Source organism: Diorhabda sublineata, chromosome 6, assembly GCF_026230105.1.
Source record: "Diorhabda sublineata isolate icDioSubl1.1 chromosome 6, icDioSubl1.1, whole genome shotgun sequence".
In the NCBI taxonomy this organism is placed as follows: Eukaryota; Metazoa; Arthropoda; class Insecta; order Coleoptera; family Chrysomelidae; genus Diorhabda; species Diorhabda sublineata.
Window position 1 is genome coordinate 6,532,385 of NC_079479.1, and position 288,358 is coordinate 6,820,742.

Here is a 288,358-nt window from a genome sequence, read left to right on the forward strand (position 1 = left end):
GACGGCTATATTATTAATGCTTTTTTCGTGATCAAACCGGGTGATCATATCACCATATCTTTGTCTTTCAATTCTTATGAAAAATTATTGAGAGATGGTGAACTTCGCTGTAGTGAACTGTATTCATATGGCAGATAAATACCTTGTCAGACTAAAAAATTAGTCATGGAGCGCGTGAAATTGCTCTGAACAATCTGACCGCTATTTAACATTACGCCAAATTTCGTTTTCAAGCTTTTTCAAAAGCCTAGATTGATGGAGAGAAGCGTGAAGAATAATATAAACGACTTATTACCCATATTGTTTTCTTTACATCCACACTACACGGATCATCAATCCATATTGCGGATGAAAACACACAGAATGACTAATTCGGTCACGGGTGACTGGTACTCATCTTTCTCCATATCTTCGTACCGCAGCTCAAAGCGGTCCCAACCACACTCCTAAACTTTTTTCTGATAGCCCCCACGGACATGATAAGTCAATTTCTCAGTATATCCCCCTCAAAAAAGCCATACTTCATCAAACAATAATCACTAGTAATGCTCCGGTAAGTCCTCTCTCTTAGAAACGTATCAACAATACGAACGACGTCTTGTTGTCATGACTGCTCAATAGAAGGTGCTCGCTGCCGTGGCTTCGAGCACCCCAAGAATTCTATCTGAAACTCAGCAGATCAATAAATTTACTTTTGTTGGACTTGGCCTCATTATTGGTTTCATATCTATTTTAGAAGGTTCGTTAGATAATAAATTTTAAATCTAAATTAATTCAACAAGGATAATTGCAAATTATTTTATTATTAAAAATATATTTAACATATCAAAATATTATTTCAATAAACTATGCAAGTGTAGTTGGTACTGTAGAATAAATAAACAGAATATTTATAACTTAAACAGGTATTACTTTATTCGCACATATTGAAGATCTGAAGTTCATTCTTGAACTGAAAAATAAAAATTATGTAAAGTATATTTTAAGCAAAAATGTCAAAACAATAATACATAAAATGTTTTTTTAGATAAAAAATTCTCACAAAGGATTTACAATTTTTTAAATTGTTTTGTTTGAATAACTTGATCCACCAATATTTTAAATTTTTTCAAAAATTGTGAATTCAATAGCTGAAATTATTTTTTTTTATAGCGAGTAAAAATATTTATGTGAAAACCTTTTATCTCATGACTATTAAGTAGATTTTTAACGTTTATAAACAAATATAGGTATATGGTACTGAAGAGGAACTATTTCATAAACCTTTTTCCAAAAATTCCACAATTCTTTATTTTCATATGTTACTTACATTGCGAGTTCCCCATAATCCTTTCTTCTCCAAATTATCTAAATTTGAGCATAAGTTTTGACATTTAAATATACTCTAAAACACAGGAAATCAATATAGATGAAAGTTTAAAAAAATGTAATTTATGACACAATTTTTAAAATTTATATATATATATATATATATATATATATATATATATATATATATATATATATATATACTTACATTTTGAAATAATTTTCGTTTCTCTTCAGGTATATACTGAAGTAAAAGAACAGCATATTCATTCTTTCCCAAATTAATACAATTCTGTATAATTTTTTCATAATTTAAGGAGAAGGAAACCGGGCATGACTGAAAAAGTATATGTTAGACTGCTGTGAAAGAAAATATACTAATAATTAGAAACTCCTTCACAAACTAAATAACCCTTCTAAAGAGGCGAATTCACCAAGATTATTCTTTCAAATATCTCTCAAATAAATTTTATTGTGGAGTTCATATTTTGAGAGTAATCATAAGACATTCGTATAATTAATTTCAAACCTACCCCAAACTACATAACGGATAGAGTAAGTACTTTTATTACATTATATTTTTTACCATTTAAAAAATTCCTTAGAACTTTCTACAGAAACAAATGTTCTTCTGACTTCTTTTTCTTCTAATAGAGATCTATATTATTTAATTTCAAATATTGAGTCTCTTTTTGCGCTTTTGAGACGTTGAGATGCATCTCTCACACCATGACTAGTCTTCAGACACGATCTCCCCAACCTCATTTACCTTCTATAATCTATTTCACCACATCTCAGTCGTCTTCATTATACTTCTTGTTGTTTCGACTTTCGTTTCCGTTGCAAATTCGAGAATAGGTCTCAAGTATGTTTAATAGATTGCTTTTAATTGTTTTTCCATAGTATCTTTCTTCAATATCTGCTGACCCTTGATATTTTTATCGCTTGAGTTCGTATTTCATTTTTCTCGACAGCTAGTTTATATTTAATCGGATCTTTGGCTATGACCATTAAATGAGCCTTCTTAATAAAAATGATCATATTATATTTATTCATCATCGCCTTCATTCTGTGAAGTAAGCCATCTTTATTCTCTGTCACAAGTACTATCACCTATAAAACACTTTTAACGATCGATCTCAGATTCTGTAACCTGCGATGACCTTATTGACGCTTTCTATGATTATGATAAAATTAAATAGTGTAGTCGTAAAGCTATATGCCTGTCTTATCATGGTCATACTGAATATACTGTTTACACCACCACCACAACAACACTAACAATTAAACTGTCTGGCGCGCGTTTCGATAACCAAGTTATCGTCTTCAGAGACTGAAGGTAAACACACAGACAGTGTAATTTTTAGTGTTGGTGTAAACAGTATATTCAATATGAATATCGCCAAAGGTTCCAGAAATTCCAACTTAGTTATCCTGGTCAGAATCTATAATTTTTTAAACATTCCCATTCTATATTTAATCCTTCTTACAGTTCCGTTGTTCAGCTCTTTGATAATATTTTTATGATAATGTTCTATATTGTTCTTCTCTACAATCTTTAATATGTCCCTCAATTGTACTTTATCTGAGACTTAGTGAGGTCAACAAAACATGTTAACATGGATGTGCTGAACACTTTAAAAAGTTATATTTCTAAAATTGTTGAAATCTCTTTTTGCTTCTATTTTATGTATAGGTATGGATATATTTAAGTTGGTACTGTAGACACCGGATATTATAACCTGAAAAAAGGTGACGAGGTCCTTCTTCAGTTCCTCTCCTCTATACTTGATTAACTCATTATTTATATTATCAGTACGAGTTGCTTCTCAATTTTTCAATTTTGTTATTATTGCTTCAACTTCTCTATATCTATTTTATTATGATTATCATTCACTGAGATCCCTATCCCTGTATTGTCATCACTTTCAAAGTACCTAATGTATTCTTCTACTGTAATGTCATTTACTTCTACGTCCTCAGTAACTTGTTTTGTTTCTTTTACATAGCATATATTACACCTTCTTCTGACCACCGTATAAGAACATCTTCAATTCTGATGAGAATGTTTCCCAGTGTTCCTTCTTTATGTAGTTGTTTGTTCGATTTTTGACAGTTTTGTACTTTTCATTCTCGTCCAGCGTTCTATTATAAATGTATTTTATGTGTGTTCCCTTCTTCTCTTTGCCAATTCATTAACTTTCTTGGTGAACTGCGGTATAGTGTTTCTCTTTTCGTTGGGTCTTGTCTCTATCGCTTCTGTTATATTTTGTCTGAGTGTTTACAAAGATATTTATACATCACCGCTCTCTACAATATGGTTTTGGGTTATCTTCCCATTGATTCTTCTTTGATATAGTCTATTTGTGATGTGTTGGCCTAAAAATTATGTGACGTGTGTACTGCTTTTTTTTTCGTGACATTTTTGTAGTTTGTTTGTTATCCGGTATTTATGGACGATATTATGGAAAATAACGAAATAAAAACAAGCAAAGCCAAAAGACTACCAGAAAAAAACAAACAGAAAGATAAATCACCCCAACATCACGCATTAACGTCATACGTCAAAGTCACGTGAAAAACGCAAACGGATGAGATTGGCTATTTTCTATTGCTATGAAAGTTGCTACGATCGGCCGACGGAAAAATATAAAATTCGTTTATGTGGAAAGTCTCCAACGGTAGACCGATCAACAAACGGCACTTATGAATAGTCTTATGTATTTCAATGTTTCCAATGTTGTGCTAGCAAACGACAACGGCAAACGGAAAGTCAAGTTTATGACTCAGCCTTTAATTAGTCTTCACACCCAAAATATTGATCTCATTTATTACTTAGATAAGATACAAAAAAATTTACTTAAAAAATTACAACGTGAATCGAGTCTCAATTTTCTTCTTTCCAAATAATTTAAATTTAGTTAAAAATCAAAAGAAATCAAGGAAAACTCTCTTGAACCAATCCTCTGCAATAACTTACCTGTATCATTAGAAAGTTATTAATCAAAGTTTGTTCTAATTGATCATCATTTGGAATTTGTTGGAAGGATTTATCCACCAAAGCCTGCCAAGCTCTGATGTAATAATATTTATCACATTTATCTTTAAGGAACTCAACATAGATTTTAAGTTCTTCAATCTAAAAATAAAAACACACGTTTTTAAATAATGATTTTAGATGCCGTCCAATTAGATCGTTTTCAATAATTTAGAGAAAAATACACAATAAAATGTTAATTTTTACTGAGTATAAAGAAATATCAATATTTATATAGTGTAAGTGTGGAAGATTTGTGATAGAAGAAAAAAATCTCTAGTATCCTCTCTATCCTATATCAGAAAATCGCCTCCCAGTTCTTATTAACTCCAATATGTGGCTTGAGAAGTTTAGATATTCGCTTCTACATTTCTAAAACAATTTTCAGTATGTTTGCAACAGGAACTAGGTGACCTGGAATTTCATTCTCCTCCCCACAGAATCTACAGTCTCAGTTCCTGATACACCCGATCTCATCCCGTGCTTTCTAAGGCAGTAAACAATGTAAAACATTCTAGACCTAGGAAAACTAGAGTTTCATCTCCTCCCCACAGAATCTGCTGTCTCAATTTCTGTTACAACTGATCTCATCCTGTGCTTTCTGAGGCAGTAAACAGTTAAACATTCTAGAGCAGGAGTTTCATTCTTCTACCTACAGAATGTAGTCCCAGTTTATAATACACCTATTCGCATCCTGTACATTCCGTGACAATAATGTCTTTTCTAGGTAGGTTCCATTTGGATCCAAATACTTTTTCTATCAAGTTAAAGTTAATACCTAGCTTAGAAGACACTCCCAGAGTGTTTTTCTTTTGGTTTCCTTCTTTTAATATTAATGTTGTGTCTATCAAAGGAAAGCTCCAGCTTAAGAGTCTAATTATTAAGAATGCTGGATAAGAAAGTTAAATGGATACCAAAAATAAATGGTATCAACTTACCATTTCTAATTTGATAGAACTATTGACAATATATTCCCAATATTTGTCTTCTTGTAGAAAATAAGTAATACAGATATCTCCCATGCATTTTATTGCGAGCGGTTTACCCATAACGGATAACTTTTTCAACAATTCTCTTTTGTTATATTGTTGCAAAGTTTCTATATTCAAGAAAATACTCAAAGTTTCCAATTCGCTCAACAATGTTAGTTTATCTATGTAGTTCCTGTAAATCAAAATTGAATAAACTACAAGTACAAAAAAATTCAAATACACTTATTAAAAAACACAAATACACCTTCAATAATCCCTATATTGTACTTTTCCATTGATCTTAAATTATTTTGGTACAAAATTTATAGCAAGACGGCACTATTTTAGGGAAGCTTTTATCACTTTCATCTTTTTCAAAATGTAAAATTATTCATCTGAAGGGACTATACGAAGAAAGGGGGAAGAAATAACACTTTAATGGCATTCTTTTTCCTAAACTCATCGATTCAATGCTGTAATATGACCAATCCTCTTTTTAGAGTGTTGCTCTTTTTAATCTTTTTTTAACTGTACTGATTTCTCGATGTAAAATTATACACACAACTTTCACCAATTGTTGCAAATCGATGCAAAAATTTGTGAAACCTTTTACCCTTGTTCATATGTTTAATTATTGTAAAATTCTATGCCCTATTCGTACCTACATTCAGCGATTATCTTTTTAAGGAGATTTTTCAGTGCTAGTCACTTAAATGAACAATATGATGTTTCGTCTGATACTTCATATTTTCAATTTTTTTTAATTCATTGTTTTGTATGTTCTTTTCTTTTCTTGATGTAAAATTATGGACCTAAGTGGTTCAAAAACGACACAAAAAAACGTGAAACATTCTGAACAGTTTCATATATTTGTTCAATATTCATTTTTAATAAACAGTGAGTGAGTGAGTACCAAATCGACGCCAAAACTTGTGAAACATCCTCCTGTGGTTCATGTATTTAGTCCATGTATACAGTTGTGCATAATTTTCAACAAACAGTCGGTGAATATCATTTTGTAGATATTTTATTTTCCTGATGATCGATCACTGCGACTTTTCTTCTGACAGCTCATATGGATGTGCTTAACCTAACAAATCCAATGGAAACACCATCCTCTCCATCTTTCGTGTAAATTTTCTTTTCATTTCAATGTTTTGACTGTTCTTTTATCTTCTCGATGTAAAATCATGGACGAAACTAGAAATGTTTCCAAATCGACTCTTTTGACTGTTCTTTTGTTCCTCGATATAAAATTATGGACCTAAATGGCATAAATGTTTCCAAATAGACACAAAACCTATTGTGTGGTTCATGTATTTGCTCAACGTAACTATAATGCCTCATTTATAACAAACAGTGACTATATATAATTTTGTGAATATTTTTTTTGTTTGACCACGTGATCGATCACAACGAAGTTTCTCGTGTTCATACCAAGCTAACAAATCCTGTAGGTTAAATTGAGAAACGGGGACATAAAAGTCGTGTTGAAATGAAATGGGATGTATAAAGATGGTGAATTGTTCCAGATAGTTAAAACGGGATATTTTCAAATCAGTAATTGTTAACATTATACCACTACTTACAAAAATTCATTATATGGCAATTTAGTTAATTCCGTTATAGTAATCTCGTCTGTAAGGGCGCAAAAACATTTCAAAGCTCTAGCTTTAAACGCGACGTTTTTATGTTCGTCTTCGACTTCATTTAATCCCACTCTTAAAAGATAAGTTCGCCAAGTTTGCTGATCTCCACTGGAACATAGATATACAGCTCTTTTCAAATTATCTTTCTCAATGTTATTGTTTGTATTATTTGACACAATAGGTGTAAAATATAAAGTGGTATCCATGTCGGATTCCATATAGGAACTACTCAACCAACGATTCAGTATATCCAAACGTATTTCTTCTATATCCAAATTAAATAGCTCTGCTAAAGCGTCAACTGCATTATTAATATCTGAAAAGTAAATTCACATTAATAAATGGTTACCTTGTCGATCGTCACAAATTATTAGGGAATATTGGATGATATAGAAATCTTAGGTTACCTGAATATGCCAAACAAAAAGTTCCTGCATATTTAGGAATGCTTTCATCCATGTAAAGGCTTTCAATAAGACACTGAGGTTGCGTAACTAGTTTGAGATATGTTTCCTTTGCCAAATTATATCTGTGCAAAATGCTACATACTGATAAACCATAAAATTTATTTTTAACTTTGAGATAAGCTCGCTCTACTTCGGGATCATTTAAATGGTTATTTCTATAGATAGAGGCGTATTTAAAACTCAATTTAGCAGCTAACACTTTATCGGCACCTGCAAAAAAGTTAACAATTATCTAAATTTACAGTTTACCAAAAATTACAAGAAATTATTATTTTAAGTACATCAGTAGCAAGCTCAGTTTAAAAAAAAATTCATTATTGTGGACATAAGATTTATGAAATTTTTGATATTTATACGTAACATTCTTTATAGGAAAACTGGTTTATATATTTGAGGCACCTGGAATCAAAAACCGCAAAGTCCAGATTTTTTCGTAATTGAATTTGATATTGTTTCTTATAGATTTTTCTATGCTGAATTCAGTACAACTGTTATTTTGTAGCAAATCCCGCCACATCCTAAAGTATTCTGAGGTCAGAGCTGAGGTTTAGTTGAAATATCTGTCAAGTCTAAAGGCAGTTAAGCCTTTTTCAGTTTCAAAATCCGCCAAATCCAAATCGGCCAATAGGAGAATATAGTTTCAGCACGTGACTAGCCATTATCCTCTGCGAGTTGTTTACCCTTTATGCTTTATTTTCCTTTTTGTCAGTAACCTGTCTTATGTGAGAACATGTAAAAATGGTTATCTTTACAGTTTTGTTCTTAGAATAAGCAGTTTATAGTTTATGATAATTAGTATACTTCTACCTAAGAAAAACTTCTATCGAAAAGCTGACCCGACTACACAGGAAGCTGGCTATCCGCATAGACAGTATCTACCGGACTGTATCTGCCGAAAGAGTAGGGGTAATCGCAGTGCTGGCTCCTATGAAGCAGTAAGTAAAAAAGAGAAAAGACAGGTATGACGGACAGGCTGACGCAAGAACAAATCTCTTCCAGAGATAGCAATAATGTAATGCGAGAGCGGATACTATTGCAAAGTGCGAGAGCACAAGGAGGTTTTAGTCGATGAGAGTTCGCCACTACGTGACAATACCGCCGGGTGTCCATGAGGATTTCCTCTCGTACAGAAAAAAAAACTATTTTAAATTAAATATAAGCACTCACCATCTGGTGTATAGTTCATTAAATGATAAGCAGCAGATGTGGCTCTTTCTAAATCTGATATGTGTTGGATGCATTTATCAACTTCATGAAATAAATCTTCAAATTTGGAATAAAGAGTCCAATTATTCGAGGGGTTGTTTCCAAGAATTCCACTGGAGACCTATAGAATAATGAAACTTCTAGAAATTATTATAATAAAACATTTATTTAAATTATAATTTATAATGATTTTAGGATAAGAGAAGATAAACCATGATTTTCAGTAGTTAGAAAAAGGAATTGGTGAGGAGAACAAAACAATCGTGGATAATTGATAAGTCAATATACTCAGGACAGGAACAACAATTATAATAGAAATCATATTGAACAATATTTATACAAGAGAAAGAATTTTGTTTTTGGGAAAAGCATATAGAGAAACCCTGCAAAAAACTTTATTATGATTTTTATTACTTAGAACAGATTATTTATTTGTAATTATGTTATGTAGAGTCTCCGTATACCTCCTAACCTGGTGATAGGCTATGGAAATCGAGTGTGTGTTCACAGGAAATTAAAAAAAATAAGCCATAGAGCAGAGTTACATAAATTCATACAATATTACAATTATCAACAACAATTACCAACGACATAGTTATCTATCAGAATAGTTCATTGCGACACCGCAATCCAGTAGAGGAAATTCAATATAGGCATGTCTCGATTAAGAAAAGTTAAGAAACAGAAAACCCAATAATTATATTTTTTAATTCATTATTTATCGACGTCGAGATCATAATGCAGAAACCATGTAAGCCTCTAAGCGAGACCTCATCTTATAGACCTATCAGCCTGTACAGTAAGCAAAAGCCTTGAGCGACTTTTGCTAAAAAGAATTTACATTCAACACGAATTCCTAAACAGACTGGACTGCCTAAACACCAATTCGAATTTCAATAACATCACTCCAAATCGCAACAAGTTCATGGGTTAAAAATGAAATAATTTTCTTTACTTTTTCACTTCTTAAACCCTTTAATAAAAATATTTTCATACAGTCCGAAATAAGTCGAAACGTCAATTTTTTACCTAATTCTTTATAAAGTGACCTAAATCAAAATAAATCATCACGAAAAAAAAAAATAAATGAAAGGACTCGAAGACAAAAAGTACTGACAGGCCTTATTGATATATTTCATTCCTTCGACAAGGTGTGGCATGTAAACTTAATATACAACTTAAAAAGCTGCCAATCAAATCTCCAAATCTTATTTACCAAATATACATTTCTCGATTAAATTCTCCGATCATGAACCTGACTTCTATATCATCAAAGCTAGTGTTCACTAGAAAAGTGTCTCGGAACCACTACTCCATCTCATATACTTATCGGTTGTACCAGTAACCGACAACACCAAAAAAATCTTAATTTTATGATGATGTAGCTATCCTAGCTTCAAGTGACGATCCTCTGAATACTTTCAAAATCAACTTGACTCACTCAACGAATGGTATACCAATTGGCAACATCAAATCATTTCGTCGCCAAAATGTTTGCTCCTCAATAACTATAAACAAAGCACAAATTCCAGTCGCAAAAAGAATATACCTCCATCTTGAGCAGAAGCTCACTTGGAAAAAACATGTAAAAAATAAAACAGCACAATTAGACTGCGAAACAGTATGTGAGTAAACAAAAATATTTATCTATGCTTTATAGATAATATTGATGAAAATATTCAGTTTTGTACTATGATACTTTGAGTTTTAAAACAATTAAAATAACTCACCACTTGTTTTACAGCATAAACACAAATATCATCATTTTTCAGATTCTTTCTCAGTATCGTTGTCGCTTGGAACCAAATTTCATAAGACTTCAAACTTATTTCTGGTCTCAATATACTCCAAATGTCCATTGTGAACAAAATGGTGGTAAATGGTAATCGAAATTCGGAGAGAGGATCTAAAATTTGGGTGTCAGGGAATGTGATGTACCATTCTTCCTTTTCTCTTTGACTGGGTGCTTCAAATCGAGTGTATTTTTTTAAAAACAAGAGCATTTCAATGAATTTATCATTCGAAACCTTCTGGTATTGTTCTATCATTTTATAAATAGTAAGAAAAACTTCATAATGGTAAAAATTTATCTGAAAATAAATAAGTATAAAATTTTTATAAATCAGCAAACTAAAATATTATAATCTCCCAATTTTAAGTCCACCTATACATAAAAGAAAGGTTCTGTGATTAAAGTTGTATCATACTTTTTCATTTATTTTAGGAAAAATAGTGTCTTACGCCGAGGAAAATACTATAGAAGAAGATAAAGTGGTAGTTGAAGGGGAGCCTGATATAGAAGAGGTTGGAGATATGAAGAATACTAGGAAGATCCTATAGAAGAAAATGAAGTTGAAAGGGAGTCTGATGTAGATAAGGATGATACTAAATCATCAGTACCATATGCTGATATTACATTGTTATTCGTTAAACCTGAACCAACTGGTGACTCTCAAATGGGTATGTAAAAATTTGTCTTAATAAATCATAAAATTTGGAATAATTGTTCTTAATGGTCCTGTTGATATTTTAGTGGAATTCCCTAATAAATGGGATCAAAATTCTATTGCTGATACTTTTGAGGCATCTTTTCAGCACTTGGGGGGTTCTCAGAGAAGATTATGGTATTTTCTACTTTGCTTTAGAATTTCTTTTTGAATACATGAATATTTCGGATTATTGTCTCCATACCACGATCATCAGTAATCATATGAAGTAATTTAGATTGACTTGTTTATATAATAGCTACATTTGATTTGTACATTTCATAGAAGCTTCGACTTCATATGTTTATGGTTGAAAAGTTAATTAGACACCTTGGTTTGAGCCCTTTAACATCACTAGGTTTGCCTAAGTATTTGAACTTATGACCTTGTTCAGTTAAAAGGACAGAGATCAGTAAGGTTCGCATCTATTTAATTTGAGCAGTTGATTGATAACAGAAGCAGAATACCCATGTATATCTGCATTCGCTTGTCTTTTGCTAGGTATTTTCATCCATCTTCGGAAATACTAAGAGATGTAATACCTTCACATTTGGCAACTCCAATGGACCTATTGTTGGTTTTACTGATTCCATCCTTATTGCTCTAATGACAGCGCACTCAAACTGTCTCTTTTGCACTCCAGTACAAGCCTAGAGCACACCGTTTCAGCTGTAATGGGTCTTATATCGACTCAGCTGTCTGAACATATTGATATTTGTGTGTTTCTATGGCGTCGATTAAGTATCGCATGTCTACAGTACCATACTCCATAAGTGAGAAAATTAACTCATTTTGGGGTGTCCTCTGCAGAAGCCTGCTCTTGTCAAACAATTCATCATGGAATCATCCATGTACTAGATCCAGCTTAAAGCTTCCCATTCACTCTTCTCTGTTAGACCTTATTATCAACGATCGAAAGTGTCATTTGGTCACTACCCATCAAAATGACGGGACATTCACTTGTACCCTGCGTCATGGTCATTTACTCCAGTCTGCAATTCGTTGAGGATATCCAGCCTATATGATATCCTCATGGCTTTGAGTTGTATAAGGTTCAAAAGTGGAGGGCGCGGCAGATATTTATGGATCATTCAAGGGCCCTTGTAGCATCGTGGACTTTGAAGCTAGATTTTTGTGAAGGCTTATTGATTATTGATATAATTCTTTGTTTGTAGATCTGGTGTGCAATATAAAGTCAAAGAATATTACTTTGAGGAAATTTACTTCAATTACATTCTTGTTGGAAATATCTTTATTCTAAGTGTGATTGGTACAATTTGGAGTTTAGTTTTTATCGCGAAGTTTGTGTCAAATCTTGATTGAGAAGGGCACAATGACAAAATCTTTTATGTTCGAAACTAGATTCATGTTCTTAACAAGTTGTTTGAATTTCAGAAGCCGAATGTATGGAAAAGTATCAATGCCCTCAGTAATCCTTTTAAACTACAAGTCTAATTTAAAGTTATTTTGTAAGGACGTTGTAGACCCTACAGGAAATAGGAACAATCGATATATTCGCCTATTTAAAAACAAAACAGTAGTGCCAAAAAAGTTATGAAGATAATCGCTTAGAGTTTTGGTACAGTTAAATTATTTCTTGCTGTACATGTTATGTTAAATATTCAATTATCCTCTTCCATCTAGATTTTTGGTGAATACATCTGTTATTTTTTGTCAGCTATGTTTCATTACGGATTGTGTCCTTATTTGTCTTGGGTAAGAAAGAATTGCAATATTTTATTGGTTTCCAAAGCAAACTGTTGCATTAATTCAAGTTGCAAAAAGTTGATTCTTTTAAGCGTTAGAGTCTGGTCAAATGTAAAAGATTCCAAGTTAATATATTCTCTTAATTGATTTCAGTGCTAACATTGGAATCTATTTGGTATAGAATCTATTAAAGAGAAATGTTAATGCTTTAAGATACTAAATATAGTTTGTTGAACAAACAACTGTCATAAAAAAAAACAAAATTACCTCTTTTATCATTTTTTCCATTGACACAAATATTCCAGATTTTTCTTTTTCTTCAATTTCTTTGATAATATCTTCACATGTCGAATGTAACAATTCAGGATCGTTTTTAATTATGAGTTGTCTCTTACCATTACTAATTTGTATTTCGTAATCGGGTTTCCAATTGATCAATGAACTAAATAAAAAAAGCAAAAATAAATTAGTATCACTTAATATGTTTTTTTATAATCTTTAAAGTCAAAGTACAACAGATCCAACCCCGAAGACAATTCTTTCAAATAAACATAATGTTTGATCCATATTAGCTCAAAAAAAGAAAAATGAAATTACTTAGCATAACATCTGAACCAAAATACAGAAACAAGCAGCTTCCGAGTATGATTATTTTTTTCTTTTAGTAACAACAAGAGGAATGTGTAATTGCCTATCCCCGTTTATGGATAAACTATTCCTGAGTCACTTTGAAAAGCAGATTAACGAAAAGCTTCAATATTTTCTCACGATATGGTACTAACATTTGGTCGATATTTTCGCTATATTTAATATGGAAAAAGCAAATGTTGATTTCATTTTAAAACTCTTATCTATAAAATTTATTTACAAAATGGAAAATAATGGACAGTTACAGTTTTAGATACGTTAGTAATTAAGAATAAGAATAGGTTAGAAGTTGATGCAGGATATTTAGATTGTCTCTTTCCATTGTATTCAACATAAGTCTCCATTATCTGGTACATTGTTTAATTAATTTTCCACTTAACATTGAAAAATACAATAAGGCAAATATTTCTATTGAGAATGTGGCTGTTATTAACAGCTATGATAAGAAAATTGTAGTTAAGTTGATTAACCGAAAAGGTTGGGGTAACCCCAAGGATAAAGTACTAAATAAATACCAAATAAAGTACTAGATCTGGAAAGGAATGTATTCACGAAAGTAGCTTCAATGATTGTAACAAGAAATCTGCTGGGCAAACTAAGAAGTTCGTTAATATTCGGTTTAAAGAGCACATAGCTCATTTAAAATATGGCCGGGGATAGCCGAGAACGCTGAGGGTCATAATCGTGGACTAAACATTAATAATGAAAAATTGTTAAAAAATTATCGAACAATAAATTGTTGAATGCATTGAAATTCTTAAATGCAAAAATCGTTTAAATGGGGACAAAGGGCCTTTTCCTTACAGTCCACTGCTCTACAGTTGATTAGTTATGGAAAAATTGTGAAATTTTCTACGCTGAACAGATTTTTCTCGCTGGTGCATGTTAGGGAAAATTTAGTATATGTGTTTAGGTAGGTCAAGTTAATAAATTATCAATTTACCTTCAGCCTCTGGAGATGGTAACCAGGTTATCGAAACACGTATAACGCATAAACAGTGGGTTCAGTATAAATATACCGAAGGTTCCAGAAATTTAAACAATTTTTGTAATAGCTAATGACGATTTAATGGACGTTAGGGTGAAAATTCAGTTAATTATATATATATATATATATATATATATATATATATATATATATATATATATATATATATATATATATATATAAATTGCTTTTAATAATAAATTGAAGAATTTTTGGGCTGTATGATATTGAAGCAGAAGATGAAGGAAGCAATGTCAAAATATTCGAAGAATTCACATAAAATACAGCCTCTCGACAAATTCTGTAATAATAATTACTGCAACAACGTTTTAAGGGTCTTCATTATTTTTTCATCATTTCACAGCATAATGGAAGAAAAATTATGAAATAAACAAGTAATTCCCAAAGTGGTTCGGGAACCCCCAGCTGTTCACGGGAGAAATTTCGATTTGATCTGATGAAATTCGAAAATAGGGCAGGTATATATGAACAAGGGATCTACTGAAACTAATAATATTTTGAAAGTGGTCTGCGAAGAAAAACATTTAGGATTTTCTGAAAGAAACTCTAGGACTAAGACAAATTAGTACATTTTATTATAATTCAATTAAGGACATAACGAGTTCTATTGGATCTTACCTTCTTAAAAACTCCTTAAAATATTGGTTAACATTCAATTTGAAGTCCTCACAATAATTTCTTATCTCTTTAGTACCAAGAAGTTCCAGATTTATCAGATATTTTAATCTAGCATCAGCATCTGATTTGAAAAATTCATCATATATCATTTTAGAATGATACGGCGTTAAAGCTCGCCACCATTTACATGTTTTAACGGAATTCACCATAACGTCCCTTCCTTTAGGATCCTTGTAAAAATTCGACAATCGTATACCTGTTGTACAGAATTAATACGTCCAATTGTTATCAGATAAATAGTCATCAAATCAATTTCTCATTTTTTTATGCTAATTTAAACATAAAATAACACATCACTCACTAAGTCGTGTGACTAAGAAAGTGACATTTTTAAGCCAAAAATCGATTTTATTCAATCTCATTCAAGAGCATTACAAACATTCCAACGCCTCTCTAACTTCTCGATGACGTGTTTGTATAGGGATTTGTTTTCTGCCTCAAAATAGGCTTCAGTTTCAGCAATTGCTTCTTCATTTGAGCTGGAATTTGTTGAGATCAGCGAATAGGTATTGGTCACTGATGGCCAAATATGTACTATACGGTAAATGAGGAAGCAATTCGAAGAGTAATTCGTTCAATTTAACCATCGTTGTCATCGACTTGTGAATCAGTGCATTGTCTTGGTGAAACAGAGGTTTTTTTCGAAATATTATTTATGCATTCAAAAGATCTAACAACTCTATGTATTATTCGCTATTGTTTGTCTCTACCTATTGGAAATAGTCGATGAACAAAATTCCATATGCATTGAAAAATACTGAATCCATAACCTTCCCAGCTGACTGTTGTGCTTTTGGACGCTTCGAATGTGGTGTCTGCAGAGCACTCAGATGATGAACGTATTATTACGGAGTGAAGTGATGGATCCATGTTTCATTCATTGTCACATATCGACGCAAAAATTTGATTTATTACATATAAACATGTCCAAAAACTGCCCTGAATCATCAACACGTTGTTGTTTTTGATCTACTGTACAAAAAGATTTCTCATGTTCAACTCGACCAGAACGTTCACCATCATCAGTGTCTGTACAACTACAAACGGTTATTTTCGATGGGGCAGAGTCTGATAACACTTTTGAAGCCATTGCTGAGCTCGTACAGTATTTTTTTTATTTGAAATTGGAATGTCATAAAATTTTACACATAATTTTGAAAGTTGATCATAAACTTCATATGGATTTGACAATGGCAGCGCCATCTGTGTGTCAGTCACACGACTTATTGAATGATGTAATACAATCTTAAGGCAAATTTTAATGATTAATATCGGTACTAATAACTTGGATAAATTAGTTTTGGGTTATTTGATATCTAAGTATACTTCAAAATAAAATCATTCAAATACTCACCAACTAGAGACAAATCGTGGAACTTTTTACAATTCCTTTTGTAGGTTTGGAGATAATGACAGAGGTACTTTGTTGCCTCTTTTCTTGCAGATAATAGTAAATTATATAAGAGATCCAAATCGATGTATTTGGCGGATACAACCGCATATATTATTTGTGCAGGAATTTTGGTAGACATTAAAGAATGTAATGGTTTCAGAATACTTTGATCTTTAATAGGATGTAGATATAAAGAATTTGATAAGGTCCTTAATAAAAAGAATGCTGTAAGATATTGTCCTTCTCTACAGAATATGTCCATTGTAGATGGAAGGCTGTTGATTTCTAGTACTAGTTGTGCCTAAAAAGTGGAAAGTTTCGATTAAAAATTACTCTAGTTTTGTATTACATGTAATAGAAATTGATACCGTACAACAGGCACAATAAAGGCACAATAATTATAATAAAAATTAATACAAATACCAAATGTATTCAAACAAAATATATTAATGTATATCTGTGTAACTAAGGCCCCCCAAGTTTGGGGTATTAGAATTAGTTTGAATACGACGAGGAACTATCTCTTAAAAGTACAAAGGCTGGTTTACTTATGCGCAACAGCTGCACTAGAAGTGATTCTAAATCTTCCATCTCTCCACATAGTACTGGAAAGCGTAGCAAAGAAAACATCACTTATGAATTTGCAGAGTCGGAATCACCGAAGAAAAACCGACAAAACCTGGGATATGCCTCAGGATATTGCATCGAAAAGTTTAGTTTTGCGAAAAAATTTACCTAAATATTAAATTGTAGTGGGATCATAACACCATACAAGAAATGAACAGAAATTCAATTAAATGGTATACGATCAACAGACAGAACTGGAATAGTAGTGTATGGGCTCAGAACCAAATACTCTGTAAGCTTGGGCAACACGCCAAGCATTTTTCAAGCAGAAATCTATGCAGCAATTGAAAAATGTGACCAATTCAATCTAGAGAGGAACTATGGCAAACAGGAGACCATTATCCTGTCCGATAGTCAAGCAGCCAGTAGAGCCCTAAGCTCCAATATCATAAAATCAAACTTGGTTGGAATTACCTGTCCAAAGAATGCCTGAAGACCGCATAAGCAAACAAATTTCAAATTGGGCACCACAAGGAAGAAGAAAGAGAAAAAGACCAAGATTAAGTTGGAGAGAAGGTATCGAGAAGGATATTCGAGAGAGAGGATTGGAAGAAGATCTTTGGGAAGATCGAGAAAGATGGAAACTGGGAATCGGAAGACGGCGAAGAACGTTTTAACCCTATTAATATATATTTGGAATTACCTAGAAAAATTAAACGATTTAGGCAAAAAAATAAAGTTACCCTACATGAGATACACCAGAGTGAAGGGCTCAGACAAACCCTTCATGGGACCTGTATCAACCTAAGTAAAAACAATCTACAAATACTAACAATAGTCCTATCAGGACACTGTCGCTTCAACAAACACCTGAAGACGCTAAACTTAGCAAATAATACGGCGTGCAGACTTTGTTGCAGAGAGGACGAAACCTCTTTCCACTTTCCACATACTCTCGAAGTGTGAAACACTACACCTACACCTAGGAGCGTATGAAATAGAATACGAAGATCTCTGACTATTACAGCCATCCCACATTCTAGACATTTTAAAAGGAGGGGGATTAATAGATCAGCTGTAAACACTGGTTTCCCCAGTATCGTAGCAAGAAAGGGTCGCAGTGTGTATGATACCCTATTATCACATACATAATAAAATTAATACAAATACCAAATGTATTCAAACAAAACATTTTGCAAATCAATAATATCGGCTGATCCTTAATTGTTGTCACAGTTATACACCAAAAATAGGTATTGTAGTCCCTTCGATTTGTGGTTCTAGAAAATTAAAAAATCATTCGATTTTAATGTTTTTCAATCTTCAAATATTTATGAAAAAAATTATGAGTATAAAAAATGCAAATGTATAATAGTTTCTGGGTTTTACAGTCTATTTTTATGTACAAGAGCATCTTTCGACGTCTGTGAAAGTTAAGGCAAAAAGAATATAATGGTACAGACACATTAAAAGACTAGAAAAATGGCAGGGTAGGCAAGGAAAATTACAGAATGGAGACCAAACAAGAAAAGATTGCCTGGTAGACCAAAAATTAGATGGGAAGATCAAATTGTACAAAATCTGGGAGTACGTGACTGGAGCAAACAGATTCAGGACAGAAATAAATGGAGAACAATAGTCCATGCTCAAAAATATGCGATAAGTTATAATTAGAGATAAAATGTGTGCTGAGCACCCACAAAAATACAAGTCAAAAGAGCTCAATTTGAGCGGCTATAATTCTCAATAGAATGGTAGATCGTGATATATATGTATAGTGATAATGTCAAAGAATAAGAATTTACATAAAAAGTGAAGGTACATCTTGGATTTTTTTAATTACAGATGTTTTATACCACATGTATTTGATTCGAATGAAATAAGCTTTAAGAAGGCATTTCGAAGTAAAACTCTAAATAATGAGATCTAAAAACTAACAAATGATTTCACAAAGCAAATACATCTGCCAGAGAAGTTTATGGAAAAAGCTCGTTTTGACAATTCGTTAGATTGATTCCCTAATTACTCTGATAGTAAGGAACACAATGTTATTATATGTTTTTGAAACCAAGGTTTACATCTAAATAATTTGAATAAATGAAAAAAAAAACATCCATAAAACTCACTTGTTCAAAATACTCTAATTTGGAAAAGCGATTAGATTTTTTATGCATTATAATAAGTATTACTAATCCATAGAAATAGATTAGTATATTTTGTTTACCAATTTTAAAAATAGTGGTTATTATTTATGAATAGTGGAAGGCTATAAAGATACTAGTAAGTAATAAGGTAGTTTACTTACCATTTGAGCTTCTGAGGGCTTTGAAAAATACGTCAAGTAATCAGATTCAGCAAACTTTCTTTTCTCTAAAATAAATAAAAAGCATTATATTTTCATCTACCGCCCCATGAAATATCAAATTTGTTATTGTTGTATATTCAAGCTTAAATTTCAGCAACAATATTGTATATGACTAATTAAAGGGAGCATAATTACATGATACTGTTAGTATTAATTAGTAAATATTTTATTTCAAATTTGGAACAATAAGAGAACATCAGAAACGGATCTGATAATTTTAAAATCACTGAAAGATCTACTTATGAAATATTTATGTTATCCTACATACATCATGCTATCAAAGACAACTTAATGAAGGAATCATTATTAATAGTGTAACACATCATGTTGTCATTGAAGTATTTTAAAAATAGAAACTTGAAATTTTGACGTTATCCTAAACTCCTGTCAACATCCTTCCCTCCTGTCGTGTATTGCGTTTATAGTTAAACGGATTAACTATATAACAATCTCGTACATTTTTCAAACACAATTCAGAATATTTGGTAACTACTTAATTATAAAGCTACAGAGGGAGGAACAACATCCTATCTAGCCTCGTCACAATACGAACTGTAAAATTTTAGATCATACAGGGTCAGCATCAGGTTGCGTGACATGAGCAGGTACTTCGTTTCAAGTCTTACAGTTTGCTTAATGACGTTAAAAAGTTATAGCCAAGGTGCTTGATTGGCTTTTCTAAAAACATCAGATAGTTTTAAGTGACCCACGACTGGTTTATATGTGCACTTTCCCAAATATAAACTAGAACTTTCAAATTAAATTAGGATCAATGTTCTCAAATTTTAATAAACAAGATATCATAAAAAAATGAAAAAACTATTATTTAAATAACTTCTAATATGTCAAAAATATTCTACTGTAATCATAAAATGAGGTGAATATACATTCATCAAGACATATGTTGCGTTCATTTTTCTTTAATTACCTTCTACTTACCGATATCACCAATAAATAAAGAAAGCAGTATCAAGCCCCCAAATAGTCACTATACCTTTTCATAATTTACTAACTTACCCAATGTGAGAACAAATGCCTCAAAACAGTTTCGCACAGTATCCAATACAGTATTACTTGGAATGTTTGCTTTTGGACAATATATATTTTTATACAATTCATCATGTAACGTACTGTCTTGTCTGGTAAGGTAGTAGCAACAGTTTATCCAGCGACTCAATTCGTCAACCATTAGTATATCCGAATAGGTAGCTGTCATACGAGCTTTGGTTAAAATTTTTTCGGCTACAAAATAATATATCACAATTAAAATATTTATGATATGAAAATAATTATGAAAATAAATGTATACTACAGGTATCACTTTATCCGAAAGTTGGAAGTGGGAAAGTTGGAAACTAGAAAAATATGAAAAATGTACTGACAAAATATTAAATATAATACGGTACTCATTTAAAAAACATATATTAAGGATAGTTACATAAAAATAGTCTTTCTGTACGCTACAATAAACTAAATTTTTTCCTAAATAACAGAAAATTCGGATCGGGAATATGTACGGATTAGTATGACGCAAATAAAATGTCATTACTAAATAAAACATAATTAAAACAATAAAACAGCAAGTTTTGCAAATAATTATAAATATGTAATGCTGAATCAATAGCATAGTCCGATATAAATACTAAATGTTTAATTATCGGTAGAAATACACTATCTTGACGAAAAGTAAAATGTGTGATTGTGATAAAGCAAAGATAGAAGATTTCTGGTCATTTCTTCCTCTCGGTTTAGATAAATTTTGATTACACTCACTAACCACTACAAATGAACGAGGAAAATTTGTGTTCCAATAGTCTACATTCCGAGATAAACTCGGGAAACTACTACTTTAACGAATGTCTCAAAACATAAATACTAAAAATAAATGGAACACAATCACAGAATATAATCTTCACGTTAAACAAGAAATAACTGAACCTGCAAATATACAGTTGCTATGTATAAGGTCAAAAATATTATCAAGTTATATCAAGATTATAATACAGAACCTAATACAAATAAAGCTCCTATTTTGATTCATGTCCTCAGTTGAAATTTCTTAAGCCATTGGTGAAATTCATACCAAATGTATTATTTACTACCACTACACCAAAATTGTCTGACACGTATTTCAATAGCTTTGGAATATATCAAAGTAACCTTCTATAAGTTATAAAAATGAGTGTGTTATTGTGAGTGTTGATGCAGTGGTGAAATGTTTATTTAAATATGTAGCTCTTTGTTCTCCAAACTTTAGCAGCCTAATAGTCAAACAGAAGAGCTGTGAAGACTACAAAAAACTGGAGAGATTCAATAACAAAGTGGTGCTCCCCATAAAAACCATGATTGGATAAAAACTGCACTAGAGCAGCAAACAACAAAAATGCTGCTTATCGCAAATGGCGCTCAAATCCTAGTACCGAAAATATCACCATCACTGCAAATTCGCTTGTTGTGTGTTGAGATTGAGAGCAATATGTCTTAGTATTGTCACGTGGTCGATTTAACCAAGGCAGCTTGGAGCCCTATATGAAGACCAAACAGCTATATACTCTGCGACAGCTTCTAATCTTCTAGGTCTATCCTTTGGAGTATTGCTCTCACATTTGTAGCATACTCTGAGGATGCTCGATTCAATACAATTCAATCCAGAGTTGACCAGAAATTTCACTTAGAACATAGAAACAAGGTCGCTGATCTGACTCTACTACCAAGTCAAATGCTTTTCGAGCTCTCTAACATAATCCCACCTAGATCTACTTGACAGACAGACGCTCATGCGTATCAATTTCGCCTGCTGATACCCAGAATGTCAATTTATAGGGACTCCTTCCTTTGGAGAAATGCAAGCCTGTGGAATCGGCTACCAAATCACGTCATTCTACTTCAACATACAGAAATTCAAGATCAATATCCACATGCATTTCTGTACGGCATGTACCACTCAAACTACTAAGGTGTAATATGTTTTATATTCTCGGGCTTGCTTTTTACATGAAAAAATACAAGAAACAAAGTAATCTTCTTCATAAAGATATTGATGGTTTATAGATCTAGAATAAAATAGGGGAGAAGTCTTATTATACCACAGTATGTCCCCAATCCAATGAGGATTCATAGGATATAAAGGTAGAAATCGTAGTTTTGGAAAATGTTCAAAAATATTTCATATTTACTTACCCAATATCAAGCCATTTATGAAAATATCATTTTTATAAGAATCATCTTCGTATTTTAAATTATCGAACGTTGCCAAAGTTTGATTACATGTGTTTTCTAATAAAGAAGGTTCGAATGCACTAATGCCATTATATCCTAAAAATCGAATAAACAATCCAGATATGAGGCACAGATTTTTACTATCAGCATTAGTATCATATAGATGTTCTCCTGCTTTCAAAAGGAATTCGAAATTTTTAATTTGTTCACAAAATTTAACCAAAACCTCGTCTTTATCCTTCGATAAATGATAAGCTACCTTATCGGAATATTTAAGAACATCCGAAAACTTGCAGGATTCTGAAAGGAATTACAAGTTGCATTCAATCAAGCTAAACACTATAAACAATATAAATTGTCAAAAATGGAATTAATTTTCCTCAATTGGAAAAAAATTATTGTTTAAGGGACGACATATTTTTTTACCGGAATTTATTTTTTCGGCGAACATTTTAATCAACTCCTCGTACTTCTCTTTCTTAGCAACAGACGACTTAAAAGAATGTGTAGTGAAGTGGCACTGCAGCTCATTTTTAAAATAATAAACTCCTCTTAATAAACGGTGATCTTCTTGAAACATTTGTTTTTCGTATTCCATTTTAGTAGACTCTATCAGTATATTGTACAGCTTTGGCAACATATTGTAATAATTTTCCTGTGTTTTTGAGTTGAAATCCTAGAAAACATATTAAAATTAGAGATTATGATAATTAGTGAGCAATCAGAGTGTGATTTCAAAAGTAACTTGAACTAGTATAGTATAATAGAATGAGTATTAAAATTACAATCCAAAAGGCAATCTCTCAAAAACTAACTAAAAATATATAATATAATATATTTTATTCTCTTTTTATCAGATTTTGTGAGCAAGCCATTGAAACAACTTTGCGAATAACTCCAAGGAGTAGTACTAATACCGTAGAAAGTGGGACAGAAAAATAGCTTCCTTTGGAAGGAGTCTACGTATTTTGGAAACAGAACAATAAGATGTGCAGTCTTGTACAAAATATCTTCTAGGTATAGGTGCAGAAGAACCAAAACGAATCCCCAAACATCAGTAGATATTCCAGTCAATTTTACATATTTCAATCTATACATCTTTGGTTTAAATTTTTTTCATATCTTTCTAAGCTTTTGGAAAAATTTGGAAAAAAATCTTTCAAATTATCTTTTAATCGTTTCTTTCTTTCTACAAAAAAAATGAAATTTAAAATGTTTTATACATAAATCTTTCAAATGTCCGCTAAAATTAACTTATATTTAAATATGTAGTTTTGGTAATTTAACTTCAATTTGGGATATTAATTTGAATCCCAACAGGATCATTTTTACTGGACACAAAGTTTGATATTAGGAATTGTATGTAATATAAAAGCACAAACACTAAATTGGGCAGAACACATCTTGAGAAGAAAACCCACAGAAATGGTGAGGAGGTTAACACAGTGGATACCTCTATGGCCAAGAGACAGACATAGAAATGCCTGGAAAAATAAAATTGAAAATAACAGAATCCTATAAATAGTAGACTGGAAAGTAAAATGCAGAAACTGAAAAGAATGAAGAAAGCTGACAAACGAAGCCAGGTTCAAAAAAAAACTATAACAAAAAGAGCAGGGGGAGTCACCCACCCCAATAAAGGGAATGTAGGCACACAAAGAACCATCCATGATCGAAAAGATTGAACGAAATAATGATGATAGTGATGTGATATAAGAATGGATGACAAAGACTATCAGAATTCTTATATAGAAATTTTTTAAGGGCCAACATTATACCTAATACTCAAAAGTGATTTTCGACCATATAGCATCTTATATATAGCCGCAAATTTTAATAGCACTAAAACTACCAACCATATTGAGGAATGGCTTAAAACATAAGAAATTATAATTGATTGTACAAAATCACATTGGGTTTGGGAGGCACCTCGAAGGAGTAGTACTAATACCGTGGAAAGTGGGACACAACAACCCCAGAAAAATAGCTTCCTATGCGAGGAGTCTACGTATTTTGGAAGCAGAACAATGAGATGTAGAGTCTTGTACAAAACATCTTCTAGGTATAGGTGCTGAAAAGCCAAAACGGCTCCCCACATCAGTATATATTCCAGTCAATTTTACATATTTCAATCTATACATTTTTGGTTAAATTTTTTTTTCATATCTTTTTAATCTTTTAAGAAAATTTGAAAAAAAACTTTCAAGTTATCTTTCAGTCGTTTCTTTCCAACTCCTACAAAAAAATTAAATTCAAAATTTTTTACTCATAAATCTTTCAAATATCCACTAACATTAACTTATATTTAAAAATGAAGTTTTGGTAATTTGGGATGGTAATTTGAATCTCCATTTTATTAGGCTATGAATAAATAAGATAGTGCTGAGAATACTCATAATGGTAAAATTATAAATGCCTTACCTTTTCATTAATGAAAGCCTCGGCGTAATAAGTCAATGTTTTAGCACATTCGTAAGCTTCTTTCTGTATGTATTTATGAAAAACAAGACCAGCTTCATCTAAATGACTTCAAATCAAATGAAAAAATAATTGAGCATATATTTTTCAATTGGATAAAATATCAAAATTATCTTATAAGTATATCTTCAATCACAATTCATATTGATAAAAATATGAAGTTTGAAACCAGGTTTAACAAAGGAGGTATAAATTATATTTGTGCATATGTAGGGATACACTGGAAGAAGTTAACTTGAAATACTTAAGAACAAAAATGGATTGCCAAGGAAATGAAGAAATAAAAATAAATACTAGAATACAAAGTGCAGTACTATATTTCCGAGTATAATTCTGATCGTCTTACAAACTTCTTCCAGATTCCATTATTTTTTCCATCTGCTTTCTCCTGGTATTGTTTCTTTATGTCTTTTCGTTTTAGCTTATTGATTCTTATAGTCTTGCATTCTATGTTATTTTCCTAAATTTTCTTATTTTTTTGTTTCTCCCTTACCATCACTGTCACTGTTACAAGAAAATGGTAACTTCCTATATTGTACCCTCTTATTACCCTTATATCTTTTATCTTATTTAGTGCGCTTCTTTCAACCAGGCAAAAGTCAATGGTAAATCTAGTTTTAGGCTGTTGTATATTTTTCCATAATTTACATAGATTATCCTTATTATTGCATGATTTTATAATTCCGTTAGTAATCCAGGATATCCTTGGTTTAATAACATCTTTTATCATTTTTGATTGCCATATTCATGCAAATTTGAATTTCACTACTCAATGCAATACATCTAGGTACTTTATAATTTTCTTTTGAGATCCGTAGTTACTATTAGAGGAAAATGATCCGAGAAATTTTGTTTTAATATACGAATATATGATTTGATTTTTTTGCCATCTGCTTTAATAAAAATATTGTCTATGCATGAACCTTCCGATTCATTCTCTAACCTTTTAGATATCCAAGTGATAAATAACTGATAAATCTGCATTTGAATGAATTAGATGAATTTCAACTACATTGAACGTTGTACATTTACAAAATGGTTAAATAAAACTTATCCTTGCAGAAGACCTTCATATATTATAGTAGAACATTAGATTATGGAATTGTATCTTTTGATTAGTAATAAACAAAATATAGAACCAGTTAAGTTGGAATTTCAGGAACCGTTGGTGATATTCATACTGAACACACTGTTTACACCACCACTACACCAACATTCACAATTACAATGTCTGGTAAACTGTTTACTTTCAGTTTACCTTCACCCTATCAAGACGATAACTTGGTTATTTTAACGGGCACCAGACAGTGTAATTGTGAGTGTTCGTGTAGTGGTAGTGTAAACAGTGTGTTCATTATAGAACCAGTATCAGATTTGCAATCATTAATGGCTTGGTTGTGACTGAATAAAAAATTAGTCGAGATAACTTACCCGTTTGATATCAAATGTTGTAACAAAATCACACTGGCTTGACATCGTTCCTTGTCGGATTGACATAATTGGTAGATATCTTCAATCATTTGTCGTTGTTGTTTGTTGACATAAATTATTCGATGAACAACATTTCCAAACTACAATCAATCCATTGATTAAAATTTGAAACCAATACGTAACCATATATAAATATACGACAAATGAACAAAAATTTTGTCAAACAAGATAACAAAATATTACACACTATCTAAAGTTATAATGCATGAATTATTAAGACTGTGTTAATGACTCACATTCAAAAGCTCTATTAATCAAAAAGGAGTATCGAGATAATGGTCATAATTTTCTTATATTGTGAGGAAATTGATATGCGATTAGAGTTCGTTCCAAGGGAAACAACTTTCGAATTTTAAAAGAGTATTACAGAGGAATTCATTAATAAGATGGATAGACTTTTAAAGATAAACTCTGAAGAAACAAACATGAACGTGAATTGGCAAAATATAATCGAAAAGTATTTTGGAGACAGGAAATACTAACACTACAAATAAAAAACAGCATGAAGACTGTGAAAAAGCTATACGTGTACAAAAATGGTAAGAGTAATATGGCTAGCGACAAAAAAATGGAAGATCATGAGAAATATAGAAAAATAGAAACCATACAAAAAAAATATGAATTGAATAAACATCAAAATTAAAAAAGCTACACTGAAGGCAGATATCAGGGCGATGGAACAACATTTTAAAATATATTCGGAGAAAATGATTTGAACACAATAGGGGGTTTTTATAGACGGAGTAGAGGAAAAAGACAAGCACTGCTCAATGAAGCAGAGGATACCATTAAAAAATTGAACGTCAATCAACGAGATGGTAAAATAAAACTACTGGATAGACTACACTAGTCAATAGAACTAGTCTGGAAAATCAAACAAATGCCAGGCGGATGGAATAGTGGAGCAATATGGCCAATACTTCAAAAAGGAATCCCAAAAAGTGCTCTAATTACAGACCCGTCACCCTACAAAATTTTTACTTCCATCGCATCGTTAACACAAGATATACAAAGAGTATACGGAAACTCATTTTGAGAATTTCAATGATTTAGTTCCTGGAGATCAACAATAGTTATTCATAATTTAAATCAAATTATAGAAAAATGTTATGATCAAAATATAAATATCCACATTCTATTTATACACTTCAAACAAGCTTTCGACAGTCTAAAAAGAGATTAAAAGAATTGTCAGTTTCCAAAACCATTAATAGAGGTCACCAGAATGATGATGACTGAGTGTAACGGACTATCAACAACTCTATTTAATATAACACTAGATGCCAATCCCATAATCCAAGACAAAAGATATACTGGCCAACAAAACTAAAATGAGGTGTTGGGAAGATCTTCTCACTGGAGAAGTCTCATCAAAATATAAGCGAGGTTTTTATTATCATTGTAGTCTCCAAGTCAACAAAGTAACCTATAGAATTGTTAATTCTGATTGTTTTTATTTTTTTTAACTTCATATATTACACAATCTGTCCTTGTGAAGGAAAATAAGTATTTGGTATGACTGTTTAAAGAAAAATGAAAGGGATTGTTCCAATGAAAATACCCATATAATCTTCTAATATCTGAACTATCTTTCATTAGCTGGTTGGAGAACACATTAGTATGCACTTTGACACTATATTTACACTATACTTCTAAATCTCCTTCTTTACTGGTGGAATATTTAGATCTTTGGAACAAACTACCTGGCGTTCACTATAATTCAAAGCACTTTACTTAGAAACCTTTCCAAAATGGGTGGATTTGGGTTGCTTGTCTTACCCCATAACTGGATACTCTATGTCCAGAGAGGAATAAGCATTACTTTGTATAATAACACTATTGGATTTAGATAATTAGGATCTTCTGCCAATCATCCAGTATAATTTATGTAACTGTAGACCAAATTATTTTTTCTTTACAAATATATGTTTTGGCCAATTTAATTTACGATCTAGATGTATACCAAGATGTATTTAATTGTTTATTGTTGAATTTCAGAGGAAGATAATTTTCTGCTTTATTTGTGAAGGTTATATGAACTGATTTACTCTCTTTTGTTTTCATTCATTACATTATTTTGTAAATTTTGCATAATGTTCAGTGCAGTCTGTAAGTTGTAAGATGCTCTCGTTGGATCTACGTGTGATAATATGGTGCTATCATCGGCATACGTTACTACGGTCGTTAAGGGTGTAGTAGTCATATCAGCTGTAAATAACAAATAGAGTGTAGGTCTGAACATACCTGTTTGGGGGACACCTGCTTGAATTGGTCGTATTCCCGTGTACGCATTTTTGTGTTAAATTAAAAAGTGTCTCTTTTTTAAGTAAGACTTTGGATTTCCAAATATGTCATAGGGTAGAATTTTTTTTTACTGCAGAGCAGTATCTTTCTCTCACGAGATCTTTGTGTATTCCATTTACTACTATGGCTACTTACAAAAAAGGTAAGAATCCAGTACTAATTTTTTTGTTTCCTCTCTAGCATGATCCTATTGCCGATAATTAGTAAATATGTTACTTCATATCTTCTCAGTTTGTTGGATATCCCTAATACCTAATTTCTAAAGAATTTTTATATGAACTTACCTCGTTTGCAAGCTGCGTCTTCCTTATCCCATATCGATTATTCCTCAAAACTATTAAACGAGATTCGTTATTAAATGTTTCTGCTATTTCAATAACCAACGGATGTTTCAATTGTAAAACGTTTTGTGTAATTCTTCTTGTAACATCGCACCTAATAAATTACAATCAACTTAATCAACAGCAAATTTTATTACATCAAGTACTCATATTTTGTATTACTAACCATGGAACTGGCGTTTTTTCCAGAATATTTTTCACAGTTAGAAGTCTCATTTCTATGCAACTCACATGTTTTAGGATAACTTCAATGGCTGTTATCCAACTCTCCCCAAATTCTATGAGGGTATTAATCTCTTTTACGAATACAGTGTCTGGATCTATATTATTTTGTAACATGAAAGTATACAAAAAGTTTTTCAAAAAATTCTCATATTGATCTGGAGGCATCGACAACTGTACTAGAGTACTTGTAAGAGCATTCGGACCCTGCAAGTATTAAAAATATAATGAATATATGGAAAGCTATAAACGAGATTTGAAATTAATATCCCATGGCAATAAAAGAGTTTCAAGTCATTCTATGAATCCAAATATTAATGAATCAAATTAAAATTACCTACCTCTAAATATTCGTTCAACTTGACACAGATTCCAAATTTGTTCTTTAATGTTCGTAGAATTTTCAAACCTTCAATAATACCAGAAAGATCTTCAAAGCCTCTATTGGCTATGCAGTGTCGTTGGAATGAAATACAATTCTTTTTTGGTACATTTATCATTTTCATTATATCTTCTACCATTACTATGCTGTTTTCGGGAAAATTGGCAGAATCTCGTTTTTCCATGTGGTATATTTTATCTAGCAGCCAATTGACAAAAAGAAACAGAGCAGACGGGAGGTATGTCATAGTAATGGGAATGAACGTTGGCAAAAACGGTTGTACTAAATCCCAAGGTAACTAAAATATTTAATAATTGCTGTTAAATATAATTGTCATATAATTATAAGGCACAACCATATTTAAACGAAAAAGTCAAGAGGGTGACAAAGAAAGAATATATAAGAACTGTAATAAATATCCATCTTACAAAATGATAAAATATTTATCATTAAATAGAGACTAGTGGAAACTTGTATCAAGGTGGTTTTTTTACATCCTTTGGTTCTAAATAGTTCGATTCTATTGATCAATTATAATTATATAAGAAGGGCTAGCCAAGTACATTTTATGATAAAGTAGTTGATTTCAAAAATGAGTTTCAATAATTGGTAGAATGTCTACTCTACTGTCTATCTTAGATCAACATTATGCAGATAGCATTGAACAGAAACCAGTGGCTACAACAACAAGGCTAAAACTTTAGAACATGATGGTGGTGAGTACGATACTAAAGACATTCGACATTGCAGAAACTTGAATCAAAATTGTGCTTTTTTTTCAAATTCTTTGGTTATAAATAGAGCCCATAATATAATTTTGTTAGATTAGCTGTTGCCATGTGAGCACAATTATTTGAATGGTAGTTGAATTATAGATTGTAATGATGTTTTATAACCAGCTAATCTGCATGTCCTAATCACCAACCTACAACTTAGACCGCATTTGAGGGTTGTAACCATCCAGGATTACAAAAGATAAATTCCAGTTCTTATCTGTAGCTTATACCACTCTGAGTTGTTTTCAATTTATAATTGCTTTATATTCCTTTCGCTCTCATGAAGACTTTAAATAAATATATTATTGCTGAAACTTTTTTTATTGTTTATAGCAATTTTTATGTATTTGGATTATCGTGATATTGAGGATAGTTTTATTTGTTTCTGTAAATTGAACCATTTTATTATATATTGTTTGAAGAGTCGTTTTGGCTTTTTAATCACTCTGCACCTATATCTAGAAGATATTTTGCACAATATCATCACGTGAAGTTCTTCAGACTTCTTAGTTGATATGGTGTTATTTTACAGGAGTTGACTGAGAGTTGCTCTTCGTCACACCAATTTTGAGTTGTATCTAGGGCCGTTTGCATCCTGGTAAAGTTTATGGCTTTATGCTTGACCCTTACTACCACTACCATATCATCGATGTAACCTGGAACAGTGAAATAGCGCTGCTAAGTACCTATAGTAAGAATTTTATCCACTAGCAGTAACCCCAGTATGGGTGTAGTAGTAGTTCATGTAGTAATAGTGGTGTTGTTTAAAAACAGAGATTTCCACTTCTCGTTCTTCTAACCCCTAACGGATTGATGTGAGATGTTATCAACAGCACCCTCTAGAATTATTGTTTTTTCACGTTTTTCGTATTTCCATTCTATGTCGTCTAATTTAATATGAATTGTTTAACCCATCTGAGTATCAGTTACATACATAGACGTTAACTTAGATGAATATCAGGTTACAGATTACATGATACTGATTTGTTTGGCACATGAGTCTCCTAATTAATTAATGATATTGACATATTTATTTTTATCAAATCTGGTGAATTTATATATTCTTTTAATGGATATGATGCTCAGCATGTTTAGTACCATACTGTGTTTAATTAGCTGAGATAATAATAATAAAATAAAAAAGATAAAAACTCATTGTACAACTACAATATTGGCGGTAAAAAGAAACATAATAGAGATAAGTTGCTGGGCAATATCATGCATGGAAGATATTATTGAGGATTATATTCCAAAGAGAGTGGAGACGAAAAGCAATCACAGGCAACTTCAGTTTTAGTCGAAGTATATTCATTCAAAGCAGTTTAAAAACTTACATTATTAAATATTTCTAAGATATCCCGTACGTGTTCTTCATTCAAAGAGGATTTAGCTTTGTCATCCAATCTACTGTACACTATGATGGCGTCTTGAATCCGGTACTAAAAATTATATATAAAAAAATATTTCTAAATGAACAAAAAAACTTTGATACATTTCTCAATTATTTTGGAAATTATACTTATGACGATTTTGGAAAACGTAATCAAAGAATTGCGCTCACTCGCCGACATACAATGAAATTGGTTAATAAATATCTCTCAGAGTAATAATATTCCAAAGTATTCAGCACTTTGTTCAACTCATTTGCTTCCAAAGAGCTCCCAGACGCATGACTCCACTTGGTACAGAACTATCACGTGCCTACCCACTTTGGGTAGGCACAGGTTGCAGAAGACATCACCAAGGATGCAAAGAACAACTTATCATGGACTCTGTGATAATTCGGCAACCACAGAGAGATCACCGCAATATACACACTGCTTTGGTGGATTATAAGAAAGCGTTTGATAGTGTACATCATTCCTGGCTTGTGGATCACTTGCAGATTTACAATGTCCACCTAACTATTGTAAGCTTCCTTTCAACAACGATAAAGGGATGGCGAACAAACTTACATCTTCAAATCGGTCCAAACTCGCTCAGTACTGACGAAATACCCATTCAGGGAATATACCAAGGCGACTCCCTGAGTCCGTTGCAATGAATCCCCTCTCTACCATGATACAACCACACTGTTTAGTGGTCAGAACATTTCCCAAACAGAGCATTGGAAGACAGACGAATGTTTGAATGTATTGATTAGAGGTTACAAGAAACAGTTGAATGTAACTTAGCATATCGTACAAAAATTAATTTGAAATTTTAATTTTTTGCCAAAAAGAAGTGGCAAAGGTCCAGCAAAAAGTGTACGTAGTGTGTAAGGATTACTAAATGCACTTGATAATGATCAACGAGTGTACGAAAACTATCAAAATCAATTGTTCGTCGCGTCCTAAAAGAGCAACGGTTGTATCCTTTTCATGTATAAAAACTACATAGTTCTTGAGTTCACGACTTGACTATAGTCAGTAAGTTGGAATTTTTGGAACCGTTGGTGATATTCATACTTAATGCACTGTTTACACCACCACTCACAATTACAATGTCTGACGCGCGTTTCGATAACCAATTTATAGTCTTCAGAGACTGAAGTTAAACTAAAATCCAATAGCTTGACTTACCCACCTCCTTGGTGGGAATCTTCACATTTATTCCTTGACTACTAAACTATAGAGACTGAAGGTAAACAATTTACCTTCAGTCTCTGAAGACGATAACCTGGTTATCGAAGCGTACGTCAGACAGTAATTGTGAGTGTTGATATAGTGGTGGTGTAAACAGTGTATTCAGTATAGTCAGTAGTTTCTGCAGCAGACCATACCTTTATTTCCAGCATTCTTTTTACGGATGGATCAGGTTTTGCCAGTGATGAAATCATCAATTCTCACAATATGCATTTATGGGATACTGAGAGTCCATATTATCCAAACAACGAATTAATGAAGTTTGGGAAGGAATAGTTGATAGGGTCATATTTTATTGAGGGTACTTTGGCTTCGCAGAAATATTTGTATTTTTTGCAAAATAAGTTTTTGAACCTGTTTGATGATGTGCCAATACAAACTCGAATGAATTTATGGTTCATACATAATGGGGCACCTCATTATTTCAGTTTAGATTGACGACAACTTCAATACAAGGTTTCCTGATGATGGATTGTTCGAAAATGTCCTTTTACTTTTTGTTTGTTAATAACCAACAACCTATAAATAATAATTGTGTCGTATTATCGCCGTGACCTTAGAGACTCTGGTTAGGAACAGATGCGTAGTTTTGCGAGCACTGTGCACAGTACAGTAGATCAGCTATTACTAGGAAGTCATAAAATAAAGGTGGTTTAGTGAGACATACTTTTAAAAATGGCTTCAAACTCGACAAAATACACTATTTGTATTATATTTGTGGGGATTAGGTTATGAAGAAACAATGAAGGAATATAACAAGATTTGTGAAAGATTTCAATTGTACTAGTACTGCGACCAAGGCTAGCAGGATGTCATTAAAAGTAGGTAAGCCGCATGCTCATTTAAATATACTAAAAAAACATGGGAGTGAAGTAAGAAGAGCAAAAAGAACGTTTTTATCAGGACATTATGAAGTTCGAACAAGGTTATCAAGGCCAATACACCGAAAACATGATGGTATTTGAGGTTTATTGAGAGAAATAACTTATGAACATAAAAAGAAAAGTAGAAGTACTATCAAATATTTTCCCATTTTTTTAATGCTAATAAAAATTATAAGTATATTTATTTTTGAATGATTTCATCAATTTAAACCACAGAATTTAAAAAATATCGTTTAATCGGTCTTCTAAATAAAAAAGCAAATTTTTTCACGCCGTCTAATTATCGAAATTTTATGCTAAATTCAAAGTCAAATTTGGTGCTGACCATTTTATATGCTTATTATACTTATTAGGAATAAAAACTTACGTTTTTTAGATATTCTTTAACTTCTAGGAGTAAGTTACATAATGAAAAATTCGTCCATGATTGTATATTGCTTTCGCCAGTTAAAGCCATGAAAGTATCAAATTTATACAAGAGATCCAATTTAGTTCCTTTCATTTCTAACAATTCTTCTTTGTTTTCGTCCTAAATGAAATAAAACATTAAAATGTATTAATCAATATATATATATATATATATATATATATATATATATATATATATATATATATATATATATATATATATATATATATATATATATATATATATCACTAACATCAAATGACTTCCTTGAGTTAAAGAGATTTTTCTTTACTTGAAAACTACCGTCATTATCACGGTCCCCTCGTTTTTTGAATCTAGAAAAGTGAAACTTTGTTTATTTGAATCTCTTTAAAATGAGCGGAATTAATGGATCAGCTGTAAACACAGGGTTCTCCAGTATCGCAGCACACAAACACAATAGATCCTGCGGTTCACAGTGTATATGATACCCCAAATCCATACATCCATATATTGAATAGATTCATTAATTTGTAATTTTCCAGATTACAAAGTAATCGTATTGTCAGATTACTGCGGCCCCACTGTAGATGTTATCATAGATACAGCGACATACAGACATGGTGAAAAATAAAACATGTGATTGTTATAATATATAACTTACATCGGATGTGGGCGTTATTTTAGACCCGTACGTTAAAATTTTTCTAACATCTTGGAAATTCGAACAATCAACATCTGTACAACACTGTAGATTAAACCATGAATCGTTTATATCATTCATCAGATTTATCAGATCATCTATATCTTCCGAGGTACATTTGGTTTTATCGACTATCAACTGTGCTTTAGCTTTAAGAATTATAGTTGGATTTACGTTGAATGTCTTAGCAAACAGTTCTGCTTCTTCGAACCTATAGAAATTAAAACATATGACATACTGTATCAAAACTGTTTTTGTTTTTTTATTAAAATGATAATTTATTATATATAGTCATAAAAAACTGGATCTTGAATTACTACCTTCTTCTTTTAATAAGCCTCATCAGTCTGGATTCCGGATCTGTTTCATATACTGTTTGAATACGCAGCTCAGTTATTTTGTTTTCAGTAGTAATTTTGGATATAAAGACAATATCATTTTTAGCGAAATCCATCTGGACAAATTCGACTGGGTAGTTTATTTTTAGAGAAAATATTTGTGTAAAATCTAAAGAAAGAACTATAATTAACAAAATGAAAATGAAAAAATTTTCTACAAGATCCTGGTGGCGGACTTCCGGTTAGTTTATCTCAAGTAAAGTCAATTTAAAGTATTTGAAATAAACTTACTTTTATAGTTGTTCAAATATTTTTTTATTTATTATTTATGACAAACGCTCAACTTGAAATTAGTACAATTGTATTACTATAATCTCCAAACGACGCTTAGATCCCTTCAAATCATGGAAAAACGACATTTTTTAGCCATGATCCAGAAAGGCTCCGAAATAATGAAGAAACATCTTTAAAAGCGTTTTGAAGCAAGTCTGACTCTAGGGCACACTCTACTAAACCTAGCGTCTTCAGGTTTTCATTAAAACGACAGTGCACCGACAGGACCCCTGTTTGTAGACTGTTCTTACCTACTATCACAAGTATTAATAGAAGTCCTGCTAAGAAAATCTAGAGCTCCTTTATATATGAATCTAAATTGAATACTGAATTCGAAATCAAAACGTTTCTGTAATTATGACTAAAACGCCAACTGAGAAGTGGAACAGAAAAGAACAAAACCATGATTTTTAAATATTCCAAAGGAAAGAAATAATGCCCTCATGATATCTTTCACTACTTTAATTCACCTCAAATAGGAGAAAATGAAAATTCAAATGAAGTACAGACAGTCAAACAAAAATAAATGAATGGAAGGAAAAAGAAATCAAGAAGATTAAGGTGCACGAAAATCATCAAGGAAAAAAGACTGCATGAGGAGCCATAGCTAGAAGCAGTAAGTTAAAGTTATTGAAGCTATTGTTGCCAAAAATGAAAGCTGGAAATTTGTGAACAACATTCAGCCGATGTTAAAGGAAACATAACAAGGGCGTTGATAGTAATAAGTACCAATAAGTACACAGTGTCAACCAGTACCTGACGCAGATGCTGCCTGGGCATGGGTGCTTCTAAGCATACTTGTACAAATACAAGAAGTTCCCAGATTCCCAGCTTGCAGAGGAGCATACAAGACACATTGCTTGTCTTTTTTGAATGCCCAAGATTTGACATGACATGAGTTGGAAGCCACGCGGATCAAGGCATCACAACTGAGACCTTGGTCGAGGCAATGCTTAGATCTGAAGACAAATGGAATTCAATGACATTTGTCACAAAAGCCCTCCAGGATCTTCAAAGAGCTTCAAAGGACGTGTCATAGCTGACATATAGTGTGAGGTGCCTGGCTCCCTACCCTCATGGAGAGAAACGAATTAGAAAAACAAGAAAAGCTCAACTTATCATTCTGAATTTTGAATTAACCAGCATCGATTGGAGGACGCAGGAAAAGTAATGAAAATGAGAGAGCAAATCAGTTAATGTTGAAGTAATGCTACAGTATATAAGACTGGAGTGGGTTTTAGAGCATGCAATCTGTATACTTCTGCCAGTACTGGCTGACAGTGTAAACTGGAAGAGCTTTACTTCCACTTCAGAAAAAAAAACATTACAGTGTGCATATTTATTTTTGTGTTTGTATATTGTTAACAATTAAGTTGTTGACTTGCATGCCACTAAGCGTAATTTCAATGACTTTTACAACTTTGTGTAATTTGGGATGACTCATTTTATCTATAATAATAATTTGATAAATAAACCAATATTTTAAAAATTTACCTGATTCTAATAATTGTAGAAAAAAATCACCAATTTCATTAGGTTTGGTCACAACTAGTATTTTTGGATTTTCATTTTTCATCACTAGCATATCTTCGATCAGAAAATCGTAATCGATAAAGAAAATAGTCAAAGTTAGTGGACATAATAGCATTGAATTTCCTTCAAAATCGAGACACAGCACCATTCTAAAAGAAAATAGTTATTACTGTACTTAAAAAAACAATATAACAAAACTTTTTGATTTTATTAACCTTTACTATACACAATAGTGTCTTTTAGTCAACAAGAGAACATCATGTACTACTACCATATTTTTATATGTAAGCTTACAAATTACAGCATTCAAGTGACAAAGTGAAGCTGGGGTTTTTCAGACCCCATTATTAGTTTTTTCATTTCTAGTTTCTCGAGATATTTGAGAAAGTTATTCTTATACCTTAATATAAGTAATAAAAGTACAAATTTCTTATAATGATATCAGACTACTAAAGAGCTCAGAGCAGAAATGAACTGTTTTAGATAAATAATAAGTAAGGGAATAGTTTTGATGAACTGAGCTCAAACGATAATGAACACTATATATAAGATCAAGACTATTCTGATATAGAGCAAATCAAAGATTCTGAGGCTGAAGAACAGCTAGTTATTAATATGTAATGAACTCAGAACAAACTATTGTGTGAATTGCTCTACTGAAATGACCAAAGGCCGATGTCATTTGAAACACTGATCAGGCGCTTTGACTTTAACCTTTGGATAATGAAGGATACAATTCCAAATAAGCGAATGAGGGAGACTGCAGTAGCTTGAATTCACTGCCAAATAAAGACTGCACCATGGCCCCAGTCACTGTGTCAATGAAGTTCAGCAGCTATTCTTCCATGAAACCATTATCAGATTGTCTATTTTGTGCTCACCGCATGCTTTGGGGTCAATTTTACAATTTTTGGAGCCAACTCGTTGTTCTATTGGCATATAACCAGGGGTCTTGGCCTTTTAATGGGCTTCATCTGGACCTCCGGGCTGGAAGCCTTGCAATGGAGGTGGGTTGGAGGTAGAAGCACCCTCAGAATCTTGGGCGATTAAGCCCTGTGTCTTCTCGGTAGCATTAACCTTCTTCCTTCTATTTTTTTTCCACATCATTGATGTAACGACGTTTGAGCCAGGCCTTGTCAAAAGCATCAGTTAGAGCTTGGATTGGGATTCGATATGTGTCCAATAAATATTATTTTAATAGTAATAGATATATCTGCTACAAAATCTTAACCCAAGAAACTATTTATTTTGTATGTATAATGAAGAAGTATGAACATAGATATACTCACTGTCCTAAGTAATACATTTTTTTAAAGTTGTAAGAATCCTGAGTTGCGACTTCCTTTGTCTCTAAATTGAAATTGGAAGTTAAGAATCCATCAGTTATTAGATGAGGATAAACAAGATCTGACAAACTTATTCTGCAATCTAATTTGCATAAACATTCTGATACCACATTGAATTTATTTTCACTGTTGTTTGAATGTACTGTGATCCTAAAGAAAAAAATTATTTAATAGTTAAATTCCAGTTGATAATCTCATAGAATATTTCCACCAACTATATAAAAACATTAAATGCTATCCCAGAGTAAAGCATACCTTGAAATATTACCATTATGATAAACTATTAAAAAAGCCGCAAGTTCATCATCTTTTGAACAAGCTACTACATGTGCATTTTGAGAATGTGAATTTTCACTGGCCGATCTAAAATTTTAAAATTTATTGATAAAGATGTACTATAAAACTTCAAAGCAAGATCATTATCTTTTTATGTGCAATAAAACATCATTACTTACTCTGAATGTATTGTTTCGATGCCCTCTTCACCAATTGTGAATAATTCAACATCTCCAGTTACAAAACAGATGAGAAAGAATTGTCCATTGGAAGATATTGTTATACTTCTTATTGAAAATTGAAGGGTTGCATTAAATATTAATTGCGACATTTCTACATCTTGAAATATTTTTAGAATATCATCTATTGCAAAAAATAAATAACCATTTTTTATAACAGCATTTATGTTTATATCTGTAACCCCCTAAAACGTAAGATAAGAAATATTTAAATTAATTACACACATTTTGAGGTTTCAATAATAATAAATTGTACAAACTTGAAGGAAAATAAATGGAGCAATAATTTATTTAAATATAAGCACTAATTTAGCACTTTCACTAACATAACTATAGTAAGGTGTAGTTTACCAGGAAGTGAGGGCTTTCAAAATTTAAAACACTCTACATGTCGATCGTGTGGTCTTGGCAAGTGCAATCAACTTCTACCATTCCTTCAACCAAACCACACTTTTTTTAATAATTAGTTTTCTACTCTAATGTCGCATATTATAATTATAACCACAATTGAGAAGAGAATTTGCGGATAAACTATATTATAATACATTTCATCAGAGCTAGTTTCGTTTTATAAATGTTCAAATTGCAAAAATGTTTTGTTTAGCATAATGAAAAGAAAGTGAAATTTCATAAAGAAAAAGAAAGGTAATAGAAAGAAGTATGTCCAGTAATGATATTCATAAATTGTTTGAAAATAATCATTTGAAAACAAAGTGCTGTCCGTAATTTGAATTATCTTTGTTTTTATGCTGTAAAATGAATTTAAAAAAAAGTAAATTTCAATGAAAACATAAACTGAAGGGAACAAAAAACAATTATAAAATAAAATCTGAACAAAAGGGGTTAATATATCTGGGAACTTAGTTATGTGAATAATCATTAATAAACAAAACATTTTACTGCTCTAAACGTCATTCAGCATGCTATGGCCACAAAGCACAAAGGAAATTTTTCTTCCATGCCGATCGGCGTGCTCTAGCAGTGAAAGTGTTGACAACTAAATATGACCAATACATTATTCAGATTATTAAAGAGTTCATTCTCGGGCTGAATTGCAGCACACAATCAATAAATCCAAAAATGTGTGTTATCTTTACATAAACAAAGTTAATAGTTTAAATAACTTAATCCATACAATACGGATGTACATATACTGAGCACACTGTTTACTATCAGTACAGAACACTCACAATTACACAATCAAACATGTAACGTCTAACTTACTGTAAAAGATTCATCTTCTGATTTAAACAAACCTAAAGTGCAAATTTCAAACAAACTTGCAGTTGCACATCCAATACTTCTTGTTCCAAAATTAATTGTTTCATCAGCGTTATTGAAACCCGCTTGGATTAAATCAAAATCACTCATCTTGCTATAATAAAACGTACAAATTAAAATTGAACCTATTGGTGAGAAATATTATAACTGTAGTTCAAAACTATATAAACGTCTACACTAAAATTCAACTAAATTTGATATTTCGAATGCTTGCTTTTCCATAGTACAATAAAAAATATTCAATTTATGATATATAAATATTTGAATTCTTCTCACACTTTACTACACCTTGAAAATATGGTATAATTAATTTTAACATTCTATATTAACTCCATAGATAAAAATCAAACCAAAATGTAGCGTTATTATAATCTCAGAAAAAATGTTTATTGTCAATTTTTTTACCTGTTTTCAAGTTTTTACTGTAAACAAACCAAGGAATCAAGTTTTAAAATTTAAAATAACGTTTTTAAATTGACAATTGACAAATCCATATTCTCGTAAACGTTAAATAGAATATACCCAATATAAAAAAAGTCTTTAATGTTCCCTATATTATTATATCAAATAACTGAAATATTCGATTTTAGATACATTTGCTAATTTTGGAACTTGATTGGAATACATAAAAATGTGGTTATCTGAGAATTAAAAAATAGAGGTGGAATTGGTTCAAAATCATTATTGTTTTGTAAACAAATAAGGATATTCAGAGCGGAAATCTGTTTATTATGAATTGATTTTTATGAAACGTACTTATTAGTTGCGAATTTCGTTATAAACATTTAGATTTTTTTATGTTGATGTACAAATTGATGTGAATTGTTTCATCTTCACCCTATAGAAAACTATATAGAAAAAATGATGCTATGATAAAAACTTCCTTATTCTATGTAAATTGAATACAACATAAAATCCTATTTTGAGAAATTTAAGCTGAAACATTGTAACATCGAAAAAAAAAACAGTAACAGCGTTCGATCACAGTGAGAACATTTTATTAATTAGAAGACACATTGTCGTAAATATCTAGCTGAATGGCGTATAATGCGAGACAAGTGATACAAAGAAATTCTATGGTTAACAAATAACGCGGTTAAGGTTATGTTATTTTTGAACTCTAATTGTGACCCGCAGACATTAGTTTAAACAGTATATTAAATGATTTTGAAGCTTCGCTTCGACCTTTGTTATTTTTTAAGTGTATAGTTGTAATCATATATAATGAACGCAGAATCTAGTGGCGCAAATGAAGAACGCGCTTATTTTTTATCAGTTCTTTCAACATTTAGAAGCTACAGGTAATTTGAATTAATAAATGTATTAAGTAAATGAGAAACTGCCGTCATGTGTTCTATATTGGAAATTATTTTATAGCATTAGTGCCAGAATCTTTAGTCTTTTTTGTAAGATTTAAATTTATAGGTGAATGTTTTAATATTCCTATAACTACCTACATAAATTTTTGTTTACAATTACACTTTGGTCATTATCCAATTTCCAGAGGGATAACAACACTGGGTAGTTTAAAGTTTTCAATTGCTCTAAACATTCCAAATAAATAATGTCAATTGTATATTAACGGGGATAATAATGGATTAGACAAAAATTTAGTAATAAGTTGCAATAGAGTTGGTCAGTAATGCTAATTAATGTCATGACTAAACTAGTATGTATATTTTTCTATTAAATAAACACACTATTCGTTTTTTGAAACTATGACTGTAATAATTTGGAACCATTGTTCATGTTATGAATAAAGAATTATTCTAATGTAATAAACTCTTTAAATAATGGAAGCTAAGGACAGGTCAGAGGGTATAGCCAACTCATTTTTTTGTAATTATTGTGCTATGTTTAAAATCTTATCTAATGAGTATAATATTTGCACTTAGATGATGGAAATTTAGGACCATAGGCATGTTTGCATACAATGGAAATGTATTTCTTTAATAGATAACCAGAATTGTTTATTATATATAGGATTTAAACATTAAATAAGTATAGTTCACTTATAATGTGTTTAGATAATTGTTAGTAAAAGCCTGACACATATACAATAATAAAGATAAAGAAATTATATACCAGACTGAATAAAAAAATCATCACTAAAGATAAAAATGACATAAACAGAAGGCAATAATTGTGTATGGTCCAAGTGGGGATAACAAAGAAGGAAAGCAATGTCAATGGAGAATCTTGTAATAATAGAAAACAATATACTTCACTGTTTCATGAACAAAACTGTTATAAACAACAAAGAAATATCCAGAAAAACAGAACTTGGTACTATATTTAAACAAATATTTAGATTCTTACTAACTTAAGGTTGAGTTAAAGTAAACCGCTCAAGAGTAAAATACATTTTTTATTTATTTTCAATATTTATAAAATCTTGGAGAGATTTTTTATGAAATTCTGAAATAACTAAAATTATTTGTGCACATGAGATGAGTGGAATAGAATAAAATCTACTTATGAAAGATAATGTTATAATAGATAAACTTCTTATTATGAGTCATTTGTATAAGATAAAATGTATGTATAACAATTTAAAGAACAGTCAATATGATAATAGAAGTATTGCTATTTTATAAATATTTGACCTCTGATAATAGTTCAATTCATTATTTATTATAGCCAATATTTATTAAATTGTTTGGGTTTTCCAATTTCCAGATTAGTTTTATTAATATCATGTATTTTTAGAAACTTCCGTATAAGGAATTCATTTTATATTGTTATTATAATTATATAAATATAACACTAATAATTGTTATTTTTCTAATAAAAATGAAATTCACAAGACATATACAGTAGGATAGGTAAAAAATATCAATTATTTTTATTAACAAGTAACAAAAAAATGGTTGCTAGACATCTTAAAAAAATTTTCACCAAATATGAGCTCTTAATTAGTTCTACAAAAAAGGCATCTTATATTTTTTCCGTAAACCTCACCATTTGAATGATATTGAAGATTTAAATTTGACTATTTTAAGACAAATTTTATATTTGGTATATATATTATACCTCTACAAAAAAATGGCTATTATAAAATGCGCAATACAAATTTTTTAGGAAATTGGATACTCTATAAAAATGCTTTTTTATGTGTTGGGGATTAAATTGAGCGCTCAAAAGATATTCATCTTTCCACTATCATGTGCACTGATTTTAAGAGTTTTTGATTGTATAATCGAAAAATTTCAATTCAATTTATAAGTTTTGAGAAAATTTACATGAAGTTTAGTTTTTACTGAGGAACTTCAAAGTTTTTTTATGTATAAGTATCTTTGTCTACATTTGGAAAAATAAATTGTACACTATTTATATCTTAGTTGATTGTTTATTAAGCAAGTTTTCATTATAAATATATTATGATATGTTACAGTGCTAGCGAAAAATAATGTTCAATTAGGTATAAAAAAGTTTTTGATTTCAATTCAACTTTTTGTTGCAAGTAGGGTATTTATTTCGATGTTCTTCTAATAACTTGCAATAAAAATTGAAATTGCTCTTCGTTTTTTGTTAAGAAATGTTTATATTCACTTACTAATGCACACACCTCGTTCTCAATTGTGCGAAAAATTCTTTATTTTCGCTATAACTGTTATCCATAAACCATAAATCAATATTTTTGTCAATAATTTCGTATGGCAGATCCGATCTGCTATATGATGAAAAAGTTTCAATTACTTCTTAGAATCAAAGTCACTTATGTTTTATTACAGAATTGAATCCAAATTTTTTTATCAATAAATCTTCTTACTTTAGAATCTATATCTTCGCGAGTCTTAACAGTTTTGACAATATTCTTCTTCATGTTTAATGGATTAGTATTGTCATTGATAAAATGGTAAGTTCATCACTTAAATACCATAAATGTAAAGTCATTTTTCGCATCTGAGAAAATCAAATTTGCTTATAATCAATTAAATTTTTCATGAACTCGTGATTAGCAGCAGAAGTTGATGAAAACCTAGCTTTTACATACACCTTAACTATGAAAATACCAAGTTGTCAAAGACCATTCCAAGGACAAATCCATCTCTAAAAATAAATATTTTTAGAATTATTGGAAATGAATTTTCAAAATTTTTAAAATAAAACTGAAATAATACTCATATTAATAACAAAAAATGAAATTTGTATGAAATTCATAAATTAGCTTGAAATTTTTCTATTATTTAATCAAAAACTCTTGAAATCAGATGATGAATATCTTTTGAACTCTTCATTTAATCGCCAAAACATAACATACCATTTTTAGAAAGCAGTTAATTTCCCACAAAAATTTGTATTGCGCATTTTATAATAGTCATGTATTGTCGAGTTATAAAATTCATAAACAAAAATGAAATTTGTCTTAATCAAATCAGACTTACATCTTCAATGGTGAGGTTTACGGAAAAAAGTATTTTTGTAGTACATTAACTTCCCTACAAATTCATAAAAAACATTTTTTTGCACAATCAATCAATGATGAAGTATGATTTTTTTTCTCTTGTACTGAGAAAAAAATAAAAACTGCGATGAGGAGGATTTTCCTATTAAAATTAAGAACTTAAATATTTGGTGAGAATTTTTTCAAGGTGTGTAACAATTTGGTACTCCATTTTAGGGGGTTAATTAGTGGTGAAATAAATTAAAATTTCACGAAGTTTTTTATATGTCAATAGGCTAATACAATTTTATTTTCATGCTATGGAAAATTTTATTCTACAATTTTTTTCACTCATGTAATTTTTGTTATGTGTTTTCATTTAATAAGTTACAAAACAAGTCAACAGTTGGCTATAAATTTAGACATCAAATTTAACAATTTCTAGTGATTAAAACGTTATAATTTCGTGGAAGAACATCAGAGAAGGTTTCCTAATCAACGCCTCCTCCCAAATAAACATTTCCTGATATTTAATTATAGGCTTAAGAAACAGAAAAGTGTTAAACATGGTGTTAATCGAGAACATACTATTCAAATGATTGTGTGAAATAAAAAGTTTATTTCGGATACCATTGACGTTCAACAGCATATTAGCACTAACATATCAACAAAAACTGTTAGAGTTGTTGCCTCGAGAGTTAGCCCTTCATGGGATTCGAACCCTTCTGTGGTATCAGCTACAGAACAATGGAAAAAGCACTGGAAAAGAAGATAGATAGGAGCAAAACCAATTATTGGGACAACCTATAGGAGCTGAGACAGGCAAAAACTCTTCTGGGAAACTACAACCAGAGTAGATCTGCTGAATGTATCAACATAAGTAAGAATAATCTATGAATACTAACAGGAGCTCTATCGGGGCATTGTCGCGTCAACAAACACCTGGAGTTGCTAGACCTAGCATATAATGCAGATTTTGTTGCACAGAGGACGAAACCTCTATCGACATTCTTTCGAAGTGTGAAACACTTAGGAATTTCAGAGCACTACATCTGGGAGCGCTTGAAATAGAAGATGAAGATCTCTGGCAATTAAAGTCTCCAGTATCACAGGCAGAAAGGGGGACACAATAGATCCTTTGGGTCGCAGTGTATATGAAACCCAAAATCTATATAATATATGTATATTATACATACATATACATACCTCGAGGCTTGGTTCAGAGAGTGATTTTCTGTTGATTTATTTTATATCAAAAATAGGAGAGGCAGAAAACTAGGCATAATTGAGGATGGAAATATATAATGAATATAATGAAAGTTAACAAAGCAATTAAATGTATAATGACTATTAGTGAAAACAAACCGAAGGGTATAGTGAAAATCATGAAATGTTAAGACCATACTGGTAATAGGAAAAATGGAGGGCGTTGCAAAAGAAATGTTAAAACCTATTTTTCGTATTATTTTTTTGAAAAAAAAAATTGATTTTTCTGATCCACCCTAATATATAGTTCAAGTAGTGTAGATATAATTTAATGTTCCAAAGTAATGACAAATACAATTTAAGAAATAGTAATTTACTTAATATTCTTTATACTTATTATTTACAATTAAAAACCGATCAAACTATAATTATCAGTGATTTGAAAGACAGTTAACTTATAACAGATTCTTATTGAAATAACATGGACCCAATTCGTTGATATATATTGGAGAAATCCAAAAAAATGTAAATCATGATGTTAACCAATAAATTTTGTTTTAGAGAGCAGTCTTTGTCAAGGATTAAGCGTAAAGAAACATGTCTGGACAATCTACCTTATCACCACAAACAGTGGTTGAAAAAATACAAAGAAGACTTGGAAGAAATAACTAAATGTATAGAAAAGAATTCGGAATTTATTCCCCTTGTTTTACGTCAAGCACACTGTATATTCGAAAATGCATACTCTACTGAAGTACCTTCTCATTCTGAACAAAATGTGGGAACCTTGTCAGAGGGTCTCGATAAAGTAAGACACTTATTTTATATAAATATATCCTAACACAATCTAATCTCTTTTGAGCTATGTAAATATTGACATATATATCATATATATGTGTATTAGATTTGTTTCTAGCTGCTTAAGAAAATATGAAATACATATATATCACTCCAATAACTCACATTTTGAGTAGAAAATTTTCGTTAAAGAAGAAAGTACTTTCGTCACTAAAACAAATTGTTCTTTACATTGTTTGGCTTTTGAGGAATTTTAGTGGAAATTGCAGCCTTTGGTCGGGGTCATCATCTAAAAATCAATGTGACGTTTTTAATTTTTATGATTGAAATTTGTTTTTAGTCAACACCTTTTGTACTATACTATGACTGACTCAACAGGTAGACTCTACTTGAGCTGTAGAAGGAAAAGGGTTTACTGCAATTATGCAACTTTATCAATTTATTTATAAGTACCGATCGTTTTGCATCACAAACCTGTTTGTTGGAACTTATGGAAAAGCTCCTTCAAATAAGTCCATCGCATAAAAATTATTTCCACATTCGCCAATAATTAAGATAGTTGTTACTTTGTCAGTTACAGCTCGCACGATTTTATCTTATGTAAAAACCTTAATTTAAAAAGCTTCAACTTTCTAGATAATTAGCCATAGGCGGACTATTGAATCTTTATTAATTTTAAGAGAAACCCAAATTTTAGTGTTTATTTTTGTTAAACATAAAAAACATAAGTAAGTCCAAAAAAAATTAGGATTGAATAGGTATTCTTAATATCTTTCAAACGAGGTGTCACTTGCCATTACCACAGATGCCTATTATATGTATATACAAGGCCATATATTCTATTGACATTTGTATCCGTACAAATTGAGCTCTTTTGACCCAATATTTTTGTGAATGGTCAGCCCACATTTTACCCTATTTAATTACAGCTTATCACATATTTTTGCAGCTTCGACTATTCTCCATTTTTTTCTGTCCTGCATCTGTTTCTTCCAGTAACTTACTCTCAGATTTTGTACAATTTGATCTTCCCATCTATTTATTGGTCAATTTATTGGTTTTATCGCAGTCTTATAGACTCTTAATTTAGTTGCTTGCATTCTAAATACCTTTCAAACGAGGTGTTTGTTTACTTACACCACTAATGGAAAAGTTCATTTTCACGCACCAAATATCATCAGTTCAAGTATCACCATTCAAAGAAAAAGAGGGGGTTAAAGGAATTTTAAGAAGCACTTTATATTGTCACTCTTATATGAGAAGCCTCACTTAATATGTTTTCAATTTATTTAAGGTTCAAAGTGTATTCAAACAGCTTATGCGTGACTGGAGTTCCTTAGGCGCCCTAGAGCGTAAACAGTGTTATCAACCTATCTTTGAAGAAATATTTGCTAATTACCCCGAAGACAAATTCGACAGGAGTAATATAAAAGTTCTGGTACCTGGCGCGGGTCTTGGAAGACTTGCTTTCGAAATAGCTTCGAGAGGTTTCTTCTGTCAAGGAAATGAATTCAATCTCTTCATGTTAATCGTATCGTTTTTTGTACTGAATCTTTGTAAAAAGGTCGACGAATATGAAATATATCCGTGGATTCATCAATATTGCAACAATCTCAAAGTGGAAGATCAAATGCTTTCAGTCAGGTAAGAATCACAAGGCAAATACTACATTTAAAAGGGATTCTTTTCATGTTTCTGTTAAATATCCAATAAATTCTTATATTTTTTATAGATTTCCTGATGTAATTCCTACGCCTACACCGGACAGTGGATTTTCAATGACGGCTGGAGACTTTTTAGAAGTTTATACTCATAGCGACGAGTGGCATTGTGTTGCTACTTGTTTTTTCATAGATTGCGCCCCTAATGTCGTTCAATTTATAGAAAAAATATATTTGATATTAAAACCAGGAGGTTTATGGGTAAATCTAGGACCTTTGCTTTACCACTATTCTGACATGAAAAACGAGAAAAGTGTTGAACCCAGCTTTCAAGTTGTCATGCAGGTATTTGTGCCAGTTTTTACCATAAATTATTTTCACTCTAAACCGCAGAACATATCCTAAGAAGAAATGCAAACTTAGTTGTTATTCAGTAGAAACAAAATGGCGGATTTTCGGCGCCAGTGCCCTCGATGGTTGGTGGTCGAACTAATCTATTTTCGCGGTTCATATACAACAAAGAATATCTACTGTATTCTATGTTATTCATTTCCATACATTTCCGATTTTGCAGTTTCCTGAACTAACGATAAAGAAACACGTTAGTACTGGGACACGTTTATTAAAAAATAAATAATATTTACATTCATTTTCAACTAAACCAAGGAAAATTAGTAAACATTATTACAATATCACTTTTAAAATGAAAACTAACAAAATACATATTTTTCTAACAAATAAATAGATACATCTTTTGGTCCTCCACTTTCATTAAATGATGCTTCCCTCGTTGGGGGTAAATTGCTTCTGGAGTGCACTTCACAGGTGAAGTGTTATTTTCATTTTCTTCTTGCATGAGTTCATTCAACGCGGCTCTGTTTGTAGATCCTTGATCACAATCTGTAGCAACAACTTTCAAATTTACATTTTGCAGCTCCTGGATCACATGAAGAATAATTTCAAGGCAGATGTTTGTATTGTATGTGATGTAAAATAATAAGCAATGACTTGGTTCCAACTCCTCCTTATTCCCTTAGCTAGAAAAACTAGTGCATGGTTAGCCGACTGTTTTTTCCTTCCAAGGTGTCCAAGATCTACATATCCTGAAACAAATATTTAATGCTTTTCATAATGAAGCCCTGTAGACAGATAAATTTAATCACATAATAATACACAGTAGCGATCAAGTTCATTCTTTTTATTTACTTGGAGCTTCAATTGTTCCATAATAGTACCATTAATACCAGTTTCAAAAGTATTATTGATAACATTCCTTTTAGTGTTAAAACTGAAGGCAACTGAAAATAATTTGATAAATACCTATACAACCTAGGACTTCTTTTGTACATCATTTTATTCAAAGGATTCTTTCGAGATTTTTGTATGTAGTCCTGTTTCCTTTCATCTATCAGCTCTCTGAAATAATCCTTTATAATAACCTTGTTTCCTTTTAAGTAGATTTAAATATTTCGTGTCGGCCTGGCTTGATTAAGCAAATATCCAACTCTGCACCTTTGCAAACTCAGTATTTTCACGTGAAACAATATTTTTAGTTACATGGTGTTCTACTAGTATAATAATTATTTCCTTTTTTGTTTGCAAGTCTGTCAATTCTACAACAACAGACAAAACAATAACCAGAAGCTTACACTGAGAGAAATACTAAGTTCCTCCAGTGGATCGACTATAGCTATACATTTTCTTAAAGATATTAATATCTTTTAAGTAATGGTCATAATCATCAAGGAACCCTAATTAAATAATTCTAATCTGTTTTTGTTTTTCAATAACTTGATTTTATTTTAACTCTTAAACAGTTTTTTATCATTCGGAAAATTATTTTTGTATTGTTTACAGGTCATCAAGAAGGTCGGATTTGAATTAGAGAAGTGTGAGACTGATCTGAAAACGAAATACTGTCAAAACCCGAAGTCGATGCTACAATATGAATATGACAGCGTATTTTTCGTTTGCAGGAAACCGATTTCGATAGATAACCACGAAACTGATCCAATTAACGGATATTGTGATATAGAAAGTAGCTTCAGTTCTTAAAAAAATGTATCTTATTGGTGTCACAACATGATTAGATTCTAGCACACTTCAAAATATCCAACGATTATTACTAGTGACTAGTCAAGTTGGTAAACGTAATGTGGCAATAATTATTTTATAAGTGTGTCACTAGATCGTTACCTTTTTATGTGCCTTGTTAATTTTATTTGCAGAATTGAAATCAGAGTTATCCTATAGTGGAATCAACATTAAGATAGTATGCAAGGTGACTAGAAACAAGAGATGATCTATTTCAATGTAATGTAATGCAGTTTGAAAATACATTGTTAACACGTTGAACCCTGGTGCAGTCCATAGGCGCCTAACTATACTTTCCCCACAGTCCAAAGCGGTATTTTGTTTGAAACCTCCTCCGAAGCCCAAGGGACCATATTTAAATATGCTATACAGTTTGTTTGTACCGTCCAGGATCCTTGAAACATTACCCCACACTTGGTCCATTTGATATTTTTTATAATCTTCAACTCCTTTGTATTCTATTTGATTAGAATTTAAAATTTTTGTTACCTATACCTGGTTAATTTTTTTAAGGGTATAAAAAAAATTAAATTATTGGATTATTCAATCAAGGGGTTTAAAGATGACATCTGTTGCGAGGATTATGGAAAATTTCGACATGTCATAAATTAAACTAGTCTTATTAACCTTTTAGAACGAGCTCAGGTATAATTGAGTCACTTAATATTTTTTTTACACATATTTCAAAATGATTCAGCAAAAAATAAACAGTAGATAAGTAAATATGAACTCAACCAAAAGCATTATTTTTAAACTCATAAATTATAAATTTCACTTTTTAAAAACTTTATTACCACAACAAAATACAAGCTTCAATTTTACTTAATGAACTCAATTAATTCAAACGATTATATTAACAAGATTCATTAAAATGATATTTACAAAACTTCTATTTATATTAGATTAATTGCTGAACAATTTTTAAGTAAAATGATCTTTTTAATTTTTAAAGTAGTTCGGTTTTTCTAGATGTAACTCATAACTCGTCTACTATATTTCAAAACATTTTTGTACACTTTACATAAAACCAAAAATCATTTTATAGGAAATATAATAATAAAAAGATTTATTTAGAATAATTAGTGCAAAAAATGGAAGTTTTTTGTGTGCGGTTCCTAGGAACACATTGGACACTGGGAAAAGTTAAGCCGTAAACTTTCCATTTTTAGGGGAAGGTTTATCAATTTTAATTGAGGCTCAATGTATTTTAAGAAGACTATTACCTTTCTAATTAAAATTTGGTTCATTGTATAAATAGTTTACTATAAACAATAATCAAAACGTGTCAAATTAAGGGCAGATAAGTGCAAAAATCAAAATTATTTTCAAAGATATTTAATCTTCTTCTTCTGCCTCTTTCAATAGAACCGGGTCATGTTCAATCCTGTACGTTTGACCCTCTTCCTGAAAAGCTGAACACCAGATCTCGTATCACCTCTTTGGTTGTCTGAGTGTCTTCGGTCTCTGAGTTTTAGTCCACTTTGCCCATCCGTATTCTGGCATTATTTCTACGTGATCCCTCCAGAATCCCTTTTCGTGCCCTGACGCATCTCACCACATCCTGTACCCCCAATTCTTCTCTTATGTCATCACTCCTTATTCGCTCCCTGAGGGTGACTCCCTTGATGGTTCGCTTGATGATGATGACATAAAATCATGTAACACTCGGTTAATTGTAAAATAAACAGAGCTCATTAACTTATTTTATGAAAATAGTGGAGTCATATGATTTTTGACTTTGGAAACCTCTTCTTGTCTTTTTATAAAGACATATAGTGCAACATCGTAAATCGGGAATCACTGTGAAAGAATTGGTCCCGGTTTATAGATTTTTCCGTATTTTAGATTATACGAATATTTGAATGCATTTATGGTGGCACCATCTATCGCGCTAACGAGAAATCATATCGCATTTCATATTAATGTAAACCGTGGTAGAGGTATGCATAAAATATAATAAAATCGCGATTAATACTGCACAAAAATACATTTATTGAATAATAATAAAAAGATTAAATACTTTATAAAAATATCCTTCATGCTATCATTATGTATGGTGTCGCTATCTAGAGTCAAATACAGAAGTTAAAAATGAGGGCTTAGTGGAATGCACGCTGGGTTTAGCCGCGAAAGCTTGAATCGTCTCACATTCATTACACATTTTTATAAACTGACAGTCTTTATTCGAAGTAACCGTTTTTCTCAGACGATAAAGCGTCGCTTTTCTTTTGAACGGCATTTGAGACCAAAAATGGATTTAATCTAAGATTTATATTTTATTAATGTAAAAAATGTGTTTAATATATTTAGGAGTTATTTATACACCACAGGAAATCCTTAATTTTACTTATTGACAAATATTCATGGTATCCCTTTCTTATGTTTTGATCTTAATTAGATATTGATTAAAAGTAGTGTAATACTCTCGTTCAAAGTGGTCAGGAAAGTTTCGATGAATATTTTAGTCATTTGGATACTATCTTTGTTGCGTACTGGTTTTTTGTGTGTGTATTCAAACAATACATTTAGTTTGTCCACATATACAGTTTTTCTATCTCATTATTAGAATACAATTCATTGGTCTAAAAATAGTTTTTGTTGTGACATTGATAACTATTACTCATACTACATAAATACTTTTAACGTAAATGAACAAATATTAAGTTTCAGTACTTTGATATGGATTGTTTTTAGTTTCCTGATATTATTTCTGAAAAATACTATTATGTTCCATATTTATTATTATACCATTCACTGTATTGAAAAGACTTATATATAATATTAAAGCTGTTCAAAAACCTTCTGCAGTGATTGTTTTCACTTTTTCTCTTTTGAAGGTTTTTCAATGGAAATAGGCGGAGAATTCGAGCTAAAAAATCAACAAGATCAAACTATTTAATAAATAAAACTTTCATAGAGTTCAGAGAAATAGATATTAAAACAAAGAAAAATACGAGGATGTATTGATATCTAGTTAGCCTAGACCAGTTCCAGGCATTAACAAAATATTGCGTTACCATAGCAACGTCAAAAAAGTAAACGCAATAAATTAAGAGATAAAAGATTTCCACCGAAATTGTGAGAATCGAAAAATTGGAGTATCGAGCCATCATCAAGTAGCTGTATTTAAAAGGGTTAAGAGGTAAGCAGATTTACGAAGATATGCTTAATCCCCTTGGTGATCAATGTCCTTCGTATGCTACCGTGAGAAATTGGACTGCAGGTTTCAAAAGAGGTAAATTTTCCATTGAAGATGATGACCGATCGGGAAGGCCCGTTTCTGTGTCAGCCACCGAAAATATCTTTGCAGTTCATGGCATGGACATAAGAAGATTAGCTACAAAATGGATCCCCAAATGTTTGAATGTTGACTAAAAGCGTGCAAGGGTAGAAGTATCGCGTTCGATCTGTGCTCGATTTGAAAACGATGTAGACTTCTTAAACCAAATTGTTACTATGGATGAGACTTGGGTACATTTCTACAATCCAGAAACAAAGCAACAATCGATGGAATGGCGTCACTCTAGTTCTCCAAGACCTAAGAAGTTTCGTGTCCAAAAATCTAGGAAAGTTCTTGCTTCAGTTTTTGGGGATTACCATGGAGTAATCATGATTGATTTTTTGGATAAGGGTAGAACAATAACTGGAGATTACTATTCGACATTACTGACAACTCCACGGGAAAAAAGTTAAAGAGAAAAGACCCAGAAAGCTATCCAAAGATATTTTGTTTTTGCAGGACAACGCCCCTGCACACAAATCTCATGTTGCCATGCAAACAATTCGAGATTTAGGATTTGAATTATTAGAACACAACTCTTATTCACCAGATTTGGGTCCGTCCGACAAACATCTTTTTCCTCAACTGAAAAAATGTTTGAAAGGTCCTTATTAAATTACTTAACGAATGGAAAAAAAGTTTGTGGAGAAAGACAACTTAACCTCCAACACGGTAAGTGTTTACAAGTTTATCCTATATTTTTTGGTGGTTGATTTAACATTGATGAAATATTTATTGTTTGAATAGCGGGAATATGCTCGAATCATTTTAAAAAAAGTTGCTACGTGCAAAAGCCCGATCACTTGATTGTTAATGGAGATACAAATATCTATGTGTTATCCAAAGATACAGTACCAACTGAGAATCTATCTACCAGTGAAAATTCAACGTGAGAGTAAAAAAATTAGCAGAAATGCTGTATCACTATAAAATATTTGTAAGTAACTCTCTAATACAAGTATGTGTAAAAACTGTTCATATCTTACAGTGTTTATAAATAAATTGTTAAAAAACACACGATGCATTTTATTTAATATCTAATTCTCCTTGTTAAACGGAAAAATTTATAATATACATTCTTTACATGACAAAAAGTTTTGCAATCTATTTAAAATTATTGAAATCACATTAATTTGAGAATTGTTTTTATTGAAATAATTTTCTACCAAGCCAAATTTACCATTGCTGAATTAATTTTTCTAGTTTTGTTTCACATTTGCTGCTCAACGTCTCATTCATAACAATCTTAGAACGAAAAGATTCAAATTCTCGCATTTAATTGATTGGCCAGAAGAACAATACAGCCAATAGTGGGAAAGGCCTCTCATTGGCTGCATTGTTTTTGTATATATAAAATAAATTGTCTTACTCGTAATGTATTAGAACTGACGGAGTATAAAGTTGGATTTATAAACTCTTACCACCATGGTGGCTGACTCTCTCGTTGGCGTTACGTTCAACTGCACATTGGTCAGGCGTTCGAACGCGAGCGCAGGGGTTTGTGGGTATAAAGTTGGATATTAACTTTTACGTCCGCGTCCACGCTTACACTTTCGTAGGACTCCAACGTGGGTGCGAGCGTAAAAGTTTATAAATTGACCTTAAAATTCACCACCTTTGTAGGTCACGAATTGGTAGCCAGCTTCAGTACGAATTGGTTCTCCATTGCTATATATACAGCAAATAAGCATATAAAAAATAAATTTGTGTACTTTACTTGTCTACTACCTTACTTAGGTTAAGTTTTTGTTTTCTGCTCACTCTGTGCCGCGAACAACATTACTGAACGCAACTAATATTAAGCAACTTCAAGTAGGTTACTAACATCTGTGAACTAACCTAAAAATGTAACTGTTTATCACCTACACCTACTTTTTAATAATATATTTCACTTACAATTTTTCAAAATGATGCAACAATATATGAAAGAATTAGAGCAAGTAAATACTTACTCCGAAAATAAAACTAAAAATAAACACTAATCTTTTCCGATTTTTAAGGAACCTTTCGATGCTGAAGAATTTGTAGAACGTCTAGCATGGAGAACTTTAGCAGAATCCAAAAATGGGGGAGATGAAAATGATATTAATCCTGCATTATTACAAGAGTCTTTTGTGCAAGCTATCAAGTAAATAAGAGCCTCACAGTTAACTATCAAATCATAATATCTTTTGCTCGATGTATGATGAATAACACAGGTTTTTAATATAGAAGTAATAAATACAATGGCATTTTTTATACAAACAATATATACATATATATTTTTTATTCTCATTGTAACTAATTTATAGAGATCTGAACTTGCTACACGAGCGACAGCAAAAGAAATGTGAAAAATTAGAAGTAGCAGTCAGAGAGGATGAAGCAACATTTTTTCAAGAGATATATAATTTATTGGAACAAAACAAGGTAAATTATTGTTAGTATTCATTTTGAGATTACAAAATTTGATTATTACCATAGAAGTAAGAAAGATAGGGAATATGTAAAGTGAATATGAATATGAAAAGTGAACTTTTAGGAGCTAGCAAAGAATTAAGAAAATACTGTATTACATAAAATCTTGTGAATATCGTACTATGTAAAATTGTAAATAGCATTTGAAAATAAGTTCTTCTTTTGTCCGAATTTCTTTTTTTAAATATATATTGTTCTGGATTTTTGTCAACAGAGTAGTCGGTAACCCTGGCCTGTTGTGTGGTACATGCCACCTTCCTATTGATGACAGATCTGTATTTGTAGGAATATAAAATCGTAACAATAGTAATATCATATAATGTAGAAAAAATATCAACACTTATTTCCTTATATATAGTAATAAAAAATACTAATAAATTTATTGTAATAGTAATAATAATATTGATGATTTTATCAAATCTATTTTTCTATATCAATTAAGGATATCGTTAAGTTGATTTATCACTCAGAAAGTGCTATTGAAATTTTAAAATTTTCTGAGGATATATTCAAATGCCAATTAAATTTGATAAACACCGAAGTAGGTCAAAATGTCAAATGTTTACCTCATTTTATATGAAAAAGACCCAAAATCAAGATAAATCATCATTAAAACATATAAAAAGGGGTCTAAGTAATAAAAAGTTGAAAAAAACTATGTAGAAATATATCCCGATACATAATCTTAGGTAAATTATGTAATGAACTAAATTCTCTCTGATATAGAATTTTTTGTTTATTTGAGGAGATCAAGAGATAATTTTCCTCCACATAAATTTAATTAATATTTTATTATTTTTTCACAAAATTTCAAAACTTTAATAAATCAAATAAACCTTATCTGTACCTACGATTTTCTGTCAAATCTGTTCAAAATATCTCCATTTTCTGTGAAATTTCTATTTTTCATTTCTTTTCTGAGGTATCAGATAATCTTGTCATGTCATCATCAGTCCTCTTTTTAAAATAGATATGAACACGATAGCACTAAGGGATCGATCCAGGAACTGATTACATTCTGTTTCTTCATCTAACTCTGCTTCTAAAATTGAAAATTTACACTTACCCTTTTTTGATCTCAGATGCTACAGCCATGGAACAAAGGTAAAGTTAACCTTACCTTTCCTGTTTTCACAATGATATGGAAGTATTAAAAAAACTGTACCCTTTAAAATGAATAGAGCAGATTACAGCACTTTTAAGTAGATCCCGACTAACTCTTCCTTTAGCATAAATCCAAATATCCTGAAAAATAATTGTTTTTGAGAACCTTGGAAACAAATATTAAAAATTAGGATACTTTTAAGACTGTATTTTATTATGTATTTTGGATTATTATGTTTTTTTTGTCGCTGCCGACCTATAACAGCTTAAATTTGAAGTAAATTGCATGAAATAATTAAAAATTGTATTACTTCATACTATTCAGTAACTTTTCCCAGGCTTCGAATCAAAATATTTGAATAATTGTGCAATTTCTCAATAACTTAACTACGTTACATTAATAGAAGCTTTATTTATTGTTGCAAATATTACTAAAACTGAACGATTTTCAAAACGAAAACTGAATGTTTAATATCTTTTTACAAGAGGTGACCTGTACGAACGCTTGATTAAGATTTATATACTGTTATATCTTACCATAATTAAACATACTTCAGGCTTCTCTCTATAGCTCAAGTGCTTGTTCCCTCTTTTCCTAAATTCATTGTTTTTACTGTATGTGCTGATATTTAAATTTAATTAACCATACAAATTTGTCTATGTAAGTAGACTATTTAATTCATTGATAGACACCAACCGAAATTATAATTTCTTCACTTGATTAATCTTTAGTAGGTGAAGAACAAGGTTTTTATTGGTCAAAGTGATCTCAAGTGCCCAAAAAAGAAAGTTTGAGAATGAAGATGATAATTTTAATAGGCTTCTACAATGTTTCACATTTTAAAAAATATATTAATTTTGTTTTAATAACAATACTTGTATTCAACATAAAAATATTTCAATTTGTAATTATCATATGAATGATAAGACTATTTATTAGAGTATTAAATCAAATAATTTATATATTTTAGCAAGCTATGGAGACGTTTCAAGAATTGGATGGTAAAATTAATCACGTAGCAACCAAAGTACTCCATTTAGGTGATCAATTAGATAGTGTTAATGGACCTAGATCTAGAGTTGTGGATGCTCTGAAATTAATGATTCATGTAACTGAATTTTTATCAGAAGATTCAGTTTTATCACCTATATTTACAAGACCTGAACTGGTAAGTCATCTAATATGTTAGATAAAGGATTAACTTCTTTTTATAAATTGCAAGCATATGAAAAAATATTGAACTATGTACAAAGTACAAAGCAAAATTTAATTCCAAATTTAGTCAATATATTTCATAACTCTATTGCTATTTTCAGATAGACGATGCAGCTGATATAATCCAGAAATTATATTTAATCTCTCAGGATTTACCACCTAAGTAAGTGAAGTAAAAAATTTTAATCAAAGCTAGAAAACATTTTAATTCCGATTCTATATCTACATATGGTATGGTAGCATTGAAAATACTATGTTCTATTTTCAAACAAACAAATTAATTTTATTTATACTTTCAAAATAAAATACTTTCGAAAATCAAATGTTCAAATATACATGGTAAACTGTGATGAGCTCAAACAATAATCCATTGGGATCTATTAGTCATATTTTCCTAGATATCATTTCATTTCAAATATTTAGGTTTTACCAGAGGATCTCAACTCTGTTTTTCAAATGAAACATCCTATGTTTCATAGAATTCGTAAAATCATCAAAATCAAATAAAAAAATTACATCAAATACAAAGATGGTGCTAACTTTTCAATGTTCAAGTAATTGTTGATACGTTGATACTCCATTTTGATGTTGTAGGTTGTATAACATGTTATCAAACTTTTAGGACTTAGGATCAATTGCTAAATAATATTTATAAAAATGTACAATTCAAAATATGGTTATTATATGGTCATATAAACAAGGTATAAATTTCAAAAATTCCTACACTTAATATCTTCCTTTCTTTAAACAAGTAAACACAGATCAATTTTTTACAAAGGGTCGCTATAGATTAATATTTATAGCCTTCGTGGTCTCAATTTTTTATACTAGATTCTTCGTTTTAGATTTGACATCGCCAAAAGAAAAATAGAAAGGAAATACTCTGATATTGAAAAAGCTTTGATAGAGGAATTTGTGATGGCTATGGATAACGAAAATCTAAACAGAATGAAAGAAATAGCAACAGTATTGTCACAATTCAAAGGGTATTCCCAATGTGTAGATGCTTACATAGATCACAGTCAAGTGGTATGAAATTTGTTTACTTAAACACATTATGCATTTGCTTAACAATAAACTTTTTCTGGTTTACTCAAGATACAATTTTTTAGGGATGTTTGTCTAGTAAAGACGTTTTTGTAAATTTTCTAACTCTTTGCAAATATAACAACGAAATAATACAGAAGGTATTTAGTAATCCAGAACAAGTGATGGCAAAATTTGTTTTGAATATATACCAACTAAAATTAGTTGAATACATTGAACAGAGGTTAAATTCTAAACTGGGCACATATAGTTATTTGCAGACTTTATATGAACTATATTCCAAGTAAGTATATAACAATCACATATTAAAAGTTTATTTTATTATGAATTTTAAACACACTTTTCTTCAAGCAATAGCTGTGGTACACAAACTGTTTGGTTGTCCTATTTAATCTCACATATAGGTATTTAATTTGACCCAGATCTGTAATAAATGATTTAGAATATTTGTATAAAATTACTAATAGTCCGGGCTACCAAAGTTATCACCTCTGATTTCCATCAACCTGCATCGATTTTAATGAAATTTTAACAGCATGTAGGGAATACCTCAAAAAGCAAAATCTACTCTACGCCGATTTCTGCTTTTGTGGGGTGGTAGAGGTGAGTTCCATCCCAACTAGAGAGTGAAAATTTTTGTTTAAACTAACCGCGGAAATGGGTAGAGGCCCAAATTTTAAGCAAAAAATTAAATTTTTCTTGAAAAAACCACTTTTTTAATCTATTTTTCATGAATAACTCAAATACTTTTGATTTTACCAGAGAAAGTGTGAGAAACAAAAATGAAGCTTATAAGAAAACAAAGACGTTGCTTTTCTTAAATTTGCTTTATATATAATAAAAACCAAGTTATGACTTATTGGAGGTTGACGAAAAAACCATCAACTTTTCAAGGTAAAGGTAAAGGAAAAGAACACCAAAAATATCTAATTTTCTTTTTATTATTTATGTACTTGCAGAACCATGTTCATGGGAGGCTCTCTGTATTTTTACTTCTTTGGCATGTTTACTAATCCGCTCCATTTCTGCCATCTATGACTATTTTTTTGCTGACGAGTATGTCAAATCATATTTTGATGAAAGACCTATGAAGGATAGAGGTAATGAGGAGAATCTCTTAGGGGAGAAACTTTGAAAAGGTGTCTGTAAACAGAAAATTATTGTTCGAAAACTCACCAATATAGCACTAGTGAAGCAAGTGGTAATGAATTTAGCAGTTACATATTTTATGTACAATTTTCGAATGAATTTGTATATGTTTGATTTCTTTAAAATACCTATGAATTTCAAATACAAATTCAATTTACTCTTCTACCATAATAATGGCTGGTGATCTTTTTAAAATCTTTCCGCTTGCTACTAAAGCGCCACTTTAATTTGCTCCTATTGATACATTTTGATACACTGAGATGGTTCTCCTCATCTCTATACTCCATAGATAGACCAAAATAGATCAAAAAGTCAGTTTTTATCTCTGTTTTAAAACTATTTTTCTATCAAAAGAGATCTAACATCAAGAAGATTTATGAAGAAAAACATAAGAACTAAAAATTTATAAATCAAGAATTGATGCGATAATTTTGTGTTTACAAAATAAACCATTAGTAATCCATATTTTGTGTTTTGTGTAGTATTACTCGAAGATCTGTTTCGCAGTTTTTTTATACTATTGTTGGCTGTTGAATGCAGAAGTTGGTATAAGTCAGGCAACAAATTTGCATAAAGAGAAAAAAATGCAGTCTCAAAATGAATTTATTAAAAAAAATTACAAAAGTGATTCGAAAAAAGGTTACTGTAAGTTTTCAAATTGATGCCCATCTTGATCAATGCATTTACGGCAACGTTTCTCAACGGAGTGGTAGGCCCGCCGAAACATGTCAGGCTGCAAATAGTTTCAAATTCTTCTTCAATTGTTCGGATATCGGGAATGATGCTTTGTCCTCTTGCAAACACGCTGTTAATGGAGAAAGTCCCACATGAAGGAATCACAGGGTGTCAGGTCACATGACCGTCACTCAACGAATGCCTATCCATTCTCCAAAATGAACATTTAGGTACTCCCGCACATATAACGCGGAGTGCGGCGAAGCTTCATTCTGCATGAAATGACGAATGTTGGCGAGTGTTGCATTACATCTTTCGAGCATTTCAAGATACCCTTAATGTGACCCTTAAAAAAGTACGGATTCGCTAGACCTGTGTGGATACCTGCCCACACACACACACACACCCCAGGCAAGTTTTATTCTTCTTCGATAAAGACGTTAGGATTCTGGTCGTTCCAGTACGGAATGCTGGAACTATGGATCATCCTGGGTGCTTCCGAGGTACCACTCGCAAAATTTGAATCTCGATAGTGCATGCGTTTCAGTATTCAACGTAAAGAACGATAGGATATTTGATATCCTCCTAATAGGTGTATTGCAGATTATTTCGGCCTCTCAACTAACGTCTGTCTTCATATTTTCGTTAGTTGTTATAGATACACTGTTGAACGATTTGATAGCGGAAATTGTTGTTGAAATACGGTAAACACCGGACTTATGCCGATTTTTCAAGAGCTTTGCCTGACCTCTGTATATAAATTATTTTTAGGACGAATCAGTTATCGAACGATCTAAGCGTTTTCAATATGGGAAATGACAAAAATTATTTGGCAAAATTAACAACAAACATTTTCAACAAATATATCAATGATTATATAACGTAAGTATATATTTTCAAATAATTCATACTTACATATTGTGGTGAGTATTGATTCAAAATGAGAAAAAAATCTGATAGATATTATTTTCTTGAAAAAAAAAATTAACATACTTTGTACAGTTTGACTTTCCTCAAAATCAACGAGAATGAAACTTGTGATATGTGAATGTTATTTGATTAGTTACCAAGTCACGTAGGAACGTCAACAAAGACTTGAACCATATGGTGCATATCATTGAAATACTATTACAGTACTAATTAACACAGAGGGAATGTTAACTTACACCACAGAACATACCATAAGAAGAAATGCAAGGTTAATTGTTATTCAGTGGAAACAACATGGCGCATTTTCGATGCCAGTGCCCTCGATGGTAGATCACCGAACTAATCTATTTTCGCGGTTCATTTAAATTTGATATTTTGTAAAACAAAAATAAATATTCTCACTTCCATTAAATGATGCTTCCCTCGTTTTACATCTATACTTTACTCTGTCATCTACCTTCAAGCCAATCATGAAATATTCAATGGAAAATTAAAGAAAAGAATACTTAGCTGTTAATTTTCCTCTTATTTTCAATAAGATCATTCGTCTTCTAGGGCTGTGCTCCCTACCTAGCTCTAAAACAAATCCTCATTAATATAAAATGACAATCTGACTGTATGCTGGGAAACATATTTTCTTCAATATTATTCAATATACTCTTAACAAATTTTCACAATTCATCATTAAAGTGACATTATCAGTTTTTTTTTAAATTTTAATTTTTCATTATCACTATTACCATTTTTGTGTTTATAATTATTACTAGTATTTCTTTCCAAAATATTATACCAACTAAAACTATTATTGTTACTCTAACTGTAACCAGTTCAATTATAATTTAACTTGGCCAAGACATGATCCCTATTCAAAGTTTTCACCTGCAAATCTTGATTAACCTAACCTACCTGTGTACTGAAATCTGCAGGAAATTCAGAATTTGATGACGAATGACATATTGTCATTGACAGAAATTTTGACACATTTTTTTCACGCTAGCGTCACGATTGGTAAGTGGCAGAATTAAATTTGTGTTGCCGAGATTTATATACAAGTTTACCTTCTTTTTGGTATGTTCTGTGACTTACACTATGTTACTTTTCACAATATTAATTATACATATTGTACTGTTTCTGTACATTCTGTATCTTAGTAAATAATTCTAGTACATTTTTTTCTAAATACATTCGTATTATTTTAAATATTACTTATAAAATTAATAATTTATGGTAACCTTCCTTAATCATGCACTCCGACAAGTTCATGGATTCGATATCCAGTGAAACTGCAAAACCACACAGTTTTAGTTCGGATTGCCTAAATATGTGCCAAATCAGCTTTGAATGTTTTCATAAGCACTGAATCTGACTATGGTAGATTACAGCGCCTTCACTTATTCCATGTAGTTTTAACTAAAAATTGATTGATAATACAATTAATTATTTAATTTATTTTAGAATGGAATTGAAATGCCTCAAAGACAAATGTTCTTCCAATTTACAAAAATATTATGAATCCAAAAATCATCAAAAGAAACAAATACAATCTGGAGGGTGAGTCAAATTTTATTTACATAATAAATAATGCAAATTAAAGAAATGATAGTTTGAATAAATATAAAGATTTCGTAATGATGGACTTTTCTTAATTTTGGAACTAAATATTGTTAGTGGTAAAATTTAGTATAAAACAGATATGTCAAGTCATTATATTTTAGTTAGCCTTCACTCTCTGAAGACGATAACTTGTTTATTGAAACGCGCGTCAGACAATGTAATTGGGAGTGTTGGTGTAAACAGTGTGTTCAGTTATTAAGAGTGGTTGGTTAGTCCCTTCTATTGCCCTGCAAGGGTCTTCTATATCCATCTCATTTCAGATCAACTGATCATCTTCGTTCTATTTTCTATTATTTCTTTCTTGTATTAGATGATTTATGAATTTTTTAAATATTTCTTAGTGTTCTTGGGCTATTTTGATTTAGAGTTGCAGATGTAAGGTTTAATTGTGCATTTGTTATCACTTTTTTTGAACTAAGTTCTGCCTTTTACAATAGTATTTTGTGTTTGTGCAGATGAACTTGATACATACATACTTTTAAATACTTAACACATGCAGTTATAAGATTTAAAAATAATATAGCAATTAATGGGACCAATTAATTCATTTACTTATTTATTTGCGTAATTGGAATAGAAATAGGAAGATCTCCAAGCAGTATTCCCATTATTTATTAAAAACCAAGTTATAAGAAATTTTATTAGTGAATCTATAAAAATTACTGTATTTACGTAATCCTTATATCTATCTACCCTTACGGATGTAAGACGTGGGGTTGAGTTTCTTTTTTCATGGAGTCGTTCTTCCAAAATTCCTTCCACTTCTTTCGGTTTTTTGTTTGTGGTAGTACCCCATGTAGTTCCATCCCTCTGTTCTCAATTGCTTTATTGATTTCGTCCATCCAAATATTCCTTTGTCTTCCCCTGTTTCTTGCTTTTATCGTTCTGCGGGGTGTCTAATGGTTCTTGAAAATCTTGAAATCCTGGAAGTGTCCTTGATTTTCAATCTTAGCATTGAAAATCTGGAAATGTCCTTGACTTTTTAGGAGCATCCTTGAAAAGGTCTACTTTTATGCTTTATATTGAATAATGAAAGAAAAATTCCAATGAACGCAGCACTTAGCAAAATGAGTGAGAGAGAGAGAGCGATATATTTACATTGATTAAAGATATGATGAGTCGAGTTGTTAAGGAAAAAATTTTGTCTACAGTGAAAAGCATGAGAGATTTACAAAAAATTGATTTGACTCTTCAATCAAATCTTTTGCCTGCCCAATTAGTTCATATAGGAATTGCAACTAACACATCCATTTCAGCATTGAAAAAAGACTGTCAAATCAAAGATGTAGAAATTCTGCAATTCAAAAATAAATGCAAGGAATTCCTTGTCACAATCTATCAAATGCTTTTGCAAAAAGCCCCGCTCTCATCAATACTATTACAGGGAGCTGCTTGTTTGTCACCTTATGTCATGTTGAAAGAAAGAACAGCAAAGAACCGTGTTCAAATTGCACTTACACACAAAAAAAATTGCATTAATGCAATCAATGCTGATAAAATACAAAAAGAATACTGTCAATTTATTTAAAAAAAGGCGGTTACAGAGAAATTGAAGTTGTTCGATGTTAGTAAAGAAAGAGTTGCGGGTGGCGTTAAAGAAATTCATATTACTAGCTATATGATTAAGGCTTTTTCAAAGGCTCCCGCACACCGAAAAAAAATATTAGAGGACAAGCAATCTGATATTGCAAAAGAAAAAGCGGTAAAATAGAGCAGCCGAACAATTTGCCGACATAGAGTTGAAAAAAAAGAGATTAAAAGAAGAACATCAACAAGAATTGAACTTATTAAACAAAGAAGCAGACAGATTTAAATAAATTGTCAAAATAATACAGACTTTACATATTCATTCAAAATTTAATGTAAACTAACATATTGTATTGATAATAATTATTCCATAATAAATTAACTTAAATTGTTTTTTTATGACTAAAATTTTTCCTTGAAAAATGATTTTTTTAGACCTCGAAATCCTTGAAATGTCCTTGAATTTTAGTTTCCAAATCCATTAGACACCCTGTTCTGGCTTCTAGTATCCTTCTTGAAATCTTTTTCTCACTCACAGGGCCTGATTTAGAATTTTTCATCTCCTGTTATCATTAAGCCGAGGCTTCTGAAATGTTCTATTTATCTATTTCTTATTTCAATGTCGTGTTTCCTTGTGCTTATGGATTCATCTATGTTTATGTTCATACCGTATTTTTTTATTATTTGGTTGTACAATTCGAGATTTTGGCTTAGTGTTTCTTCGTCCTATGTAAATATGATCATGTCATCAACGTAGTTTGTCATAATTTTTTATGTTTTCAGCTTTCAAGATCTTCGAAGAGATCTACAAGCGGTAATAGGAACTAGAGCAAATATCAACATCGCCCAAATAGAAAATTATGGCGGAGAAACTTTCCTTTCGGAAGAATTAGCGATTACTATCCTTCAAGATACCAAACATGCTTTCCAACGCTGTCAATTGGTAATTTACTGACTCTGAAATATCATAGAATACACAAAAATGTATCCCAATTTAACAATTCTTCTCTGTATATCAATTTACTACCTGTTGAAAAAATTATACCACATTTCCTTACACTTTCTTTATAATTAAATAAATATCTTTGGTTTAGTTCACATATAATCGTCACATCTAACTTTTTTCAGTTATCCAAGCCCACAGAAAGAGCAGGAAACGCTGCACAAATTTTGGACAGATTGATAAATAGTCTATTGGTAGAACATGTAGATTATGCTGTCGAAATAGGATTACAAGCTGTACCTGTAGTGGAGGGAGCCAAGAATCCCCCAATTTTGTATTTCTTCAGCGTTGTACATCATAGTAATAATATAATACATTTAGTTGAAAAACAATTCATGGATCTGGTAGTTCCTTTAGTCGAGTAAGTTATAATTTTTTTTCTAAAGAAAATCTTAATTAGTCCAGTCATTATAAGGGGTTGACATCGAAAAATCGACATACCCAGTATATTACTACGTAAAAACTTGTTTTTTGGCATCCGAAAACTAATCTCAAAATTCACTTATAATTGCATGGTCACAAGTTTTAAAGTCTGGGGTCAAAAGTCACAAAAATCGATTTCTTTTCACATTTTTTGCAAATATCTCATTTTCTTTGGGTTTTACGCTATTTTTATTTCTCATCAATATTGTAGAGAATTAAATTTTCTACAACTTTTGTATTCAACATTTTTTTATATCTTTAACTGTTTTCGAGATAAAGGGCGTATAGCGCGCGATCAGAGATCAACTGGTAGTCTCGATCAAAATTCCTAATATTAAGGTTATAATTTATTGCTAAATAAATAATAATCATTTTTTATAACTTTTAGATTAAAATAAATCTTTCTTCCTAATAAGCCTAGAATTTATCGTATCAATGACATTCATGATCATGAAAAGTTACTAAGGGATATACTTTAATTACATTATAATTATATTCTCATTTACACTAATAGCATTTAAAGTACAAAATAATTAAGTACATCTTATTTAAAATCCGTAAAATCTCAAATTCTTTCATAATTATAAAAATTATACCTGGGCTGTGACTCAAGATGTGGATAAAGGAAAGCAGGGTTACAGCTCTTTATCTTGCGGCCAGTGTAATGGGTAAGCTTCTCTCAATGCTGTACCATGTCAGACCTATGTTAACGATAATAGAACCTTTACCCAAAAATCAGCACTTACGAGACAAATGTCGTTGAAGATGGTAATGAAGAGGAACTTGAAATTCTATAGCAGAGGGACGATAACGACGATTATGAAGAAGAAGAAAAATAATTAGATGAAGAAGAAGATAATTGAAATTAGAATTGTTCTCTAAATTTTTCTTAATTTTGATAATAAAACTATAAAATGACACGTTTAATAAAAACATTAATTGAAAATTTGTTTCTCCTCTTCTTTATACTATATTAAATGTTTTAATTCATTGCATTTGCCTTTCACCTTGTCAGGTGTCTTTTATACCCATTTCTCCCATTGTATTTTGCGTCTTGCTCAATTCCTCTAAAGTATTTCCTCTCTTCTCTCTCCAGCTCCTTAATTTTGTCCATACATTTCTTTCTTGGTCTTTCCTTTTGTATTTTAATGATGTTTCCAGTTAATCTGCTTTCAATCATATGTCCATACCGATTCATTTTTTCCGTTCATTGATTCTTGTTTCTTTCCTAATCTTTTCGTTCTTTATCTTCTCTGTTATTTTTCTAATTTTTCTGAGATATATCATTTACATTCATTTTTATTTATTTTTTTTTCTTCTATTCGTCCAATTTTTTGATATGTAATTTATAGTTGGTTGTGTTATATATTTTTCTCATTTAAATATGATTATTTTATGATGGTATTTTGGTTATATTCATATAAAGATGTTTTAGGAATACGCCTAAACATAACGATTGCCTACAGAAAAAAAAATTTGTTATGGAAGATACTGAACGTAAAATCAATACAGGCTTAGATAGGTGAGTAGAATTTTCAAAATAACTAAAAATTCTATATTTTTGACGATTTTAGGTGTTTAAATGCGATTTCAACTTGGGTTAAACTCTATCTTCAAACAGAACAAAAAAAATCCGATTTTAAACCAGAATCAGATGATTTTGATACTGTAGCATCACCCGTAAGTTTTTAATATTAATAATAATAGTTTTATTAGAGATTTATTTTTGGAACAATATTTTTTATGAAAAAATTCAATACATCTCTAATCCACTGTTTAAAACAGTCACCAATCTGGAGAAATTAAATCAATTGACACAAACACCTATCTTCATATCATACATTTTAAGGTTATACAAGCAGTTTTTCGTGTTTTTTTGTTCTATTTCTGATGAAAAAATACAACTAATTAATATCATCGTAAAATTCAAAAACTTTATCGAAAACAAAGAAATGGACTAACATACAAATCAAGAAAACAACTCTACATAGGAGACTTTTTAATATCTACATACCATGGCAGAAGTGGCTCTCCCAACATAAAAGGCAGAACTAAAAACCTACATAATGTAGGTAGCAGCCAATTATTAGAATTGGATAAAGGGAAATTAGCTGATTAGAAAATGTAATGATTAGCTATTTGTTATTTTATTCTATTTTTTTACAGTATGAACTCAAATTAAGCCTCTCTAATACATAATTTTGACGATACATATATCCAATACCCACTTATAAGTCATTAGGAATCGCTTCAATCATACAGTCAAGTAACTGACATACCTACGATTTTTAAAAAGGCATTATTTTAGCCTCCTTCAAATGTACAAAACGAGATGTAAAGGAACAGAAAGAAAAAATTTTTTGGGAAAAAAAAAAGAAAGGAGTGAAAGCTCAGATAAGAGCAATGAAGATGTTCCTTGTATGGTGTCAGATTATTCCTATAGTAATGATAATGAGTATGATCTAGAAGTTAAAAGTGTGAACAAGGAAGATATAAAGCAGGGTGATTTTGTGTTGGTATCTTTTGTGGGTGGAAAAATAAACTCACAAGTTTGTATCGTTCAAGATAAAGTGAATGATGGGATTAATGTCATGGCACTTGACTGTATAGAAACAGCTTAAAAAACTTTGTTGCAAATGAACAAGATGTGTCATTTGTCAAACCAGATCAAATGTTGTTATTATTAGTTTAGCAGTATTAACAGACTGCCTGCTACTGGTACTCAGTGATGTCAGACTTTGATCATGCATGTCTAGTATAGGACAATTTGCACTTTTCAATAAAAAAATGTATATACAAAAAAGTAAAAATCTTGGCTACATCTAATTATATCAGTTTACTTACTACTAACCACCTAGTAGCTCTGCTTTTAATTTAGTAGATTTTTTTATTTCAAATTATATTTTTAAAGAAGTATACTTGCCCAATTGTAAATTTAACATATTCATAAATCAATACAACTTTGAAGATCCTTATTTTTCTTCATCTCTTTCACTCAAATACTTTTTCAGGTTTCTCCAATTTAATTTCCCAACTTTACTTTTTTCTTATTAATTTTTTTGAAACTTCTCTAATGATCCCAATAATTTTCTTCTGCTAATTTAGGAGCCATTCTGAGTTATTACTCTCTAAATTAATTTTACATATTTCACTAATATATTACACTTGTAGGCCTGCAAAAATGTAATAAACTATATAAACAGTATTATTAAAGAAATTAGAGCTAACTTGGATGGTAATAACGTCACTGCTATATTACAAGAACTTGGAATTAGGTTACACAGAGTGATATATGATCATATGTTGCAGTTTCAATACAACACTGCAGGTAAGATAATTTATATGTTGAGAGAATTCACCCATAAAAAATAGTGATATTGGATCACAATTTTTTTACTTTTAATTTACTTATATCAATATGTTTTCTAGAATAATCTCATTATTCTAAACTTGATTCAATTTTTGTAGAATTATCCTATTTTTAAACCTAAATTTGTTCATATAATTTTTTTTTGTTTACAGGAGCAATGGTGGCCATTTGTGATTTAAATGAATATAGACATTGTACGAAAGTTTTAGGTCCTTTGGTGACTGAATTATTTGAAACTTTACATGCTCTCTGTAACCTTCTTCTAGTGAAACCTGAAAATTTACAACAAGTTTGCTCAGAAGATTCATTGGTAAGTTAATTTTTAATGTTTTTAACAGATGTTTGATCGAATTCAAAGAACAATTTCAGGATGTTATTTTAACTTGTGATTTATTACTTCTAGGTTAAACTGGACAGAGCAATTCTTCATAATTTTGTACAACTTCGAAGCGATTTTAAGGTTCAAAAACAAACTATTTTAAAAGTGTAGGTGTAACGAAAATCTTGTATATTTTAATTAACAAATAAATTAGTTAAGTATATTTCTATCCCTATTCGATCCCTTTCAAAGACTCCTATTAAAAAACAAGTATAAGGTATTAAAAAACGATTTTTTTCTTACATTTTTATTTGTCTTTCAAGACCGCAAAAAAACAGAAACATTTTTTGAGAATCGACTTCAGAGCCAGCCACTAATTGACTTCTATCAACTAAAAACTACTATTCCAAATTAACAATTCCAGTTTTGAAAGACAAAAAAATACTATGACCAATGTTAGAAGAATATGGTGGTTATTAGATAAGTTTTGTTGAGTATTTAATAAGAAAACTAATTCGACATGTTGATTGAGATCCTTTCTTTGTTCTCAAACAGAATATACCATTCAATAGTATTCTTGCCTTGTCTAGAAATGGTACCTTGATCGCACTTTTTTTCTACATTGAATTTCCTCAAGAAACTATTTTTTCCTCATTCTATCCTGTGGCATGTTCCACCGTTCCTGTACTTAATTAGCGAGGGGAGAATTTTTTTGTCTCATTATTTTTGATACAATTTCCACCATTGGCATTAGATGAATTATAGCAATGATTTATTGCAAGCCTCTTGTAATACTTAGGCCGAATACACACGGACCAGCTCAAAAAAAACTCATTTCTGACGCAAATCACTAACCAGTTTGCAATGAGTAACAACCTTCCTATTTGAGTGGGGAACTACAGATGGGGCAACTGGTTGCCAACCAAGAAACTCGAACTGTTGATTCGCTGGCAACTTGATTCATCCGCCTCTCAAAGGTTTGAATGGACAAAGGTTATTTTGTTACAATTTGATCACAACACAAGTTTTTAACTTTAGTAATTCGTTCTAGTAAAATAAATAACTCCATATTGTTTTGTTTATTTTTGTTTGTTGGAACTATAATTGTAAACCCTTTTACACTCGAGTAATTCATATGGAGATGCATGTGGATAGTGATCTTGAACTTTTATAGGTTGTAGTGTTCGGGAAAGAAGTGTTTTGGTAGCTGATTCCTCAGGTTTGCACTTTTCCAAAGGAAAGAGTCCCGATAAATTGGGCGTCTGCAGGCCAACCCGGTATTCATGAGCCACGCCTGCCGGTCAAATAGGTCCTGCAAAAACTGCCCTTGGGGGAATTATGTTGAACAACTCGGATAAACATTTGCCGTTGTAATATTGGTGAAACAGAAGCAGGTCGGCGACCTTTCTTCTACGATCTAAACTGTCCAAGTTTCTGGTCCACTCTGGATTGCCTATAAGTCGAATTTCTCTCTTCTGTATGGAGTCGAGCATCCTTATGATATGCTTGGGGGCCGAGCTCCAAGTGTGCGAGCAATATTCCATAGATGGGTTAATAGGATAGTTTGTAGATTTTTAACAAAAGGATTTTTTGGTTCGACATGAGATTATTTTATAGTTAAACTAAGGAAATGTAGAATAGCTACGTCACTTATTTAAAAAAAAGTCTGGAAAGCTCAAAATTTCAATTACTTAAGTTGTTATACACCAAAATGAACAATTTACTTTTGAGCCAGTCAGGTTTCGGTCACAATTGAGTCTGCTGTGTGTGCAGAAACATATCACTAATCAGTTGGTGACTTCAGTTTCTTTTGGTTAGGTTTTTAACATAGCTGGAGCACACAAAACTTATTTTCAATACCAAATTAACAATTTCTTTTGAACGATTTATCGTAAAAACAGAGTTGAAACAAAACATTGAGTAACATTATATAAAAATGACGCGCAAATGTGATTAATGAACAGAATATAACAATTTTTTCTGTATAAAGGTGATTTAACGTTAAGGAGATGTATTCAAGAGTAAGATTCGAGGTGATGTATGAATTAAACACTTATGACACCTAAAATGACAATTTTATTGAATACTCGTGATTAAATATTTCTAAAATAAAGTAATAAAAAAGTTCACAGATCGTCAAATTTCAACTTATCAATCATTAAGTATCTATGTACTTGTTAATCTTAATTGTACCTGGCTTCTTAATTGTTTATTAAAAGTACCAATAATTATGCATCATTCCATTGTAGAGGAATGTCAGAATAAAAATAAGGAGATTATACTGCAAGTAGCTGAATTAATACAAACAACTAGCGTTTTAGCATAATAAGAAAGTAAATCACTCCATTGAATCACAAGTGTTTATCTGTTAACAATCATTTAAGACCAGTTATCTCATTTTTGAGAATTTTATAAGGACAAATGTTTTATTAGAGATTTCCTAAAAATGATGAATTGTTATTAAAACCAAGCATTTTATTTATTTTTTTTTTTTGAGTAAGCTACTACCTAATTTAACAATTTTCAAAATATTTTTTTACCAATTATTATACAATTTTCAAGTTAAAAATCTCTAATTTTATTCTCCAATAAAACATTTTCACATCAATCCACATATTATAAATTATTATCAAGACAATTAAGTTGTATATTTCAGTTGATCTATTTAGCGCATCCTATATCTGTTAACTTCATGTACTTCACCGAGTTCCCCCTTAAAATCTAATTCTATAACAAAATCTAGATCTCTGTTGTTGCGGGGATTTGGTTTCATTGTAAATACACCGTGTATTTCTTCGTTCTTCTTCACAGTCATGTAATCTTCAAAATAAAACACAGTCTGTTTCCAATGCGTATAAGGTGCATCAGGGGCAGTGGTAAATCCTATACGTTTATGACATTTGGTAAACTCAACAGTAAAATAGGTAACTAGAGCTTGGACATAATCATTTCTTCTTACAGTGAGCATAAAAGGTGAAGAGAATTCCAGATCTTCTTTTTTCACAGTATACAAATCAACTTCTTTAATTAGAGCAGGACCTGTAACTACTTGTTTGGGATCGACTACATCTACAAGAGGTTCACTAATAGCTACTTTACGTATAGAACTCATGTCAAAGCCATATACATCATCCCACCAATTAATCTTTTCATCTTTATATTGTCTGTCTTCAATAGCAGTAACAAACAATGAACATCTGTCAGGAAACAACAGTCCATCAGATTTTAGCCACTTGTCACGTGCAAAAAGAACTGTATCTAACATGCTTTCGTAAAATAAGCAATATCCCATCCACTCGGAAATAATAATATCTACTTTTTCAATACCGTCTGGTAAAGTTATTTCCTCCACTTTACCTTTAACAACTGTAATGATGTGATCCAATTTGTTTGTCTCAATGATTTGTTTTGCGTAATCTACTATATTGGAACATTCAACAGCAAGCACTTTTTTTGCTCCTGCTTTTGCTGCAAACATACTAAGAATACCTGTACCGCAACCAATGTCCATCACTACTTTTCCCGCGAATAAATGTTTATTATGATACATTGAATTTCTGTATGTGAGGGTTCTAACTTCATCCTTCAGCATTTCTTCGTGTATACCAAAATGTGCGTATGAATCGAAATAATAGTCTCTAGAGGTCATTTCGTCCACAGGTATATCTTCCATTTTTTCACCTTTACTGACGTGATTGTTAATTACCGGAGTTGATGCCACTTCCATAGTCTCCATTTGATTTGATTCGTTGTAGTTCTGGAACGGAAAAGGAGATTTTTCACCCGGCATTTTATACAACACGTGCAATAAAAAAACTGATTATAAAAAGGTTAATTTGGAAACTAATAGATGGTTTGGTACTTTAACGTTTCTTTAGTACTACTTAAAACAAAAAAATCAGCTTTACCTTTGGATTAGACGCGTATATATGTGTTTTAATGGAACTCTTCTTGGCGTCCAACTGTAAACGAATGTTTGGCTTTTAAGAAGAAGGGTGACATTTGATATATGAAATTTTTAGACCATTTTAAAATCAGTTCCACCAACATAACTTAGCTATTTTTAGTGAGCATTTTATAATTATTTAAAGTATGATATCATGACTATAATTTTTTTAAATTCGTTATTTTCATTTTATAATTGTAATCTGACAGATAAACACACTAAGATGTCATGAAAAAAGTTTCAAATGTTTTTAACTGTCAGATAGTACTTGAGTTGAATTTAAGTATCGGTCCTAAATGTATTATTAATTCGATAACGAAAAACATACTTAAAAAGTACGTTAATGCAAAATGTACGCGCTATCGTTAACTAAATCTTATATTCGATTAACGTCATTATGACAAACTACTATTAATATTAATCTAACCTTTAAGGTGATTGCTTGCAATACAAACCACAACAAGTCAAAATTGGTTTTTTATACATTCACTTTCTTTATGCGAGTGTGGAAGCAGTTGTTGCCGATGCAACTGAGATTATGATTATTATAATTACAAATCATAGGAAATTTCTTTAACTTCTTATTTCTTAGACCTTTTTATATGTTTTTTTTATAAACTACCTTGATTTTACTACACTAACGACTGAAAATTGGTTTTTAAAATAGTTAAAAACATTTTGATAAAGACCGAATATCAATATTTTTACCTATTTCAATATAGTTATTTATAATTTGAGTGATATAAGATTGAGAAATTTCACGACAAAATGAAATCAATTTTAACACAAATGTCATACATTTTTTTTATAATGAAATAGGCGTATTTGGAATGACATTAACCTTCAAAATGCATTTTAATAGTCAAACATATTATGCTGTGTTAAAAATATTTTAAAGACACTTTCATATAAACAATCACTTTTAACACTGTTGACTGACAATTTAAGTGTCACTTTTAATGGTAGTTGTACAAAGATTAATTTTTATTAAGAGACGATTTTTGAAAAAAATATTTATGTTTACACACACAAACTCGTTTGTGCACTAAAGACCAATATATTTAAATTTACATCGACCTTTTTCTTTCCCGTATTTCTTGTTACCTTTAATTTATATTTTGTTTTGAAAATTTCATTAAATTAGCTAAATGTTATAATCCCAATAAGCTTCATGTTTGGCTTTTCCAAGTCCATGCTGAAATGTCTGTAATCAATTTAAAGCTTGTTGTGGCTTTATATTTTATTCGGTGGCTGGGTACAACGCTTTTTATACGATAAAAAATAATCTATTTAAGTATAATTATAAGAACATAGATATTCATGTGATAATTTAAAGTTTTTTTCTATTATATTGTATTTTTTTGTATATTTTATTAATTTTTAAGTCCTGACCTGTACGCTTACCCCTCACCAATAAAGAGGGTTCGATTACAGCGCCCCTACTGGAAAACAATAAACACTGCAATGAATTGAAAATGGCGATTTTAGAAAGCTGGGTGCATTTCGTTTTCAGTCACTATTCAAGGTGTTTCAAAGTAACATATGATAGTGTACATTTTAAGTGAACGTGAAATAAAAGTTGTGTCAGTTATTTAAAAATTAGTGAATTAAAAGTAAATAAAATGGAAAAAGAGATTGATTTAAAAACGGGCGATAAAGTATTTCAAGATGACGTCGCTCAACAGAATGAACAGAGAACTGTGTACGCATGCGATATGACAATGAAAACAATCGAAGGGGAGCTTCCGCCAAAAAAACGGAAAACGCGACGCGGGAAATCCAAACGAAGACATCCTTATTTAAAAAATCAAAGAAAATCGAATAAATTAGTAAAACCAGAAGCCCCACATAACAGCAATCAATTTTTACTCGAAGATCATGCTTTAATGGAAGGATTGGATAAAAATTTGATGTCCCCAAATGCTTTAAGAACAAGAGATTCAAGTTTCAGTGTTGATTCAGAAGGAGAATTTTATTCTTCGCCAGATGATGGCCAACAGTTTTTAATCAAAGACTTTGATGACCAATATGAAAGTGTTCAAGCTGAAAGACTTCAGAGTATGTCAAAATCAGAATTAATAGAGGAATATCTGGCACTCGAAGATAAGCTTGAAAAAGTGAGTATTATATTGCCTATCCATAATAACATCAGAAATTTGTTTATTAAGTATAATAACCATTTTTTTCAGCTATAAACAATTTTTATATTTGATTTTATTTATTTCTTTCATATTAGATAAGATTATAATAGCCTAACTGAGTTGAAACATTTTGATACAAAGTAAGATTTATTGGTATTGCATTATTTAACTTACTTAAACATTCAATTAATTCAAAAAAGTTGACTAAATATTCTCTAGATATTGATTCAATCTTACTTTCAGTTTAGATAAAATGAATATTAATAAAAGTATATTAATCCTTGGTTACAACAAAGTTGATTAAATTTGCCACTAATTCTGTCTACTACTCAAAAGTGTTTGTCACATAAAAAAAGGATTTTATAAAAATTTTAAAAGTAAAAAAATATCAAGTCAACTTAAGAAATCATTTATAATTTAAAACAATAGTATTTTTTAATTCTAAATAGATTATTAGCAGCCAATATCATAATATTTTTTCTATATTTAAGGTATTTAATTAAATGAATCTTAATTTTACAAATTTTGTTTAAAAATGAAGAGAAAAAATAAACCTCAGAAGCTATGTAAAGTGTGCATAACTAAAGCAAAATGTTTTGTGGCGGATATTTCAAATTATTAATCTTATCATTTGTAAATTTATCTTCAAAGAATTGTTAGAAATAATAAGCATAAAAATGTTTTTAAAATATGTTAATTGAATTATGAAAAGGATAAATTTGGTCAAATACTTTTGAAGTATGGTATATATTACAATCTTTTCTTAAAGTTTTGGGATAACTAACAAATTTAATTTATAGTTAATAAAAGGTCAACAGAAGGAAGAAGATGATTCGGAGGATTCTCGATCTGATCTGAAGCAAGAAGTGGAACGTCTCACCTTGGAAAACGAGCGGTTGAGGCGGGAGAATGATATACTACGAAGTAAAGTAAATGATGCATCTGACTCCGAGGACTCTGAAACTGATTCTAGCGATTCTTGCAGTAGTTCATCAAGTTCAAGTAACAGTTCTCAAAATTCAAGCAGATCTAGAAGTCCCATCACCAATGGTGATTATAGCAAAACAAATGGATTCTCTAAGAAAGAGTCAGTTATGTAGATTTCATAGAACATTATCTTGCTCAGATAAAAAAACACCAAGCAGACAGGCTTTCTATATGTAATTCTATCAAGTACTTATACATAAAATAACTAGTTAACATATCTAAACACTTGAAAAAAAAACATGAACACTCTGTTAACTGGTTATTGTTTTGTAAAAGAAAATATGGTTATTTTGATATTTGAAAATGGATAACAGTTGAAAACCTGTAGATATTTAGTATATAAGGTGGTCACAAAGTGACTGTGATAAAAATTTGTTGAATATTATTGGTAAGAAAATGTTGGTGGAATTTTGGAAAAATTTATATCACTTTTTTTGCATAGAAACAATATATTATTTTTTTTATTCGATATTAATGGTCATATTAGGATTGGCGAAAAGATTTTCTATTTGTTAATCTTACTTGCAGAGTTCTTATATAATAATTACAGATATATAATAATGACTATATGTCCTACAACCTAGATAGATTGTATATAGAGGGGGATATGTTATGCTGTATCCTCCCCATCAAAGTTGCTCTGCTCACTGGATCATCTACAGGTCACCTTCTAGTTTAAATATTCTAATAAACTAAGATCATTTCAAGGAGGTTAGATCTTTGCTCCTATAAGTATTTCGTCATCAATAAATCTATGTATGCCACCCAGTTTTTTTGTTGCTTCAAATAGAGATCTTTTAATAAAGATGCTATGTAATTATTATGTTGTTTAGGGTTTAGGGAGGATTCAATTTTATTTATTACCTTTCTTTCAGTTTTCAAGCCATTCTCAATATAAAAGAAGTCTTAGGTTTACGGATGCTATAATGGGACCATTGATCGTATCTAAAATAATTGTATTGTATATGAGTGTACCTGTAATGGTGCTATTTGATTACAGAAAATTTACTGTTAATATTAGGTGTTTGAAAAATGGAGAACCCTAGAAGCCATATGTATTTCTGACATAAACAAAGCCTTAAAATTTGTACGCAAAAATAGCCCTATTTTAGAAATATTATTTAGCAGAAAATAAAATTTGGAATATAAATTAAAAATAAAACAACACTGTTATAAATTTATAGTTAATATAAACACAGTTATATATATATTATACAACGAAAAAACAATATGTATAAATTGGGACAAAAAAAATCAATAGAAACATAATATCATGCGTGTAATTGCATATGTAGTTGTATCTCAAAAAGGCCACTTTTTAGGAGACTCCTTTTGTTACTTTTTCATTATCTTTCCTAGTGAATGAGGCTGGAGGTTTGATTTGTCATGAAATATCATGTTACATAATATTAATAGCTTTAATTTAACAGATTTGTGTTTTTTTAAGCACATACAACTTTTTGTACCCCCGGGGGTCTGCGGACCACAGGTTGGGAAACACTGGATTAGATTATCGTTGTCTGAAAACCTTCTTTGTAATTCAGCAATTAGTGTGTCCAACATTTCAAAATACTCAGGACTTAAATGGCTCGTCGTTCTCTTCTATGTGCCACGCGACATGAATGTTATTGGGACCGCGTGCGAATAACGTGATGCCTCATATAAATGTTATTTAAATGGAATTAAAAAGAGTGCGGTCCAACGACTACATTGCTAGTTGCGGGTTGTATGTAGCTACCTTTTTAGGGAATTTATAGCCTTGTAAATTAGGGATAGTAAAAATATGACGAAATATGTGGAAAACGTTTATTATTACAGGTCGGAAGCTGATATAAACTTATTACTAAATAAATATTTTTGTTTTGTCAAAATGTTTGTAACCACACTGAAGCCTTTATCGACGAGGTAAGATACTGTGTTTTAATGTTGCGTTGTAACCAGAATTTCTGATAGCCTTGGTTGAACTTCTCCTTAAGCTCCTCGTCTGTGCTGATGGTAATCAACTCTTCTTCATTGGTTTCTTCCATGGCTGTGATATTGTATGGATTTATTATCAATTTAGGAATTTGTAAATTTGAGAGATCCTCAAACCTCTTAGTAAAATCCCTGTGCAATGTGTCTAAGTGAGTGACATATGATAAAAACATCTTGAAGCATTTCTGGTAATTTTGACAAATGTCAAAACTGTAAATATTCTTTTCTGCTTAAATTATTGATTTTGTTTTAATTAAGTTGAGATCGTCCCCTGCAGTTGCAAATTAACTTTGTTCAACATTTCAAAAATATCAGTCAAGTAATAAATATCTGTTTTACAATTGTTCAGATTTTTTTTCAAATTCAGATCTTTTTCTTGTAAAATCTTCAACACAGATTCAAAAATGGCTGAAAATTGGTTTTCTTAGACTCTAAGGGAACCAATTTTTTTTGTAACCCCGAGGCTTGACGTGTTAAATAATTTGAGTTTTATAGTTTTACAGGGCTTATAAATATCTGACTCCATCCTTTTGTGGTTGTTATTTTTCCAAACTTGATTTGGACACATTTTTTAGTGATATAGTTTTTCATCATTTCCACTTAATATGAAAATAAAATTATTAGAATTAATTACTTAATTGTAAAAGAAAATATGTTGAATATTTTCTCAAATATAACGAAAGACTGATTTAAATTAAAATTGTATATAAAGCGAGGTATTAGAATTACATGTAAAAGGCCTGGATAATATTTGTTAATTTTTCGAACCAAATGCTTTACAGTTAGTATATTGATTTCCACTTAGAGCAATTTGCTGCAAGATACGTTTTCAATGAAAGCTGGACCAAATACCAACCGAGTTTCTGAATAACAGATAAAAACCTATATTAAAAAAATTAACACATAGCCAGTTGTATATCAAGAGTTTAATCGCTTCTTTTTGACAAAAATAACTTATGGCAGCACTTGATTTCTTTTTTGGTACATATCAAAGTCACTTATATATCCGAATTGTTGACATCCTCCTTCACAAAAATATTGTGGTAATCATTTTTTACTTCACTTATTGTTATTGGTCAACCCTGTTGATTAATAACTACATATACCTCAAGATATATATGTATCATCTGGTTGTAAAAATGGTCATCTCCGTAACAGAAATTTTTTACAGGAGAGCTGATTTTTGGTCACACCTAGGAAAATTGAGGTGCATCCAAATATCTTCCCTTCCACCTGGCGTTTAGGCCCTGGCAACATCACCAGGCGCCAGCCCTATTCTGGACGGCAGAAATTTTTTTTTCTATTTTCCTTTTCAATTCACTCTTAATGATGTTTTGATTCGCTATTACTATAAGACTGTTCATTTATAGGTGGAACAAAGTCTTTGCTAGCTATATTATGACCGTTGTTAAAGTGTACTAACTCTAATATAGAAACAAATAAACGAACAAGAAAAGCGAGTGAAAGTCGCAATACATTCTGGCAAGTGAGTGGGAATCCAATGGAAGTTTATTATGATTTATCACTATATTTGATGGAAATTTACACTGGTAGTTTGGAAGTGAGTTTGTTAAAGATATGTTCATCAAAGCATTTTCCAAAAGTTTTTATTACAATCATTAATTATACCAAATAGGGGAGACTGGGTCTTTTTAATTTGTGTCCATTCATGTATCAAATTCGCAAATTAAATTTTTTAAAAAGTTGTGGATGTGTGTGGAGCACAGTTTAAGAAACGCTGGCTTATATTCAAAACAAATTCAAAACAAATAACAACAATGCGTAAATACTCACCAATAGCCGCAAGATGTAACTAAAAACATCACTTATCCACAATTATTTGCCGTTAGCAAAAAATCTCACAGAAATATTTACTTAAATGACTCGAAAACAATTTTTTCGTATTACAGCCACAAAGCACAGCCGATTTACTGCAGACTAGAATACAGCTATGAAGAGTAAATAGACTTGCCAATTAAGTTCATATGGATTGACAGATGGAGACACTGGTTTTAAATTTAAATCGTTTCAAGGTACAATATGACCAAGGTACAACAGTCTCCCCTATACATTGACGTGAATTAAATACATCTTATGTCACAAAAAACGGATGAATTACCTAAAATTCAAACCTAATTCAAGTATTTGTCCTGGTCCAGCCTTATTCAATTCATAGATTTCCAAATTTCATAACTAAAAATTTGATTTATACAGTTATGTAGCAATGGGTTAGAGAAAAAAACCGAATGTTATTAGTTGGTAGAAAGTTTCATTTTTCTTTCAGTTATTAAGAATTATAACTTTGGTTACACTGGTTTGTATCCATTTTGTATTTAGTTTAAACAACAAAATTATTATCTTTTTTGCATTTATATAATTTATAATTTTCTTAGAGACCTGAGCATCACATTGTCCTCGATTTTTTTTTATTCGTAAATTAAGTTATGAATGGACTCATTTTTTGTTATTGTACTTTCATCAACTTCTTTGTAGTTGTACATTTAAATATCCAGTTTGATGTTTCCCCCTTTTCTGAAAACAAATATGAATAAGATCAGATTTATCAATTGGAAAATTGAAAATACTTTTCTAATGTGCGTTTTCAGAAGTTGATGAAAATATATCTATCGAATCTTTTATATAAGTTCTAAAGATTATAGGCCTTTGCCAGATTTATTTATTTCCTTTGTGAATTAATTTAATTTTTTATAATAACGTTTTGTAGATATTTGAATAGAGTTATGTGAGTTGTTGATAAGTTCTAATAATAAAAATTGATAGTTTTAATTATTGTTTAGTACCTTTCGATGTTGACGAAGAAGAAGAGAAAGATTATATTTTACCTACGGTGCAAAAGTAAACATGAAACATTTGTTATTCTCTCTCTCTCTCTCTCTCTTATATTCTTAAAAAGTTATAAAATAAAAATCATAAATAGACGCTAACAACAACAAAATGCGAGGAGTGCCAGGAGGAGGAAAAGAAACAGAAAAAGAAAGAAAAACAAAAAATTAAAGAGGATTTGGACAAAGGGGGGTAATATAATGAATGATTAAAACTAGGAAAGAAAGAATAGGAAGAAGTATATAGCATAACAGAATGGGAGAGGGAGAGCGTGGAGGAGGTTGTCACAAAAAGAAGAAGCAACGTGATAATAGGGGGGATGACGAAGAAAATAATAAAAAGAGTAAAAGAAGAGATATGGACAGCCCTGAAGGAATGTCAGTAGAAAAGCCGAGACCTCTTGGAAAACATAATAAAAACAAAAAAAAAATGAGAAAACCTGGTACAACTTCGTAGCGAAGATGAGTGGGGGAGAAGAACAGGAAGAAAAAATGTATCATACCTGTCTAGGGTTGATATAACTAGTCAAAAAAAACGAATAAGGGGAGAACTAAGAATTATAATAGGGTAGGGATTAAACAACGTAAAAACTAGAAAAATGATAGAATTCATAGGGATGAGGGGGATATTAAGTGGAAATTAATAACGACGGGGAAGAAATAAGATAGTCAGAAGGTAGGACAGAGGGGGAATCATTATTTATCAGGACCGGCTCCTACTCTAAAGGTAGAGGCAGTACGGAAAACAAGCGGGGGGACCTCTTGGTAAAACTAAAGGGACAAGGTGCCGCCGAAAAACTCTAGGGGTAACAGAGAAAAGCTAGGGGAGGGCATGTCTATGACGGTGAGAAGGAAGGTGGCGGTCTTCTTCTGATAACAGCTATATGTGAGTGGACGGGTCTGAATGGGAGAGCTCTAGAAGTAAGAAGCCTCCGAGAGAGTAGAGGAGGAGGACAGACGGCCACCGTAGCCGTCAGAGAAAATAAAGCGGCCGTTATGAGGGCCGTCACAAAAATAAAGGTAGACTGGCAATTCTGTGTGGTCAAGGAGGCGTTCACCCCCTTGAGATGCTACAGGTGTCTGGAATTCGGTCGCAGCACGTACTCCTGCAAGGGAAAAGACGGGAGTACGTGCTATTTTAAATGCACGAAGGAGGGACATAGGGCACAGAACGGACACCATGAAGTGTCCGAAATACAGAGAGGCGGTCTTTGGTAAATCGTGAGGAGCTCGATGCGACTGATCTCATCACGTTCAAGTAAATATGTATGTGTAAGTATGTGATTGTCGGGGACATTAACGCGAAATCGTTTCAATGGGGGTCTCCAAAAACGACGAAAGGGGGAACTTTTGGGACGACTGGATGGTCCCACTTAATATTGTAGCATTAAATAATAAAAAACCAACATTTTTAAGAGGAAATAGCAAGAGTCGCATAGATGTGACTCTTTCTAGTGAGCGGTCATCCAAGAATATCGTAAATTGGGATTTCCTCGACGAGCAGATCTTCACCCATCATAGGTTCATCACTTAACAAATAAAAAGTAAAACAACTACCAAATATAACATTAAAAACAACATAGAAAACTAATAAACGAAATAAAACAAATACAAACAGAGAAGATACGAGGTCCTTCAGTCGTTTCAAATGAAAAAAAAAAAACAAAAAAGAAAGAAACCGGAGAGCTTATACAAGAATAGGGGGCAATGAAAAGTACCAACAAATATACAAACAAAATAAAAAGCCCTGGGCAAGTTGATTACAAACGAAAAAAGAGAAAATGGCAGGCCATATGCGAAGATCTGAAGAGAGATGTATGGGCGATGCTTATAAAATAACTAAGTGCTTTACACTTGTCCTGGAGTGTAAGAAAGTCTTACAAAAACAGGTAAGCGATGGCTGCTAGATTCAGTTCCACTGGATACCCGGTTACAAGGGCAGCGCTCGCCAGATTGGGACAGACCAAGAACCCTTTCTTGATGTGGCAGAAATGTAGCTATTACGTCTCTCCACGATTTGCTTGAAAGGATTAAGAGACCTGGCATGAGGTGAGCTAAGGCACACATTGACCTTCTAGTCTCTTACCAAACAACTGCTCCACTTAAATAGATACGGAATTGGACTGATGACTGGACTTGTAACTGGACACGGTCATCTAAGACACTATTTGTCGCATATTATTGCCATGGCGAGGCAGTATAGAATTATTCAAACTGGAGTTTCATACTCCTCGCCCCAGAAATTACACTCGTCAGTTTCTGTTAGACTTATTCTTAGGTATTTCTTGAGTTGACCAGAAATGAGGTGTAGCTTGGTTTAACACAAATACTTTATGTATCTTTTGAATAATCCAATCCGATAAGTGACCACCAATGTGCTTATGTTTAGTTCTTGATTTTATCGAGATTTATTATAAATATGGGAGCTCAGTCTTCCCATATACTGTACAGGTAGAAACAGTTTGTTAAAAAACTCATAATTTGTATGATATGCAAAATACAACCATTTAAGTGAAATTTGTAAAGGGATCTAATAAGAAATGAAATGACAATGATTAGATTTGTGAAGAATATAATTTTCAAATATATCTGTTTGAAAGTACATTCTTACTTAACAGAAAGCGAATTCTTTTTCTTTTTAACTTTATTAGGTGGTGCACTAGGATTAACCCCTTTATAAAATTCTTTCAACAAATCCATGGCTTCTTCTGCTCTATAACCTCCTTTGACTTTAGTAACAGTTTTCAACACAGTTGAAACATTAAATACGGTTTGTCCACCGAACCTGTCATTTTTACAACCATACACGATTGTGTTGATTTTCAAATCATATAAAGCAGCTGCACACATGATGCAAGGTTCTACCGTAACATAAACACATGTCTTTTCGAAAACATTATGATAATTTAGGTTATTAATTTTGGAATAATGTATTACAGTATCTATACAGTTGATTTCTGCATGTCTTGTAGCGTTTCCAGTTTCATTCACCGTGTTACGTCCCAATGCTACTATTTCATCGTTATAAACAAAAACGCAGCCAACTGGTACCTCTTGAACAGATAGAGCTTCTCTAGCGTAAAAAAATGCTTTATCCATATAAAAACGCTCAGTTTCTGATAATTCACTTTGTTCCATTTCATTATTTAATTCAAAAATAAATCAAATAAAACTTTTCTTATAAAATTAAAAAAATTGTAACAAACAAAATTATACTACTGTATTAAAAAAAAATAAAAATATTTTTGCTGCTTACACATCTATTTGGTAAAATATTGTATTAGTTGATTGTCTTCTAAAAACATTTGTGCTTTTTCATGCCAATTATTGTTATTTACAACTCTTGGACTAGGATGAGGCATGTACAGAACTTTGACATTATCAACTTTGTGTTTTTCCAAGAGGTCTTTGGTTTTCTTTTGTATATAAGTACCTATGGCAATGATGATTTTTGGTTGGAGTAGTCCAATAACTTTTATATACCAATCTTCACACACTGCTTCAAGACTCTTACGAACCTGTGGATAAAAACATTGTTTAAGAAAAGTTCATAAGGCGTATAAATTTTCAGAATAATTTTGATATGAATCGCTTCATAATTTAAACTTAGTTCTTTCAAGTAATTGACAGTGCTGCAGAAAAATTATTATAGATGAAAACCAACTAGATAAACAATCATTCTACAAATAAAATCTGTCTCTAAAAAATCCTACCTAGAGTTTGTGGTTAAGTTAATATATTTGCACAACATACATCACAATTGGACTGTAATTTTATCTGTTATGAAATATTTAGAATGGCTTTTTACAAAATTCCATCTTATAGATTTCTTCAGTAAATAGTTTCTATGTTGTTTGTTCTCTAAATCAACATAAACTCAGCAGGAAAAAACCCGGACACTTCATATTTTTCTTATTAAAAAGCTAATTTTCAGCAATGTGTTTGTTTTTGTGGATATTCTAGATATAACAGAGATTGTAGGGTTTAAGTCCATCGAACTAATCTCTTCGGGATTAGTAAACAATTAGATAAAACTCAGATTTGATTTATTTGTCTTGAAGTTGATTTACCTATTCTAAACTGTTCTAAAATAGTTTTTCGCACATTTAAACATCTTCAATTTATTAACCAAACCTTTTCTGTGATTAATAGACATGTTTTTTTTATTTTTGTCCGAAACGCTTGGAGTAGCGAAGTCTACCATTCACAATGCACTCCGGCATTTCCGGAAGATTGATATCTACGAAAGGAGGACTTGCAGTGGGCGACCAAGGGCAACAACGATCGATTTATTATGGTGATTGGACTCTGGAGCAAAGGGGAACTGTTTTATTCTTGGTTTGTCTCGATTTGGTCTATACCACTCAGACGATCGAGACAGAGTGTGGAGATGACCAGGGGAACGATTTGCTCAATGTACCATTCGTGAATCACGACCTTTTGAAATGAGATCAATTATGATTTGGGGTGGAATCCACGCCCAGACTGAACTGATGTTCATACATAAATGGGGCTCTGATTGCTCGAGGAAGTTCTCCTAGATCCCATTTGTTCCATTTATTGGTGAGTAATACATCTTAATGCAGGATAATGCTCGTCCACATACCTCCAGAATTGTTACAGAATACTTGGAGCAAGTGGGAATCACAGTTCTGAATTGGCCTGCACGATCTACCGATATGAATCATTTGGATAATTTAGGAAGGCGTGTTAGACGCCATCATCCACCTCCGACTGACTGAAATCAGCTCCAAATTGTTCTTCGAGAAAAAAGGGATGCTATGCCGGGGGAGGGCGTCCAGAATTTTATTTCTTCGGTGCCCGCTATTAGAATTACATAAATTGTTAGAAAACCTAATAAAAATGAAAAATAAGGTTTTTTAAAAATGTGTTAATTTATCATTTTTTCTTCATTTCGTATTTTTTTGTAAATAATTCATAAAAATTATTCACTTTTGGCAGATTTTGTTTAAATAACCTATAAATTAATCAATTCTTATCATAAAGACCAAATCTAAGTGTCCGATTTTTTTCTGTTGACTGTATTTTGTTTGCATTCTCAAAAATCACAATTGAACCTTGGAATCAATCAAACACGAACTAAAGATACATCTTCATTTTCACTAGTCTACTAGAATTTAGTTAATTAGTTAAATTTATTATAATTTATCACACTCTATTGAAACTTTACTCGGGTAGATTGTAATTGAGTTAGATTTTTTGAAAAATTTTTTAGGAATTCTGTAACTTAGATCATGAGAGTTTGCCATGCTTGAATAAGTAATTTTTTTTAATTGAAAATTTAATTGAAAATTTAATTGGAACATTGAAATATTATCTAATACTTCATCCAACAATAATAATAGAAGATCTTGTCTTTAACCAAGTAAAGTAAATCTGGTTTTCCCGTATAAAGTCGATATTAGATAATTACGATATACACTGCCGGCCAAAAGTTTAAGACCACGGTAAAATAACAATTATCTATCAATTTTAAAGAAACTCCATAAGATAAATGTACACCTGCATATTCTATTGTTAATATCTGAAGAAGACATTCTTTTATTTATTATTGGACAATAAACATGTATTGTTTTCAAACGCTGTGGTTGTGGTAGTCGTAACAATATTTTTATGAGGTGCTAATAACTAATTGCTTTGCTTTTATTTCCCATCGGTCAATAATAAGGATTATTTAGCTTCTAAAAGCATGTGCTTGCGACTTATTATTACCGAAGGAAAATATATTTCTTCAATTTATTATTTTTAAAAAACTTACATTGTTAACGTTTATAAACTTTTTATTTAACCCGCCAAACTATTTTATTCAAAAATGGGCAACACGACCTAAATAAGAATTACATGGGTTGGTTCACAATCTCAATTGACCTCAACTTGTGGTTTATGCAGTAAAGACCTCTTAAAATTAGAAAAGCACGAGAAATTAGCAGTGAAGTTATCGAGGACTTGTGTTCATGGCACAATAACTCTATACAGGGAGATAGGTAGTTTTCAAAATCGTCCAAGCTCCAACGTCAAGTTCAGATAATTTCATTGATGTTACCAATAAGCGAAATAGATGCTTAATATCACCAGAAATCCACGTTAAAATTAACAAAACTCTAGTGAATCCTTTATCATTGACTACAGTAAAACGGCGATTGAGAGATGCGAAGTTGTATGGTCGTGTCAACGTTCGAAATCCTTGGCTAACGCCACAAAACAAGAAAAAACGGATGCAGTGGGCCCTTGCCCATCTAGATTTGACTGTAGATCTTAAAAAAGTTCGCAGTGCCCAAGAAATACGATGCCACACTGTGTAGTTCCAACTATCAAACATGTTGGTGGTTCAATTATGGTCTGGGGTGCTTTTCTTGCCATGAAAACAGCGATGTAATTAAAAACAGAACAGAACGAAAAAATTTTAGAATAAAATACCATTCCTTCAGCGATTAATGACAATGATCCCAAGCATAGTTCTAAATTATACAGACAGTATTTGGAAGAGAAAGAGTACAAGAGTTGTTAATAAAGTTTGGCCTCCTCAGAGCCCGGATCTCAATCCCATTGAACTTTTGTGAGAAGGTTTTGATAGGAACGCCCATAATTGTGGTCCATCCTCGCGAGAAGAAATATGGAATGCTTTCTATGAAAGTTGGAGCAATATATTACAAGACACTATCAACAAATTGATTGCCTGTATTCCGAGTCTTGTAAAAAAAGTCATAGAATGTAATGGAGGATTTTTTCATGAAAAATCAGTTTAGCTAACTATAGCCATTTTTAGCATAGTTAAAGATTACTGAATGTCAAAAAGTGTTTTATTGGATGATTTAACAGTTTAATTAAACACTTGATATTAAGAAGATACTATATTAAGAATGGATTATATTAAATATATAAGAATACAACCAAGTTGTAATACAGCTACTAGACACAGCCTTTATATACACAAGAACCAAACTTTAGTTTATTAAAAAACTGTCTTAAAAAACATTAGACTATATGTAACTGAATTCTATTCTGAAACTGGAACTTACAAATCAATTTGAAAATAAGGTCAGAAAAATAATGAAGTTCTAAATTGTCATAACTGTGAGTATTTTTTTTCAATCAAAATAGTTCTGCACATTTCTTCAAAATTTCAAAGCACTAGCATTACATTTTAATTAAATATATAATTCTATTTCTTCGAAATACCTTTATATTTTTGATATCGGCAGGAGTTACATTACATCCATTCTGTTTCATTAATGCAATTGGACAAAAGTTCAGAATAAATGCATTTTTGAAAAATATATCCGGAGTACCACATAAATTTTTAAAAAAGCCCCAAAATCTTTCTCCACTCTGTTCTTTTCGAGGAGAATCAAAACCTAATATTTTTCTATTAGGACATTCTACTTCTGGTTTGGTAACAATTCCTTCAATTTGTAGAAACTCTCTAACACATTTTGGATCACCAAAAGGTACTCCTGTTTGGCACATTCCAAAAGGACCAGGATTCATCCCAACAAAAAGAATCATTTTATTTGAAGAGCAATATTTTCTTACATATTTTTCATAGGTATCAAAAGCATATACTAGTGGATTATAAATGTATTCAATTGGTACTGTTTTTAAGTCTAATGTTTTTAATGTTTCATTTAAATCTCGTTGCAATTGCAATATTTTATCACCAACTGTTTCCGTAGTTACAAGTGGACCAGTTTTGAAATATTTGGATGTTACAGCAGAATTATGTGTTTGTATAGATATATTTGAATTATTGTCAGAACATTTAATTTTATGATTATTATCATCATTTCCCATTAATTTGCGTTTTAACATCTTACACTTTATTATAATAAACCTCTCATAAATATTGTTTATTGGATGGAAACTAAAAAATAAAAGTAATTTTCTACTTACTAGTTTTTACGTTTAATTAAGATTTTAACTTACATTTTAAATGCGACTGTGAAATAAAAATGTTTATCCAGTACAATATGTTTATATCTCAAATTTAAACATTCATTTATAGGTTATTACTTTCTTAAAACGTTAACAGCGCAAGATCTAGGTGTAGTAGGTCTGATTACATTTTTCAAAAAAAGAAGCAATAGTTAACCTTACATTAATAGAGTCGTTCGGCGTGTATGTAAATAAATATTTTAAATATGCCGGAAATTAGAGTTACACCTCTCGGTGCAGGTCAAGATGTCGGAAGAAGTTGTCTCCTCTTATCAATGGGTGGTAAAAATATAATGTTAGATTGTGGAATGCATATGGGGTACAATGACGAGCGAAGATTTCCAGACTTCAGTTACGTTTGCGATGGTCCGATTTCTGCATTTATAGATTGTGTTATAATTTCTCATTTTCATTTAGATCATTGTGGAGCTTTACCTTACATGTCTGAAATGATAGGATATACAGGACCGATTTATATGACCCATCCAACGAAAGCAATAGCACCAATTCTATTAGAAGATATGAGGAAAGTATCCGTAGAGAAAAAAGGCGAACAAAATTTTTTCACGTCCCAAATGATTAAGGATTGCATGAAAAAAGTAATAGCAGTTACTTTACATCAATCTGTTATGGTAGATAGTGATATAGAAATCAAAGCATATTATGCTGGTCATGTCCTAGGAGCAGCTATGTTTTGGATTAAAGTAGGAAATCAATCTGTAGTATATACAGGAGATTATAATATGACCCCAGATAGACATTTAGGTGCTGCTTGGATAGATAAATGTAGACCTGATTTACTAATTTCTGAATCAACATATGCTACCACAATCAGAGACTCAAAACGTTGTCGTGAGAAAGACTTTTTAAAAAAAGTACATGAATGTGTAGATAGAGGAGGGAAAGTACTTATACCAGTATTTGCTCTCGGGAGGGCTCAAGAACTCTGTATACTACTGGAGACTTATTGGGAAAGAATGAATTTAAAAGCTCCTATTTATTTTGCTCTAGGTTTGACAGAAAAGGCTAATAATTATTATAAGATGTTCATTACCTGGACTAACCAAAAAATTAGAAAAACCTTTGTGCAAAGGAATATGTTTGATTTTAAACACATTAAAGCTTTTGATAAACAATTTATCGATAATCCTGGCCCTATGGTAGTGTTTGCTACCCCTGGAATGCTTCATGCTGGATTGAGTTTACAAATTTTCAAGAAATGGGCTCCAAATGAGAATAACATGATAATAATGCCAGGTATGCTGAAAAATATCCTAAATTGAGTAATACTAACTTTATTCTTTAGGTTTTTGTGTGCAAGGAACTGTTGGTCATAAGATTCTGAATGGTGCTAAAAAAGTCGAGTTTGAAAATAGATTAATTGTAGAAGTAAAAATGTCTGTGGAATATATGAGTTTTTCTGCTCATGCAGATGCCAAAGGTATAATGCAACTTATACAACATTGCGAACCAAAGAATGTTATGTTGGTACATGGAGAAGCTGCAAAAATCGAATTCCTTAAAGAAAAAATACAACAGGAATTTTGTATAAAGTGTTTTAATCCAGCAAATGGAGAAACCTCTGTGATATCAACTTCTGCTAAAATACCTATAGATGTGTCATTACCTTTACTAAAAGCTGAAGCAAAAAAGTGAGTATTTTATTGCAATTTCATTGAATTGAAATTTTTTGAAATTGTTACTGTTCTAAACTTAATAGACTGCTATTTTAATTGTTAAACTAATATATCTACTTAGAGAGCAGGCTTTAGGGAAAGGATAGAGCAGAAACACAGATTAGCTAAGTAACCTGTAAACTATTTTTTAACTTATTTATTGAAAATAATTATTAAAAATTAAAAATTAGAAATAAAAAACAAGATTAAAATAAATAATTGATTAAAAACACACATAAGAATATTAGTCTGTGGTTCCTGCCAATGCCAGTACCATAGTGAGGTGCAATCCTCTCTTTCCCTTCATTGGAGGGGCTTCATGGAGATTGGGGAAAACTGTTTGGCAGGGATGTGATATTTTATAACACTAGTTAAAATCTTACATTTACAGCTGGTGCAGAAATTCTTACTGAACTAAAATATGCATCCATTATTCATTCAGGGTTTCTCTCCTCGCATGTAGTGTATTCTTAGTATTTTTGAGTATATTGTTAAATACAACATGTTTTATTGACCTGTTAGCTTATAACTTGATATGTTCAATTTCTCTATTTGGATAAGCAATAGTTTCTTTTTGTCATTCTTTAATAATTAGTTATTAAATGTCGTTTAACCTTGCAGACTATTTTTACATATTATAATATGCATTGCAGACTATTGAAAAAATTCTGCTTCTGGAGGATACAAATTTCTAAATAGCCAATCACTACTGTGTTTTATGCTACTGGAGAATAGAAGTAATGTTCACATCTATAATATAGGCACCAATTCTTTTAATGTATATTGTATATTATATCATTGATAGTGTTTACATTCTGTGAATATACACGGTGTTCTTAGAACAACCGACAGAGAGCAATGGCGTATAGGTATAGTTAAATGGTTTCGAAGTTGGGCCAAAAATTTCTTTCTAACCCTTCAACATTAAAATACAAAAGTCGAATAACCAGAGATATACTTTCAACGATGTTAAAAAACAGTCAAGAGTTAGATATGAATTTATTCATTAAATTTGACTATTTACAGTTCAGTTCTAATAATTAAGTTGTTATAATTTTTTAAATAAGTGGAAAATTCTTATGGAGGCAACTTGGTATAGAGTTAAATTACTCCGAATTGTTATATTTGATCTCCCCTGTACGCCTATACTCTGTATTGGTTCTTATGTAAAACATAACATGTGAGATTTAAATTTTATTTTCCTATAGCGCGGAAAGTAACACCAATAGGGTTCTCTTATGGTCCATTTATTCTGAAAACTATCCTGTTCACATCCTTACAGTTGCACCAGTATTTAGTATTATTAGGATTTGTAGAAGGTATATACAATAGTTTTTTTTTCATTTTATTGTCGGTATTGGTTTTAATTTTTCAGGGATTTAACTATTATCGTTTATGAGTTTTTCTTCCGAACTTGCTGTTATATTTCTGTATGTTATATCAATCGATTTAGACATATTGTATGAAAAAAAACATTTGAAGTACTGTTATACACTAATATGACTATCTGAAAACAATTTGGCATAAATTGTACAGGAAGCAAACTGTATTTAAAAAAAATAAAATGCTACATATCATACAAGTTAACATATCTCTGAATTACTTCTTACAATGATGAAAAATTTCTAACTTCCCAAATTTCATTTTCAGAAATGCAGTAACACCTGTAAAATAAAATATACTCACCAATTTTTGAGGAATGTAATCATATTTGCAATACTCTTCATTAAGACAAATTTCAATAAAACTCAATTAAATGTGTAAATGTGTTTCTGTAGGTTTTTTTCACTCAAATCTAGACTATAGACAGTTCCCGACAAAGCATTACCCCTTACAATTGGGTCGGTGATTAAGTTTAATTATAATTGAAATTAACTTTAAAACACTAGTGATCCACCTATAGAGGATATTATGTTTAAATTTTGTTTGTCATATCCCAATCAATTTACACAAAACTTTCTCTAATAATACACCTAAACTTTTCCATTGAAAATCACTTTTATCTTTTAGATAAGTAACAACTACATAAAAGTTTATTTAGTAGTTTCCAAACATATTGTTGGCTATTTTTAACTGATCTCTCGAAATTTGTTAATTAATTTGTTTTAGGTTCAGCAGTATGGCTCCTGATCCAAAGAGAAAACGTACTTTGCATGGAGTCCTTGTAATGAAAGATAATGGGATGTGCCTGATGGATGTTGATGAAGCATGTAAAGAAGCCGGAATTAACAGACACGTTGTCAGATTTACATCAACTGTAAACATTATTGATTCAGGACCAGCGTTAGGAACTGCTCATAAATTATTGTTATTTATACAAGATAAATTGCCAATTTGTTCAATAGTGTTTTCAGAAGGGGAGATTTCCGTTGAATCGGTGTTAGTTAAAGTTGAAGGTGATGATGATGATGATCAAAAAAGTGTATATGTGTCATGGACTAATCAAGATGAAGAAATAGGCAGTCAGATATTGAATATTATAAATCATATAAAACAATTTTAGATAACGTTTTTTTTATTTATAGGAATCTTAATACATATTTTAATATATGTATGTTATTTTTTTTTAAATTGTAATTAATATTCCTGAATTGAAATTGACAATGACTATGACAATTTTAAGTATTATCAAAAATACACCTTATATCTGACTGCAGTCTAATGACACAAAGGCGCCATTTATATAGTGATAAGTCTTAACTCCTAAGGAGTCCATATATGGAACTCATTGGCTCTGTTTATTGGCTTTGGCTAAGTTTCTCAAAATCTTTTGTGGATAAAATAGTGAATTTTATACCATATATAATGTAAAGTGAACTTGACAAAAATGGAGTTTTGCTTCTTCCGCTGCAGCTTCTACCCAATGCCCTTTTACAGTCTCTACACTCACATATTATCTTCAGTCGGATATACTGTCTCCATGTACTACCATAGCTGGATAAATATTTCTCACGTCTCGTTGTCAGAGATACCCGCATATATGCATGGCCAAAACTTCCTGTTTTTAGTCATGAGAAAATGGAACTTTTGCTACTTCTACTGCAGCTACTGTTTGTAGCCTCTATTGATCAGTTCATGTTTTAAGCTGCCTTCAATGGCTTAGGTGATGTTTCTGGCTATATTTATTATCAAGGAGTATAAAAAAGTTTGTCCAATTAAGATAAAATGTTTTTACTTGTTGCTTTTTCCCTATTGACAGTTATAAGAATATTTCAAATCTCTGAGATTTTCAAAAGATAGTCAAAAAATAGATAGATAGACAGATAGATAGATAAAAAAGCGTAAATAACCTAAAATATGGAGGGTACATAGGAGTATCTTCATATATGTAATACTTCTATATGGACAGTTTCTATAAGTGGAAGCTGTTCCAACTAAGGAAGACAGAATGGCAACGATTTCTCTATCCTCCGATGTTCCAGCTTGGTTCTGCGCATTCTCAAGGATGTGAAGTATAGATGAAGTGTCTCTAACGAGAGAGAAAATGAATATTGTCGACACCGTAACGTAGGGACGTATTTTCCCATACCAACCATACCATAACAGTTCAAAAACTTTCCATTATAGCGATGATGGTATAAATGTAGCAATTGTAGATAAATTAAAGTATGCCGAGTAAAGAAATTTGCATAGACAAAGTAATACTACTTTGCGTTTTCAATAAAATTCCTGTTCCAATAAAAAGCGCTAAATAGAATGAACGTGAGGATGGCGAAATGTAGACGTTCATAAATGTCAAAGATAGTTCAACTTTTTTAGGAACTATAATAACGCACACAATGATCGCGCTCTTGACGTCGAAGTTAACCAACTTTCTACGCGCTGATCGTCGTTGAACGTCAAATCTTAACCTCACTTTTCTAGTGTAGTTTGTAGTTGTAGATACCCTGAAAAATGACTGGAGGGCTGATAAAATTTGTATGTGCTCATAAGTGTTCATATAACAATCGGTTGGATACAAGGAAATTAAAATTTGGCAGAATATTTAGGGAATCATTTTCCTATATATGTGTAATGCTCCTATATGGATAGTTGTTATGAGGAAAAACGTCCCTATGTTACGGTGCCAATAATATTCATTTTCCCTTACGTTCGAGACACTTTATACTGCGCATGCTTCATGTGCGAAAAAGATGCCCAGAACTCACTGAAGCGCCCGAGGGAGAGAGAGACCGATACACTATTTGTTTCACTTAGTCGGAACACCTTCAAATTATAGGACGTATCCATATAGAAGTATTACATATATGCTATTATACCATATAGGCAACAACTATTTTAACGCACATCGACATGATTTAAAATCTGTAAATTCGCATATTTTTTATTTAAATTTATAAAGCTAACAATATGGATTCTATTATCGCTTCCAATCCGAAGCCTTTATCGTATTCTTATGAATTCACTTTAAATTTAAATAATGTGTAAATAATATCCAAACTTTTATAAAATACTTTCTCATTCCGACCATAAACACTTGGAATTTTCTAATAATAATATTTTTGAAATATAATTAGTTCTGTTGTGACAGTAAGTTACAAATATGCTGCAAGCTTTTTTATCGAGGCCAAAATAACGAGTGAATAAGAAGTAAAAAATGACATTTGCAAAAAGCCGAAAAACAGCTTAAAAGTTTATTGTATTTTATCTATTAAATTATTTATTATTGCGTTAAAAGAAAAATGACTGCTTTTGAAGGTAAACAATATGAAACAATGTTCAAAATTTTTTCTTACAATTCTAAATTTCAGAATTTGGTGTACTTCCTGAAATAGCTAAAGCTTTAGAAGAATTGGATTGGATGTAAGTACAAGTAATTAAATTGTGATTTTATATTAACTAATCCCAACTATTAGCAAACCAATATGCATGTAACAGATGTCTTCCGAGTTGAAAATAATATAAAAAAATGAAATCAAACTAAAATGTTTTGTTTAAACGTAAAAGAAATTTTAGTATAATTTTTCATATGTTAAGGTTACCAACTGATATCCAAGCTGAAGGAATTCCTTTAGTACTTGGCGGAGGTGATGTGCTCATGGCAGCAGAAACTGGTAGTGGAAAAACAGCTGCATTTTGCCTTCCAGTTATTCAAATTGTATGGGAAACTATAAAAGATATTCAATCTGGTAAGACAGCCAAAGAAGCTAAAGCAAGCTTGTGTAAGTACCATTTTTAAGAATATTACAGAAATAGAAATGCACATTTTGATCTATTCCAATATTAATTTGATAGTAAAAAATATTGAAAACACTACAAAAAAAATTCTATTGTAGAAATTTTATTAAAATTCATATAATTCTTGAAGCTCAGCCATGGATAATGTCAACTTTGGACAGAGGAAATGCTATAGCGGTTTCTCCTGATGGTAAAAGAGTTCAGTCAAGAGAACAGAGAGATTGGAATGGTGTTCGTTGCACTAGAGGAGTCAAATCAGGAAAGTGGGGCTTTGAGGCTACTGTCACAGATGAAGGACTTTGCAGAGTGGGGTGGTCTACTCTACAGGCAAGTTTGGATCTAGGTACTGATAGGTACGTTCGTAAACTGAACCATAAATTATTCATAATATTTCCACACAAAAAATTACAATAAGTAGAGAGCCCTCCCTGGCAGACCCAGACCTCCGCAGTTATAGGAGCTATGTTATAGGTCAAGGTCATGTTCTTAGAATTAATTACTGCAGGTGTTTAATATACTGCCCTCCAAATTTAAAGTTTTAAAGTTCCAAAATGGCAGTTTAAAGAAAAACTTGATTTTTTTTGTATACTATGATGAAGAAATACATAAAATACTTGTTTTTATTTATTTAATTGCATTTTGGTTCTTATATAATTAATTATGGCTTTTACTGCATTGGGCTTAGCAACCTTTGATCAGCTGCTAAATCTTAAAATCGAAAAAAGTGTCTTTACTGCGTGTTTTTAAGAAAAATAAGAGACCAAATCTATGCTGTAATAAACGGGATAAAAATATATCCACCTTATATCCACTGGTGTATAATTATCAAGTCAATGAATTACTTTGTGTGAATATGCATACAAAATTAAGGAATCTTTATTGAAGGTTCTTTCATCTAATAAAAATATCACCGATTCTTATAAATTTGCTTTAATTTTAAATTTAAGAAAATTTAGTCGTTCTGATCAAGTCAATACACTGTAGTAAACGTGATACAAAATATGTCTTTTGATGAATTAAGAATTTTATCAATTTATATAATAAATTAAACGTGGTAAAAAATAAATATGTCAGTTCCCCAACATAAGTTGATAAACTTATGCTCTAAAAGTATCATTAGAACTTGCAAAGTCAAAATAAATTGCTAGCTCATAACAAAAGTTGATTATAAATATACTGTAATAAATGCTTACAAAACTAGCCTACATAAGGTTATATACCTTTTTAAATATACAGGGTGGTAATAAATTTATAGGATGCATCCTGTTATTGTCTCACTACAATCTATTTATTACGGTAAGTAAAAGATTTGTAACATTTTGATGAGTATAATAGATATTTTTAAATCATACGACATGCGATTGATATGATTGTATGCAGTTTGGTGTTATAATCATTTTGAAAAATATATTTTTTGTTTCTTATAAATTGATTTTACAATATTTGAATATAGATAAAAATAATTGTTTCAAGATCTCAGACGTTCAAATAGTTCATACACTTGTATTTAGATGATTATGAAGCCATAATTTAATGTTGGAGGAAATGTCTATATGAAGTATTCAGTGGAGTAAAAGAAAATTGTCTTTTAAATCTGAAATTTGTGTTACATCAATCAGTTTATATGATCATTAATTTATCACCTCATAATCATTGAAAACCGAAGCCGAATCCTGAAAGGAAACTGAAAAAAACATTGTATAAATTTATTATTTCGAAAAGAGGTTTACTCATCTTTGACATGGTAGTAAGAAGCATATTGTTCTTTTTTTAGAAACGGCTTTGGATTCGGAGGAACAGGCAAAAAATCTAATAATAAACAATTTGATAACTATGGGGAACCATTTGGTAAAAATGATGTTATCACCTGTCTTTTGGATGCAGATAACGGACAGATAAAGTTTTTTAAAAATGGTGTTGACTTGGGAGTTGCTTTTTGTGCTGATAAAAAAATTGTTAGTCAAGGTCTATTTCCGGCTGTTGTTTTAAAAGTAAGTCCAACGATACTAGTACCAGGTGATAATTTTCTTTAGTTCAAAACACTCATTATGGTGTAAAATAACAAATACTTCTATTCTAATATAACATTTTACTGGAATACCAGCTGGTATTGTGAGAAACAAATGGATGAAGTATGTAAAATATGTCGTTTTGATTGCCATAGGGAATTATTTGTATAGCAATTTAACGAATTTTGATCCTAAGCATTTGGTTTTTCATTATTAATAATCATAAAATTTTCAGAATGCAGAAATGGAATTCAATTTTGGAAATAAACAGTTTAAGCATAGCTTGCCCGATGGATATAAACCTATAATGTCAGCTACTGGAGATATTCTAGTGAAAAATACAAACGGTGAAAGTGGTGCTGGTCAAGTTACCAAACTTGTAAACAACGCACCCCAAGCCATCATTATTGAGGTAAGTATTCTAACTGATAATAATTATTAGTCAACAGCCCCTAATTCATTTTAGCCATCTAGAGAATTGGCTGAACAAACTAGTGAACAGATAAAAAAATTCAAAAAATATCTCAAAGATCCCGAAATCAGAGAAGTTCTTGTGATAGGAGGTGTACAGGTAAAATCCCAAATTTCACAACTTCAAAATGAAGGTGCTGATATTATAGTTGGAACGCCTGGTCGTTTAGAAGATCTAATTCAAGGAGGTATGTCTTAATGAATTTTTTAATTTTAATATTAATTCAAACTTACTCTTCAGGTTATTTGTCATTGGCAAACTGTAGATTTTTCATTCTGGACGAAGCAGATGGGTTGTTAAAACAAGGTTACACCAAATTTATTGAAACATTACATCAACAAATGCCCAAAGTTACGGCGGATGGAAAGAGGTTACAAATGATTGTTTGTAGTGCCACTTTGCATGATTTTGAAGTTAAAAAAATGGCTGTGAGTATATAATTTCATTTACAGTTACAAATATGAACAAATCATTATTGTATATTTGTACAGTTTATAATACATGAAGCCTCAATCAAATAATAGAATTCTGATAAGTTTACAATAGAAACATCATATCATCTCAGAAATTTTAATTAAAATTGACTAAGCTTTATAACAATTACGTTCTGTCCTGGTGGGGTCTCAATCCTCATACTCAAGAATGTAATGGAAACTTAATAAAAGACCTATCTAAATTGAAGAGTGGGGCCCATTAGATCGAAGAGTTACTCTTACTCTAAGTTGCTCAAGGTATAAAATCTTCTAACACTACAAAATAAATCAATAACATGGGAAGATGTTCCAGTAAATTACAATGTGCCATCATTTTTCAAAATAATACAATTTACTTATACTCCTAGAACCTGATTAGACGTAGAGAGAAACAGCAATAATCTTTTTTAGGGAAAATTAATGTACTTTCCTACTTGGGTCGATCTTAAAGGTGAAGATGCTGTGCCAGAAACTGTTCATCATGTGGTAGTAAAGGTAGATCCACAAAACGACAAATCCTGGCATAACTTAAGAAGGCACATCAATACAGATGGAGTTCATGCACGAGATAACGTTAGACCTGGAAATAATAGTCCAGAAACATTAAGCGAAGCTGTTAAATTGCTAAAAGGTAAGGTATTTATATGTTGAAGCAATAAAAAGAAGATCGTAGTGATAAAAAGTACCAGAATTTTTATACATGTTCTATAAATCAGGATTGAATAGGGTCAAGTGAAATAGAAATTTTTTTTATTTTACACAAACTTTGGCACAGTTCACTATTACCCAACCCCAGAGACTTCTAACCTTAGAGGTTTCGATTAGAAACTCTTCAGATGGGATGAACTACTGAAATTAAATGGAACACCATCAGAGTTTTAACAAAACCAAAAAAATAAAGATTAATGGTGGAAAATATGGAATCATCTTTTAATTTTATCTTCTGCAAAGTGTATTATTAAATTTGGTCATATTTCTAACAAAATGTGCCAATTCATTGTTGCTTGGTAATTTTCATTTAAAAAATTTTTTTCTAGGTGAATATTGTCTAAATGCGATTGACAAGCACAAGATGGATAGGGCCATAATATTCTGTCGTACAAAATTAGATTGTGACAATTTAGAAAGATATATGAAGCAGATCGATAGAAATAATTATTCATGCGTATGCTTACATGGTGATAGAAAACCACATGAACGTAAAGCTAATTTGGAAATGTTCAAGAAGAATCAAGTTAAATTTCTAATTTGTACTGACGTCGCCGCTAGAGGAATCGATATAAGTGGTTTACCTTTTAGTAAGTATTTTTTTTTAATAATAGATGAAAGATGAAATTTAGTGGAACTGAAAATAGGGGAGAATCAAAAAGGTTTTAGACAGACTCTAAAAAAACAAAATATCAGTCAAATTCTATTTCGATGGTCTGAAAAAGAGAACAATAAAGAGTACAGAAAAACTGAAAGTAATGATTGGTGGTGGTAATAAAACAAGAGCTCAAAAGGAGGTTTGTGAAATTTTTAATATTAAATACCTTGATCAACACGTTTCTCAGTCTACAATTGGCACAATTGAAAAAAAGTTTCTTGAAACTGGACATGTAAAAAATATTGAAAACCAGGTAGGACTTTTTCCCGATGTTAATCATCCAGATAGATCGATCTATTTACTACCAACCAGATGGAGATCAAATAAAAGATTTCAACGTTGCCATTTTAAAAAACTTGAACAGTTTTATTTTAAGTCCTTAACCTGCAACATCATTTGAAATTTATTTTTTCTTTTGATGTTTCATATTATTTGAATACTTTATTCAAGTTTTTAAGGATTTTTTATTGTAATTAATGATTTTGATTTTAGTAATTAATGTAACACTACCAGATGAAAAATCGAATTATGTGCATAGAATCGGTCGTGTAGGAAGAGCTGAAAGAATGGGTCTTGCAATAAGTTTAGTTAGCACTGTACCAGAAAAGGTATGTGTTTTTCACAAATTAACGAAAAGTTCAAGAGTGTTTATGGTTAATACTGTTGTAGGTGTGGTATCATGGTGAGTGGTGTCCCTCGAGAGGAAAAAATTGTTCTAATACAAATTTGGTTGAACAAAAAGGATGCTGTATATGGTATAATGAACCTCAGGTATGAGATCTCCATAAAATTCATTAGTCAATCACTTTGGCTACTTTACAAACTGTATATTTCAATACAACCTTTTTGTTAGTTGAGGTTGGTTGAAAAATCATTTTAAATGAAGGATTTTTGTTTTCGTCATACTCAGTCTTGAGTTGCCATCTGTTCTATCTGTAAATTCTTCTGTAGGTGTTTAAGCAATTTACTTTGTCAAATTATTTGAAAATGTGATTTCAACTCATATCTAGTATGTTATTTTGCCAACATACGATGCTTGTTCATAAAATGAGGTTCCCAACGAATGTTCACAATGAAAAAAATATTTATTAGCATACATATTTGGAAAATTTATACTTCCCTTTATTTTTTGAAATAGTCGTCATTTAGACCAATGCATTTTTCGATGCGTACCTTCTTTATGTCTGAATCGTAGAAGTCTGCCGCCGCGCCATGAAGATAGTTTAAAATCTCCCCTTTCAACTCCTTGGCGGTTGACGCACCACCAAGTGTTTCTTTTAATTCAAGGAAGAGATCGTAATTATTGGGGGCCAAGTCTGAGCCGTAAGTGCGGTATGAGACAGTATTCTATCCAAATCTGTACGTCCGTCTTTGAACTCTGCACCATTTGCTCATATATTGCACACTCATGCACTTTCTCCACCTCAGATCTTTGGGAACATCATTTTATAGACAACACTCAATATAGCCCAGAGTGATTTAAGAAGTTTAGCTCAGTTGAGTAGTGGAAATAAATGGAAATATGTTATATGATTCATCACTTAATGGAAGATATATATTTTTTAGTTTATAGCTGATATTGAAGAACACTTGAATGTGACAATTCAAGAAATTGGTCCGGATATGGAAGTACCGCAAGACGAATTTGAGGGGAAAGTAATATATGGAGAAAAAAGAAAAAATATGGGTTCTCTTTACCAAAATCACACTGCCCAAATGGCACCTATCGTTAAAGAGTTGTCTAAATTGGAAAGTTCCGCCCAGTTACTTTATGTCAAACGACACTTGTCTAAATTAGCCAGAACATGCTGAAAATTAAATCTAAGAAATATCTTAAATAGAATGATTTCATTAACAATTGTATTCACATTACCTAATGTAATTTAACTAAATGTATGGTTTACAATTTTAAGTAAAACGTTTCATCTTGAAAAAATAATTTTTTATCTCCACATTTCTCCATTTTATTACATAATATTTATTAGTAGCTAGAGGCCAATTGGTTGGTTCAAGAGCCGATGGACTTTCAACTGAGCTTTGGGGCAGAAACACTTTCAGAAGAATTAATTTTTGCTGCTCAAATGAGTTTACGGTCTTCGGGTTAAGTTGAAGCATCTAAAATTGTCAGGAAACAGACAACAAATTTATCCAAAAGAGCTGCCAAATACAGGCTGGCAAGAAATTTGAAGAAGCTGAAAAAAACAACTTTCTGGGAGAGAAGCTTTGTCGATGTTCATTGAAGCCAAACTTGCTAGATATCAATACAATATAAACTTGCCAAAAAAGAGTGGTACCCACCAAAGAACATATTACTGTTACAGATATTATTGCTGAGATTATATTGCAGGCTTTACTTAATCACTGAGTCAATCTATTAGACTATTAGATGTTCAGAAAGAAGTTTTGGAAGCCTAAAAAATGGATACTTTAAATAATTTGAAGCTAATATGTAAGTGGGTCTTGGCACAAATGTTCTTTTTCTGGCCCTATTGCTAAAGACTCTAGTATCTTCATTTTATACCTGGTACCCATATGATTTCTCTCAAATATTCCAGGAGAGCAGCAGCAATTAATTATTTGGCGAAATGAAACACCTTCATCAACGCGTTACTGCAGACCAAGTAAGTTTATTTTTCAACATCAACTATAGAATTCGCAGAAAACGAAGTTAAAAAAATGCGCCAACAAAATGAATAACTAAAGCAAGTGACATATCACATGAATAACATAGAAATACATGTTACACTTGTTATGCTTTTTACAATGGTTGTTTGAATACATTTGTATTCAAACAACAAATACAAATTGTAGTACAAAAGAACTACGGTTATATTTGTCAGAAGGAAATCAACTTCAAAATGCTTAAAAATTAATTTGCGGTACAAAAGAACTACTTTTATGTCTGAATGTTTAGATAAACAATATTCACTTAATCTTAATCCTTATCCCTCAATATATCCTGTCTTCTTCAAGATTATTCAACCTAAAGATATTTAAACAAATTGTAGCAATTTATTTAATAATCACGGTAGAAACTCATCTAGACTGTAAAGCTGCTACATTATTTAATATTTCTACAGGTATTTCGGTCTGTACATTCTTAATAATTGCATCGCCGCGCAGTTTCATTTGCAATTAACACAGCCTGTAGGTCACTCGATATTATCAGGAAATTGGTCTGTTTCTCAGTTGCGCTTTCAGAACTCTTTTAAAAATCTGAGCTGTTATCAAAACTTTATTTGTTCTGTGCGACTAATATTTGGTGTAGAGTCGAGAAATATAGTATAATATTTTACTTTTTTGACAATGACGTTTATTACGAATGTATTTCAAATATATAAAAAAATTTGCTGGATTGATAAAATTAGATGCGGTATGCGGCTATCCATTGTTTTGGTCGCCTACGCGCAGTGCACGCACACCTTCTAAGATCGGCACTTCTAAATATAATCGAGATATTCTTAATAATGACTATTATTAATACTTCATCTAAATTTAAACAACATTTAATTACATTCTCTAAATCATGTTATATAAAAAATTGAATAGATTGATAAAATATTTGGCTTACTTTCAAATAATTAAATACTAATTACATAAGAAAAAATTAACTTATATATCTGGGTAACTAAAAGCATTTGCTGTAATTCATATTAATTTTAATGCAATTTTATTATATATACTAAAAATCCGTTTTCAGTTAATTCTTTATACTTAATATTTTTCACAAACCCCTTCCGGTAAAACTTATTTTTACCAATTAAAACTAGAGTTAGCATCATTTTCTAAGTGAAGACTGTGAAGTAAAATTGAATAGTATGTATTATAATTGTGAATAAACTTACTCAATACAATGACATATTATCATTCATGTATAATTTCCTTACTGATAGAATTTTCAGGGTTACTACAAATGGTAAGCTCCCCTTTCCTCATCCACAAAATACTGGCTTCCCTCAAGGTTTAGTATTAAGCTCTACTTAATTTATCTTCACAATAAATGAGCTATGCGACAAATTCCCCTTTCCCGTAAAATATGTCCAATATGCTGATGACAACATCCTTTACTGCCATGGTAAATACCTCTCCTCTACATGCCAACTGCTCCAAAACGCAATAAATCTACTACAAGATGGATCCCCCTTACCTAGGAGTATGATTTTCCCGAAACAAATCCATGCTGATATAATTCTCTCGAAGAACATCTATTTGCTAACCTCAAATTTTCCTTGATAAGTTTCTATCTATTGTAAATCAGTGCCAAATCCTTGGTATGACTTTCGATTCTGGACACAACTGGAATCACCATATTCATGATGTAAAAGGCATTTGCCCGAAGAGGCTGAACATAATTAAAACCTTCAGCTACCTTCAATGGGGCTCCAACGAAACTATACTACTTAGAGTTTACAGAGCTCTCATAAACTCAAAGCTAGACTAAATATCTGCTTCCAAGTTTAAAACTAACTTATTGAACCCTGTACACAACACTGCTCTTCGCCTCTGCCTTGCTGCATTTCGCTCAAACCCCGCTGCTAGTGTCACTTTTGAAGCTAATGAACCACCACTATCCTTAAGACGACAATCTCTTCTCCTGTCATATGCTTCTGAAGTATCTTCAAATCCTTCTAATCTTGTTCAGTCGTCACTTATCACTACGTCCCTACCTACTAACTCACGAACAATTGTAAATTCTATCCCTCAATTGTTTCGCGCCTCTACTCAAAAATACCAACATTTCTTTGACCTGCCCACTTCCTTTACCATAGTGTCCTTGTAGAAAAAGTATTCCTAGAAATTCTACATAAACAATCCTTCGACCTAATTCATAAGTACTTTCCGGTTACCTTCTACTTATAGTGGTGAACTATATAATAACCATCAAGCTTTCAAATTTTTCTCTCCTCTCCATACAACATCGCCGATTCTCTTTTATCTATATATTAAAACCATATTCACCGACTATCCAATAGTCTAACCATTCACGACATTTATCAAACTCTCATTGCTCTTGATATAATAGTGTCTTTCATATTGCTTTCATCGCACACTGTAAACGAATCTGCAGCTCGTCATGCCAATGAAGCCGCAAAGAGTTATACTGAAATTCCACTTCAGCTTGCCAATGATCTGAAGACTAACTTCAAAAACCTCATTCAAGAATTTTGGAGCGATATATGGAGTAAGAGTACAACAACATTAAATAGGAGAGAAGATGTGATAATAGGAATCAACCATACAAAAGTTACTCACGGCTATTTAATGTCGTCAGAAAGTCGTCCTGTCTGCCAAAGTTGTCACGTTCCTGTGTCTGTTAAGCACATCCTCACTGAGTGCAGAGAATACTCTACCGCTTACCAGCAGTTAGATATGAAAACCAACCTCAAGGAGACACTTAACTGCCTGACAGAAATGAAAAAATCCCATACTTTCTTAAAGCCACCAAGTTTAATAGAACTCCAGCCTGTATCACTAGACTTTGTTCCTTCGACAAATTTTCTGTTTCCCAATTACCTTCGCATTTACACTGACGCTTCATAGTCCTCCAATAAACTCGAAGTAGTTGTAGTGACAACAACCTCGACTCTTTCTGTAATTCAGGTCTCTCCGATGATGAAGCAGTGTTAACAAAGTTTTCGGTAAAATCCTATACTAAAAATGCTGCTCGCAAATTATGCCGTATCTTTTCGGAAAAAAGGTTTCAAAACTACAAGCACAGTTGTCAAACAACTGACTGGAACATACTCTCTGGTTATGTGGACTCCAAATTTTCTAGATTCATAAAACACTAGTCTGGCATCCATTTTAATCCCTCAGACATATTAAAAATAAGCAAAATAAACTATGGTCCACTGGTTTACGTATATCTGCAAATAACATGCAATCTTTATCTTACCTAAGGAAATTCTCGGATAGTATCTTCTTCAAAAATTACGTGAAACTATACAGAAAAATTTAACATATGACAATGATATTTATTATAATAGGAGACTCGCTAATTCTCGTGACGTTTCTAAAGAAATTGTGAATGATCTAAGAAATAGGGCTTCTTCATCGAGCACAATCTCTACTTCACCTGATAACCTTGATAATTAATTTGTGAATGTAGCCAAAAATTTATCAAATTCTATAACTCCTCATTATCCACCTTCGTATCTTCCTGATGCTAATGCTAACTCACACAGTTTCTTCTAATGGACTTAGATCAAAAATGTTTTCGAGTCTGCCCAATTGCACTTTAATCAACGTTTCATTTTCCAATTGCCTTAAGACGGCTATGTTTATACTTCTGCATAAAAATCAAGCACCCAACTATCGCCCAATTGCAGTCCTTCTCACCTTATCTAAGATCATAGAAAAATTGGTCACAAAGGGGCTTTTATAATTTCTGTTTAAATATTTGCGTTTTTAAATAACAAATGCACAAATGATGCTATATTCACCTTCCTATATAATGTCTACTCTAGCCTTAACAGCAAATATTCCACTACAACAACTTTTTATGATTTTTCTATTCCTTTGGTTGAGTCAATCATAATATTTTAATTAACAAATTGCTAGGGTTGATACAACGATGTCTTTTTGCAAGCCAATAGAATGTGGAGTGCCCCAAGGCTCAGTACTAGGCCATATTATCTTTCTTCTGTTCTTAAACGACATCATTGGTAAAATATGTCTATTTGCAGACGATATTAGTTTTTATTGGAGCATCCCTGATCTCACGGAACTTCATAAGACCATATCTAGTGACCTAATCACCCTTAAATCATGGTGCGATTCTAATCTTTTCTGTCTCAATGTTTCTAAAACTGAAGTTTCATCATATGAAAATACATTGCTGCCTTTTTTTATTAAATAACACCACCATTGACGGCGTTGAATCTATAAAATTCTTAGCGCTTGTGGTGGACAATTCCTGGAAATGGGAGTTATATATTTCCGCCTTATCTAAAAAAATAAGTTCCTCAGTTTCCGAAGAACTGAACTTATCCACCTCCTTAACAGTTTATTATACCCTTATTGAGTCGCATCTCCGATATGCTTTCGATATGATTTCCTTCTGGGGTACGTGTGGTTCGACGCAATTTGAGCGAAACTTCAAAAGAGAGCTTTTAGATATTTACTCGAACTAAACACCAGGGCTCACTGCAGGGACTTCTTTAAAAGATTAAAAATTATTTATCTTTGAATCGGTTTGCCTAATTCGTAAGCACGCTTCTGCAATTTCAGAAAGATCGTTGCACGGCTATCCACTTAGAAACTCTGGTACGACCTGTACCTAACTATTACACGTTCAGAATTAGTTAAGGGCTCAATATTTTACAATGCAAAAAAATGCACAATCACTTGCCAACTGAAATCAAATCGATATCATCTTTTCTCGCATTTCGCAATAATTTGAGGGCATATTTAAACGAAGTAAAATAGTCAACAGATCCCTGGTCTATGTTAACTGAAAATCGACGAGACCAAGTACTGCTAACTCGACTACGCCTAGGCCACATCCGGCTAGCACATCAGCTCATTAGCAAGGATCCTAAGATACTAGCTCAGTGTCCGCAATTAACAACGAAACGACAACAAGCCAAACTTCCTTCATGTGATGTGAAGAATTTAACAGAGTATTTAAAATCAATCGATGCTCTGAGGCTTATATAGATTTGAAATAGTTTATACAACATTATTTATAAACCTTAGGGTCCTCGATTTTCTTGGGTCGAAAAAATTTTGGTTTTTATAAATCACATCTACAACACGTGTAGAAAATGTGTGCCAAAGGATTTTTAGATATACGAGGTGGTTCTCAATCTGCTTCCTGAAATTATTGTGAATTAGGCACAAGCAAAGGGGAACCGAGACCACTGACAGACGCTTTTAAACTTAAATGCGGTCCTGTTACATGTTCGGCTTTGGAGTTTCCAAATCTGATCACGTGCACTATGGGTGAATATATTTTGATTTACTATTTTTCTTCGATAAATAGAGTACAGACGTGAAGCGTTGGTTAGTTCAGTTTTGCTATGGCAGTTGCTATGATGAAAGTTTTAGTATAAATACGCAAACATGCACATTCGTTTTTTACGAAATGGTGACCACGATATTTCAGAAACCACTTGAACGATCTTGTTAAAATTTGTACAGCATCTTTAATATGTTATTGTAATAGGAGTATAATGATTTTCGATAGTTTTTTTTCTACGAGCGAAAAACTAATTTTTAAAAGTGTATAAAATTTTTGTAATTTATATTTCACTCTAGTTCAATAGTCATAAAAATGAAGAATAAAATGCCGTTTGGTTTTTTGATTTCGGATAAGGAAGAGACCCACAATTATGGTCACCGTCAAGCACCTCTTTTACTTGATATATTCCTGTCTGCTACTATAACTGTTATTCTATTATATATTTTGAGTTTAAAAAATTTGTAAAGCTAAAGCTAAATTATCGAAGAAGCCGTAAAAAAACAGTCGAGAAATTAGAGGATCTCCTTAATGACGATTGACCCAGACGGTTAATGCGTATTATCAAAAAAAAAAATAAATTGAATGTAAGCATTAGTTTTGTAAGAAATTTTCAATATATTCTGTGGAAAAGAATAATTTTTTCATGGCTAAATAAAAATGCATCGTATAACCGATCAAAGTTAAAACAACATAATTGTATATTTTTGCTAACTAAACACTAAGTTCAATGTCATGTAGAGTTTTTAAAAAAAACTCTGAAACTTATTTAAAAATAGCGCGCCAATAATTGTAATTAGTTCTCTCCTATCCCTGTAGAAAATCACGTTTAAATAAAAATTTACTGAAATAATGTAAGAAGTGAAAATACGTAAAAAATTTCCAGTGTATAAAAAAGGCAAATTAATTTTTTCGGAAGATACACGTAAATGTGAGTAACTATAGATTTGTTACTAGATATTTGATAAGATGTATTTATTGTTTCACAACTTAACACAATTTTATCTTCTTGGCGTGGGGTTGTTCGTTCGATCACTGGATAGAAGTTGAATCCGCTTTAAAATGTTCTAGTATTTTATTTGCGCAGATATTTACACACACTATTATTTACAACAATGTCTAAATTTCATACCAATGTTTAGTATAATATACTAGCCTCAACTGTTTTATTTATTATCGTTCGCTTCTTCTTCACTTAAATCAATGTCGAATCAAGACTGACTGACTCCGTGTCGTCACCACACAGCTTTATACAGAGTGTTTCCGGGACTTTAAGCAAAAAATTCGGGAATCAGTAGATAACTTGAAAATAATGCTAATAATGCTAACTTATCTCATACGACCCCTCGGTTCTGAGTTATAGGCCTCTAAATCAGAAGTTATATTTAAGTATATTCTTTAAATTATATATTTGAATGAAGATTATGAATTATTGATGGATGATTACGTCCATGTAGTGTGTCTGACGAAATAAATAATTCTACAACACTATCTGAAGGCTAGGGCGGCTCATGGTTAACAATCCGGGACAACCTGTACAATCTAATGATAGCAAAAATGAATTTTTGAAACGATTTTTTAACTAAAAGGTACAATTTGTTTAACTCGAGGAAATTGATGGTTTTGGAGATATGTAGATTTTTAGATCGTTGTACATACCAAGGAAACCGTTCGCTATAAAGTGACATTCTGAAAAAAATTATCATAAATTGTAATTATCTATTGGAAATACTTACAGGAGGTATTAACACGCAATCAAACATTTCTAATTGAACTGCACACTGTCGAACATCTTACTTAAATATGGTAACAATTAAAATGTAGAAAAATTTAGTTGGTTAGCCTATCACTTATACAATAAACACAAAAAATAACTATAATAACTATACATTTCCGGAGGATATTTCTTTCAACTGGAAAGAGCAATTCAAGATTCTGCCTTATAGCGTCTCAATGGAAATTTATTTTATCCATCATTTCGTTCCTAGTGTTGCATATGCAAGCAAGCTATTAAGATATTCCCAAAAAAAAATGAATCCATTGTATTTAATTCAGGGAAACGTGTAGGCCATTCTAATGAACCTCCCCAAACAATCCACCTATTAGGAAAAATGTTATTAAGATGATTTTTTACATCATTTAGGAAGAGGGAAGGGACTTGTTGTTTATCTAGAAACCAGCAAACGTAGGCCAGCCTTGCTACGTAATCCTCTATTTCCATGGCATGGATGTAAAAGGATTAAGAAGCTGCTTCTGAAGAATCCTATGAATAGTTGTCGTTTATACGTTAAATTGTACTGCATCTAATGCATTTTGCTCTAAAGCTGATGTTTGTATAGTTCATTGTTGACCTTCGCTACCTTCTTTTCTAAGACACTTCCTAAAACATCTATTTCCCGTAAACTCCTATCATCCCTAACAAAAGTTCTAAAGCCGGAAAAGTGTTTAGTATACAACATTCTGGCTTCTAACGAGTTGCCAGAAGCCAAACCATACATCCAATGCATGTCGGCATATTCATTAAAGGAAAATTCTATCATATCGACACTTTAAATAAGATATGATAAATATTGATGACAGGTTTTGAAAAGATTAACAGCAAACTGACATTAAAAAATTAAATCGATTGCAATTTTCCATTAAATATCACGTAGTAGCTTATTTGACATTAGTCTTCTAGATGAAAAATAATTATTAATCTCATTCAAGTGCTTCCTTATGTCAGTAATATGATCTTTGATAGAATGTAGCACAAATGTTTATTTATTTATTCATTAGTTCTCCAAGAAATGTTTGATTGTTTTACTACCTCCTGAAGTTGTTCCTGCAAAAATTGTTAACGAGCCGCCCCTGGCCTTCGGATAATAGTGTAGAATTATTTATTCCTACAGACACACTACAATGGACACACGTAATAATCCATTAATAATTTATAAGTTCTGATTTTGCAACTTTAAAGGACGGGTCTTATGAGAAAATTTTTTTAAGTCACAGCATTATTTCCAATTTTTATTTCTGTGATTTTCAAAAGTTGTTTCGTTTTTGGTCTTGTTTCTGATGTATAGGTCTTATTGTCGCTTTGTAAATTCGTGCTTTTGTTTGTTCTCTTAAGTGTTTGTTCCTCTGTACTATGCTCTGAAGACAGAGCCGGGATTTGCCAATAGGCCCGAACACATAAATTCCCATGGGCGCACGGCCGGTAGAAAACACAATATTTAGAAAAAATATTAAACTGAATATGCAATATTCAATACGTAAAAGTACTAAACGTGCCTCAAGACGGCATTTTGTAAGTCCAGAATCAAGTAAATTCCTCCAATAACTTGCAGTAATAAAATTGCATCGTGGAGTGAAGTAGTGTACCACTGTATGTACGAAGCGTTGGATTAAAAAATAGTGGGTTAACATCGATCTGGGGCCCTCCGAAGGAAATCAATATCAGCTCGAACCAAGAAATGTAATATATTAGTTTTAAATAAAAATAAATTCTAAGTCAAAATAAGTTTATATCTAATTTCATAAACTATATAAAGTTTCTATTTTGAAAACTTTTTCTCGATTTAGTTGTGGCAAAATTTTCAATTGTCTTATGAAAATTCATATTCTTTGATATCTCCTTTTCAATTCATAGTTTCGATAATAGATCCAATATTGGTATTAAAATAAATGGAGTTAGTTTTTTTCCGGAGCCCCTACTTGCACATAGACCCGTTTTAAATCCGATGCTGTATGTACGAGGGTATATAAAGAAAATGTTTAAATTCCCGAACTCAATAATTAAACCTATGCTCTATATTTTAGTGAAATGGAAGATTCTTTCGTAAACACACTCTTAACATTATATAAAGTGGAAAAATGGAAGGAAATATTGAAGCTAAATGAAAATTCTGATAACCTAAATGCTTTAAAGTTATTATGGGTATGGCCAGAAGAGAAAAATTTTAAATTTATCAAAAATTTAGTAAAAGATCTTGGATACAAAGGCATTTTATCTCTAGGATGCGGATGTGGCTTACTAGAATGGTTAATTAATCAGTCGACAGGTAATGAGAGAATCTAGTCAATCTAAAGTCTAGAAGACTAAGCATCGTAATTTCTATGATGTCTCACCTCAAATTAATGTAACTTTTAAAATTTGATTTGTTTACTGGCTTTTAATGATTGTTTTTTAACTAAGTAGGAAATTTTGGTGATATCCATACTGAACACACTGTTTACACTACCACTACACCAACACTCACAATTACGCTGTCTGACGCGGGTTTCGATAACTAAGTTATCGTCTTCAGATATTGAAGGTAACCCTTCAGTCTCTGAAGACGTGTGTTAGACAGTTCAATTGTGAGTGACATATTACGTGCTCTATTATATTAAGAAAGTGGGAAGATAACAAGTTACTTCCACCAAACGAGCTGAAACAGTTGGCTGCTGGTTTCAGCTTCATTGATAACGACGATGAAATCGATTTTAGTAACGAGAGTAGTGAAGATGAAGATAACCTAGATGAATTGTGTGGGAGCGACGACAGTGCAAAAAAGAAGTACTTTTTACCTACACTCCAAAAAGGGCAAAATTAAATTCTAAGCAAAATCTGATTACATCAACTTGTTATAGTGGAAACAATCAACATTCTGGCGATTTTAATTTCAGACGGTTAATAGGAAAATAAAGTGCTTGAAGGTGAAGCAGATACTGATTCAAACGTTGGATTCACGAGATCAGAAATTAGCCAAATGTGTTGTTGAACGTCTGTTTAACCCATTAGTGTATTTTTTGGCATATTGAAGGCTACATTTATGAATTCGTTAAGTATCTTTAACTTTCATAGAGTAAAACAAGTGAAAAAATTGTCGATATAAGAGAATATCTGCTCTCACTAGAAGAAACCCTCATAAAGTCATGGATGAACAAAAGAAATGGTATGCCAACTTTGTAATGTTAGATATGTGACTATTATGGAAATATTTGTTGAGAATCTGTACAAAATACTGCTCCAGTACTTGAGAAGTCGTCCACAATCATTTATATCTTGTTAAAAAAAATATAAGAATGACCACCAACCTATGCAGGAAAACTTACGAGTAATTAATGTATTCACATTGTAAGTAAATTTTACAAATGCTTAGCTTTCTAGAGTTAAGATTGACCAAAGTTTATAAAAGGTAATAAATCATATAAAAATGTAGTTTTGAAGATGCATTTTGTTCACTATTTATATTGTTAGAAAATATATTGATGATAAAAACAGAATTAATTTCCTATCGGAACTAAAATATCTGGTAGGGAGTATGCAATTACATGCAGCTTAATTGCTGGGTGTTTCGAGAAAAATATTCGGTGAGTAGATGACGTAAAATAATGCTGTGACATAAAAAAATTTTCTCCTCAGAAACGAGGGTCGTATGAATTTTTCGATCGATTTTTAAACAAACAGGTACTCTTTATTTGACTCGATAAACTTTATGGATTATGAGATATGTAGATTTTTAGATCGTCGTACATGCCAATCGATCGCCATAAAGAGACATTCTGAAGAAAATTATCATAAATTGTAAGTATTTTTTGAAAATACATTCAAGATGTACTGAAACACAATCAAATATTTCTTGGAGAACTAACGAATAAATAAATAAATAAACATTTGTGCTACGTATACAAGTTGAAGATCATATTACTAATGATCTATAGAATAAACTAAGTGCAAAGTGCCCACTTCGAACATTTCTTATAGTCTTTTTTGCTTTTATTTGTTGAGTTGATAGGCCAACCAACTAAAATTTTCTACATTTCAATTTCTTCCTTATGTAAGTAATACGATGTTCGACAGTAACCAAACAAAATTAATAAGTCAAGTGACTAAGTAAAACACATTTTTGCCAAAATCAATTTAATCTCCTTCAAGACCAAAACAATCAGTCTATGCTTCTCTAACTTCTCGATGCCGTGCTTGTAGGAGAATTTGTCTTTTGCCTCAATATAGGCTTGTTTCAGCAATTGCTTCATTTGAAGAAATTCTTATCGTCGAACATTTTTTTCAGATCAGCGAATAGCTAGTAGTAATTCGGGGCCAGATCTGAACTATAAGGTGGATGAGGAAGCAATCGACTTGTGAATCGGCGTATTGTCTTGGTGAAACAGTGGTTTTTTCTTCGAGACATGAGACCGTTTTTTCTTAATTTGTCCATTCAAACGATTCAACAACTCTATGTAGTATTCGCTATTGATTGTCTCTCCAATATTCCATGCGCATCCCAAAATACTGAAGCCATAACATTCCTAGCTGACTGTTGTGCTTTCACCGGCTGCAGCCCCCTCAGATTATGATCGTTTTGATTCTAAAATGAAGTATTGGTTTTATGTTTCCTCCTTTGTCACATATCGATGCAAAAAATCTGATTTATTAGTGTAAAGATGGCCAGACATTTCTCTGAATCATCAACACACACATTGTTATTTTTGATCGACTGTGAGTAATCACACTGCCTTCTGATATCTTTATAGCCTCAGCTATCTCACGCAATTTCAATTTACGATTAGATATAACCAACTTGTGGACTTTTTTGATGTTTTCTGGAATAACCACCTCAATTGGACGACGAAAACGTTCACCATCATCGGTAACTGTACGGCCACGTTTAAATTCAGCAAACCAATAACAAATGGTTCTTTTCGGTAGAGCAGAGTCCGGATAATACTTTTGAAGTCAATGCTGTGCTTAAACACACACGAAATCGCTTCCAAAATAACAAACTTACATGACTATCACTTTTTTCTGACTAATCGAAATGTCATAAAATATTGAAAGTGGGTACATCATAAACGTCATATGGATTTGACAATGGCGGCGCCATCTGTGTGTCAGTCACATGACTTATTGAGTGTTGTAGTATGCAATTCAGTTAGAAATGTTTGATTTTGTTCTAATACCTCCTGTGAGTATTTTCAATAAATTATTACAATTTATGATAATATTCTTTAGAATGTCTCTTTATGGCGAACGATGGTATGCGCACCACGGGAGAAAAGTGTCAACCAAGCCGAAGGCGAAGGTGCTATATTAATATTGTATAGGTTGTCCCTGTAAAAATTACGGATTGTTAACCATTTAACATGAGCCGCTCCTCGTGTCAGATAGTAGTGTGTAGAATTATTTCTATGGACCACATGGACAAGGAAATATACTTAAATGTAAGTTCTGATTTCGCAACGGCCTATAACTCAGAAACGAGGCATATAGCCGACGTACTTCGAACGGATCAGTACCTTGAATGTTGGTTATTATTATTTGAATTAAATACTTAATATCAAGTATCAAAATTATAAATTTGTGTAAAAAAATATGTAATGTAATGAACAATTCTGTCTAGAATGAGCTTTTTTCAATCAAAATGGAATATTAGGAAGAAAAAAATTTGAAGTTAAGTACCTCAAAATGAAGATTAAAAATAGTGTTCCGAGATTGCAGATTCAGTCACAAAAAAACAAACGATGCCAAGTGAAAAGAATGTAAATAATCTGCATTAAAAATTGAAAAAGAAACGAAATATTTCAAGAATTTTGTAAAATAATTTCTTTCATAATTTAGCTGCGCTCCATATATGTATGTATCTTTTGTATAACAAGGGGGTTGCCCAATTTTTCCATTTTCCACACAAATTTACAGATTATTCTCATTTACTATCAATATTCTAAAAATAAAATTCCATCAATTCTTAAATTCTTCTCTTTTTGTTCTGATTCAGGATTGCCAGTACTGGGCTATGAAATAAATCGAGAATGGTGGGAAAGTAAATACTCCAGTTTCAAATTTATCAAATTGAATTATATTAACCAACTCAACGAAAATTCCTTGGATCCGAATTATGCGTTATTATTCTGTTACTTCAATAATAAAAAATCGTTTCAAGATTACGTAAATAATTATAAAGGACATTTAATTTTTATTATTGGACCTGGATGTGATGTCCCCAGGCACACAGAGCCGCAACCATTTTCTGCAGATTTTGGTACCACGGATTGGCATTTATATTGTTACCAAGAAGTTAAAACTACAGGTGATTTTATTGCCGCCTTTATAAGGGAGGAAAAATAGAAAAAGTAAATCGATATGTATTGAATTGAAATTATTAGACGAGATATTCATCAAACAACATTTTTTTTATTTAACCATCGTTTTTTACAGGTACCCAAATGTACATGATGTTCATGTTTATTTGTATCTTCAGCATTTTTTAAGAATAATTCATTCAACATTTTATTTGTTGTTTCGTACTTACCACAGATTATATGAAAATTATTAATAAGAGTACGAGACTTTTTAAACCTAGAGAGAGTTATACCCATAACGAAACCATAGGAATGACATTGCAGAAACCGAAAGCGTCATCTGTTTAGTAGAAATGAACAGAAATGCTATTAAATGGTATACGTACGGATCAAAAACAGCAGACGGAACTGGCATAGGAGTGTATGGGCCTAGAACCAAACACTCTAAAAGCCTGGGCAGCGCATCAAGCAGAAATGTATGCAATTGAAAAATGTGTACAGATAAGAGAAAAACCAATTACTGAGACAACCTACAAGGGCAAAAACTCTTCTAGAGTAGGTCTGACCTGAAGACACTAGACCTAGCAGATAATCCAGCGTGTAGATTTTGTTCCAAAGAGAACGAAACCTTGATGGGTTATATACTACGGCACAAGCAACAAACCTAACCAGAAAAGCATTAAAACAGACAAAAGAAAAAGAGGCAAACCTGCACGAACTTGGAGAAGAACTATTGAGAATAAACTGTAGCAGAAAAAATAAAAGGAAATACAGAACCCTCTCCAATAACATTGGACGGAACCCTCAAAACGTTCTACCACAGTTGCTGAAACACTCTTTGCTCCACTGGAAGCTAGATGACGATGATGATGAAACAAACAATGACAAAAGTATTTTGATAAGGTTGATTTGACAAGATCGAGAAGTGTTGTCAAGATTTTAAACTTAATGTTCCTGTCTATTAAGCGGTATTCGTATTAAAGTCCAGTTTCTTATTTCCTATCTTGTTGACTATAAAAATCACTACAAATGTATGTACTGATGTATTAACCTGAAAGTATATAACAAGTATTCCGAATGGAAAGTATTAACATACAACCAAAAGTTTAGTTGTCATCCAATAACTAAATGATGTACGAGGATATATTAAAAAATTCTTAGCCTACTATAGAACCAAACAAAATTTCAATGTCAAAATATTTTTATTACTCAACATATTCTCCTCTTAATTGCAATCATTGATTACAGCGAACCTGCAACGTCTCTAGACCTTTCAAAAAAATGTTTCTTCTTTCTCTGCAAACCAGACCTCCACAGCTTTTATTACCTCCTCGTTGGAAGAAAATTTACGACCTTTTAAACATTTTTTCAGTTGAGGAAAGAGATGATAGTCGGACGGAGCCAAATCTGGTGAATAAGGGAGTTGTTCTAGTAATTCAAACCCTAAATCACGATTTTTTTGCATGGAGACATGAAATTTGTGTGCAGGAGTATTGTCCTGCAAAAACAAAACACCTTTGGATAGCTGTCCGCGTCTTTTCTCTTTAATTTTTTTCCCGTAGAGTGGTCAGTAATGTCGAATAGTAAACTCCAGTTATTGTTTTACCCTTATCCAAAAAATCAATCATGATTACTGCTTACCTCTTAACCCTTTTAAATTCAGGTACTTGATGATGGCTCGGTACTCCAATTTTTCGATTTTCATAATTTCGGTGGACACCTTTTTTCTTTTAATTTATTGCGTAACTCTGGTTTACTTTTTTAACATCAAACTTTACACTGACACTTCTAATAAGTTATTGTTCGTTGCTATGGTAACGCAATATTTTGTTTATGCATGGAACTGGTCTAGGCTAACTAGATATCGATACATCCTCGTACAGCTGTATGTTTTAGGTGTTAAGTTAAGTTTATCGCAATTTTGATAGAAGGGTTGAAATAAAAAAAATTATCCAGAATATATATATTTCTTTCAATAACACGATGCCTCATAATGTGGTATATAAAATTTAAGTGTTTTATTTTGAGGAAAGTTTTTTATGGACATAAACTTCTGTATAAGCATACACCCATTTTTTTCAGTCGTATACGAGGTCCATTAAATATCAAAAAGATCAATCTTGTCTCTAATTTCTCTAACCAGATTTTTCTCACTTTATTAACTCGGAGCTTGTGGTTTAATATTATGAACTGTAACCATGTGCAACATGTAGACATCTCGATTGACAGATCTGAATTGACATTCTACGCAAGTAAACATGAGATCTTTTTCCATTCCGGGATGTTTAGTTTTCAGGTGAGTTTTGTATGTGCTACTTTGTATACAAGCGTATGTACAGTAAGTGCATTTATAAGGCTTTTGGCCCGTGTGTCGTAAATTGTGTCTGCGTAATGAATTGTGATCTGATGTGGTGTAGGAGCACACTGTACAAGAAAATGGCTTTTCACCTGCAACAAAAATATTTTAGTTGTGAATATATATAAAACTTGAATTCTTAACAAAACAGAGGAAGAGAAGTAAAAAGGGGGGAGAGTTATGGCTGAGAAAAAAAAGGAATACTGAATTTTTTTGGAGAAACAGAACTAAGTAAAATAATAAGATACAAAAGAATAGAGTGGCTAAGTCACATGCAGAAAATGTCAGATTTTGGTACAACAAAAAATTGAAGGACATAGAACAAGTAGGAAAAAAAGAAAGGAAGGCCAAGGAAAAGATGGTCTGCAGAGGTGATAGAAGACCTAAGAGAATGAAGAATTCAGGACTGGAAAACGAAAGAAAAAAATGGGAAAGAATGGAAGGGAATCAATTCCGTGTAGCATCTATATACATGAATATATAAAAAAAATTAAGCAAATAGATCAACTTTAATTTGTTGTATACTTCTAACTATATTTTCTAATTCATTTTGAAAATTTCTTCAGACTAACAATTCTTGTTTATAAATATAAATATCAATTAAAAAAATCGTATTACAGTATTATAACTGTAGCTAATAGTTAATTTTGATAATATCATCAATTATTTCTCCATTTATACTATATTTGGGGCAGTAGGAATCCTTCTTAATTTAAAATGTATCATACATGTTTATTTGATGTAAAAAAGTCAATTTTTGTTGATGTACAGTATTTAGAGAAATTCATTAACATATAGATTCTTTCAAACGCTATGTTCAATTATCTATAAACTTTGTACCATTCGTTTTTGATGTAAAAAATAGACAACCTGTAAGAATTTATGTGCAACCTCTTCTCCCATGGATGTAGAGGTAATATTTATGTTTAGTTTGGTTCAATTCTTCCCTTCTTGTTTAGCTCGACTCCAGTTTCCATGTTGTTTGTTATTTCATTATTCTATTTTCTATATCTGTCTCATATTTTCTTATTTATTTCCTTTTCCCACTAATCACCTTAATTGTTCAATTTGTACAAACCTTCTTCGTATCCTCATTTCACACTTTGTTATTTTCTGCTTCAATCCTCACAATTCGCTACCATAGATTAGCATTGCTAGTAGTACTGACTTATAATTTCTGTCTGTTTCTGTATGTTTTGTTATTTTTTTTCTGTTCAAGAAATATTCTGTACAATGCTATATACGTAGATTGTATCTTATTCACCCTAATGGATACCTCTTTGCCAATTCTTTCATCTGGTCTCACAACTCTGCTACAATTACCTTTCCAACGCTCTTCACCTATTCTTGTGTTTGCACAATTATTTCTTCTAGTATTTTTGATATTTTCATTATTTCTGTCTCTTGTATCTTTATCTGCAGTCCTGTCCGTATTATTTCATTTCATTACCCCACTTCTCTATTCTATTTCGTAGCTCTTATTTTATTGATAGTCATCCGCATACAGTGTCTGTTCTACAGGTAGTAGGACTCATTTTTTTTTAAACTATTTATTCATGAAAACAGTACAAACGATTAGAATTTTTCAAAGTAGCATCCTTCCACATCTACACACTGCTGCCAACAAGTTTTCCAGTTTCCATACGCCTCCAGGAACGGCTGGAACAAAATGCTGTTCAGTTACAGATAGAGTTATTATCAGATATTGAACTGGTAATACAATGCCAGTAACAAGACAACCATATGAGACAAACGCTAGAAAGCAATTGACACGATCCGGGCAGGCAAACAGACTACACTCACAAGTATACCATACAGCATTGCTCAAATTAATTTATTTTCGATATCAGTCGCCTTTAGAGATACAAAAAGCCATTCCCACAGACTTTCCAGTCTATCTGCACAGGAACCTCTCCGGTGAACCATAAAATGCATGACAACCAATTGTTACCTTGAACAGATTGCTGAAGTTCAATTAAGATTTTAATTGAAAGCTTAATTCTGGTGTTGTTATTATAGTATAAATAAAAAAGAGCTCACCTGTATGTTGTCTGATATGCATTTTTAAGGAACTTCTTGATGAACCTTTATAACCACAAAAATTACACAAAAACGGTTTCAACTTCTTATGCACTATATCCAAGTGTATCCTAAGTTGGCGCCTATCAGAAAATCCTTTAGAGCATTCGTCACATATGTGGGTAAGTTTTAATGACTTTTCTTTATGCGTCAATTTATGATTCCTCAGTTGTTTATTATTCTTGAATGCTTTGTTGCAGACATCACAAGAGAAATTTTTAGCGTCTCCATGTATCAATTTATGGATGTTATTGAGTTTGGCTAAACTGTAAGTTTTGTAATCACATTGATCACAAGAATACAGGCCCATGTCTATCTTGTGGAGTCTCCACATATGAGAGGTTAGCGGTTTCCAAGCATTAAATTTTTCACCACAGTTGAAACATGCGAAACCTGTATCAGCATGACAAGATATGTGTTGATTTAATTTTTCAGCATCTGGAAATAATATTTTACATGTCGTAAAAGGACATTGTGTACTTTTAGTTGTATCTACACTAGATGTAGTGAAAGCTTCAGAAACCTTTATAACACTGTCAAAAATTGTTTTTGGTGGGTTTTGTTTAGAAACGTCTGTTGGTGGAGGATTATCTTCAACTATAAATGAAATAATTATGGGTTATTAGGGCAGCGGTTAAAACTATATTACCTACCATTGCTGTTTAGAGTTAACTTATCTGATGTATTTCTTATTGGTGATTTTTGTTTTTCTTTCTTTTTATTTTTATTAGAATAATACACAATTGCCTGTATTATGGAAGAAATGTCTGAGTTTCCTACTCCATGGTCATGTATAAGGTGAGACCTCAGAGACATTCTGTGATAAAAAATATTCCTACAAGCAGGACATTTTAATTCTTGCAAACTTACTACTGTTTTATTTTTGTGAGCATTTTCTAAATGTTCATTAATTTTGGTATCTTTTATACACAGAAATGGACATAAATTACAAACATAATATAGCATGTCTTCATAATTATCTTTCTTTGACTTCAAATTATCATTTGTTTTATCATTTGTATTTTTAGAGTTATCTGGTTTTGTTTCACCATTTTCTTTTAGGACAATATAACTATTTGTTAGAGTGAAAGGATTTTCTACTACAGGAAGTTTGAAATCGCTTGTCGGTAGAATTATTAAGTCCATATTTTGTGGACCATTTTCAACCATTGATGGATCTAAATGTTGAAGGATCGAAGAAACTTGAGAGCTTCCTATAACGGGTAAACATTCCTAAAAATTGAGATAACTACCCTAATTATTACATTACATTACATTTTTAAAATTGCTTTTAGCTGTTTGTTTTTGGAATCAAATTCCTATCTTCAAAATAAACGTTGCTTAAGGTAAACAACCAATTATTGTCACTTTTAGATAATAATATTACTCATAATGTTATACACCTTACAACGTATTTTATTTGATTTCCTTAATTGGTACATTATTTTATAGATATTTCACTGTAGACTTACCAGAATTGTTTTATCATTTATTTTGTTTTTTATTTATATTTTTATTTTGGTCAAACTTTTATGGAAAACTATTTATTGACGCCCCATATATGGACATACAAATTAGTTTTTTCAAATTAAAAATATAAACCATGCATTAGCTATCTAAGCAACAATAATCCCTATTACTAAAATTTTATTGAAATAAATTTGATTTAAATATGACAAAATATGAAAAATATTAATAATAATCTTTACTGATGAAGTAAATTCAAATGTCTGCTTCTTCCATGAATTGTAGAGTTGTTGAAATTCCAAATATCGATTTTTTTATTGATAAAAGAAATATATCAAATATAAAAATATTTTTGTTTTAATTGATTTTATGCACATAACTTCAATTTCTAAAATCCTTTGAACTACACAGATATATCTTTCTCGTTATTTTGATGATCTAACTGTGGGACTGATTGATAAATGGTTGGTTACCTTAATTAATTACTATTTAATGTTAAGTAGATCATTTTAAAGCGTATTGTAATCTATTCTTAACTCAACAATTTAGTCGAACTCTCTAAATGAAGAAGTGAACATCATTTAGAAATGCCTAATCAAATTTTACTGATACATCAACAACAATGAAGCTTGAAAAACATTTTAACGTGCAAATATAACAGATATAAATTCACAAATCATCAAGAATACAAAAAGTTAAGTACTGTTAACAGCTATCATTATTACTAGAATTATTTAAATTTAATTCTTTCACATTGAAAAATATGTATATATAACTTACTTCTTGTGTTAATAATTCTACATTTTGAGTCCAGATAGGATCTCCTGAATTATTGTTTTCGGTCTTCATAGTATTAAACAATGTTTTGCTAATCCACCTTTCAATAATTTTATGGGAATGAGATTCTAACTTAATTTGAATGTATCATTGTATTTACTTAAAAGCTGTTTATTCCCAATTATAACCTCAAAACGTCTTCTTTTTTTTCTTTGAATAGACATACTAGACATGTATACTTAAGCCACCATTTGTATACAGTTCAACCCTTAGACAAGGAAAGACTTCTTTGTCTAAAGTTCAAGCAGATGATTCAAGGTCATAGTCTCAGTAAAAATAGAAATCAAAGCTGTAAAATTAGAAAGTTCGGCTTTAGGAGGAATCACAGTAAATCTTGAGACTAGTAGAATCTACTACTGAAAGTTTCATCCAGAAAAAATCCACAGGAGTAATTCTCCTTGACATAAGCAAAGCCTCCGATCGAATGTGGTACGACGGCCTACAAGATGAAAGAGACAGGATACACGAAATTTCATATAATAAAACTCCTGAGTATTAGAAAATAGAAATTTGTAATATGAAATAAATAGTACAGGCACAATTGTGCAACAAGACAATAGATGGTAACACAGACTCTAGATTGAAGAATAGTCCAACGGCAGCACTACAAGTCATTTTGGATTTACTCCTTTTGAAAATATTCATAGAAAGTGAAGCAATAAAGTGATCAATAAATGCATACAAAGAATAGAACATGAAGCACGGCGACCCGACTGGGTATCTCAGCATTCGAAAAGAATGTAAGGTGCCCATAGATTGTACCACAGACACTATGTCCTTGAAACTATGCTTTACCAAAAACTATTAGTATTCTTAAATGATGGCTTCGGCAAATGAAACAGTAGGGGCAGGTATATATGGACTTGGAACCAAGCTGGCTATCCCAATGGGCTCCGAACCTTCCATTTTTCAGGTGGAAACATAAGCTATCCTTACATGCGCTGCACAACGTAACCACCACAATGCAGATAGTAGAACAGCCCTACAAGCACTTGACTCCATAGAGATATTACTGTAAAATCTCTATGCTTGACTCTTATAAAATTGATTCGAAACTAGTATGGGACAGCATCAAATTTTTAAAATCAATGGAAGCAAACAGTAAAGTTACTCTTATGTGGGTACATGGCTACACCGGAGTACACGGCAATGAACAAGCCGATCATCTAGCGAAACAAGGCGGGGCAATTCCTTTCATAGGACAACTTTTTATAGGTTTCGGAAAAAGCCATCAAGTCAAAGTTATAAAAAAGTGGGAAAACCAGAAGAAATCAGAAATATGGAATAAGACACTAGATCTGAAATAATCGAAAAGGTTTCTTTTCTATTCCACCAATTGGTCTGAAAAGGTTCTTTTATTGAACAAAAGCGAGCTGAGGAGACTGGTGTGCTTACTGAGCATGCCCATTGAACTAGCGTCAGAAGATCATGGGAGAAACTCCCGACAGCTCTTGTCGTTTCTGTAATAAAAATTGCCAAACAGAGTATCCGTAAACAGAGACTAGAATACGTATATTCAAGCTTTTCAAAGCTAGAAAAAGTAAGCCGGATAGCCCTCAGACAGGTTGGTCACTTTGCAAAGTCGTTGCTATCTGACTGGTGAACAGTCTGGGGTACAAAATAGGTCAAGTGTTCCCGAGGTAGATTCACGACCTTACGCCCTAGTTCATCTAATATAAAAGCCAAAAAATTGTTTTTCATGTAAAAAAATCTAGGAATTATCGCTAATGCAGTAGATACTTATCTTAGTCCTCTAAACATTTCATTATAGTTCAAAAGTGAGGCAGTAGATGGTGCATCAACAACCACAGACAACTTTTCTCAAAGTGATTAGGTTATTGCGCAAACATTTTGTTACCTTCTCAATTTAATATTGTTCGTCGTTAAGGGGTTGGGTCAAGTAAAAATTTCAAAGAGTCAACATCTTTTTTTTAGCTAAAATTGTGGATAATTATGTTAAAAATGACATTCTCAAATGATTATTCGAAAAAAAATCTCGGAGTTATGAGCATGAGGCGTTAGGTATCCCACTGCGGGGCCGGCAAACGCTCCGAACAAATTCAACTAGAACACATTAGAGGACAAAACCAATATAGTAAAAATTAATAACAATAAAAGTGAACCTTTGAAAACACTACCAGGATTAAGACAAGGCGACCCCCTATCAACGGTACTATTTAATCTAGCTTTGGAAGGCATAAAAAGAAGAACCAGTATCAACAGAAAGGGCATGATATTTAACAAAAGTATGGAGGGTTGAGATAAGGAGAACCATCTCGGTGTATCGAAAAGTGTCTGTTGAAAGGAAGCAAATTAAGGTGGTGCTATAGTAGCAAGTGGAAGAATTTTAAAAAGAGCGCAACAAATTATTTGAAGGATAGTAAATTAAATTCTTTTTTGAAAGTCATAACTATTTCAAAGAAACTATTAATATACAAATTCATTCGAAAATTGTACATAAAATATATAACTGCTATATTCATTTCATTTCCACTTGCTACTCTAGCGCTATTTTTGTGAGTCTTCGCATTATAATTTGCTGTTTATAGCTGGACACTTTTTCAACTAATCCCCCTTACACTCCATAAAGTTATCAATGCTTAGCTCATGCTAATGATGTGAATGATAGCAAGAAACAGAAGTAATATAAGCTTCAAGAAACCACAAAACAACTAATAACAGCAGCGGAAGAGATCGACCTACACTTCAATAATGACAAAACAAAAGTTTGTGGAAATGAAGAATAAATGTGGAAGCAAGACAAAAAATAATTTCAAAGTACATAAACATGATGGGACGTTAATAGAATTCGAGGAAGTAGAAAATTTCATATTATTTGGATGTACTACTAGATAATAAATGGCGAGAAGAGGAAATTGAGCTAATAATTTCCAAGAGGACCAGCTGTGCAGACAGCTTTAGAAGAATATTAACATTGAAAGAGATATCCAGATCTACGAAATTTCTAATTTTGAGAGTCACCCTGACACACGTCTGTGAAACCTGGATAATGACGAATAAAACAGAAATTGGAAATCTAGGAGGGAAAAATACTAAGAATTTTTGGAGGAAAGCAGAAACAGCGTTAGGATGGAAGAGAATATCAAACCATGAAATTTATACATTTTTCAATGAGTCGCCAATTGTTTTTAAAGACAAGGAGGTTCCAACGACTATGTCACTTAGAACGAATGGACGAAGGCAGACTCTTCAAACGACCAAAAAAATGGTGGAGCGGAGTAGTGGAAGAAGACCTTAGAGAGAAAAACATCCACACCTGGAGAGAAAAAGCTAGGGACTGAAAGAAGTGGAGAGAAATTACAAAGATATGCACCTAAATGGTCTGCACTTTATTTCTAGGATAATTCAGGTAGATTAATTGAAAATCTTGTTAGGTTCAATTGTCCTGGATTTCCATCAATTTTTACTCCTAATGAAGAAATTATTCATGAATAATTGACATTAGATAATCTAATTTACAAATATTTGATTTAATTGGAATTATTACTCGATTAACTACATCTAGTGATCAAATATCAAAAATTTGAATTATATAAAAATTACAATCAATAGTTTTAAAATCAGAATATCACACAGGTTTCGAGTTCAAATCTATCCCTTCAGATAGAAAACGTAAATCTGTTAACTTTTTAACTCTGAAGATGATAACTTTGTTATGGAAATAAGCTTTGTGTTGTTGTAGTGGTAGTTAGTACAAATCATACTGTAAAAAACTTTGATGTCAAATAGCTTCGAGAATATAATTTCTGCATTATCCAGTATACCAAGAGTACTTTTGCATATGAACTACTCAATATTTTTGATCAATCAACTTAATTAACACAAAGGGAGTCCCTCAAACCGTAGGGATTAACAGTCTAAGAATAAAATGGTAAATATTTAGTAATATTTATATTTTTCATCGAACATTTTATAAAATATACTATCATAAGTAATAGGACAAGGTACATGATTTTTATGATTAAAAATATCGTACCGAGTTGTTAAAATAATAAATACAAAATAGATATTTAACAATAAACTAGATATCCATTATCTCGGAAAATGCAAACGGATAATTTAAATAAGATTACAATAGTATATATAATTAATTACTATAATTTTAATCGGTATTTAGAAGGGACAACATGTATCTGTATGCCACAAAATAAAAGCAGTGTTAATAAACCTGCCACCGGACTCTTAATACAACCGGTTAACTCTATTTTTGAGATAAGTATATATGTAACACAAAATTATATTATAGTTTGTTCATATTTTAGCAGTTTGGTAAAATATAAACAGCTATTGTATCGAAATATACTAAAAAAGAAACGGATTCAACTTAGAGTTTGATAGAACTGTAAATGATCTGATACTGTTACCACAGAATGATGACAATAAAACATTCGATAACATAATAAGTGACAAAAAAAGCACTGTAATCAATAATTGAAAAAAGTAACTGGAAAGTAGGACAAGTAGTTAAATTTTATTGTTTCGTAATATTTTGTCATATATGTCACATATGCTATAAAGAAATTGTTCCATAAATCTCTAGATCTAGTACATCCAAAAAAACGGCACTTTCTATTAACACTTACTTCTAAAACTTTATGATAAGAGAAATACAAATCCTTAATTCAAAAGGATAAATTGAGAAGCTTTTTTTAAATACTTGCCAAACGTTTATGGTTATAAAATTCATATTTTGATTATAAGACATCAATAATTGATTTGAGGTCACTTATTCCATCCCATTAGCATACAAGGTAGTTCCCTAGATAAAAGTAATCATGTATTTTACAAAAATAAAGCCATGAAGAATTTTTCATTATGCTTACAGGAACATACGTGTATAACACTCTACACCCTTAATACTAAATAATGGGGCTAACTGGTACAAATATTATTCCAGGATTAATGGCTTGACAGGAGTAGACTTCAGCTCAGACAACAGAGCTGCTATACAAGCTTAACGGATGAAATAATATGGTCCAGTCTTGTGCTAAAAGGTTAAAAAGTTCTTAGGCCACCCTAGAAGTGACGAATAGATTTTCATTCTCTCATTTTAAATAGTCTCCTAGGACTCCAAAAGATTTAGGCCAGGACAGACCTTTCAGTACTCTATTTTCAAATTAAGAGTTGTCGAACGTATCTTTCAGTCAGATAGGCATAACCAAGCATTTGAGGAAGACGCTAGTCGACACCACTTCCTGTGTTATTATTGACTTGTGTTTACCAATAGTGATAAAGTGGGGTGAAGTGAGAAAAAAGGAACATAAAGGTCGTTTAGGACAGCAAAGCTGCTATCCAAGCTTAACGGGTGGTCCAGTCTTGTGTTAGAAGATTAAAAAGTGTTTATACCACCCTATTTTCTCATTTTAAATGGTCTCCTACCACCCCAAAAGATTATCGCCAGGACAAACCTTACTCGGTTTACGAATTTTAGTAAAAGGTCGTCTGGTCTACATCAAATTCCTTTTGTGAGTTACGGCAGATGTTATCCTGACTAGTCTTAGACGAGTTTAGACTTGTCGAACGTATCTTTCAGTCAGTTAGGCATAGTCAAACATTTGAGAAAGACGTTAGTTGACACACCCACACACATACACTTCCTGATTGATCGTTTTGCAACATCAAGAGACCAAAGATATGAAGGCAATTAATCGGCCCAACCAGCTACTAAATGTGTGCCTAAAGATCGACAAATAGCGCATAAAGCTTGTAGAGAGATCGATATGATAGGGTACACAGATTGTTCCAGAATCAAGTAGAAAAGAAATGCAATGACAGGAAGATAATCTGGAAGGCTAATTGTATGGTGCAGGCATCGAAGATTAAAGATAGTGTAAAATTATTCCTAATTCTCTAATACCCAAAATTTTAAACAAGTTTATCGCAATACTGCATTTTTTAGGTACGCTAGGTACATGAACATAACTTAAACAATTTTTAACTGATTGACTTTAAATTATGGAAGTACATGAGATTTTTTTCTTTATATTGCATAGTTAATTTGTTATTAACAATTATCTGATGATTTTTTAGGCTTTTCACTTTCTACTTTAGAAGTGCATCATTTGGCCAAAAATCAATAAATTGAAAAAGTCCCACTTATTTCTATAGCGGTTATTATAGATAATCAAAATAATTAATGATAAAAAAATTACAGGAGGTGTGAGTCCAGCTGTGAACCCTGAAAAAAACAGCAAAAACGCAGTACGCCGCCATTTTGAAATAAATCACTTCAAAAAAACTATTGTAAGCAGTCACTGATATGAAAAATACAATCATGTTATATCCCTTTGTTCTGTAGTATATCTGAAAAAATCCATAAAAACCTATTTGTTTCTGCTTTTAGAGTGGCCTAATGGCTCGAGATCTAGCTTCTTTAGGTGCACGAGAACTTGACTGATTCACTCATCTGATTGGGTCCACCAATAGGTCCAAAACTCGTTCATAGTTTAGCCGAAAATGTTCCTATTACATATCTCATTAGTCTATGCGAAAGTATGCTCTCTTACCAAACAACTGCTCCCCTTAAACAGGACACGACGGGTCTAACTTAATCTAACCAGAAGGCCTATGTGTACAATGATCCTTGATCATCCACAATTTAACTATACATAGAGAATAAATAAATAGAAAATGGTCATACCTATCAAACTGATACAAGAGCACCTTTTTTCTACAAAAACTTCTAAGAAACAATTTTTGAAATAATTGAAATTTAGAAAAGTATGAGGCAATAATCCCTTCAAAATTATACTACCCTTTATTTATGTAGTATGGAGACGAAATTAATAATTCCAATATCTTAGAATATATATTTACATCAATAGTATATATTTTGTGTTCCACTTTCACAATCTCTAATAAATTTCATAATTGAAACCGCTTGGCAGGAATTTGAAAGAATGAGATTCACAATTCACCCACTTGATATAGGTAGGAATATTTGGAACCGTAAGTGATATTAATACTGAACACACTATTTACACTACCCCCATCTCCACACTCACACTGTCTGACGCGCGTTTCGATACCCAAGTTATGGTCATCAGAGACCGAAGCATCTGAAGATGATAACTTTGTTATCGAAACGCAGTATAACTGTGACTGTTGGTGTAGTGGTAATGTAAACAGTATGTTCAGCGCCCATTTTAAGGTTTGTATTCCTTTTATTACCTAATGTAGAAGAAAGTCCCTTTTTATTAGATATACTATCAGGTGAAGAAGATATGTGAATAATTAGAGAAGGTAGTTTAATATAGAGGAGCTATAATATTTAGGTGACTGATACATTTGAAATATATTACCACGATGAAGATTAAATGACGAAGAAGAGTAATAAGAGTGGAATCAATTTTTCAACATACAGGACTTGATTATTGTGATGATCAATCCAGTTAAGCCATTGCTACAAAGACAAAGCTTAGTGAAAGTTTTATTATATTGTAAAAGAGGAAATTAAAACTATTCTGAAATATTAATTATATCAAAGATTTAATGGAGAGTTGTTTGAAATACTAATGGAATTGAATATTTTTAAAAATCTAAAAATTTTCTTCTGTCACTTCCTTTTTTCTTCATTCCTACTTAGTCATTTGGGAGGTTGCCACTTCATCTTTAAAAAAGCTGAGGAAGACTGAAGAAAAGAGTGATTATAACAATATAAAGAGGAGTTAACGTAATTAGTTGAACTCTTGACTATCCCAAGAAATATAAGTTTACATATATTGAGAATATAATTTACTAATAACTAGTACAAAACAACTTCACTTTTTTTGTATCAAAAAAATATTCAGCTACATGTTGAGATTTCCAAAGCTATTTTTTTTCAATATAGATTTACTTGTCTGTATCACTTATTTTTTCCCAATCTCCATCTAAACTACTGTTGCTACTTGGTGTACTTCTTAAACTATCATTTGAATCATTCTTATTGATTTTTGTCGATTGCGGACTTTCCACTTCCTTATTCTCTTTCTTTTTAGGCGAATCATGTGCAATTTTTATTTTTTCCCCTATTGGTAATTTAGATCTCGGACTAGTTTTTCTTTCGTTTTCATATTGTTCTAAAAGTTTTATCTGTTCCTCTTCGGTTAATTCTATATCTGCTGCAAAATCTTCTAAAAAAAATATACGCATCAACAATGGAATCAAATAAAGTATAATTACTTATTAACTTCTTTTGTCCCCTTGATTTAATTATATATAGACTTACAGAGCTCTAAACTGCCATTATCCATCATATTAGTATTAAAATCTTGACAAGAGTTTAAATAGCTACTATATATCATTAATCATATAAATTAATTTGCATCCAATCTACCAGTGTTAAGTTTCAATAGAACATGGCGATAAACTTAACTTATTTGTTTTATAAGTTTTGAGAAAAGAATTTCCCTGCTTGTTTTCAAATTACACATGAGGTGGTAGGTCTAGTGTGCATTACCATGAGCAATGCAAAGGCTTTTCACGCGAGGTCAACACAATGGTTTTTTTACCACCATTCAATAAACTACAACTACAAAAGAACCAATTTATTACATATTATATAATTAACATAATACAGTAGGACCTCTTTATAACGAAACTGAAGGTGCCAAAGTAAAATTTTGTTACATGGAAAATCATGGAAAATTCGTTATAAAGAAATTATTAAAAAAACATATAGAATAGTCCGATTAACTTAGGCCAAAAAATAAGAGTGAAGTTACATAAATTCCCACCAAGTTAAAAATCAGTAAAATTGTTTAAACTATAATTAAAAATAAAATTTTCCATCAAAGGTCATAAATGGGTTTTTCGCGATTTTCAGCAAAATGGCAAGTTTATCAAAAATACCTCAGACAAAACTTGTAGATCATAAAATTGTCTACAAAAAACGTATTAACACTTTTTTGTCGTCTTTTCTGAGATATAACGATTCACAAAGTTGCAATATAAAATATACTTAAGTTATAACTATAAGATATCAGGTAAAGTGAAGTCCCTTACTTTATACGACATTGTAACATAATAATTGGCTGTGACACGATATCTACATTTACAGGAAGGGGACAAATCATCACAAAACGTTTATTGATATGACTATTGAAGAGCTACAAATCTTAATGAATTAAGGAAAAATATAAACCGCCTTTGTGGTAGAATAAGAAGTGAATAGCTGAAATAAATGTGATCATCTAACATTTTGTATTTTTTTTTAATCTTTAATCAATTATATATTTTCCATTTTGCCCAATGACCTTTTGCCATCTTTCTTTCAGCTTCCAAGATTTCGCGCTCATGAAATTTCTGGTCCTTATCAGCAAAAAAATGAACCTGGTGCGATGGAAGGTCATTGTCATTTTTGAAAGTTTGACCATTCAAAGAATTCTACAAACTTCGAAATAAATGGTAATCAGATGGTGTCAGCTGTGGCATCACTTCCCAGCCAAGATCCGATAGTTTCCCATGAGCTGCCAAAGATTTGTGAGGTCTTGCATATCATGACACTAAACCTTTTCTATTTGACAATTCTGGACATTTTTCTTCGATTGCTTCATCCAGTTTCATTAATTGTTGACAATAACCATCAGAATTGATGTTTGGTTCCTTGGAAGCTGCTCAAAAAACACAAGATCTTTGTAATCCTACCAAACTAACAGCATAAGTTTTTTAGTTGCTTTTCAGCTTTCGATGTGGTTTTCTTTTACTTTTTTGGACTAAACATACACCTCTCTGGTGGTGTTTGGATACTGATAGATCTAAATCCTAATAAGTGGGGTACTCAACAATGTACTGGGAATCCAGTATAACAGTTTAGTCTATTATAAGTTATTGCCACTATTGAAATTAAGTCTGGTAGATTGAAATTCGGTTGATTAAAGATTTCACAAACTTATATTAATTAGAAAGAAACCGATACCATTAGTATAATTCAAATAAACTAAAACCATATGTGCATCAAATAACACTTGATGAGCTCTAAATACAAATATTAAAAGTATAAATGAATAAACTAAGAATAATTCACCTTGTTCCCATTTGAGACTTTCTTCTGTTACTTGTTTTTCCTTTTGCTCCCGTTTTTCCAAAGCTTCCTGCCTTGCAAGCTCATCTTCTAATAAAGCTTTTTTAAATAAGTACCTGTATATGAAAAAAAAGCTATAATATCAGATCATTTTATACTCCGCATTAACTTGGATGTATAAAAGTTACATCTACTTAAAGTCCCCAAAGATATTCCTTTATTTATTACAAAAATCAGTCGTTTACCCTTCAAAAGTTCAAAAATATTATATCCGAAGAATAATTAGTTATTATTGGTTTTATTCTACGCATTGAAAGTTTTTAATTTCCACTATGTTCAGAAAACAAGCCACAATAATTAATTAAAAAAGATCAAAGTATGATTCTTACAAACCTTTTCCAAAAAGTTTGATGCTCTACAACATCAGGAACTAATTTAGCATAGTGACATTTAAGGACTTCTGAGCTGTTAACATGTTTTGCTATTCGATCGTCATTCAACTGATCATCTATAATTTCTAACCAACAATTATATTGTTTTTGTAAACTTTCACCTGGATCCTCCAAAAAAGTAATGGGATCCTTTTGTAGTTCATAAAGTGCTTTCTACAAACAAAAAATTAAAAATTAGGGAAATAGTTGCAGAATTGCATGGATATATACGTCGATGCACCAAAGATTGAAATATGAAATGGAAAAATGTAAGAAAAAATCTAAAATATACTTTGGCAATAAGCCTTGGATTAAAATTTACCTGAAATTTGTTTAAAGTAACTGTTTCCGAGTTTTCCACTATCAACATTTCTGCATCTGAATCATCAGGACTAGGATTTAAAACACTGTTCACTTGTCCTAAAAAAATGTATTATTAGAGTAAACATGTTTAATATACGAATATAGTGTATACCCATTAATGAACTGATGCTTCTTTTCATGTTGCTAGCTGTCGATGAAGGAGAATCCAACTGAAAAATTCAATAAAAATGATGTAACAAATATTTTTTAGTAGAAATTGAAAAATATTTTATTATTTTCACAAATCAAAGAGTAGAAGTAGCTCATAGTTTTTTCATTATTTTAATATCTAGAAGGATTTCAGGATTTCTTTATTTGACACTATTAGGGATGATACAGAAGCCCCTGTATTTTATTGCAGTTATAGTATGTATGATAGTTTCTGTTAATTCAATTATCTAGTAGAACCTCGCAACAGTCAAAATGGCCCAGGTTTGCCTGTACCTCGTACCTTCTTGCTACTCTCTATTTGAATTGAGAATATTTTAATGGCATCTGTGCGATTTTTAAAAAACCCTCATAATTAAAACATGTAGATCATATTCTTTTTAATAGTGGTGACTTACTTATATTGCATACCTAAGAGCCAATAATTTATCCTGTATTGTGTTTTATTTTTTTTTTCAAATGTTCCGCATATTAAATTATTGATCTCTTTCTCTTTAATTGAAGAGACTCTTTATATGGTATATTCTTTCAGTTAGGATTCTATTGGTTTTCTCCCCCAGAGCCGTTCTCGGGTGCGCCTACGTGGACATGAAAAGAAGGGCCGTGCAAAAACGGTACATTTTTATGGGCTTAACCCAAAGGGAAAGAAATAAATCCAAATAATGAATGGTACCTAAGTACTAATCAGATGCTAGCGGGACACTTGGTGGGATTCATAAGGCCCTACGAGAGCAGGGACCACGATCACGACCACGACAAACTCTCATCTTGCTTTTGAGGGCTCTGAGAAAATAAGGACCATTGAATTTGCTCCCCCAAAGCTCTTACTGGTGCTTTTGACAAGGTCCGGCTCAATACCTTAACATCTCTCCAATACGGGGCTTCCAATCCTGAGATTCAGGTAAAAGCCTGGGAAGAGACTGAGAACTCCTAGATTTATGCCTATCGAACTACAAGTTGGCTCCAAAAACCGTAAAACTACACGCAAAGTGAGGCCCAACACGAAATCAGAGGGATGATCGAATTTACATCTGGCTGTGAGTCGAGCGGGACAACCCGATATCTGCTTCACGGAAGAACACCTGATGGATTTCATTAAGCAGTGACTGGAGCCATCATGCCGTCTCCATCTAGCAGCAGAACCAACCTACTGCAGTTTCTCCCTTTCAGCTAGTTAGGAGTCATATCCTAATTCGTCAAAAGGTTGAAGTGAAAGCACCTGATAGGCTTCTCAAAAGACATTGACCTTTGGTAATTTCAAGTGAGGTAAAGCGAGCCCATCAGAAGACCTATTTTTGCTTTTAGTCACCCATTATGATACTATGAAACACTGTTTTTTTTAATGGCCTAATTCTTTGTATTAAAATGTTAATAAGTTTCCTGGATTCCCTGAGTTAGGAACTATAATTCCATACATGAGAAACATATCTTTTTTCTTATAGTTTCATTTTTCAAATGGGCCAGCTTCCTGTATCTCCTTTATTACTTTGTGCATAATTGTTCCTGACGTAAGGTAACAAACTGTTGATTTTTGGGAGCTGGTTTTCTGATTAATCTTTTACCAACTATATTTCAAATTGCTCTTATTACAACTACTGCTTTGATTCTTTGATACTGAAAATGTAAAATATAAAAATTATTTTGTAATTAAAGTTAAATATTCAATAAAATTTTACTAAAAATTATAAATTTGAGTCATAAGGGTTTTGATGTAAAGTTTTAGCAAATTCGTACTTACACTAAGTGTTTTCTCAAGAACTGCTCCTGTAGAAGATACAACACTGCTTGCTTCATTTTTAACAGCTGTTCCAAATTCTTCTAAATCTTTCTTTACAAATTCTAACACTTCTGAACCCTAAAATTGAAATAAGTTATTACTTTTAAATTCTAGAAATACTTTTTCAAAATCTAAATGCCATAAATCAAGGGAAGTATTGCTTGTGTTTGAAGGAAGGACTTGTTAAAATGATAAGGACTGTATTTAGATTATAATTTGTTTATTGACATATTTCTAACAATCAAATAAGACTAGTTACTCTCATCTTTACCTACGACTACCCTGACTTAGTGAGGTTCCCTTCTATATCTAAGGGTTGGAAAAGCAATCCCCACTTGTTATATATTACAAGAATTTTGTACAGCAAGTTATCAAGATTTATCATCTTTAAACACACATCTTTATTTTTATAACTGTTCATTTTAATTTTTTTCTAATTTCACCACTTCAAATTTTGGATGTAGAATTTTAGAGAGTTTATTATTCATATTTATGGTTTATTTCAGAAATTGTTTATTACAGATTTACAGGTTTGCTTGTTAGCTATTCATCTTTTGCTGTCTCTACTGACCTCTGAAAATATAGAGACATTCAAATATCTAGTATACTGCATATAATGCTATATTTCAATTCTTATTGAATTACTTTGTAAAATTTTCAAAATTCATCTTCTGCTTGTAAACAATATCTTTTTTTATTTTGTAGTCGAAATAAAAAATTTTCATACAAAATGTGCTGCCCCTTGACATCTGCTGCCTTAGGCTACAGCCTGCTGGTAAATCCACCACTGGTTTATCAACTTTTGGTTGGGGGATAATATTTAATAGGGTTTTACATGATCTTGTTAGCAATTTATACATAAATGACTACCATGAGTTATTTTAAGAAAAGTGGGTACAGGTCCTGCTAAAAAGAAGACACAATAATGGAAACTTAATGTACATCTTTAGTTGGTATTTAAGGTGGTCTAATTGCTAGATAATTGAAAGTTTAGGAGAAAATCAGCCAGGTCTATTCACAATTGTTATTTCTGACTACATAAAAACTCTTTGGAAACTATAACCCAAGTTCAAGTAACTCACATATCAGCTGATTGAGGATCTTACCCAGAACGAGATTTAGATCACAGTTTCCAAACGTTACTTTCAATTTTCGATGGAAATTTCCAATTTAAAATATTATATACAATAACTTTTGATTTTATCACTTTTTGAACGTTAATTCTTCCATGATATTTATTTACTTGTAATCTCCCTTCGCGGATTTTGTGCTAAAATTTAAAACTAATAAGCTATCAATGACGTTGCTTATGAGAATTAATAGTAGACAGCCATTTAAGAGGAATAAATAACTTTCAAAGTTCAAAAAACCATAAACAAATAAAACAACCCTTCAGTTGATCGCATTCACCCACCAGTCTACCAGGGTGAAAAGGATCATAACTTATGATACAACCCAATTAACTCAATCAATTTTTGAACAACAATGAACGTGTTCCAGATCATGATTGGGTCAACCCAATTATACTTTCAGAAAAATCCTATAAAGATATTGCAGCACCAGGATTACACAATTCACAGAAATAATCATTTTTTTACAATATCTGGGTAAAACAGTTTGTTACTTGAAATTTGCTGATCCTGGTGAACATCTATACTATTTTAAATCTTTAGTACCATCACAAAAAATGAGGTGCAGATTAGAGAGCATAAGAATTTTTTGGCAGCTGCTTTATATAATGAAGAAAATGTTATCAAGATAAGGTGTTAATGTCAAGAATCAATCTGAGCTGAACTAAAATACTTCTTGTACTATAGATTCTAATTGAAGAATTTCTCGCTCTATTATATTAAGGCATATTGTTGCAAATATATTATAAATTGGAAATATTCCAGTTGAAGTTATTGATCATTGAATCACTGATTTTGATGACATCTTTGCTTGACATTTTCCTATTTGTTTGACAAATTAATGCCACTGTTGTTATTCTGTGGACAAATTTGTCTTTAATATTGATAATTAGATTGAAGTGAGATACTGTGATTATTATATTTGTAGAATGGAAAATTCAGTACTAATTAAATATAGAAGTTGTTGTATTTAGGATAGAAATATTAGCAAAATTGCTGAAGCAATATTAATTATAAATGTCACATAAATATAGTTTTTATCATTTCCCCTATTAGTCACCCATATTCCAAATTAATCTTTATCAAAATAATATCAAAATATCATGATTAGGACTGAAATTAGGTTGAAACGTCAATAGTAATTTCTATGAAAAATTAAAAGCCATTATAATTAAGAGATCTAAATTCAATACATTTGACTGCTGCTCAAAAATTTTAAATAAATAACGCTGCATAAACCATTTGAACATAGGCGATTATGAAATATAATAAATACCTGTCCATTTTGTTCCTCATACCTACGCAAAAAAGCTTCAATATAAATATATGCAAACTGTAAAATACTGCAACATAGTTTTTTTATTTAAAACAGAGGTGTTTTATTTTCGGATAAAAAAAAAGAAAATGAATTATGTAAATACCTTATTCTTTGCAGCATTTAACCACGAACCGAACCAGTTGTTTTCGTTCCTAAAAAAATAAATAATTGATAAAACACAAAAACAAATGGCTGATAAATATGTCGTGAGAGGTACTTACTGTTCGCCCATTATTTGTAAAATCTTATGTTAATAAATTACACAATTAATTTAGGAAAATGTATTGATAGTAATCGTGCTTGACAGGTCAAGGAAAATTATTTTTGTTTTTTTCCAACAAACAAACTTTCAACAGCCATGACACAAGACAAGTTTATTATATATATGAAGATAGCAATATTATTGGTATTAGCTGTCAAATAATTCTTCTTTCATAATATTTTTATTAGTAACTAAAATATAAATAGGTAATACTTATGTTCGTTGTTTTCTGTACAGGTGAAAAAATATAGATAAAACACATATTTACAGATGAGTTTTTTTAGAATAATTGCATACACATTATTGAGTATTGATTTAATACACTGCCCTTTTTCATTTGTCGGCTACCTAAGTGAAATCTACAACTAAGACATATGTGAATAACACCTAACTTCAGTTTATTTTTAATTAACGAAACCAGCAATGGATATAGATTCTGAAAGTACTGTAACATCTTTGGAAGATAATACGGAAAATTTTTGTGATAATCCTACACGAGATACCCTCGCTGAGGGTTTAATGGGACTTATAAAACCTACAGTAGATCAATTAGATGAAAGAGTTCGTGCAACAAGGTGATATTTTTTTCCAAATATAAATGTATTTTTTGATTATTGAACGAAATTTTTATAGTGAATACGATAAACAAGATTTATATTTCGTAGGATCTCTCAATTGGAACTCAAACAATGCATTGAAAGTCTCAGTGAAGAATTGAAGTCAATTTCAGAAACTCAACAAAATACTGTGGACTTGGATATTTACGTTAAAAAACTTGTTAATGCGAAACAAAGAGTGATAGTATTGACGAATATTCTGCAAAGTACACAGGAAAGATTAACTAAAGTGCATAATAACTTGGATAAAGAGATTTTGAAGAGAAAGGCGGCTGTAGAAAATATTGAAGAACCACAAAATAGTGTATCAAGTTAATATGAGCCTTCATACACCAATTTATAATTTAGATCAATTTCCTGATGTGTACATTCCAAGTGAGGACACATTTTTGTTTTTAGATGCAATTGAATCTGACTATTTATATCTAAAAAATTTGCAACCTAGCATTGCAGTTGAGATAGGCTCAGGTAGTGGAGTCATTATCAGTGCATTACACCAACTATTTCAAAAATCTTGCTCATATTTTGCAACTGATATAAATAAACAATGTTGTTTAGCTTCTAAATTAACAAGTACATTAAATAATACACATGTGGAATGTATCACAATGAACCTTTTACATAATTTTCGGAAAAATATGTTTGATGTGATATTATTCAATCCTCCCTATGTAGTTACAGAACCATGTGAATTATCTGGGAAAGGTCTGAACCGTTCCTGGGCAGGAGGGTATAATGGTACAGAAATTACAAATGAATTACTACAAGCTTTACCTGACCTACTGTCTGAAAAAGGTGCTTGCTACATTGTTTTGTTAAAGGAGAATAAACCATTAGAAATAGTGAAATATATGGATGTTTTGGGCTTTAAAAGCCAAATGGTTATGCAGAGAAAAATACCAGGAGAACATTTATTTGTTTATAAATTCTGTAGAATAGATTTTTAAATTAACCTTTCAGATGGAACATTTTTTTTCACAGATATGGGAATTTAGCTTCTTTTTCATGCATTTATTTACCCCATTTTATTTTTTTTTATTAGCACCTAAGGCACTTATAGATATATAGATAATTAATAAAACAATAAGAGAATCTTTTAATCATAAAATTATTTATTCTTTAAATAGAATGTGGAACATAATTGCTGACAATATAATTTTGAATAGTTATTACATACAATCAAAGTTACGTATGAAAAATCATGTGTTGGCAAATGATGTCCATGATACCTGAGAAAAAGCTATTTCAGTTAATGTGCCAAGGGTCAGTTAGCTGATTGGGGTTAAACCATGAGAACTGATAAGGAACTTTGGCTATTCTTTATGGGGTCACAACCGGTGTTACAATAATATTGTAGAAGGTAAACTGATGAATCCGAAATATAATGCTAACTTATTAACAGAGTGAATCAAACATACAACCTAGTTTTTAATATTGCCGTTTGGTATTCAAATGTTGAGAACTATAATAGTTCCTAATATAAATACATAATGCAATTATACTTTTAAATACACTCCACTTAAGACTTTGACTCTATGTGAAAAAAGCGATGTTATCAATGCAGTAAAAAGAGGCATGAAAAAAAGACGTAGCAGTCCAATACGGATTACCATCAAGCACTTTGTCTACAATAATCAAGAATGAAGCTGGAATATTGCAAAAAGCAAGTAGCAAAAGACGGCATCTAGCTGAGTTTCCTGATTTAGAGGAAAGCTTACTCAGTTGGTGCAAACAGTGCTGGGACAAAAGCAAGTGTATCTGGGACTATCTTACGCGAAAAGGTAACAGAATTTTCAAAATTACTGGGATACAGTTCTTTTCGTGCTAGTAACGATTGATTGATGAATTTTAAAAAGCGTAATGAAATTGTGTTTAGGAAAGTTAGCAGCAAAAGTGCAAGTGTCAATAACGAGATATGTGATGAATGGATAATTGAGTTGCAAAGTTTATTGAAGGATTTTTTCACCCAATACAACATCTAAGCTACATCCCTTAGATCAAGCAATAATAAAAAACTTCAAATCCGCTTACAGAAAGGAAGTTGTTAGGAAACTGGTAACAAATATGGAACAACAGTCAGCTTTATCTGTGAATGTATTACATGCAATTAGAATGAGAGTCAAGGCTTGGAAATGTGTATCTAAAACTACAATATTAAAATGTCTTAAAAGCTGTGGATGTCACAAGAAAAAGCTTCTGAAGAACCTTTTGAACCGGAATAAAAAAAGTTATTACAATTATAATTAACACTGGTTGTTTTTTTGTAGTAACACAAGAAGAAATAGCATATTGTGATAAAATGGACCTATACAAATACAAAAATATGAAAAAATAATTGCAAGACGTAAATTTTTTTGTTACATTTATAGAACCATATTGATTGGTAAAATATTTAATTATTATTTATTAAGAAAGTAATTTCATGTTTTCTAAATCATATATATTGACAATATTTATAGTTTACATTTAATAAACATGCCTAATATTTACTAAAAACAAAAACTTTTAAAAAAATCACTTTAAATATCAATTAGCTCTACTATTTTCTTTTTATGAGGGGTTGTACTTTCTCTAATATCTTAGTAGAACCTTTCACCCTTCTTATCACTGACAGCTCCCTAATTTTAGGTTGAAACTCAAGTGTTGCTTGCCAATTTGTTTTTACAGTGTTGATCTACTGCCCGACTGTCCCTTAGACAAATAAAACAACAATGTTTCGTAAACCATCCCTAAAGTCCTATTAAAATTCCAATCATCTTCAGGTCCCCACATATCTGTCACTTATATTTGTAGGTAATCTTGTCTAAAAGCAAGCGAATATTTCCATAAGTTTCTTTCATCTTTACAGAATGAGCAACTGGTATAGACGGTTTTTAATTTCCTTTTTGTAATAACACTGCTTTTGAATTGTATTTAGATGATTCAATAAATAGGCGTCACTCGCTGGGATTATGTTCAATATCAAGTTCCTTCATTAGACCATCAATATCCGTACACACTCACAACAAAGTTTCCATGTATTATGCAGAAAATGTAGCATTTCTTTATCTAAAGGTCGTAATTTTTGTCTCTTTGGCTAACAAGTTCCATTCGTTGGGACGGGAACCAAGAAGTTCAGATTGTTGCTTTGATAATCCCAAATCACGTGCTAAATCATTCAATTTACTTTGAATAATCAAATGTGGCTCGCCGTAACTGGCTCTTGAAGTTAAAATATGGTCGGTGCATTGTTCTTCGGAGCTTAATTTTACGGATCTAAAGGCTCAATCGGCACCGGTAAATCTTCGTTATGGGGAACAGGTCGTATTTCAGAAGGCAAATTTGGATACTCGATCTTGTACTTTTCTTTCTTAGAATAACCTTCAGTCTTTGTTAGACAAAAATAGCAGTCGTCAAAATGGTTAGTAGGCTCCCGCCATACCATTAAAATTGCAAAAGGCATGCTTTTTCTTCCCATTCATCCACTTCACCAATGACACGCTACAACTAACCCAGCACACGTGGAGGGGCCTACTGCTTGTCTTGATCTCCAATTAAAATACCAAAATATTTGAAATAGGCATTTTTCACATTTTCGGAAAATGGCCTGGCTTGCGACTTCACCATAAATATAGGAAAATTTGTCGGGAGACGTTTTGCAACTGCGGTGCGTTTGAATCGACATTTTTGTCTTTATAACCACTTTTTGCACTATGAACAGAGAACCACTTACTATGAAACTCAACAGAATACTAATTTTTATGTTTATTATTCTGAATAATACAGTTCAGGTATTTTTACGGTCATAAAATTTACCATTATTAACCGCCCCTTTATAAAATTACGTACCTGCTAATATAAACAGGGATAATTAAGCTATTTTAAAGTGGTACGTGTTAGAGCTTAATAAGTATTTTTTTTATTATTGGACGGGTATTTCCATTTGAAAAATAAAGGTCTAGCCTGTGTTACGAAAATCTTGTCGGCTAGTATAATTGTGCATCAATCATGTGAAACATATAATACTTACGATTAAAAATAATTGTTGAATTGAAGAATTAAATAGGCAAATAGAAAACACAACAGCACGTCACCAAAGATCGATTCAAAATAAATGTCAGGCCCTTCTCTCACGAACCTATTCAAATACTACACAGACAATGTTCTTCTGTATTTATATTACAAGAAAACGAAGATATGAAGGAAGATTCTGAGTGCATCCGTACTTCGAAAAAAATATCAATTGTAGAGCATTTGTCCCTGAGAGAGAACTGCACGAGAATGACGACGAGAGGTTTATATCATTCATATCATTATTTGATGCTCTTGTTAATTCCGAATATTCACAAGAAAAGTACAGTAATGAGAGAATGCCTGACAGCTGAGGAAAAAATTTAATAACACTCAAAATATTTGTTGAAACATTAAGTTATTTGCGAATTCTTTATTGACGATGATGTAGTATCTTCCAAAATATCATCTATTAATTGCATTACAGCTCGTTTAAATTTCCTCATTTATCTGCCATACATAGGTTCTGGATCGGGCAATAAGCTCAGCAAAAATATTCTCTTTGGATTTTAGGCATGATTTTCAGTTGTTTCTGCCCTAGCTTGTTCAGCCTTAAAATAATCGAGAATACTTTTATCCATGGAGTTTTGTGTTTTGCGGTTTTTTTTTCTTCGTTGAGAGGTTTGATGCTAGCGATGGCGTTGGTAATGGTCGAGATTGTGGAGATAGCGTTGGTATTCATACTGAAGACGAATGCGGCTATGGCGACAAAACAAACACTCTTTAACACAAACTTCTACGATTCAGCTTATCTCTTTTTCTAACGACATTTCTAATTATATTGGAAAAGTACAGAATATTGTCCGTAGTACCCGTAAAAACTTTTTAACTACCGCCAGACTTGCCAACCGTCTTTTAATTTTATTTAAGGAAGCCTTTACTTAAGAGACCGTTACAAATCGGTTATGGGATCACTTCACTTTAAAAACTAAGTTGAAGGAAAGGAAAAGAAATGTTTTCTTTGCATTTCTTTACAAGGTTAAGTATTAGCACTACTTCATTGTCAGAATAATTGCATAATCTTTTTTGTTCTTTGTTCATTTTTGTATAGTACACAACTTTTTTAAACAAATATCGGAAAATTAGTTAAATTTTCGCGCGAGTGACAACTGACATAACAATATCTGGTTATTCTTGGTTTAAACCACAGTTTAAGCCTTAGTTTGATGTCCAGCTTTACCCTAGGTTGTAAAATTGGCCCTTAATCTAAAGGAACCTTTAGTTAAAGTGAAACCGGCCGTAACTATGATATGCTGGTTGCTGTTTTATTTATAATTATTGTACAATATGTATATTATTTTTACATTGTGAAATCCGAAGAAAAATTAATAAATATTGTGATCTAAAATTTATTAATGCTTTTATTCCCATGTCCTAATAAAGATTTGAAACATTTTATAAAATAACTGCAGGATATAATAGTATATTATTCACGAGTGTATAATGTAGGTTATTATTCACAAGGTGAAGTTTACTGCCGCCACGAGATTATTTTATTCTAACAAATATTTTATACAATATATTATTGTTCATTTAAAGTAGTACATAGTTATCGAAAATTATAATAATCTTATGTCTCCATAATAATCAAAAGAAAAATCTATATATTAGTTTGACAAATATTGGATATGTAATCTTACAATATGATGGTATTAATTTATAGTTATTAATAATCCCTTTTGTCGGTTCCAAATTCATATGCCATATTATATAATTTCCTTGGCATTTGTGGTAATAAATTTAATGAGGCCATCTCAGCAGCTTCTCTAACTTCTGATGGTGTTAAAGAAAAGTCACTTTCATTTTTAGTTAGTTTTTTGTTTTTCAACATAATTCAACTTAAAATATTAAAACACTTAAAAATCTAAACACTCTATAATGTTGATAAGTTTGAGTCAAATTTATAAATTGTTTCAAAAACCATGGTATTTTAAGAAACAGATATACGACAAACACACATACATGTCACTGATTTTTAATTTTACGTTAGTTGTCAAAACTCCATTGTTTTATATAAAATACTTTAAAAATATGCAACATTTAAATTTACATTTTCTTTTGAAAAACATAAAGCTAATAGTTGAGGTCTACACCACTAGATGACATCAATTTGTCTCAATTTTTCATTGCTATTAAATACATAATCATAAAAGTAACATTTTTAATAGAATTTATGCGCTAGGTTATAAATAGTATAACGTGGAGTATTTGCTATATTGTTCTCGAAAGTATTTTGAAAATAATCTCCAAAATTCCAGAAAATATTAAGCAATGCTCTAGACTTTAAGCTGTGTTTGTATCTACGAGAAAATAAATTCATTGATCAAATTCATAACCAATATAAAATTAATACGAAAATTTATCACATTTCATTGGTGGTAAGATACGTCAAATAATGACATATGACATGACCATTGAGCTTTGTCAGCTATCGACGTCATATGCCAAACACTTTTCATTTCATACTTCAGTTGTGGTGTTAGGTTTGCCTTTTTCGTGGACATATTCACGGAAATAGGAATGTTATTTGCTAAGTGCTGCAAAAAAGTAATATATACTGTTGATTGACGAAGGACCCACGTGTTTTTGACACACCTGTTTAATCAAAAACTCAAGATTCCACCGAAAAACTTAATCGAACCCAGAGGGTGGCTGCCGAAGGTAAGAATCTCATGTACATATACTTCTAATTATATTTATTCATATTTTACTTAGTTTATCAAAAGAGTCGATACTTTTATCTAATTCTTATATTCAAATAACAGCATGTGAATTTGAATACCTAATCAAAATGAAATTTTCCGACATTACACGAACGTCCATAAATAACGTTGATAAATATTGTTTATGAGTCATCTCAATGCTGCTAACATATGGACTAATAAAAATATTTCAGTACAAACTTTGTTTTATGATCAACAGAGTTTAGGAATTTTAAAATGTATTGTTTTATGATTATCTTTAGACCATCCACGTGTCTTCCATATATAATTAATTGCAATAAAATTTAATTATTTTAGACCGAAGCCCTATTTCTAATCACAAAAAATTTTGTAGCAACCACTATATTTCTGGGTATTCAGATATTTTAGTAACCTGATGTTGTGAAGGGTCCCATAATTAAAAGTACATATAAACTTTTAATGAAAATGTAGATTGTAGACAGGGTGAAGAATACAAATAAACATACAAGTAACATTATAAGAAATATATTTTTTAAAACACTGTCCAAACTATCATATATTAAATGTTATGCTTCAATTTTTGAATCAATTTCTATTTTCATTGAGGTCGTTGCTATTAACAGTATGTTTCCTTTTGTGAGTTTTTTTTTAGATATATCATTCTCAAATTCATTTATGTTTTGTAACTCTTCTGTCTCATATTTTTCAATACCTTTATTTTTATGATTATGTTTACTGTTATAAGATCTCACTATTTTAAGTTTAATTCTTCTGTCTCTATTTAAGTTGGGTTCAAGTGATCCCCTTTTTGTTCTTATCTTGTTTTTTTTGACAAAAGTTATATTTTTTCTAATCTGTTGTATATGTTGCTGAGTTATTTTCTTCATATTTTTTCTTAATTGTATGGATTTAGTGAATAATGTATATTTTTTGAGAATATTAGACTATATTTATATGTTGTCTATTCATATTTATCGATTTTTGATTTCTGTAGCCTATTTTTATTCTGGACTGTAGTTTGTGATAAACTCATACTTATCTATAAAAACATTAGAACATAGTTTAACCAAAAATTGATAAGATAAGTAATTGTTTGAAAATGTTTATAAATGGCCAGTAGAATATTTAAACAAAGAAAAATTATGAACTATTAATTATAGGATAAAAGAATCTATGGTATTTATTAGGAAATATCAGATAAGGAAATGGGTTAATATTTGTCAAAATAAAAGTTTCAAATAATGATTTTAATAATGTTGTACATTAACCGTTTATAATTAAAACAAAAGTATTCTATAGGTCAAAAAGGATGATAATTATATTACTTTAGTAAATAACAAAAACTAATATCACAAGTTGAACTCAGTTTGTATGAAAATCAAATATATTTTGATCAATAGTGGAGATTATAACTTGAACTTTCAACTTTATTTGCTTGCCAATAATTGACAACACCTCACTAAGTGTGGATAGTTTAGCAGTAGATATTAATAGTGTCCACCATATTAAATATCAACTTTGAGGAGTATAATTTTTTTCAGATCTTTCCAAGTGCTTTAAAACAAAAATAATAATGGCAAAATATCGAGTTGATGAAGAAAAATCTAAAACAAAAGGCAAATCGGTAGCTAAAAATGCTATTTCCACAAATAGAGGCTTTTTTGTGAAAACTAGTAAACAACGATTGTACAATAAACGAGCCACTTGCGATAGTAGTAAGGAAGTTGAAACAGGACATGAGAAAAAACCATTTGATAAGAAATTATATCGCCTAAAGAAATACAGTAAAAAATATAAATTACAGCAATGGGAAGATGTTAGGAAGAAAACAGTGTTGAAAGATTTTTATAAACAAGTCAAAGATACTGATAGTGGATTTGATGTTGCAAAAATTTATAATGATCCCAAATATAGAGATTCTGATGAGGATCAAGATGATAATAAACTGGAAGATAATGCAACTGCTAAAACTGCTTCCTCAGAATCAGATGCGGGTGGAAACAATAAATTAAAACCTTTCCGTAGGGCTCTCGATACATTTAAAAGGATTAAAAGTGACAAAGCAAAAGAGAAAGAAGAATTTTTAAAGAGGAAAGCTGAAAAAGAGGAAGCTTTAAAACAATATCGAAGGGAAAAAGCATTGAAATATAGACAACTATCTAAAAAAACAAAAAAAGGGCAGCCTGTCATGAAATATAGGATGGAGATGTTGTTGGAAAAGATTCAAAAAATGAGTTAATTCAATATTAATGTGTATTATTTTTGTTCTTAAATGTTTTTATTCCTGATATATATATATACAGGTTTTTCTTTTTAATAAACTTGTACCATTTGTAGGTCACGTTTTTTTTAATTATGTAATTTATTAGCAATATTTGTATTGTTTCTAATTTATTAAGAAATAAATTACAGAACATTTTTATCTGGCGAGGTCACAGTTAACAGTTGTTTAGTTTTGTTAAAATTAAAAATGGCAAAAGATAATCACAAAATGAGCTAAGAGATTCGGGAAATATCAACTAAATATCAATTCAATAAAAACAAATTTAAGAGTTCACAGAGTTATCAAGTAACAAAATTAAAAGACCCTTAGGCAAGTGTATTATACATTGAATCACATGCCAACTGAATGACTAGAGGATATAATTTATTTTGATATTTTGTATGCTATATAGAATTTTAATAATTTGAAACATTATCTGCCGGTCTTCAAAGTACTATAACTACTTTCAGTAATAATGCCTATAACTACTTTCAGTGATAATGCCACGATGAATATTACATATCTTGTGTAGAATGTGATCAATCTTTATTTCAGCTGTATCTACATATCGCACCCCAATTTCACAGGAAAGCCAAAACAAAAACGATTATAAATGAAATGTTTTCTGGATCAGTTCATTCAGTACTTAGGTGTATCAAATTCGGTGTACATACAGTTTGAAGATATCTTTACTGATTAGTGATGTAAAATGTGATGTTGATGTTAATTTTATTTAGAGTTGCACAGTTAGGACTAAAATGAAATATGACTTTATTCCTATTTTAGTTTAATGTAAAAAAATAACCCGAAAATATCAAAATGATTGGACTAAAACTGGCCTACAAAAGTTGTGTTTAAACTAAATCTCCGTTTAATGTAAGAAAGAACAACTTCAGAAAAAAACAAAATGACATTGAGCAACAGGGAATGAGGATTTTAAATTAAAATTAATGTCTCAAATCTAGCTTATCCTGATAAATAGGTAGGAAAAGTTGGCTAGGTGATGAATGTGACAGTGAAATACAACAAAAAAAGGAAACTCAGACAAAAAATGTTGTAGAATAGACTTGAGAAAAGCCTAAGTGAATATAACAATAAAAGAAAAATAGTAAAGAAACTAAGTACGAGGTAAAAAAGAGAATGTTTAGAAGACAAAATAAAAAATATATAGGAAGAATAACAAAGAAAGGAAATGAAAAATTGTTACAAATATGTAAAACACATAAGAAAAGAAAACAAGAGTACTACACATATATAAAAGATAAAGGAAACCTTATAGGTGACAAGGAAGAAAAAATTAAAAGATGGAAAGAATATTTCAAAAAAATACTTAAGGCCGAAAATGCACTCGAAGAAATAGCATATGAAAAAAACCCTGCAAATCAGCTTACAGCCCTACCAAACAGAAAAGAAGTTGAAGAAGTGATAAATAAAATGAAAAACTATAAAAGTCTCAGAGATAATGAAGTAACAAAAGAACAAACAAAACATGGCGGTGAACAGCTTAAAGAAGAAATTTTCAATTTACTTTACTGTCAGATTTGGAAAACCGAGAAAATGCCAGAAACATGGAGAAAAACCATTATATTACCCATTTACAAGAAGAGAAACAAAATATTGTGTGAAAATAAGCATTGTTAGACGTCACATAAAAAATATTCGCATCAATTTTGAAAGGAAGATTGGAAATATACGCAGAAAAATTGTTAGGAGAGTACCCAGGAGGGTTTAGAAAAGGCAGATGAACATCCGACCAAATTTTTATGATAAAACAGCTGAGAGCTTAAGATAGTGTGAACAGAAAAAAGGTTAATCCAAATATATCAACGGTACTATTTAATCTAGCTTCAATAATGACAAAACAAAGTTTGTAGGAGTAAAGAATAAATTTGGAAGAATGACAAAAAACAATTTCAAAGTACATAAACATGATGGGACGTTTATAGAATTCGAGGAAGTAGAAAATTTCATATTATTTGGATGTACTACTAGATAATAAATGCCGAGAAGATAAACAAATCGAACTAAGAATTGCCGAAAGCAACAGCTGTGCAGGCAGCCTTAGAAGAATATTAAAATCGAGAGAGATGTCCAGATCTACGAAATTTCATATTTATAAGACAATGTTGAGACCCACCCTACTAACATACGCCTTTAAAACTTAAATAATGGCGAATAAAACTAAACAGAAACTGGAAATCTGGGAGGGAAAAATGTTAAGAAGAATGTTTGGAGGAAAGCAGACAGAGTTAGGATGGGAGAGAAGATCAAACCATAAAATTTATACATTTTTCAATGAGTCGCCAATCAGCGCGTTTATAAAGACAAGAATGTTAAAATGGCTGACTCGCTTAGAACGAATGGACGAAGACGAGACTCTTCAAACGAGTTGCATGAATGATACCAGAGGGCAAGAGGAAAAGAGGTTGATCCAAAAAACGGTGGAGGGAAGTGGTAGAAGAAGATTTTAGAGAGAAAAAGATTCAGAGCTGGAGAGAAAAAGCAAGGGACCGAAAGAAGTGGAAAGAAATTACAAGGCAATGGACCTAAATGATCTACATATTATGTACTTTCGAATGAAGTTGCTTCAAAATATTGTTCTTTACAAGCCTATCGCCATAATTTTCTATTGCATGAAACATGCCCATTCTCTTATATCCTCTGATCGCGCTACTTGTAACTTGAACTCTTCCTCTATCGCTCGGGATATTTATCTCCGGCCCCCTTTGTCGCACGTTTAAAGCATCGTACATCCTTAGGGTGCACGAGGCGCCATTTATTAAGCAGTCATGACAACAAGGCGTCGGCCATGTTGTTGATGCGTTTCGTGGAGAGAGGACGTACCGGAGGATTGCTATTGATGATAGTTTGATGAAGTAGGAGGTACCTAGTTTTTCGCACGAACTTTACGACCAAGAGTTTAGAAGCTCACAATTTCCTCACCTCTAACTTTCTATATATTCCTTGTGTGAAAATGCTGCCAGGGAAACGTGTGCTAGTGCTGGGCAATTAGTGTATTCCACAGTGTTCTTATTTCCTCTTGTTCGTTTCGAATCAGGATTTAACTCTTATCACATTTTGTCTTAATGCCCGAATAACTTTTCTTCTCAATTTCATTGCTTTCAATTTTTCTAAATCATTTTATGTGTCCCAAAATCTTTCTATTCGTTGAAACAATATACAACTGAATAGTGTTTCTTTGTTTCCACTTGATTTCAATTTTCCTGCTGAAATTTGCGCCATTTGCGGAGTAATTGAATTTTTTTTCAGATATTTAGATACCAAACTATCAAATTGAGGGTCTCAGATCATCTTCATCATCATCTTTTCCAGTCTCATTATTTCCTGTGCGAAAAACACAAAATTTTCTCTATTATATTCATATTGAACGTTTTCATCGGAAATATGGATTGATGATCCGTGTAGAGTAGATGTTAAAAAAGCAATATGGGTAATTAGTCCTTGGAACTATCCTTCACATTTCTTTTCACCAATCTAGGTTTTTGAAAAGACTAAAAAACGAATTTTGGTGTAATGTTAAATAGCAGTTAGTATATTTGAGCGATTGGATTGTTGATAGAAATTTGTCGCACTCTACGACTCATTTTTTACTGAAAATGTATTTACCTTTCCTATGAATACAGTTAACTACAGTGTAGTTAACCATCTTTCAGTAATTCTTTAAAAAAATTGAAAGGCAAAGGTATGGTGCTATGATTACCATGGTTTGTTCACGAAAACCGCATCAACAATACGCCCAGTTGTCGTTAGACCGTTAGATGGCGCTCGCGTCACAGGGGGGCAAAAAATCAACCCGCATGACTTGAGAACCCCGAGAATTTAAATTTAATTTTTCAAAATTCGACAGCCGTCATACAGGACAGATTTTTTGCGGACAACCCTATATGATTGTTTTCGCAGTAAAACAGCGCTTGTTTCTATGTTTATAAATTGAACAACTAGGTGAAAATAACTAACAAATACCTGTTCATACCTGGCAACCCAATAGTTAGACAGGAAGAAAATATAGACAACTCCAAGTTTGCATATTAGATAGGCTTTTTACTTACTGCTGGTGTACAATTTTTTCATTAAAATCCTCGAAGAAATTAAAAAAAAATATTTTTTAATTCTTAAGTAATTATATTCTGGCCAAGATTTTTTCCGTCAACACATTTTTTTATGGTTTTTAACATACTAAATTACTTAAGAAATTATTTTCATCCATTGAACAGATGGGTGACGGACGATTTTACTTCAGATCTTAAACTATAATAGCACACAATTTAAAGAAAGGGTTCCGTTGACCAGTTTCGATGTTGTTGCATCTCATCGGATCAGCTCAATACCTTTTGTTTCTGAACTTAAGACAACTTTATCTAATTTGTTTTTCGGAGTAATAAAAAGGACGTATAAAATGTTTCTCTCCTACTGCTCAGTATTTTTAAAGCTAAATTAATCAGAGGGTCTAACACACCGTCAGACCCAGTTTAAAGGCGGAAAAGACAGGAGACAAGAGACTTGCCTAAATGTACATTGTTATTTAAAAGTGCCTTTTCCTCTCTAGAATAAATGATTTGGTCCAATTTGACCTTATTTGTTTGTGAGCTGTTTTTTTACGATGCGCAAAGCTTGTCTTGGACCACAACCGAGGCTATTTTAAAAAGACTGGAATAGATATATATATATATATATATATATATATATATATATATATATATATATATATATATATATATTGAAAATTTTGAAAATATCCTGGACGGAGCACATCATCAACATGGCAAATATGCAGAGGCTAGGAAAAGAGAAGGAAGTCTACTTTGCAGTAAAATAACTGGGAACTGGAGTATTTTGGTCACGTACTAAGACATGACAAATATCATCTTTTGTAGTTGATTGTCCAAGGCAAAGTGGATAGTAAGAGGGGACCAGGGAGCAGACGGTATTCATGGTTGCAAAATCTACGCCAGTGGTTTGGAGTGTCATCTGTTTATCTGTTTCGAAACGCAGTAAACAAGATAAGAATAGCATTGTCAATAGCTTACGTTCGCAACTGAGAAGGCAACGAAAGAAGAAGAATAAAGTTTGTCTGGAGATATTGATTATGGAAAAGAGGTTGAGCAATGAGTTTGGTCGCAATTTTGTGTTTCCTATTGAATTACTTCCCCTAGAGCCGAAACCCTGAAACACTTCTTACGCAGCAATTGAAGTGGAGCGAATGAGCTTTACCTTGTGGTAATTGACCTCCAATTCCTTCAATAATTTATTTGAAAGAAAACGTATTTCAATGTCAAGAACATCATTTTATTAGTCTTGAAAAGTAGTAGGTTTTTTTAAATACCTAAAACCTCTTTTCTACTTTGAAGTTAATCCGTGTATTAGTTTTATCGCAAAAATAGAAAAACCATGTGTTGACCCTTTAAACAGTGATTTGAGATATTCCGCCAAAAGTTATGAACTTCATTTTTCACAATATTGGCGAACTGAATAAGAAAAAACATGTGGCATCCATATATTGATCTTTTGAAAGAAGTCTTAAATTGACTGGACTTATAAGGAGTGCGGGTGAGATTATTTTGATTTTTGTTAAAAGATCTTTTATAAAGTATAGATATAAAGTGGATATTATGGAATACTTCATTTTCATATATTAATACTGCAATGTGTTGAGTTTTGGGTACTTCAAAATAAAGTAAGAAAATAATCTAACACTGCTGAGCTAAATTGAAGTCGATATTGTCTCAATTCTTAGAGAGTTAATGCAGCCTAGTACCTAATATGTACTTATATGTTAGGTATTGTATTAGTTGTACGTGCACCAATTCTGGCTAATATTCACGCCTCCTCTTAGATGTGCAGAGGCCGCACCACATTCGATTTGGCATGAACATTTAGTTGCGAAAAATAATGATTTTCTTGTTCCCCACTATCAAACAAAAGATGCGTGACAGGGATTTTGATCATCTCAAAAAGCTGTTGAAGACTTTCAAAATCATTTTCTTACGACATCAACTTCAAAGTGGAAATGTTTCCAGACTTAGTTTGATCTTATGCAAAAATGGGCGAATATTTCGAAAAGTAATACGAGGATGGGCCCAGAAGTAATTGGCATCGCCTAGAGATGGCGATAGTTGCTTGAAAAATACCACGGTATTAGAAAGTACACAATCTATACTGTATATGTTTCAAGTTTGAAGACGCCACGTTGTTTAGTACTTGTTTGGTAGCTATCAATTTCAGTGAATTTGTAAACATGGAAGAAATTGCTCATTTTGATACAATACTTTTATTTGAAAGGCGTTAACCCAAGCAATATAAAAGCTGAACTACACTCTACTCTAGGTGAGAGTGTTCTTTCGTTATTAACAGTAAAATATTGGGTAGCAGAGTTTAAACGAGGTCGTACTACCTGTTAAGACCAGCATCGTAGTGGTCGACCAAGTGGGGTGCTGACTTCAGAAATGTTGAAGAAAATCCACATACTGCTACTGGATGATCGTCGACTGAAAGTGCGTGACTTAGCAGCATTTCAAAAAGTGCGGTACATCACATATTATCTGAAAATTTGGACAAGAGAAAACTGTGCGCACAATGGAACAAAAACAGCGTCGTGAAGATGCTTCCATCGAGTTTGGTAATGTTTCACAGAAGTAAATACGATTTTTTTTGTCGTTTCATAACCATGTATGAAACGTGGGTCTATCACTTCACACCCGAAACAAAAGAACATTCACTGAAAAGGGAGAAGCGGCTTGAAAGAAGGCAAAGACCGTTTTATCTGCAGGCAAGGCCATGGCGTCACTTTTTTGGCATGCGTGTGTTATAATTTTCATTGACTATCAACGCGAGTATTATGCGAAATTATGACACCGTTTGAGCGAAAAAAGTAAGCAAAAACGGTCGCTTTTGGCTAAGAAGAAAGTGTTTTTTCATCAAAACAATGCACCAGTTCACACATCCTTTACTGTAATGGTAAAAAATTAAAATTCTTACTATAAAAAGGGCATCGAACTTATTAAACATCGCTGCGAAAAGTGTATGGAGTTTATAAGGGATTACCCTGAAACTTCTGGTATTGTCCTCGTAAAATAGTTTGTTTCGACTTGTTCGTTTCTTTTTCACTTTTTACAAAAACTTGAAAGGCAACCCTGGTATATTTCGAAAATACATTTCTTACGACTTTTAATGGAGTGATATCCGCCAAATTGATATGATTGAACTTAGTATACAGTGTTTTTTTTATAAAATGTTTTAAAAATATTGCATAATTTCCAATTTGGGAGTTCAAAAGTTATCAAAAAGAGTTAAAAGCTAATGATAAAAAAGATTTGTTATGCTAAGTTTGTTAATTTATTCACTTATCAAATATTTAAAGGTTAATATCTAATCTATGTATTATGGTGGTATATCAGCTGCGTAATAAAGGGGATGGAAATATCTAACTATAAACAATGAATGTGCACGATTTAAACGTTTTTTTATTGATTGGGTATTAATGTTTTGTCAATAATGAAAAGGTTCGTTAATATCTAATTACAGGGGTATCTCATAAGTAATGTCGGTTTTCATATGTCAAAATTCCTACGTCCCAATTTAAACATGTCGTAACTTGTTAGACTGATCTCTAACGAAGAGTACAATTGCTCTACTTTATTTTTATCTTTCTCTTTTTGGTTTTTAACGACGCAATATGTTTTTATAATACAGTGGAAACTCGATTAACCGGACTAATTGTTGTCGTTAGGAATTCGGATAATCGAAAGTACGGATAATCGAATGTATGAAGAAAAGCGGGTTTTGTGAAATAAAATAAGTTTAATAATAGTAATATATATATTAATAAATAATGATATTATTAATCAAATATAATAATAATTTAATAAGAAGTTTAATTTGGTTCAAAATATTTGGTAATTTGTATTTGACATAAGCTACTTTTTCTCTTCATTGCTGTTATATCACGAATTCGTTTCAGCTGTAGTAATCTCACACATTCCGTTTGTTTTTCAAACCATTTGAGAGCTGTTTCCATAGCCTGAAGTGCTTCATAATGAGATGATTCTACATCATTTTCCACGTCTAGATTTTCTTGATCGACACTGTCACAAGTGACCCACTCTTTGATATCTTATATTTCACAATTTGGCTCAATATTACTCAATTATTTAATAGGTCGCAGTTGATAGTCCGGATAATCGCGAATCCGTATAACTGAGGGCCGGATAATCGAGTTTCTACTGTAGTTATTTATTGTACAAGTTTAACACGACACTATTTTGTCGCACGCGTTTTTTAATGCACGACGAGCGCAGCCAGGGGTGCTATAAAGCAACGAGCGCGACAAGACTGTATTATAAAACCAGAGTAATACAAATTTTTTTCTATTTTGCCCCTATTTTCTTTTTTATATTAAAAATTTGTTTGAACATTGTACTAGGAGAATTGTGGTAACTATAACACTGTTAAATAAACTAAAAGGACAATTGAAAGCTTTGAATTTTCATTTGTTGGCACGATTCAAAGTTTTCCTCAAAAATACAAGAAAATGAGTAAAGAACAAGGTGATGAAACAGCTCCTTATCCTGCCGAAATATGATCTTTTATTAGACGTATTGTTTAGCGACGAGCGATATTAAAACTAATAGAAATGATTTTTTTGACAAACAATTAGTTTTTAAAGAGTACTTCAAGAAACAAATTCTGTTGCGCGTGAGCGTGGAAAAATAAGCGGAAAAACTCTATTAATGACTTAACAGTATTTCAAAAGATTACAACATAATATTTGTCTATTTTACATTCCACATCAATTGAAATAAATTTTGGATGAGTGCTGTTTATCCAACTTTTCACAACAGAAGAAACAATGTTGGAAATTAAATTCACCAATTTGGCCTGACTGGAGGAAATGCAGAATGATCATGCTGGAGCTTTTCATTTCTAGTGCGCTTGGTATATTCTTAATAACAAATACGGTACACACCCAACGTTAATAAATGTTTATTTGGCTTATATCTCCCATCATCTTTTTTAAGAGCCCTATTCCACAAAGTCTGCATAGTGGTAACTTCTCCCACTTTCAATGTTTGTTGACAAATGTAAACATTTTCGTAGTGACACATTATGAAAACACACATTTTCACAAACTTTTTCACCAAGTTTTCACAAGACAAATCCCGGAGACATGCCCTAGCCCTTCGCGGACCGTTCACCGTGTGAGAAATCGTAGCTTGGGATTTCAAAATAAAACTGGCCTGAATTTCCATATGATTTGGAAAATTTCCGGAAAATATAAAAATAGTGAATGAAAACCTTTTTATCGCATGTTTTTAGACGAAAGAGCAGGGCCTTGGGACTAGAATGACAATTGGCCTTTTTCAGGAATCTACACTTTGATATTTTTACGTCAATCGCAAAGGCATCAACCAGAAAAAATGAGCAAATTAAAAAACATCAATTATTCATCAAACAGAAGTATTTCAGCTTTGGTTAACAAATAAAAACTTTTCCAGCTGTATATATCAATTGCTGAAGGAGTTTCCTCCAAAATCACATTTACTTTGGGGTTTTTGACTCAAAAAGAAGGGAGTTTTAGAGATTTTAGTCGAGCGTCACCGCAATTCTTATAGTTTTCCAAGTTGTTGACACGTAGATCTGATATTACCAATTATAGATCTTTTTGCGCAGTTTTTCACGGTCTACAAGTTTGTTCATATACATAGTATTGAAATTTTTCACCCCTTCCACATTTTACCGGAAGTTTTCCTCAGGTTCCATAGCCGCTCGAGTGTAGTACAATTTTTTTTCTTAAAGTAGTGTTGAAAAACTGCTCGTATACCAAAAATTCATTTCTATTGGTTATAGTGTCAGTTTAAAGCCCTTGGTTCCTGGACTATTACTTGCAATGAAAAATTATTTTATCTAAACAATCTGAATATGAAAAATCAGTGATTAGACAAAGGGCAATTACTAGAATCCTTTGCAAAGAGATGTCGATTCGAGCGGAAAGTCAGTGTACTTCGATATCATTCCAGATGATCGAGCTATTAATGCCGAGGTATATAGTGGATAGATGAGATGATTGTATGAGATTTTTTCGGAAAAATCTTCAGGTTTAGTTAATCTTTTAGTTATTCTCTTGCAACAAGACAATGCTAAACCACGTATTGCCAAAGTTACGCAGAATAATATCGAAGAACTTGGTGGTATTGAACTCTTATCACATCCAGCATTTAGTCCTGACCTTGCACCGTCAGACTACTATTTATTCAAATCGTTGGCAAAGTTTTTGCATGGGAAAAACAGCAGAATTCTTCTTCTTTTTGTTCAATAAACAAAGTAAACATTTGAAACAGACATTATTTATGAGATACCTTCTATATCTATTTTATTTGATGTAAATTATTTATTTTTGAATGAAATAACGAAGAAATTGCTTAACTATTTACAATAGGATAGATTGTTTATATTACTAATAGTGATGCAATATTATCTTAGAAATACTGAAAGTCATTCTTGTTTCTTTTTATTATAATATCAATTATATTTTTGGAAATTCTTTTTATATTTGGTAATAAAAAATCGAAAAACTAATATTTTCAATATTTTTTTCCATTTTGTTCATTTTTTTTCAAGAATTCAAGATGAAAAATCGAAAAATTAATATTTTCTATTATTTTTTCGCATTTCATTTTTATGGCGGATTTAATATAAAAATGAGACCTAAACCAAAATTTTTTTGTCTAATAAATTCCCTGATTTGTCTTTGAATAATTTTTTCTTCGGAAAGTACACACGAAAACGAACAAAAAAACAATTTTTTATCAAAATTTTAACAATGTTTACAATTTATTGAAATTTTTGTCGTTTTCTTTAAATTGAAAATAGAAAAATTTACATTTTCAATATTTTTTTTCCATTTTATTCATTTTTTTTTCGAGCATAAGAGATAAAAATAAGACCAAGTTTAAGAACGGAAACTTTATTACTTTTTAGTTGGTAAAAAAATGATAAAATCGTATTATTACTTTTTTACCTAGTAACAAATTTTTTATATATTAAATGTCTTAAATCATTTTGAAATTCACACAATGTTATAAAGAAACCATGAAGTATGGGAATCGTAACCTAACATAATAGTTATTAATTTGTTTATTTTTTATAACCAAAAATTTCCAAATAACTTTATTTACCCCCCCCCCCCCCGACTGCTTGGCAGAAAATTTTGCCTGTGAGGTGGTGTACCCCATTTTTATTTCAATTGTCTACAAACAAAAACTAATTTTTGTATTTTTTTATTTCCAAACCTTCGGAATTAATTGTTGTACTCTATTATGAATAAACGTTTTATATAAAAAATATTATTAAGGAATATGAAACATTTTAAGTAAGATTGACTACATTAAATAATTAAAAACATATGAAAGTATCTATTAAATTCATTCATGCTCGTAAAGAAGACGTGTGACAAACATACAAAGTTATCACATTTTTGACACATAGGACACATATGGAAAATCTTTTAGCCGGCAGCTTCTATGTCTAAATTTCTATTCAAGGCACTTTTGGCCTGTGGTAAACGTGGATTTTTTTCAATCACAGTTTAGTGAAGCATAAAATAGCCATGTCCTGCTATCATGTATGTGATCATGTATGTCATGTGTAGCTACATCGGCACCACATTTTGTTTTACTAAAATTTCAGTCTCAGAATTAATATCTAAGGTGTGATGAAGTGAAGAGTAACACTTTTTCAATTTTTGGCTACATACAAGGCTAAGGTAACATCATTTTGAAATTTAAACTCAGTTGAACCCATTTTTGATAGCTAAAAAACTTGGAGGTAGTTGAATTTTATTTTTATGGAATGCTCCCACAGACTTAGGTGATGTTTTTTCAGTTATGTTAAGATTAGTTAATAACTGGTAAAATAATTATCAAATGATGTTTCGGCCTGTTCCAGATATTGGTGAAATGAATCTTAGAACAACATTGGTTGGTTTATCATTTACGACAAATAGTTCATCGGGTTGGGTTCCTCCAAATGTCTTCAAATTGAGGATATAATATGACTTTCCGTGAAGGGGAACGGATATTTCTATAGCATAGCGCACATTTTTTGACATATTCTACCAAAGCGGACGCGCAAGGAGTATGTACGAGGATGGAAGTATCTAGCCCAATAAAGAAAACACAAAAATTTTTCAACGTAATCCTCTTTTAGCTCCGTATACTTTTCCTACACCATTTTTGGAAAATCTTTGACCACAGAGCCATTTTTTCAAGTTTGGGGACAGAAAATAATCCAAGGGTGCTAAATCTGGCAAATAGGCTACATGAGGTAGCAATTCAAACTTTAATTTATTAATTTTAGCCATTGTAATAACGGATGCGTGAGCTGGTGCATTGTCTTGATAAAAACACTTTCTTTTCAGCCAAATGCCACAGTTTTGCTTGGTTGGAATAACTTCGCATAATAGTTGATAGTTTTTCATTTTTCAAGATAGTCAATTTTGTGTCAGTTTTGCTTTGTGGATTTTCTTTAACATTTGGTCGACCACTACGATGCCCGTCTTACTGTTGAAAACGAAGGAGCAGTCTCACCCAGAGTAGAATCTAGTTCAGCTTTTATATCGCTTGAACTAAAGCCTTTAAAATAAAAGTATTGCATCACATAATGATGATCAATTTTTTCCATCTTAACAAATTCACTGACAACGTTCACTATTGATGGCTGCCAAACAAATACTAAACAACGTGGCGTCTTCAAACTTGGAACATATACAGTATATTTTTCAAGCAACTACCGCCATCTCTAGACCAGGCCAGGTACTTCTGGGACCATTCTCGTAATACACGTTTGAAGAAAAATTTACACATTTATTAAGATATCTCGGAATAGAAAAAAGATATCGATATGCGGTTTTCCCTATTTTCATGTTAATTTAGTTTACTTTCAAAAACCTACTAAAACTTTTATGATTCTATTGAAATTTGATAAGAGAAGTCACAAGTTCTAAAATATAGCAAAAGCTTTTTCAAACATCAAGTTTATAAAAATCGGCTATGCGCAGAACCGGACAGGCATTAATTCAAAACAAAGTTGCCACTCTCCTTCGCATCTTATTTGAAAAATAGACTAAACCCTGTTAAATTAAAAATGCGCAGATGGGCTTATTTAAAGTGCCACTTAATTGAGTAAATTTAAAAAAAATTCTTTTTCAATTTTATATTTTCAAATACGCCTTCTAGTGGTGGACCCTTAAAAATTAAAAATAATTTCCACGTGTTTCTCGGGGCCATTTTTTGTTATAATTTTTTTCCCTGAAACTGTAATATAATCTGTTGGCCGAAGGCCGTTCTTAGTTGGCCACTCGGCACTATTTTTAAAATCAGGGAGTATCGCTGTTTGGAAAACTCGAAAAGTTGGAAGGTTATACATCTAATGTAATGGAAATATTTTCAAATTACTCAGAAAATAATTAGAAAAATACATAAAGTGTTAGATTTTCTGTCAACAATTAGATAGAGGTACACGTCAACGTTATTTTAGAACCATTATATCAACAATATGTATGTAATGTACAAATAAACAGAACTAATATCTTTTATGAGGTTTCTGCCGCTATTAGTTGAAAGCGATCCTCCATCTCTACAATTTTTATTTAAACAACTTAAATACATCACACATATTGGTGGGGGTATTGGAATATATTTTTGATTGCCACCACGTTTGATACTTATAGCTACTTCTGTAGTTGGCTCGTGCAGTAGATTCGCTACTGTTTAAATATTTTATTTATACCAGTGGCTTAAATGACCCTGGTAATTTAGAAATTTCAGTTAAAGACATTTTCATGTGTTTATGTGTTGAAGAAGAAGTACCCGCTGCCGGTATTTTGCAGGTAATTTATTCTAATTAAAAAAAAAAAATAGCTCCAATTGAAATATGTACAGTACATTTAGTTTTTTCCCCTGAAAAAATATGAGTCATTGATTGAATTCTCCTTGGGAATGGAAATGTGAAAAAACTATATATTAATTACATATTTTCATTAAATACTTTTTAAAATTCGAAAAAAATAACAAGTTTTTCGTAGATTTAACTTAAAAATTCGTAATTCCATTATTTGACGTTCCTGTTTTTAATTCAGCGTCGTTGCCAAGATTATTTGTGATTTCTAACTATACATTTAAAAATCCAGTTGCTTTTTTTGTAAAGATTTATTCTAGAATATTTTTGGATTGTTAGTTGGAAAAATTTCTATTGAAATGTAGAGAATATAATATTTTATTTAATTAATGTGGAATTTTCTTCACCTTTTCACCCTTTAAACCTACTTATATATTTTTCGTGTTGATTTAAGGTTTCTTTCCATATATATTTTTCGTTATTAAAATATATAGTACCAAAGTAAGTTCAAACGTCAATTTTTTACCTATTATTTTATACTGATTTTATATGAAACAATACCTAAAATCAAGACAAATAATCACGAAATATTATTGACTCTATGCACTCTAAGAAGTGTCCAAAAAAAAAGAAAATACACAATTTTTCTACAACAATACCGGGCGACTGGGCAGGACTATTGTCATGACGAAAAAACACTTGCAGTGATTTTTTTCTTAAATTCGACAGAAATTTAGTATAATTTTGACTAGATATCGTTTTCCCCTTTTTTAAACAATCAATAAAGGTTATGTCTTGGGAATCTCAAGAAACTAGGGTCATGACATTTTTAGCCGAAAAATCGGTGGAAGCACACTCCTTGGATAAAGTCCATTGTTCCCACTTTATTTTTATGTATGTGGTATAATGTGGTATTCATGTTTCATCTACTGTGATACATATTATACGTTCGTTTAATACAAGTGAGCTTTTGACGAGCATTAACCAATCGAGGCACCCACCTTTTTCTTAATATGTAACTTTAGATGCAAAATATTGCGTAGTCCTAGTCAAATCAATGACTGTAAACTGTGTATTTATCACTTACAGTAGTGAAAATCTATAATTTTGTACGCTACAAAATATTGCGTATCATTAATAGTTTTTAAGTTATTTTGAAAAAAAAAATGTTCTTCGTAAACTTAATGAAAATGATTTTCTTATTTCAAACTTAATTTTTTTTAAAGAGTAATTTAAACAGGTCAAACATTCAGATCGAATTATATGAACATAAATAAAGTTTTTTCTGACGAAAATATTTTATTCTCTCTTCATAACTCGCTTAGTTTCGATGCTATTAACTTTTATAAAAAATGAAAATTTTTTTAAAGGACTTTAGTACTATGGTTTTTGTGTGTTTTACGTTGAAACTTTTCATTTTGGCGTTTGAAAATACCACTCAACTTCCATTAAGCAATAATTTCGTCTGTATTGGATCCTGCTAATATCATAACGCTTTTTTTTGGTTTTTTATAAGCTAACATTGTACTCTTTAGTGATTTTTTGATTAAATGTATATTTTTCCAATTATTTTCTAAAAACGTAGTTTTTTACCGGAAAACCGACAATTTCAATCGAAAGGTATTGACATTCAGAAAAAACTTCATAGAACAAAAGTTTCTTTCATATTAAAGGCAAGCACAAGAGGGTAAACTCTATTACACTCGAGTAGTTTGAGTGGTGTCTGCCGTCTGCCGGATTCCACCCACAGGCTTGCACCTTTAGAAAAGTGATATCAGAAACGTAAAACGTAGCAGCATAATCAAAATGCTCTTATATACAAGATTTTCTGAGCGAAATTTTTATCATTATTCCACAAAATAATAAAAGAAATTGAAATTGGTTATTTAAGATGATATAGATAAAAATTTAATGAGACAAGAATACAAGTAAAAAAGTTCAAGTAAAATAAATAATCACAAATATTTTATTTATTATGTTTTTAAGTAATTTGTTTCCAAGAAAATAATAGGGCACCAAGGAACCAAGGATTTTTTTGGAAAAACCTTTCATTCTTGAGAAGAATGTACTAGTTGCACTGATAAAAACTATGATTTGGAAATTGGATTACTTTCATCAGTCTCAACAGTTGCTTATTATTCCGCGTACCTTTAGAAAGTTTTAATGCTAAAGCAAACATTCTAGAAAGAGCTAAATTTGCATAGCTTTCATGACCAAAATCATATGACCTTAAATATAGCTCCTAGTCAAAAACTGTTTATGTTTCTTATATATACTGATAATTTAATATTATTTTCTATAGATTTAGAAAATATTTTTAAGCGCCCAATATAATTTGTTTTTAGGGTCGTAATTTGGACGAAGCTAGCCCAGAAACTAGCAGCATTCTTTTACCATACAACTGGAAGATCTTCCTAAACGGTGAACCGCCTTGGCTGTGCTAGCAACCATCTAGGAGATAATAAGTCACACTTACCCCAATAAACCTGTGTAAATCTGAGCACAGGCTGCCTCGTAAGTATTATTATTAATTCTTAAAACGTTTGGTTTTCATGAAACCCATAAAATCTTGATTATACTCCAAAAACTTTCATTTGATGATGTCTAATTGCCTATTTTGTGAAAAAACTCACTTGCATATTGATAACAATGAGTCACTATCAACTGTAATGCTCTTAGAACACATAGTTGATATGTCTAAATATTGAAAATTATTGTATTACTCTAACTTTATCTGAAGAGAGTTTCGACAACCATGTTATCATCTATGGAGAACGAAGATGAACTAAAGCTTTAATCTATTTTCAACCTTAAATAATGAATCTTTAAAACCAGTGTGTTATATTGACATTGTAAGTTATTAAACATATTCATAAAAAGGAATGGTATAAAGAATGTTTACATAGTGTAATGAAACACGAGGACTAAATAGAAGAATTCTTTACATAATTGGAACACTGTTTCAGTTAAATTAATAGAGTGAGAAACCTTATAATAATGTTCGAGGATATATTGAAAAACTTTTAGCCTACTATAGAACCAAACAAAATTTCAATGTCAAAATATTTTATTACTCAACGTAGACTCTTCTCAATTGAATACATTTATTACAACGAACCTGCAACGTCTCTAGACCTTTCAAAAAAATGTTTGTTCTTGCTCTGCATATCAAACCTCTACAGTTCTTATTACCTCCTCGTCGGAAGAAAATTTACGACCTTTTAAACTTTTTTTCAGTTGAGGAAAGAGGTGATAGTCAGACGGAGCCAAATCTGGCGAATAAGGGGGGAGTTCTAGTAATTCAAACCCTAAATCACGAATTTTTTGCATGGCAACATGAGATTTGTGTAATGAGGCGTTGTCCTGCAAAAACAAAACACCTTTGGATAGCTATCCGCGACTTTTCTCTTTAATTTTTTCCCGTAGAGTGGTCAGTAATGTCGAATAGTAATCTCTAGTTATTATTCTACCCTTATCCAAATAATCAATCATGATTACTCCCTCATGGCAATCCCAAAAAACTGAAGCAAGAACTTTTCCAGCAGATTTTTGGACTCGAAACTTCTTAGATCTTGGAGAACCAGAGTGTCGCCATTCCATCGATTGTTGCTTTGTTTCTGGATCGTAGAAATGTACCCAAGTCTCATCCATAGTAACAATTCAGTTTAAGAAGTCTACATCTATCGCCCAAAATATCGTTTTGTTTCCATGCTTCAATCTTTTTAGATATGCAAATTGAGTTACAGTAAAGCAGTAGCTATCATTTGAAGACATTGCAGCTCAAAATCTCTTCAGTATGATTAAGTGTATGATTTTTGTTCATCTTATCCAAAAGACCGCTTGTTTCCATGCCTCAACTCTTTTTAGATATGCAAATTGAGTTAGAGTAAAACAGTAGATCTATATCATTTGAAGACACTACAGATCAAAATTTCGAGAATATGAGTAGGGGTATGGAATTTTCTTCATCTTTTCCAAAATATCGTTAGTTTCTATGTTTACACTTTCTTTGTATATGCATATTGGGTTGGAGTGAAGACATTTCTTCTTAAAATCGCTCCAGTATGAGTAGATACCAGTAGTTATCTTCGTTGATTGTAAGTTATTAGATTCCTTTTTGACATATATTCTTGATTATTCCGTATTCTATTCTATTTCTATTTGATATGCGTTAAAAAGGTCATTTTTTTGAAATTGAACATTTAACTTGCTTCTTTTTTCATATCATCAACATTATCATCGAACAGCCAGTCGCGCCCTCTGGTGGACCTAGGCATCCCTTAATCTTTGTCAGTGTGCAAGATTCCTATCAACTGTTATCTAACTGGGAACCATCCTCTTAAAATCGTCAGACCAGCGTGTCGGTGGGCGTCAACCTCTACTACTACTTTTTATATATTATTAATAAAATAGTTCCTGTAGTTAGTTGCTTGTTTTTTTTTATCTATGATTATGTTGTTTATTTTGTCATATCATCATCATCATCATCATCAAACGGCTAGTCGCTTCTAATGCTGGACATAGGCCTTTCTTAATCTTTAACGCTGTGCACGGTTCCTATCAACTGTCGTCTAACTGTATATCCATAATTATCGCTTTTGTTATACTTTTACTTTTGTGTTCTAACTGCTATTAAGGGCTTTCAACATTCTACCACTTCTTCATATATTACTTCTATTTTACATCATTATATAGTTCAAAATTATTAACATTGTACCAATCTATTTGTTCTTTTGAGAAAGAGTTTTTTTTAGAAAATAATAGTTTGTTGCATACATATTTGGATAAAAATATAAGAGGTTATCAGGCTTAATGAAGATTAGTAAATATTCGTAAAGAAGGAAAATTTTATCATTATAAAACGAGATCTATGTACTTGGTTGTTTACGAAACTTTATTTTTCAATGAGCCTCTTATAAGAAAACGATACATTTTGATAAACTTGATTATGTTTAATTACACTCGCGAGCAAAAAAATTGACTCAAGTTGCACTCTCGCGGTCAAAAGTCTCCAGCAAAAATCTGTAGCTTTCATTCTCTTTCTTATTTGGTCATCTCAAAGTCATTAGTCTTAACTTTATAATAAGCGGTCTATGTTGATACTGGGTTTTGTGCCGTGGCCCTAATAACCTCTCCCAATCGCTTTTCCACGAATCGAATAAGTTTATTTACTCGATCTTGTTCGATGATATCCCATTGTTCTGTTCGCGCAGTTTTGAGGTCCAATTTCGTGTCTGGTGCAAGATTTCTAGCCCAAACTTTATTCTTCAGTTTATCCCATAAATGCTTGATAGGATTTTAGTCCGGACTACCGTGGCCAATCCCTAGCGGCAATTTCGTCATCCTGTTAATACTGCCGTACGGAATCTGCAGTTTTAATAAAAACCAATTTGGTATTTTCTTCTATGAAATACCCACCCAAAACTATCAAGGAACCTCCTCCACGTTTTCTTTTATGCGAAATTGAGCGATTCTTGAGGTCATCTATACATTCGTCCTCTTCTATCGCTACCATGCAAGCACACTCTGTTTCGCCTGAGGAAGGGAATGGAGCCAAATTGTTCGTCAGTCCAATTAATGTGTTCTGTGGTAAATTGTAGACGGGTTGCTCTGTGCGCTGGGGTAAATTTAAGACTTCTACTGACTGTCCTGCCACTCGCAGCCACTCCTCGCTGACAATTAATCGCTCATCTCTCTCGGATGTGCTTCTTTTCCTCCCAGAACTCAAAATAGTTTTGAAATTAATTTTTTTTTGTTTGATTACAGCTTGCTTATTCCACCGAAAATATTTTATTGCAATTAACAAAGAAATCTCATTAAAAAACCAAAAATGAAAATCCCAACTGCTAATGAACGTATCCACATTTTGGATGGTCAGTCCAACGTTTGGACTATTATTAGAGAAATAGTCAACAATAAAAGTCAAGAAGATGCTTTTTACGTTATGGATGTCGGAGAAATCGTGAAAAAGCACCAAGAATGGTGTGAAAATTTACCCAGAGTCACACCGCACTATGGTAAGTATTTTATTCTAATGAAATTCATAATTTAATTTTTTCCTTATTGATTTCAAATATTTCTGGTGAATTTATACACACTGTCTCTTACTAACTTAAGTCATTTACACAATTACACTAGACACTATAATAATTAACTTATCGCTACTTATATAATTCAATATTTATAACTTTTATAATTTATTCAAATTAAACCGTTAGATTTTACTATTTCATTGCGTTGAATTATATATTGACTCTCGCTGCTAAATAAGCACGAATTTATACCAGGAAGAAATTTCTAGAATTCTCGAAACAAACAAATGAATAAAAAGGCATATATAGAAACATGCAGAAAAACAATATTACACGATTTCTGAGTACGAGCGTTTTCGCCAAATTTTAGACTTCCATTAAAACCGAACAGGACCGGCTTTACGAGTTCGTAACAATAAATATATATTTGGGAACGTGGCAAGGAAACACCAAAGTGGACTAACTTCAATATATTTTCCGAGCTTTTGAATACTTATGTATTCATCGTCTGGGAAACAATTAATTAAGATTTCCGGTGATTTTGATATTATTAAAGCTTGTAAAAATTTTTAATCTCATGGAAATCAAAATTCAATATTCAAATTGACTTTGATAGAAATATTTCTATCTAAATTTAATTATTTCAGCTGTGAAATGCAATGACAGCCTGGCAGTTTTGGAAACTCTCAACTCATTGGGTGTTAATTTCGATTGTGCTTCAAAGGGCGAAATCAACAAAGTGCTCAATTTGAACGTCGATCCGGAAAGGATTATTTTTGCCAATCCTGCTAAACCAGCAAGTCATATTAGACATGCCGCTGCTACCGGCGTATCTACTATGACATTCGATAATGAAACGGAATTATATAAAATCAAGAACTTGTACCCAGATGCCAAGTGAGTATAAATGCTGCAAAATGTATTATCTAAAATAAATATATCTAATAATTCTGTTTCACAGGCTGGTTATACGCATTCGCTGCGATGCTACCGACGTCCAATGTCAACTCGGAAATAAATTTGGATGCGATGTTGTCACTGAAGCACCAGAACTCCTTCGTATTGCCAAATCTTTGAATTTGAACGTTGTAGGTGTGAGTTTCCATGTAGGTTCTGGTTGTCGTGAACCTCCAGTTTTTCGTAGGGCTATATCGGCTGCAAGAGAAATTTTTGACTATGCTGAAACCTTGGGATACAACTTTTACTTGCTCGATATCGGAGGAGGATATCCTGGAGGAAGAGGAACTTCAATCGATAAGGTGAATACTTCTTTAAAATTTAGTTTATAATGTAGAAATGTTTCTCTCTGGTATATAGAGGTTTAAAGCTGGAGCAAGGAGCTGGATTGTTGCTAGCAAGAAACATATATTTACTTACGTGTGTTTGAATAGAAACCTTGCTATAAAGCACATTTATATTCTCTCTGATAGCCAAGGTCCTGAAAGCTATTGAGTGCATGTCCAAGCTATCATATGAGTGTAAACATACTATGAAAGCACTAGGTAACATATTAAGTTATTCATACTGAACACACTGTTTACGCTACCACTACACCAACACTCACAATTACACTGTCTGACGCGCGTTTCAATAATCAAGTTATCATCTACAGAGTCTCTGAAGACGAAAATTTGGTTATCGAAACGCACTTTAGACAGTTTAATTGTGTCTATTGGAGTAGTGGTAGTCTAAACAGTTTGTTCAACTGTATATATTGCTAAAGGATCAGATGGATTCTTACTGAAGAAACAGTCCAGTCATACTCTTTTAAGAGTAACCCATAAATCATTTACTCTACAAAAGTCCTGTCAATTTCAGCAAAAAGCGTAGAGATCTCGAAGAAGTAGCACTTGGGAAGTTAGACAAAAAACATCTGGAAAAACTAACCTATTTTAGAAGGTGTCTATGTATTTTGGAGACAGAACAATGAGATCAAGATGAAGACAAAATATCTTTTTAGGTATAGGTGCTGAGAAGCCGAAACGACTTCCTAAGCAATTTACAATCTTTTATATTGTAGAAATCTGTCACTTTTTCAATAAAATAGTTTGCTCAAGTTGTAATGCGAAATATTTATTTATGTAGTTGTTCTTTTACAGATAGCAGAGATTATAAACCTCGCTTTGGACGACCTTTTCCCCGATCCTTCAATTCATGTAATAGCCGAACCTGGACGTTTCTATGTCAGCTCTGCTTATACTTTGGTGTGTAATGTCCATTCAATTAGGAATGTCAGCAATACTGATCCAGAAACTGGCAACAATGTAATGCATCGTATGTACTACATCAACGATGGAGTATATGGTAGTTTCAACTGCATTTTATACGATCACCAGGTAATTTTTTATCAACAGCCTTATTTTTCTTTTTTTTGTGAATTCTATTTGCAAAAGTAAATATTAAAACGTTTCACGACAAAAATATATTTGAAAACTTGACTTGAATTGATATGTCACCCTGGATTTTGACACTTGTTTTATTTTATATTTTTTTGGCAAACCTCGAACCTGAAGCATTTATTCCAGATTTATTCATGGAATGATGATGATGATGATGATGATTCTTTTGCTGATTTTTATTTCAATGTCATTTTGTATCTCTTTACTAGGAGTATTGACTTTTTGAATTGTATATTCATACCTCCTATATGCTGTTCCTTTTCTATTAATCTTAATTTTTGTTTATTATTGACTGGTTTTGGCCTGTATTTTTTTGCTTTGTGTCATAAGTTTATAACATATCTTGTTTTTTACCTCTTCCCAATATAAACTCTTGAAACATATGGATAGAAAACCATATTTTATGAATCCTCATGAAACTTTTCACCTAGAGAAAATGACGCTATCGTTGTGTAAATAGTTCTAATGAAGAAAATTTGCGGAAGGGTTCTTTGTTGATATTTAACAATTTAGTCATTTTACACGCTAATGATCAACATTCGCGTTGGTAAGAATGGTAACGGGATCATCTTTTACTAATGTATATAGCTCTTTAAATCGCTTGGAATCACGATAGGTTGCTTGTAACGGAAGTCCATCAATTTCAAACCACAAAAACAGGGTCTATAGAAAAATATGTACAAAACACAAAATAAAAGTATTACCGACTTCAGAATTAATATAGAAAACTACTAATGTAAATGAAATTGTTCTATTTATTCTCACTCAATTTCTGACTAATATAGAATCCAGATGCAAAATGTTGTTAGGAACATACATTTTATGAATCTTCGTGAAACTTTTCACCCAGAGAAAATTGCAGATTTGTTACAGTTGTCAATATCAGCATTATATACATTCTTCTCAATTATTCCACAATTAATTTAGAGAACTATTAGTTAAAGAGAGACGACCAGCTACTTATAAAATTATTACAACAGCATGGTAATAGATTGTTTATTTGTAATCTAGGTATAATGAACTATAAAAGACGAAATTTTCAATTTGAAAAAGTGAAAACTGACCTAAATGACTAGATCGAAATGTTTCCCAAACCATATAATTGTAACAAGAAAATATTTATTTTTGGCAGTGTAGCGATTTGAGCTTGATTTTTCACTATATTCCTTAAACTTTACCTTAAATGTCATCACGATTTAGAAATCCATTTACTCAATGCTTCTTGGAGCAAGTTTTCACTTCGGTGTGTGGTATCTTCTGAGATAAATCCCATGATAATTGTTGTAACTCTATTGAAGAAACTTATTAAATATCTGTTAACAGGTAGTAGTACCTCGGCCTTTAGAAGAACGTCTTGGTGCAAGATATTACGATAGCAGTGTTTGGGGTCCAACATGTGATGGTCTTGATCAAGTAACTGAACATGTTATGTTACCGGAAATGAAAGTTGGTGATTGGTTAGTTTTTGAAGATATGGGAGCATACACTTTACCTGTAGCCAGTCCATTCAATGGATTTCCCATTCCCAAAGTACATATTGTTATGGATGATACTATCAGGTGAGTTTTGTTGTATAATTTTGAACTTTACCAAAATGTTTGTTACATTATCAACATTAGAAAAAAAAACTGGGCCCTGCTCTTTTTAACGAAAACTCCCCCCATAGTATTGCCTATCGCTTTTTTACATTATAGTTGAATAGAGTTTGAGAATGGCGATAAAATATCAGTAAAAAGTCATTTTACGGCTATACCTGGAAGAAAGAATGATTGAAATAAATTTTTAATAAATACATATTGGAATTGAACACCTGTAGGGAGGGAGCTAAGGTGAACACAAATTGAGAAAAAATTGGGGCTTAAAGCTTCTGAAACATAAATCCATTAGCTGTTTATATAAATTGATATTACCAGGAATTTATTCCTGAAAATTTATCGCTGGGTCTACTTATGTAGAAAAAGAAAAAAAAATTAACATACATTAGAAATCCATAATCAGCAGGCTATTGAACCCTAAAAGTCGGGTGTCCAAGTCTCTCATGAGGCTGCGACTCTAGTTGAATAGTTGTTGGTTTTCTATAACATAAATTGTTGTCACATAGTATGCATATCCAATCAAAACATAGGGATTTCACTAAATGCAGAAAATTTTTGAAAAATTTCAAGTGTCCAAGGGACACCTGAAATCAGTCATCTATCATCTATGATGTGGGTTCGTGTACCATCAATTTAATGTATACAATGAACCTTGAATTTAAGTAGCTAAATTTATGATTTTTCACAATCATATTAAAATAACACAAAAATTTGGTTATCCGAGAGGATACGTTAATGGAGGATAAAAATAAGGAACGCTTCTTTATCCTTCAATTAAATGAATAACAGATCACAGTGGTTCCCACCAGGAGTGAATCTGTTTGCACCCAAGAGATTGTATCTCTGGGATACTTTTGTACAATGTTTTTAAATTTCAATAATTTTAAAAGGGAAATTATTATGTCAAAACAGTTCTTAAATCCATTTTATGCATAATAAATTTACATAATTTATTGTGTTACGAAATTTTTTAAAACTATTTTATTATTTACAGAGTTTTGTTGGAAGATACGTTCATAGTCACTGATGGACATTTTGAAATGTTAACCATACCGAACAACTTGAAAAATAAAACTGATACCACTTCCAAATATGAACTTCCCACATTTCCAATAAACATTGGAAATTCAATTTTGGATTACGTTGACGTCGTTGCTATTGAATAATGGTACAGATCTGGATTATGTTTACGAGCGACTACAATTGTCGCCACATCCATTAACTGAGACCAATTTTAAAAAAATAATTTTCTTTAAGACGAATAAATATATGGTTACTACAAATCTTTACTTTTGGCTAAATGTTTTTCCAAAATTGATTATTGAAATTTTTCATCATTTAACATACAATATAATATTTGTTGTAACCAATTATTTAATTTAAAAATTATTTCTTTTTAATATATTTTTTAGTAATTGTCATTTTGTCATAAAACTAAGGATGTATTTGTTAATTTGCAATTAGGATATCGAGTTGAAATTCTATTTTTATCCGATGTTTTTTATATAAATACCGGATAAAAATTGTATTCTCCAACTTTGGTGTGTAAGCAAGGGGGCAGCTTAAAGCTTTTTCATACACAAATCAATGTTTCATAATATCATTCCCGATTTATTTTCTCGCGATTTTTTCGACTAAATATATTGGGATTCATATTATATTCGCTGTTTAGGTTTAGATTATATGCTGATTAGAAATAAAGACGTACATGTGTAATTTTTTTGTTTTCTTTCACATCGAATTCCACTTTCTTATCTATATTAAATGAATTTTGAATTGAGGGTGACTTATCTACATATTAACAGTGTTCACTAGCAACACAAGACAACTATAATCCAACACACTGAATTTCAATTTTTTAATTACAAAATTGTCGCAAAGAATATGGAATAACAAATCAATGTAAATAAGTCAAAATTCATTGCTGCGACGAATGAGCGTAGGGCTAGAAATGCGAGTCAAAATATTACAATTGGAGAATATAACATCGAAGCGATGGAGAAGTTCGTTTTAATTTTTTAGAGTAAGTTCACTATTTGAAACCTACTTCTTAGTACTTTAATGAGGGGTTTCCATTCAGTTATGAATCGATGTAATAAATTTTGTTTATCTTAAATTGTACCAAAAATGTTCATTCGAATGAGTTTTTGATTCAAAGTGAATAAACACGGATATAACCTCTTCTATCCAGTGGCGGCGGAAGACCTAAACTCAATGTGGGCAAGGTACATTTCGCGAGGCCCTCTGATGGAGGGAAGGAGGGAATATAAAATAAAAAAACACTTGAAATTAAACAGTTCTTTATTCATTAAGAAAAAAAATACAATTTTCAAATTGTTGATTTAAAGACATAAATCTCGATTCCAAGTTACTTATCACAGAATCAATCATAGTGTTAAAAAACTTGGTTTCATACCGGCTTTCAACAGTCTCTATTGGTTGATCGCTGCCTACAAAATCAAACATTCTTTTCTTTTTGGCTACTCTTTTATTTTTAAAATCTTTTGGTAAATCAATTCTGCTTTTTTCAACAAACAGGCAGGCATTTTTTTGAATCCAGTTTGTCGATATTCTTTGATCCAGTCACAAAATGCACTCAAATGTTCAAGAGTAATGCTTAAATGGACTTGTACAGATTGCCATATTTGCTTATGGTATCGACACGTGTTAATAAGTCATAATGATATGATAAATTCCAGACTAAACATTTCGTTTAAAACGGAATCGCAATCACTGAGTGTGTACGATTGTTCCTTTTGGTATTTTAAGTTTTCTATGCATTCAACACCGCCCACGCCTTACGCCGCTTCTGCTTCCATCTAGTGAGCTATCCCTACACAATTATTCAATGGCTTCTAATAAAATATTCACTACAAAGGTTCAAATAGGAGAAAATTCATCACCTGGGCTTATAATATACCATAGATGCACAAATTATTTAATTAATTCTAAAGTAAAATATAATTTGTTTTTTTTTAGAGCTAAAAATACCGGGTTAAAGTACAAGATTTGATTGTTTTCTCAAGAATGCTGCTCATTGGTTCACATAATTCGAAATTATTCAAGGAAGAGGGATTTGTGATCTGATTCTTCAGCATTGACCTGAAACATATTTGTTGGATGTGGAAGGAAGTTGTTGAATTTACATATCAAGCAGAAATATCACGTTTCAAATTATGTAACTTGAATTTAATCAGGTTACCATGTAATACAGTTGATAAATTCTACCATTAGAATAAATTTTGTACCAAAAGCTCGTGGATGATTAAAAAAGCATCGAAATTTTGATGGCACATACTCAGTGAAATAGGATCATATGGACATTAAAGACCCAGCCATCTCAAATGATAAGTGCTTAAGGAGTCAGTAAGCAAAAGGGACCATACAGTATCAAGGACTCCTCCAGGAAGAATAGGCTGGTCTACTTAGAACACACACAATCCAATTTTGTGATGTCACATATTACAGCAAGCGTGTTGCCATTTTAAGAAAGCTTCTTTCTTGGCGATATTGACATTTTGTGGAAGAGTCCTTGGTACAGTACAACATTAGGATATTCATCTACAGTCAATAAGTTTGTTACAGTGTTTCTGTCATCAGGTAGCGTTTTGTGGGCGTTTTAAATTTTATTCCATTGCTCTGGATTCACTGTATACATCAAACGCCTATACTTTATGGTATTATTTTTCAATAATTTCTATAAAATATACTTTTACAACTTTATCATCATCGGTATCTATTATATAAACCATTCTTAATGACCAATTGTACCAAGATTTAAGTAAAGAATTATATTTTCTACCTTATTATAAATTAAAGTGTGGTTCTTGAAAATTTTTCTGCTCAATTTTTTTTCATTCGATTCAAAAGTCCATTATTTTTCTGAATATACTATAACTTAGAAATAGACAAAGTTGAGAGACATTTGAGCAAAAAAGATAAATTTGAGATTTCATCTAAATTTTGCGCTATAAATAAAATTTATCTAATTCTGCTATTAAATGTGACACTTTAAGTCCCTCCTTGACCTTAGAGACCCTCACATTTCTCATATCCTTCATATATCAGTTATTAGAAGTAGTTATGTGAAAAGTTTACGCAACTATTTTGAAGAATAATTTATTAATTACTGTAAAAACTGACAGTTATTTTATAATTTGAACTCAACTTTATTAAATGCCGAAAGTTATTTCAGGAAGGGTGTTATAAAATAATAAAAATGAATAAAATAATTTATAAATACATATTTTATACATTAAAAAAGAATTTAAAATGTATGTATGTATCACCGGCGTGCTTGCAATACCGTATGTACAGGGGGGTTAAGCGAGAAAAGGGGGGTTATATTCGAGGAAGGGGTTATTTTCGAGATTTTGTGGTAGTATTTTAAGATTTATAAACATTGAAAACAACATTATTAAAGACAAAGTTATTCAAAGTAAGTCCGTTCTTTGTCTAATGTTAATTTCATTTGAAGCAGTGATATCTAGGTGTAAATCAGGGGCTTGGTCCAGAATGTTTTCTTAAATTCTTTTGTCTGACAGTGTTTTCAGTATTTTCCCTGTTTTCTATTGAGCCAACTTTCGATATTAGGAATTGAGTAGTATTTGGAGCTAATCAATCGTATTAAACCTAAATATGGGCAATGGAAGAAGCAGCTCTATAATTTGACACCAATTGACAGTTAGCCTAGTGGACTACATGTACTGAACCGACTTCACTGCGTGGAAACACGCAAAAGTCGGCTAGCTTTATGACATTAGTATTTTTGGATACACACGGTAAAGTATTCACATACTTTTTTAAAAAGAAAATAACCAAAAACAGCGACTATTACGTAACGTTCTTATAATGTCTGATGGACGAAATCGTGGAAAAATGGCACTGTTTGAATAAAAAGTTTCGTCACTTTGTCTCAAATCGATTGAACTTTGAATTGCTTCCGCATTATCCATATCTGGCGCCCCAACAATTTTTTTCTGTTCCCATACCTCAACAGAATATTCGCAGGGTCAAAATTTTGTGCCAATGGAGAGGAGACAAATTGTATCATAAAAATGGTACCCAATGACCACTATAATTGTTATATCGTCATCGAAGACAACTATATTGAATAATAAAATCAAATTTTATTTAAAAAATTTTTATATCATACGAAAATTTTAGGTCACCTGTTATAAACTCACCAATCGTTTTTTTTAATTACCGCACAGACGTTGGGTACCGGAAAACCATTATAACCACAACATCTTGATAAACTGTAACTTCCGGTTTCTTCAAAAATCAACCAATCACCTATATTTGAATCTGGTAGGTAGTAATAGGTAGGAGATATTCTGTCGTTAGTATCCTGTGCCGCACCCCATAATATACTTGGATAGACCTATATTGAAATGAGAAGAGTTGGGTTTTAGGTACAAGGAAAACTGTGATCACTCTGTATATTTTGAGATTTCACAAAACTAGAGGAGTTTCAATTAGCAGCATTACATATTTAAATACCACCAGTGGTTGAGTTATTATCATAGAATTGATAGAGGTACATACGATTTATCTTAATCTATGTAATATGATTTCAAGGTCGGTTTAAGTGAATAGCAAAGTTTTGAACAGTTACAAGGCCCATTTGGTGATGAACGTCCTTAACTAGCAACTGTGTTTCGCAGGTTTAGCGAATTCGAAAGAGGACGGTTATCGATTTGATGAGAAGCGTGCTGGGAAGTGTTCTTAATTTACTGTTGTAAGATTGAGACGTATTAATCAAGAAGGTGCACCTATCAAGCTATTGAGGTAACTTTTGGCTAGGCTAGAATCCGCAAATTCAATTTCATGTGATTATCTTCATATGAAAAATAGTTATTTTCCTAACAAGTGCGGAAAGTGATACTTTCCCGCACGCGACTGCACTTGTCCCGAACGACGCGGAGCGGAGTTCGGGCAAGCGGTCAAGTGAGGGAAAGACACTTTACGCATGAGTTAGGAACATTATTTTTTCTACGACCGTATATACAAAAAAGTATACCAACCCGTTTTTCAAAAATTATTTTATTCCAACAAACATAATAATATACAAAACTTTAACTAAAAACTACTAATTATTATAAATATTAATATTGAAAACACAATTTGTTGTATTCTGTAGACCGGTAAGAATTGCCGGTCCAGTGGAGTTATTTGGTTTCAACTGGAAGGTAGATGACGTCGATGAGGATGGCATCGGTTGCAGGTCGCATAAAGATGACGATGACGGCAACGGTTTTAAGTCATTTGGCAGGTAACAGCTGGGAATTAGTTTCATTTGCAGCCTTCAAAATGGCTTCGGGAAGTTCTTCGTCGGATGAATCCATTAATATTATTGTATCGGATTCGGTTTAATGTGGTTTAATTTAGGAGAAGATTCCACATATTCGGTCACTTTCAAGACGTTTTGAACAACTTTGACGTTTTAGTAACAATTACAAGGTTATATAAAAAATATCTGTATTATTTCATATTTTCAAAAAATTAAAAATGCTACAAAAAGCTAGAAAAAGTTTAAATTTTATTTGATGGACTAATTCGTAAATATTTATTTACCTGTAGTAACAATAGTTATAATCTCAGAAGTAAAAAACTATCTAATAAGGTCAAAATTTGTATAATTTTACTTTCCCGCACTAGTGCGGGAAAGTGACACTTTCAAAACTAAAATGCGTGCGGGAAAGTGGGTTAAAACGCACGGTCGTAGAAAAACAATTTTTTACTTGTTGGTTGCCATATAAACTAAACAAGACAGAAGGAGTAAGAATCGCGCGGGAAATGTTAGACAAGTGTACGCAGTTTTTTCAGAATACGGATTAGTGAAAGCAATTAAGCTTGAAGATTAACATACACGTGTTTTCACGTATTTATTGAGTCAGTCAACGATCGCGGGTGAGTTGCATCACGATATTTTATCGTCACAAACTGGACAGCAGACGATTGAATTTTTACGTGAAAACAATGTAACAATAATGAAACATCCACCCTATTCACCAGATTTGAATTGGTTATGTATGTTTTCTGATTATTTTCTAATCTGAAGAAACATTTTAACGACGAAGGATGAGATGGATAAAGCAATTCATCAATATGTTGAAACAATCACCGACTTTAAGCTGTTAAGTTGTGGAAATTTCGGTTAAAAAAGTGCAGTGATATAGGTGGTGATTTCTTTAAACATAAATGAAATATTGTGGTTTCATTGAATCTCAAAATATATAGCGTTACCCTCGAATAATAATTTTACCTTATTACCAACGTTATTCACTGCCTTACAATCATAGTCGTCGTGGAAAATGGTCGAAAGTAATGAATTATATATAGAAACGTCGACATAATACATACGAATTTTTTGTTCATCTATATTGACAATATTTTTTGAATTTATTTGGGTTACTAGTTTGAAAGCTGTATTGACCATATATCTTCCCGGTTCTGCAATAATTTGGACTGTATCGTATGGAAAATATTCATCTATCGCTTGATTTACGTATTTTGCAATCTGTGAAAATAATATAAAATAGAAAAATATTAAATCAATCGGGATTTTATATTGTTATATGTATACATTTTGATCTTCTATTAGTATTAATATTAATTATTCAACTGGTTTTGAGCAATTAACAGGGATGATGTCATTTGAATAAGCTATTATTTAACTATTGGGCAATCTAAGAAAACAGCTGATTAACGTGAAAATGATTGCCGTGGGGTAAACAATTGACTTTTTTGTATGCTCCCGTGTTAGCTTTTCTTGATTTTTTTAGGTAGTTCGGTTGCTTTATATTGTTTTTTTTGCTCTATGGGGCTCTATGAGAGTTCATACATACTTTTTAAATCTTTTTCAGTAAAATTAGAACAAAAGGAAGTCAGACTTTCCAGCAATCCCACATCTTTTAACTATTTCGTATTTATGTATGATATAGGTTTTGATCTTTCTCTATATATGTATATACGTGCTTCTTAATTAGTTGAACTTTATCTTTTTCAACATCTTCACCATCTTCAGTTATTTCTCGGTTCGTCATAAAAATTTTTACTGTTTCCGTTTTTCTCAATGTTGCTTCATCAATTCTTGTTAGTGACATTGTTACATCAGAGTAAATTATTGATGGTCTGGACATTGCTCACCAAATCTCATTATTTTTGTTTTGTTTTCGTTGATTGTCAAACCCATCCGTTTTATTTTTGTAATTATCTCTTTGTCTCCATCATAGATAGTTATTTGTCCTTAAATTCCCTTTATAAATTTTCCTCATTTCCTCTTGCTTTGAGATGAATCATCTGTCCAATTTGTCCGTCTAAGTTAAATAGTGTTACCAATAGCCAGTCACCTTGCATCGCTTCTTTGTTAATCATAAACTCATCAGATTCTCCTTTAGGCGTTAGTAGGGTGACCCTTGATCCGCTCATAGTCATTTTTATTTTTCTCCGCTGTTTTGCGTCCACACCTAGTTCTTCTAGTGCTGCCAATAGGTGTTTTTATTTTTGATAGAGTCAAAGGTCTGTTGAAGGTCTTGAAGTAATCTGCCATATTTGTTTATATTGGTGGTTTTTCTGTCAGCCTGCCTTCTTTATCCTTAATTTCTCTTTGTATTTTAATTTGAACTTTTTGTATTTTAATTTGAACTTTTTGTATCTCTAAAAATATTATCTATCCTATTATCTATCCTATTATCCATCCTATTATCCATCCTATTATTCATCCTATTATACCTGGGACATGTATGGTTCGTGCTATTGTACGGTATGGAAGGCTAGACACTGAAAGTTAACACCATTAACAGATTGGAGGCATTTGAAATGTGAATCTACCGAAGAATGGACGACAAGAAAAACCAACGAAGAAATTCTGAGGAGAATAGGAAGAGAACGCGAATTGCTGGGCACGATAAAATGTAGAAAAGCAGAATACCTGGGACATGTGTTACGGAGCGAGAGGTTCCACTCTTGATAGAGTGAAAGGTAAAGGGAAGGAGTTTGAGCAGAAAGAGGATGTCGTGGGTACACAATATCAAAAATTGGACAGGGATAAGAGCCACAAGAGAATCAATTCATATCACTGGAGACAGGATAAAATGGTCAGAAGTGATCGCAAATATCCATTAATGTATAGCAGAATTAGAATTATTAACGTCAAATCGAATCAAATTCAAGCAAGAGCAAATCAATTAGTGAGAAAGGATAATCAATAAATGTTCTAATGTATATACATATACAAAAATTTGTCGTTCTTTGAAAGTATAAAGTTTAGATTTCAGAAACCGTTTGTCATATTTATTCTGATCGAAGTGTTTACAACCACTGATTGGCACGTTTTGCTAACAACTTCATCGACTTCAGAAACCAAACTGTTCTAGTTTATTTTTTGTATCTGAAGGTAACAACACTGTAATCGGAACGTACGTAACTCAGTGTAATTTTGAGTGTTGATGTAGTAGTAGTATCATCATGTTCCATACTTAAGGAGTTGTTCACTTAGAGAAAAAATAGACTCACCTCCTCTAAACTTTCAGAACTACTTCCTGGATATCCTCCCCCAATATCTAAAATCGTAAATTTATAGGCGAATTTCTCTGCCATGTCAAAAACTTTTTTCGCCGCAGCTATGGCTTGGCGATATATAATATGATTTTTACAATTTGATCCGACATGGAAAGCCACACCTCTGACATTGATATCGAGGGATTTGGCAGTTTTAAGTAAGTTCCACGATTCTATATCTGGATTAGCGCCGAATTTCTTACCCAAAATGAATGTCGCGCCAATATCGTCATATCTTATTCTTAGCAACAATCTGCAAATATTGAAAAGTATATTCAATCACTTTTTTAGGTATCAATAAAATGTATAGTGGTTCCATTATCAACAGAAGTTGTTTTTAAGAGGAGCAATAAAGAACTCACTATATTAACACGACAGTATAGGTAAAATGAATAAAAAATGATACTCATTATCCGTATACTTTCTCTTTACAATAGAATACAAGATACCTAATTTCACAGCATCAAAATTGAATAAACAAGAATTTGCCCAACAAAAGGAATAAACAGGAAAGAGTGCAAAAACAAATCAACACTTTCTAAACCTTTGGGAAGATGTTTGGTGAGAAATATGGACTGGTAGCAAAGATAATATCTATATTGGTTGTATACGGCAGTCAGAGGGCGTATCATAAATAATCTACGGCTCAGTAGTATGGTAGAAATTTTAAAAAAGAAGCCTTTGAATGTGCAGAGGATAGCAGCACTTTTAATAACTCGAACTATGGAAAGTACTGTACAAGTACTACTGTACAAGTACTAAGTTTCCAGAGTGTTTGCCATACCACTTGCGGTATGCTTAAGGTTAGTTATTGCTATTTTTATAAAGCATTATTTTCTTTAGTAGCACTTCGTTGATTATTAGTAACCTTTTCTAATCTGACAACGTCAAATGCAAGGCGACGGGATAATAGATTGTTTCGAAAAAATAGCAGAATTAGAAAAAGAAAAAGCGAAAAACTTCTTTCTGGTTTGGAAATTATGAAAAATAATCTATAAAAGGGAACAATTTGGAAGGGTGGTTAGCTAGCTTTCTAGTTTCCAGATTGTTTGAAGTAAAGGGTAACACAATGAGCCTTAGGACTCTGACCACACTTTAGTTGGTCTATTCATATAAATTTGATCATATGGAAAACAAAGAAGCACTGAATTATTACACGATGCGCTGAAGAATAAATTAGTAGAAAGAAGTAGAAGGGAATCATTATCTGACTGGAATACCACTTGAGGTATGTTTGAGGTTAGTTCTTGCTACTTTTATAAAACATTTTCTTTAGTAGAACTTAATTTATTATTGGTAACCTTTTCTAATTTAGTGTTTGAAGTCATGAAGGTAGTGTAGCTATTGAACTAAATTTTTTTATTGAATCTATCACTGACAATGACAGTAACATTAGGTAAGAGCTCCGATTTACGCAGGCAAAATGTAAGTATTTGCTTTTTCAGTGAGCAGAAAGTGTACTTAAATTCAGTACTTAAAATGTGCTCAGATTGAAAGTGAGAAGCTTCGAATTGCCAACGAATTTCAATAGAAATAGAAAGCATGTCAATTTTTGCAACAAAATATTGTGGGCGTAGAAAAGTATAGTACGGTACACGAGTTGTAGGTCCATTTTTCAAACTTCTAGATTCGAGAAGCTTGAATATTAGTATCATAGGGGCTATTTTTTGTGAGCCTCAGATTCACAGAGGTTGTATTCGGATGTTTTCTGTAGTTCTTTGCAGAAACGATAAGAGCTGTCGGGAGTCTCTCCGATGTTATATTTTTTATTCTACATTTGCTTAATGAAAGGGTTTCTTGGGACCAGTTGGTAGAATATCAAATAAATATTTTGGATTGATTCAATTTTGTGGTCTCTAATGGATACAAGATTTTTTTAACAAAATAACGTTGTGGTAAACTTCTGGAGACAATAGTAAAACTTGCTTTTTAAATGAGCTTTAGTATCAAATATGTTATTATGATCTGTTGAAAAGTTATAGATTATGATGCTGATTATCATTAAGATATGACAGACGTAGGTCACACCAAGATTTCCTCCATAACATTGCTCACTCTATAAAATGACTATAGGTAATCACAAAATTTTAAGACCAAGTAAAGAAAGTCTGATCATCAAGTGTCATTGGTTTTAGTTCTTCTCAATTGACTTATGCAAAAAATGTAGCATTGCCTCAACATTAGAAACAGGGATATAAGTCACGTGTCATATTTTTCGTGTTTATTAGTATTTTTTATTGAAAACATATTTATTATCTTACTGAGAAAAGTTCAATAAACTCCTGTAAAAAAATATGAGATCGCTATAAATATTGATACTACTTTTATGTAACTGTTTTTCATTAATTGTGATAATAAGAATGAGTGCAAATAAACAATATTTCAGTCAGAATGATTCATTTTGATTTCAAAAGGTGATAAATCATTCTCACGCTTTTATAACCGCTTATTTGTCTGTTATCAAACTATATTGAAGTTAAACAAACAGAAATCGAGTTTTATGTAGTTTAAAACCTCTTTTACATAGTTCTAGAGAATTTGTGGAACACTAAAATATTCGATAACTGCCTAATGTTACAAAAGTTACAAATAGAGAATAAGAATAATTTAACAAAGCTGAATATCACAGTACAGTATTTCTTGTGTAATAAGAAACAGATTCATCAAGAATTTTTTTTAACTTTGGCTATTCGTTACGTTAATAGTAAGGTCTGGTATTACGAGGATATACTGAAAAATTCTTAGCCTACTATAGAACCAAACAAAATTTCTATGTCAAAATATTTTATTACTCAACATATTCTCTTCTTAATAGGCTCCAGTTATTGTTCAACCCTTATCCAAAAAATCAATCAGGATTAGTCCATGGCAATCCTATAAAACTAAAGCAAGAACTTTTCCAGTAGATTTTTGGACACGAAACTTCTTAGGTCTTGGAGAACCAGAGTGTCGCCATTCCATCGATTGTTGCTTCGTTTCTGGATCGTAGAAATATACCCAAGTCTCATTGATAGTAATAATTGGGTTTAATCGTTTTAAAATCGAGCACAGATCGAACGCGATGCTTCTACCCTTGCACGCTTTTAGTCAACATTCATCCATTTAGCAGCAATTTTTCTCATGTTCAAATTGACGTGAACTATATGATGAACGCGTTAGTATGAAATATTCAGGGCTTCAGATATCCGATTTAGCCCAATTCGACGGTCTCATAAAATCATGTCATGAACTGTATCGATATTTTCGGGGACTGACACAGATACTGGCTTTCCCGATCGGTCATCATTTTCGATGGAAAATTTACCTCTTTTGAAGCTTGCAGTCCAATTTTTCATGGTCGCATACGAAGGACATTGATCACCAAGGGGATTAAGCATATCTTCGTAAATCTGCTTTTACCTCTTTACCCTTTCAAATACAGATACTTGATGATGGCTCGATACTCGAATTTTTGAATTTCCACAATTTCGGTGGACATCTTTATTCTTTTAATTTATTGCGTAACTATGGTTTGCTTTTTTGATATCAAACTTTACACTGACACTTCTAATAAGTTATTGTTCGTTGCTATGATGACGCAATATTCTGTTCTGGTCTAGGCTAGGCTAACTAGATATCAATACATCCTCATACAAAGTTTTTCAGATGATTTCGCGTCAACTTTGACCTTAACAAAGTAGCACGATAACGATCTAGGTTGATGGGCTGGTAAAAAGTATGATCACAAAGAAGTAGCCCTGCGAAGACTATTTATCGAAAAAAAAATTGTGATCAATGCGTGATCAGCACGTTAACATCCTGGGCGAAAGGCGTTATAGCATCGTCATTGGTTCAAATCAGTAGCACCATAATATACCACAAATAGAAAGCTCCGTGGAAGGAACGTGTGCCGCATCGCTATCCTTAGATTGTACAGGTTGTAAAAGTTACGGATTGTTAACCATTGGCATGAGCCGCTCCTGGCCTTCAGATAGTAGTGTAGAATTATTTAATCCTTCAAACATACTACATCGACATACGTAATCATCCATTAAAAATCATAATATAACTTAAATATAAGTTCTGCTTTCGCAACGTCATCTACTCACTCCCGAATTTTTTGCATTAAGTCCCGAACACCCTATATAATATATATCATTTCTATATAAATGTTGTCAAAATTGTAATTTCAGTAAATCGTGAATTGAAAATAGTACAATAATTTCAAATGGGGGCTAATTTATTTTTTTCTCTATGAAAATAATATTTGAAATTTAATGTATGTAATATAAGATTGTTTTTGTCGGACTAAAAGATTTTCAAAACTCACTCAGCTGCAGGATGAAATTTTTTCACTTTGTACAACTCCGATTCATTGTCAAATGTCATAACCTTCACACCAGTCTTAGCTGCATATTGGATATGACTATTGATCTTTGCTGGATTAGCAAATATGATTCGTTCTGGTGGTACTCCCAAGGAAATTATTTTCCGTATTTCTTCTTTAGAAGCGCAATCAAATCCAACTCCAATCGCAGCCAAAGTTTCCAATACAGCCTTGTAATCATTACATTTAATAGCTATAAAAAACAAAATTTAATATGGAGAATGTTTTTGATAAATACAGAGTGAAAACACTTTAATATTTCTGTTATCGTCACCAAGGTATTTGCCTCATTTTAAAGGTTGTAATATGAAATATAGAATGTTTTCCCATGTATAGGTGATATACAGGTTTTCTTTTCCATTGGTATGCATATGAACCACTGTTTGTATGATACAAATTTTGTTATCAATATTAAATTATTATATAATATTATGACTAGTTACGATACGATCCTAGACTTCGTAAATAATCTTTAAGCGTCGTTTGTTAGTTAGTTTCTTATCACCTGCCACCCATTCTATTTTGAGTGAATTGTTGAGAAATATTTTGTTTTTAAGTTCAAGTTTGGGATTAAGGATGCTTCAATCTTGATGTACCTTAAATGGCTTGAAACAAAAAAACATGCAGAATAGAAATTGAAACTTTTCAATTAAGAATGTTAATAATTTTTACCTCCTAATAGAAATTAAACTTTTCTTACCATTTAAATTATCAAAAGATTCCGTTCTAAGAAATAAATGGCTAATGGCTATAAGAAGAGACAATTTTAAACCAAGTGACGATACAGTGATTTGTGAAAAACACTTCGCCATGGAAGACTGTTTTCATGTGATTTCAGTATTAGATTTAATTATCATATATACAGGGTGTCCCACGACGAGTTAAAACTATCTGTATATGGCAAAAAACTTATGGTAAAATCATGAAAATTTCTACGTTGGGGTTTTCGGATACAATATTTTTAACCAAAATATTTTCAAAGATGACCGACCTCCGGTTCTATCAGAACTCGACTGTAGCTTTGTTATTTTAAATAGAGCACCCCATAAATTAATACATTTTTGAAGTTTCAGTATACTTTTGTCTACAAACTTTTTTCGAAAAATGCATACTTTTTGAATTATTTATTTTTCTGTAAAAAATTTATTATTATTGTATTTTTCAACAAGTTTTAATTTTTTATGTATTCTTTTAGTAGGCTTTGTAATAAATGACACTTATTTAACTGTCATTGTAAATTGTTAATACTTTCGAAAATCGTTAAAATGGCTCGTTCTCAATTTTATAACGAATGAATAAAATTTAGACCACACGTGTATCTCTAAAAATTTACAGAAATCATTTAATATCTGGATAACGGTGAAGTTTAGGTATAGGAAAGTATACATGAAGTTGCCTTATTTTTTACCTCTGAATGCATTAAAATAGAAAAAACCGGGTGGTCTATTTGAAAAAATTAAGAAATTTGATATTTATGAAGTTAAACTTTGAATACTTTTCTTACATACCCTGTATAAAATGAAAAATTTTTCAGCAAAGATTCAAATACGTCTGACCTTGTGAAAAGCAACCGAATAGAAACCATTTTCATATCTTTTAGGGTATCCTCATGAAAAAATAATTTATAAGGGTCTGCAACGGTCAAATTATTTCCAAAAAAATTAATAACTCAAAAAGTATGCATTTTTCGAAAAAAATTTTGAAACAAAAGTATACTAAAATTTTACGTAAATTTCAAAAATGTATTAATATATAGGGTGTTCTATTTAAAATAACAAAGTTACAGTTGACCTCCAGTTCTACCGGAAGTCGGCCATATTTGAAAATATTTTAGTTAAAAAGATCGTATCAGAAAACGTAAACGTAGAAATTTTCATGATTTTACTATAAGTATTTTGCCATACACAGATAATTGATTATATACTCATAATCGGTATAGTTTCATTATTGCTGTATAAGGTAAATATTAAATATAAAGATATCTTGTCTCTCAATTTCACTTCAAATTTCTTCTACTTGTAGAGTTAATGACCATTTCTATTATTATTTATGAGGGTTTTTACATTTCATACAATATAGCATTTTATTACATTTTATGTATACACATTGTTACGAACAAGCTCGCGAAATTGGTCCTTAGGCCGGACCTGTCCAGTTACAATGGAATTTTAAAATCGTGCGGTGCCTTTCATCTTTTTCTTCTTTTCATGCCTTCTCCTAACGAAGGTTGGCGACCACTACTTTAAATGCTTCTCTATCTTTTGCTATGTGAAACAATTCAGGAACACTCATATTCGTCCAGTCTCTCACATTCTTTAGCCACGACTTCTTTTTTCTCCCGACACCCCGTCTACCATCGACCTAAGTACACTGTTTTTCTTTGTTTTATGGTCCTTATCAGTGATAGTTCTCTGCCTATTCTGGTTAGCACTTCTGCATTGGTTGTTCTTGCAGTCCATGGGACATTTTACGATAGAGCCTTTCATCTAGTTTTTATAAATGGCGGCTAAATCATCTGGATGTTCATCCATAAATTTAAAAATTGATATTATTTCAGAGTGAATGAATTTTTATTTTAATAATCCTAATAAAGCTTGTCATATTATGTATTTTTCATTTCATTGTTTCCTATCCATTTATTCCCCTCCACATACTCGTAACTTTATATAAGATACAAAATGCATAGAAGCACAGAAAATATCATTTATTTTACAATTGATTTATTTTTTAACCATAAATAATAGTGTACATTTTCAGTGCTCAAGAACTAGTACCAAAGTATGTATACGATATTTTTTCTAGCAACATATTTGTTTATATTTTTAAAATCATCACTTTTATTATTTTTAAACAAGTTTTTAAACGAAAATAAAAACCCTTCAAATCACCCTGTTGCTCCACCACTGATAGTACATAATAGGAGCCAGTTGGTAACAAAACTTAATAGTTAGCAGCATTTATTCTTCTTTCCTTGCCTCTAAGCTACGATCTTCCAAATTCACTGAATAGACCTCTACTGATATGAATTTAGATAACCCTAAACTATTTTTTAAAATTTTTTTGTTACTAGAATGAAATATGTAACAAAACTATATATATATATATATATATATATATATATATATATATATACGAGGGTTGTCTGAAAAGTTTCCGACCTCAACCTAAATATGTTGACATTGATCAAAATAAGCTTGGAATTATATTGCATTAAAAAAATCTAACTAAAACTTCAGCCGTTGGATGCTTAAGCGCGATTCTCACGAGGCGATTATTTATCGGTCAACTAAAAATCGCTTCCGAATAGAACAATATTTGCTTCATGAGAACACTGTTGATAAACTTTTGTTGACCGATAAAAAGTTGCCCGGCTGTTAACTTTTGCTTTCAAGTCGGTTTAATTTTTGATCGAGTTGAATCTTGTTAAACGTGAGAACGAGCCAGACCGACTCAAAAGCGATTAATCTTTGTTTGTATTTTTGTGTGTGTGTGTGATAGGTACCTAGTGCATGAGCAAAATGGCTTCGTCTAAAAAGGCGTTTAAATGGAGTGATACTTCAACCTTCAAGTTTCTAGATCTTTATCAGCAGCACGAATGCCTTTGGAATCAAACCCTTGTTATTTACAAGAACAAAAATGCCAGAGATACTGCGATTCAAGCAATAATTGTCGATTTTGCAGGTATAGCTTCTCGCATGTTAGTAACCTGTTTGAAAATTTTTGGCCGGACTTTGGAAAGAAGTTCATTGAACATGGCCTCGCTCATACGCAGAAAGTTCTTGTATCCAGCTTTATTTTTGATCGCTATCTCTTTTAAAAGCATCTGTGATGCTCCTAGTCGGTCCCTCCTAGATATCCAACTCCTCACCCAACATTATCTATTTTTTCCAAATATCTATTATCTATTATTTTTATTTCCTCAAATAAAATATTTTTAATTTCCCGTACACACCTTTGCACTACTTTATTTGTAGCCATTTTGAAAAAACTACCAATTCGGTCCGATCGATATTTCAATCTTGTGAACGCAAATCGCTTGCGATATTTGTCGGCCAACAAAAATCGTTCAATTAAAATCGAGATATTTCTAAAAATTGAGTATCGAGTTGTCAACGAATATATTTTATTGAAAGATAATACGTCTATGGAAATCGAACATGAGTTAAACATTGTGTACGGAGATTGTAACCAATATTTGAGATCGTTTAATTTAGGGCAAATGAATTTAAACGTGGCTGTATTAGAACTTGATTGACGACGAGTATTCTGAACGGCCAAAAACTGTGCGACAACCAGCGATATCATTTAGTTAGTTAGAGAGATACAAGTATCATATTGGCATATCAAAAGAACACATTTGATATGTATTGAAGAATTATGCCTGCGTAAGATAAGCCCCGCTTTTATTGTCGCGTTTGTTCACTTTGGACCAAAAACGTATTCGAATGATGCGGTTTAAGCAAAATGAATCTGATGCTTTCAGTCGATTCATAATTGTGAATCGATCTGAATCTGAAAATAAAAACAGTGGATTGCAAATGGTGAATCTGCTTGGAAAAAGTCAAAAGCGGTTTCATAGACCGGGAAAGTGATGCTGGATATTCTTGGATATTCATGTGACTGTGTTCATCGATAAAACAAAGAAAGAAATTGCAACAAAGCGACCTTATTTAAGGAAATTAAAGTGCTTTTCCATTAGAACGACGCGTCTTCTCCATCGCGGTGTTCGCGATGTCTAAAATGTACGAATTGAAATTTGAATTAGTTGAGAAATCACCGTATTTAGCTCCAAGCGACTTTTTTCTGTGTCATAACCTCAAAGTAAACCCCCCGAAAAAACAACAACTATTATTTGAAATATTTAAAAAGATTTGAGTGTTAAAAAACAGAAATGATTGTGGAAAAAAGTTTTGTTTCTTAGTTAGTTTGGTACTTTTAAGAACACAACAAAAGATATAATAGTGTAATTTTGAAATAACGAAATAGTTCCAGATAGTTTGAAACAAAATAAATGAAATGCGGACCTTTACCAATATTTTTACAGAATTCAATTCAGTTGACCCTGATGAATTTATCTTAAGTTCAGTTGGTCAAAAGTTAGAAAAAAATAGCTATATTGGGAATTTAGCGTTTATTTCCTTTAGAAAATTATGCCGAGTCATATACAGTAGATATATTCAAAGTCAATGTGAAGACTATGATTACATATCTTTATTTACAAAACAAATTTGAGTATATTATAGTACTTAAGAGATTTTTGAAGAAACGGCCATAGAAAAAGTACTGAAACTGAAAAAATAAAGTGGTCTGATAAAATATTTTGAATAGACATAAACCAAGTCGATTTTTTTTATTATCACTAGAGTAACCGTGACTTTTGTTATATTTAAATAGTATATTACACCCCGAGGTGGGAGGAATTTCACTACTTTGAGAGATTAGATATAGTTAACCAAGACGCGAAACGTCGAGGTTAGCTCTCGATACGGGAATGAAACTTCCTACCAATGTTACATAAAATGTTACATTTAACAAAAAATTACCAGGTATTGTTGCTAAATGGTAAACAACTGTAACCAATGTAAATAAATGCTATAATCGAAAGGAGTCAGAATTGCTGTAACGGTACACTTTTGTCTAACAAAAGCTGATTTAATTTTACGAGAGTTGTCTGAAAAGTTTCCGACCTCAACTTGAAGATGTCAGCATTTATCAATATAAGTTGAGAAAAGTATTTGGGAATACGTTATTTTTTTCCTTATTTTATTTTATTTATTTCATTCTGTTCTTCGTTCTTATTCGAGAGTTTTGCTTCCAGGTAGTCGAATCCAGGAAATTTTCCTTATATTTTCTGTCCTCTCCCTATTGATTCTCTATGTATTCATTTCTACCAACCACATTCTATTTCAGCAGGATCTCCATGCGTTGATTGAAGGTGAGGGGCCCACAATCAGTGGGAATTTAATAAAACCATATCTTCTAAATCAATAGTACATTTTCATTTTTCACATTTAATAACAATTTACAGTAATCTAAAACTCCTGTTACAAGATGTCTCTATACATATTGCTGGTTCTTATATTGATATAGATTATTATGTTATGATTTAGAAGGTGATTGTTATAGATACAAGGTTTGTTGATTGATTCGATACGTACGTCACACTTTGTTTTCTTCTGGTTTATTTTTAAACCATAACTGTAGCCTCTTCTAGTTTAAAGAATGACATTCTGATTTTGTTCTTTGCTTTGGTTATTTCTGCTAAACCGTATTAATATAAATAAGCTCTGTTTCTTGTACCTGTACTATCTCGTACAATTTTTTCATCAAGAAATTACAAGCCAATGTTGATACTGGATCTCTTTGCTTTAATTCTTTTTGAATCCTATAACTTTTTATTGGATTCCTAGTGGATTAAAGGCAATATACAGAGTGAGTTTTACGTATGGAACGCCTCAATTATTTCGGAAACGGCTTGCGATTTTAATAAATTTTTGTGCACATGGGTCTTCTGATATGGCCGGTATTATAGTGGTATCTACATTGTTGTCAGATCTTTCCTTTTTCCGGAAAAATAATAAACTTTGTTATTTCAAATGGATCACCATATATATTTTGTATTTACAGTATCTCCACCAAAGTTACAATAAATCTTGTACATTTATAGATGGCTACGATTGAATAAACTCGTTTGATATGAATATTCTTTAATAATTTATGTGCTAATACATACATTCAGTTTTTCGGAATATTCACGCATCCAACGAGGATTATTGTGTGACCAGTATCTACAATTATGCCGATTTACGTTTCCAATAATACAAAAACTTTCCTCATCATATAACGTTACTTTAAAAATTTGGATCGTTTTGATTGTAACAGTTTTCCATCATTAGGTCTGCAAACTCTTCACATCTATCAAACCATCGTTACTTTGTAAGGATGGAATTTATTAATACGTAAAATTTTCAATACGGATGTTTGCGAAACATCAAGTTCCCTGGATATTTGTCTATTGTGGATCGTCTTCTAACAGGACATAAACATCTAAAGATTTGTTTTCAGTTGATGTAGTTTTTCCGCTCCCTGATTTGGATGAATCTTTTAATGAACCAGTTTCGTCAAACTTTGTTACTAATTTACTGCCAGTAGTTGTTATGGGATTTCGGTTAGGATATAAATTATTAAAGATATTTCACGTTTCTTGTTTACTTCTACGCCTAGCACCATATCCTAATATCTTTATAATATTAATTCGTTCTTTTTTAGATAAACGGTCCATTGTGACTTTCAATAAACTTTTGTAATTGTAGCCACCTAAATGTATTATTTTAACTTCGGCGGAGATAACGCAAATATAGTTATAACTCCGAAATTATGGCATTCAGGCATAGGGAACATTAGATGAAAAATAATAAGTATTTCTTAAGGATTTCGAAAAGTGGAAAATATACTGGGTGATCTATTTGAAATAACAAACTAATAAACTAATAACTAAATAAACTAATTCTGTATATTTTATTTCTATATACTGTGTAATAAGCCCGCTTAAAATCTATGAACATAATATGACGATTTGCGCTTACTTTATTACTTTAATAAATACATTTTCGTTTCAGATCGTTTCCAAATTGCTTGTCAGCACTATTTTGGAGAGTTTTTAAACTATACTATTTTTCGTTTTCAGACGAATAGATTTACGAGTTGAACTCTTCACATCTACCCTCCATGACCATATTATTACTAACATGCCTGACCAAATCCTGTTTTCCGACAATTTTCCTACGTTCTCTCCACAAATTTTTACTTGACAATTTAATCAAATTGATTTTTAAGAATGAGCATTATTTCCAAAAAACTGTATTAAATAAATATAGTTTAAAGTAAAAAACTAAAAACATACTTTTAAAGCGTGAGCCCAAAAGTTGAAAATAATTTCTAAAATAAACTTAAAACAATAATGAATGAAGTTATTATGAAAAAAGTGATGGGCGCTCGATATACGCAAAATATGGAACAAAGGGCCTCACGCTTTTTTCACTATAATATTAGTATTTTTCAATCATTATTGATTTAAGCTTATTTTGAGAACATTGTTAACATTTTGATGTGCATTAAAAACTTGTTTGTTAAACTATACTTATTTTTCAATTTTTAGTTCGATTTATTGACAAAAATAGAATTTTTCTTCAAGTTTTAGTCTTATAAATCTCCAGCAGGGGGTGCACGGTTAAATTCTAAAGTAATACTGATACAGGTGGTGGAGTAAATCCTCAACAGATAGTTGTAAAATTTTCAGTTTCCTATATTAATTATGAAGAAAAAAATATTACATTAACTGCGAACTTAATTGGACAATATTTGCCCCCAATGGCAAATACTTCTTCACTTTGACATTAAATATACTATACTAATTTTTCTTATTGTATATAGCTAGAAAATTCAATTTTTTCAGCTTCAGATGGACAAGTAATGTTTATAATATTAAATTTGCTTACTATTCAAATAATTTCCCTCGTAGATTCTATCAATAAACCAATTATTAGAAATAGTGATAACACTGCAAAGAATATATCTTATTTAAGATATAACACGTTTTAGAAATTAGAACGCAAATTATGATATTGTTAATGAGGAAGGTCGTTACAGAAAATTGCATAATTGGAAATTTGTTAAAAAAATATTTAATTATGGAGATATTCAGAAAGGTTGGCCTGTACGACGTTACACTCCATTAATATCTAATTATGTGATGCGAATAGACTTAACTCACAGTTTATTTTATATTTTTCATTTCTACTTGAATAAATTTGTTTTTTAAAACTCAATTTTAAGAGTGAAAAATTTAATTAGCGTCAATCATAGAAACCTGTAGGTAAAAATGCACAAATTTTCATATTAGAACAACATATAATGTCCTCAACGAAGCACAATAATTCAATGGTTTTATCAGTCAACTAATTTATTTTACGTTGCTATAATGTTGAGAATTATAGGTGCTAGTCGAGCACTAGAATTGCACTCCATGCAAACTACAAATTTTTGGTCAGTGTGCCAAATACAAATTAAAAATTCTTTGCTACGAAAAATTTTTATACCACAGTTAAGAAATATATATGTGAATCTTCGTTGTACTCGTACGAGGGCTGTTTGAAACATTTGGGACCGAAAAAAGACATTTTTTTTAAAATTTTTATTTCACAACATAGTCCACTTTTGAATCTTTTTCGATGCTGCCCAAAATTTTACGGTCATAAATGATGGTGAACATCCATAATGGCTGAAATTGTAGTGAGAATCTCTCACCGCATCGAGGATCTAAAGGTTGGGGTCGTAAACTTTTTAAACTACCATCGTGTATCGCAAACTATATTATCAATTGAATAAAAATATAAAATAGGGTTGACAATTAATTAACATTAATAAATATTGAGTAATGGACACTGTATTAACTGCCGACGATTCCGGAATAATACAAATAGTACAAATCAAATATTCCCATCTATAACATTTTAACCAGTTGATGAATCAATAACATACGAGGTCTGGCTATTAAATAACGAGACTGCGCACCTAGAGGGCGCCCTAGACTGGTCGGGCAAGAAAAGAGTAGTGCGTTGGTTATCTAAATATCCTGTCTATGCACCTAACCAAAACACGTTCCCATCACTATTATAGTATTTGTGCAGTAGCGGTTTGAAACTAACGTGAATGAGCATCCGGATGATTGTTGAGGTTGTAAATGCCGATAAAGAAACGGTTATAAACATTTTACATGAGGAATTATACATGACCAAAGTCTGTGCGAAGCTGGTGCCAAAAAATCTTCTAAAAAAAATTATTTGGCCAGTAAGCGCATTTCAGTGCTCGAACACCCGCTGTACTCACCAGATCCAAAGATAAAATATGCTTTGAAAGGGACTTGATTTGAGTCGATGGAAGCGGTAAAGCAAAAAACGGCAGAGCTCCTAAAGGCTCTCAGCAAGGAATACTTCCAGCACTGCTTCGATCAATGGAAATAACGTATGGAAAGGTGTGTGTCAAGGGGAGGGCAGTATGTTGAAGGGGAGCATTCGAATGTAGAATAATTTTTATAATAATACCATTTTTTGTCTCGTTATTTAATAGCCAGACTTCGTATATGCAACAAGTACAAAAAGTTACAATGAACTTGCATAATTCAGTACGAGGGTTGCTGCTTAAACTTTGAGATATGGCAACACTGATGTGAATATGTCGCAACAACACTGCGATCATAAAATTTGACATTTTTAATGATGAAAGTACTCAGAACGTATCATCAAACATATCAACAAACATCGATGTGCATAAACTGATATTGCAAGTTGATGCATTCAAATGACATGTTTTGCAGGTACCTCAATTGGAATGGAAAAAATGCTACAAAAATTGGTTCAAACGCATCTAAAAGTCTAATAATCTTAATGGAGAATATTTTGAAAACAATTAAACCATATCCAATTATGCATTTTTGATTTTATTTGTCTTTATCGTAACTTGAGTAACAACACTCGTTTAAAGGTTGTTCAAACAGTTAATTTTTCTAATAAACAAAATGAGTAACTACTACTTAAATTTCTATAGCATAATTATAACTATCAAAATTTGCAAATAGAGACGTTTTACTATTTATTGTTATAGTCGTAAGAAAAGTATAGTACTTGCAGTAATGATCATGACCCACTTAACGAATTACAGCACTCGCTTGTAACTCGTGCTACATTATAGCTAGTTATATCAGTCACCTCGTATATAAATGAAAAATGAACAAAAGGAAGGTGACCACAAATAACTCTAGGTTAAATATATATAGTTTATGGTATATTTCCCATGACAATATTCATCTAATTATAAGAGTTTATATTATAATTTTTGTCTAGTATCCATTATTAATAATTTTCAAAGAACTTACCATAGAAAATTTTAACACGAGGCATAAATTTCTTCCAATTTTTATATAACCATATAATTCTACTTAGGTCACAAATATAGAAAGGATCTTCTTGATTACGGCACTGTGTAATTTTTTCAATAATCGAGTAAACATTTGAATCCGAATCTAATATTTGTACTTTATTTTTCAATTCCATTATAAGGTGGTGTTCGTATTGTTTACATTCAAAATAAATTACTGCTTTATATACTCAATATCAATTGTTATGACCAGAGGCGTTACAGTGACAAATAATAAACAAATTTGTGATTAAATTATTTGTGCACACCCAAATAATCCAAGTTGTTTATATTCAGATAACACTGAATTGATGTAACGTAGAATTCAGTTTTTGCGTTCCAAATAAATACTTCCGACAACAACAAATTGATTGATCGTAATATTGGATCACTCCTCGTATAACCAAGCATTGGGGATAAAGACACTCTTACAATGATATTTATTAATATAACACACTTTTTTTAAACAATTCAGTTGTTAGCTAACCGTTTAGAAATATCTGGTGAAAGTATATGAACTAAGCTCTAAGTTTTTTAAAAAATACTCTATAGACGTTGTGAATCTTATTTTTGGTACAGGATTCGTCACAGTTTCGGCTAGTAACAACCTAAAAATAAAAAAATCGATTTACTATTTGTTTTAAAATAAATTGAAATTATTTCATACGCTGTATACTTAAATGATAATAGTTTACTACAATGAATTTCCTCGCAAAAAATAAAGTTTCATCATTTGAAACTTTGAACTTCCAATTTTTTCAATTATCTAAAAAAAAAACTTTTCCACAAAATTCTGCTGTTACTTCTTCATTTATCAGAAATAGCTTTCCGCCAAGTTATTAATTTAAATTTAGAAAGTAATCGAAGGGTGTCAGATGAGGTCAATACGATGTATAACATAAAAAAGTAACCCAGCTCGACTAAATTTTCTGCAACAATAGTGGATTAATTGGTAGGCCTTCGGCAATAAAATGTGTCAGAAGATATATTTTTATCTCTTTTTAAATAAGCAATAAAGATTGCACCTTTAGAGCTCCAAAATACTAAGCTAGTCACCTTACTGGCCGAAAGAACGTTTTTGCTTTCTTGGGACCACATTTCTCGGATTAAGTCTATGGATTATGACAGAAATGCTTGGATTGGATTACATTTGTTTGAATTTTTAGTACCAGCGAGCTTTTCATCAGCATTTATTAATCGCGACACTCACCTAGCAGATACGTTTTTCTTTATAATCCTTGCATATGACGGTTTCAAATGCTTAATATCATCCGTATTTATATGACCACTTTCAAAAACAGTAAAAGAGTATTTTCAATTTAATATTCACGTGACTTTTCCATGTTTTCTTGAATTGTTTTTTTAATTGTTAAATACAGATAAGCAAATATATCAGATTTATGTTAAACTTTGCCCGATGAAATAAATAAATAAATAAGAATAAACAAGAAAAGTTACTTCTTAGTCAAATCACCCTCATATGATGCTTCTTTCTTACTTTTAGTCTAATAATAGGCACATGATATGAAATATTTTTGAATTATAGGGAGTTACGGAATTAGTTCCTTTTAATTTTTCATCTCCAACTTACCAATCTTTTTTATTAACTACTCCACATACATTAGGTATGGGAAATCCGTTGTATCCACAACTAATACATAAACTGTAACCGCCTATTTCTTCTAAAATCACCCAATCACCAATTTTCAAATCTGGCAAGTAGTGATATGTTTCAGATAGTCTGTCGTTGGATTCATGTGTTGGACCCCAAATTATGCTGGGATGTAACTACAACATATTCAATTTAAGCAATTTGACATAATATCAATATTCAACTGTCAAAGTTAGTAATTATTCAAATATCAATTTAATTATAGGAAGAGGAAAGCTTTATTGGAAGCTTTATTAAAAATAACACCATATAAAATTGTTAACAAGTGTGTAAAGTAGCCTTTTGCATGTGAGCCTCGTAATCTAGCCACTACACTACGGATACCCTAATAATACGTTTTTTACATACTATTGCTTAAAGTATGAACATGATGCAACAATAATCTATAGATTATACTTATTTCTTTTTCATTTTCATTTAACATTTTTATGAAGTTTTTCACTCTATGTGTACATACGGCTTCGGCCAATAGAAATCCATTTATGTTTACGATTCGATGTTTTGATTGGTAAACAGTGGAGATGATGAGTCCAAGTGGACTGAAGATTTGTTGGATATTTACTGAATTTTATACGGGGAGTAAACATTATTTTACATTAGTTAATTTGGTATGAGCGCCGTGCGTATTTATTTAATATTGATTGTTCGTCGCATAATTTTCTTGTCCAATTGACATTGGAAGAGCTATCTAATAATAAATACCTAGCAACAATGTGAAATATTAAATAAATGTTTCAGATAGTTATGTCATCACATTTTGTAATTTATGGAGTGGCGGATTTACAGATTTGCCGCCATTAGGCTATTCAGTTTTTGTCGCCTCTAAATTTTGATATCTTACTCCATAATCATATCAATTTTCTATCAAAAAAAATTACAACTTTATGATTTGTGTTCCATCATCATCATTATCATTGAGAACTATGGTACCGTGTTAGATCCTTGATTATTTTTACAGTAAAAAATGATCAAAATCTCAGGTAAAACATTATCTCAGGTAAAAAATATCTCAATCATGTACCAATTTTAATGTAAGGTGAGGTATGTCCCAAAACTATATACTATATTTACATAATATGAATAAATCTTACATAAAAAATATACCTACATTTCGCGAATGTTGATAAATATTTATTATTACACTTACACTTTAAAAATAGTGCAATAATTATATCTTTTCTTAATTATATGTTAGTATTATAATTTCAGTTAAATTATAAAAATATTACAATACTTTTTTACGACACTGCTCTGATTCTATTCACAAGAGAGCTAACGCGTTTAGCTGTTCCAGACTTAAAGTCGATCGCAGGTACTTCTTTATCCTCTTCAAGCAAGAGAAGCTTCTTTTACCTGTACAATTTGTCGCTGGTGGACAAAAGTTTGGATAAATTTTTCCTAGATTCTGTTTTCGCAGTAATGAAGATACACTTGTTAATGATCCAGAAATTGCTTTTATTGAAACTCTTTCAGACGAAAGGTAGTTTTGAAAATGTACGCATTCCTGAACTAAGTCTGTTTCTAAATCATTAGGATACATATTTTCTCAAAAACTGGCTTTTTCCGTCAGAACTGATGGTCTATCTATGACAACGAGAAATCTTGGAGTAATCACACAGCTATTCCAATATCTTCATCGGGTTTTGTAATTGTTTATGTGGAGATGTTGAAATATTTATTCTTTAGCACTGTACATAGAAACTAGCCCTAGGCTCCAGCCTACTCAGCCTGTTGGTAAATCCACCACTGAATTTATGGTTAGGAGTAATGAGTTCTAACAAAAATATTAACTAGTTGTAGATAAACAAAGTAATCTACTCGCATTTAATGAGTTATTATTCATTGTTTATTGTTTTTATTGCTGAATTTTATTGCCACGAGTACTAGCGAGTGGCATACATAAATCACATTCATTATAAAGCCGTTTATCTTTAGCCTCTGAAGATGGTAGTTTGGTTATCGAAACGCACATAAGACAATGTAATTGTGAGTGTTGCTGTAGTGGTTGTGTGAACAGTGTGTTCAATATTCTTTCTCCAACATAGTCCAACTAAGAATGATTTATAGAAAGTGAGTTAGATTAAATGATATGAATATTAAAACCAAATATTTGGTTGAATATTTTCTCGTTTTGTCTCAATTTGCAGTAGCAGCCTTCAACATTATTTCTGGTATTGATATGTTGCTTCATACCTCTTCCCCGATTTTCTAACAGTAGCAACAAACAAATTTTGTTGATTCGTCTGTTACCATATGGCTATTATCCTCAAATTAAAAAAATATTTAAACTTCCTTCTAAAGCATTATGCCTTCACAGAATAAATCACAAACTAAATAGAGCACTATAAGAAGTGAAGAATGAATCCTTCCTGATTCATATTTTCTGTGAAGATCACTCCATTTGGAGAGCTACAAAAAAACCTAAACGACCGACAGTAAGCAACTCACCTTTACTTAAATCAGATATGACAAGACTCGTACAAACTTAGAAAAAGCCACAAGGTTTTTGCAGAGCACCTTTCAAATTTATTCTAAGCTCCAGAAAATATAAAAAGTTATCTTGGAGCCAATTATCTCTACCTTTGATGACATTTACCCCGTTAGAAGTTCGACAACAAATAAAACTTCTAAATCCCAAGAAAGCACCTGGGTATGATCTAATAACAGGGGAACTACTACAAAAGCTACCAAGAAAAGGAGTGGTGCTGTTAACAGTAATCTGTGATAGTATATCACGTATAAGTATGCCCACATTATTATGATCAAAAACCTGGCAAACCCGCAACAGAAGCTAATTCATATTGTCCTAAAGACCTACTTCCAATAATGACAAAAGTACTAGACTACTTCTACGTAGAATTCTAACAGTTATTCCCATAAACGAACTCATACCACAGTACCAAGTCGGTTTCAGATGTGAACACTCCACATTTCAATAATGCCACAGAATAGTTAATATAATTAATACAACCCTCGAAGAAAAAAATGTGTGCGCTGGAGTATTTCTCGATATACATCAGGCGTTCGATATGAATGCGGCATGATGGTCATGAAACTACAGGGTGCGGCAGCATAACTTCCTTTTTTAAAAAGTTTGCCATTTAGTCGGTAGATGTCGTAACGGAGTGCTAGTGGTCTCGTTCGAGAGGGGGGACTATAAAGTTTTGTCCCGGCACAGTTCAGTCGCCATCATGCGTTGGAACAGTGAGGAGCGTGCGTTTGCCGTTGAGGTTTACTTTTCGAGCGGATGTTCTGTGATCGCAACCCAGCGCGCCTTTCGGAATCGCTTTAATTTAGCCCCCTTGGCCCCTGTCCCTGACCGGAAATCAATTGTTACGTGGGTCACTACGTTCAGACAAACTGCAAGTGTGACAAGACGAAGAACTGGAGTCCCTCGGCCCATTAGATCACCGGAGAACATTGAGTTAGTTAGAACTTCAGTGTTGCGATCACCACGGCGTTCTGCGCGCAAACATGCGTCTGCCCTTGGACTTTCCGATCGTTCTGTGAGGAGAATACTTCATGATGATCTTCATTTTCATCCATACAAGATGGCAATTGTGCAGGAACTTTCTGAACGTGACTTCAATTCTCGGAGGAACGCGTGTGAGGTTTTTCTGGAAGTCGTTCCTGAGGACGCTATTGTTTTTTTTAGTGATGAAGCCCATTTTCATTTGTGTGGATCCGTAAACAAACAAAACATGCGCTACTGGGCTGATACCAATCCTCGACAATTGCATCAACGGCCTTTGCATTCACCTAAAGTCACAGTGTGGTGTGCAATTTACTCACGTGGAATTATTGGTCCCTGGTTCTTTGAGGAAAATGAAGTCACAGTGACAGTGAATTCGCACCGGTATGTAAACATGTTACAGGAATTTTTTTTCCCACGGCTAGATGAGTTGGACTTAGGGGACACTTGGTTCCAACAAGACGGAGCAACGGCACACACTTCAAGAACATCGATGGCTGTTTTGAGGGAACACTTCCCAGAGCGCCTTATCTCAATTAGGGGCGATTTGGAGTGGCCAGCCCGCTCTCCCGATTTGACCCCTTGTGATTATTTCCTATGGGGTTTTTTGAAATCCCGTGTGTATGTGAACCGTCCAAGGACCCTACAAGATTTGAAGACGAACATCCAGGAAGAAATTGCCAACATAACGCCTGCTATGCTGGCAAGAGTCATGACAAACGCCAGAAATCGGTTTACTCAGTGTATGGAGAATGGGGGACGTCACCTAACTGATTTGATCTTCAAAACTCAGTAAAACAAAACTTTATGTATGTGCCTGTATTATAAAAAACGAATAAAAATTTTCTGATTCATACAATAAGTTTTATTAACTTTTGAAAAAAGGAAGTTATGCTGCCGCACCCTGTACATTTAACGGAACAACTATATTTTAAAATCTTATATTACCGAACACTATTTTCAAATCAAAGTTGAAGATACCAAATCAAATTACCATACGATAGAATCTGGAGTACTTCAGGCCCATTTCTATATCTGATATTCACAGTAGATAGATGTAGACCCAACTATAGCTGCAGAAAAAGTACAAAATCATCTAAGTTTGTTACAAAACTGGCTCAGTGGAAAATTAACGTCAATGCCAGTGAATAAGAGCAAATAATTTACAACATTTACAACAAGAAATGTCTGTTTGTCCGCAAATGTTCATCAATAATATTCTCATTCCGATAAAACCAGAAGTCAAGTACTTAGGATTGCATTTAGATAAAAAACTTACATGGAAAATACATATCAAATACAAGAGAAAACTGTTAGATTTGAAATTAAAAAATATACACTGGCTACTGGACAAAAAGTCTCAACTAAGACTCTAAAATACATAGCTCATCTATAAAACTATATTCATACCAATCTTGTCGTATGGAATAGAATTATGGGGCTGCAGAAAATACCTCAAACATTCAAATCCAAAACACTCCGTATGTTGAGTAGATCCCCCTGGTACATTACTAACTAAACAATTCATAACGATCTTAAGATCCCATTAACAAAATATGTGATAAAGAACTTTTCCACAAGATACAAAATCGATCCAATGACCACAACAATGAATTAATAAATAATCTAATCAACCAGCAAACAGAAGATTGAAGAGAATATGGCCCACAAAAAATAATCTCAGCGTACCGTCACTGTATGGTTCCTGACTTACTTTAGTGACTTTACTTTTTACTCTGCTTATGGATTAGATTGTAAAAGTGCTGTATATCAATGAAATAGATTATAGTTATGATAAAAATCTTTAATTACCTTTTCGTTATCCATTTCATTAACCGGTCGACAATCATAATAATCATTGAAAAGAACGTTGATCATCGAGTTATAGACACTTACATCGACGTAATACATTCTAATATCGCCTTTAATTGAGCGTATAATATTTTTCGAATTAATTTGTGTTACCAATTTAAACGCAGTATTAACGGCGTATTTACCTGGTTCAGCTATAACTCTAATTGAATTATCAGGAAAGTATTCATTCAGGCCTCTATTTATGAGATCTGCTATCTGAAAGTAATTACAATAAAAAAAAATGTATTACAGTGAATGATTCGTAAAAATTAAGTATTGGGTATGTTTGGATAATTGGTCATAGATCTTTAAATGAAGTCCAAAATAGTTTTCTTAATCTTTTCATTTTTTTGCTGTTAAATCTAGCATTTGTGTCAAAGACAGCAATTGAACTGCACCTCACACTATTCTTGCTACTCTCTCTTCAGCACTATGGTGTCTAGGCTGAGAGACTCAATAGTACTTTAACGAATTCGATATTATAATCCTCATCGTCGTCATCATCGTCATTATAGTAATCATCACTTCATTTAAGTCTTGGCCTATCGGTTGGACAACTGAGGTTACATTCGGAGGAAAAAATAACATTTGAATCTTTCCATAATCAGTGAAGATAAGTCTTGTAATTTGTTAATATAAGAGTCGGTGTCTTTCATGAAAATACGGACTTAAAAATTCTTTTCAAAATATAAAGACTGAGAGTAGTCGAAAGTTTTCATCTATTTTTCGAAAATTAAAAAACAACTTATTTTATAAATCGTTGACCCGACGAAGAGTGACTTTAAGTACTTGATCCAAAACGATTCGCCTAGGTTCGTTTAAGTGAGAAATAGGAGGGAGTGTTATGAACAATGTGGAAGGTAGAGGAATGTAGGTATTTTGGTTTTCCTGTGACATGCTACCAGATATATCGGAAAATATTGAGTTAATTGCATACTGTTAGGATATGAAGGTTATAAAAGCAAAATTACTTGGTATGTCTAAAAGGAATCAACTTGGAATCCCCTGTGCCAGACATAGGTCACTTGAGGTAGAAAATCTGACTCTTTACGCTTAAACCGCGTCAATAAGACCTAGGAAATGTTCATTTGAATGCCCTTTTGGTTCAACGCGGCACCCAACGCGCGGATAGATACGGATGCATAATTCTTCAGACAGTATATGACGAATAGCGAATTGATATGCCGATAGCTACTTTTGTCTTTCTAACTCCAATCCGACAGACGTCCAGTATCATTTGGTAAACTTTTTCAAATATATCGTTGGTTCACAGTTTTTAGCCCTCTCGAACGCTCATCGTTAGTAAAGCTGATTCGGCCACCTTTGAATTCAACGGCCCAAACTTTACAGACCTAAATCATGGTGCAAGGTCTCCGTATGCTGTGTGTAACTTAAATTTCATTTATGTAGGCGTATTGGATTCCAAAAACAAATATTTCATTACAGTTCTATACTTATATTTTATATTTTACATTTTCAGAAAAATCTCCATAACGACTCACTCATGTTATTGTCAAACAAAAACTAAGCGTCCCAAAATGGCTGGAGTTTTAGTGAAAATCTTTCAACGCTTGCGCAAATATATTTCTCAACTCATATTACTTATCATATTAATTCTTCAGGTTGAGGTAGGAAACTTTTCACACAACCCACGTAAACCTGTTTCATGGTTTTTCCGTGCTTTTTATAGTAGCTTTTTCATACTGATATTCTTAGAGCTGAAATACATTTTGAAAGCGTTATAATAATTCCCTTTGTCAGTCAGTTATTTCTAAATTCATTGTGGAATTTCTAGTTTTTATACTCATTTGATTAGATCAGTATCGAAAAAATTATAACTGTAGTCACCTGATTCAACGGTTTTTTACTGTCTCCGGGATATCCACCACCAATATCTAATATTTGGAATTTGAATCCTAATTCCCTACCCATATCAAATACTTTTCGTGCTGCAGCTATAGCTTCATAATATATGCCATAATTCATACAACCCGATCCCACGTGGAAAGCTACACCAATAACATTCAGATTTAACGATTTGGCAACTTTCAAAAGATCCAAGGAGTCTTCAGTTGGTAGTGCCCCGAATTTTTTACCCAATACGTATTTGGCGGATACGTCATCGCATCGAATCCTTATGAGTAATCTAAAAAAAATATTTATTAATACGGAAAACACTTTGTAGGAAACTACATTTCGATTTGTATCAAAAAATTTTTGTTCTTTTGAAGTGGAAATCTTCATATATCGTGAATAAAAAAGATTATTGGATAAAACCTATTTGTCTAAAAAACGACAACTGCTTAAAGAATTAAAGTTATATATCAGTAAAAAAGGTGGTGTGGACATCAGTTATTATCTTTACGATTGTTTTGGTTCTATGCCATACTGATACTTTTTTGTCGATTGTATGAAGATAGTCCCAGAAGTACCTGGTCCAACAAAAACAACACAAGCGCTTTGAATAAAAATATATTTATTTTTTGATACATTAGCAGAATGACATGCGAAAAACTAGTGCGTATCGCAAGGGATAAATCGCCAACAAGCAGACAATCTGGATCCAGGAGGCTGAAACTGAAGAAGAAACAGGTTTTAAATCTACCATACAAGAAGGAAGAAGAAGAAGGAGATTTTTCAACACTTCTCCTTTCAGCTCCATACACTTTAGTTAAGTTCGTACACTTTTTATAATAAGAATCGTCAAGTTTCTCAAAATAGCAATTAACTGCCAACATCATCTCTTCATTGTTGGAGAAGCTTTGACCACCGAGCCATTTTTTTAAGTCAGGGAATAGACAATCAGAGTGGGTTTATTTTGACGAATAGGGTGCATGAGGTACCAATTAAAACTTGTGTGAGCAGGTGCATAGTCTTGATAAAACAACGTTTTTGCTCGATTTCTTTGCTCAAATGTTGCAATAAGTTTGCATAATATTTGCCGTTGATAGTTTTTCCTTTTTTAAGATAGTCAATGAAAATTATACCACGTGCATCCCAAAAAACCGACGCCATGACCTTGCCTTCAGATGTTCTTTTGTTTCGGGTGCGAAGTGATGGAGCCATGTTTCATCTGTGGTTATGAAACGGCGCAAAAATTCTGCTTTACTTCTGTGAAACATTACCCAATACTCAATCAAACATTTTCACGACGCTATTCTTGTTCCATTTTGAACAATCGCGGCATCCATCTTGCGCACAGCTTTCTTATTATTCTTATTATTATTATTATTCTAATTTTTAGTTAATATGCAATGTGGCGCACTTTTTGAAATGACTACTTTTGAGCACACATCTCCTACAATCATTAGAGCTCTTTTCGATTTCTAGCTCCGGCTCTATACATTCATCACTCTCACCAGTCTCTATCCAATTAAAATAGTGCGCAAAATGTTCAAAACTTTAGGCAACTACGATTTAGCTATGGTGGCACTTTGTCTAAAAGAGGAAAATGATGAAACCCGGAGAGATTTCATGAGAAACAGAGGAAAACGCAGTGTTATTTTAAGTTTTCCCTTATTTTGAGACAAAAACAAGAAATGCATTAAAAAGCGCGAATTTCAGCATGCTTTGTTCATGCCGTCTGCCGCAGGGATTAAAGCGACCAGCGGTCTAATCGGAGCCTGCTGTCTACCGCAGGGAATTAACTAAACAAAGTCAAAATCCCAGTTGATATTTTGGTCTCGACAAACAAATTTATAATGCCATTGTCCGCAATTATTTGAGAATTTGCTTTTTTCTTTCAATTGTGGCACCGAAATTTAGGATTGCATTTAAATGGCCCAGAGCAATAGGTTTAAACTTGTGTCGAGTCAATTTTCCAATTGCCCCCCTTTACAATCAAATTGCTTCTCGGTGGGGCGTATGCCCCACGTTGAGATAGACGTAGATAGACCCTTTGGCATATCAGTGAACCTTACCTAGATCAATTTGGTCATGTCTTGTCTGTAATTTGTCTGAAAACTCTTTTTTGACAATTGGTCAAGATCTTTCAACTCTACACCAGGGCTCTTATTCTTTCCATCTCAGCTAATCTAGTGTTCATAATTGTTCCTTAATTTAAAAATTGTTCCAAGAATCAAGAATCAAATATATTAAATCATGAACAATTTCTCCGTATAAATTATTAACTAAATTACCACCATAACTAATTACCACTAATTAATTCGTAGATTTTTTTAATTGATTCTTGTATTTTCGAGAGTTAGTAAGCATGCACAATTCCAAATTGATTGGTTAAAGGGAAATTATTTAAATATGGATTACAAAATTTGTAGCATACAAACAGAAAAACAGTGTGAGTTAAATTTATTAAATAACTTTCATGGCTCAATGATTCGTGAATGTGCCCTAGAATTTTGTAATTGGTAGAGCGAATCTCTTTAGGAAAGGTATAAATAAAAAAATCAATTTTTCTTGAAAAAACTTTTATTTCTAATCTATTTTTAGCCTTATATCTGGTGAGAAACTTTACATATTTTACCATATCTAGAGCTACTAAGAAGTATCAACTCCTCCCCTTTATTAATTTACAGGGTGATTTGTGAAATTGACTATACATTTTAATTGGCTATAGTGTTTATATAGCTCATTCGATTTTTCAAATTTTTTTATGATGCAGTACAGTACTATTGAGCTTTCGACTGGTATTAGTTAAACTTAGAAATTCCAAGACCGGCTTTGGAAAATATGGTATGGTATAATATTTATCCAGAATTGATTAAAACTTTATATCAGATAATAACACATTGTATCAACTTCGAAAACTCTCATTGAATTTGTATATATAATTATTATAACTAAATATCGTACGAAGCTTTTCTATGATTTTTATTTATAGCAAGTTCTGAAATGAAATCGATTGTTTTTAGGAGTTATAAGTAAGAAAAGACATATTGAAAATCAATTAATTGCCAATATGATGTTAGTAAACAGTTTAATTTATTGGGCGAGTGATTGAAAAATTGTAGAATTTTTTAATGATAGTTGATGCATCATGAATACAGAATTTAATGAAGAACATGCTTAAGCAGCGATGTTAATCGAAGAATGCTTATTTGCTGGTTGCTGGAATGCTGGTTTATTTAAAGTGGATTTGATAGAAAATTTCATCACCTTCAAAACAAATAAATCTCATGTAAATAAACACATGTTGTCAGCTCATGTCCACAACTTCCATTACCGTACCTATACATATTTTACTTAACATTTTTTGGTAATACTTTTAATTGACGTGTACGTGTTTAATAAATATACGTGCTTTATTATTGTGAGAAGTAAGGCAAATACTAAACAAACGAATATAATATTAGGGCACTGTTTCTCAACAGTAAGTATTTAACTTGATTTATTTATATGTTCTATGTTCCGTCAGCAATGACAGAAAGACGCAAAGGGGCCAGTTTGAGTCGTCGACAAATCAAATCTAGTCATCTAAGATATAAGATTACGAATATCGGGCAAACAAATCCAACAAAACAATGCAGAGAAACGCGCAGCTTCATAGCCAACAGACGTAGAGGAATTGACTAACAGCGACAAACATTTTGAGACATCAGAATTTTTTTTCAACTGTCATAATAAATAGTAAAAATATGAATGATTTTTTAAAGTTTAGATAGCTATCAAGAATTCTAATTTAGAATATATTCGTTACTTTAGTGAAAAATAATTTATTGACCTAAATACAGCATACTTTCATTGACTACAACATTTTCGATTATAAGTACATCTCTCACATAGTAAGTTATTTTTATTGAAAGAAAAGAATATTCGCTAGAAATAATTTTTATGGCAAAACAATGTTTGCCGGGTGAGCTAGTTTATATTAAATATTTTGACTTACTCAGCTTCGGGATGATGCTTTTTAATTTTGTTTAATTCTTCTAGGCTATCAAAAGTCATAGTCTTTACTCCAACTTTAGCCGCGTATTCAATGTGATGGATTAGCTTCGTAGGATTAGCAAAAATGATTTTATCAGGATGTACATTAAGAGCTAGGATTTTTCTTATTTCTTCATCACTAGCACAATCAAAGCCGCTACCAATCGCTGCGAATGTTTCCAATACCAATTTGTAATCATTGCATTTCATAGCTGAAATTTGAAATCATTTTTTTTATCTTATAATGTTTCGTGAACACCAAAGAATATTATTTAGTAAAACTAAAAAAATTCGTTCGACATTTTGTGTTACAAAATTCTAAACATTAAACTATTTACTAATTAAATGCTAGTTGTAAAATTCAGAGAAATTATGTAGTTAGATGTAAAATGTACAACGACTTTTGGTTCCAATTCAATTAATAGCTAGAACAATTAATATTTTTTTTTACTTTAAAAATCAACCTCCTAATAACGTAGTGGTCACAATCGTTGATTCAAGCTTTTCAAAATTGATGATGGAAGTTTCGAAAACATATCAAGGGAGCACGCCCTACATTTTTAGTATGGTAGCCACTATATATATAAATAAATATTTATTTTAATAAAGACTTAAAGAAAAGTCGAAACGTCAAAATTTATCTTTCAATTCAAAATTATCAAAAAAAAAATATATCAAAATAAGAATAAAATCAAAATAGAAATTTGTTCTAATAAAAAAAAATTAATTTTTTCTCAGTTGTTACATCTCCATATATAGCATATATAGTAAAATTATTTAGGTCTTTTTCATCATTTGTAGCTTTTTCGTAGAATGTGAACCATTTCTGAAAATTCTCTTTTTCGTGTATTAGATTCCGTTCCAAGACTTTTTGGATCTTTATAATTGAATTTATGCTATTTTGATATTTCATGGTTCGTTAACGCAGTTTTTTTATCGTATTGATGAACTTTTAGTCTATTTTCTAAATATTGAGAGGTCTGCCCTATGTAGATAACAATTAGTACAAGGCACTTGATATATATTATATTACTTTTTTTGTTTTTTGGTGTTTTAGATTTTAATATTTAGTGAAATATTTAGATAACGTATTATGTCTAATGACTTATACTAATATCATATTTATTCAAATAATTTGATAGTTGTTGGGAAAGTCCTTATACGTATGGTAAGGAAATTGACGTTTCGACTTTTCTTTGAGTCTTAATCAAAATATGATATTGACATTGACAATTTGCGTATTTATATTGATCAATAGATCACCTTCATCATGAATATTAAAATAAGGATAAAATCAAAATAGAGCTTTGTTTTAATAAGAAACTTTACGTACGACTAGTACAATTTTTGAAATATTTGGATGCCAAGGAAAGTTTTTTCACAATTAAACCTTACTCACCCTTTAAATCACACAATAATAGATAGGTTAAAAAGTCGTGATTAGTTTCAAAACTACAATTTTAAATTAATCAAATGAGTATATTTAGACTTTTTGTTGATTGGTTAATATTATCATGAATTTTTTATATAAAGTGATGAGAAAATATTGTTGAATTAACTTTCATAAAAAGAGGAACGCCCTTTGATAACAAAATAAATTAAAAAATAGAACTTGGAAAAATTCCTATCTTGGATTATAATTTTTTTAGGTCATAAAAATATTGACATTTAAAATACGCTATCTAAAATACACATTTATTCTGGCAGAGAAAAATTTACCACATCATAATAGTATTTTGTATACACTGAGTAAGTCATTTATTATTACTTAATAGAATCTACACGATATTATTATTCATTAAATCTACAAATAAAATGCAATAACTTTACATACAAAATTCCGGAATATAAAAATAAATACTATTATCGTCTTTCTAACAAAAAGGAAGTTATTTCCCTGTTCTTAATTCAATAATTTTCATTAGTTTATTCGAGTGATAAATTCATTCTATATAATGTGACTTATTTTGTACCCAAACTCGTGAATTGTTAGTGTCAATATCATATTTTGATGACTTAAAGAAAAGTCGATATGTCAATTTTTATCTATCTTTTAAAAATTATTAAAAAAACTGATTTTGAAACAGAAAAGACCTAAAATCAAGTACATTTAAAAACACACACATTACATTTTTGTTTTATTATTAGGTGCAAAAAAATAATCTTTCGACCCGTAAACATGCCACGTATAATTCACCATGGGTAAGACATCGATTTTCTAGATTCAGATCATAAACTTTCAAAGATTAGTATTCGAATTTGTTAATGCTTATGGCGAATGTAAGACGGATCTGAAATTAAAATCGTTTAAACTCAAATGGCAAATCATATGGATCCTCGGAATGAGAATTTCCTGACCTTCCACTTTAGTATCGTCTCATAAAGCACATTTTTTATCAACTTACCACCAAAAGGGTTTCGTTCCACAGTTTTGGTTGGTTTATGTTTTGGAGTATAATTAATACGGAGCCAACCTTTAGTCTTAAATTGTGTGCTGGCAAGTCAGGTACATCCAAATAAATAAGTAACTTAAATGTTCGTTCTTAGATAATATCCATCCTGTACCATGACACATAACTACAGTTTACGGACAAGAGTGTCCAAATATATTGGTTGCTACCTTACTCAACAACTGGATCCCGATAAGGATATAAAATGTAGAATTAAGGTAGCTCGTAAAACATTTTTTGAAATGAGATCACTTTTCTCTAATTATACTTTAAAATTTCAACTACGGAAACAGATGATCAAATTTTACATATGGTCAGTTCTCTTATATGGAGTCGAAGGATGGACTTTAAAAATATCTACCATTAATCGCTTAGAGGCTTTTGAAATGTGGTTTTATATAAGCATACTCAAGATACCGTGGACAGCTATACAAACAAACGATGCAGTCCTCAACAGAGCAAATGCAGTTCGTGAGTTGGTGGATAACATTACACGCAGGAAAATAGATTATTTGGGACACATACTGCGTAGTAACCGGTTTAGTATCCTCCAGTTGATTATAATGGGTTAAGTTGAAGGTCGTAGAAGAATTGGAAGGAAATAAGCGTCTTAGTTGAAGAATATAAGAGAATGGACAGGGATAAGAGTAGCAGGACAGTTATTTAGACTAGCTCAAGATAGAGAGAGTTTTGCCATACTGATCGCCAACGTTAAGGGGACTTGATACGGCACGCAACAAGAAGAAGAAGAAACAACCATTGCATTTTTTAGTATTTGCTAGAGTAAGTTTGTCCCATTCTTCGGTAGACCGTCTAATATCATTTTCTTCTAAACCAACAATATCTTGGCATTCACAGACAGATATAAACTCAACTTAATTAAAAAAATGTAGATGATTGTGTATCTCAGGACTAATGTTTTCATTAAGAAAAGTAAAAATATGGTTGTTAATTCTCTGAAGTACAATCGTTTATCTTTTCTTGTTAGAATAGTTAGGTGCTCTTTGTATTGTTTTCCTTCATTACATTCTAGGTCATTAAATCTGAAGATTTTCTTCGGAGGACACTTGAAGATTGAAGCAGTTTCGCATGCACTGTGAGCGTCATTTAGATGATATTCTATTAAAAGAAAAATTTTCAATCCACTGATGACAAACACCTTGATCCACTGATTTACTATTTCCAGATGTTAATTTTAAAAAAACTGTCATGCTGACTTTTAAAACCTCAACTTAACCATTACTAGATGAAGAATTGTGTATTCCCAGTTTTCACATTTATTTTTATTTCATTTAGATAGTCTTATCGCATTGCTGCCCTTGTTCGTCACCAATGATAATTCACAACGAATTGTCATATGAAATTTCCACGAAGTTTTTGTTTTCTACTCTCGTTGCCAAGTCCGTGGCTCCTTTGTAGATGACTGATAATCCTACTGAATCACTAACCGATAAAGATAAGTCAGTATCATCAAGTACTTACCGTAAAAAAATTCAACTCTTGGTAACAGCGCTTTCCAATTATTGTATAACCAAATTAATTTACTAACGTCACATACATAAAATGGATCTTCTTGATTAGGTAATTCAGTAATCTTTTTAATAACGGAATATGTATTCAATTCCCCATCTAGTACTTGCACGCATCTCTCGGAACTCATTTTATTAATTTGTTATATAAATTTAAATAATTTTGATATTAGATAAAAAGTCGACCCTATCAACATTGAAACTATACAAGCAGTCGAAGTAGTAGATTATATTCAATATACTTATCAATACTTATTCCTACTGATAACTTTGATTTTATTTATATAGAGTCGTCCAAAAATTGCTGTACCTGTACCAGGTAAACTGATTAACTTAATTATACACCATAATTAGAAAATATGTAACAATATTCAAAGATAAATTTAGGATTTATTACTAGATCTTCAATGCTTTTATCCTATTAGATATCAGATAATTCCGCAAGCTGGTAAAGTATACCTTATTAGGATTGCCTCATAAAATTCTTATCAGGATTACCTTATATGGTTCTGAACAGGATTACTTTTTCATAATCTTAATGAGGACTGCCTTGGACTACTCAAATCACGATTACCTAATACTCAATAGCAAAAAAAACCGGACACTTAGATTTGGTCTTATAATTTTGTTAAACATATTAATCTTTTTAATTTATGCTAAGAATTTATTTGAACAAAATCTGCCAAATAGTTTTTATTGATTATTTACCAAAAATACGAAATAAAGAAAAAATTATGACTCAACACATTTTCAAAAAAACTTCATCCTTCATTTCTATTAGGTTTTTTAACAATTTGGCTCCAACCCTGTCAGGCATCGAAGATATTAATTTCTGGACGTACTTCCTTGGCATAGCTTTCCATTCTTTTCGACGAGCAATTTGGAGCTGATTTAAGTCACTAGGAGGAGGATGACGTTGTCTAACGTGCTTCCTTAAATTATCACAAAAAGGCTCTATGGGATTCATATCGGGAGATCGTGCAGGCCAGTTCAAAATTCATATACCATATTATATACTTTTCTTGAGTTTTTCGGCAATAAATTCGATTGGGCAACTTCAGTAGCTTCTCTAATTTCTTGTGGTGTTAATGAAAAGTCACTTTCATTTTCTATATTAATTTTTAGTTGGTTTTCAATTTAATTTTTCATAAAATATTATACACTGAGAATTGTGAACACACAATAATGTGGACAGTTTTGAGTCAAATTTATAAATTGTTTCACAAACCATGATACATGAAGAAACAGACATACGTCAAACACATTCATGTCCCAGTTTCCAGTCTGGTTTAGGAAAATTCACACACTATAGGACTAAATTGAAAATATTTAGTGGTATTTTATATGATATAATTATGAAAACCGATTTTTTGTAACAAAACAATATAATTATATTCACGCAAAGATATAGATCTGGCTTGGATTGATATCAACTTCTCTTTCTATTATTAAAGAAGCTCTATGGATCTTTCTTTTTTGTGGCAACAGGATTCCTTGCCTTACATGCTATTATTGGAACAACATATATTAATTTCTACTATTCGTCAATTTTTAAATAATTTTTCTTCAATCCATCATTTTAGATATGAAGCAGCTGCTTGATACGGACATATCGTTGATGTATTATGATTATTTTTATATATTTCTATCTATTGTTGAAGTGGATAATAATATATAAAAGTATATTTGACTTCCAATCAAAAAATTCTATATTCTAGTATAAACAATTAAAATTTTAACCACATTTTATAATAATAATTCGTTTAATTTCAATATAATAATATTAATTATTTTGAATTTAATTTCCAAAAAAAAGATATGATCGAGAACAAAGAAAACCTTTTTAATGGGGATTTGATCCTTCGATCTTTTTATTTTCTATGTTGAAATTATTTCTACCATTAATTATTACAATAAAAATCTCTATTATTCAACATTATTTACTAATTTTGATTATTTTCATTTTTATTTTATTATGAGGTTTATACCATGAATGAAATCAAGGAGCTTTAAATTGAATTAATTAGGATAATAGTTAATTATAACATTTAAGTTACATTGAACAAATATTGAAATTTATATCGATATAATCGATATATCTTAAATAAGAAAGTATTGCATTTAGTTTCGACCTAAAAGTTTCATTCCAAAAATTCTCAGAGTTAAGTCAAACAAAAAGAAGGTTAATGATAAAAATGAGATTATTCTCCAATTGAAAAAATTCAAGAATAAGATTATATCTTAATTTTCAAGCAGTGAAATTTTGTTTTTATTTTTATTTATAAGCTTAAAATAAAACATTACAGTTTCATTACAAAATGAGATTTTTTTACTTACATAGACAAGTCTTTGACTTCTTCAAAATTACACTATTTGTTAAATATTTAAGGAAATATTTAATAATAAAAATATTAATGATAGTAAATAAATTTTTAAGTGATTTATTGAAAATGATTGCTCAAAAGTCAATGTTTTAAAATTTATTGACAATTCTCTCTTGGGGAAGTTCACACTCCACTTTATACTCGTACTTACAGTTTGATATCCAATTCAACAACTAACTGTCGTATTAAATTCATAGGAGGTTCCAATTATATGGTTCAAAATGATTATAAAATTAATTTATTTTCTATAGTGTCAACCTAATGAGATCCTAGTGTGGACCTCGTCAGGATAACCTGATAAGAAATAGTCTTTATTTTAGTAAGGTGATCCTGAGAGATTCCTCGCATACACTTGACTAGGAAAGACCTGATGAAAAATAATTTATTCTCAATATGGTAAACCTAATGTGATCCTAGTGTGGACCTCATCAAGATAACCTGATAAGAAATAGTCTTTATTTTAGTAAGGAAATCCTGAGAGGTTCCTTATACGGATACGATCAGGGAAACCTGATTGAAAATTAATTTATTTTTAATAGGGTTATCCTGATGGACCTCGTCAAGTTTGCCCTAATAAGGTTAACCTTGTAGTAACCTGATAAGGTAATTATGTTGCTTTAAGGAAATGAAGAGAAAAATTCTAGTCGGGTAGTTAAATCTAAGACATATTTTCTTAAATTTTCTGACTGTTTCGGATAATTGCTGCCACTTTGGCAATTCGAAATTTGTCATGCTGTATATTTGATTTACTGATTAGTTGAACCATTTTTGTTAATCTTTTGACTATAATATTCTCTTTTTGACTGTTTCCTACTCGATATATCTTTCCTTAGAGTTTATTATAATAATTTATGTGAAAACATTAATAATGTCTTCTGATGTGAAACCAAATATATTTGTCTATTGATTATACCTAACATCAAAACTTCACAGTCTGGATAATGGGAGGCGTATCCTCTCTGTGCATTTTCCTAGATCTATGAAAGGTACTCGACACCGTGTACCGTGTTCTATTACTAGACACATTTGAGTCATAGAAAACAATGAATCTATGTGAATGAAAAAGTCAGCATTAAGAGCATTGGCACCTGTAGCGCTCTCCAAAGCACAGTTCTGGGACCAGTATTATTTATATTATTTATATTAGACCTTAAATTGATCTAATAAGTTCGTGGGCAAGCAGCGTTGTTTTACTTACTTACTTTATTTAGAACTCGTCATTTATCTAGTTTATAAGAATGCTTGTCGCAAAACTACAGAAAAGCTTTGTTCCTATCAGGGGTTTTTGCAGATTCTTCATTGGGTAAATTATCGGCTCATTTATTTTGGTGGCTTTTGTGGCATTTTTTATCTCTGCTCTTAGATATTTATCATACAAACCGTTTATTTCATTAGAGATGCCCTATTCGTACTAGACCAGCTTTTTTCAATATGAATCATATATCAAAATTGATATTCCCAGATCTACGAAATAACCTCTACTCTGAATATGGAGACTGTTTCGTTTGAATAGCATTCTTAGAGCCGATTTAGTACTCAGATATTTCTTCTTCACGTTCGAAATGAATTTTTATTTGGATAATTTCATGAAACTCCTTGAGGATCTTCACATTTTCAGATTTACATTCAACAAAATTTAAGGTATTTTTCTTGAATATTTCAGCCGTTTATCTAGTAGATTAACGTAATAGAATGCGAAGGAAATTAAAATTTGAGGTCAGTATCTTCATAAAAAATTTGTAAGCTATTGCTTTAATAAAATTTTCAAAAATGTTTAGCTCTGAATTAAAATTTCATCCTAATCATATTTATGTAAACTGTCAACTGTATAAGGTATCCCAAGAAAACTTGGCCACCATATTTCTGTAAATCACTAGAACTAGAAAGTCTAGCTATGTTGTACTGAACACACTGTTTACACTACAACTATACTAACACTCATAATTATACCATCTGACGAGCGTTTTGAAATCCAAGGTAAACCGTTTATTTTCAGTATCTGAAGACTTGTTTATCGAAACCTAAACAGTGTGTTCAGTATGAATATCAACAACGGCTCCAGAATTTCAAATTTAACTAGATGGTATTTTTGAGAAAGTAGTTAAAGATTGTTTGAAACATACAATAACCAACATCAATTCCCGTTTAATATTTAAGGATCTTTAGACATTTCTTTGTAGTTTGTAGTTCAGATAATAGTGTAGAATCATTTATTCCGTCAAACACACTAAATGGACATACGTAATCATTCATTGAAAATTCATAATGTTCGAATGTTTAATTTAGAAAATATTCTTAAATATAAGCTCTGATTTTGCAACTTTAAAGGCATATAACTCAAAAACCGGGGGGTGTATGAGGATTTTTTTCATAAATTCTTCATATAGACATTATTGTACAAATGCGTGCATTCATATTTATTAGTACAATATTCGATTCGCTTCGAACTGGTGTACAATTCGAATATCCAAGTGTAGAGCCAATCACTGTTGAATTTTAACTATTATTGGCGATAGTTGAAAATGAGAAAACATCCCAAAAAAACTTCGGGATTGTAAGTTAATAATAAAAACGAACCAGCTCTTGAGTAAAGATAATTGCATGTACAGCTTTGTAAACTATAGTTGTTTCCATGACATTTTTATAGTTGAGTCGTATTTATAAAATAAACGAAATTTCAATACAAAATTGACAGTTATAATTTCTTATCATCCTACCCAAATTACAAGTGAAATTACCCCAAATATTCACAACCAAAAAAAAGGAATAATATGAGTAGCTCAGGTATGTTAATTATGTTTAAAATAATTTCAATCAAACAAATGTTGATAAATTTAATCACAAACCTTTACTCTTTCATACAGCTATTTAAAATAAAATGGATAATGATGAATAGAGATGCTAAAACATTTTTTTATTTAATTGAATGACAGGTACTACCGTCTTGTTAATAAACAGGGAAATTGTTTATCTAAATATGTACAATGCACAATCAGTACACTTATTTCATTGAAAATATAAAGTGAAAATAAAACATAAAATTTGGAATATCTCCTTAAAGGAATATTACCTATGGCTTGAAATACACTTATCTCGACATTGAATCCAATATTGTAAGCATTTCTGAGAATCTTCTTTCTTTCTGAATAGCTCTATTGTGGACATGTACGAGATTAAGCTCTCGAACAGTCGAACTGAGCGAAAGTGTCCATTTTCTGCATATATTTACCTGTTTTCGATGTCGTCCCGACTATTTTTCGACCTTAGCTATTACGTTTCCCAATCAGAGTTACTTCTGACTATTTACAGCTCGCTTTCCAGTTCCAAGTCCCCCATAAACTATAATATCCTGTCCCCCACAACTTTCCCTCTTCAAGCGTTTGATGCGTTGGTTTGTAACTAAGTGATAGGTTCCTCCCTCTTTTCCGCAGACTCTGCACTCTTCAATTTCTATTAAATTCAATTTTATCTGGTGTGTTCTAAGACTGTTATTGCCTCTAAGAAGATGTAGCTTATTTTCTTTCAGATCAGGGTATTTCTTAGATTTGAAAATATTGAAATTGGCTAGCAATTTATAGTGCAGTGCAGTCGTGAAGTATCCGCCAGAGTAGTTCTTCCTATTCCTGGAACTCTTTAATGTAGGAGGACTTTCCTATTCCAAAGAAAGGCAAGTATTTTGGCTTATTCGTTAATCTTCATTCTCTAATTGCCTAATTACCGGGAATCCAAACCAAGAGGAACTTATTGTTCAAGGTTAATGTCATTGAGCTTCCTTCGGTACTCCCAGATTAGATTTGAGTGTATGACTTGGAAACTTAATACTGTCATGGTAGCCTGACTATTGGGTGGATCACTTTGTCATATTCTTAGCAGTAGGAAGCAACTGTTGCCGGCTCCGAATACTCCAGAGCCAACTTCCATCGTGTTTTTTGAGCCACCTGTATGGTATTTGATAGTTTTTTTTGATACAATTAAAGTGGTAGATTCCTCTAGGTCTCCTTGGCGTAGGAAACATTTTCGATGCTTTTTTTAGATCATCAGAGGGAGGTGAGATGTACTTGCTCAGAGAGGACTAAGATATCTACTTTTCAATTTTCTTATAACCTGTACCTATCTTATATAATCTAAGATATTCTTAGAATTTCATGTTGGACTAATCCATCTATCACCAGGTGAAAGGGCATGAGATCTATAATGGTGTCACAAGCAAGTCTTTGTACTTTATCTATGGGTTGCTTTGTGCTGTTACAGCTAACTTTGGTATTGCAGGCTAACGCCCTATAAGTGAATTTAATTTACCATTATGACATAAATCTTCTACAGTATTTTAGACTTAAGCCCCCAGTTTATGCACATCAACAAAGCCTTAATTGTTTTACGAACATCGTTCTCATTAGCATTCTACGAAGCTGCTATTTAATCACTGTGAATAGATTTTCACATTTTGTGAGCTTCATTGGCATTTTTTAAAACAGAAATTAAGCTAAAACACTTGTTTCAATATGTTTGCTCTCTTTAATGTATCATACAAATAAATTGATTCATTTGACGCAAATTCATCAAAAGTTAAAGAAGCTATTGAAAAATATGTTTATTTAATGAATTTCACGTTTAAGATGAAAAATGTCCCCCTTGTGCTCCCGGATGTGGTCCATGTCCTCCGCCATACTGCATACCAACAGTTTTTCAACAGAATTTGCCTGACTGGTGTCCAATGGTTCGTGTGCCGTGTATTTTACCAGTGAGCACACTCTGCAAATCTCCTAAATCAAGTCATGTACGTATTTCAATAATTTAGAATAGAAAATATTTACTTCTGTAGAATACTATCTAAAGTTAATTTATTGAAAAAAAATAGTAAGCCAAATCAATGATTAGTGCGTTATCAGCACGTGAATATTCTGGGCAAACGTGGCGCGGCATCGGTCTAAATCAGAGCCGCGAGATTAGGTGTGGTACAGGGATGGCATTATATTATTAAGCTTATGAGCAAAATCCCCATTATAAAATCGAATTTGAAATATACAGTATAACTAGAATTACAAAACTACTCCTGTGAGAGTTAGAAAATTTTTGATTCCAATTCCAATCCTTATGTATTGCAAAAGATTTGCGAGGTCTTGGGATTGAGAAGACAAAGATCTCCCTTTGCATCCCTAATCCGAAAGGATGGTGGAACGGTGTTTAATACAACCGTAGAGAACCACGATTGCATTGATACTATGATTTATAAATAAAAGCAAATTGTTACTTTTTTATTGTTTTATTTCGTGATTTATTAGTTGTCCACGCATTGATCTAATAAACATTTAGTTTTGATGACATTGGCATAATATCTAGATGAGTCCTTGGCAATTCTTGGTAGATTTGGGTCGGATTGGTTCACGAAGTAAATTCCTAGTTTACCGCTGAAAAATAAATAAAAACCAATCGTAAACAATGTTCTCTGCAAGTATCAGTAATCGTGTTGTTGCTTAGTAACATCACGTTCAGAAAAGAAAAAGGACATAAAAATTCAATCGTTTTGAATAGTTTTCTATATTAATATATAATTCTGCTATTTTGTTTGGGTGAGTTATGAGGAACAATAAGTACATCTACCATATGTAGAGCCAATCAGGGAGGATATCATGAGGCTACTATAAAGTGTCAACTATTCTATTTGATTAATTTTATTTTTTCATGATGCAGTACACTATTCACAAATATTCGACAGGTATGAGGGTTGCTACTTAAGTTGTTAGATATGGCAACACCATACGAGTGCAATTACTTTCGACGTGAATTCAACCAACAGCAGTATGCCGATCAATTCGCTTTGACATTTGGTAATGCACCACCGTGTTTCGCTGTTTTTCCGAATTTAATCATGGTGGCACTTCACTACACTACACTACAAAATCAGCTGTTGTACCATAAAACATCGATGCTTAAACTGATATTGCAAGATCGTCATGTGACATACCGTGATATTGAGGCATACTTGGGCATTAGTTTCACTCGCATATGTTATTTCATTAATATTTGGCTGTCAAAAAGATTTATTCGCGTTGAAAACCGCATAATTTAACAATCGCTCAAAAAAGTCTCGTATCGATTGGTGCGAAGAAACGCCGAAAAAATTCGGTCTCCGTGCTTTAAAAGACGTTTCTAAAATCATGACAGGTGAGGAATCATGGATCTATACATATGAACTCGTAACTATAACTGGATATAACTGGACATGTCGTTACCGTTTCACTAGAGCAACGCTCATTTCTAAATGGTACAGCAGCATTTTTTCTACCAGAAGTGAAAAAATCAGCGAAATCAATTGCAGAAGACGAATCATTCTCCATCACGACAATGTTCGTGTGATCTCACACATCAATTCAAACAAAAATGTTTTTGAACAGTCAACACAACGAATTGATAGTTCATTCGCCATCATCCACCAATCATTTCTTTTTATTCCCGCAGCTCACAAATAAATTGTGATTTAAACGTTTTTCTACACCTGAAGAAGTGGTTGGTGCGTTCAAATCACATTTTTTGGAGGTACCTCAATCGGAATCGAAAAACAATTGGTTCATACGTATTCAAAAGTGTATTAATCTTAATGGAGAAAATTTTGAGAAACAATGGAGCCATATCCAATTATAAATATTTGTTTTTATTTATCTATTCAAAGTATAAGTAGTTGCCCTCGTATTAGCTAAACCCGAATACGGGGACCAGTTTTGGAAAAATCAATTTAAGGATTCATATAGATTATTGCGTCCTGCATAATATTTTTTCAAACTACATAAATAACCAATGAAAAACGACATTTGCAACCATGCCGTCGCACTTTTATTTTTAGTAAACGATCAAATCTTACTTACAATAAAATATCTTCATGACTTCACTTCATGATTCACCCTGTATAGTATTAGTATGTCAGTAAGTGGTAATGACACAACTAATGCGATGATATACTGACATAGTATGTATTAATACTGTAATGGAGAGAATATAAGATACTGATTCTGAATGAGAGCTTATAAAGTCATTTCAGTATTCTATCATTTGAAATAATATCACAACAAAAAAACAACAAAATATAAAAATAGTTCTAGCCTCAATCTATGATATCTTGCTAGTATACTGATGTACCGGGTGTCCCAATAAGAATGGCTCTCGGCCATATCTCGGGAACCGTTTATAGTACAGCTTCGGGAAAAAAAGTGACCTCGAGAAAAACCTGGAAATTATTTACAGAGTTGTAGGTCCACCGCCAGAGGACGTAATTAAATACCAAAAATTATAAAATTAATAATTTACAAATTTTGCCTAATTAAGATGCATATAAATTCTCTCTTCAAAAAGACTAAGTTTGCATAGATAGGTTAAGTAGAACTGGACTTACAGGCATTTTTTCATAATAAAGTTCCCGCTTCCTCTCACCTCTTGTTAAATCAAATATACGGTGATTCTTGAAGAATACGATAATCATAGTTTAAATGCATCTTAATAAGGAAAAATTTGTAAATTATTATTTAATTACGCACTCTATCGGATGACCTAAGTGATTTACAGAATTGTAAATCATTTCCAGGTTTTTCTCGAGGTCACTTTTGTTATAGTTTTTTTTTTCCGAAGTAAATACGTTTATAATACAGATAAACGGTTTCCGAGATATGGCCGATAGCCATTTTTATTGGGACACCCGGTACATACTAAGTAATAGAATAATATTTGTGATTTGTGCTTGTAAACTCATAACATTCAGACTAGATGCCATATTGATACATTTCAACGTTATGTCTTTTCAAATAGCAACTCATACGTACTTGAAACCTTGGGTCCATTCGAAATTATCAATGATACTCCATAAAGTGTATGAAGTAACTCGAACTCCGTCGTGGATGGCATCGATTAAATGACTCATATAGTTCTACAACAAATATAATATTGAAATACTCTCATTTAAATACTTAGAAGCCTAAATTTTTTACTAGCATCGATTAACTTTAATTATGCGTGAAAAAAAATGGAGCGCTTTATCAAAATTTAACTCCTATCATGCTCACACTCTTTTAACTTAATCTTTATGAGTTTTAGGGCAGCGTATTCTGAAAGGTTGTTCGTAAAAAATTTGAGTTCAAGTACTGTTTTCAGATTATTTGTTAGTTTAGTTAACACCGACAATTCTAATATTTTTCATTCAATACTTCATCTATTTCGTTTCTTCCATTTCTTATATCACTAGTGCAAGGATAAATTTGGTTGCTTTGGAACTGTAGCAAATTGTTTAACTATAAATTCTCACCCAGTTGCTTTGTTGTATATCAGCCTATACTCATAAGCTTTTAGATTTTTTATTGTTAAATATGAACATATTTCTGTGTAATAATTTTACAAATATCACCATTTTTGGTTATTGCAGTGTAAACTTCTCAAAATCACTTAGGATATGAGAATCATACATTTAGCATATCGATTTCTGGCATTTTTCATGACTTTGTCAAACATCGGAAGCTATATGCTGGCAATTTCTTCCCGTAAGTTGTTAAATCCTATAAGATACTTACATATAAGCACTGGGAAAATCCTAGGAAAAAATCACAATCGCATAAATCAGGAGCAAATCGTCCCTGATTGAATTGAGTCTGTGAGGTGTTCCTTCCAAACAGAAATAGGTCATATTACCATTGTACTGTCTTGTTGGAACCAAATCATCATCAAGTCCAACCTTATCTAGCCTCGGGGCTAAAATCCTTGTATTATATTCACAAACCAATCCAATTCACTTAAATTGCGACTCCGTTTTTTCTCATAGAATTCGCCAGCTACAATTACAGCTGAGAAAATAGCACACTGTGATTTTAGATGAGTGCAAAAGCTTTTCAACCGAGTACTACATATTTAGTTTATCTACGGAATCCCATAAATGGTGTATCACTGGAACAAAAAAACAATAACGTTCTCGGGTACGATATTTAGAAGAATTCACATGCGTTTCTTAGGGAATTGTAGGCACATTCTGATAGTTCCTCCAAAATTCCCATGCGAATGTAAGTCTTCTTCATGGAGAGTTAACCTCACAGATCTAGCAGAAACTCCAAGGTCAGGGGCATGTTTTAGCCCAGAAGTCGTTGGTGATGGCAACATTTAAACTCTCACTGTCACAATATTCTCACATATAATAGGCTGAAGAACTTAGGTTCTTAGTTTTGTCGCAGTTGCCATTTTTTTAAACATACTGATTCATATAATAATTAGTTTCCGGTCCAAAACACGAAAGATACGCTGGTTTGTGATTATAGAATGAAAAACCCCCTCACTGTTACAACGTATGATGGCGACTGAACTATGACTGGATAAACTTTTATAGCTCTGCCTTACGAATGAAACCATTAGTGCTTTCCTATGACATCGACAGACTGAAAAGCGCTGATTTAAAGAATAAAGTTATGCTGCCGTATAATGTACATGGTAGTGTGGCGTGCAAATGTCTATTTTTTTGTCTTAAGTTGATAGTACCCACGCATTAAGTTGTTATTAAAATTGACAGTTCCAAACCAAAATTAACATATTATTTATGTTTTAGATGAAATGAATGGTGGTGTACTAGAATAAAATATGTCAGAGTAACAGATCTGTCATACTGCGTTCCGTCGTATTTAACTGCTAAATGTTTGTTTCTCAATAAAGATAAATCGTTTTTTGAGTATTATGTATATATTTACCTTTATATATTCAATCCTGTGTTGGTCTTGAAGACTTCCATCTCTGTCAGATACACCGTTTTCAGTAACAACAATTTCAAGATCTCCATAAGTCTTGCGTAGCCATCTAAGGAGTTTTCCGAAGCCCCATGGAACTTTCTAAAAATTATATACATTGAATAAGGATGTATCAGCAAGAAATATACTTTATATGAATTTGATGGAATATGGAAAAAAACGGACTACCGAAATAATAGGGAGACCAAGCGGGGATTTTGGATATCCACCTTGATAGTAAGAAAAAAATTATTTTAACAGAAATATTTCTCAGAGCAAAGTAAGGTAAGTTAATGATTTTATGTAAAGCTTTGTTATCAAGTTTTGGTATCAAGTTATCATATCTTTGGAAATTAACCCTGCGTATAAAAATTTTTGTACAGACGATTCAATGAGAATAGCTGTTTTTGAAATGTTTTTTATGCTGATTCTATATCTGTTTGTAGTATGATATGTATTTTATGAAAAAAAAACACGTTTTTTCACACATTAACAATACACATTTTGTGTGCACACGTGTACAGAGCTGTATAAACGAGAACGAATATTTGACAAAGCATGAATTTTCAATTAATTTTGAAAAATATTATCAAGGTATATTGAAGGATGTAAAATTTAATAAGAAGGTTTAGTAAATGTACTTTATTTTAGCTTTCGAACATTTTTTTTTAAATCCCTGCACATCTCTTTGGAGTCTTGGCAATCCATCTTGAGATTCCAGCAGTAGTCTGCCATTATATTTTTGGTACCTTGGTACTTTTTTATGTCTTGGTGAAACTGTTCACCTTGCTCTTCACTGTAATCCCTGTTAAGTATTTAACAAAAAAATTTAGGAGCATCCAATATAGTTTTAATAAAAATCTGGAATTCTTGAATATAAAAGTGAGAATTATGGTTTACCAGAGTTTAGTTGAAACACATTTAAGTTATGGAAACATAGGCTGGGGAAGTGTTTCAAAAACTCACTATAAAACACTACAGTAGGAAATTCAATTACATGCTTATGCTGCATCCAAGATTTTTATAATGGCGTAACGTTGTTCTTACTAGGTTTTTGTACATGATATATTGTTGCCCAAAAAACATCAAACATCGTACAATTTCTCTAAACCTCATACAAACTCCATACTTTTTTCAAACTTTGCGTCTTTCTTCAAAATTCGGATTTTTGGCCACACGACAATCCCTATGTTGATTTTTATGAGGTAATACCAGTAAATTTTTTTCTAAGACATTCTTCTTTTGATAAAGCGGTCACAGCTTTTATCTGTTATCAGAGTTTTATATGCAGCGGTGATAGCAAAATCTTCTTCTTCTTAAAGTCAATCAACGGTTCCAACAGGACGTTTTTCATACCCAAAATTTTGTCGTTTACGCCACAATTTTTGTTTCCAGTATTTGTCACGAGCTCTACTGTACTGGTACAATTTGAAATTAAAAAGTGAAAGGCGTTTTGTAGAAATTGAAACTTGGTTAATCTATAGATTATTATCAGTGAATTACCAAAAAACTACAACTAGCACAGCACGCGTGGGGGGCCCACTGTTAGTCTTGGTCTCCAATTAAAGTACCAAAATATTTGAAATAGGCTTTTTTTACATTTTCGGAAAATGGTTTGCGATTTCACCATAAATTCTCTACAAATATAGCAAAATTTGTTTTGCAGCTGCGGCGCGTTTGTATAATACAGCTTAGGTACTTTTCGGCCATAAAATTTACCGATATTAACCGCCCCCTTATAAAATTACCCTCCTGCTAATGTAAGCAGGGATAATTAAGCTATTGAAAAGTGGTACGTGTTAGCGCTTAATAAATATTTTTTATTGGAGAGGTATTTTTATTTTAAAAATAAAGGTCTCGCCTGTTTAACGAAAATCTTGTCGACTAGTGTTATCGGTTAACTATACAAAGTTGTTTCAAATTATTGGTTGCTCATTGGAATCATACTTTTCTTGTTAACAGGAAGATTTTATTCAGAAAAACATAAATTGTGTGGTTCATACTATCCAATAATTTTGCATATCAGTGAAATAAGGCTATAAAAATGTGTGTTTTGTTTATGTTTCTGTATAAATACGAAATATTTCTTTATTAATTTAACAATAAAGGTTGATTTATATTTCACTCTGTGAAACATTTATGGATTGTTTATAACTTTAACTCTTTAACTGGCTTATATTAATTTCCTTTCTCCAACAAGAAAATCCAGCAGCAACGTAGTTAAAATGCATGTATGACATTCAAATCTACTAGTTTCTTGATATCGAACCGAACTACTTCAAAAGAGGTCTTATAGTTGTAATCAGATCAATAATCCTTGAGGTACTTTTATTACTGAACATATGCGTTAGTTTATGGATGGTACTATGTATTTTTCAAATGAACTGATATTTTACCTTGAACCATCCGATAGCTGCAGTTTCCCAAGTATCTTTTTGATACGAATCTACACCAGAATCAGCAACCCAACTTACAGCGTAAGAAGGTTGACTACGAGCTTTCACCATATATGTGGTATAGTGGTTAATGGCGATGAAGTCAAAAGTACCTAAAAATTACAATATTTTATGAAGCACTTATAAGTTTGATTGTAAATCTATTTACCGCAACAAGTCTGTTAAATAATACAAATAATGTACTACTGAAAAATGTGCAATCGCCGTATTTTTATGAATCATACTGCGTGTTTAAAAAGGTTATCCGAACTGAATTCATTCGGAACAAATTTGACCTATTTCTCACAGTAAAATTGATCTCGAGTTTTAAATAATTATTCTCTTAGGTTTATTTGGGATTCTACCCAAATTTGGTATTTGAAATAAAAAAAATATCCACAATAATTGAAGTTTTTTTATCTTTTCAAGATTTTTTTCTCAAAACAAATTCTCTTCAAACTGTAAGAACAGGAAAAGCAATTGACAGTTTTAATCTATGTTTAGATTAAAAAAAATAGCAAACACCGCAAATAATATAGAAAATATCTATGCTATATCCCTTGATGTTTAGATTTAACAATAAATTCGATATTAGTCTAAACATGAAATTCAAGATAAATTGAGAAAATCTTATTTTAAAAACAGCAAGAAATTTAACTATCAAGAATAGCTAAATATGCTCTAAATTGTTTCTGTCTATTTTGGATTATCTCTACAAATTACCCTATATTTTTAAAAATTATGGAAATCTTCAAGATCGTGATAATAGTTTCTAACTAAATTATTCTTTATGATCCTTTTAGACGATTAATGGTGTGCATAAAGTCAACTTTGTGCATCAAGAATTGTACAAATGTTTTTTTCATTGTTTTTCATTTATTACTTTTCTTGTCCAGCCATTATGCTTTTAACTCCTATAAGTACTGTTTTATGTTTTTATCAGATTCTCACCTTTAATCAACTCAATTTCTTCATTGGAAAAAGCTGGCAAACGTGATTCATTGAAACCTTGTACCTGGCTAAATTTGGCAACGTTGTCAATCATAATTTGTGGCCAATTACCGAATACAATTGGATGCATGTACATTCCATGCTGAAAAATAACAATTGTGTGAAAAAATAGAAGTAACAATAGATATTATTTCTAAATTAATAGTTTTCAAAAAACGTTTTGTCAATGGGATCAATTTAAAACCAACCGAGGTTTTCTGTTCTTCTGGTTTGCGCAGATGAGGTGAATTTTCATAAAACTGGGTATGTAGATTGAAATAATTCTCATTATCATACAACTTAAAAAATGCCGTCACAACAACAAAATTATAGGGGATTATGTAATACTCCTTTAATAAAAAGTAAATGGTAGCGATTATTTGTATTTTATCAGAATTACCTGACAGTTTTATTGAAAGAAATCTCTTTTTTTATATTCCTTAGACATGTATGGTACTTGTGTAATTTTTTCTAGGGTGGTGTTTAAAAGGAGATTGATAAACCTCACCTAAACTAACCTAACTGCTAGAAAGTATTCAAAACGAGGAATTAGAACAACATTTCTGACTAGTACGTTAATATCCTAAGAAATGTTAGTTAATAAACTAAAAAGTGTCCGTCAAAAGGAGTGAGGCCTGGGTTTAAAATCTACCCGAGGCCCACTTTTGTAAATGTTATATTTCCAAACAATTTTGATTTTGAAATAAATGCTCGGGGCCTTGGACCCTAGACCCTTCCTAAATCCAACGGTGTGGCTCCACATTAACAGGCAAAACAGGATATATTTTAAAGGAAGCGCAAAATATTATTTACGCCCTTGACAACATTCCACACTTTTATACAACGCAATTGGTTGAAAGTTTATCTATAATTGCTACATTAATATTGAACTATAGGTCTTCAATAACCCGATTTTGGAAAGTTTTTGAACCGGCTGGAAACCTTGTTAACTTTTTACGCATTTTTTAGTAGCTCACGGTTAATAATGTAATTAGATTCTAATATATATTGGGGTTAGAACGTCCTGCGGCGTTATCCGATACCAATCTGCTATTGTTTTCTATTTTTGCAGTCTTCCTCTCTTAGCCCTTGTTCGTTATATTCCATCCATCCGTGTTTTCTTTGGTCTTCCCTTTTCCGGTTTTCTGGTGGTAACAAATCCATTTTTTTTTTGCTTCTGCCATTCTATGAATATGCCCGTACCATAGCAGTTGTTTCCTTCCTATGCATGTTAATACTGTGTCTTCTATACCCTTCTGTTCCTTAATTAATTCTCATTAGTCACTCCTTACAAACTAATGTCTTTGATACATGTATCAACTTGCTTCTGGTAATAGTCATATATTCTCATTTTCCTTTGTTAGCCTATCTTTGTACTACATAGAATTTCATATAGTGTTTTTATTATCTGTTTTGCCTTGTTTATTCTAGATTTTTTTGGTGTCATCCGTCTCTTCTTTATCCAAATTCACGCCTAAATATCTATAAGTATCACATTTTTTATTGTTTCATTATGCGCTGAAACAAGATCCTTGATCTCTTCACATATGCAGTGTTTTTATAATATTGATTTTAGCACCACAGTTCTTCCTTATTTTCTCGTCATGTAGTCAAGATCCTCTTTCGCATTTTCTCATATCACCTGATCATCAGCGAATAGTAGAGTGTAAAAGCGATATCGTCTTCAATCTCTATGCCCATCCCTCTGCATTTTCTTTTTCACTAAAAGAGCATATATGCCACATATATCTTAAAAAGCGAATTAGAGGCATCCTTGTCGCAGACCCTTCAATTCTAAATAGCTGTGAAATATACACAAGATCTCATATCCGTATATAAAGCACCTTGGGTAGCCCTCTGAAGAAGTTTTGGTATTTCGGAGGTTTCCAATCACCTGTTTAGAAAGCTGTAGTTATTCGTTAACAGCTTCTCAAGCCGTTCGATACAGTTTCCTATCAACAAAGAGATGATGAGCCCGGGTGAATTGAGAGCTTGTTGGTTATCACAGAAGATATGTGTGGGTTTCTGCAGTTGTGTCTAAATTATTTATATTACTGATTAAGGAAAAATATACAAAGATCTGGGAATAGTTTGATTATAATATTTTCTGAAATTACTACTGGTTTCTGTGTGAACTATTCTGATATAAAACCTTGTCATTTGTGCTGCATATAACTTCATTTTTTCTCAACGTGACTTGAAACTTACCACGAATTGAAGTTTAGTTTCAGCAGCTTCTTCATCAGCAGAGGTTGCTGGTTCATACCAATCAGAATCAACAACGATGGTGTTTCTAGCTGAAATTATAAAAATATACGAAATGAAAACCCAACTATGTGTTTCTGATATATATCATCAATACTCACATTTTAGGGTTGGTCTGTACTGGGTATCAAACACCCTCCAGGCTTTAGCGTGAGCTAACAGAATATGTCTGGCACACGTGTATTCTCCAACTCCTGGTGACCTGACACCAGGCGCATAACCTCCGTCTCCGTAACCGACGTGGCAAATTTGTTTGGGTTCATTAATGGTGACCCAATCTTTTACGTAAGTTCCATAAAGATGATAACATAAGGTTGCATAATCAGTGAACCAATCAACGACTTGTGGATTCAACCAACCTGAATATATAACATATTTATTTTTTAACTGTTATTTATACAGTTAAAATGATTAATACGAGTTTATTAATTAATTTGTAATTGAATATCAGTATATAGTGAGCAATCACCTCCTTGCTTTTCAAGTGCTGTAGGCAAATCCCAATGGTATAAAGTTACCATAACTTCGATTCCGTTCGCTCTTAATTCTTCAAATAAACTGGTATAATAGTTTTTAGCATTTTTATTTACATTATCAATAGTCCCATCGGGCAAAAGTCTGGACCATGCGATAGATAATCTGAAATAGATATTTAATTTAAATGATTTACTGATAACTTTTTCTTAGGTTATTTGTTGCCTTTTTGAGAAAAGTTAAAAGAGTAAACTGATAAGTAATATTTACACCCTTGCCATATGCACGTTTATTTCCAGAAAACACACTAAATTTTACAAATAAGCAGGAAAATGTACAATAAATTTACGCGAGTGCAATTTTAGGTAGTGAGCGATTATTACAATTTCTTTCTAGCGAACGGCGAAATCCTGAAGATTCCATGGTGGTCCATTATGCATACGGGTATTAGAAGCATATACAGCTTTGGACCTGAGCAATAAAAGCCCGAAAGATGAATTGGTGGGCTCAATGTGAAGACTCCAAGCACCATCTAGCACTGCTATTTGGTTCATGTAGTTAAACAAAAGTGTAAATCGTACCAGTAATCATACTATCACTATTTTATTATTTTCATGTTCACATCCCTCTCTTTCTAGCAATTCAATTTAGGGGTTTGGAAAGTATAAATGAGAAATAAACAAAGGCTGAACTGACTTTTATGCTACTTGGAATCTATTTGACATTTATGTTCCAACAGCGGTTGTTTATATTCCAAAATGCTTGGTATTGTCTATAGATTGTCACTATATCTTTATATAACTGCTCTTCTTGCACGTCACTAATGTTGCTCAAGCTTTATGGAACAAATCAAGAAAATGTACCTATATTAAGAGATATTGCATAATTATGAATAAGTGAATCATCATCATAAATTGATTGATGAAGTGGAACCACGTTCCAACTGCACCTAGAAATATGTTTCAAGAAACACCATTACTTTCGATTATAGAAATATATAACATCATCTTTTTCACAAGATATTCCTGCAACCGAAATATAAGAAGCTTTACTTTTTATCTCATGGTTTATTATTGTAATAGTTTGGACACTGATATTACGGCAGACGTTTTACTGTGCTAATTGCATTTGAACCGACGTCAAATGAAAATAGTGTGAATAATATACTATTAGAACATACGTTTAATAGTTTGGTATTCTAATCTTGTACTATATTCATATAATTACCTGTAATAATCAACTCCAACTTCCTTCATACAACGAATATCTTCTTTATAAAGATGATATGAATCAGTAGCAACGTCTCCGTTAGTTCCATCATTAGACCTTTCGGGATGTTCGTGAAAGAAGGTATCCCAAATTTGTTCACCTTTTCCATCTAGATTCCAAGCTCCCTCGATCTGGTATGCAGCAGTGGCTACTCCGAATTTGAATCCATCTGGATATTTTCGGTTTGTTACATTGTAATTCGCAAACTCTTCATCGCCATCCGTAGAACTAGAAAATACAAAACTCCAGATAAAACGAAATAATTATTTATTCATCAAATTTTGAACATGAGCTTCCAATTTCCAATATTGTTAACGTGTATAAATCAAAACCATCAGTGTAATATTAAGAAAGTACAAAATAAGAGCAATTGGTCCAGATATTGATGGTAAATATTTATTCATCAGTAATATGAGAATGTTTAAATGCATCAGTTTCTTTTAACATATATTCAAGACGAATGTCATCAAAATTGTAAAAATTGTCTGGTGAATGTTGTGGCTACCCACAACTGTTTCTTCTGTTATGAATAAATCAATCTTAGTTTCATCATTTGGAGATTTATCACCAGAAAATGATATGTCGACCAAACATTCTATCAAAGATAATCGTCTAAAGACTGGTGCAAATAATTTCAAATTAATCATTTATATTCCAAAACATTATGATCATCTATTTAAATGGAAACTTTTTGCAATTTCAATAAGCGCTGACGTGTACATATAATTTTTATAATCTAATGAGGAACAGATATTAGTCCAATGTATTGCAAAAGATTGCTTTTCAATCTTCTTAGCAAGAAATTGAGTGAGAGACGTAGAAAAACGAATAAAGTTAAAAGAGGTAAATAGAAAACCTGACCGAAAATAATAGAAAGCAATAGTACAAAGGGACCGAAATTCTTAATCGATATCTAAAAAGATAATAATGATTAATGTTTAGAATTAGATGTCAATGACGTTGTTTAAACGTAGATGATAGATAAACGTAGATGTTTATCCGTGCCCACCAACTTGTTGATGAACGTTTCAACGGGAAGTTTAAGCCAAGAATTTAAAAAGTTTATTTTGAAAGTGTTAAAATAAAAAATTTAGTCTCCTTGGCCGTTAACCCTTGCCCTTCTATTATGATAGATAACTTTTTCATCTTCTTAATGTATAGCTAGATATCGAACAAATTATCAAAATAAAATTTACAGCATTACATACCCAATAGCAAGAATTCCTAGAAATATTAAAAGACTACTGAACACCTTCATATTATTTGATAAATATATGAAGTAACTGGAAATTTGATATATATCTCACGACCTTATAATAGCTTTTTCTGATCTGATAATCAAGGGGATTGAGTTAAAAAATAAACCACTTCTAGGTAATATTACCAATCAATCATTTTTGAATATACTGATTATCTCGATAATTCTTGTCACTCGTTTTCTCTATGGAGAATAACTCATGTTATAAGAAAAAGGTGAGTTCTGTACTATATAGATATAAAATGTCTCAAAAGTTTACCAGATTCATATCTAGAGAGGTTGTTGTTCGATAAGGTTTGTTAGTTGGTTGTGACGAACTTACTTCTTCTGTATTCAATACATGCATTTCAAAACTAACTTATCAGTTGACTTATGCAATGTTAATGAAAAATCACACTTTATGTGAGTTAAGGTTACGAACTCGCCCACTGATATAGACCGTGAAGCCGGTCCTGTTTTAATATATTAATCGAAACTAAATTTTTTTGAATGCACCGGTTATACTTTTCTTGAACGATTTGGTCATTTTTTGTTACCCGTTTACAAATTTATGTTTTTTAACCTGTTTTTATAGAGACGATTTCTAAGAAGGTCGTTTTATTTGTTTAAAGCAAACTAGAGATTTCCAGGAAATCTAAAATTCTAGAATATGATGTTAGTGTATATAAAACGCAGAGGAGTCAGAAAACAATTTGATGCTATAACGAAAACATCAGAATAGTGAGAAGTAAACCAAACGGTGATAAGTGGTAGTGAATAATTAGGGTATACGTCACGTCACAATTTATGGGAAAAGACAGGGCTAGGTGCATAATTTGATGGTAAACAAATATATAGGGTGTCATATTTAAAAAAACTACATTTCATGTTGTCAGGCTTAGGCTGAATACCCTGTATACCTCAAAATATTTTAGAAATGTGTATCTGTGCAAATATAACAACTTTTATTTGACATTTTTTTCTGTACATTTTATCTAAAGTAAGTTATTGCACTTCCACACTTGAATAGACATAAACCAAGTCGATTTTTTTAATTCTCACTAGAGTAACCGGGACTTGTGTTATATTTAAATATTATATAACACATCGAAGAGGGAAGAATTTCATTACTTTGAGAGATTAGATATAGTTAACCAAGACGTGGAGCGTCGAGGTTAGCTATGATCTAGAGACAGGAATGAAACTTCCTACCGATGTTTGTAAACTATTTTATCAACAACCGTCATATTTTGATCAAAATTAATAAACCTTTGTTACGTTTGGGACATAAGTACCTAAAATATTACATTTATCAAAAAATTACCATGCATTTTTCTCAAAATTATCAATCAGGTTATTGTAATCTTGTTATTGTTGCTATATGGTAAACAATTGTCACCAATACAAATAAATTTTAGATAAAATCGGATGGACATCAAGTTCGCGAATAATAAATTGAGAAAAAAGTCCTCCGATGAAGAGTTGACGGATTGTACCCTACCATAAATACAACAGGCTGCTGACGCAGCAACACACGGGCTGGTGCCAAAAAAAGTGACTATCGCTACCTAGGAGCTATTGAATTATATAGGAAGTGGTGCGAGAAGATTAAGGTGAAGAATACCAGTTCCGAAAGTGTACTCTTAGGATATCTAGGAGAGCAAACCAGACAAAAGAAGCCGTTTACTTTGTGGGCAATGTACAGTATGATTCGAACGATGCTACAAATTGAAGAAAAAACTGATCTTTCGAAACATGAAAAACTGTTGGCCTTCCTAAAACGACAAAATGGGGGCTGTAGACCCAAGAAATCGAACGTAATTCCTGGAAAAATATAGAGGATTTTTTAAACAAAACTCCAAATGAATTTCCACCGATAAAGGTAATTTATATATATGATCTTTAAAAAGTATTTTTTTGAGCTTATACAAGTGCACAGTTATTATGGTATTATAATGAAGAAATTCAAGAATAAGATTCTTTTCTAATTTTCAAGCAGTGAAATTTTGTTTTTATTTAAATAGTTTAAAATGAAACATTAAAGTTTGATTGTAAAATTAAATTTTTTCTTATAAATATTAAAAGTCTTTGACTTCCTTAACTTCTTCAAAATTATACTATTTGTTAACTAATTAAGGAAATATTCAATAATAAAAATATTAATAATAGTAAATAAATTTTTAGATGATTTATTGAAAATAATTACTCAGAAGTCAATGTCTTAAAATTTTTTGACGATTTTCTCTTAGAGAAGTTTACACTCCACTTTATACTTACAGTTTGATAAATAATTCAACAACTAACTGTTGTATTAAATTAATACGAGGTTGCAATAAGATGGTTCAAAATGATTATAATCATTACATATCAATTACCCAGTAGTGTAAACCTCAGAGATTTACGAGGATGTATTGATATATAGTTAGTCTAGACCAGTTTCATGCATAAACAAAATATTGCGTCAAAAAAGTAAACAATAATTACGCAATAAATAAATACTAGTCTATTTATCGAAAAAAAATAGTCAACCAAATTAATGATCAGTACGTAATCAGCACGTGAATATCCTGGGCAAACGTGGCCCGGCATCGTTATTGGTTTAAATCGGAGGCATCACAATATACCACAAATAAAAAGCTCCGTGGGAGGGACGAGTACCGTATCGCGAGATTAGGTGTAGTACAGGGATGGCATTATATTATTAAGCTTATGAGCAAAATTATAAAATCGGTTTTGAAATATACAATATGACCCTAAGTATGAAACGTCTCCTGTAAGAGATAGAGAATTTTTTATTCCAATTTTCATTTCTCGAGAAAAAATCTATTCTACTATAAAGGGTCTTTTATATGGCAAATATGGCAAATTCCTGCATTCAAAAGAGGAATTTTAAGCCTTATGTATCGCAAAAGATTTGCGAGCATTTGGGAATAGAGAAGACCAAAATCTCCTTTGCATCCCTAATAAGCAAGGATGGTGGAACGGTTTAATAGAACCTTTGAGAACCACGATTGCATTGGTACTATGATTAATAAATAAAAGCAAATTGTTATTTTTTTATCGTTTTATTTCGTGATTTATTAGTTCTCCACGCATTGATCTAATAAACATTTAGTTTTGATGACATTGGCATAATATCTAGATGAGTCCTTGGCAATTCTTGGTAGAGTTGGGTCAGACTGGTTCACGAAGTAAATTCCTAGTTTACCGCTGAAAAATAAATAAAAACCAATCGTAAAAAATGTTCTCTGCAAGTATCAGTAATCGTGTTGTTGCTTAGTAACATCACGTTCAGAAAAGAAAAAGGACATAAAAATTCAATCGTTTTGAATAGTTTTCTATATTAATATATAATTCTGCCATTTTGTTTGGGTGAGTTATGAGGAACAATAAGTACATCTACCATATGTAGAGCCAATCAGGGAGGATATCATAAGGCTACTACAAAATCTCAACTATTCTATTTGATTAATTTTATTTTTTCATGATGCATTACACTATTCACAAATATTCGATAGGTATGAGGGTTGCTACTTAAGTTGTTAGATATGGCAACACAAGTTTTGTCATACGAGTGCAATTACTTTCGACGTGAATTCAACCAACAGCAGTATGCCGATCAATTCGCTTTGACTTTTGGTAATGCACAACCGTGTTTCGCTGTTTTTCCGAATTTAATCATGGCAGCACTTCCCTACACGATGAATTTCGTGAAGGTTGTCCAAAATCAGCTGTTGTACCATAAAACATCGATGCTATGCATAAACTGATAGTGCAAGATCGTCATGTGACATACCGTGAGTTTGATTGCTTGGTAATTAGTTTCACTCGCATATATTCAATTTTATTGTTCGTTTGGTAACATCACGATCTATGGCATATGTTCAGAAAGGAAAAAGGACATAAAACGTTCATTCATTTTAAATATTTTTTTCAATAATATTTACTGTTGCTATTTGGTTCTATTTATATAGTGATTTGCATATCAGTTTGGAATTATTTCGTTTTCATTCCTTTAAACATTAATTGATTTTTGAGGGAATTGATCCACTATTGAGAGAGTAAGTGATAATAGTACAATTAATCTGACATTATATTGACATAGTATGCGGCCATACTATAATGGTGAAAAAATAGTGCGTTGAATGTTTGAATGTATGAATGAGAGCTTGAAATAATAACACAACAACAAAAAACTATAAAATAAAAAAATAGTTCTAGCTTCGACTTATGATGTCTTTACCATTAGCTAGTCTAATGATGTACATTACGGACTATACCATATTATAAAGAAGAAGCAAGATTTATAATAGTTCAATCAATATGAAACTCGTTATATAACCTTCATACTAGAATCAATATTGAATGAGTATAAATCAATAAATCACAATAATATCTACTTCCAAATAAATCAATTGTAACTCATACTTACTTGAAACCTTGGGTCCATTCGAAATTATCAATGATACTCCATAAAGTGTATGAAGTAACTCGAACTCCGTCGTGGATGGCATCGATCAAATGACTCATATAGTTCTACAACAAATATAATATTGAAATACTCTCATTTAAATACTTAGAAAAGTTTTTCTAGTACCTTATAACTTTAGTTATGCGTGAATAAAAATGGAGCACATAATCAAAATTTAGCTAATATCATGCAAAGTTGCTTTTTCATAAGCCTAGAGTAATTAGTTGTAGCCTTCAAATATTTACGATAAACCTTTGTAATCTACACAACTATCACTACTCAGTTGCTTCAATAAAACTAGTTATCCTACCTCAATCAAGAAATTTCCAATAGAATTAGAGACACACACTCTTTTATATTACTCCCTATGAGTCCCAGGTACTGAATGGATTTTCTTAATAATTTTGAATTCTAGTTTTATTTTTCTATTCTATTCTTATTTTCGAGAATTATGCTGCTATAGATCTAACTATAGAGCACAGGAACCATTGCTTTTGTGAGTTTATAAGCATTTTGTATGTAATTTTTTTTTAATTTTAACATATACTAGTAGACCCGGCCACGCGTTGCTGTGGCTGAGTGATTTGATTTGAAATAATTCTAATGACAATACAATTGCTCTCTCTTCTGCTTGTTCAATGGAATTATACTGGCATCGAGTTGTTACACGTTCGTTACAATTGCCCATAAAATAGATCTGCAGAAATTTTGAAACTTCATTTGACATTGGCATCAATGATCCATGAAGGCTCTAAACTACCTCCCTGCCAATTTTCAGCTAAATCGGTTCAGCCGTTCTTGTGTTATAAATGGAGTAACTAACACAACTTTCTTTTATATATATATATATAAGAAGAAATAGTTTTATTATTGATTTCTTACAAATATCAAATTGTCATCCATAGGTCATTACATATCTGTCATTATACGTCAATTACATAGCTGTCATTTGCGTTTTGTTATTCCAAGTTTGATTCTTTTTTGTTATACCACGTTTTATAGTGACTGACGTTTCATGTCAAGTCACACGGGAATGCTGTCGAACGGGATAAATTTCATGTCAAGTCACACGGGAATGCTGTCGAAAGGGATAAAAAGTATCCTATGTCCTTCTCCTGGCTCTAAACTACCTCCCTGCCAATTTTCAGCTAAATCGGTTCAGCCGTTCTTGAGTTATAAGTGGAGTAACACAACTTTCTTTTATATATATAGATTTTCTTATTTTCCATAATTAACGGCTTGGTAACTACCAAAGTTAATAACTTAATCTAAATGGAGGAGTGGGTGCTCTTCGAATAGGAGTAAATATCTGCGAACATCTCTAATTAGGTTAGAGATATTAGTATTTTTCTAAAAATTATACGCCGTAATTGTTCCTCATTTTCAGCTTACCACCCTTCGCATCCATCATACATATTACGAGATAAAAGTGCTCAAAAATCTTCAATCACATGGATGTGTGGTAAGTTAAGGGGGTATTTTGGTTTTGAAAATGCGATTTATGTCAAGTGTATGGTTCAATCCATCAAAATACAAATGATTTTTCTTTTTTAACCCGACTTTACATGTTAAGACGAAGTCGTAAATGAAATTGATGGTTCCAAACCATAATTAACATATTATTTATGTTCTAGATCAAATGAGTGGTGGTATATTAGAATAAAAGATGTCAGAGTAACAAATCTGTCAAACTAAGCTCCGTTGTATTTAACTACTAAAAAAATGTTTGTTTCTCAATAAAGATAAGCCGTTGTTGAGTACTATTTATTGTGATATTCCTGAAATAGATTTTATGTATATTCACCTTTATATATTCAATCCTATGTTGGTCGTGAAGACTTCCGTCTCTGTCAGATACACCGTTTTCAGTAATAACAATTTCAAGATCTCCATAAGTTTTGCGTAGCCATCTAAGGAGTTTTCCGAAGCCCCATGGAACTTTCTAAAAATTATATACATTGAATAAGGGTGTACGATATTGAATTTGATGGAATATTAAACAAAATAATTACTGACTACCGAGATAATAGGCAGACCGAGCGAGATATTGGGATTTACTAGTGCGGTTGGTCTATACTTTGTATACTGTAGAATATTTTCACTAATCTCATCATCGTGCGTCTAAAGCAATCCATTATAATAGTTGAAAAATGATTTTATCAGAAATATTTGCAAAGTAAGTTAAATTAATTACTTTATGTGGAGTTTAGTTTTACTAATGCAACTCTGTTGTAAAACATTTATGGACTGTTCATAGCTTCTCTTTAACTGCCCATATTAGCCTCCTCTGTGTTACAAGAAAATTCAGCAGCAACGTGGTTGCCTAAATGACTCTCAAATTTACTGAATCAGACTTAATTAATCTACTTCAAATGATCTCTGTAATCAGTTCAATAATTCTTGAGAAACTTTTTTAATGGACCTTTGTGATGTCGCGTTAGTTTATGGAAGGCATTATATTTTTTTGGAATATTTTTCAAATAAACTGATATTTTACCCTGAACCATCCGATAGCTGCAGTTTCCCAAGTATCTTTTTGATACGAATCTACTCCAGAATCATCATCCCAACTTACAACGTAGGAAGGTTCACTACGAGCTTTCACCATATATGTGGTGTAGTGGTTAATGGCGATAAAATCAAAAGTACCTGGAAATTACAATATTTTATAAAGCTTATATAAATATTTGTGCAGTTTGATTGTGAATCCGTTTATCAAACACAAGTCTGTTCAATAATAAAAATAGCTTAAATACAACTGCAAAATATACAATCGCTGTATATTTGGCCTATTTTCTACAGTAAAATTAATCATGGGCTTTAAGTTTCTGTAATTTATTTGAAATTTTGTTTTGGAAAAATATTTTCTTGAATAATTCTATTTTTTTGTCATTTGCTATTGCTTTCTTCTTTTTTGGAAAAATTCATTCATCATCAAACTGATAATGCAGGAAGATAAACAAATTGACACGCTTGAACTAAGTTTATATTGAAAAAAAAATAAAGCATTGTAGAGGTTTTCAAATTATAACTAAAACATTTTTAATTTATGCTCTATCTTATAAAGTATTGGGCTTAAGACAAATTCCATATCAGCCTAAAGACTGGATTTTGAACAAAAACTTAAAAACAGCAAGGAATTTTACATTCTATATATTCTGTTTTATGAATTTATCGAATTCTCACCTTTAATCAACTCAATTTCTTCATTGGAAAAAGCTGGCAAACGCGATTCACTGAATCCTTGTACCTGGCTAAATTTAGCAACATTATCAATCATAATCTGTGGCCAATTACCAAAAACAATTGGATGCATGTACATTCCATGCTGAAAAATAACAAATCAAGATTTTCCTTTCGATTTTATGCTTTTTGTCGATGAGGCGAATTTTTATAAAACTGGGTATGTACATCAAAATAATTTTCATTTTTATACAATCAAAATATCCCAGCCCATAATAACCAATATTTGGTATGGAATTATAGATGATGTGATAGGTCCATATTATTTGATGAAAAATTATTTAAATTTTATTCAAAATTACCTATCATTTTTATTAGAAATATACGATACCGAAATTATTTGCCAGCTCTGTCTTACGACTTATTAAAAATTGGTTTATTTTTTTTGGTTTTATAGAAAGAGGGTTGAAGAATTCATCTAACTATTAGAGAGAACATTTCTGTCTATATGCCAAGCAATATTATTCAATCATTTGAGCTTAGACTGCAGCATTGTTGTATTGAAGTTCACGGTTAGTTGGTAATATTGGACTTGGAATTGGATTCAGATTGAGCTAAACGCCCAACAATTTAGAGATTCATGTGGTCAGGGACAGATTTGTGGAGATCTACTGAACAAAGAAGCCTTTATATATCTGTTTCCTTGATTTCGACACACTTCTTCTGAAGATGTTTTCTCCAACACCCTGGAGGAGAACACAATACGTGAAGCGGAGTTTCCCTCTGACCATTACATTTTGGACATTGAGTATTTTACCAGATATCTATTGTCTTGATATGTTTTACCGTATACCACTGGCCAGTAATCAACTTGTTGATGTTGATGATTAGCTAGCTGATTTCTTTCGAGTTAAGTGATACTCCCATTACCTTGGATAGCCCTCTGAAGAGGGTCGCATAGCGGTTGTTTCCAGCCATCTGTTAGAAAGCTGTCTTCAGGTTTTTTAGTACATTAGATATCTGATGAAAATATCTGACATTGGAGAGACCGTTAGTATACTCGAGAAAACACTTAATTTTTCCAGACACCAGAATGTCTAGGGTCCCACACAAGCTTCATATTCATCAATAACTTTTGAAGCCGCTTGATTCAGTTTATACGACAACCCCGGGTGACTTGAGAACTTTTAGATTATCGCAGCAGATGAAGATGTTTCTGTTTTAGCAGTCTAAATTGTTCATATTGCTCATAAATTAAATATATAATGAGAGTAGGGAATATTTTATATTATTATCTAAATTCAATAATTTCTAAGTGAAATACTTCCCTTGTGCTGTGGTTAATTTTATTGTCATAATTTGTCTTAAAACTTACCACGAATTGAAGTTTAGTTTCAGCAGCTTCTGCATCAGCTGCGGTTGCCGGTTCATACCAATCAGAATCAACAACGATAGTGTTTCTGGCTAAAATAGTAGTTAATCATATAAATATATGTAATGAAAAGCCACAATAGTCTCTCGGGTATATATTAGTACTTACTTTTTAGGGTTGGTCTGAACTGGGTATCAAACACCCTCCAGGCTTTAGCGTGAGCTAACAGAATATGTCTGGCGCACGTGTATTCTCCAACTCCTGGTGAATTGACACCAGGCGCGTAACCTCCTAATCCGTAACCAGCGTGGCAAATTTGTTTGGGTTCATTAATGGTGACCCAATCTTTTACGTAAGTTCCGAACAGCTGATAACATAAGGTTGCATAATCGGTGAACCAATCAACGACTTGTGGATTCAACCATCCTAAAAATATACCATGTACATTATTTTATCTGTAATTTATGTAGTTAAAGTAATACGAATTTATTTATCAATTTGTATTTAAATATTATGATGAGCAATCACCTCCTTGCTTCTCAAGTGCTGTAGGTATATCCCAATGGTATAAAGTTACCATAGCTTCGATTCCGTTTGCTCTTAATTCTTCAAATAAATTGATATAATAGTTTATTCCAGCTTGGTTTATATTATCAAGAGTTCCATCGGGCAAAATTCTGGACCATGCGATGGAAAATCTGAAATAGATATTTGATTTTAATTTTCATAATTTACTGGTAACTTTTTATTAGATTATTTGTTGCTTTTTCGAGGAAGGTTAAAAGAGAAATCGAGTATTTACACCCGTTCCACATGCACAGTCGGTCGCCAGCGAATCGCCAGAAAATTCTTCCGGCGACCTAGCCAGTCATCCGTTCTAGTGCATGACCAACTACTTTAACATTGCGCGATTCGTTTGTTCCCAGCAAACAAACTCAATTTCACAAATAAGCAGGAAAATTATCAATAAATATGCGCGAGTGCATTTTCAAGGGAAAAACGAAATCCTGGAGATTCCATAGCGGTCAACCATGCATACATGTATTAGAAGCATATTCGGTTTTGAGTTTGAACAATAAAAGGCTGAAAGATGAATTGGTGGGCTCAAAACAAATCATCTGTCTGTTTTTCACCACCTATGAAGAACGTCATATACATACACATTTTTTTCAGTATCGACATCGAAAATGCAAGTGGGGTGGCATAACGACAACTAGTTTAAACGTCATTGCATCTCGTCTCTTTCGCTTGAAGTCTTCAAATAGAAGTGAAGACCACATCATCTAGTACTGCTATTTGGTTCGTGTAGTTGAACATTATTCAGCAGACGCTCTCTGGCACCATTCTCACTTCCAATTGCGATACATCAGCGGCTGCTTATGTTCCAGATTGCTTGGTATTGTCTATAGATTATCACTATATCTTTATGTGTATGATGAATAGCCAACAGTCACTGTGGGGCAGATCTTATTCGTTCAATTTAACCATCTTTGCCATCGTCTTGTGAATCGGTGCATTTTCTTGTTGGAACAGTGTTTTTTTTGCTACATATGAGACCTTTTGCATTCAAACGATCCAAATACTCTATGTAGTATTCGGTATTGATTGCTCTTTATTTTGGAGATAGACTTTTGTGCCTTTAGACGCTTCGGACGTGGTTCATCGGTAGCAGTCCACCCAAATGATGATCGTTTTGATTCCGGAGTGAAGTGATAGATTCATGTTTCATTCAATGCTACATATCGACGCAAAAAAATCTGGTTCATTACTTGTAAACATGGCCAAACACTACTCTGAATAATCAAGTTGTTTTTGATAGACTGTGAGTAAACGCGGCGAAAAAATCTTTCTCATATCAAATTCCAAATGCATAATTGTAAACAGACTGCCTTTTGACATATTTACGGTCTCAGCTATCTCACGCCATTCCATTTATGATTAGATATAACAAATTTGTGGACTTTTCTGATGTTTTCTGGAGTAACCACCTCAATTGTAAAACCAGAACGGTCACTATCATCGGTGGCTGTACGACCACGTGCAAATTCACAAACCAAAATAAATGGTTTTGATAACACTTTTGAAGCCATTTCTGAGCCTCTACAGTGTTTTTTCATCAAGAAGCAATGATAAATTAATACACGAAATTGTTTCAAATTCATTGTTTAGAAAATAATAAAATTAGCTTCACTTGAATGACTGTCACTTTTTCCTGACTAATCGAAAAGTCATGAAATTTTACAGTTGAAAGTTGGTACTTCATAAACGTAATTTGGATTTGACAATGGCGGCGCCATCTGTGTGTCAGTCACACGACGTATTGAGTGATGTGATACAGCTAAAATTAAATGCAAAGCAAGATACGAGAAAGAGTAACAACGACGTATAAATGTGAAGAAACTATATTTACCGGGCAATATAGTTAGCAGAAAAGAAATAACGACTTGTAAATCAACGATATTGTATTACAACTTAAACATGATCATACTAAGACATGGTTAGGTATAGTATATTACTCTATACCTTTGTGAAATAAACTATTTTACTATTTTATCATGTGAAACACTATTGAATATTTTAATTGGTTCAGTACACATCAAACAAACTTGAAAAGTAAATTTTCCTAAATCAGATTCGAAAGCGAGACCTCCATTTTGAAGCCAATGAACATTAACACAGAGCTGTCAGAGACATGAATGTGTTGGACGTATGTCTGTTTCTTAACGTACCAACGTTTGTGAAATAATTTATAAATTGAAATAGCTTTTGAAACAAAGTAAATTTGACTAAAAACTGTCATTGTGTGTGTTCAGATTTCTCAGTGTTTTAATATTTTGTGTAAACTAGAATAAAATAATAGTGTTCTAATAATGAAACAAGATTTTTTTGTTCATGCTACTTGTCAGCGCTCGTGTCATTGAGCTTCACGTCATGAATAATATACACGTCTGAATAATATACTATTAGATTATACATTCAACAGTTTGGTACAGTAACCTTGTCCTATATTCATGTAATTACCTGTAATAATTAACTCCAACTTCCTTCATACAACGAACATCTTCTTTATAAAGATGATATGAATCAGTAGCAACGTCTCCGTTAGTTCCGTCGTCAGATCTCTCGGGATGTTCGTGAAAGAAGGTATCCCAAACTTGTTCACCTTTTCCATCTAGATTCCAAGCTCCTTCGATCTGGTATGCAGCAGTGGCTACTCCGAATTTGAATCCATCTGGATATTTTCGGTTTGTTACATTGTAATTCGCAAACTCTTCATCGCCATCCGTAGCACTAGAAAATACAAATCTCCAGATAAAACGAAATAATTATTTATTTATCAAAATTTGAACATGAGCTTCCAATTATACTGAATAGATTTATGGGAAATTCAAATATTGTTAACGTGTATAAATCAAAACCATCAGTGTAATATTAAGAAAGTACAAAATAAGAGCAATTGGTCTTGATATTGATGGTAAATATTTATTCATCAGTAATATGAGACTGTTTAAAGGAATCTGTTTCTTTTAACATATATTCAAGCCGAATGTCATCAAAATTGTAAAAATTGTCTGGTGAATGTTGTGGCTACCCACAACTGTTTCTTCTATTATGAATAAATCAATCTTAGTTTCATCATTTGGAGATTTATCACCAGAAAATGATATATCGACCAAACATTCTCTCAAAGATAATCGTCTAAAGACTGGTGCAAATAATTTCAAATTTATCATTTCTATTCCAAAACATTATGATCATCTATTTAAATGGAAACTTTTTGCAATTTCAATAAGCACTGACGTGCACACATAATTTTTATAACCGAATTTAGAACAGATATTAGTCCAATGTATTACAAAAGAGTGTTGGTTTATGGTGAACGTAAGAAATATTCTTGATGTTTATTAAACTAAGGATGTTCTCCTGAATGTCGTCAGAGTTTTCTACATTAGGAAAAGTATCGTCAAATTCTCAATAAAAATCAAGCGCACTATGAGAAATGATGATAATGTTATCAATATATTTAGATTTTGAGATAGACAGTCACACGCCATCTGTCACTGACATCCGTGTCCGCTAACTTGTTAACGAACGTTTTAATAGGAAATTTGAGCCAAGAATTTAAGTTTACTTACTTACTGAAAGTGTTAATATAGAAAATTATAATAATTTAGCATTATTTAAATATTATCTTTTTGTCTAGTAGGAAAATATTTATGTTCAAAAATTTAGTCTCCTTGGCCGTTAACCCTTGCCCTTCTATTATAATAGATAACTTTTTCTTTTCTCATCATCTCGATGTATAGCTAGATATCGAACAAATTATCAAAATAAAATTTACAGCATTACATACCCAATAGCAAGAATTCCTAGAAATATTAAAAGACTACTGAACACCTTCATATTATTTGATAAATATATGAAGTAACTGGAAATTTGATATATATTTCACGACCTTATAATAGCTTTTTTGATCTGATAATCAAGGGGATTAAGTTAAAAAATAAACCACTTCTAGGTAATATTACTAATCAATCATTTTTGAATACAATGATTATCTCAATAATTCTTGTCACGCGTTTTCTCTATGAATAATAAGTTATGTCATATCTAGAGAAGTTGTTGTTCGATAAAATTTGTTAAGTTTTGGTTTGAATATCCTCTATAAAGATTTTTTCATGCGAATATAGTTGGTTGTGACGAACTTGCTTCTTCTGTATTCAATATATTCATTTCAAAACTAACAAAAGTTTTGTCTCCTTATCAGTTGACTTATGTATTGTTAGTGAAAAATCACACATGTTTTGTTATAAAATTTCTCATGCTAATGAATAAGTTACGAACTCGCCCACTGATATAGACCGTGAAGGCGGTCCTGTTTTAATATATTAATCGAAGCTAAATTTTTTTGAATGCACCGGTTATACGTTTCTTCAACGATTTGGTCACTTTTTGTGACCCGTTCACACATTTATGTTTTTTAACCTGTTTTTATAGAGACGAGGTCTTTTTGTTTGTTTAAAGAAAATTAGAGATTTCCAGGAAATCTAAAATAATGTAAAAATAAAAAGAGGAGTCAGAAAACAATTTGATGTTATAGTGAACTCATCGGTGATGAGTGGTAGTGAATAGTTAGTGTATGAATAAATTCCACCATGTGTATAAATTCACCACAACCTTTTGTGATTGGAAACTGTTTAAATGAATAAGAATATATATAATATCCAAAAAAAAAAAATAATTAAATGTTGTTATATTTACATAAATACACATTTCTAAAATATTTTAAGTTCTTTTAAATATGACACCCTATATATTTTATTTATTCGTTGTTTTATTGAAAACGAGCAATTTTAACGATTTTCGAAAGTATCAATAATACAATACAATAATAAATTAAAACCTCAAATATCTCGGAAACGACTAAAAGTTGGAATAGGATTAGTAAATACAGTTTGATTTGATTTTTTCACAGACCTTGACAAGATAAAGAAAAATACTTTTTTATTTCTTAGTGTTTGTATCAACGGGTCAAAATAAAATTTAGACTACACCTGCATCTTTGAAAATTTACAGAAAACATTTAATATCTGGATAACGGTAACGTTTAGGTATAGGAAAGTATACATTTGTTTTATTTTTTACCCCTGAATGCATTAGAAAAAACCGGGTGGTTCTATTTAAATAAATAAAGAAATTTGTTATTTATGATGCTAAACTTTTTATACATACCCTGTATAAAATGAAGAATTTTTCAACATAGATTCAAATACGTCCGACCTTGCTAAAAGCAACCGAGCAGAAACCATTTTCATATCTTTAAGGGTATTTTCGTAAAAAAATAATTTATAAGGGTCTGCAATGGTCAAATTTTTTACAAAAAGAATAATAACTCAAAAAGTATACTAAAATTTTACGAAGATTTCAAACATGTATTTATACAGGATATTTCATTTAAAATAACAAAGTTACGGTCATCTTTGAAAATAGTTTAGTTAAAAATATTGTATCCGAAAAACCAAACGTAGAAATTTTGATGACTTTACTATAAGTATTTTGCCATCATATACAACATGATCCAATTTTAATGAAAACGTTCACATTTGAAGAGGCTTGAGTTGTTCATCAAACAGCTGCAAATGTCATTCTTTCAAACGGATTATGTCTCATATAAATAATCTATTGGATTTTCACCTGCATTTCGACACGATTATCTTTCTATTATCTACCTGCAATAGTAATCTACAATCATATGTAGCATCTCTCATCAATCAAAATTAAATGTACGATAATACTAATTGATTAGTGGAAAATAACCAACTATCGAATTTGCTTAGATTCCTCAAAGTCCGAAAAAGTTAATGCTCACTTTAGATTTGGAAGAAATTGAGGAAAATAATTAGATTTGGACGTGTTGGAACGATATTTTAATAAATATAATTTTTGACGATTATTTAGGGATATATCTGGATATCTAATTTTCAAGTTAATGTTATGTTTTGTCTAGTTCATTTGGTTCAATAAATGTTGTCACATCTTCAAAACATTGTAGTCTAGATCAGATGTTTGTTGTCAACGATTGGTACCTTAACGTACATAGTGTTCGTTGATGTTGTTTTTTCGACTAAATTGAAGGTATTGTGGGCTGTGGGGCTGTTTAACTTACAAGTCAGCAAGATTATTATTTTGTAGTTAATTGAGATGTGGAACTTAGTATTATGAGTTTACAGTACCGAATACATTTAATTTTAATAATTAAATAATAAGATTCTATATTGAAATTGATGATGTGAATAAAAAAAAGGTTATTTCGACTTGATAAGATCAAAGTATATGCCCGATGCAGATTCTCCACGAGCGAACACGAGTGCGAGAGTGCGGAGGCTCATGTCTCTTCGCTCCGCTTCGTGTTGGTCTTTCAGGCACGAGTCAGAGAAGGCGAGGCACGAAAATAAACCATACTCTAGCGCTCGTTCACTTTGTTAACTTCAAATATAGGTACTATTGTTTTTTTGTGAAGTGCCATCCACCTCCTTCTCTGTTTCGACTTTATTTATATAAGTAACGCAGTGATTTGAATCGGGTCCATTTTGTAGAAGACGTAGCGGGAGAATGCATAAATCGAGAGTGTGGATGGCTAACACTCTTGTCGCCTTTACTAGTGCTAAGAACCTCTAGGAGGCGTCTTACGAGAATCTGGTGCTTGCAATAAATTTTAACTTATTATGAATATAAAGATCGGAATATCTAATACTGTGATAACATGAGGTATTATTGAAATGAAATATATACGAGTGTTCATTTACGTGAATGATAACTATTAAAATTAATTGACAAACATTCAATTTTTTTAACAATTTTTATTTAAATGTGAAATTTGTGATTGTTAAATTAATTACCGTTTTATTCGGCAGAGTATTACGACAAATTACATAAAACGTACTACTTAGAAACAAAATGTTGAGCACTAGAGCGTTCCATATACATTCCGTCACAGCCCTGAATGGATCTAGGGGCAGCGTGACGATATATTTACGAGGACTGATCCATTTGCTCCATCCCTAAGTACCTAGATGAAAAAAGAGCAATATAGTCTATGCCTACGTGCATTATCCTGATATAAAAAAATTCTCTTTGCGCTTCACCTGGCGTGAGCTTTTAGCGCCTCACCTAATTTTATAACTTTTATCCTGTGAAACATTCTACTACTTAGTGGTGAAAAGTATTAATGATTATTCTGAGCTAGGTCATTTCTTTCTTTCTATTTTATTTCTCGTTGACTCAATATTCTGTTCATAACTTTATCTCTTGATTTCCTTGGTCTGCTTCTCTTTTGGTTGTTCTTCATTCATCAGTTGTGAGTCTCCCATTGTAATTGTCCTACATAGATACATGATTCAACGCCTGTAACTATCTTATTTCTCTTTATCTCTGCACCAATCGACGCGAGTTTTTTTTGAGCAATTATCATATTATTCCATATCAAACGCGAAAAAATCTTTTTGATAGCCAAATGCTTATGCAATATTAAATGTATCGATTGGAATTAATGCCCAAGTATGTCTTAATCTCACAGTATGTCATATGACAGTTTACACATAGCATCGATATATTCTGGCACATCTGGTTTACCGAAATTGTATTGAGCCAAAGAAAAAAGGTGGCTTGAGATGGTGCTTAATCACCAAAAGTTGAAGCTAGTTAATCGAAACACTGCTGTTTGTTTTAATCCACATCAAAAGTCATAGGAAATTATCGCACAAAGAGTCCGCAATTTAATTCCATGTTTCAACAACTCAAACAGCACTCGTATTAAAAATGTCAAACTTTATTATGGCAAGCAACCAACTTGTTAATAAGCTGTATTCATGAACGTAAACAATCTTCTGATTGTATTCAGAGAAGTATCATATTAAACAAAAAAATTTTAAAAAGAATCATAATTTTCCAAAATTCATAACAGTGTTGCTAAATCTCAAAATTTAAGTAGCAACCCTCGTATTATATAACTATATTCTAAATGTAAACTCAGGATGTTCTGTGACATAAATAATAATAAAAAATTTGTGTGAAAACAAAATTTTCAGGGCTAGTGCGTTACTGTTTTATTTATAATTTGCTGATATCACGGCAGATGTAAATACTCGTATTTGATGATACACTTGACACTTATTGAGTATAATATGTTTTATGATTACCAAGTTAGTCAAAATATGGAATACCAAAATACGATTCAAGTTTATGACGAAGAAAAAGAAAATGTTTATTCGATAATAAATAAAATAATAAATGATGGTGAACAAAAAGAAGGCTTTTTCTTGTGTAATGTTAATGAACTTATTTTGAAATACAGAGAATGGAAACGTCTATTTCCTAACGTGGATCCTTTTTACGGTAAGTCATTTATTTATCACAAAACATAAGCCTCATTACAAATAAAAGTATTTTTATTTGTATTTATTTGATATTCGAGTGTGCTACGCTATACTTTGAAGTTGCATCGTAAACTCCAGTGGACTTTATTAGAGAATTCAGGAAAATGATCTTGGGCCGATATGTTTTCTATTATAGACATAACATTCCTTATAGGATGATAATAGTTTCCTAGTTTTGCCGGACTAATGTGACGCTTAATATTTATTATTTATTTAGGATTAATGTTACTTTGGACCTTGGAATAATCAAACAATACATTTTTGTATGGTGTTTTTTATTTTTTTTTAATTCACCCTTGAGATGTATGGCTATCGCGAAAAAAAGTTATTTACTCGGCATCTACCCACTGTATGCAACGATCTATCCAGCTAAGCACGCTATCGAGATTATAACGTAGTTCACTGTCTTGGAAAGAGTACGCAGAAAGCGTGAGATGAATAATAATACTGCAACAGCTTAAATCTGAAGGCAGATTATTCAATTGGCGAATTCACGAAGTTGTTTATCAAAGTATTTCAAAGCGACTGCGAAGTATTAAAAATTTTCTGTTGGCTAAGCAATAGAAAATATAGTTTTCATTATTAATATTTGAATTATGTAATTATCACTTTTTTATTTCTGGAAATTTTTTAAAATTATGCAGCGTTTATGCACTAGCCGCTACTGTTAGAAAGTTTTATGCTGCAATGCATATATTTTGCTGCCTTCTGTTCTATTCTTTCCATGTCCTGGTTATTATGCTACACGTACTGTTACGAACTCGTCCACAATATGGGTCATGAAGCCGATCCTGTTTGATTTTATCAACAAAATGAAAAATTTGGTTAATGAGCCGAGTACAAATTTCGTGAAAATAAAGTGGAAATCTTTGATATTGTTTTTAATAACATATTAACAGCGGTGATTTGTTTATATTGTTTTCATAGAATCAATTTCTAAGAAGGCGTTTTTATCTGTTCGTTCATTTTCTAGAACCGAATTATCGAGAAATTCTTTATGTATAGTCGCTTGTTTATCAGCGAGAAAGTCAGTAGATGGATAGAGTAAGAAGTAAATTGAAATAAATTTTATAACTTAGTTAATTAATGTATTAATGGATAATTATCATAAATAGAGAGAAGTTTAGGTACAGTTTATTTTTTCCAATGTAAATTTTTGAATAAATTAAGTAAGCATGCGAGAAAGGTGTGTATTAATCCATCCCTCCGCTAGAAATAGATTAAATACATTAGGGAAGAAAAACATTACAGTACATACGTTATTATTTGTTCTAGTCAGTTGCTAATTATTTCATCTTGTTTGATTGATTCTTTGATAATCGATATGATAAAGATCAATACTAAATGTCAGATTTACAAATTTACCGCCTGTAGGCTATTTATCTTTTTCCGCCTCTACTGACCTATCTTCTGGTGGAATAGGTTCAGAGTGAGTTTCAAAAATAATTTGTCAAATAATTTACGGCCAAGGCATTCTCTAACTCACAATTATCTTTATATGTTTGCTAGAGCTGTGTCATGTTCGACAAAATTGGTTCTAAATATTCTCGTGATGTACGATGCACGACAGTAATGCGACAGCATCTTTGGAAGACCTGCTAAAAACTTTTTAACATATTTTTGGTCTTCAATTCTGCTTTTGTCAGCCAATATCTAGCAAACCTTTAATATTAAGAACGGCTAAGAACATTTTTTTACAGACTTGGTAACGTACATTATCAATCGTCAAAACATAGGTTCGACTATGAATTCCTTTCGATGATTCTGGATTTTATTAACTTTATTAACATGAGACGTTGTAAATGATCTTCGCTGCTCCCAGTTCATGTTCTTCCAAAAATTTTCAAACAAATATTGCCGCTGTTGTTCGTTTATGTTGTCACATGATCTGAGTTTCGATTTATTGCAAAACGCAGAAGTGCAAGGTGGTTCCATGGATCTTGCAGGCGTCTTGTTTCACATTAGTCTTTACTTTTATGTCTCTTCTGTATCCTAAATGATTTTCACCTTTCATCCGTAATTCTTTATTAACATTGCGTTTATATATCTTTAGATCTTTTGTCGCTTTATATGACTTAACAAATCACCGTGATATGGAACATATTACTGAGTATGACCACTTTTGAAGAAACACGATGGAGTATCTGAAGCACTGGATTGCTGCATAGTGTTCCGGGATATATTATTTATCTGTACATTGAGTATTATGTTTATTATCAATGACTATATCAGAAATTAGGTCTTGAGTATTTGTAGATACGAGAACATCTTAGTTTGAAGTGGGAGCAGATTCGTAATGATTTAATTGTATAGAATTTATATTCGCAACAATATTTCCTAACGTTCTCATTTTCTACCGTGATATTGGCAACTTTCAATACAAAAGGCTGGGGATACTCGATGGCCACCAAAACGAATTCGGATGGTTCCTGCTGCATATCAAGGAAGTAATTATCAACAATTTCTATAACTTCAATTTTTCAATATCCAAGTCTATGTTTTGATCAAATATTTTTTTACATTGTCCTGGCTACTTATAATACTTTTCATAGACTCCCCGAATTTTTTTTCGTTTATTGGTATTGCAATAATTTCTATTTATTATGAGCATTACATGCTTTGATATCAGAAGAACTAGTGTTATCTTTTTTATTCAAATATAAAAAAATAATAGAAATTATTGCGTTCAAAATATAAATTACAAAGAAATAAATGCTGATCTCAAAACAAACCAGACCTTCACAGCTTTTATTATCTCCTCGTTGGAAGAAAATTTACGACCTTTTAAACTTGTTTTCTGTCGAGGAAAGAGATGATAGTCGGACGGAGCCAAATCTGGTGAATAAGGGGGGTGTTCTAGTAATCTAAATCACGAATTTTTTGCATGGCAACATGAGATTTGTGTGCAGGGGCGTTGTCCTGCAAAAACAAAACACCCTTGGATAGCTTTCCGCGTCTTTTCTCTTTAATTTTTCCCGTATAGTGGTCAGTAATGTCGAATAGTATCCAGGTATTATTCTACCCTTTTCCAAAAAATCAATCATGATTACTCCTTGGCAATCCCAAAAAACTGAAGTAAGAACTTTTCCAGCAGATTTTTGGACATGCAACTTCTTAGGTCTTGGAGAACCAGAGTGTCGCCATTCCATCGATTGTTGCTTTGTTTCTGGATCGTAGAAATGAGTCTCATCCATAGTAACAATTCGCTTTAAGAAGACTACATCGTTTTCAAATAATCAAGCACAGATCGAACGCGATACTTCAACTCTTGCACGCTTTTGGTCAATATTCAAAAATTTGGGGATCCATTTTGAAGCAATTTTTCTCATGTCCAAATTCACATGAACTATATGATGAACGCGTTCGTATGAAACATTCAGTGCTTCAGATATCCGTTTTAGTCCAATTCAACGGTCTGTTGTCAGTTCATGTCATGAACTGCATCGATATTTTCGGGGACTGACACAGAAACTGGCTTTCCCCATCGGTGGTCATCTTCAATGGAAAATTTACCTCTTTTGAAGCTTGCAGTCCAATTTTTCACGGTCGCATATGAAGGACATTGTTCACCAAGGGTATTAAGCATATCTTCGTGAATTTGCTTACCTCTTAACCCTTTTAAATATAGGTACTTGATGATGACTCGATACTCCAATTTTTCGATTTTCACAATTCCAGTGGACATCTTCTTTCTTTTAATTTATTGCGTTCACTTTTTTGACGTCAAACTTTACACTGACACTTCTAATAAGCTATTGTTGTTTATTGGGTAAAATTAAATTATAAAAACCTGACAACACCTTTTTGCGAGGCCTTTAATTCACGTAATCATTAATTATATCGTTATATATCGTGCACAAAAGGTCTGATTTTGTGCATAAAAGGGCTAAAGCATTAAGTATTCATATAGAAAGTCAAGTATTTAGTAAATTTTAAAAGTGAATAATGATTTTTTTGTAAATAGAAATAACTTTTTGAACAAAAATTGCCGTAGGCTACAGGCTTATCAGGCTGCTAGTGAATCTATAACTGGTAGTATTGATAATGCGTTTACTTCTCTTTCTATTTTATATTCATATTTGTAATCAAATATATCACATACTTTTTTATGAGTTCGTTTCTCTTACAATCCGTTGCGTATATCAGATTATTTGTCACCACATTGACGCTTTGTTAATTGTTCTGGCGTATTTTATTCTTAATTTGATTTCATTGAATTTGACAAATTATCTTTTGTTTCAGCTGTAAAATGCAACGATAGTAGAATAGTATTAGAAATAATTGCAGCTCTTGGCCTAGGATTTTCCTGTGTTTCGAAAGAAGAAATACGAAGGATTATTTCGCTGAATGTTCCTGCAAATAAAATAATATTTGCTAATCCTACGAAAAAAATCAGCCACATCGTATATGCTGCTACAGAAGGAGTAGATTTACTTACATTTGATAATGAGCATGAATTATATAAAATAAGTGATTGCCATCCGTCTTCGAAGTAAGTATATTTTTTTCCTTCCTAGGTTTAAGTCAATAAAAATATCAATTTTTCATCGACTAAGATAGTAAACTATGGATATGATGTTTACACGGAACGACGGAGCACTTGACTTTACTTAATTTCTTTTTATCGTGTCTTAAAATTAACACTCACTACTTTTTTGTGTTTCCTTTGGAAATCCATATATGCTCTAGTACTAAATACAAACTTCCTTATCCATTCTTCAACCAATCCTTCCCTGCAGATGAAGACAAGTGTCCTTGATTTTTTATTATATCGCAGAGAACAGTTTTATATTGGGAACGTGACAACGAAACACCAAAGTGGACTAACTTTGATATATTTTCCGAGCTTTCGAATACTTATGTATTCATCGTCTAGGACTGAAATTATGGTCAAATACAATATAAGAAATATGTATAAATGTATAAAAATAATAAAATTTTTTACTTACAATATTTAATTGAAATTTTCGGTGATTTTTGATAGTATTAATGCTTGTGAAATAATTTTCATTAATTTTATTTCTATCAATGTCAATTTGGATTTTGACTTTTATGAGTTTAAAAATTTATACAAGCATTAATACTGTCAAAAAATCACCGAAAATTTTGATTAATTATTGTAAATGAAAATTTTATTTTTCTATCTAATTTAGAAACATATATGATTAACAGGAATAGGTTCACGGGCCGAACCGTGTTGGAATTTTAAAAATTCTCGGCGTTTCAGCTCCCACTTTGGAACCATTATCAAGAGAAGGGTGGGGTTAGGGAGGTTAACACTCTCATTGTCGGTCTTGATCTAACTAAGAGAATTTTCAAAATTCCAACGTGGTTCAACCCGTGAACATATTCCTGTTATTCATATATGTAAGTTTCACTTACTTATGCTCGAAAAATTAATCAATTCTTCTTTCCAATAAGATGTGCCTCTGGCGTCACAGCGTATACATTTTCTTGACCTGTTCTATAACAATCAAGGGTCAAAGTGCTTCGTATTTTTTTAATTACTACTGTTAATAAGTCAAATTACATTTGTATGACAACACGTTCTGAGTACGTTCACCATTAAAAATGTCAAACTCATGATGGCAGTGCTAGATATGACATATTCACATCGGTGTTGCCATATCTCAAAACAGTAGCAACCCTCGGAGCTAAAGCAACGAACATGTTAGCTAACTATATTCAGTGAACTAAACAATATTCAGAGAACTATATGTATGAAACGAATAAGATTTCAAGGAAGATCCAAATTTTTAACACTTTGACTGCTACCATGTATTTCGAAATCGACCTTCAGAGCCAAAACTGCACATACGCTAGTATAACCATATATATATATATATATATATATATATATATATATATACACGTGAAATTTTGTAATGTAGTGATGAAAATCACACAACTCATCTCACAAATTACTTTGTTTATAATGCTTCTTTGAAAATCATGTAATTTCAAAAGAACTTGTTTTTCATTTTCTATAATTTTATAATATTTTTTATTTGTTTCTTTTCCTAAATAAAATACTTAAAATTGTTAAATATTTTTGATAAAACTATTTTTTTCTAAAAATATACATCTGGAACGGGAGCATCCTTAAAAGCTAAACAAATTTCAAGTCCACACAGATTCCACACGGCTACATAATAGTCCAGTTACCTTAGGGTTTCACCTCGGAATTTGAGATAATAAGCTGGAAACTTATATACAGCTTCATTTTGACGTTCTAAGAGTTGTCTCAAAAGTGTCATATTATCTCGTGTCTGCGTCGTAAGTTATTCGAGGTGAAAGGTCGCGAAAATCGGGTTTTTGCAATTATCTCCGTTTCTATGGTTCCAACACATATTATGAAAATTAAAGATAAAAGAATTTTCCACAATTTTTGTCCCAACTTTTTTTCTGTACGCTCAAGCCTTTTAGAGATAAAGAGCGCTCCGGCATATATACTGTAATACAAGGTGAATCTCGGTGAATAATATCTTGTATATGGTTACTGAATCATTCCAATATTATCAACAATAAATAATTTGTATTATTTATTAGTTAATATATTGTACTGAATGATATATATATATATATATATATATATATATATATATATATATATAATAAATTAATTTAATTTTATTTGGATAATAGATTGTAAATAAATATATTGATAGATAGATATATTGTAAATAGAAATAAATCAAGTAAATATAATTTGAGTTAATTTTTATTTAGAAGCTGTACTTTTGTTACAATTTGAATTAAAATTAAATGTACATTTAAATGCTTCAAAGATTTGAAGTTCAAAAATATCAATTTTCTTCTTCTTCGTCATCATCATCATCATCTCCTGGGAAATTAAAAATTTCAGTTTCATCTTCATCATTTTCGTTTACCTGAATGATTATCTCCAAACCTTCTAAAATTTCTGGATCAAATGCAGTTTCTTCCTCGTTCGTTTTGCAATACAACAGCATTGAGACAAGCTTGCCCATTGCATTGTCCAAAAGCTAAAGTGCATTGCAGGCCCGATTTTCTGCATCCGCAGCATAAATCACAACCATTCTTATAATTACAAAATATTGTAGTAATTCATCTGGAGCTGGTGGTAATAGTGTGGTTATTGGCTGCAGAAACTCATTTTGGAGTACCCAGCCCCATTCTTGAGGTTCTAAATCATGTCCAAACCATTTTTGAATTGGTAATAAACACGATTTATGTGTTGATAAGCTGCTGCACTTGTTGGTGGAAGATAAGATAGCTGGACGGGTTTATGAAGTTAAGTAGATTTAATGAATTGAATGTATCTATGATGATCAGTATTATTTTCAGATTTCGGAGCAATATACATCTAGTAAGATGCGTACTCATAATTGCTGTACAGGGCAGTTTTATTGTAGAAAAACTTGAGCCATTTCGTTGAAATTAGCAAATTTTTGCAGTAATTTTATAAAAGTTTTTTCCCCTTTATTAAACAGCTCAAAAGTTGTATCACAACCACTAAATTCATGTAGGAATAGAATATTTTTCTTAGAAAGGGGATATTCGTCAAAACAAGAATAGACTTATGTTTTAACATTGCCTTTTCCAGGTTTCTTACAAAAATTCTCTTCTTGATGTAACTGAGTGCGTTCAATTGAAATAACGTGCAAATCTATGCCTTCTTCTATGATGGCGACAGTCCTCTCACGTTTGGATACTTCAATAGCAGTAATATAAATTATTTCTTGACTACTAAACTATAGAGTGGGCTGTACGGAATTGGCCCTACTCCTACATCTAACAATTTCAATGTTTTCAAATGCATCCAACAATTTATTATTGGATACATTTTTTAACAATTTTAAATTATTGATATGTTTGTTATGATTACGAATGGCAGCGTGATCGGCAATACCTGATTTTCCGGTCCGTCCATATTTTGAATAATGGATCTCTTAGTCTGCCCGACATGCCCATATACCAAATTTGGTATTTTATACTTAGAATTGCCCAACCTAACCAATTGTTTTAATGTATGGTAGGATTTATAAACCAATTTAAAACCCTCTATGCTAAATATTCCTTCCAATCCTTTTGTATAAACAGGATTGAAAAGTATCAGAGCAAATTTTCACGTTTTTTTCATTTTGGGTTTGGAAAAAAATGGTTTCAAATAGAGATCTCTTAAACCTATGACGATTGATTTACCTATTTAAAATTATTTTATCAAAACCGCTGAGTACAGCTACATCCTTAATAAAGATCTTTTCCTTATTGTATCTCTCTTATGTTCGATACAATGAAAAGAATCAGCCGGGATTTACCTGCACGTAGCCGTGTTTTTCCTGAATAAATCAATTTCTAGCCTATTACTAATTACTAAAGTAACCAGAAATTCCAAATTAGAAATGTTCAAGCACTCTCTTCGTGAGTTCGCTCATTAGTTGTTTCCTTACTACACATGTTCTGATCCGCATCTCACAATTTTTAACCTCAGCCCTGTTGTCTCCGTTATGGTGTTTGGACACCTACTGATATGCAGCGTTGACATCAAAATAAACATGATCGACAAGTGCATAAATCAGTTTGATATATTTTTTTTTCGAAAATCAAGGGTTCTTTTTTTAAAAAATCTGAAAATTTTCAAAAAAAAATCTACCGCAGTATTATAAAGTATGAAATATATTTTTGTTATGGTAGTTTGAGAAAAGTTTCTAAGCAAACGAAAATTTCCTATTTTAGATTGATTATGAGAGTGTGTACTAAAGAGCCGAACAATAATGGTGTCATTAGAAAATTTGGTGCTTTACCTGGTCAAGAAGTCCATCATTTACTTACAGTAGCTAAATCTCTAAATTTAAATATAGTTGGAGTTGTATTTCACGTAGAGAACCCACAAAATATTGAAGAATATACTCGAGCAATAGAAATAACTAAAATGGTTTTTAACACCGGTCAAGAGCTCGGATATAACTTTAATATAGTTGATATAGGGGGAGGATTTTCAGGAGCTCATGAAGGTGACATTACAAATGTAATTTTTAATTTGTTAATTATTACAACTATAAGTTGACTTTCATTATATCGTTATACCCAACAAACTCAGCAAATGCTCTAGATCAAAATGAAGTGGCTCCTTTGACCTTTTAACAATTTTTTATTATTAGTTTCATCTATATTTTTGTAAGTGACTTTTCAGTCTCAATTTTGCGATCAGATTTAATTTTAACGTTGCAATGCAATAATTTGATTAAAAAATCTGATTTCTTAGAATTTTAGAAAATTCCTTTATATCCTTTTCATTAGAGTAGGATAGAGATAGGTGCGTAGTCCCACAAAATCAATATGCAACCATCAACATATCTGTATATATTGAAGATGGGTTCAAAATACCTTCGTCTTCTTAAATTAACATTTTCGGACAAAGAATGGCGACAATCACGTGTGCATTTAAACCACTCTATTAAGTTTCGCAGCCATGATATCCTTCGTCGACCTACACCTCTCTTTCCCTCTATCTTTCCATGCATAATTCATCTCTGGAATTTGTATCGTTGTCATCTTATCACATGACCGAAGTAATCTATTTTTCGGGCTCTTATGCTAGACAATAATTCTCTTATTGTTGCCATTTCGCGTAAAACTTTTTCATTTGTGATTCTATCTGTCTATGATATTCGTAGTATTCTTCTCAATATCCACATTTCAAAGGCTTAAAGTTTTTTCATTATTGCTTTATTTAAATTAGCTGCCTTCATTCCGTACAGAAGGATCGAGTATATGTAACATTTTATCAATTCGTTATTCAAGTTTTTCATTTCATAAAATGCAATTTCAATTCTTAATTTTATCTCTTCAGTGCTATCATTTGTCGAATTAATCCAAGTCCCTAGATATTTGTATTTCCGTCCTTTTTAAATACGATTATTTCCAATTTCTAATTGTGCATTCTGATCTTGCAATTTCGAGAAGTGCATGTATATAGTTTTATTTAAATTCATGTGTAGCCCATACTTTTCGCTGACTCTCCTTAATTTTTCTGTAATTCTTTGAAAGTCTTCTATATTGTTCGCTTCAAAATACCAAGATGAACTAAAATAAAATACGATTTTGAGAGATTGAAAAACGCCCTTTAGAGTTGTACGGAAAAGTGGAAAATAAATTATTGTCTAAATAAAATACAGTTCAAAAAAACTGAGTGAATTATACTAAGTTGTCAAAAAAAATTATAAATCAAATAAACTATAAAACACGCAATAAACTAAAAAGTGAACAATAATTCACTAGTTGACTTTCCTTTATTAAAACCTCCATGGTACTAGACCACTGTCTCCGTCAAATATTTGTCTATTTTATTTCTGATTATTCTAGTTAGGACTTTGTATGCGACATCCAAGAAATTAATACACCTACAATTCACGCAGTCTGTGACATGCCCCTTTTTATGCACTAGGGAAATAATATCCTTATCCTATTGGTTTGACATCTGCTCTTTTTCCATATATTTTTAATCAAATTATATATTCCATACCTCAAAAGTTCACTACCGTACTTTATAACCTCTATTGGAATCCCATTTTTACGTGCATTTTTACCATACTTCCTATTATTTATTACTTCGTCTACTTCTATATTCGATGATTCATTGTCGCTTCTTCTTCAAGCTCGTCGTTTCCTCCATCATGTAGCAGTTCATTGAAATACTCTTTCCATCTGTCCAGCTTTTCTTTATATTTTCACTCGTCTTTGTATTTGTAAGATTTCGGTCGTATTTGGTATCTTAACTCTTTTTGCCTCTTGTGTGTCCTCCAGATGATTCCGTTTCCCCTCTCTGCATAAGTTTTTAGTTTTTTACCCAATCTTTGTAGTTGTTGCTGTGTTACATCTTTGTTTGTTCTCCAGATTTGTGTTCATTGAATTTTTTTTGACAGACCTTCATACTTCAATACAATTCGTTATATTTCACTACATCCTGAAGCTTTCTTTTATTCTCTCGTATTTCTTCTTTAAGTCTTAGTACCAGCAATGGTATGAGTCCGCATCCGCTGCTATGTAGCTTCTGGTATTTGTTATCAATTTTGATCCCTTGCTTTCCACTAAAACATGGTCGATTGGGTTTTTTGTTCGGCTATCTGAAGAAATTCAATTCAGATGTCTTTATGGATGGACTTAGGGACAAAATATGTGCTCATGATCCTAATATCATTACTGACTGGAAAATTCATCACCTTATATCATGTTTGCTTTCCCTACATGCGATTTTTCTGTGGTGTTTCTTATTACCGACTTATTACCGAGTATTAAAATTCTAATTACTAATTTTACATCATATTTTGACTTTTATTGTAAATGAATTTGATTCGCTCATAGATTTTATTTTCTACTTTCTGGTCTTTTCCCTTTGATGAAGCATGTACATTTGATAAATTCTCATTAACTTTTTGTACTCATCCCTTATCCTTAGCAAGCACATTCTGTCTTATGTGGCTTCAAAATTCACTACTAAGCCCTGGCTCTTCTTACCACTATAAATCATGTTCCTAGACGTTTATTTAGTCTCCCACTACTGGAGAAAATATAATACTTAATTGATATTATGTTTGTTTGGTTTGTCTCTTGCATAACCAGTATGTAAATTCTATACTGTTCCATAATTTTTCTATTTTTTTCAGAGCTCCTGCCTCAAAGGTGCTCCTCGATTCAACATTTGGTCATTACTAGATTCGTGTTTGTTTCTGTGCGTGTATTTATCACTTCCCAGCACCCCATTTTTACTGTTTTCCTCTATTCTCTCGCATTCTTTACTTTATTTTTAATTTCTAACTACAATTTTGCTCAGCTGTTGTGAAATCACTGTTTATATAGATTTTTTCCTCCTTAAAGTCTTTTAATTTACTCTTTACCCTCATCAGTTTTCCCTTTCCTTCGTAGTTTTCATTTGTACGAGGCATGTTTTTTTCTCTAGCTTCGCCACCGTCTTAATGTTAATATCCACGTCCAAAATTTGCTTTATCAGTTTCTCCATTGCTCTCTTTATCACTCCCGCACCATTTGTATCGATAGCCAGGCTTCATATTACCACATTATCTATTTTGTTGCCCAAATCTTTTAATTCCCTATCAATTTGTTTGTTTTCTTTTCTAATATCTTCATTTTCTTTGAGTAATTTTTAATTTTTTTTTCTCTTAAGTGTTTTATTTCTTCTGCGTATTTTTCTCCCAATATTTTGTTTTGTTTCTTGTTGGTGATGTTTTCGTGCTTTTCCGACTTCTTATCAACATCTTCATTGTTACTATATCCTTTTACCGTCATCCTTCAATTCCCCCTTCAATTTATCAATTTCCATTTAGCTTAAGAAATATGTTCACCTAAACGGATCGAAAACTATGACCTTTTGACCTTAGCAACGAGTTTTTATCACTCTTTCTTTTTATTCTTTTAGCTTATCTATTTATATAGTAGTTCTAATATTTAGTGAAGATTATTTCATAACTATTCATAATTTAGTTTACAATCATCGTTGCTTTTATCAATTAAGGATGGATTGTGAAATACAGATTCGCAAAATTCATCTTTTTGTCATAAAACTGTGAATATTCATGTTACACGAAAAATTTCACAGAACGGTACTTTCAGTTTACAACAGCGTTGCGTTTATGATAATCTCCATAACAGAAAAAATAGTCCGTTGTCTTTGCACGCAGAAACATTAATTGTTCTCGAAGTCTTGGACATCCTCTTCATATACTTGAATGACTATATATTTTGGAACTAAACTATGTTGTAAACTTGTAGGTAGCAGAAATTATTAGAAGTTCTTTAAGTTATTACTTTCAAGGGAACGAAGTAAAATTCGTAGCTGAACCTGGTAGATACTTTGTTGAAACAGCGTTTAAACTGGTATCTTACATCCATTCTAAAAGAACAATGTCGGACGGTATTAGAATGTATCATTTAGATATAGGCGTTTATAGCGGCTTAGCTCCAATCATTTTTAAGAGATTTTTCACTTGTAAGCCATTGCAAAAGGTAAGAGAAAATATCTGTTAACACGAACCCAATCGATAATTCATTAAAGCCTATAGTACAGTCATTTGTTGCTCAAGAAGGGGGTACAGAATAAATGCACACAACGTTGGCAATTTTGAAAATTGGTGATTTTTTAGATTTCCACGCGCTATTTTCGAATTTTCACTTTGCAGCCTAGTAGACAACTATTGGACAGTGAATATATATTCACTCTCTATATTCACTTTTGTGTCCACCTAGAGATAAGGATAAGGTAATTCAGCCAAATTCCTTTCTAGGGAAACAAAATGATTACAATAGTTTGAACAGTGAGAATACTTGAGTAAAGATCTAAATATCAATCGATTTTATCACGGATTTGAATATATCCATCTACGCCACGCCACGCCTCGTGTCAAATATGTGTGCATATTTTTTTTCATTCAATTCAATTGTCTGCGTACACACTCAGACCACCACACGCTACCACACTTCGCGCCATGCCATACCACGTGAGTCAGAATTCTCAGATGTAACCGACGCGTTTTAGGGCGTGTGAATGCCCTACGATTTTTGTTGATTTTATGGACCCAAAATCTTCTTCTTCTCTTGCTGTGCACAAGCATAGCCGTAGCAGCACATTCTTCTTGAAACTCTAGGTCACTAGACGAACTACTAGTGCTCTCCATAACGTACTCAAAGCTAATGAAAATTTTTCTGTTCAAAATTATAGAATAAAATGAGCGCGTCGACACGTGGCGTGTTACAAATGCATTATGCATTTTGCAATAGAAAATTGTGATTGCTCCGTCATAATAAAAAGAAAATGCTGTTTTATTATGGATATACTTGTTTACAAAAGTATTCTTTTTGGAAACAAATCGAAAATTTGTAATGTCAAGTCATTCCTTCTTAAGTTGCGATAGATATTTTGCGCATATTGAAAAGAGAAAACGAGTGGGATAGTTTGCAAAAAATGCAAATGTAAACTGAGAATACCCAACAATTTAAAATTAGAACATTAAATGATATGAAAGAGTTTGTATTTTGAGAAGCAATCAATCTTGTTCTTCTGTAGGATTTTTTCATTAAAGCTCGGAATAAAAAGATATTTTATTTAAAGAGGTGTTGGTATTTAGCACCGTTTTCAGGTCCTATTATATCATCTCTTTCAGGATGTCATGATTTTCATTTTATAGCTGCTTTCAAGAATTGTTCACACATAATTGAAGTATGATATGTAATAAATGCAGTTTGTATAAATTTTTTGAATGATAAATATATTGTAAAGCAAAAAAGCATTGATTTATTCAAAATAATTTTAAAACTTCTTTATTTCTTAAATTTTGACTAAAAAATAATATGGAATTATGATATAAATACAACCCTTTTTCTCAGAAGATAAGACTACTTTTACCAACAACTCAGGTCTTTTTGTCCACGTGTTAATCCCAGAGCTTCATTCCACACTTATATCTAATAATCAAAATGTTAGTATTGTGATTTTATTTATAATTATCTCATTAGGAAATGTCTGAACCTCTATATCCTAGCATACTGTGGGGTCCAACTTGTGACAGTACCGACAAAATATCGGAAGACATAGATTATTTACCTTTAATGGATATTGGAGAATGGTTTATTTTCGAAAACACTGGAGCATATACATTACCTATAACTTATGAATTTAACGGCTTTACGTTACCGGCTATCCATTCTGTTATATCTAAAAGTAACTGGTAAGTATAGTGTATTCAGCATTGGAAGACAGTAAGTATATCTTGTGAAGATGATTGCCAGAGAATTTGTTGAGTGGGTAAAATATTGAGTGCTTTGAATTCTACAGATACAAAAAATTGTGAAATTTCAAAATGTTGTAGAGGGTATTCTATTATTCGGAGTTACATAATATCACAATAACTTCAACAAAATCTATTACTCTACCTGCGTTAACTAAAATGGATTTTTAGAGCCCGATCCAGATTGTCCACGAGGCTACACGACAGAAAGTGAGTGTGAAAATGTGGATGATCCACTTTTGTCCCATCATCTTCACACAACTCGCCTTCCTCGCTGTTGCTTCGTATCGTAGTCTAAGAGCTTGTCGCCACTTCGACTAAGCTACTTTTACAAGGCTCTGTTGAATCTGAAAGGTACGATATGGGCAAGTTTGATGTACAAACTGCTTTTCTGTATGGTAAACTTGAAGAGGATGTGTTCATGAATCAACCAGCTTGTTTTGAGGATGGAAATGGTCGAGTATTTCAACTCAAGCGCAGACTTTATGGACTGATGCAGTCACCCCGCTGCTGAAACCAAAGGTTTGTTCAGTTTATGGAATATCATAACATAGTGGCAAGTGTTGCAGACCCCCCCCCCCGTCTTTTCGTCAAAAAGTACACCATAGGTGGAAAACTGATGGTTGCCATTTATGTTGATGATGGGATTCTGGTTGGTGATAGACTTGAGATTGACCAGTTTATGTCAAAATTAAGAACTGAGTTCAGGATCACAAATGGCTCCTTGGATACATTTCTTGAAATGCAAGTGAGTTCAAAACTGATGGTTCCATATTCTTGCATCAAGAGGCTTACACCAAACGCATCTTAAGAAGGTTCATAGAATCAAATCCTGTAAAGACACTTATTGAAAAAGGCACTCGTGGCATAAATGGACCACCATTGGAAAAGAGTGTCTAAAGGAATCTGACTGGAAAGCCGTGAAAAGGATATTTAAATACTTGAAGGGGACTTCACATTCAGTCTGTTGTACTGTGGAGGTATAGCCTTGGAATTCAAGTGCTTTACTGATTCCAATTATGCCAACGAGCCGACGATCAAGATGTGGATTTGTTACTACTTGTGTTGGAGCTGCTGTTACATGGATGAGTGTCAAGCAACTAATCGTAGCATTCAGCACAATTGAAGCTGAATATGTGGCTGCACGTGAAGGCCCGAAGGAAGTCGTGTGGCTGAGTAGGTTGCTGAACGAAATAACAAGCCTGTCTCGGTTACCAACGTTACTTGTTGACAATATGAGTATTATAAGACTAATCTAGAAAACACAGTTTCAACGTCGGACTAAGTACATAGAGGTGTGCTTCCACTTCATACGGGAAAAAGTCATTAATGAGCAAATCAAGCTGGAACAAGTTTCAAGTCATCATCAGCTTGCTGATATGTTCACGTAGAGTCTTCCTGCTCTTGCTTTCTCAAGTAATAGGAAATCTATTGGATTCTTGTGTTTGGGGGCAGGTGTTAGAGCTACCTACCTCGGACTTGGTCAAACACTGGCCAAAAACAAATCACCCGCTGTTTACGTATTGATTTCTGTAGCTATTTATTTTTTTGGCATTGACATATTATTGATTATATATCAGTAGTCGTTTTTCAATAACATTGTCAAAAGTTCTAGTTCTTTTTTAATTAGAATTTAACCCAAGAGATACTACCCGTCTTGGCAACTTTCGATCCATTTTACAGATACTTGCAACCGAGCAAATCATCTGGCAATTTTTTTATACTCAAAATTGTTTAATTAAAAAAAATATGCAAAAAACAGTGGATATTGTTGCAACCCTACCAGAAGTTGATTTTTTTACTTTAAATATATTAAATAACATATAGAAAAAGTTTCAGCATTGTGAAAGTAACTTAGTCGAAGTGGTGACCAGCTCTCCGACTATCGGGTTTTGGGGCGCGAATCAAAGGACATGAACGGACGAGACGAGGCAATCAACCACATTCTCACCCTCGCTCACTTTTTTGTTGACTGCTGCATAGTAACGACGCATACAATTTTTTATCATATTGGAGTTTAGTACTACGGTCTCCACTCGCCTAGACTTACGTCACGAACCTTTAGGATGCACCTCGCGAGAGACTGGAGCGGGCGTAAGGATTACGTCGAGTTGGAATAGAAATTAATAATTTATTATTTTCAAATGTTCGAGAGGCATTCGTTTCAATTTTCACATCATTTTTAAATATGTTTCAAAACGTATTTCCGCTTTCACTGAGACGTTTAAGATGTTTCGCTTATTTCAAAACTTGAAGCTATTTAGAACCGATTAATTGGGATTTTAAGACGTTTTCTGACTTTTTCAGAAACCTATAATCGCCGCAACTGTGATCAATTCATAAATTCCATTAGCTAATTCTTACATAAGTCATATGAAGTTTTTTACTAGGAAGTTAGCCAATACGACGGATCTACATAATATATTTAATAAGAAAGTCGTATTGCAGAAGTTTACGTATATTTTGTGATTACTCATTTAATTGATCCTAAAATGTCATATAGATATTAATAAGCTATTTTTTTAGGTTATACATACTGGAAAACGCATCAGTGCCAGTTAAGAAGTCAAAATTTATTTTTGGAAATTCTATGGAAATTTATATGTCGGGTCTCAACAACCCATATATTTTCAACCGATTGTATTATTGAAATAAAATAAATTGAATAACGCATTTTCAGTGGTAGATTGAAATCTTCATTTAACATCAGTAAATGAGATACTAGTGAAATATCAGTTTGCAATTAGAAGAGAAACTAGAATTGTAGTAAAAAACTCGTTACATTGGCTTTTTGCAATGCGGTCCATATGTACGGAATAAATTCAATTTTAGTGTGATTATGTACTATGTACAAAAAGCCCGAAACAGCTCGATTTTTATTCTTGTTTTATTCTTTTATCTAGATTTTTTTATTAACTTCTTAGTGCCTACATTACAAAGACTTTTTCCTGATGTTAACCACCAAAATAAGGTAGATCAATCTATTTACTACCAACAAGACGGAGCTCCATCGCATTTAGCACGTACAGTTAGAAATTATTTAAATGAAGTTTTTCCCAAAACGATCGAATGGCCGGCTAAATCCCCCGATTTGAAACCTCTCGTTCCCGTCTTATGGGCTTATTTAAAATCCAAGGTTTATTTTCACAGACCCAGACAATATTACGGATTTAAAAGTTGAGATAACTTAAGAAATTAACAAAATAACCCCTAAGGTCATACAAAATGTTGTGTTAATTGGATGTTTTATTTCTAAATTAATAGGTGTCGACTTTGTATAATTGATATTTAGCTAGAAGATTAAACTTGCATTCTTTCACAAAACATTTTTACCGTAGCACCGTTTGTTTCTACAAGTTTTTCACTATTAAAAACTACAATAACCTTTATTAGTATACATAATTAATAGAAGATATTCAGTTTAGGTCAGAGTTTACTTTCATTTAATATTAATAAAAACATGATGAAGATTTATTAATTAGCGTAAATATAGAGCAGATGTTTGGTATGTCCAAAAATTTTGCTGTTTATCGACATCCACTAATACTGCAATCCACATAAGATCAAGAATGTACATTACTTCCACCCTAAAAACATAAGAGTAAGGGATTATTGCAATATATCAGTTACGTGCTAAAGGCTGCTCGACATGATGCAATACAACGTCCAATGCAATGCAATTTTTCTTCATAAAAAGCATGCGCAGATGAAGTTCAGCTCATTGTTTCATGTAATATCTCGCACTTGCAGCCTCATCAGTTTGGTGCCATTTTTATTGCGTGCAATCTGCAATTCTAGGGAGAAATCTAGTTACTTTTGGCTTAACAACCAATCTGTCCATTAGGCTTCACATGCAAGGCAGCAGCAAATAATTATTGCTTCGTTACTTACTTAGTTCTGTTATCATTATTTTTAAGCCGGTCACAAAATATTGAATCAAATTTTAGGTAAGGAATTTGTTTAATTCACATATGGGATTTTTGTTAGTGGTAACCATGATGCAATGGCAAAAGACTTGCATAATGTCAATATTCATGGTGCAAGAAAGATTTTAAGTCATAAATAATTATTAATTTATATAGTTTTTAATTTTTCTATGTATAATAAAGGTTGAAACATTGTTGATAGATGGCGGTAGCTACGCCGTTTGAATTAATGTTCGACTAAACACCACGTATATCTCTTATTTTTTAAACAAACATCAGTAACATTTCTATATGAAGAAAGGGAGATTTTAATTTTTTATAAAAAAATTCAAACTGAAATATTAATCATAATACATCATTCTTATATCTTAAAAATCAATGCATGCTAGCATGTTAGGGAAGGAGAGTTTATTTTTCAATCAAAGCTCTGGTTTCCATTTTTACCTTTGGAGTGTGTTTTTGGAGATATAAAAGCTGAAAGCTTTGCCTCCTATAAATAAAGTTCACATCTTCAAGAGTATTTGAGGGCATTTCACATCCTTCCTCAATGTTCTGAATTGTTCTATCTCCCGCCCATGCAGAAGTTGCCGTTTTCACTTTAAAGACGCGCTTTCAAAACTATAAGAATAAAATTTCTCCTGGTATTAATTTCAATAACAGTCTAGAAAGAACATTCGAGGGTATTTGAGAGCTTTTCACATTCCTTTACGTGTGGGCATGTTCTTCTATCTTTGTTGAAGAATCCAGACTCTACAGTTATTTTTGTAGCAGATGTCTGCAGAAATTGCGGTTTTTTATTATGAATGTTTGGCGATCCTGATAATTACCTTTTCAAGTGCGGTCATCTTAACTTTTATTTAATTCATGTAATTCAGTTCCCTTGTAATTGGAATTTATTTTTTCAAGTAATTGAAATTCTAAAAAACAATAAATTGTTTCGGTCTAATTTTGTGTAGATTAGAACATGAAAATCATATCAATCTTCCACAATCGCAAAATGTTTCCATTTTTACCTTAAGATATACATTCTTCCTTTAGAAACTTCTAGAAACATCAACGTTGTTGTTGAACAATTAGATATTTTATTCGATAGTAGAATATGCCCATTTGTAGAGGTACATAAATCATGATCTGTCATAGATTTTAACGTTTTTTACCAATGAACTGTACTGATTATAAAAAACAAATATTGAAGTGTGAGTAACTCGATGTAACTAGATACATATTTTGAAGTTAAAATTCAATACAAACTACCATACGATCTCATATCAACTCCCCTAGTGAAGACAAGAAAAGTACTGTTTACTAATGAAGCTGGTTTCACACGTGACGGTTTTATTAATTCCCACAATTTACATTTATGGGCAGACGAAAATCCTCACAATACAATTCAAAGAAAGAATCAACATCAATTGTGTGTTGATGTGTGAGCAGGAATAGAGGGCATCTAATAATTAAGTAGGTCCAAATTTTTTAATAATAATCTGAATAGTCAGCGATACTTAGAATTTCTTCTAAATGATTTCTCACCCATGTTATGTGATATTCCCCTAAATATTCGCAGAGACATGAGGCGATGGATGTACGATGGTGCCTCTCCCCACTTTCTAACTAATTTGGGAAATCATCTTTCCTAATAAGTGAATTGGTTGGGAAGGTCAATCATCATCATCTACTCATTCCCGAATTTTTTGTATCAAGTCTTGGAACATTTATTTAGATACAAGAAAATTATAAGTCTTCTTAGAGAAATGATTTATGATCATGTCAATGACCACCTACATCAATGCTATGCAATTGCTACAAAAGTCTTCATAACTGTTAAGACCAGTCATTTTCTAGAAAGCTCTCAAATAATTGATGAATTGATTTATTATCCTATGTCGTGAAACATCGAACATGAATGTGAATGTTCCTTTAGATTAAAAAACAATCAGAAAACACACATAACCAAATCATGTGAATAGGGTGGACGATGCATTTTCGTAATGTAAGATCAATCCAGGAATATTGACTAACTCAAGAATTTCACTAATTCTGTACTACGAACACTGGGTATATAATTCTCATGACATATCTTTGCTTTTTCGCAATTGTTGATGTGGTGAATTGGTATTGTTGGTGCATTGTTGCCAGATCTAGCTCCACTAATCACGAGTGACCCCTGTAGTAAGAAATAATGCTAACGAACAGCAGTCTTAGTATGAACGATATGAGTACCTAAACATTCCAATGTTAAAATCAGCTACTAAGACAATAAGTGAAGACAAATAAAAGATACCGTTAAGGCGCGGAAGAGTTCTGAACTTTTTATTGTGCATAAACTAAGAGACAGGTTTTTATATAAACAATATTACTAAATCATTGGAAATTGACAAGATAACGAGTATCACCTGAACTAATGATTGTTGAAGTATCTTGGATACTGAAATAGAGTTTCGATCTGACCATCTGTTTCTTCATTAGCAGTTTTTAAACATTCCTCTTCCTTCAACTCAACATTCGGTTCTTCAATGTCTTCTCCCGGCTTTGTTTTTTGTGCTAATTTTTTTTTGTAAATTTCATCTGATGGTACAGATGTTAAAATGGAAGATTTAATGTTGAGTTTTGGGCTCGGCATATCCCAATCTGAACTTAACACCGACTGCCGTTCAATTGTTTCCACTTTTCCTGTAGGCAAAAGTAGAGATACTTGTCGACCGGTTAATCTGAAAATAAGTATGTCTAATGTTAGCTATAGAAAGATTCGATACATATATAAATATCTCATACGGAATGTCCCAGAATTTAAATCGTTGTATTACATGCAAAGCTTCTGAACCATTTCGCTTTTACTTCTGTCTTGATAATATTGCGCGTATATTGATCAGATAACGTTGTAAGCAGGATTTTTTCGAGTATTCTTAATTTTTCTCTACCAAGTATTGATACGACTATGATATTTCTATTCAATACTCTTTACTATGGTGCATTAGTGTAAATGTAATAATAGATTGTTTCAAAAACAAAGGACAAATAGGGAAAAATGGCTAAAATAGTGACTTATTGACAAACACAGTATTTTAGATCAAAAATGTACTTAGAAGTGAATATATGATTTGTAGGATAATCGAATCTTTATTCACCAATAAAAATCCATGCAGTTAAGTTTGAATTTCTGGAACATATGCTAATATTCATAATGAACACACTGTTTAAACCACCACTACACCAACACTTTTAATTACAGTTCCTGGCGCGCAAGTTTCGATAATCAAGTTATCGTCTTAAAGTACTGAAGATGAACTGAAACATATTAACTTGGTCTACCTATTCATACTAAATTTTAATCACCAATGAAACTCTTTCTAACAGAAAAATAACTTCGAAGAGAAATTTCACAGTACATTCCCTAACTGATAACCTGTACAGTGGATTGTAAGGAATGGGCCCTTTGTCAAAAATATTCTTACAGTTGATAATCTCAATACTTTCAAATGCATTCAATACTTTATTGTTATATACATTTTTTAATGATGTCACATATCTTTATTTATGTCTATAATTTAAATGAGGGTGTTCTTTAAGCAGAACATTCACATATCTCTTAGTTTGTCCAACATACTTCTTGTCATAATTATTAGGGCTAATTACATAAATACCACTCTTTTCTAAATCTAGTGTTGTATCCTTGGGATTACCCAACAATTGTTTCTATGTATTATAGGATATATAGAATAATTTGAAACTCACTCTATTATACAGGGTGTCCAACGACGAGTTAAAACTATCTGTATATGGCAAAATACTTATAGTGAAAAATACTTTGTTATTTTAAATAGAACACACACCCTATATATTATGTATATTAATACATTTTTGAAATCTACGTAAAATTTTAGCATACTTTTGTCTAAAAACTTTTTTCGAATAATGCGCACTTTTTGAGTTATTAATTTTTTTGTAAAAAGTTTGACTTTTGCAGACCCTTATAAATTATTTTTTTACGGGAATACACTTAAAGATATGAAAATAGTTTGTTTGGTTGCTTTTAGCAAGGTCAGATGTAATTGAATCTATGTTGAAAATTTTTCATTTATACGGGGTATGTATAAAAAGTGTTGAAAGTTTATAAATATCAAATTTCTTCATTTTTTTGAATAGAACCACTCGATTTTTTCTATTTTATTCCATTCAGGGGTAAAAATTAGGCAAATTCATGTATATTTTCCTATACCTAAACCTTACCGTTATCCAGATATTAAATGTTTTCTGTTAAAATGTATTTTTCTTCATCTTGTCAAGGTCAGCAAACTCGTTCAATAAAATCGGTTGGTTTTAAATTTTGACACAAATTGTAAGAATAGAAATGCATATCATGTTTTCGTAAAATACGGTGAATCGACGATTTACCTACTCCAAGATCTCCTACGGCAACACGTACTGATGCTTCCGGATAAGCAGTAAAATAAGCAACAACATTGATTTCGGTATTATTATTGTCAATAACTGGTTTAATTCGATTAACTTTTGCTTCAAACGAACCGAATAGTATCAAATTGTTGAGGATTCCTTTGACAGTATGCGAGTTTAGTCGTGGTCTGGCTACGGATAGCGCTCGTAACGTCTGCATGTCATTGTACTCACTATTTACGCAATTTTACGTGCACGAATGCTCAGATCAATACGCGGCTTTGACCTTTGATTGGAAACTTTTAATCGAAAAAATCAGAACAACCTGTATAAGTGGATATGTTAATATTATTTTTTTACTAACGTTGAGATGCTGGTGCCGGTATTCAAAGTTTTTAGACAAGATGATGGTGTTGCTTTTGTGATGGATTTCGTAGGTTGACCGAAGACGTTATCTTCATTATCCTTTTTAATCGTCATAATATCAATGGAACTCCTAATTTTTCTAAACCCATAACTCGTTTTTGCTCTGAGATCTGGAAATTCCCATTTCACATCCGATTCACTGCTTCTCTTAAGTATTTCAACTTCACCTGAGGGCAACATCATTGATACTTGCCTTTTCATTCTCATTTTCGATCTGAAAAACAATATTCATTGCTTTCAAACATACGAAATATAACAAAATCGATATAATTCTTCGAAAAAAATTTACTTATATTGTTTTCATCATCTAGACAAAACTTAAAATACAGAAGTCGGCATAAGTCAGGCAACAAATTTGCATTAAGATAAAAATGCAGCTTCGAAATGGATTTATTGAAAGAAAAGGATTCTGTATGTATTCAAATTGATGCCAACTTGATCAAAGCATTTACGGCAACATCTCTCAACGGAGAGGCAGGTCCGACGAAGCATGTCAAGCTGTCCATCAAGATTTGCGGGCCACTTAATCCTCGCCTGTCTATGTCTTCTCAAAAGTGAGCATTAAAGTACTCGCCTAGTGCGGCGGAAGCTCCATCCTGCATGAAATGATAAATGTTTACGAGTGTTAGATCGTTGACCATTTGCCCACGTAAATATTCGAGAAATTCCATATAAATTTAGCCCGTCCCGTGACTCTCAAAAAAAATACGGACAAAATTCCTTTTTACATTTTTCACGGAAACTTACAATTGAGACAATTTTTGCCACGCTTTTGTTATCCTTCGCAAATCTCCACCAAGTCGTGACGACCAAATTTTTGATGAAATAGGTCGATTTGACGACGAAAACTTGCGGGGAACTATTGAGAATATTCAATGATGATTCTATTGTCCGTGCACAAGTTTTTCGTTGGGTACAATGATTAAAGAAGGCCGTGAAAGCGTTGGGAGACGAAGCGCGAGTAGCTAAAAGGGTCTAGGTGCGCACTGACACGAGCGCATAGCGTGTACGCGCCCTAATCAGCCAAGATAATCAGTTGACGGTTCAAATAATAACAGAAGAGCTAAATATCAATCGACAAACCATCTCGTCAGGTAGATTTTACTCAAAGCTTTACAAACGAGTAAAAACCACATCAAATATCCGAAGATTGTTTGGAACAAGTAGAAATTGATTTTACGTTGCTCGATCGCATTATAACGGGTGGAGAAAGCTCGCATAAAAAAAATGCTCATTTGCTTGCTTCTTTGATAGCTGCAGGGTGGTTCATAAGGAGTTTCATGTACTTGGACATATAGCAAATCAAGTATTCTATCGCCAAGTACTTGACAGACGTATAGACTTCGAAAAGTCATACTAACCGGATATATCGCCTGGAGATTTCATCCTGTTTCCCAAACTAAAAAACATCGTCATTGCAACGCAGTTTGAATCAATTGAGAACATCCAAACAACATTTAGCTAACCAAACTTTTTTTGATATCGACAAATTTCCTTGGTCATCCAAATTGCCGGTAAAAAAAGGATATCACACCCCTTAAGTCCGCTCATTCTGTAGCACTAACCAGAATAAGTGCGTTGTGTACATTTTGCTCAATCAGCATCATGACTAGTGTACCAAAAGTTTTAATCGACGATTCCGTTAAAGAAAAATTCGGGCGAGTTCAGAAACAGATGATCGCTTTGTAGTATCTATAATTGTGGATAATAAATAAGCCCACTAATGGTCCACAATTGAACTCCATGCATATCCAATTGCGACATCAATTTGCCTGATTTCACGTTAATGGGAAATCCATGCAAATTTTATAGGAACCGATGGGCACAGAAAAGTAAACCAAAATACAGGGATAACGATCCACATAGGATTGTACTAAATAGTGAGTGATTTTAGAAGGAGATTCGTGAACTTGTCGGGGTATCCTTCTTTTAAGTTGAGTGTTGACATGTCTGCACCGTAAGCATCAGACGCAGCGCATCAAACGAATAATATGCTTTATATACACGAGTGCGTCTAGAAATTCGCACCATATGAATCGCTCGTAGACGTTCTATAAACTTCTACGCCTTCCATTCTGTATTCTAGTAATCGATGTGGCTTCAAAATGTGAATTTGGATTGAGAGGTACTAAAATAGTAGTAGAGTTTGGCGTTATCGTTTAACAAATGTAAGATGGAATCAATCTTACAGTACCAACGGGAGACAGGAATCATAAGTATAAGTACTTCACGACGCTGCCGCATGTTTTCATCGAGTAGCAATCGATCAGCGCGAAAGCGGGGGCTATAGTTAATTAGATGCTATTGACTTAATAGTAACTACGACTTGTTGCAATACTTGATATTTCTAATATCATGTTTCCTTTTTCTCATGAACCTATTTCTTCTGTTAATAATGTTGTTAATTTAATTCCAACAAAAGTGACAACTAGAAAACTAAGAACTCACTGCATAAATTAGGAAATAGTGTGTTCTTCATATTGTGGTCTCTTCTTTGATACATTGTGTGTCTAGATATTATGTTTCCTCATGCCATTACGAATATTTCTTCTTCTCTTTCCTTCATTGTCTCACGGACAAATTTCTTACGTACAATCAATACTAAAATTCGATTGAGTGGCATCGACAATCTGATTTTAATAGTTACGGTGGTAAATACGATCTTTGCTGATGAAGTAGAATTATTGTGAAAAACTCATATGTTTGATCGGATGCATCCAATGCAGATGCTTAGCTTTAATAGAAAATATTGATCTCATCTAGGCTAACTGACTACACAACGATATATTCAAGAGGTGGTAGAACATGCAATATCAGACAACACTTGATTCTGAATGAGGCGGTAATTACATCATCAAACATCAATTAGATTGACAGAAAACTCTTATGTATGGGTTTTTTCTTGTACTCACTGTCACGCCATATACTTATTAGTTGAAATTAATACTGACTTGGCTAAATCAAAGCTGTCCATTCTGATACTATCAGTTTCTGTATAACTTTTCAAGGATGATTTACGGGAAGAATGTCGCGCTTCTTTGTTCCATGATTTGGAAACACTTCCTTGTGTGTTCGTTCCTTGAGATACTTTTTCCTCAAAAGTAGGTTCTATGGTATGAATAACTACTTCCCGTTCTTCTAAGGAGACGACCCGGGGGCGTGTCTTAGGGCTATCCTTTTGTTCTGAAACTAAAACATTATGTAAATGTTACTCATATCTTAAAGGAATGCACTGTATGGAAAATCCAAATGGTAACAATTATTTCGATTGCTGTACATTATTATAGAAAATACTTCTAAATACAGTCCACAGTACATAAAAGTATGAGCTTTTGGTATATAACACACCAACGCAATTCCCGGCAGTACCTCTATACGATATTTATGCATATTAGACATAGAAGAATAGAATAGAATAGAATAGAATAGAATAGAATAGAACAGAATAGAACAGAACAGAATAGAACAGAATAGAATAGAACAGAATAGAATAGAACAGAATAGAATAGAACAGAATAGAATAGAACAGAATAGAATAGAACAGAATAGAATAGAATAGAACAGAATAGAATAGAACAGAATAGAATAGAATAGAATAGAATAGAACAGAACAGAATAGAATAGAACAGAATAGAATAGAACAGAATAGAATAGAACAGAATAGAATAGAATAGAATAGAATAGAACAGAACAGAATAGAATAGAACAGAATAGAATAGAACAGAATAGAATAGAACAGAACAGAATAGAATAGAACAGAATAGAATAGAACAGAATAGAATAGAACAGAATAGAATAGAACAGAATAGAATAGAATAGAACAGAATAGAATAGAACAGAATAGAATAGAACAGAACAGAATAGAATAGAACAGAATAGAATAGAACAGAATAGAATAGAATAGAATAGAATAGAACAGAACAGAATAGAATAGAACAGAACAGAATAGAATAGAATAGAATAGAACAGAATAGAACAGAATAGAATAGAATAGAATAGAATAGAATAGAACAGAATAGAATAGAACAGAATAGAATAGAACAGAATAGAATAGAACAGAATAGAATAGAACAGAATAGAATAGAACAGAATAGAATAGAACAGAATAGAATAGAACAGAATAGAATAGAACAGAATAGAACAGAATAGAACAGAATAGAACAGAATAGAACAGAATAGAATAGAACAGAATAGAATAGAACAGAATAGAATAGAAGAGAATAGAACAGAATAGAATAGAACAGAATAGAACAGAATAGAATAGAATAGAATAGAATAGAATAGAATAGAATAGAATAGAATAGAATAGAATAGAATAGAATAGAATAGAATAGAATAGAATAGAATAGAATAGAATAGAATAGAATAGAATAGAATAGAATAGAATAGAATAGAATAGAATAGAATAGAATAGAATAGAATAGAATAGAATAGAATAGAATAGAATAGAATAGAATAGAATAGAATAGAATAGAATAGAATAGAATAGAATAGAATAGAATAGAATAGAATAGAATAGAATAGAATAGAATAGAATAGAATAGAATAGAATAGAATAGAATAGAATAGAATAGAATAGAATAGAATAGAATAGAATAGAATAGAATAGAATAGAATAGAATAGAATAGAATAGAATAGAATAGAATAGAATAGAATAGAATAGAATAGAATAGAATAGAATAGAATAGAATAGAATAGAATAGAATAGAATAGAATAGAATAGAATAGAATAGAATAGAATAGAATAGAATAGAATAGAATAGAATAGAATAGAATAGAATAGAATAGAATAGAATAGAATAGAATAGAATAGAATAGAATAGAATAGAATAGAATAGAATAGAATAGAATAGAATAGAATAGAATAGAATAGAATAGAATAGAATAGAATAGAATAGAATAGAATAGAATAGAACAGAATGGAATAGAATAGAATAGAATAGAATAGAATAGAATAGAATAGAATAGAATAGAATAGAATAGAATAGAATAGAATAGAATAGAATAGAATAGAATGGAATGGAATAGAATGGAATAGAATGGAATAGAATGGAATAGAATGGAATAGAATGGAATAGAATGGAATAGAATGGAATAGAATGGAATAGAATAGAATAGAATAGAATAGAATAGAATAGAATGGAATAGAATAGAATAGAATAGAATAGAATAGAATGGAATAGAATAGAATAGAATAGAATAGAATAGAATAGAATGGAATAGAATGGAATAGAATAGAATAGAATGGAATAGAATAGAATAGAATAGAATGGAATAGAATGGAATAGAATGGAATAGAATGGAATAGAATGGAATAGAATGGAATAGAATAGAATAGAATAGAATAGAATGGAATAGAATAGAATGGAATAGAATAGAATAGAATGGAATAGAATAGAATAGAATAGAATGGAATAGAATGGAATAGAATGGAATAGAATGGAATAGAATGGAATAGAATAGAATAGAATAGAATGGAATAGAATAGAATAGAATAGAATGGAATAGAATAGAATAGAATAGAATAGAATAGAATGGAATAGAATAGAATAGAATAGAATGGAATAGAATGGAATAGAATGGAATAGAATGGAATAGAATAGAATAGAATAGAATGGAATAGAATGGAATAGAATGGAATAGAATGGAATAGAATGGAATAGAATGGAATAGAATGGAATAGAATAGAATAGAATAGAATAGAATAGAATAGAATAGAATGGAATAGAATGGAATAGAATGGAATAGAATGGAATAGAATGGAATAGAATGGAATAGAATAGAATAGAATAGAATAGAATGGAATAGAATGGAATAGAATGGAATAGAATAGAATAGAATAGAATAGAATAGAATAGAATGGAATAGAATGGAATAGAATGGAATAGAATAGAATAGAATAGAATAGAATAGAATAGAATAGAATAGAATAGAATAGAATAGAATAGAATAGAATAGAATAGAATAGAATAGAATAGAATAGAATAGAATAGAATAGAATAGAATAGAATAGAATAGAATAGAATAGAATAGAATAGAATAGAATAGAATAGAATAGAATAGAATAGAATAGAATAGAATAGAATAGAATAGAATAGAATAGAATAGAATAGAATAGAATAGAATAGAATAGAATAGAATAGAATAGAATAGAATAGAATAGAATAGAATAGAATAGAATAGAATAGAATAGAATAGAATAGAATAGAATAGAATAGAATAGAATAGAATAGAATAGAATAGAATAGAATAGAATAGAATAGAATAGAATAGAATAGAATAGAATAGAATAGAATAGAATAGAATAGAATAGAATAGAATAGAATAGAATAGAATAGAATAGAATAGAATAGAATAGAATAGAATAGAATAGAATAGAATAGAATAGAATAGAATAGAATAGAATAGAATAGAATAGAATAGAATAGAATAGAATAGAATAGAATAGAATAGAATAGAATAGAATAGAATAGAATAGAATAGAATAGAATAGAATAGAATAGAATAGAATAGAATAGAATAGAATAGAATAGAATAGAATAGAATAGAATAGAATAGAATAGAATAGAATAGAATGGAATAGAATGGAATAGAATAGAATAGAATAGAATAGAATAGAATAGAATAGAATAGAATAGAATAGAATAGAATAGAATAGAATAGAATAGAATAGAATAGAATAGAATAGAATAGAATAGAATAGAATAGAATAGAATAGAATAGAATAGAATAGAATAGAATAGAATAGAATAGAATAGAATAGAATAGAATAGAATAGAATAGAATAGAATAGAATAGAATAGAATAGAATAGAATAGAATAGAATAGAATAGAATAGAATGGAATGGAATAGAATAGAATAGAATGGAATAGAATAGAATAGAATAGAATAGAATAGAATAGAATAGAATGGAATAGAATAGAATAGACATTGATTTGGTAGCCATCAATGCAAAGAAACCTAAGATATGATTTTCAACAATTGTTTTTATCTTTCATACATGACCAAACTATCGAAACTGCTTTTCTATTTTGCTAATTGTTCGTTAGGATATAGGCGACAAATTTTCGTGGAATAAGTAGATTTATTTGAGTTATATCCATAACCAAACATTTATTGAATGGTTATTTTGTGCTTTTTTGTTCAATTAACCATTTTTATGATAACATTACGAAAATAGCATTGACACTGACATGTGCATAAAAAACAAATCGATGTATCTAAGCATTGCTCCCAATACGCCCTCATTTAGTTATTATTGAATTTTTTGCATCTGGCTGTTCGAAACCGTATACAAAACTATGCCTTGTGTTAGTTGGAATTAATGGATCACCCATCTCCGTTAAGTCCTTGTTCGATTAAAAGTAAATTGCGAAGGCAACGTTCGTCTATACCTGAAGAAGCGGCTGATGCGTTCAAATAGGATATTTTGGAGCAATCTCTATCGAATTGGAAAAAATGCTTCGACAATAGATTAAACCGCATGCAAAAGTCTGATCTTAATATTTTGAAAAACAATAGAGCCGTATCCAATTATAAATATTTCTTTTCATTTGTCGTATGCAGCAACTTTTGTAACTTTGCACTTACTTTCACTCAAATACATTTAGTACTCACATGGAATTGTTTTTTTAGGTTCAAGAGATTTTTTCTTCAAATCCCCCCTAGCGTTATCTTTTGTTATCATCTTATCACTTGGTATGTCTATTAAATTCTTCAAAGAATCACAAACTTTACATGGTGTTCTTGCATTTGTCTGGAATACGCATTAGAATAATTTTGGCATGGAAAGAGTTTTTCATCAAATCATACCTTAATCTGTTCTAATTTTTCATTTTGAATTTCTTCAACAATACCCTTCCACAAATTTAGATATTCATCTTGAACCGCTTCATACGTTTGTTTTATAACTTCGTTGGTGCTCTCTAATCGGGTTTCAAGTTGTTTTCTGCTTCCTTCGGAATTCACTCCTTTCGTTATAATACATTCTTTCACCGGCTGCAGATTTTTTTCCATGACGCTCTTCCAAAAAGCTATACATTTCTCGGTATCTGAAGAATCAGCCGAATCTTCGAAAGTGTATGTCTATAATAAAATCATATCAGCTGATTACTAGTAATTACTTCCATAAATACTAAAGAGCAAAACCCACTGATATCAGCGAAAGTAAGACTGTTTTCGATTTGTTATTTTTTGGCAAGAGCCTCAAAAGTAATAGATTTAATTTTGGTTATGTCTCGTGAACAAACTTTTTGACAACATCAGTACAGGAAGGACTACTGTAAGCTGGCACCCACACGAACTTCATTTGGTTATTTTGATGGTAACTGCAAAGAAGCGAATACAATACGTAATAAAAATTGATAAGAAGCTCGAAGCTTTCCAAGATATATGATGATTCAGCTAGAATCTACCATATCGGAACCATTTTCGCATTCGAAAAATTTGATACAGGAGTACAGTTTAGCATTGAGTGCCTGACAAATCTATTTTTCTCAGACAACCCAGTTGTTATAGCTTGTGACGAGGACAACGCAGATTATATGTTAATAAAATTGGTCGACGAATATACATGAATATGTCAAAAATAGAATATCTACATGTAGGAAGCATACAAGGAGTTAGGGTTAGACGATGTAGACAATTCAAATACCTAGGAAGCATAATTTCGAAGAAGAAGAAAGAACAACAAAAGAAGATGAAAGAAATAGAGAATAAAAAGGGAAAAGGCTACACTACACAGCTGAATCTGAACCTAAACACAAAAATGACAATATACAAATTCATAGTGGAGCCCATTTTAACGTACGGATGCGAGTGCTGGCAACTGATGAATATATAAGAGAGAAAAGTAGAGGCTGTGGAAATTGACTACTTGTGAAGATCGCGCAGGATATCCAGAACAGAATATATACGAAATGAAGATATACGACGAAGAACATGTCGAGTATACACGACTTCAGAGAAAATACAGACTAAGCAACTGGTTTTGATAATTCAAGCAACTAAATACCGATTTTTGATTGTTAAATGTTGATTCTGTAGCATTCATATAAAAATTGATGTTGAATAACAGCCTGATGGTGATATACTTGTAATAATAAGTCATCCAATGTAGTTCTTAGATTCATTGAACCCACTTTTGGGTTTTATAACATTTGATAATTGGATTACGAGCATAAAATAACAAAAACATTTGGGTATATAGGAAATCTAAGAATTATATCATACATTTTTAAGAGGACCTTAATGATACAATTAATAAATCTACTACTGAACAAAATATCATCATCCAGGAATATTAGAAGATGACAGATATTCGCACTTCAAGCAATAATAAATTTTAGTGATCCAATAATTTATACATAATAACAACATGATGGCTTGTTTTTAATTAAATACCACCTTGAATTACGGGCTTTGGAAAAAAATATTCCACCATATGTAAGACAGGCGACGGTTTTCAGAAAAGTTTCCGATCTCAACCTGTAGATGTTAATACTTATCAAAATAAATTGGGAAATATATTTGCGCATGCGTTGAAGGATTCTCACTACAAGTTTGGACGTTCAGTTTCTGTCTAACAATCGTATAAGTGAGTCGTTGTAAATATTTTCATAAATATGGAAAAAAATTGATCTATCAATAAATATTTTTTTAATCCAAAGCGCCTACTCACATGAAAGAGAAATTAGGCATTCTCATTTACTACTAAAATTTTGGGCAGCTGAATTCTAATTAGGCCATATCAACTTGACTGACGACGAATATGGTTGGTTGGCCAAAAACTACGATAATCAGGTATATCATCTAAAGAGTTAACCAAATAGTACTGGACGACCGTTGGATAAAAGTTACAGTGATAAACGGCTTATCAAAAGAATGCATTTGCCATATACTGACTGAAGAATTTTGCATCTGTAAGCTTTCGCGCGTTGGGCGACCCTGTTCCGACAAAAGCGAAGACGATTTAAAGCCATAAAAATGTTGATACCGCATTTTAAAAACAAAAGAAAGTGATTTTCTTTGAGGATAACGCACCTTCTCACATTTCAATGATCTTCATGTCTAACATTTGCACTACGAATCGATTAACCATTCATCGTATTTACCAGCTCTGGTCCCCCCTCTTTTCTGTTCTCTAACCTCAAAGTTTCACCTATTTTTAATATAAAAGAAGGCAACTATTATTTGGAAGGGTTAAAAAGCTTATCTCCTCGCTGGACTAAGTATATACAGTGCTTTTCAGATAAAAGTATCCACCTTTAATAACTTTTGTAATACTGGTATTTAGAAAAAATCCAAAAACACGTCAATTTATGTTTGAAGGGGCAAGCATTATGGCTTATTTAAACTTACTGGAAAAGCCACCCCCTCACCCCTAGCAGCATCCCCTTTATTTTTTTAAATTACTTGTCATATTTTTTATGTAAAATTTGGATACTCCTCTTTGAGCTGATTTCAAAAATGTATAATACTTGTAGGTTAAAGTGGTTAGTTTATGAGATAAACAATTTTTCTTTTAAGAGCACAAATTTTACTTATTATTTACTTTCACCTTATTTGCCTGTACTAAAATGGGTTGTACAGCAGTTCAAACTCTCTAA

General features: G+C 31.7%; 20 protein-coding genes and 1 long non-coding RNA gene across 34 annotated transcripts; 10 read left to right on the plus strand and 11 right to left on the minus strand.

Annotated features, from left to right (window-relative positions):
- Nucleotides 1–846: 846 nt before the first annotated feature.
- LOC130445621 (uncharacterized) lies at nucleotides 847–41,079 on the minus strand. 3 transcript variants are annotated; one of them, XM_056781355.1, is made up of 31 exons: nucleotides 41,055–41,079; nucleotides 40,593–40,743; nucleotides 39,309–39,553; nucleotides 39,109–39,216; nucleotides 38,797–39,003; nucleotides 37,469–37,656; nucleotides 35,624–35,810; nucleotides 35,265–35,514; nucleotides 34,580–34,741; nucleotides 32,039–32,143; nucleotides 29,888–30,226; nucleotides 29,491–29,753; nucleotides 29,268–29,418; nucleotides 26,620–26,759; nucleotides 25,132–25,237; nucleotides 23,137–23,386; nucleotides 22,672–23,010; nucleotides 20,509–20,733; nucleotides 19,432–19,496; nucleotides 16,521–16,860; nucleotides 15,107–15,362; nucleotides 13,099–13,273; nucleotides 10,369–10,728; nucleotides 8,600–8,759; nucleotides 7,373–7,642; nucleotides 6,906–7,281; nucleotides 5,284–5,509; nucleotides 4,289–4,447; nucleotides 1,517–1,645; nucleotides 1,310–1,384; nucleotides 847–952 (listed from the first exon to the last, which is right to left on the minus strand). In XM_056781355.1, the coding sequence occupies exons 2-31, from the start codon at nucleotides 40,737–40,739 to the stop codon at nucleotides 914–916; spliced, it is 6,042 nt and encodes a 2,013-aa protein (XP_056637333.1). In that variant the 5' UTR covers nucleotides 40,740–40,743; nucleotides 41,055–41,079; the 3' UTR covers nucleotides 847–913. The 3 variants fall into 3 exon arrangements, with proteins under 3 accessions (XP_056637333.1, XP_056637332.1, XP_056637334.1); XM_056781354.1 differs by having other exon boundaries at nucleotides 40,926–41,075; XM_056781356.1 differs by lacking the exon at nucleotides 41,055–41,079 and adding an exon at nucleotides 40,936–41,008.
- A 558-nt stretch (nucleotides 41,080–41,637) lies between these two features.
- LOC130445955 (carnosine N-methyltransferase) lies at nucleotides 41,638–53,595 on the plus strand. Its single transcript, XM_056781892.1, has 5 exons — nucleotides 41,638–41,950; nucleotides 46,804–47,050; nucleotides 48,335–48,684; nucleotides 48,773–49,046; nucleotides 50,559–53,595. Exons 1-5 carry the CDS (start codon nucleotides 41,874–41,876, stop codon nucleotides 50,754–50,756), a joined length of 1,146 nt encoding a protein of 381 aa, XP_056637870.1. The 5' UTR covers nucleotides 41,638–41,873; the 3' UTR covers nucleotides 50,757–53,595.
- Nucleotides 53,596–55,709: 2,114 nt separating this feature from the next.
- LOC130445953 (exocyst complex component 5) lies at nucleotides 55,710–71,132 on the plus strand. Of its 2 annotated transcripts, none has more exons than XM_056781890.1 (16): nucleotides 55,710–56,015; nucleotides 56,076–56,203; nucleotides 56,367–56,484; nucleotides 58,608–58,805; nucleotides 58,954–59,015; nucleotides 59,698–59,881; nucleotides 59,965–60,182; nucleotides 62,495–62,605; nucleotides 64,109–64,204; nucleotides 66,578–66,737; nucleotides 66,923–67,158; nucleotides 68,656–68,742; nucleotides 68,795–68,900; nucleotides 70,392–70,548; nucleotides 70,743–70,900; nucleotides 70,994–71,132. In XM_056781890.1, exons 1-16 carry the CDS (start codon nucleotides 55,983–55,985, stop codon nucleotides 71,078–71,080), a joined length of 2,139 nt encoding a protein of 712 aa, XP_056637868.1. In that variant the 5' UTR covers nucleotides 55,710–55,982; the 3' UTR covers nucleotides 71,081–71,132. The 2 variants fall into 2 exon arrangements, with proteins under 2 accessions (XP_056637868.1, XP_056637869.1); XM_056781891.1 differs by having other exon boundaries at nucleotides 55,737–55,887.
- Nucleotides 57,524–58,204, minus strand: LOC130445957 (uncharacterized). The gene is made up of 3 exons (XR_008910087.1): nucleotides 58,174–58,204; nucleotides 57,653–57,777; nucleotides 57,524–57,574 (listed from the first exon to the last, which is right to left on the minus strand). It is a non-coding gene; the product is annotated as an uncharacterized LOC130445957 (long non-coding RNA).
- A 68-nt stretch (nucleotides 71,133–71,200) lies between the features above and the next one.
- LOC130445956 (protein arginine N-methyltransferase 1) lies at nucleotides 71,201–75,111 on the minus strand. Its single transcript, XM_056781893.1, has 2 exons — nucleotides 74,818–75,111; nucleotides 71,201–74,666 (listed from the first exon to the last, which is right to left on the minus strand). The coding sequence occupies exon 2, from the start codon at nucleotides 74,643–74,645 to the stop codon at nucleotides 73,575–73,577; it is 1,071 nt and encodes a 356-aa protein (XP_056637871.1). The 5' UTR covers nucleotides 74,646–74,666; nucleotides 74,818–75,111; the 3' UTR covers nucleotides 71,201–73,574.
- A 1,195-nt stretch (nucleotides 75,112–76,306) lies between these two features.
- LOC130445175 (protein HEXIM1) lies at nucleotides 76,307–82,744 on the plus strand. Its single transcript, XM_056780714.1, has 2 exons — nucleotides 76,307–76,972; nucleotides 77,797–82,744. The coding sequence occupies exons 1-2, from the start codon at nucleotides 76,478–76,480 to the stop codon at nucleotides 78,094–78,096; spliced, it is 795 nt and encodes a 264-aa protein (XP_056636692.1). The 5' UTR covers nucleotides 76,307–76,477; the 3' UTR covers nucleotides 78,097–82,744.
- Nucleotides 82,745–85,355: 2,611 nt separating this feature from the next.
- On the minus strand, nucleotides 85,356–90,860 carry LOC130445177 (single-strand selective monofunctional uracil DNA glycosylase). Of its 2 annotated transcripts, XM_056780716.1 has the most exons (3): nucleotides 90,745–90,860; nucleotides 90,001–90,682; nucleotides 85,356–86,318 (listed from the first exon to the last, which is right to left on the minus strand). In XM_056780716.1, exons 2-3 carry the CDS (start codon nucleotides 90,628–90,630, stop codon nucleotides 86,061–86,063), a joined length of 888 nt encoding a protein of 295 aa, XP_056636694.1. In that variant the 5' UTR covers nucleotides 90,631–90,682; nucleotides 90,745–90,860; the 3' UTR covers nucleotides 85,356–86,060. The 2 variants fall into 2 exon arrangements, 1 of the variants encoding a protein (XP_056636694.1); XR_008910029.1 differs by lacking the exon at nucleotides 90,001–90,682 and having other exon boundaries at nucleotides 86,183–86,318; nucleotides 90,745–90,854.
- On the minus strand, nucleotides 85,362–85,938 carry LOC130445178 (tRNA-specific adenosine deaminase 2). The gene has a single exon (XM_056780718.1). It carries the CDS (start codon nucleotides 85,936–85,938, stop codon nucleotides 85,408–85,410), a length of 531 nt encoding a protein of 176 aa, XP_056636696.1. The 3' UTR covers nucleotides 85,362–85,407.
- Nucleotides 90,860–94,979, plus strand: LOC130445176 (integrator complex subunit 11). The gene is made up of 3 exons (XM_056780715.1): nucleotides 90,860–92,010; nucleotides 92,060–92,405; nucleotides 94,539–94,979. The coding sequence occupies exons 1-3, from the start codon at nucleotides 90,960–90,962 to the stop codon at nucleotides 94,930–94,932; spliced, it is 1,791 nt and encodes a 596-aa protein (XP_056636693.1). The 5' UTR covers nucleotides 90,860–90,959; the 3' UTR covers nucleotides 94,933–94,979.
- A 2,015-nt stretch (nucleotides 94,980–96,994) lies between these two features.
- On the plus strand, nucleotides 96,995–103,863 carry LOC130445299 (ATP-dependent RNA helicase Ddx1). The gene is made up of 13 exons (XM_056780864.1): nucleotides 96,995–97,127; nucleotides 97,181–97,232; nucleotides 97,407–97,591; nucleotides 97,738–97,960; nucleotides 99,382–99,598; nucleotides 99,852–100,028; nucleotides 100,083–100,275; nucleotides 100,329–100,516; nucleotides 100,973–101,192; nucleotides 101,599–101,859; nucleotides 102,420–102,535; nucleotides 102,597–102,698; nucleotides 103,494–103,863. The coding sequence occupies exons 1-13, from the start codon at nucleotides 97,112–97,114 to the stop codon at nucleotides 103,737–103,739; spliced, it is 2,196 nt and encodes a 731-aa protein (XP_056636842.1). The 5' UTR covers nucleotides 96,995–97,111; the 3' UTR covers nucleotides 103,740–103,863.
- A 6,868-nt stretch (nucleotides 103,864–110,731) lies between these two features.
- Nucleotides 110,732–118,034, plus strand: LOC130445424 (uncharacterized). The gene is made up of 3 exons (XM_056781030.1): nucleotides 110,732–110,818; nucleotides 113,689–113,930; nucleotides 117,630–118,034. Exons 2-3 carry the CDS (start codon nucleotides 113,693–113,695, stop codon nucleotides 117,977–117,979), a joined length of 588 nt encoding a protein of 195 aa, XP_056637008.1. The 5' UTR covers nucleotides 110,732–110,818; nucleotides 113,689–113,692; the 3' UTR covers nucleotides 117,980–118,034.
- A 1,847-nt stretch (nucleotides 118,035–119,881) lies between these two features.
- Nucleotides 119,882–124,869, minus strand: LOC130445716 (gastrula zinc finger protein XlCGF26.1-like). Of its 4 annotated transcripts, none has more exons than XM_056781542.1 (4): nucleotides 124,616–124,869; nucleotides 123,022–123,601; nucleotides 122,330–122,965; nucleotides 119,882–120,381 (listed from the first exon to the last, which is right to left on the minus strand). In XM_056781542.1, the coding sequence occupies exons 1-4, from the start codon at nucleotides 124,682–124,684 to the stop codon at nucleotides 120,092–120,094; spliced, it is 1,575 nt and encodes a 524-aa protein (XP_056637520.1). In that variant the 5' UTR covers nucleotides 124,685–124,869; the 3' UTR covers nucleotides 119,882–120,091. The 4 variants fall into 4 exon arrangements, with proteins under 4 accessions (XP_056637520.1, XP_056637523.1, XP_056637522.1 ...); XM_056781545.1 differs by having other exon boundaries at nucleotides 119,891–120,381; nucleotides 123,022–123,582; nucleotides 124,616–124,754; XM_056781544.1 differs by having other exon boundaries at nucleotides 119,891–120,381; nucleotides 123,022–123,617; nucleotides 124,616–124,752.
- A 3,704-nt stretch (nucleotides 124,870–128,573) lies between these two features.
- On the minus strand, nucleotides 128,574–140,304 carry LOC130445372 (BSD domain-containing protein 1-like). 2 transcript variants are annotated; one of them, XM_056780962.1, is made up of 8 exons: nucleotides 140,105–140,304; nucleotides 139,987–140,035; nucleotides 137,397–137,513; nucleotides 135,603–135,660; nucleotides 135,450–135,547; nucleotides 135,090–135,301; nucleotides 134,700–134,812; nucleotides 128,574–132,807 (listed from the first exon to the last, which is right to left on the minus strand). In XM_056780962.1, the coding sequence occupies exons 1-8, from the start codon at nucleotides 140,113–140,115 to the stop codon at nucleotides 132,527–132,529; spliced, it is 939 nt and encodes a 312-aa protein (XP_056636940.1). In that variant the 5' UTR covers nucleotides 140,116–140,304; the 3' UTR covers nucleotides 128,574–132,526. The 2 variants fall into 2 exon arrangements, with proteins under 2 accessions (XP_056636940.1, XP_056636941.1); XM_056780963.1 differs by having other exon boundaries at nucleotides 128,574–132,804; nucleotides 140,105–140,294.
- Nucleotides 140,305–140,321: 17 nt separating this feature from the next.
- Nucleotides 140,322–141,870, plus strand: LOC130445374 (SNAPIN protein homolog). The gene is made up of 2 exons (XM_056780965.1): nucleotides 140,322–140,720; nucleotides 140,811–141,870. The coding sequence occupies exons 1-2, from the start codon at nucleotides 140,569–140,571 to the stop codon at nucleotides 141,076–141,078; spliced, it is 420 nt and encodes a 139-aa protein (XP_056636943.1). The 5' UTR covers nucleotides 140,322–140,568; the 3' UTR covers nucleotides 141,079–141,870.
- Nucleotides 141,080–141,870, plus strand: LOC130445373 (methyltransferase N6AMT1). The gene has a single exon (XM_056780964.1). The coding sequence runs from the start codon at nucleotides 141,080–141,082 to the stop codon at nucleotides 141,707–141,709; it is 630 nt and encodes a 209-aa protein (XP_056636942.1). The 3' UTR covers nucleotides 141,710–141,870.
- Nucleotides 141,871–147,216: 5,346 nt separating this feature from the next.
- Nucleotides 147,217–175,412, plus strand: LOC130445994 (ornithine decarboxylase 1-like). 4 transcript variants are annotated; one of them, XM_056781944.1, is made up of 8 exons: nucleotides 147,217–147,473; nucleotides 166,016–166,184; nucleotides 169,437–169,687; nucleotides 170,350–170,599; nucleotides 170,664–170,961; nucleotides 171,802–172,038; nucleotides 173,425–173,660; nucleotides 174,691–175,412. In XM_056781944.1, the coding sequence occupies exons 3-8, from the start codon at nucleotides 169,501–169,503 to the stop codon at nucleotides 174,860–174,862; spliced, it is 1,380 nt and encodes a 459-aa protein (XP_056637922.1). In that variant the 5' UTR covers nucleotides 147,217–147,473; nucleotides 166,016–166,184; nucleotides 169,437–169,500; the 3' UTR covers nucleotides 174,863–175,412. The 4 variants fall into 4 exon arrangements, with proteins under 4 accessions (XP_056637922.1, XP_056637921.1, XP_056637919.1 ...); XM_056781943.1 differs by having other exon boundaries at nucleotides 147,268–147,473; nucleotides 166,016–166,336; nucleotides 169,404–169,687; XM_056781941.1 differs by lacking the exon at nucleotides 147,217–147,473 and adding an exon at nucleotides 163,391–163,662.
- A 567-nt stretch (nucleotides 175,413–175,979) lies between these two features.
- LOC130445749 (ornithine decarboxylase-like) lies at nucleotides 175,980–198,900 on the minus strand. The gene is made up of 6 exons (XM_056781594.1): nucleotides 198,560–198,900; nucleotides 187,570–187,819; nucleotides 183,216–183,513; nucleotides 180,964–181,218; nucleotides 178,883–179,079; nucleotides 175,980–176,798 (listed from the first exon to the last, which is right to left on the minus strand). The coding sequence occupies exons 1-6, from the start codon at nucleotides 198,735–198,737 to the stop codon at nucleotides 176,678–176,680; spliced, it is 1,299 nt and encodes a 432-aa protein (XP_056637572.1). The 5' UTR covers nucleotides 198,738–198,900; the 3' UTR covers nucleotides 175,980–176,677.
- Nucleotides 198,694–215,676, minus strand: LOC130445748 (ornithine decarboxylase-like). Of its 2 annotated transcripts, XM_056781593.1 has the most exons (7): nucleotides 215,414–215,641; nucleotides 211,444–211,693; nucleotides 207,447–207,744; nucleotides 205,742–205,814; nucleotides 205,557–205,666; nucleotides 200,192–200,388; nucleotides 199,037–199,208 (listed from the first exon to the last, which is right to left on the minus strand). In XM_056781593.1, the coding sequence occupies exons 1-7, from the start codon at nucleotides 215,589–215,591 to the stop codon at nucleotides 199,091–199,093; spliced, it is 1,224 nt and encodes a 407-aa protein (XP_056637571.1). In that variant the 5' UTR covers nucleotides 215,592–215,641; the 3' UTR covers nucleotides 199,037–199,090. The 2 variants fall into 2 exon arrangements, with proteins under 2 accessions (XP_056637570.1, XP_056637571.1); XM_056781592.1 differs by having other exon boundaries at nucleotides 198,694–199,208; nucleotides 205,557–205,814; nucleotides 215,414–215,676.
- A 7,415-nt stretch (nucleotides 215,677–223,091) lies between these two features.
- Nucleotides 223,092–236,435, minus strand: LOC130445904 (cytosolic beta-glucosidase-like). Its single transcript, XM_056781796.1, has 10 exons — nucleotides 236,232–236,435; nucleotides 234,982–235,251; nucleotides 233,750–233,919; nucleotides 233,382–233,639; nucleotides 233,224–233,312; nucleotides 230,977–231,118; nucleotides 229,987–230,138; nucleotides 227,555–227,692; nucleotides 225,656–225,759; nucleotides 223,092–223,252 (listed from the first exon to the last, which is right to left on the minus strand). Exons 1-10 carry the CDS (start codon nucleotides 236,279–236,281, stop codon nucleotides 223,123–223,125), a joined length of 1,503 nt encoding a protein of 500 aa, XP_056637774.1. The 5' UTR covers nucleotides 236,282–236,435; the 3' UTR covers nucleotides 223,092–223,122.
- Nucleotides 236,436–239,306: 2,871 nt separating this feature from the next.
- Nucleotides 239,307–249,771, minus strand: LOC130445905 (myrosinase 1-like). The gene is made up of 10 exons (XM_056781797.1): nucleotides 249,641–249,771; nucleotides 248,308–248,577; nucleotides 245,815–245,984; nucleotides 245,455–245,712; nucleotides 245,290–245,378; nucleotides 243,918–244,059; nucleotides 243,229–243,380; nucleotides 242,536–242,673; nucleotides 240,693–240,796; nucleotides 239,307–239,470 (listed from the first exon to the last, which is right to left on the minus strand). The coding sequence occupies exons 1-10, from the start codon at nucleotides 249,688–249,690 to the stop codon at nucleotides 239,341–239,343; spliced, it is 1,503 nt and encodes a 500-aa protein (XP_056637775.1). The 5' UTR covers nucleotides 249,691–249,771; the 3' UTR covers nucleotides 239,307–239,340.
- A 4,186-nt stretch (nucleotides 249,772–253,957) lies between these two features.
- LOC130444973 (ornithine decarboxylase-like) lies at nucleotides 253,958–271,680 on the plus strand. 2 transcript variants are annotated; one of them, XM_056780374.1, is made up of 6 exons: nucleotides 253,958–254,181; nucleotides 258,465–258,714; nucleotides 262,941–263,232; nucleotides 266,994–267,227; nucleotides 268,734–268,945; nucleotides 271,532–271,680. In XM_056780374.1, exons 1-6 carry the CDS (start codon nucleotides 253,971–253,973, stop codon nucleotides 271,653–271,655), a joined length of 1,323 nt encoding a protein of 440 aa, XP_056636352.1. In that variant the 5' UTR covers nucleotides 253,958–253,970; the 3' UTR covers nucleotides 271,656–271,680. The 2 variants fall into 2 exon arrangements, with proteins under 2 accessions (XP_056636352.1, XP_056636353.1); XM_056780375.1 differs by lacking the exon at nucleotides 266,994–267,227.
- Nucleotides 271,681–288,358: the final 16,678 nt, after the last annotated feature.

Excerpts from the sequence above, each read along its gene's own strand:
- LOC130445621 (XM_056781355.1), bottom strand. The coding sequence starts at position 40,739 with ATGAGTGATTTTGATTTAATCCAAGCGGGTTTCAATAACGCTGATGAA. Across the intron at positions 37,657-38,796 it reads AAAATGTATTACTTAGGACA|AATGGTGCTGTGTCTCGATT; the intron begins GTGAGTATATCT and ends ATTTTCTTTTAG. Across the intron at positions 34,742-35,264 it reads AAATAACGCCCACATCCGAT|GACGAAAACAAAGAAGAATT; the intron begins GTAAGTTATATA and ends TATTTCATTTAG.
- LOC130445955 (XM_056781892.1), top strand. The coding sequence starts at position 41,874 with ATGAACGCAGAATCTAGTGGCGCAAATGAAGAACGCGCTTATTTTTTA. Across the intron at positions 41,951-46,803 it reads TCAACATTTAGAAGCTACAG|AGAGCAGTCTTTGTCAAGGA; the intron begins GTAATTTGAATT and ends ATTTTGTTTTAG. Across the intron at positions 47,051-48,334 it reads TGTCAGAGGGTCTCGATAAA|GTTCAAAGTGTATTCAAACA; the intron begins GTAAGACACTTA and ends AATTTATTTAAG.
- LOC130445953 (XM_056781890.1), top strand. The coding sequence starts at position 55,983 with ATGATGCAACAATATATGAAAGAATTAGAGCAA. Across the intron at positions 58,806-58,953 it reads TATTTACAAGACCTGAACTG|ATAGACGATGCAGCTGATAT; the intron begins GTAAGTCATCTA and ends TGCTATTTTCAG. Across the intron at positions 60,183-62,494 it reads TTATATGAACTATATTCCAA|GACGAATCAGTTATCGAACG; the intron begins GTAAGTATATAA and ends AATTATTTTTAG.
- LOC130445956 (XM_056781893.1), bottom strand. The coding sequence starts at position 74,645 with ATGGAGACTATGGAAGTGGCATCAACTCCGGTAATTAACAATCACGTC.
- LOC130445175 (XM_056780714.1), top strand. The coding sequence starts at position 76,478 with ATGGAAAAAGAGATTGATTTAAAAACGGGCGATAAAGTATTTCAAGAT. Across the intron at positions 76,973-77,796 it reads TCGAAGATAAGCTTGAAAAA|TTAATAAAAGGTCAACAGAA; the intron begins GTGAGTATTATA and ends TTTAATTTATAG.
- LOC130445178 (XM_056780718.1), bottom strand. The coding sequence starts at position 85,938 with ATGGAACAAAGTGAATTATCAGAAACTGAGCGTTTTTATATGGATAAA.
- LOC130445177 (XM_056780716.1), bottom strand. The coding sequence starts at position 90,630 with ATGTTAAAACGCAAATTAATGGGAAATGATGATAATAATCATAAAATT. Across the intron at positions 86,319-90,000 it reads CCGATATCAAAAATATAAAG|GTTCGTAAGAGTCTTGAAGC; the intron begins GTATTTCGAAGA and ends TTTTATCCACAG.
- LOC130445176 (XM_056780715.1), top strand. The coding sequence starts at position 90,960 with ATGCCGGAAATTAGAGTTACACCTCTCGGTGCAGGTCAAGATGTCGGA. Across the intron at positions 92,011-92,059 it reads TAACATGATAATAATGCCAG|GTTTTTGTGTGCAAGGAACT; the intron begins GTATGCTGAAAA and ends TTTATTCTTTAG. Across the intron at positions 92,406-94,538 it reads CTAAAAGCTGAAGCAAAAAA|GTTCAGCAGTATGGCTCCTG; the intron begins GTGAGTATTTTA and ends AATTTGTTTTAG.
- LOC130445299 (XM_056780864.1), top strand. Across the intron at positions 97,961-99,381 it reads TTGGATCTAGGTACTGATAG|AAACGGCTTTGGATTCGGAG; the intron begins GTACGTTCGTAA and ends TTCTTTTTTTAG. Across the intron at positions 101,193-101,598 it reads AGCTGTTAAATTGCTAAAAG|GTGAATATTGTCTAAATGCG; the intron begins GTAAGGTATTTA and ends ATTTTTTTCTAG.
- LOC130445424 (XM_056781030.1), top strand. The coding sequence starts at position 113,693 with ATGGAAGATTCTTTCGTAAACACACTCTTAACATTATATAAAGTGGAA. Across the intron at positions 113,931-117,629 it reads GTTAATTAATCAGTCGACAG|GATTGCCAGTACTGGGCTAT; the intron begins GTAATGAGAGAA and ends GTTCTGATTCAG.
- LOC130445716 (XM_056781542.1), bottom strand. The coding sequence starts at position 124,684 with ATGAAGACCGAAAACAATAATTCAGGAGATCCTATCTGGACTCAAAAT. Across the intron at positions 122,966-123,021 it reads GTTAACTCTAAACAGCAATG|TTGAAGATAATCCTCCACCA; the intron begins GTAGGTAATATA and ends TTTCATTTATAG. Across the intron at positions 120,382-122,329 it reads GCATATCAGACAACATACAG|GTGAAAAGCCATTTTCTTGT; the intron begins GTGAGCTCTTTT and ends TTTTTGTTGCAG.
- LOC130445372 (XM_056780962.1), bottom strand. Across the intron at positions 134,813-135,089 it reads CATCAAACTTTTTGGAAAAG|GTACTTATTTAAAAAAGCTT; the intron begins GTTTGTAAGAAT and ends TTTCATATACAG. Across the intron at positions 132,808-134,699 it reads AAGTCTCAAATGGGAACAAG|AAGATTTTGCAGCAGATATA; the intron begins GTGAATTATTCT and ends TATTTTTTTTAG.
- LOC130445374 (XM_056780965.1), top strand. The coding sequence starts at position 140,569 with ATGGATATAGATTCTGAAAGTACTGTAACATCTTTGGAAGATAATACG. Across the intron at positions 140,721-140,810 it reads GAAAGAGTTCGTGCAACAAG|GATCTCTCAATTGGAACTCA; the intron begins GTGATATTTTTT and ends TATATTTCGTAG.
- LOC130445373 (XM_056780964.1), top strand. The coding sequence starts at position 141,080 with ATGAGCCTTCATACACCAATTTATAATTTAGATCAATTTCCTGATGTG.
- LOC130445994 (XM_056781944.1), top strand. The coding sequence starts at position 169,501 with ATGAAAATCCCAACTGCTAATGAACGTATCCACATTTTGGATGGTCAG. Across the intron at positions 170,962-171,801 it reads GAGGAACTTCAATCGATAAG|ATAGCAGAGATTATAAACCT; the intron begins GTGAATACTTCT and ends GTTCTTTTACAG. Across the intron at positions 173,661-174,690 it reads GTTATGGATGATACTATCAG|AGTTTTGTTGGAAGATACGT; the intron begins GTGAGTTTTGTT and ends TATTATTTACAG.
- LOC130445749 (XM_056781594.1), bottom strand. The coding sequence starts at position 198,737 with ATGGAATTGAAAAATAAAGTACAAATATTAGATTCGGATTCAAATGTT. Across the intron at positions 181,219-183,215 it reads GTTCTGAAAGTTTAGAGGAG|ATTGCAAAATACGTAAATCA; the intron begins GTGAGTCTATTT and ends TTATTTTCACAG. Across the intron at positions 179,080-180,963 it reads TGAATAACGTTGGTAATAAG|GTCTATCCAAGTATATTATG; the intron begins GTAAAATTATTA and ends ATTTCAATATAG.
- LOC130445748 (XM_056781592.1), bottom strand. The coding sequence starts at position 215,591 with ATGAGTTCCGAGAGATGCGTGCAAGTACTAGATGGGGAATTGAATACA. Across the intron at positions 207,745-211,443 it reads AAGCATCATCCCGAAGCTGA|ATTACTCATAAGGATTCGAT; the intron begins GTAAGTCAAAAT and ends TATTTTTTTTAG. Across the intron at positions 205,815-207,446 it reads GTAAAAAACCGTTGAATCAG|ATAGCAGATCTCATAAATAG; the intron begins GTGACTACAGTT and ends AATTACTTTCAG.
- LOC130445904 (XM_056781796.1), bottom strand. The coding sequence starts at position 236,281 with ATGAAGGTGTTCAGTAGTCTTTTAATATTTCTAGGAATTCTTGCTATT. Across the intron at positions 233,313-233,381 it reads GTACAGACCAACCCTAAAAT|CTAGAAACACCATCGTTGTT; the intron begins GTGAGTATTGAT and ends TTATAATTTCAG. Across the intron at positions 231,119-233,223 it reads AAACTAAACTTCAATTCGTG|CATGGAATGTACATGCATCC; the intron begins GTAAGTTTCAAG and ends GTTATTTTTCAG.
- LOC130445905 (XM_056781797.1), bottom strand. The coding sequence starts at position 249,690 with ATGAAGGTGTTCAGTAGTCTTTTAATATTTCTAGGAATTCTTGCTATT. Across the intron at positions 245,713-245,814 it reads AGCACTTGAGAAGCAAGGAG|GATGGTTGAATCCACAAGTC; the intron begins GTGATTGCTCAT and ends GTATATTTTTAG. Across the intron at positions 243,381-243,917 it reads AGAAATTGAGTTGATTAAAG|GTACTTTTGATTTTATCGCC; the intron begins GTGAGAATTCGA and ends TGTAATTTCCAG.
- LOC130444973 (XM_056780374.1), top strand. The coding sequence starts at position 253,971 with ATGTTTTATGATTACCAAGTTAGTCAAAATATGGAATACCAAAATACG. Across the intron at positions 254,182-258,464 it reads TAACGTGGATCCTTTTTACG|CTGTAAAATGCAACGATAGT; the intron begins GTAAGTCATTTA and ends CTTTTGTTTCAG. Across the intron at positions 267,228-268,733 it reads CTTGTAAGCCATTGCAAAAG|GAAATGTCTGAACCTCTATA; the intron begins GTAAGAGAAAAT and ends TTATCTCATTAG.